Source organism: Tetrao urogallus (genome assembly GCF_951394365.1).
Source record: "Tetrao urogallus genome assembly, chromosome: 5".
Classification (NCBI taxonomy): Eukaryota; Metazoa; Chordata; class Aves; order Galliformes; family Phasianidae; genus Tetrao; species Tetrao urogallus.
The window spans coordinates 47499712-47712471 of NC_136818.1; the positions used below are offsets into that span (position 1 = coordinate 47499712).

At 40.3% G+C, this 212760-nt stretch overlaps 2 protein-coding genes across 5 annotated transcripts; one reads left to right on the top strand and one right to left on the bottom strand.

The window, feature by feature from the left end:
* Positions 1-26882: 26882 nt before the first annotated feature.
* Positions 26883-48809, top strand: MAPK8 (mitogen-activated protein kinase 8; the record flags this gene model as incomplete). 4 transcript variants are annotated; one of them, XM_079535188.1, is made up of 11 exons in its annotated part: positions 26883-27004; positions 29034-29163; positions 30387-30445; positions 30571-30709; positions 35143-35308; positions 39095-39166; positions 41486-41668; positions 43560-43684; positions 44649-44712; positions 47606-47683; positions 48664-48809. In XM_079535188.1, the coding sequence occupies 11 exons, from the start codon at positions 26883-26885 to the stop codon at positions 48807-48809; spliced, it is 1284 nt and encodes a 427-aa protein (XP_079391314.1). The 4 variants fall into 4 exon arrangements, with proteins under 4 accessions (XP_079391314.1, XP_079391312.1, XP_079391313.1 ...); XM_079535186.1 differs by lacking the exon at positions 39095-39166 and adding an exon at positions 39524-39595 and having other exon boundaries at positions 43560-43753; XM_079535187.1 differs by lacking the exon at positions 39095-39166 and adding an exon at positions 39524-39595.
* Positions 48810-57988: 9179 nt separating this feature from the next.
* Positions 57989-192974, bottom strand: ARHGAP22 (Rho GTPase activating protein 22; the record flags this gene model as incomplete). Its single annotated transcript, XM_079536370.1, has 10 exons — positions 57989-58217; positions 62403-63303; positions 66046-66167; positions 67877-67950; positions 72933-73065; positions 77165-77372; positions 95122-95250; positions 163701-163788; positions 175844-176043; positions 192941-192974. The coding sequence occupies 10 exons, from the start codon at positions 192972-192974 to the stop codon at positions 57989-57991; spliced, it is 2118 nt and encodes a 705-aa protein (XP_079392496.1).
* Positions 192975-212760: the final 19786 nt, after the last annotated feature.

Sequence of the window (212760 nt, forward strand, 5' to 3'; positions counted from 1 at the left end):
TTATTGTCTCCCACTGGTGATGCTAACTGGTTTTCCTTAAGAACAATAAGCAAAGGCTGCATCAGACCTCTGGGACTTTCTAAATCTTTAGAAAGATCTGTGCATGGGTAAGATCCAATTGAAACCTCATTTTTAATACAATCTGTTAAATTTCCTTTTGATTCTTTCACTGCTTTTGAGTTATGATGTGAGGCAATAAGACATGGTTGAAAAGTAGCTCATGTTCATAATACCTGATTGTAGCTCTGCCGATCCCACAAGTAATTCAGTGATGGGCAATATTCCTATGAGATGTCTTTTAAGACATCTTTCTAGCATACAAGGAAAGAGTAGTTCATAATATAAGGTACAAACTGACATCCTTTACTGGCTGAATGTTCACAGACTGCAAGGGAGTCATTCTCTAAATAAGAACTGTAAATACATGCCATTAATCTGAGGGAAAAATAAGACTAAAACTTCTTTACACATTTCTGGATTATGGCAGTGGAATGCCATGTAAATGCATCATGTGTAGTTTCATTTAAAATAGCCATTTTCCACAGCAATTACACAGTTGGAAGGAAAAAAATCTCTCTCCTCTCTCTTGGAAAAGAGATTCTATCTTTAGTTTGTTGTTGACCACCACTAAGAAGCCTGCGTATATTCAGATATACATTTGTATATCAGATTAACACTTTATTTATGGAGTGAAAATATTTTTTCTCTGCAATACTTTAAGTGATCAAAATGATCAAAACATACTGCCAGAATCCAGCCCAGTGAACACACCATCTAATGTCCTCAGATAATTCCAAACTCCAAGAATATTTGCTAAATTATATGAAAATCCCATGCAAAATTTCAACTGACTAGTAAAACAACGAACACTGTGTTGTGTTAATGTCAATGCATAGAGCTACATAGAGGCATATGATTGTGTAGGCATCGTTTCCTAGTGGTAAAACTACACTTTTCTCCACAACCAATATCATTTGTCAGGGCACGCTTCACTGACTGTCCATTCTTTGCTGCCAATTCATTCAGTGTGCCAACTCATGTACATGGATTGCTCCTTGAACGATGGCAACTCAGACAGAGCCTTGCAGAATCAGAGAAGAAGGGGTTAATGGGATTAATGACATTTCAGAGGCCACAGTTTCTAGATTGGACAGACAGAAAGGTCACATTTACTGAGCTGAAGATACCCTGAAGTACCCCATCAACACAGTCCCCTATTCACAGTCATGTTTATAACCTGTCGCATGGTGCCCCATGGTGGCTGTTTTCCCTCTGTTGTATTTCCCAAAGCCAGCAACTATTTGACTGATCTTGGTAACAACTTTAAAAAATCTTAATTCATGATTCTTTGCTAAAAGTTGATTTGCTATTAGTTATATGAGACACCTTTTGATCTACATGGTTTTAATGCCTGCTCTAGTTAGCAACAATTCTTGGTTCATTATTTTATGCTTTTTCAGTTTGCATTTCTTCAGTTTTGTTTTGGTTAGTTTCTGAAAATTTTCTGTTTCACTTTCTCATATGAAATTGAACTTTTACGCCAAAAGCAGCAGTAGAAAGATGCTTGAGTAAAGATATTACCAAACTATTTTTTATTTCACATAAGCATATATTCCAGAATTTTCTAAAATGTTTTAAAGTCTGGGCCTTGCCTCCACCTAATCTTCCTTAGCAAACAATATTTATCAACCTGTTTTCATAAGAGGACATGGATGTTGATCCTGGCTTGGATTTATCAAGTGGTAGCATGGAAAAATTGCAATCCGCCGAGTACCCTCTTGAGATCAGGATGAGATGAGGAGAAGTTTGTCTTGTTCATTTCCAAGTTGGCTTTCACTGCTGCAAGATACCTAGGTGCTATGAGATGATGACGATACATAAATGTTTAAAACAATAACTAAAAAAAAGCTATAACTACAGTGGCTACACATTTGCACAGGTGGTTTAGGCTGAGAACCTGATGAATTTCAACTTTTTGCAATGCAATTTATTGAAAATTGGTTATGAAAAAAAATGGATGGACCATTCTTCCAAAAAAATGTCTTTATATAGATAACCAAAATGATTTTGTAAGAAATCAATACCTGCAGTTCTTCACCTGTTTATCTAAATGTTGCTATTTTGCTTGTGCTCCAGGCATGACTGGAATATCTTGTTTCTATTTCCAGCTTGTCTAAAATGACTGCAGGCATAATTAAATATTTACTTGCAAAACAGCTATTGTGCTTTAAGGAGTTGCTACGTACTATCTTTTCACTTCAGTCCCACTCAGCTGGATGTTACTGGGTTACTGCATATATTATACCAGTCCATTCTGGTGCACAAAGAAATCATTATTCCTTACTGTTGAATTTCTGTGGGCAAAAATAACAATTTTATGCAGTTTTGAACTGGATTTTATGCCATAATATCTAATTTTTGATATTTTTTATTTATGAAATTTGGGTGGAATACTCAGTTCCATTGCCTTGACTCCAGAGATTTCAGCCTGAATTTTTTGTTTTGCAGTTTGTAAGTATCAATGTGTTATAACAGTGCTTACTACCAAGGATGTTGTAATTGATAAGAACTTACTGAAAATCCTCAGAAATGACAAAGCTACATTCCTAACACAATTTAATGACTGCTGAATCAAACATTTTAGTACGGTGATCATAAACATACCATTATACCTATGCATGGAAGTGAGAAAGATTGCAGTATTCTGACATAATTCAGATTTTTCTGGCACTATTTTTCTATAAAAGTATTTATTAGACACTCAACAACTGCATAATTTAGAGCAACAATCCAAAGCCAAGACTAACGATGCTTGGACAGCCAAACTGAGGAGTTAAAAAGTCACTTAGAAATATCTCTCTGTTGAAAAGTGCCAACTTTGAAAGCTATAAAATCATAATGAGATTTTGATTGTGCCCTGAAAAATAAATGTGACATATCTGAATCGCAAGCAAAGCATAGTTTTATACCTTAAAGGGACTGAGATCCTTCTTAACTTGCAAATTTTAATGCGGTCTTACCTAAAGTAGGGTGATCAGGAACCAATAACTCTACCCAAAAGACAAAGATTAGCATCAGTGATCTGCAAGGCCATAAGCCTTGTTGCAAATACCCATAGTGGCTGAACAAGATTCTCCCCACCTGGTTCTTTCAGTGGAGGACTTTTTGCTAACTGAGGGAATTACATGAAGGTACCATGACATGCATCAGCCAAAATCAGCAGGGCCTGTCTGTCTGCAGGTGAAGATGGGTATGATCTACCCAGACTAAGTTGTGCTGCACTGTCTGAGGTTTCATACTACTCCTTCTGCCAAGCTGAATTTTGCCTCTTTCACACATAAACACAGCAGAGAATACAATGTCTGATCATGATCTAACATAATTCAACAAGGAGTCTCAAACCTAAAAGCTGGCTATGCAAGTTCTGGGACAGTCTCATGGAAATAATGGGTGATGAGGTGGGAGATGCTACCTTGGTAACATGCTTAAAGCCGACTGGGATCCAGGGATGCCTGGGGGCAGTCTGAGCAACAGTCTTGTTTTTTTTTTTTTGTTTTCCTATAAATTGTCATGTATGTCTGTATGGAACTGCAAAGGAACCCCTTCTAACTTATGGGGTAGAAATGGGCTTGCTTATATTGAAAATTTTAAGGTCAGAGAGTGCAGATATTTCCCTAAGATGGGAATATGAGTAGTATAGCTTTGTTGAAGTTAAGCTTTTGATACTGCCACAGAGAGTAATTCTGGAACATCTGAAGTAGCATCTTTACTAGGTAAAAATTTACTCTTTCTTACAGAGATACGGAAAGACAATCCCACTGCATTATTCTGCACCTTCAAAAATGTGACATAAGCCATTCCAACGTTTGACAATGAGTAAGATGTGAAATATCCATTTTACTGTGCAGATTTTATGTATTTTTAAATATTCTTCAGAAGGTCTTCTTTAGTACTATACAGTGTAACCATACAAAGGTTTGTTTCAGCCATACTGACACAGCTTCAAGGCACGAGGTCTGTAAACGGGGGTATTGCTGGAAGGAAAAAACAGAGGAGGGAAGGGAAAGGAAGGGAAGAATAACAAACAGAATATTGAAAAAACAAAGCCGAGTACCCATGACAGTGCTAAAGGCGGTGGTAATAACTCAAAATCTCACAAATAGGTGCTTAAAATTTAGAAAAACAGTGCCAAACCAGATACAGAAGATGTTACACTGCTCCAAACACCCAGCAATGAGATAAAGCACTGCGGTGCCAGGCGTGCAAGGAGAAGGCTGGGACTGCCAAGGCCGTGCAGGATGTCTGGGAGCACTAGGAAACGGATGCTCCAGCGCCAAGGCCGGCTGCCAAAGCATTGGAGGGGAGCGTGAAGGCAAACACCTGAAAAACGCAGTTTTGTCATGGCAGGCGCAGGTTCAGGGCATAACCCTGGGAAGGAGCCGGCGGGCACAGCCTCGCAGACACCAGGCCGGGCTCGGCGACGGCGCTGGCAGCCGCGGCCTCCCGCAGCGCCCGCGCCCGCGCCCGAAGGGGCGGCTCAGGGGAGGCCGGGCCGGGCGCGCGGGCGGAGCGAACGGAGGGGGCGGGCAGCCGCAGCCGCGCCGGGCGGGCGAAGCGCGGTGCGTGTGCGCGGCCCGGCCCCGGCTCATTATTCAGCGGCCGAGGCAGGAGGCGGCGGCGGGCGGTGAGCGCGGCGCCTGGGGCTGTGGAGGGGTGGAGGCGGAGGCGCTTGGGAAGCGGGGCCGGAGCCGGGCGGGTGCGCGGGGAGCGGCGGCGCCGCGGGGTCCGGGCCCGGCCGCTTTGTTTACGTTCCAGCGCGGGGGCGTTGGGCTGGCAGCGAGCGTGGCCGGGCCGGGCCCTTTGCTTCCTGCGGGGCTCTCCGCGCTCGTGACCTTCTCTGCTTGCCGGGCTTCGCCGCGGCCCGGCGGTGCAGGGACGGCTGGAGGTTCCTGGGTGGATAATGGCGGGGGCCTCTTTGTTGGTGTGACAGGAGGGGCAGCGGGCTCGGCGCCGGGCTCCTCCTCTTCCCCGGGCGGGGGGCAGCGGCCGTGGGCAGCTCTGGCACCACGGCCCTCGGCGCAAGGAGGTGCAAACGCGGCCGTGCGCAGCCACCTCTGTGCTGAACTTCCATGACCTTGCCTTTAAAACGCCTCCTGAAGCAAAAAACGCTTCCCATAACTGTTCTGATTATAGAGCTTGGGGGGGAGGTGGGCAATGCCTTTGATTCTTTTGCCTCTTAGTTCTCATATTCCTTGTAAAAGGAATGAGCTGTCTCTTTGCAAATTTTCTTTGCACTTTGTTTCCTCCGTGTCATTAACAGCATCCAGTTTGGCTCCTGAAGCCTGATTTCTTATTTCAATGCGGAGCTTTCACAGTGAATCCTGGCCAGGCTCTGCTGATAACTCACAGATACAAGTCCCATTCAATTGTTTTGTTCTCCTAGCTATACATATAGCATGGCTTTGAATTTCTGTATCAGGTGGAGCAGGCTTGCTGAAGTCTTTCAGCCAGTCTAAAACCCTGTGTGCTTTGGCCTATCTGATAATACAAAAGGTGCTGTACTGGTTTGTGGAAGGTATTGCTTGCCTCCTGGGCATGTGCTTGTAGCATTTAGCAAGCTTACATTACGGCTGGCTTCTGTGTACAGGTGTGGAGACTTGGCTATAATGGCACACAGCTGAAGTGCTGAGACACAGCCTTGCTTCTGGAGGTGCCAACAGAAGTGCTTCTAGGGCAGAAGCACGTGTAGAAGTGTTGATGTATCTCTCTGTATCTATATCTGCAGATATGTTGGATAGATAACTTTGAACTAGTTTGAAGTGTTATTACATGAAGAGACACTGGGCCCAACCTGGTTAAGGATAGTATCCCGGTGACCTCACTGGTGAATTTGAGTATCCCTTGTGTATAACGCAGGGAAGCTCTTCCTTCAATATTGGCAAAGAAAAATGCGTTGAATTTTGCGTAGTCTTGTTCTGTGATCTCAACGTGTGGGGGCAGCCATCTTGTCATTCCCCACTTGATTCAAAGGTGTGTAGCATAGGCTGGTTAGATAGGAGCAGTGATCATCCCACATCAATTTCCTGTCTTTCCTGTGGCTTTTGGTCTATGGTCTTAGTTTCCTCCCTTAAGAGTCTGAATGCCAAGAAACTCTGATGGGAATACCTGGTTCTGGTAGGGAGCGCTGCAACAGACGTGATGCCCGTACAGGCACTCGGCACGTTCCAGACTCAGATCGTGGCAGTTTCCAGGGCTGACTGGGTGGAAGTGTGATGGGAAGGAAGAATCAAACATCTATTGACCAAAACTAATCCAGAGTTGGAGGGGATGCTGTGTGAAATTGTTGCCTTAACTTTGAAAGGGAATGTTAATAGTGTCCTCAGGTCTAACAAGCTTTTTTTGACCAGGGATGCTACCGATTCACAAGATTCAAAGTAGTCTTGTGAAGTGCCATTACTTCATGGAGACTTCTAGGCCAGCAACAGTTTAAAAAAAAAAAAAAAAAAAATCCTCTACTGTGGTATTGAATTTTGTAGTTTGGGACTACTTGTTCTAGGTAGAGTACAGCTGCCCTTTTGTATGTGTGGCTTTTGTGTTTTAACTTTCAACTTTCAGTAAAAGTTCAGCGAAATTTCATTAGGGAGCTGGGCTTTGGCTGGCTTTGTAGGAGAGCAGATGTAACAACCTTCCAAATTCTTCACGTAAACTTGTTACATTGTCTAATTCTTGCCTAAATGTCTCTATATTTAGGTAACCAAGCGCTTGTGTATTTCAATGACAACTCATTTTCTGCCTGCAGCATACCAGAAATGATTCCTTGTGGTTTATTCCAGCTACTTGGTTATCTGTTACCTTTGTATTCCCTTTGTTGTTTTTGTTTGTACTTTCTTCCTTAACTGCCAAATTATTTGTATGGATATTCTTTAAAAGATGCACAGAAAGTCCATGCATACAGACCTCTTCCTTTTTGAAGTTTTGTGTCCTTGACAAATACAAGTAACCTTGATGGTCTGATGAAGAGTATGGTATGCCATGTCTTCAACTTCATTCTTTTCCTCCCCTTCACCCATGGGGAAAAAGTGCTGTGCTTACAGTGTTTTTTATTAATGTTATTTTGTATGCATGTAATGTTTGTTGCCGTATTTTTTTTTTCCTATCGATCTGCTTTTCATCATAGGTTTTTAATAAAGACTGAATATTTTCTTGCTGTAAATGTATTCTTAAAAAAACAAACAAACAAACAAAAAAACCTGAGTTGTTCTTCATTCATTTAGAAATCTGTTTATATTGTGGGAAGATCTCTCGGTCCTTGAAAGCTCTTTAAAAATCCAATTGAAGCTACTTGTGCTGTTTTCCTGCTGTGAAGTTCACCAGAGCACACTCATGGATTCTGGAAAATAATCTTTACATTGCTGAATTAAGCATCCAAATAAGTAATTTTCAAATCTTTTTCAATAAGTACCTTGCTTAGATTGAGGTGGAAATTTTACTTTTAAACTTGATAAAGGCTTTCACAGAATCACAGAATTGTAGGGGTTGGAAGGGACCTCTAGAGATCATCGAGACCAACCCCCCTGCCAAAGCAGGTTCCCTACACCAGGTCGCACAGGTAGGCATCCAGACAGGTCTTGAATATCTCCAGAGAAGACTCCACAACCCCCCTGGGCAGCCTGTTCCAGTGCTCCATCACCCTCACTGTAAAGAAGCTCTTATGCACATTCGTGAGGAACTTCCTCTGCTGCAGCTTATGTCTGTTTCTCCTTGTCCTGTCTCCACGTACCACTGAAAAGAGATTGGCCTCACCACTGTGCCCCCACACCTCAGATATTTATAAACTTAGATTAGATTCCCCTCTCAGTCATCTTTTCTCAAGGCTAAACAGACCCAGTTCCCTCAGCCTTTCTTCATAGGGGAGACGCTCCAGGCCCTTCACCATCTTTGTGGCCCTCCGCTGGACTCCTTCCAAGAGGTCCCTGTCTTCTTTGTACTGGGGAGCCCAGAACTGGACACAGTACTCCAGATGAAGCCTTACCAGGGCAGAGTAGAGGGGGAGGATCACCTCCCTCGACCTGCTGGACACACTCTTTTTAATGCACCCCAGAATGCCATTGGCCCTCTTGGCCACAAGGGCACACTGCTGGCTCATGGCCAACCTGTTGTCCACCAGGACGCCCAGGTCCCTCTCTGCAGAGCTCCTCTCCAGCAGCTCATCCCCCATTCTGGCTCTCCTTGTGGAAAGATCATTTTTTACATCTTTTCTGTTGAAGGGGACATTGTTCCATATATATGATCTATTTGTATGAAAATACACAAATAGTCATTTGAACTTGTGGATATTATTTTTAACTGTGACTGCAGTATCAGTGAACTGGTTGATAAAATCTTTGTTTTCAAAGCAATTACAATTGTTTCTATTTCTGTAGCGTCACACCGTAGTTTCAGTGGCTATCTTGCTTGAGCAATCTTTTTCCCCACCAATCCTCCTCTGTGGCTGCTGTGGGGCAAAATAGATCAAGGAGCTAAGTGATGCAGCTGGAAAAAAAAATTCTTCCATGTGGACTATTTTTCAGCCTGATTAATTCCCTTGTGTCTAAGCAAGTATGCTGTTAGGAGGTAGGAAGACAAGGAGGCTGCTGAAGTGGCTGTTGCTATCAGTTGTGTACTTGCACAAATATTCACAGATTAGAAGAGTAATGAAGTGCAAGTGGATAGATTTCTCGTGTTCAGAGACGCTTGCTTAAAAACATCCATGTACAAATGGAGTCTTCTGCTGATGTTACCTGAAAGCATCCTGAAAAAGCTATTTATTGTGATTGAATGCACTGTGGAGACCAATAACAGTTGGGCACAAGCACCTGTTAGAATCGTAGAATTATTTGAGTTGGAAGAGTCCCTTAAAAGCCCTCTTGTCTAACTCGCCTGCAATGAATGGAGCCACATACAGCTCCATCAGGTGCTCAGACCATCAAGCCTGACCTTGGATGTCAGAGATGGGGCATCCACTGCCTCACTGGGCAACCTGTGCCAGTGCCTTACTATCCTTATTGTAAAAAGGTCCTTCCTTATGTCCAATCTGTATCTCCTCTCTTTTAGTTTGAAACAATTTCCCTTTGTCCTATCACAAGAGACCCTGCTAAAAAGTCTGTCCCTTCTTTCTTGTATGTATATTTATACATACAGGGTCAGGATCACCTCCCTTGCCCTGTTGGCAGTGCTTCTTTAGGTGCAGTCCAGGATACAGTTGGCTGTGTGGGCTGCGAGGGCACATTGCTGGCTCACATCCCCAGGTCTTTTTCTGCAGGGCTGTGTTCCATTCTTACATCCCCCAGCTGGTACTGATAGCAGGGGTTGCCGTGACCCAGGTGCAGACCTTGCTCTTAGATTTATTGAACCTCATGAGGTTCAGCTGGGCCTGCTGCTCAAATTTGTCATTGTCTCTGTTAGGCGGCCAGCACTGACCGAGAAGTTTTCAGCCATTAACTTACTGTGAATGGACATTCTCTTCCATGTCAATGTATATTAATTGTTTCAAAACAGGTGAGTGTCAATAAGGGGGTCCTTATGGAAAACAAAGAGCATGTAAATTTTTGGATGAAGGTGTGGTGTTGTAGGACTGATAACTGCTTGTGTTTTTACTTTCTTTAAATACTGTTTGTGAAGAAATGCTTTCCTGATGAGGCAGTGCTTTACTTAAGACTAGAAAATGGATGTCATGAACATGAAGTTAAAATGGTTAATGTTTTCTTTTTAATGTAAGATATATTTTATGTATAGGAATACAAATGCCTGCTAGCATTTTGTGGTACTTCAGAAATACTTAGCATTTATCCTTTTAGATTTTTCTGCTTGGTAGAGGCTGCTGTTCATTTAGTGTTTAGAACTTCCCTTGTAGCTTTTTCCAGCCCATTATAACGCAGTAATAGATGAAGCCTTCAGGAAAAATTGTGTGTGGAATACCCTTCTCATTTTCTGTCCCAGCTCTTTCTCAAAATGTGGAACTCCAGGTGTATTTCATTGAGAAGTTCTGTTTGTATATGCCAAATATTGAGTGGAATTTTAGTGCTATGTATCTTTAAAAAAAAAATCTTGTGGCAAAACTGCAGCATTGCTCAGCTGTGACTGGTATCATTTTAAGAAATGTGTGGTCTTAGAATTTGAAAGTGGTGCCAAGAAGCTCAGAGCCAAGTGGTGGTGGGCAGAGCGCATTGCCAGTACGTTGACTTAAAAAATTGTGGGAAATAAAACAGTAATAATTCTAGCTTTGTATGATATATACTTCAATGAAATGAATTTGAATTTGAAGTGTTAAATCAAAATGGATGAGAATTGCAATACATTTTAAAAATAGAACTTAAATTTTCCTTACGTGATATAAAAATTAGTGTGAGAGCTCAGTGAATGCGCCCGTTTTGATAGCAAATCTCCTTTTGTGTGCTAGAAGACTTTTGCAGCCTGCATAGCATAAGGAATACTCCAGTTCACTGCCTGTTTCCAGAAGAGCCAGCAGTGCGCAGTGCTTTGCTTCTGCCACAGGTTTTTGTGCAGAGGCTTTGGGTGCAGACTCCTCCAAGAGGCTCAGATGACAGCATCAGACTGGTCTGGTTCTGTGTCTGCACAGATAATCTTCACAAAGAGAACTGCCCAAGCATCTCTGTTCACAATACTGTTACTTGGGCTGTTTATTTTGTGAAATGTCTTGTCAAGCTTTCTCTAGTGCCTGCATTTTTCTTAAATTCTTGTGTGAAGAGATGATAATCTTGTTGTGCTAAGCTTATAATTAGTAATGCTTTTCTTCTCAACTTTGAGCACTTTTTTTTCCTAAGCAGTTAATAGCTAATCCTTGTTTCTTTTCCTGTCCAAATGGTTTGCCTGTAAGCATCTTACTGAAATAAACCTCATAGTTGTCCATATTGTCACTTTTATTGTTGGATAAATGCTGCTTGATATGTGAACAGATGGGATGCTTATTAATCTTTCTCAGTTGGAAACTGTAGACTATTGCTAGATGGTGACCAGCAAGAAGCACACTTTGGTCATCTGTGTTGCAAACGAAGCAAATACTGTATATGCGTGTGCTCATGTGCATGCACTTCAAATGGACAACAAAGGGAAACATTAATTGTATAGTAGTGCTGGAAAGCCCTTTCCCTGTAGTTACGAATTTTGAGTATTTATTAAAAAAAAAAAACACAACAAACAAATCTGTCAATCTCTGATGATTTCATGTACCAAGGTATTTTTAATTAAAAAGCCTAAAAGTATGTGGGCAAATATCTTGGTATTTCCTCTTAACTATGAACTGTGGCTAAAATGCGTGCTCCAGTCATTGTAGTCTGTGTCCATTCATTCTTAAACACTGTCCATTCATTCTTAAACACTTATCTTGTATCTCAGTTTTCTAAACAAAGGCTCAACAGTCTCCTATCTAGAGTTTTGTCTGTAGTGAAATGAGGAAAATGATCACCAGGTATCACATTTCTGGCTGTGTTCTCAGCCAGGAAAGTGCCCAGCTCTGTGGATATATGTGGTCATATGGACTTAAGTGCATAAATTGATCCTTCTGCTGGCTGGGGCCTGATGATGGGGAGCAGCTCTTGCAGCCGAGGGCTCCTAGGGAAGGAGAAGCTGAGCAGAAGGCGGTTAGATATGAGGAAGAGCCTGGCTAGTAGCTATAGAGACCTATGTGGGGCAGTTGCCCAGATCCTGCTACAGTATTACTCCATGGTTCACATGTGTTCTGAGCTCACACTCGGAGACAAATGAGGGAGAGGCTGTAACAGGGCTGCTCAGGTGCTGGGGTGTGGAGGAGGGATGGGGGCAGCTGGAGCAGAGGAAGGCACAGGTGGGAATGTAATTACTGCCATTAAGAAGGGTCATAAAGATGATGGAGTCAGGCTCAAAGGTGCACAGTGAAAAGAACAAGGCTCATAAGCTGTAAGAATAGAAATTTCGATTGACTGTGAAAGGAATATCTTCCCATGATTAAGTATGGAGTACTGTGAGGGTCCCAGGGCATTTTAGAGTCTCCATCTGTGGAGACTTTCAGCAATGCCCTGAACAATCCTATACAAATACAGGTTTGAAGGTGTGCCTGTCAGGAGCAGGTAGATGATCCCCAGGCATTGCTTCCAAGCTGTGCTGTGATTCTACTGTTTGTGGGTTTATTTTATTTTTGAGGTAGCTTAAGGTAGTTGGTGAAACAAAGGTACAGATGACATAGATAAAGAAAAGACTGGTAGACTGTGGAGGAAGAAACAGTGAGATGTGATAAGTATCTTCTTTCAAGTCTGCTAGTGGCAACACTGGCATTTCTCTGCCCTACAGAGAGCTTTCCAGCTGATTAGGCCAAAAGTGCTTGCAGGCAAATGTAAAGAACAAAACAAAGGTTATGGTGCCTATCATGCCTGTGCTCACTGTGGTGAACATAAAATCCCATCTTTGACAGAACAGCCTGAAGTACCCGGCAATGCAGCCAGATGAAGTTTGTCCAGGCTTGCCTTCTGCAGAGGAGGAGCATGTTGGCAGTTACTGCTGTACAACTGTGATCCTCTGCTGGGTGGGCAATGGTTCCTCCAGGAGATGGTGGCATAGAGCAAACCAGGTGTGATTCCCAGCTGGTGGCAACTGCAGTTCAAGTTGCAAAGAAGTGGTAGGGCTAATGCCTGCTGGAGGAAAGAAGAGAAGAGCCTCATCAGAGTCAAAAATCCTTTTCTCTCTTGGCCTTATGGTTGTGCTGCTTTCAGGAGACAACATCTTGCTGTTTGTTTTTCTTTTAGTTACTGGTCACTAAATGTACAAACACACTAGAATTATGTTAATGTCAAACATAAATGAAGGGGAGATGAGCAGAATAGGGAGTTACAGCCCAGAATATTTTGCCTCTTAGTGAAGCATCTATCCTGGGGTTGGACCTGTAGATACTTGAACACATGCACACAGCTGTTCGTGTGTGGCTCTAAGATGATTCTGTGGGAAATCTGATGTCAGAGATAGTGTATCTCTGCAGGTCCTAAATGTATTCTTTAAAGTTTTAGAGCCTAAGTTTATGCCAGAATGAAACTGACAGTAGTTAGTGATGCTTCCTGGATAAAAATACAAAATTTGCTTCTAGCATTTAGTCTCAAGTTTTATTATGGAAACAGCAAAAAGTGAATGTGGCAGTTGTGCTGGTCAGCATGGATCAGTTGGTGATTGTTCATCGTGCCTGTGTTTAGGATGGAGAGAAACACAATTTCCTGGGCAGTTTGTAGAAGGAGGGGTAGTAACACGATATCCTAAAAAGCTTTACATTGTTAGTGGTGTGAGGGTTAAGTCCACTTTTTTCATTTTACGCCAAAAGTGAATATTCAGGAGATGCGTGGTAACAGAAAGATCATTGTGTGTGAGAGTGGTTCACTGAACAAGCAGTCAAGCTTTCCAGCAGAGTGACTTTCTTTGCATGGCTTCCTGCAATGCAAAGCTCCTCCTTTGAACAGCAGCCAGTGTTTCTTCCGCTGTTTATTAAATTGAAACATGACAGGATTCTTGTGCCACTTGTATGTCAAGATGTGGAACAGAAAAAAAGTTCCATTTCTAATAAGCTTATTTTGGCCATAAAAGGATCTCATTAATGAGAACTTGGAGTTGAGGGGAAATCAAAAAATCTTGGTATAACTAGAGCTACTTTATTCCTCTCCTCTTACACTTGAGGTTGATTCCTCAGAAATTTCCTCATCACAGCTCTTAGTGTGTCACTAGCATACAATGCATAGCAGTGCTTCTGAAGGTTTTGTTCTTGAATAAAGAATGGGAATTCTTGAGCTTCCTAGCTTAGGAACTTCTTAGCAACTTTTTGGTACAGGCACTACTGAAGTCCAAGAGAAAGAAGTAGGATACCAGAGCACACTCTACTGCTGCTTGTAGTAAATCCAGTACGTCAGTGTTGTTTCCTACAGATGACCTCGAATGCAAAGCCTTTATTTTGAAATGTAGTTTAAAACCTCAGTGCCTGTCACCAATAAGTGATTGTGTGCAATGTGTGGCATTAAAGGCGAGATCTGTGAAGGAATTGTAAGTGCTGTGGCTGTGGGATGTTTTGGAGTTCTTTGTTCCATCCTAACGCTCTTATTGCTGAGGTATTTAATGCCAAATACTTGTGATGGGATTTCATAGCACTTTAATCTGCTTGTATTTAACAGATAAATGAATGAATTAGTGAAAGTAGCACATTTGTAATTGGATTCTAAGTTTTTGTCACTGGGATTTAAAGTTAAAACCTTTTACAGTTACTATTTTTGGTCAAACTTTTGATATGAATCTTTAATGCACTTTTAAAACATATTGAAAACTTTTCCCCCCAGCTGTTTTGTGGTTCTCTGCTTTCTGGTGTTCTGTAGCAGCTGTCTTCTTCACATTTGGTATTTAGTGTCACTTAGGTATTTTAGGTCACTTGGTATCTTTTCTTTGCTTGTGTCCTTTAAAAGAGTCAGAGAATCTTTCAGTTGCTGCTTCTGCTCAAACACGTAGCTTCTGGACGCTTCGTCTTCCTCTGTGAGAAGAGGCTCAAGAACATGCATTTGCATTTCCTCCTACCCCAGGGTAAACCTGGAACCAGATTTCTCTTCTGGCCCTGTGCAGATCTTGTTGAGGCACTCTGAATGGTATTTACTGATGGCCTGTCTTCTGACACTGTTACTGCTTTGCTAGCAGTCTCTGGATGGGTAGGAACTTCACGTACACAGGCAGGTTTTTGTCACTTTTGCCTATGACTAGAAATACCATTCTGTTAGGTGGGTAGCTGAAACAGAACAACCCAGATTGATAACTTATTCTCTGCTCGTGAATTTCAAGTTAGATTACTGCTAAGCTTTTTAAAATACCTGAGTAAGTTGAGTAGGCCATGACATATGATTCTGCCCCCAGGGGAAGTGTATAACATGATATGGAGTTACATTTGCTGGAGAGCAGTAGTTCCAGTTGTGTGGGATGGGTCTCATTTAAGTGGGACTTTCAACTTCTTTTCAGATCGCACTTCAGGACCCCATTGTATTTGGTATTTCCCAGCTTTTTGAAGTCCTACTTCCCTGAATTTCCACTGTCTTCAGATTTTAACATTGTAAAAATAACAACAAAAAGTGCCAATAATAAACTGCCCTACCATAGCCTATAGAAAACAGAATGGTGTTTTTAATAGCCATCTGTAAGATTCTTTCTTCCTCAGAGCTTTGTTTAGTACTTATATGTTTTAAGCCATTTTAAAGATGTTTACCTTGAACCTCTCTCCATCTACTGTCCTTTTGTATTATCTTTGTTTGAAAAAGGATTAAGGAAGTGGAAGATCCTTGCCTTATCCTATTATTTCTGTAAAAGAGAGTTTTGCTAAGAATAGTGCTTTAATCTGCTGTCATAATGGCTTCCATGCCAAAAAGTAAAATTACACAAGTTTTCTTTTGATGGAGCCATTCTAGTTAGTGATTTTTGTGGCAAAAGTGACCCAAAAGAGATAGTTGGGAAAGTGTTACTTTTGTATATTGTGATAATGGGATTCATCATGGAACCATCTGTGGAGAAGCAGGTTCATGTGATGTTATGCTGAAGAAGCTGCAGAGATCCAGTCTTGTGAAATGTAGTACACAGAGTGTTTGCAGCGTGGGATTTTTTTGGTAGATGTAGCTGTATTCATTCTGATAATGTTTCTTCTTGAGAAATGATACAGCTTCATTCTCTTTATGAAGAATTAAAATTCTAGAATCAGCTTAAAAAAATAAAAGCTTTAGAAGACAAGTAGGATGAGAATTTTCAGGGTTACAAATGCTGGCTTACAGGCTGTTAGTTTTGCAGACTATCTGCCTCTTTATTTACATCTTCATGACACATGAATTCTAAACCTATCTTAAAAGCAAGGGTTATTTGTCTTAAGAAGTTTCTACAGTTGTCTAACAGCTTCTTTAAAAAAGCTTAAGAACAGAGAAGAACCCTACAGTGTGCTGCATCAGAAATACGTCTTGCTGTGTGACCTGCCCTGTTGGTCTGTGTGGTACGCCCTTATCACCACACAAAGTACAGAGACCTGGAAAGCTTACTGTTCAAAATGCCATATAGTTGCACAGTGCTGTGATATATGAAATGAGAAGTGATTTATAACTTAGCAAGGATATGTATGTTAAGGAAGCCCTGCTGGCCCAGGGGAGCGCTTAGCAGGGAGTGTGGGCTGGTGTTCCGCAGCTGTGTTTGCTTGCTGCTCGTGTTACAGGAAAGGACTTGACCATGAGAAGTGCAGGAACATGGCATGTGCTGCATGCTGCTTTGTTGCTGGCTTGAGTATCTGAGACCTCAGTTGGGTAAATCTCGATGTACCAAACTCTTAATACAGTTCTCAGACTGTTCTAAGTACGTACACTGGTGACTCTCTAGCATTGGCTTTGTTTTCAGAATGTGTGCATTTTTAAAAACATATATATTGGAAACAGGGAAATCTGCCTAGCCCCAAGTGCCTGCTGTTCACAGATGGTGAGGAAGTGTCAGGTTTCCTCTCTCCTTCCATATACCAGCAGACTTCCTTGCTTCCTTAGTGGAGGGAGGGAGAGATAGCAGAAGGAATGGCGAATAAGCAAAAGTTTTCACTTTGCATGAAGCGGATAGCATGTGTTCCCTTACGGCTTTCTCTTTCCTTGTCTTTAGATTGACAAGGAAGGGCATCTATCTGCTAGGCTTACTGGGTGGTTCATTTCTTCTGTTAAGATTGCACCCTCTGTTTCCCAGAACAAATATTTGCTGATTAATTTTCAGTTGCAACAGTTCTTAAAAGCTAGGCTGTTAAGTGGGGAATTACATGGCTTGAAGCTGCCCATGCAGCTGTCTGTAGGTCTTGATTTCACTGGATATGCTCTCATGAGTGATGTGATTTCTAGACAGTCCTATTTATTTTGACTTACCTTCTCAATCTTTGTTTTCTGAATCTGCTCTATTTTATGTGGCTTCCCATGTTTCCGAATTAGAACTCCTACTGTCCATAAACAACACTTAGAAATATCTGAAGTGTGAGTGTTGAGAGGATGGGGCCATCCTCTTTTTGGTGGTGCCCAGTGACAGGACGAGGGGCAATGGGTGCAACGTGGAACCCGGGAGGTTCCATCTGCACATTAGAAAGAGCTTCTTTACTGTGAGGGTGGCAGAGCACTGAGCTGGGCTGCCCAGAGAGCTTGTAGAATCTCTTTCTCTGAAGATATTCAATATCTGTCTGGATGCTTTCCTGTGGAACTTACTCTAGGGATCTGCTTTAGCAGGGGGTTTGCTAGATGATCTCCATTAATCCCTTCCAACCCCTATGATTCGGTGAATTTATATTTTGCCCCCTTGCCCAAAGGTCTGTGTATAACCTTTTGTAACCAGCTGCTTTAGGGACTGTCATAAAGGGCTGAAAAAAAGTGAACAGCTTTAAAAGTGCACAAGGCCAGTTTCAGTCACATGAATGTGTATAAGATAACTAGAAACGTGCTTTTTTTTTTTTTTTTTTGTGCTTTGTGGTGATCCAATTTATTCTCTTCATGCTGTTAACAAGTAGTACTATAACTCTTCATAAGGACTCTGTATTTTTTCTTTTTACTGGGAGGCCTGTAGCTCATAAGCCAGTATTATGTTGACAGTATTTTAGAGAGAAAATAATATAAAATTGAGAAGGTGGACTGGGTAAAATCTTCTCAGCTTGAGCTTTATTGATGAAAAGCAGAAGACACCTATTTTGAAATGGGAGTTGCTGCAGAAGTCATGTATAATTTGTGAATAATTGGATGTATTGATACATTTATTATTCTGCTATTCATTTTCCTGCTTATGCAATGCGTATGGCATCTGTGTATCTGACACAGCTCTCTACTGATTTTGATTGGATTTTAAATTGAATGTTTTAGAAGCAACACAAATTATATTGATTGTCTTATTTTGGGTGTTTTGTAAGAGGTGTTTCACAACATGAGAATCCTCTTTAGGAGTGTGCATAGCAGTTTGCTATTGATTTTTATGTAGAGGATATCCAAATGTTGTAGTTGCAGGTTCTGTGTTTGAAGCTCGTGCTGCTGACCCTACCCAGATAGAGCAGTTGTTCAAACCACTTCAGAGAATGTTGCCAGTTGGTTTGCATAAATGTACACTTTGAACTTCTGAGAAAAATGCTACGTGTTGTGTTGGCCTGGTTTGTGCTCTGCAGGGAGCTGTGTGTGAAGGCCCTGCTGGAGCTGGGCGGGCTCTCCGTGCCAGCTGGCCAGCAGCACTGGGGAGTGGAGCTGTGTTTAACAACAGGAGTTGTTTTTGCAGCTTCCTAGTGTTCGGGTGTGATCCTGCACTGATGTGTTTCTAGGCAAGTGCTAGTATCTGTAACTAACTCCCTTAGTTACTGTTATTTTATTCCTGCCAATCACGGGTCTTTTGTTACTATTCAAGAACCTCTACTATAGTAGTTACATCTGACAGTATTTCAGGAAGTTTGGAGCTACTCCAAATGTGGAAATAGAAAAGCTTACAGTTGCCTGGTCCTAAAGTCTCCTGGTGCTGCTCACTTTCTCCAGCTTCAGGTTTCTGCAGTTTCAGGGTCAGCTGTTAATGCTTTGGCACCAGTGAATGCCCCGTGGGACCGAACTTCTTGTTGTTTCTGGCTGCCTGTGTTTGAACGTAAGTTAGGGCAGGGAATTCAGGTAGTGGTGTGTAAAATGTGAAGCTGAAAATAGAATTATAGAATCACAGAATCATAGAATGGCCTGGGTTGAAAAGGACCTCAGTGATCATCCAGTTTCAAGCCCCTTCCATGGGCAGGGTCGCCAACTACCAGACCAGGCTGCCCAGAACCTGGCCCATCCAGCCTGGCCTTGAATGCCTCCAGGGATGGGGCATCCACAACCTCCTTGGGCAACCTGTTCCAGTGTGCCACCACCCTCTATGTGAAAAACTTCCTCCTAATATTTAACCTAAAACTCCCCTATCTCAGTTTAAAACCATTCCTCCTTGTCCTATCACTGTGCACCCTCATAAGCAGTGTAACAGTGCTAGAATAGTGCTCATCATGCATCCCTTCTTTTAGTATGAAATTTGTTTGTAAATGTTAGAGATGAGGTTCCCAAAATTCTAACTTTGTGGAAACGTTCACTTCTGTCTTAAGCACTGTGGTGTGGATCAGATATGCCTAACTGGAGCAGTGCTAGGCAGCATGCCAGCTGCAGGTCTCTGATGGTGTGGCTAACCCTGCCTGGCTCCAGTGGCAACACACCCCGCGTCCTCCTTGCTCTTTCCTTGCACAGGAACAGTGCGAGGAGGCAAAAGTCAAGGGACTGCATTTTCAGCAGCTGATACTGGAGAGCTCTGCTTAGGAAATAAGCTTGTTCCTTTTCCCTGTAGAAAGCCCTGTCTGAGGGCTGGCAGGAGCTCTCCTCTCCCTTCCCTCCCTCTGCAGCAAGGAGGAGGTTCCCAAGTGCTGGTGGTTGGGTTCAGTCAGGCCACTCGCCCACGGTCTGTGCTGCTGCTTCTGTGCTGGCTGCTCACCGGTGAAAACTGCTAGAAGCAGGAGCAGATCAGTTTATTTATGATGAGAAATGAAAATGCCTGTTTGCTATTATTTAGTACTTTCGAGATGCAGTTACTTCTTTGTGTTGGGGTGAAGTGCAAGGTCAGGAGTTTATGAGGATGGAAGGAACTGCGTCAGTGGTGAGGAAGTGCAGGGAATCCTCTGCTGGAAGCTGCAGACAGGATAGTTTGGTCCTTAATCTGGAGGCAAGTATTTATGAAGAGAAAAAGGAAATAGGAAATGGATATCACATACTTCTATGCCTGTGGAGAGAAGTGTGGGACTGCAGAGCAGAAGCAACCCAGAAACTGGAGAGATGTTTGTATCAGTCACTACTAATATGGGACACAAAGCACCTGGAGATTATTGGGGTCTTGTATATTACAGGGGTTGTAAGAAAGCTCCCCATATGCTGAGGTGATTGGATTATATGTCTGCTCCAAACCGAGCTAGGATCTGGGGAGAGACATCTGTTCTAGAGATTAAAATCCAATTATCAATCTTGTTTTGTGAGGGACTCGTTCAAGAACTGATGACAAATCCTTGAGACCCTCTTGTTGTCAATGCTAACACGAATTCAGCAGAATTTTAGATTTTTTTAGGAGAATTTCTATTGACAACTGATAGAAATAAGTATAAACTTCTAGCCAGTTTAATAACTTAGAAGAATTTTAGATATCTTACAAGTAGCTTACCAAAGCAGTTTTATGCAAATACTCTTTTCTGAGCAATGTAATTAGTTGATCTTTGTCAAATGGAAGACGTGCTTCCTCCTTTGCTTAGAGCCTCTTGTTGTGTTCACAACCTTCATAAATACAAACTGTGTAGTAGGTTGCTCTGAAAGTAATGCATCCTTTTTATTTCCATAGAAATAACATAAAAACAACATAAAAAGAGCATAGTAATGTTATTTGATAAAGCAGATTCTCAGCTACAAGACACTATTTTTCAACATGGTCACCACCATTAGGTATGCAGTTTTACCAGCAACAGACATGAGCCTGCATGCTGTGCTCATAAACATCGCCACCAGTGAAGGAGACCCACTGTTGCCACTGTTGAAATGCATCACTGCCACCTCACTATGCTCACATCCACTGCTTGGTCTCCATAAATGTTCAGCAAGCGTTGATGAATGTCACTGGGTGCTGTTTTTTCTGCATGGAGAAAATCAATTCCAAACCTCTGCTTCATGTGCACTCCCATGTCAGCCACCATGTCAGAGTGGCAGTAGCTAAGCACAGCACTCCTATATTGCAGATGTACATAAGTTTAAGCGTGAGGCACTTCTGTATCAATTATGCACAATCTAGGGACCTCATCAGATGTAAGTCAACTTTAAGAGTAGTTTAGGCAATTGTGTGCAAGTTGTTCTACTTAAAACCATCTGGTTTGTGAATACATAATTTGAAAGCTATACAGAATTTTAAGAAAGTCCTGTAGTCAACAATGAGAGTATTTCATTTTAGAGTAGGATTCAGATTTTTCAGGCTTCTTAAGCATTTGTGATAGTCTAGTAGTATCATAACACGGTGCTTACCCAGCTGATTTTAACTCCCTTTCCTAAATTCCTTATCTATTGGCATTTAAACAGAGCTTGATGTATTGCAGCGTACAGCTTTCAGTTCCAAGGGTGGTGTGGAAAAAGAGAACATTAAAACCCTGGTTACACTTGTGAATATCTAAGCAAGCTTTGAAGTTACCTTTAAAAAACAAAATGATTTTGTTCTTCATTTCCAGAATTTGAGCATTTCAAGCATTTGTTTTATTAACTATCTAAAAACCAGGCACCATTTACAATATGCCATTTAGCAGATGTCCGGAACCCTTTAAATGTGACAGCTGAAAATTAGATAAGCATTCACAAATGCAGGATGCATACAGATCAGCAATGTTTGAACTGTATTTTCACAAATAAATAAAATTCATGAATGCAGGAGTTTTACATATTCTGCAGAATTGTTTTGCTTTCAGTAGCAATCTAACATATACTTGAAGTACTGTTGATGTCCATTACACATTTCTCTACATTAGTTATAGATTCCTATGGAACATTAGTTTCTGTGGCATTAGCTACATTTATTTCAATTGGAATTTTGTAAGTTGAATTATTGACTGATCATGTATCCTGATATATTGAATGATATGTATCCTATGTCATTATGATGTTAATTTATGTAATTGTTTTATTTTATAGCTACCTTTTTCCATTTCTGCATCTTTAACCCACATGTTCTTCATTTTGTCACTCTATATAAACAATGGACTTGCATAGTAGTCTGCTTCTTTGAATGTTGTAAACCAGTTTTTCCTGCAACCCTCTGATTTTCAGTGAAGATTGCTATCTTCATTGGTACTTGTGTTGTACTTAAGTCATATCTTGTCCCACAGACTGTTTGCTGGTTTAGTGTCCTAATTTTCTTCTTTTAAGTTCATTTATGCTTGCTCTTAACAGAAGATTGCTGTAGAAAACTTGTTACAAATGGTGGCTGTTCCTTCCAATTATTTTTCTCATTTTGTGTATTTGATTTCATTTCAAAGCATTAGGGTATGAAAATGTCTTCTCAGCTGTAGTCCTTAACCACAGTCGGATCCAACTGAGTACAAACAATTTGTTATGTAAATGGATACGGAGAATAAGGCATTGTGCTCTATAGCCTGTATGGCCAAATGCAGCATGGTATGAATCCTTGATTTTCATTTCTTGTTGCCTAGCAAAGGTATAAAACAGCAATTAACAAGCAGTCTTAGAGAGTTAGCTTTACAGAGCATATGTTTCTCCACCCTTTAAGTTGGCAGTATGCATTCTATATACATGTCCCTTGTGGGAAAATAATCTCTTGGGTTCCACTTCTCTGTCTCAAAGGGAGAGAGATGTCTGAAATGTATGCTTTTTGTCAGTTTACAAGGCAATCTTTGAAGCTTTCCTGTTAGCTGTTACTGTCTTTTCTGAGAGAAGAGTGCAGAAGAGGTCATAAAATATTTCATGCTCTTACATAAACTGAGAGATTCTTTCTTTCATAAAGCCTGTTCCATTTCTTTCCCTCTGTGCGCCTGGAGTGCGTGCATTCAGGTCACTGTGTCATGGAAGTCTATTATACATGTGTTATTTTTAAAGTGATTTCTGATTGAAGAAGCACAGAGTTGGCATCTCATTGACGTGCAGGCTCGCAGGTGTGATAGCCGAGAAAACATTATTTGATGATAGCACTGCACTGAGGTGAAACACTCAGATGTCTAGTTGAAAACGCAGATTTCCAATTAAATTCTAATTGCAGATACATGAAGTTTCTGCAGTTAACTCATGGATACAACTCTTACAGCCTCCTTGAGTTGGAAGAGGTCTCTTTGTTGTCTGCTGTTTCATCTTAACTGCTGAGGGTTTCCTATAAGCAAAAAGTCAGATTGCCCAAATCCAACCTTAGTGACCTAATGGCACAGACCTGATACCCTTTGCTGTACCATCAGCTTTACAAAGCCATAAACCACAGCTCAGCCAGCTCTGGTTTGAACACATTAACTTACATTGCACGTGGAGGTGTGCTGAGCAGAGCTGATGCTCTGCTGCATTGCTGACCCCTTTATAGCACTGTCAGGTATAGATCATAGTTTCATAAAGTGTCCAAGAAAGCAGGGTCTGGCATGAACATCACCTCCCTCATTCTTCTAAAATAGTCAGTCTATGCATTCTTCATAGGCAGGTCTATTGAATCTGTCTGTATTGTTTATATTTTTTATTGAAGTCTCTGGCCATTACTAAGGTTTTTAGTGCACCTACACTGAGATTTTAAGGAAAAGCTTTGAGAACATGGGATTACCTCTCCCTCCTGCCCTTCCACCCCAAATCCGATGTATTTAGGCTTATTGGAAAAATATTTTAGCATACACTGTCCATATGTTGTCTTGTGTCTTGAATAATAAACTGGATGCTTTATGTCTTATACACAAAGATTAAAATTAGTGCATTATCTTACAGATATTTTGAATTCAACAAGTGTATGTAGAACAGTGTTGTTGAGAAACACCAGGGTATGTGGTCTGTACTTAAACAGAAGGCAGTGACAGAAGGTGTGTGTATTTATACATAAACATTACTATCCATGGTTTCTTTTATTCTAACATCTTACTGCTGTTTTAAATATGTTTAAATTAAAGCTGGGTGAAGAAATTTGATTGTGATTGTAAGTATTATTCATTTTTTTTAAGTTGCTTCTTGTCTTGAAAGACATTTACAAGTGCAGTGGGTCCAAGTATTTTCACACTGTCATGTTTTTACATCTTTATCAGACTGTGAAAGAAGCGACGAACAGAAATTCTTGACCATCATCAGTCTCATGCAAAACCAATTAATTCTAGTCCCTATTAGTGGACTCAGAACAATTACGCACAAGGACTTCCCTTGTATGGTCATAGTGTTATTTCTATTTCCAGCATTTTTGTTGTGCTTTCTTGTGTAAATACTACCTATGACAATGTGAAGAATTAGGAAATGAATGTACCAAAATACACTGCAATGTCGTAGGGTCTCATTTTGGAATATCCTTACCTTGAGTAATTGAGGGCTGCCACCAAAAGGCTGGCACATACTGACCTTTGTTTAGGCGAGATACTTTCCAGGCAGTGCACAGTAGTTGATGTGTGAGGGGAAACTGAAGTGGTTAGCAGGCTTCTTTCCCCACTGACAGCAATTGTGTTCTGGCAAGTTCACAGTTAATGGGACAAGTGCATCGTCACTTTCCTCATTAATAATAGAAATCTGGAATCTGCATCCTGCCTTTCTTCATGTACGTAATTCTTCAGAATTGCTAGAAAGTGGAGCAAAATGTCAAATTTCAGGCAGGCACGATTAACTGATATAGCTTAATTGTGTTTTAATGAAAGATAGTGTAGGGATACTTTGTGTAAGAATCTTGAAAGTCTGCCAGTTTCTGCATTTATAACTACTTTAATAAAGACTAAAACTTTTGGTGTTGTGCATCTTTGAAGCTAGACTGCGTAAGATTAGGCACAAGTCAATTAGCAGATGGGAAGACTTTGTTGTAGGGGCTGTATTTGTAGAGCTGGGCACTACCAGGCGCTTTCTGAGGATACTTTCTGTGAGTGGTGGGCACAAGGGAGGCTGGCCTGAGTGGAAACAAAGCACTGAGTAGAAGTAAGTTTGCTTAGAAAGTTGAGAGGCTTAAATTCTCGATAGTGTAGAAATGATGAAACTTGGAGGCTGGAACACAGACAGAGTGGATGCCAGTTGATTCAGGCTAAGGAAGCTGTAATGGCCAGGTGAAAAGGAGGCAAAGAGAAGCATTACTTATGTTCTGAGACTTCTCATTGCTGACCTGAGTGCTTCCTCAGTGCCTCCCAGTGACTGACTTGCATCTCACCTTAGTTTGCCATAAAAATTTGCAAGAAATGGCTTTTCTGAGAGCTGACTCTTCTTAAATCAGTTTTATGCTAGAAGAGCGTGAATTTTAGCTGAAGTGATAAACTATACCCCATGCTGAAGCAACAGAGACTGATTTTTTTTTTAACTATGGCACATGGAGTTGCAAAAGAAGGAATGATAATTCAGATGCAAGTGGGGATGCTTCTGCTTCTCCACTTCAGGGTATCTCTCCTTCCTTCCTCATTTAATCTCTCTTCCGTATTGCTGTCATTATTCCCTTGATAGCATTTTACTGTCCTATCTAATGATCTGGGGTGATATGAGTCTTTCTGCTTCAGCCAATTTAAGAGTACACTGTAACATCATGTGAAGTTTATGGGAGCAGACTTCATGCATAGTGGGAAGGGATGCCAGCTCCTATCATTGTGGTTGCAAGTGCCCAAGCATGTTTTGCTACCTTAAGAATTATTCAGGCTTGTTGCTACATTAATTGGCTACAGACTGTTCAGATAAACTGTTTGGTATCTTCATCTTTCTCGTGTTTTGAACTGTACTGACTGTCCATCAAGTAATCATTTATGGTATAAATAGGAATATCTTAAGCCTAAGTAGACTTTTTTTTTTTTTTTTTTCCTTTGCTGCACTTTAAGATACAAAACAGTTCATGTATTGGAATTTGAAAGATAGAGCACTAAATTAAAAATGTGACTCAGAGTTTCTGTATGCAGACATATGTTGAGGTACAATATTCTGAGGTATTCTGACTTTTTCAGATAGTAGTAGAAAGTTTAGGTACATTTTAAATCATTCATATTCTTCAGATACAGTGTATGGCACTTTATTTAAAAACAAAGAATCCAGTTAGCAGGGAAATCTATTGAATCTATTAAAGCTATTAAATCCTAAACTGATGGTGCTTTTCTAGAACTTCAATATGCTGCTACATGCTGAAATGCTACTATTAATTAAAAATGGTTTGGGAATGATGAATGACAATATGGGTAAGTGTTGCATACGTTAGTAACAAAGGAAGATACCATGCTATTACTCTTGAAGAAATAAAGATATTTCTTATAGTTAAACAAGAATTTACACTGCTAGACATGTGTTACAACTCCACCCAACCCCCATGTAAAGAAAAAATTAGAAGAGTACAACTGACAAGGAAGAAACAGTGTACAGTACAGTAAAAGCCACTGTGCATGTTACTTTTTTCTCCTATGAATGTGTACTTTAAGATACTGATTTTCCTTTATTAACACCAGAATGGTGTTTTGTTTGTTTGTTTGTTTTTGTGGAATAGAAGTCCATTTCATCTTATACTTGTTTTTCCTTGTCCTGCTTTTTATTTTGTTTCCTGGGAGCTATGATGAGAGGTCTATGACAAGGCCAGTTTTCCTTTTCTGTCCTTGATTAACTCTGTGTATTTCCATGTCAGTGATGGGCATTCCTGGCAGTTGCAGCCAAGAACATTTTCATTATTTTAATGTCTGGAAAATGTATTGATGGTTTGTCACTCCTGTATCTTGTTGAATGAGTCATACAACAATTTAGGTTGTAAGAGACTTCTGGAGGGCATCTGGTCCAGACCTTGCTTAATTTGCTGCATATGCGTGAAAAGGCTCAGCAACGCTCTGTGCTCTGTGGATGACATAACCAACCTTCTGACTTTCTGTTCACTGCTATGTAAGATTTTTGCTGCCAATCATTCAATTCTTGTTTTTTATTATTTTTTTTCTGTTCTAGAATCCTGTCTGAGGAACATTCCTAAAAACAAAACGTCATCTTATTCCTGCAGATGTGAAAAGCAGCATATGTTTGCATATGGGCCTTCTGCGAGAAGCGTCTTCCAGATGTTATGGGGAATTTTTCCTTTTGTTGTATTAAATACAGTTGTAAAATCTTAATTCTCTTTAATTCTTTGCAGCCAGGAGCAGAATTTGGATGAAGTGATCTGCCTAAGTTGCCGTCATGAGCAGAAGCAAGCGTGACAACAATTTCTACAGTGTTGAAATTGGAGATTCTACATTCACTGTATTGAAACGGTATCAAAACTTAAAACCGATAGGATCAGGAGCACAAGGAATAGTATGGTAAGGTTTCTTCAAAGTGTAAACACACTTCTAGGTTCTGTTAATAGAATTTTTGGAGTGCCTTTACAGTTATACGTTATGTGAAAAATAGTGTTTATGATCATTAGTCGTCAACAGTGGGTTTTGTTGTTTATTTTGACTTGCATCCCTTCCTGCATCAGAACTGGTGCCCTTCTGTGTAAATTCATTTAGGTGTCCTGAGTCCCATAAATTAAAAGGATAAAGGAACTAATCCTGATCCTAAGCCACACTGCTTAAAGTGAAACAAAAGCCAAAAAAAACCTCTATGTAATATTTGATGCTTCTACATGCTTTTTCTTCTTAAAATAGTTTGCTAGAGACCTATTTCACTTAGTTCCATAGTAGTGTCTTACACCAGCTAGTGAGCACTTGCGATGCAGACTGTCAGTGTAATGTGCAAATTATGCTTATGATAAATGAAGCTGTTTCAGTTAAGCCACTCTGATTGCCCTGAAATGAACTGGAGCACTCATATGGTTGAATTTTGCCCATTTGTGAAGGAGATAGTATGTAATTCTTGTGATTTGGATTGAGTTGTGTTTTTGTTTCTTTGTTTTTTCTTTTCCACTAATCCGGCTTAATTTGGAAGAATATAGAATCATGGAATCACTAAGGCTCAAAAAGGCCTCTAAGAACATCCAATCAAGCCATCTACCTATCACCAATATTTCTCACTAAACCGTGTCCCTCAGTACAACACCTAAACATTCCTTGAACACCTCCAAGGATGGTTACTCCACCACCTCCCTGGGCAGCCCATTCCAGTTCCTAAACACAGTTTCTCCTAACACATCCAACCTGAATCTCCCTTGGTGCAACTTGAGGCCATTCCCACTAGTCCTGCTGCTGAAGTAGTTTTAAAGTAGATGATCTAAAGGCTCAGCTTTGAAACAGACTCTAAGGCTATGTTTGTGTACTGCAGATTTAGAAATTTGTCATTTTTTCCTGATCTCCTCTTTGCTTCTCTCTTGCAAGATATGAACTATCTTATGGGTAGATGAAGGAAATATAAACAAACAAACAAACAAAAAAACTTACCAGTATATGTTCATCTAATTTTTTCTTTCTTTTTCCCTTGTAACTCTACAGTTTTATGATGCTAAAAAAAAAGAAATCATTCAGGCCTAAGTACTGTATAGACAACATATTTCCAATTGTATTTGGTAAATGCTGACCATTTAGTGGCAGATGTTCTTCATTAGTTTTGTGTACCATTCTCAGTAAGAGACAATAAAATGGTATTTTTCCCTGCTGAGGCTTTTTTACTAGCTGACAAATATTTCCTGAGTCTGCACAGTAGTCAGCTGCTGTATTACTTCTTGCAGAAAACAAAATCCCTGCCTTCCTGTCATGACAATATGTACAGGAGTTGTCCCCACTAATAATCCTCATCTTTTCAACAGCTTGTATTACTGAATTATTAGCAATCTTGACATCTATCTGCAAATAGAATTTTATTCTTCCTTGAAGACATAAAGATGTTAGGGCTTTCCTAGCATTTTGGTTTTTTTTGTTTTATCTTGATGTCGATGCGGATATTGTCATGAGGATATTAAACAGCTGCATGCTGCATCATGAATGAGAGCGTGGGACCTATGTATAACCTACTTTTCCTCTCTTCTTATCCCTACGTTTCAGTGAGAAGATTATATGTAAAATTGATGTGGATTTTATGTTTAAAGCATTTTGGATCTTTTTAGGCAGTCTGTTCTTCAGTGCTAGTGAGTGGCAAGACATCAGTACCTTTAGGCAGATATTCCAGGAAACAGAGGTCATGCAGTTTTTATTGGTGATTGTTGTGTGTTAGGGCTACAAATCTGGGAAAATCTTTAAAATTTTTGTATTGCAAAGCATACACGAGCACCTTGCTATTAATCTCCCTGAAGCTGATTAATACCAGAAGCTTTGTTTACATGCAGACTTAATACGTGGTATTTGGAAAAATAGAAAATGCCTGAGCTTAATTGATTGTAACACTGATATGAAATCATGTTATTTTTATTTACAGTGCAGCCTATGATGCCATCCTTGAGCGAAACGTTGCAATCAAGAAACTAAGCCGACCATTTCAGAATCAAACCCACGCTAAAAGAGCTTACAGGGAGCTTGTTCTTATGAAGTGTGTTAATCACAAAAATGTAAGTGGGCTGTTCTGCTTTAAGTATTAAAGGATCGACCAGGTAGTTGTTCTTTGTAAACATTTTAAAGACCATTTCAGAGATGACATCGTTTATAGATTGTAGTGGTTTTCAGAACCTGGCTGTATGTTTGTGTTAAGTACAAAAGGGTCTGAGAAGAGCAGTTGCAGGCTAGTGTTAATACCTGTCCAGTCTTCAAACTCCTCCTTCAGACTCAGGAAGGGAGATGGTGTTACATTGCTACATTTTACAGACAGCTGGCAAATGAGAATACTCTGAATGGTAATTGCATTCTTCTTTCTGTTCCTGGTGCTAAACAAGAAGGAGGAAAAAGCCTGCAATAGTTTTTATTTATTTCTTTATTTTGTAATGCATGAATGAGTTAGGAGCCATGCTGTGACAGCAGGAACTGTGTATGATGCTTGAAAAGCTGTGGAGCAGAGCTGATTAGAGACATTGGGAGAGAAAAAGTGATAAATGTATTGGATTTAGATTACAGAAGTCTGGTATTGGCCATTTTCTGCCTTAAATGACAGCTGTATGCCTTCTTCCTCACCTTCTCACTTGATCTCTCTTCAGCAAGAGAAAATTCTCCCTGGCTTTTAGGCAAGGAAGAATCATCGAAACCTTACTTCTGAGAAATAAGTGGTTTATATGTGGATTCTCTGGAAAATTTACCTAGTAGCATAATTTATGTGATTATTAACTATTGCAACCCTGCTTGACTCTTGATGAGTAATATCTTGACCTGTTGCTGCACATACCCTCCATTCTTAGCAACTGGAAAATACTATAAAATTGCTGTTTTTAACTTTGAATCAATTTCTTGATTCACCTCTGTCTATGGCAAAGTGATATCTCTTTGGTAGTTTTTCTTGTCACTTTTTCATTTAATTTTTCATCATACATAATGAGAATCTTAATGATTTTTTTTTATATTTAAAGTAGGGTGCAAGGAAAGACTGACTAATTTCTTCAGGTTTTAACCTTTTAATCCACACAAAATGTTTTTAGATTGTATGACTTTTGGAGGATAAATACTTCTCACAAAATCATTAGCATCTATTACAGCATGTTAGGCATGGTTGACACTCTGAGCATCTGGTGCTTCAGTGGATACCAGGAAGATTGTATCAGGATGCTGGATGTCTGTTTTGAAATGTTGATTTGCAACTTTGCTATTGCTGTGATGCGATTATACTTCCTCTCTTTTTTTCCTACAGATAATCGGCTTACTGAATGTGTTCACACCACAGAAATCCCTAGAAGAATTTCAAGATGTGTAAGTTTGATATAAACTAAAGCTGTGAATTAACTTCAAAAATATTAACATTGAAAGATGAACAAGGTAAAGAATACAGTAAATTGGCAGCGTTATCAGATTGGTTTTTTTTTTCTCTTTATAAGCTACATAGTAATGGAGCTCATGGATGCAAATCTCTGCCAAGTAATTCAGATGGAGCTAGACCATGAACGAATGTCCTATCTGCTTTATCAGATGCTGTGTGGTATCAAACATCTTCACTCAGCTGGAATTATACATAGGGTAAGTGAATTTCCATGTTACTTTTTCATTGCATCAAGTTTTGCCTTAGAGTCCTTCTCCAACCTAAATGATTTTATGATTCTATATAAATGAGTCAGGAAAAAAATCAGAAATGTGTGTACAAATAGTGTTCTGTAGCCTATGCCATGGACAGGGAGAGAAAGCTGAAAGGAAATCAAGCTTCCTTTGTTGCTCTGTAATTCTGGAATGGACCTCTTGGATGTTTTTCCTAGATTTGAAAATAATCTGCACAGGACAAAAAAAAAATAATTATAGCAGTGAGTTGCGTTACCTTCTGTAATTCTGTATCGTGTTCAATTTTAGCAGTCATGGCAGGAAAGAATATCTGAAATCACCTCCGCCTTTGTTGTTTTGGTAACCAAACCTGAAATTCCATCTTTTGAAAGAACTGCCCAATTTATTTCAGCTCCTTTACTAACAGAGTAGAAAATAAGTATTTGAAGTTTCCAGACAAACAGATCATGATAAAGACCTGTGAGTGGAGCTTTCATACACCTGTGTGTCACAAAGCATTCCTTCAGGTTGCCTGCAGGCAAAAATGACAATTACTTTTCTAGTGGCTTGTATGTGAAATCCAGTTAGGATATTTTGAATTTAAGCTCACCTATTCAAGTTGAACATCTCACATATATATTTATGTGTAATGTGATGATTACTTGAGGTTGCCTAGTTATAACTTTTCCAATATGCTTTCTATTATTTTGGGAAACTCTAAACTTGTATTTTTACAGTGTTATGTTCTTCACTGTAATTTTTTTTTGTAGAGAGAAATTATGCAGGAAAAAATTAATTTAATTTATGTATGCACAGTACTTTCAGTCAGTACTGTGTAGTATCCCTCAAGGATGATGTACAGCAAAATCATGAATAGCAATTCTGAATGCTACAACCTCGTTACTGTGCTGCGGTGCTTGCCAGTTCAGTAGCCCAGCTCATTGTGGAGTGGCCTGCAAGCTAGAACTGGCAGTATGACACTCCCTTTCAGTCTGCTGTTTCTCATTCAAGAGAACCAGGGTATTGTATAAAGAGCAAATAAAATGTAAATGGCAGAACACTTTTGCTCACCTGGTTCTAGTACACATCTGCTGTCTCACTCTAGTTAAGAGCTCAGGGAGGGAAGGTGAAGGCTTTCTTCTCACAGTTTGCCCTAGTATGACTATATTTGAAAGAGCTGGGGAAAGAATAGGCAGAAGCACCACCCAGCTGTTGCACCCTGCCCTTCCTACCCTGCATGTGCTTATAGATGTTCTAGAATAGACAATGAGTCTCCTTCTGTGGGTCAGTGCAGGCAAACGCTAAGTGCTTGTGCAGACATTGCTTCAAGGACAGTTTGTGCTGCTGTAAAGTAGGCACTGAATAACTGAGCCTGTAGAAATCAGTAATAAATGGAAACATCTATACAGTCATTGCTTCTTTTCTACTACTAAAGTGGGCTGTTGGATAGGAGTAAGGACAGCTTTACCGATACATTTTCTGCCTCTATAAATATGGGCGGAGTTCTGAAGTGCTTCATGTTGTGCAGTAATACAGAGTTTAGAGATAGCCCAATCCAATGAGATTGTCTATAGATACAATTGCTATGCAAATAGTGTGCTTGAATGATTTTGAAGGACGTTTCACTTGCATGCCTTCTTGGTGGACTTTCATTTTGCAACTTGCTCTCTGACTGCTTGAAGCTTCAGTGTGTGCAAGCAAAATCTTTGCATTGCTTGCTTGCTTTTTGTGTTGCTTCTTTAAATTTTAAAGTGTGAGGTGTCAAAATTCTTTCTGTTGAACAAGATCTCGGAAGGCAAAAGGGCATATGGAACGTGTGGCTTCAGTAATAACTCCTTATGCCTGTCTTCTGATCTTTTAGCAGCACTATCCCAAGTATCTAGATCTAGTGACTTTCTTGAAACTTGTTTCTTAAACATAGTCTGCACTACTGTGGCTGCCCTTGAAACATTCTGAGTAGTAATTCAGTGCAATTATTTAATGTCCTTAAAAGTTTTAAGCAATTTTTGCTATTGATAGTTTCATATGTTTTTAACTTTGTTATTCAATGCCTAACATAGCTGAGTTGATCATACCATCTCAGCTACTTTCTCAAAACTTGACAAATGACTGAAACTAAAATATTTTCCATGTGTGCCTGTAGCATTGGATGCTCTCTGCCATGCGAATAAGTGTGGTGTTTCCTTATAGCAGACTAGAGGCAGGCGTTACACACACAGAATTTTGGAATGTTTCACCTGTAAGTTGCAGAAGATATATTTAGCTCTCGTGGCATTGGGTAAAGATATAGGTTGATAAAGACTTGACTGTGTCTTTGTGCTGACTTTAATAAATGTTGACAGATGAGCACTGTGGTGTTCAAAACATTTTGCAGAGATGGAGTCTCCAGCAAGTCTACAAGTACGCATTCATTTATATTTTGCAATTTGTGGAGGATGAATAATCAGTTGCTGGATTGCGCCTCACTAACTTGCTGAAGGACACAACCTATCTCATTAGTCTTGCATGGAGGCTCTGTAACATTGTATTCTGCCTAATTTTGAGTACTTAACAAAGGTGCCTACTAATGGAAGGCCTTCACACAAATCTCTTTAGAAAGAGAAAGAAACTTCTTCAAAAATGTAGCTGATTTAAAAAAAAAAAAAAAAAAAAAAGAGTTATTTTGATATGTCTTCTCCTATAGGTTCTGGATGTATTTCTACAGCCTAGCAAAGTTAATTGCTCTCACAGGATCTTTTGAGTCCTCATTTATTTAAAACATGAGGTATTGGTCTTGCATGAATTTGAAATCCAGTATAAGTCAACACACCTCCATCATTTTGAACAACAGGAATTCTGTATTCTGCATGAAAACATGCTCCTAGGCTTCGTGAGAAACACGCAGTGTTCAGAAATCTAAGATGGACAGTACTCTTTAAATTTTAGTTTTTGTTTTCACAGTGTTTTTACTCTTGCCAGGGGAAAATTTATTCAACATTTTCAGTGTTGATCCTGTAGCTTTGGGGAGGACAAATACAGCTGATATTAGCAGCATGCACCTGGGATTCTTCAGTGAACATCCTCCAGATAATAGATTTGTACAAAAATAAAGCTTATAATAACAGGATTTTAGCAAAATCTGAAATATGCACACTGAATAGCTGAAATGCCTCATAATACTTGGATTTATTCATTACATTTGAGAATCTTTTAAGCCAAAGTTGTCTTCACAGTCTTTGTGTGTGTGATTTAGAAGAGTGTGTGAATATGTAAGTATGCAAGACATTTAATTACCCATTAAAATTCTATTGTTCCAAAACCTGTGTTTTCTTTTTTGGCTTCCTCTCTGTCTTTAGTGCAGCTTAGCCCTCCAAGGGGCTTGAAAGACATACCAGTACAAATGAAAATCTTGCAGATTACCACTTCTGCATCTTTAAGAAATAATGAAAGAAAGATCTGGTTATCAAATGCTCACAGCTAAAATACCGGAGTCCTCTGCCACATCATATTGTTTTGTCTCATTATTGTTGGTAGAGGTAACTAGAAAGGATCCAACCTTGTATGGATGGTTTATGTGTTATGAATGATTTTCTGATGACAAAGTCATTCTGAACCTACTCTGCTCTTAATAATTGCTCTGTGACATTCAGATGTGTGTAAGATATCCAGAGATAATGACTGAGAATGTCTGTGTAGACATTGCAAAGCCCTGTTGCTAATATAATTTTGAAGTTGAACTGAAGAGAGTAAAGTTAACCAAGATTCCAACTAAGAACCTCTGAAAGTATGTAATTTTTCATTCCAATTTAATAGTTAAGTATCTGGCAGTTTTTCACTGGTGCCCTTTTTTGTTTGGTCACCAAACTTGGTATAATGTAAACCAAATCCTAAATGAGAAATTAGATCTATGTGAGCATGAGCATTTCCTTCCTGTTCAGAGAAATATCTGCATTGGTTCAAAAGAGGTAATGCAGCCCCAACCAGCAAAGAAATCTTTTGCTTTTTGCATTTATGAATGATTCTAATCATTTTTATATTTTTGATTTTTATACTGTAATGATTGTTGCAATTGTCACATTATTTATGTTCTGCATTGTAGTAATAACTGGTGTTCCAGTGGACAGTTTCTAGTCCTTTTCTCAGAGCTAACATTTCATACTAACCTCAATTTATTTCACACATTGCTAGAATATCTTGTAACACTAGTTGTATTTTCCTTCTTTAATTGCTATATGAATCTACGAGCACAAGAAGGGAATTAATTCTATGGTCTGCTGAATGCATATGAATTAATGCAAGGGGGAAAGTAAACTGCAGTTATAGAAATGACCTAGTCATATATGTGGGGTTGAATGTTAGCAGTATTCTCTTTTAAAAATGTGAACCAACGAGTACTTTGTGCTTGTCTTAGTGGTCATATATCATGTTTCTTTTTAAAGGACTTAAAGCCCAGTAATATAGTAGTAAAGTCAGACTGCACTTTGAAGATTCTTGACTTTGGACTGGCCAGAACTGCAGGAACTAGTTTTATGATGACGCCTTATGTAGTGACTCGTTACTACAGAGCACCAGAGGTCATCCTAGGGATGGGATACAAAGAAAACGGTCAGCAAATATAGTCTTTCTTTGGCATAGCTTTATTTTTTGTTTGGCACGCCACATTTTACATGTTTAATGTTTTTTTTTCAAGATGTAAAAGATTTTATAAATTAGGCATGTGACCAAAATGCAGATTCTGGGTACACCAATTTATTTATCTAATTCCATTAATAATGTTTACATTTAATAGGAGAAAAAATTGAGGGCCTTGTTTGTTTAAAAATTTAAGTGACCTGCTTGGTGGATTTATTTTCCTTCATGAAGAAACGGAAATATGTTTTCTTAAGATGTGATACATACCTTTGTATACCGTTGTCTGATTTTATTCCTGATGAGGACATAAATTGCAATTGTGTGTCCCAAATTTAATGTTTAAAACCCTACATTCAGTAAAGCCACTCAAGAGTAGGTGACAAACAAACTCAAGCCACCTGCCATGGCATTGCTTTTATTAAAACCAGCTCACTTTAAAACTGTTGCACTAAGTTCCTAAACAGTACTGCTGAAGAAAAATGCAGAGCCCCGTTAAGAAGCATTATAAGTTCTCTGTGGTCCACGATGAGTTACAGGGAAACTTGTTTACTTTGTCCCTCTGCTTGCTTACATTTCCCTCCTCCTTTTACTCCTTTGGCCCTCTGTTTCTCAGTAACCTCTAAAAAAATTTAGGAAAGCATTTAGCATTTGCGGAAAAATCACACAATCTTCTAAATGAACACCGAGTATCCTTTAGGAAACCAATGGAACACGTGCTTCCTGAAGGTCTATTTATGGCTCTGATTCTGCTGCCATTTCATTGATCTGCTGTCGCTGCTGTCAGTTCACCTCACCTGGTGCTTCTGCCTCAGGCAGGTGCTGTGCACAAGGGTCACCGTTGGTTTGCTGATTGTGTTTTGAACACATTACCTATTAGTCCTCCAGTGAGCCCCAGGAGGTGCTGCAGTGCTAGAGGCTTTGTTAGCTGTCTCCTGGTGAGGTGAGGTGTGTGGCTTCTCTGGTTACAGGCACAACTGGGGCTTGCAGTGTTTTTCAGAGTTCTTTAATACAGTCTGCATACTTCCCTGTCAACTGCATAGTATTAGGACAAGTTCAGGTCGTACAGAAAGTATAACTGTTATGTTCACAGAAACTGATTTCCTTTTTGTTATTGTGTATGAAAGCCAGGAAGAACAACTCTTATCAGTGTGACAGTGGAAGAATCCAACTCAAAGGAATGAGAATAGGTCTTTTTTCAAGTCTGTGATTTATGTTTCTGTTTGGATCATTAATCTGCCAGATAGGATGTACAGTTGGCTATTTTTTCTGTAACTTTTGAGACAGATGTCGAGTGAAGCAAGCACAAGTTACTTTTTTTAACTGCTGAAGTTCTGTAGAAACACTGCTTTAAGTTTTTTCTTTCTTTTTTCTTTCCCTGAAACCTAGCAATGGCCAGCTAAGAGGCAATAGTCACAAAACCCTAAAGCTGTAGAGTCATTCAGCTGCCTTGCAGAAGGAATTGATGTGATGGAGGTCTCAGGTTTTCTGCCATAGATTGCCCAGTTCACATTTTTCTCATGAAATTTGTCATTTTGAGTTACAAAAGTGTGAAACATTCTTTCCATTCAAATGATGCTGAGGTTTATTGTTGTTGTGTTCTAGAGCACCCTGTTGTTGCTAGTGGCCGTGCTAATGACAGCCCCCTTCTCTAAGTCAGGAGTGAGTTGTGTTTTGCAGCAGAATGTAAATCCAAATTTACTTTCATATGAAAAACTATATAGCATCTTCCCAAAACCTGAATATGTGGTCATTGAGTTGAGAATGACACTTTCTATAGAATGTGAATTTGTTTGCTAACTGGTTCAGGAAGCAGCCTGTATTTTCTTCCCTATGTACTGTTGTTATGAGGAGGTTATTTACATAAATTGTGTTCTTCTTCACAGTCGCTGCCTGATGAGTTCCTTCCTGTGCAGCTCCACTGACAGCACAGTAAGGCTGCAGAGGGCAGCAAGGCAAGTAGAAAGGATGCACTTGTAGTGAGATCTATGGGCTGCCCAGGATCCACTCCTGTTGACATCGATGCCAGTTGTAGCCCTCCAAACCCATAGTTAAAGTAAAGGTTAACTTGTTTAATGTAGAATTAAATATTAAAAACTGACAACAATTAACACTTTAAAAAGAGACTAACATTTAAAGCAGGGTCATCTGGCATCTTCATGCTCTTTCAGTTCCCTACTGCACTTCCCCTTCAAGATGAGGGAGGACACATCAGTACATGTGCCGATGACTGAGACACATACTGAAGAGCAGTAATCTTTGGTGCTATGTAAGTGCATATGAAATCTGTAACTAAAAAAAAAAGAGCGAGTGGCCCAAACAAGCAGGTGACAGGGTTAATTTCTGCATTCTGTTCTGTAGGTTAAACAGAGGAATTGTATGTAATGTTTTTCTTAGTCCCCAGAGTCTTCTGATGTATGAAGATAGATTATTGACTCATGTTATTTCTCTTACCAGACTTCTCTATGTAGTTATGGGAGGTATTTTCATCACATTGGACACATTATTTACAGCACATTTGAATATATTTTGATTTGTGAAGGCAGCAGAATATGTACTTTCTGTAAACTTTCAAAAAGTGTTTTAAAGGGAAAACAGTACAAATCATAAATCATTTTTAAATGAACCAGGCCCTTAATTTTGACCTATTAATATGTACAGTTGTGATCTCTTACCATACAATTTAAACATTATTTTAGAGGAACTTTTATTACATAAGAAGGAAGGAATGTTTTCAATAAGAAGCAATGTTGTCTGCTTGAAATTGTTCAGCTCCCTCGCAACTTTCAAATGTGATTTTTGGCATACAGTTTTTCTCATTTAAATCTCCTTCTTCTCTGCTTAACTGAAATTCTGGTCTTACATTTGATATAAAACTATTCATCATAATACAGATGCATAATTATGACATGAAGAAAACATTTGCATACAGAGTTAATAGAGTTTCTCTGATGCAACTTCAGAAAAATTGGCATACCTGTAAAAAGTGAACTTGTGCATCTCTGAGTATATCTTCTGAATGATTTATTTTAAGATATTGTGGAAAATAATCTTTTGTACAAAAAACACTGCTATTGAGCTTTTTGTTTGTATGTTATTTCGACAGAACTAGAGAAATATTCTTAAACCAAAGAACTTTAACTTGAAATCTCTTAGGAGCGTACTAATATTGTCATTAACTGATCCTCTAAAATTCTAAGTGATCTTTTACTGATTGTACTTGCTTCTTGTTTAAGGGGAGAGAGATATACATGGTAATCTGACTTACGGGAAATACTTGATGGCAAATGTTAATTCCTATGAAACAACTAATTCTGCTCCTGAAAGTATTAACTATGCAGGTGTCCCGTATTTTGAAAGGTCATTTTTGGTTACTACTCTTAAAATGATTCCTATAGTTACAATGAAAATTTCAATAAACTTGTCTTGGAGATCCGACTATTCTACTGAAAGAGCTTTGCACGCCTCGGAACTTGAAGATGCGCATCACTCTGCTTGATTCGTGTGTATCTCTCCCTCTGCTGTAGCTCTTGCTCTCGCACTGTGTTAAACAAAAGGATGGTTTTCTGCCTTGTATTTGAGACAGTTAAAAGCTAATCCTTAAATACTGTGTTCTTAAAAGTGGTTTCATTGATTAATATAAAGATTTGCTCTTCTTCCTGTGCTGTCTCTGCAGTTTATAGAATGCAGTCATGTTATGCTTCTTTTAATTTTAAATGACCGTTTGCTTTGCTTTTCCTTCTTTTTGTGCTACAAACATAGTGGATTTATGGTCTGTGGGGTGCATTATGGGCGAAATGGTTTGCCACAAAATCCTCTTTCCAGGAAGGGACTGTATCCTTGTGCTGCTGCAGCAGGTTGAATTAGTTAGGAAGTGATTAACCTTTTTATTGATGTTATGTCATGAAAATGCATATTGTACAATTTATTTTTTTTTTTTTATTAAATGGACATGAATTTTTCTTGTGATAACACTGAAAAAAAAAATTAAGGACTTCATTTTAAGTCAGGCTGCACCTAGCAGTAGGACATAGTCTCTGCTGGTCCTGTAGTTAGCGTACGTTCACCTTCACTCACTTCCATTACACATGCTTTTTATAGTCACTTCACGTGTGTGTGCGTCTCGATATTTTTATTTCCTTTATTTTGATAACTATCTTTTCTGTTAATATCATTGCATTTTGTTTTCAGTTGACATTTGGTCAGTTGGGTGCATCATGGGAGAAATGATCAAAGGTGGTGTTTTATTTCCTGGTACAGATCGTATCCTTACCTTTGGCCTAAGATGTAGTTTGAAAAGGTCAAAAGATACCACAACGATTTAGTTCCAGGTTAAGGTGGATCTAATTCTTAAAATACTGTTTTTAAATTGCCTTTTCAAAAAAGCATTTGCAAGTTTGTAATTTTGGTTCCAGGTTGCTGCAAAAATAACTACAGTTATAGCACTTAGAGCAAACAACAGCACAGATAGCTTTCACGTGTATGGCGCTCTTTAGAAATCAATGCTTAGTGAGAAATTCTAGCAAGAAGAGCAAAATACCACTGCAGGCTTATTTTTCCTTTTTTGTTTGCTTGTTTTCAATTTGATATAGTGTCTATTCATTGATTTTGGATGTTGTCATATTTAAGAGAGGCATTTATGTTTATTTAGGTGGTGTTTTACTGGTTCACGTGCGTTGCGTTTTGCTTTGGAGCTCATTTCTATGTAATAACTTAGTAATCTCGTTTGGTACCCAAGCACATTTAGCTGTTGTTATTTTTTTTATGTTTTATAGGAGACGTGTAATTAAGTGATTGTCCTCCGGAGTGTTTTATTTTTGTATGCAGAAATGATCCTGCAAACAGCTTTCAGAAATATCTGGTGCTCCTGTCTTGCTATTCCATGAATGGCTCAGTGGTGTCTGCGAGGGTGGTTGTACAAACAAATGCTTCAGACAAAGGATCTGCTGCAAGCAAACAGAGCTGAGAACTCTGGATCCTCACTAAAATTAATGGAAATTGAATTGGAATTTGGCATCTTGTTTCACCAGTAGTTGATTAGATGCCATGAGAAATCTTTCCTGCTTTTCTTGCAGGTTGATGGTTTAAAAACCAATACATTAGTACATGGGTGGGAGGACTAGGTAAAGGTTTTGGGGCGTGACAAGGAGATCCAGGGAGTCCATGCTTTCACACAGCCTTGTCATTGCCTGCTAGCTTTGTGAATCCAGGTTGCTAGCTAGCTTGACTTTTAATTCAGGCAGTATCTTTCTTTTTTTTTTTTTTTTTTTTTTTTTTTTTTTTTCCTTCAAGACCTGTGCTAAAGCATTGTAGAACTTGAAAATCCTTGAAGCTTTAAGAGAGAGCCTGCTGATCCACCTGAGGGCTTAGGGAGCCCAGTGTCTACTCTTAGGCAGTAGCCAAAAAGAAAATGCTGGGGAGACTATTTGAATGAAATAAGCATGTGTGAAATTTTACTGGAGCTCTCTCCCAGTATGTAACCATCTGCAATGAGCCAAATTTTTGTTTGCTTTGTTTTGCTTAGTAGCATGTATTAAATTCTTCTGCCATGAACTTGTCAATGTCCCCTAGCTGTATAAACTTTTTGGGGAAGATGTTCCTTGGCCTCAAAAGTCTTTCAATTCTTCATTGAAGACACTGGCAAAATTGTTGTTGACCTGTATGTGCCAGGATTTAATCCTTCATGTGGCCATGCTGCTATGCACTGTGTTTTGTCAGCGTGAGATCACTAACTTGGTACAGTCCAGAACTCAGCTGAGTTACCGGAGTGAGGCGGAAGGACAAAGCAGCTTTAGGAGGTGATTCTCTCCAGTTCCTGAATGAGGGTTAGTAGTTGGAGTATTGTGAATATCAGTTTGGACCAGGAAGTTAATTGTTCTACAGAATGTCTGTCTTTAACTTCCTCTGTTTTGCAGAAGTATATCCTTTGCCATTTAATTCTTATGATTTCAAGTGAAATATGTGTTGCCTTCATTACTGAGATGCTGAGTCTTCCTTGCTTCACTGTTTTCTCTATGAAGATGCTGCTAATTAATGATGAACTTGAAACTTTGTGGCGATTTCTGTTTTAATCTCTGTTGGATATTTTATGTGGTTTTAACATATCTTTTAGTTGCAAATTAGACACTGTTTTTCTTAGCTGTGCAACCTTAGATATTGATCAATGGAATAAAGTTATAGAGCAGCTAGGAACACCGTGCCCCGAATTTATGAAGAAATTACAGCCCACAGTTCGAACTTACGTGGAGAACAGACCCAAGTATGCTGGATATAGCTTTGAGAAGCTTTTTCCAGATGTCCTTTTCCCAGCTGATTCTGAACACAACAAACTTAAAGGTAAGTGTGCTGTATATTTTGAAAGTTCTTAAACTGTGTTGTACCCAACAGAAATGCATCTTGGTTTTGTTCACTATAAAATCCTTCTGTTAAGGATTTACATGTTAAAACATTTATGTAATGGGAGCAGATGGAAGTACAGAGGTTTGGTTACTGACACTTTCTTATATTCTCTGGAACAGCTCCTATTTAGATATCTGAACAGAGAAATGAAAGTGAGAAGTGAGAGGAGAGAGTAGATGTTTCACAGCCACAGCAGATCTTGTTTGTTTGGGGATGAAAATAAAGTTTTGTGCATTCATTATATACATATATCCTTTAGTTTCTGGAATAAGTTACTATTTCTAAAGCTCACCGTGTTTTCTGTGACTAACAATTACAGTTTATGTGGAAAACAAAAAAACAGCTGTCACTTAGAGCACAGGGATAGGTGCTTGTCCTCTGCTACTCCAGCCAAGGCTGTACTGCCAGCAGGTACAGAGCCATACCCAGGGGCAGAGTATACTGAAACCCTGGTGAGACACATCTGTAACTTGATGTTATGGTGGTAAGGCCTTTCCGGCAGGCCTTAATTCATGGAGAAAAAATGGAAGACTCCAGATATTTAGGATTCACCTTCATGAATCCTTTGTATTTAAACTGTTCGTGATGTGTAGTTGGTTTTACTTGAACATGGTTTATACAGCTTCCTTACTGTACCTTGCTCTAATCATACTAGGTATTCTGTACTGCAAACACATGACCTGATATGTTCATTTCTTCTTCCTTCTTATCCAAGGTTTTCCTATTTATTATATATGAATACTTTGCCCATAGAAAACGAATTTAACAGAATACAGACCTCAGCTATACCTTGAGACTCATAACACATTTTACGTGTTATATCCTTTTGGATCATCACAATCAATGCTTTTCCTTCTTCAGCATTTATCTTTCAGACACTTCAAAAGTGTTCTCCCTCTGCTTCCAATCTGGTAAAATGTTATTACTTTGTATAATTGCTTTCAATCTTCATAGTGAAGACTTCAGCGTTTAGTTGAGTTTGAACATCCCTTTCTAAAAGGGAATTTAGCTAACGAAAATAAAAGGTTGCTGGAAGTTGCAGTGTTGCAGTTGGATGTTGCATAGAAATAACGTGATGGCTTTGTGGCATTCTGTATCTTTCCATCCAGCTGATTTACTTGTCTTACATTTAAACAGCCAGTTCCATAGTATTTGTCTTCAGTGTATTTGTGTGTTTTTCCTTCTTTCTATTGCGTTTTGTTTCTTGTCCGTGTTTAGCCAGTAAAGATTTTCTCCTAGCTGAAGGTTATCCTTTCTCATCTTTCAGCCAGACTTTGCTTAAGCAAAAATAAAGGGTGCTTTCTTGCTCTATTCTGTTTTTCTGAGAAAGAAAAGAGAGATTAGAAAAAAATGTAGTAAGGAGGAATTACTTGTTGATGTCCACTTCTCCCCAGTCCTCTTTTTTTAAAAAGAAATCTGTTATGACTTATTTTTCAGTCTTCTGTTAATTGTCTAGCTCCTATTCTCATTTTAAATTACTATTTAAATTATTATAGACCCAGTAACAAGCTTGATAAATAAGAAGTATTCTGTTGTTGGTGTTCCCTTGCCTGCTTGTAGGGCGATTATGCATAGTTGCTCTAGAACTATTTCCATGGGATGTTTTATTTTTTTCTAGATAGTACACACTCATAAATTCTTTCCAAAATATTGGTCTCTTCATTTTTCTTTTTTCATCACATGCACCATTTTCTTAAACTTCAAATTACACGAGGGTTGTATAAATAATAAAACGGAGTTTGTTATTTAAGTGTTCTCTCTCTATGAGCTTTGAAAGACTGTGATGTGCATGTGGCAATAGTCTAAGTAGAAAATTTCACTTTTGCAGCAAGTCAAGCAAGGGATTTGTTATCAAAAATGCTGGTTATAGACGCCTCGAAAAGAATTTCTGTGGATGAAGCCCTCCAGCACCCATACATCAATGTTTGGTATGATCCGTCAGAAGCTGAAGCTGTAAGTCCTTGTTTTAGGTCTCCAACAAGGAAGATGTTTTGTCAAAGCAAGCTTGTTTTGATGCTCCGTGTAACTGCTTCAGAGGAGACTGCTTCATGCTTTACACATTTCACTAGAAGCTTAACCAAGCAGTAATCGTTTCTATTGACATTGATCAATATACTTATTAGAATTAATAATAGGGATAGGCACAGTCTTGCACGTACCTGCAGTACCTGTGTATGTATTTGTGTATAATTGCATATAAATTCCTAGACATGGAGCAATGAACTGAAAGTCTCTGATACAGAGTTCTGATTTATTGAGTTACAGTTGTTACAGCACAGCTTGATTACTTGTGATAGTATTCCAGTTATTTGCTCCTGGGTAAGAGGAATACTTTCATTACTTACAGCAATTGATAGCACTCTTAAACTGGCACATGAGTGTTTCAGCAAAATCTGATACAAGATCTGAAGCTTTGAAGTACTGCCACTAATGAACAAAGAGATCAACTGAAAATCTTCCTTTAAAAAAATAACTTCAGCTTATGAGAAAAAAAAATCATTTTTAAGAGAAAGTAAGCTGGTGATGGCCCACTAAGAACAGGAAAATATGTTTGGTGTAAGTGGTACAATTAGAATTCTGCTGATCTATTATATCTAGAGAGAAGGTGATCAATTAACTCTGAATAGGTGAAAAGGGCTGCTTGTGCTTGAGACCACTGCAGTTAGGAGCATTATTACCAGCCCTTTTAGTTTCTGTTTTAATTAATACACTAATATTCATAAATGAGCTAACTAGAACAAGTTGAAAACACGAAGCAGCATCTAGAAAATGAGCCAAGCGTGAGAGATTATTTGACCATGTAAATACAGTCTTTTTAAATCAGGTCCTTATTCTGAATATCTTCTTTCCATTTTTCATTTATTGTGCTTGTCTATCCCCTTTGATTGCTTTATCATGAGTTAGTTTTGTTTTCCAGCCTCCACCAAAGATACCAGATAAGCAGTTAGATGAGAGGGAGCACACAATAGAAGAATGGAAAGGTAAGAACGATCCTTTTGCATATCCTGCAGGTTTTTAATGTAGGTGTGCTTTTAGGCTTACTGTTACCAAGATTCTTCTGAGTAACGTAATAGTATATACTTAAACTGCTTGGAATGGCAAGGGAATAGATCAGTGCTTCACAACCTCTTGGTTGTCGGGACTGAAAACGTTTTCTGTAAAGGTGATGAGTCTTTGCAGGGAGTTGAAGGTCGCTCAGCTGTAGGCCTGCTCATTTCAGTCAACTTTTGCAAATGGTAAAGCAGCATTTTTAGGAAGGGAAACACTTCTGGACAAAACTGCTACGATGAAAAAGGATGGAGGAGTTGGAGCACTGTTAGTCTGAATATTAGCGTGTTAACGTTATTTGCACTGAAAGAGGGAGCCAAAAGGAGTGTTAGCAGTGGGCAAGGGAGCGAGGTTGTAGCTCATGTGGGAGATGGCAGTGGTTTCATAAATAGAATCTTGAGAAAGTAGCCAGGGCTGAAGTGTGAGAAGTGTCAGAGTATGGCATAAGGATTACCTCTAAGAATATGAGCTTTAGATTTTGGTACTGGTTTTGTATCTGTTTTTTCTTTATACTTACAAAGTATAAGGAGAACATCCTTGAATGTAAAGCTTTTGTTTCATTTGGAAGCTGCTTCTAAAAAGATGTGCTACTGCAAAGGCTCCGGTGCTATGCATTTGCCTCTGCATCTGTTGGTGTTTGATGTTATTGTTTCCATAACCTTGCTATAACCTTCTGTACCCTTTGGACTTTATGAACTAAGAGACGGTCACTGTGCTTTAAAGACCTATGGAGATTAGTTTTAAGATATATGAAACTTCTTCCATTTCTAGTGGAGAAATGTTTAATATATGTATTACTGATTCCATATGTTTTCCTTTGCTGCTGTTAGCAATTCAGATGATATTGTGTGCCCTTATAGTTCTTCAGAAATCACATGACTTTTGTTAGAATTCTTTATGTAAGTAAATGATTGATTTACTGTAGAAGTACAATATTTAACTGCCCTCTCTAAAACGTATTACTCTTTTGCATAGCCTAGTTAGTACAGTGTTGACAACGTTGAAAAAATTCCTTCCTTTGGACCACTGCTGTCCTTCATCATACGATTTAACATATCAGGGGATTTAGTGTGTTCCAGAATTGGTATTGATTATTTCTAAGCAAAAGGCAGAGAAAATGCCTGAATTGATAATTCTGTTATTCACTGAGCTTGGAGCAGGTGTGTAGCTCTCCCAGTGCGAGGGCCATGTGCTAGTTAGTTCTTGAGAGCCTGTCTCCAAGGTGCATTTAAGTGCCTTAGACCATAACCCTTCTCACTTAGTATAAGCAAGGTGCTTTTATTTAGGATGCTTGCTCGCTCTATCTCAGGTACTTCATTTAGTTCTTTGTGCTTCATGTATTTTAAATAGGGTTAGCAGTAACACTGAGCTTTGGATCCAGAGAAATGTGAAGGCTGCTCTCAGCAAGAATGTAGTGCGCTGACTGATCTAGTACTTTGTACTGAAAATGCTTGGGAAGGAATTGGAGCCAGACTGGTATAGCCAGAAGGAAAATGATACTTTTTTTTAAAAAGTAGGACAAACGTTTAATGGAATATTTTTGACAGTTTCATTGCGTTGGCTGATAATGGACACAGGGCTATAATATTTAGTACTGTCACACTTGCAACCACTTTCTGTTAGAAACCTATTAAATAAAAGCTATGAGGGTTTTAATTGTAAAGGCAGAGAGAAGGAGAATTGTGGAAATTCTCTTGCTGCCTTCCACACAAATATGTTCCCCTTCTGAAGCAGCAGGTATGCGGTTATGTTGCTAAAATAAAAACTTAAATATTTCAAGCAATATAAAAGTTACTTTTGAGACTGCCACTGCCCTTGAAATTGTAATTCCTGAATACTTTTTTCTTTCAAACCATACATGGGTTGACCAATGATAGATAAGAAGTAGTAACCTGACAAGTCAGTTCTTACGATCTGCATTTCATGTGTTTAGTCCTGTTCTTTCATTGCTCCTTCTGGAGATTCACAGCTGAAGTGTTTTCTGGATGACAGGATACCATTAGCTGAGAAACGTTCTGGCCTGTATAAAGGGAGGGTGTATGATTCACATTACAAACACTTGTAACTTATTTTAAGGATGAGGGAGGTGAAGTTGTTGCTTACATCTATCCATAGTGTCGTATTCCATGTCACAGTGACCTGTTGTTGCTGAGGAAACTTAGTGGCAAATATGTGTTGGGAGAATGGCAGTGCAGTTTGGACACATTTGTTGTGGTTTTTGTTCCTATCTCACCCAAGAGCTTGTGGCCTGATCTCTCCTAAGGAAACTACTACTTGCCAAGAATATCTTGGTCAGTTTCCTTATTCAGGCAAATACCTATGAGAGGAAAAAGGCAGGTTAAATCGTAAGAGTTCTGAATTTTTTTCAGATCTTTAGGCAGACTACATTATGAAAAAAAATAATAATGTGTGAAAGGGCATTTTAAAGATGAGAATGAATTAATGACAAAGAAACTTCCTCTGTAGAACAGCCTGCATGGTTCTTTGAAGACTGCTTCTTCTGTACCAAAGAAAGCATTGATAAAAACAGAATAGTCATTAAGACTCCATTTAGCCTCAGGTCCCCAGACTGTCTGGACAAAAGTCTGAGACCAATGTCAGTGTGTTCTTGAGCTTTCCAGGCCATTGTAGCTCCAGAAGTAGAGAATTGTACATTACAATACCACTTGCTCGTTCTGTAATCTACAGCCTGTTGTTCAAAACTAATTCTAAACAGTAATAGAACTAAGAAATGTAGATGTATGTTTTAATGGGAGATAAACTGTCAATTGAGGATTTTTTTTGTTTGCAAATTCAATTTTCTGCCTTATTTCCCTTCGTTTTCAGAATTGATATACAAGGAAGTCATGGACCTGGAGGAAAGAACCAAGAATGGGGTTATACGTGGGCAGCCAGCCCCTTTAGGTTGGTTACAATAAAAGCACAGTACGAAACTACATAGGGCTGTAGGTCAGGAGAGTGTAAAACTGTTCAAGATATCCAACTATAACCAGGTTCAAAAATGCGGCCCTGGAATGACTGATAATCTCTAGAATTCTCTTTGAGTTTGCACTTATTTGAATGGAATGTGGAGTTGGCATCATTTGGTGGAATATCTCTTTTTATTAATCTGATAAATTATTATTGATACTTCATTTCAATCCTCTATCAAGATCTCAGGAAGTATTCTGTAGAGTACTTTATACATGTACTCCATTGCCATAGTCAGGTAAGATATGTAATTTGTAGCTGGTGCAGTATCACATGAAGATATAACCACTACTTTTATCTATTAAGTAATGAAACAGGATTTCTAGATTGTATGTCTTGAAAATTCCTCTAAAGAGAAAAATTATGGAGTATATTCAGAAAGCGTCGCTGAACATCAGAACAAGATGGCAAAAGTTAGCTGCTGCTGCTGACTCTTCTGAGAGTTTACTGATGCCTGGCTTTGAACTGCAGCACATCTGAAACTGGCTGTATGTAGTGCAGGTGGATGCTTGCTCTTCCCCCGACTAAGTGGGAGGATCTGATGAAAAAACATGCCATTTTCTTTCCCAAAATATGTAGGTATGGTCTAAGTTGGCTCTCAACATGTAGTAGGATATCTTAGCACTGGGTTTTTGTACTATTTGTGATTTTTAACCTTCGGTCATTAGCATTTACTGTAATTAGACAGGTATCCCATCATGGGAGTTTAGTGTTTCTTACCATAGCATTCATAAAGCACCACATTTTTATGACTTGTGGATTTTATTTACGTTGACAGTTGTTTGAGATGCATGTCTTCAGACTTGCCAAAGTGGGGAGAAGTAGTGAGTGTTAGGAAGAGACAGACTAATGCAAGTGCTGAGCCGTGCGACTGTATCTGCAACTGATTTGCTGTTTTGTTTCTCATAGCACAGGTGCAGCAATGATCAATGGCTCTCAGCATCCATCTTCGTCGTCATCTGTCAATGATGTGTCTTCAATGTCAACAGATCCAACATTGGCCTCTGATACAGACAGCAGTCTAGAAACCTCAGCTGGACCTCTGGGTTGCTGTAGATGACTACTTGGTCTTTTGGGGGGTGGGAGGGGGTTCCTTTTAGTCATTAATAGGGCACCTTTAAAATTTGGTGGTATTTTTGAGTGTTTTTTCAAAAATAATCATAGAATTCATCATAAAGTGCTGTAATTTTAAACTGTAAGTTGTGTTAAAAGCAGCCACTTTTTTTGCTGTAATTAACTGTAAAATATTAAACCTGATAATTTTTATTGTGGTTTTAAAATCTGCATATTTGCTTTACTATTATGCTGCTGATCTTTTTTTTTACTGAATTTGTAAGATTTGTTTTATCAAAGCACATATTAATGTTGTGGTCATTACCATATCATGTATTATTTAAGATTTTATAGGTTTTCAATTTTTTTAAATTTAGAATTTATTCCAGATGTTTTGTTCATGATATCCTTCGAAGTTTTATGCTTGGTCATACGTCCATATTGAGGGGGAGAGAGAGATGGGTGCATCCAGCTGTAGGCTTTTTGGAGCGTGCTGCTATGGTGCTGACAGTGAATAATATGCTCTTTCATTTTGGCCACTTGCCTTTAATACTTGAGTAAAAGCAACAATTACTGAATTTTGTTAGAGAAACAGTATACAGTCCTTTGTAAAGTAATTTCATTTGAATGGTTTTATGATCTTAAGAAAGCAAAGCCTACCTTCAAAGCTGCAGAAGCATCTAGCCTAACAAAGAGATGTGATGTCTTCTGCACAACTGTGGCATGCCAAATCTCATGATCACCATAAAACAAGAGGATACTTCATGAATAATACATTACAATGCAAATAAACTGTTTACTTCTAGCTTGTAGCCTGTTTTTGTACACAAAACAAAGGTGTATCCAGGACGTCTAGATGCCAGCAGGAAGAACAAATATGCTGTAGTTATACTTCCATCTAGTATATGGTTCTTGGGAGTTGTTTCTTACTACTTTTGTCTGCAAAGGTGAGTGCTTTCTGGGGAGAAGAGAAAAGGACGTGAATGCAGCAGGGGCAAAATTTCAGCTGTTCTTTCTCCACCAAAAATAACCAATCGCTAAAAACCGTGAAGTGGTAGAAGAACCTCAGGAAGCTTCCTGTAGCTAAGCATTAAGTGAGCAATATGTGCCATCCAAAGGAGGGAGAAATAGTGTGTGTAAATTAATACATATCTCTTTCATTTGACTGGGAGACCACTGTAGCAGAAGTCTTAGTAATGGTTCATTTTAAGTCATTAATATGCAGTAGTTTTCAGCACTGAAACTGCAGGTTTCAATACAATTTTTAAACAACAGATATATTGAAATATGTAGAACAGTTACTAAATAGTCATGTAAAATGGTACTGCTCCTCACGGAAGTATTTTAACTGTTTACATTTTATATTTACAGAATGATTTATGTATAACTGACTTAAGTTTATGTATGAGTTAAACAATCATTCAGAATTTGTTCCTTTGGAAAATGCAGATTTTTAGTGAAGCTAGGCTGTGTAATTGATTGCCATGTGTAGATGCATATTTTGTGTAGTGAATTAGAATGTAAAGAGGAATTTAAATTAGTAATGCTCACCAAAATGAGCATAAAAATTACGGAAGTCTTGCCAGGCACAGAGCAGAAGCAAATAATGTGACTGGCTACAAAGGTCATCCGGGAGCAACTGATGCTCTTCAGTGTGGTTCCTTCGCTTTGTTGGGTTAAAAGTCTCTTTTGTGGTTAGAATGGGAAGAGGGAAATTCATCCTTGCAGCAAAGTTTCAGAAAAATGTAAGTGACAGTAATGCCTTCAACATCTAATTTGTCTCTTGAAAAAAAATGCAGGATACAAGGAGTGGTAATGTCTCAAAGATGACTAAATTGATAAACTGCACAGTTGTTTCCCTGGCCTGGCTAGACTACTGGTAAGTGCTATTTGTGTGTGTAATTTTGGTTTCCTCATTTGTATGGAATATTTCAATATTGCCTTTCTAAACCACATTTGTTAAGGCAATTATTTTTACGGGATCCTGCCAAATTGTATATTACCTCAGAATAGCCAGATCTTATTGGACTTTTCTGACACTGGAACATAGCAAATCTGCTCGATTTGAACAGAGACCAATAGAACAGTCTATTTTGTAATTTTTTTTTTTTTTAATGAAAGCTTAAACTGTGAATTAAGCCAAAATTTTTGGTCATAGAACAGTACTATTTTGCTACGCAAGGGTTAACCTGGAGTATGAAGTTAACATACTGACAAAATCAAATTCAGATGCCTGTAGATTCTCTAAAGAATGGGATTTGGTAAATATAATCCCTATTTCAATTGATTTTGGACCCCTTTGTATTGCAGTGATGACTGAAGTATTTGGAAACTTTAATTTTTGTTATCACTTTCCAGTGTCCTAAAGAAAAATTGCTTTAAAATGCATATTGAGTGAATCTGACCATTATTTTTTTTCTTTCAACATAAATAGGCTGAGTCTAATATTACTGCAGCAAGCAATCAATAGTAACTTCATTTTGCTCATAATCTCTAAGAGGAATTGAGTTTTTCTTTTCTTGTAATGTAGTGTTGATGAATGGCTGGGACTGTTCTCTGCAAGCTGTAACAGTATAAAGTGAGCCATGTTTAAAGTGATTATTTCACTGAGGTCCAAGGGTCCACCTGTAGTCCACTCCTAGCATCGTCTTCATAGCAGTGTTACTTGCTTTTTTTCTTCCAATTGATTGCATTTTAGGCAAACTTAAAAGACAAGAATCAGATTCGCAGTAACCAAGTTACTGCAACAGTAGGCAAGTCTTATTTCTTTTTATTTGTTGAAGAATAAAATGATTTCAGAGAGAGTTGTGCACTGCCGCAAATAGCAAACAAAGGGGATGAGTGCAACTGTTCTTGTATATTCTATTGCCAGCTAATATGCTATCTAATACACTGTAAAAATTTATTCCTGAAATATTAAGCTTTATTTCAGTATACGATTTCAAAATCTTTTCACAGTAACAGGCTTTACTAAAGTGCATGCAATGTTCCACTTCTAGGGCCGTTCCAGCCCATTGGAGTTGGTAGGGATTGAATTACAGTGAGCTGTGTCTGATTTCATGTCAGGTGAGCTTAAAAGTTGAGCAGTAATAATATTAATTCCCACCTTCTGTGGCGGGCTCTAAAGAAGCTCCTCTCCCTTTGCAGAAGTAGGTTCCTCAGGGTTTTTAAATAGATGGAAAGATGGGGGGGAGAGGGGGGGAAGTTAATACTGTTACTGTGTGCTGTACTTCTGCTCTGTGATGTCTTTTGATCTGTGAAGTCTTTTGTTGAGGCTACACAGTGGGGTTGGTGTGTGTTAGTGTGTGTGTGAAGGGGGAAGCTGGACTGCCAGAGCATCAACTGAACAACCTGAGAGCAGCCTGACTGACCTGGCCACCTCTGCTTCACTCCTTCAGCTAACCTGAAGAGACGTGGCACTTTCCCCTATGTAGGCACTGTGCAGCTTGGATTTTTGGTTTAGAAAAATCTTACTATACTGTATGTACATTAGTTTCTTTTTGGACGAGAATTCCAGCTAGATACAAAGATAATGTCAGTATGAAACTGGTAAACCTTCCTGCCCCATGCACACACAGAATCATGTAATCACGTGTGTGTGAATTTAAGGGGATGTAGTGAGCTGTAAAGAGACGGTTGTGGCAATAGCACCCTCTGCTGTTTCAGTGTACAAGCAGAATGTTATTGATGAGTTTGCTTTATGGAAAATTGCTTCTCTGAATATAAAGGCTATTCTGTTAGAAGGAAAAACTCAGCACCTTGACTGACATTTTATATTTATAATGCTTCAGCATTGATACATTCGGCATTAATCTCAACGTTGCATAAAGAAGATGGTCAAAGAGCTAGTACAGGTAGATAGTTCTTGCCCAACCAGGAATCCAGTATTTGCTGTTAACAACAGCTTGTTCACATTGTTATATTTCATTTGTTAAATTTCATTTGCCTGTTAAATTTTTGGTTCACCTGTCCGGATATAGTTTGAGGATTGGAGCTGAAAGAGAGCAGTCTGCATAGGATTAGGAAGAATCTTAATGGAACCTGTCATGAGACTCTACTGCCTAACTAAATTCTAGTTTGTTTTATTTATCTTTAGTTATGGGCACTGGATCAAAGTGATATTTCGGTTGATCTCTTTTATGCCCTAACACGGATCTCTCTTCTTTATGGATGTGTTATAATAGATAGCATTGTTTCCACTTTTGCCGTTAAAATTTTAAGCAAGGTTTTCTTGATCTACCTCACACAAACCACCTACGTTTCTAAATAAGCAAAGCTACCCCTTGCTATTGGAACTACACTGAATGTGAAATAGAAAATTACTCTTCCTTTAGAAAATTGAACCTTTTGGCCAATGTTGAGACAATAGCAGTAGTTATGTTTCTTATATATTTCACGTAAGACGTTCATGTATAATATATAGTTCGTGTACAATAATGTACATCTAGAATATTGTGTTAGCTGTAAATTGGTGATTTTATTATTGTAGTCTGGTTTTGTAGGTAAAAATAGCTTACTAGTAGTGTCAGCTCATCCTTTACATTTTACAAAAGGAATAATTCTTGGTAAGCTTTGCATACAGATAATTACTTTTGTAGGCCCAATATCTAGTCTATTTTTGAGAGTTCTTTAACTTTTCTTACTAAAGTTGAGAAAGGAAAAAAAAAAACACCTTAACGATTGTGATCATTCCTTCTGCCCCTTTTAAAGTATATTCTTAATTTTGTTTTGTCCCAGGAAATACTAAGGGGAAAATACATCATGAAAAATAGTGGGAGAGCTATTTTTTTTCTTCCCTGCATTTGATAGCTTTCCTGTTTTTCTTTTATTCCCTCCAAATAAGCTGTTGGTGGGGCATTACTGAAAGCATTGTGGTTTTTTCAATCATTCATGCCATAGGTCATTACATGTGCACCACTGGAATGTATACATTGTTATCTAGTATGTTAATTGGTTATAATGATATTTTAAATAAAAAAGGAAAAAAAAAAAAGCTTGACCACTATGCATTTAGTGTTTCTTCATTGCTAGGCTGGAATGACAAGCATGGACTTGACAGTAAGACTGCAGCTGGAGCTGCATTAGTGTTGGTCTATCCTGAAAAATGTTTTAAGTGGTATTTATGTTCTCTTTTGTGTCTGAGCTCATCTGTAGGCAAAAAATGCTGTATTTCTTCTATTTTTACTGTTTTGCTACCAACTGCAGTCTGCCTGCCCTCCTGGTAATGAAGCTGCTGGGCCCCTGTGTGGTAGAAGAGGTAAGCTATGGCCTTTCCAGTGTGTGAGGGCACAGGGCCTGGGCCTTTAGGGAAAAAATCCTCAAAACTGATTGCTGGAGAAGCTTTAAGATACCTGATTTTTGAAGGGCTCTTACTGGAGAGCAAATTTGGGTAACAGGACCACTTCCTGCGTTGGTATTACCAGTATTTATTTCATTACCTTCATCTCCAGCAGGTTCTGTGAGTTGCTTTAAATGAAGACTCGGGATGCCCTCAAGTTGTGTTTGGCTGCATACTGTCACATTGTCTCTGCATCTCATTTTTGATGCGAAGGTGCTGCAGAGCTGTGTGCAGTGTAGTGCAGCCTGCTTCCTTCCTAGGGAGCAGTTTTGCAGGAGGTGTTCTTCTAGGAAAGTGGTGAGGCTCAGAGATGCTCTTTTTTGTTTGCCTATGTTAGCAGAAAGTGAGGCTGGTTCTAAGTAACACATGAATATAGAGCAAGGCCTGAGGCAGTCCTAGCTCTGTCAGGGATTTGGCTGCATTAACTTCATTTTTTATCATTTTGGGCAGTAGTTCTGGCTGATAAACCTAAAGCTGAAACCCTCCTTAGTGCTGCTTGCTTGTATAGACTTCTTTGGCAAATGTGGATCACTCATTAAGTCAGCATTACTACTTTTCCTTTTCATTAGAAATATCATGCAGACCTATAGAATTTCTTCATTATTTGGCTTTGGATTTTTCAAGTACTTGCTTATGTTGGGTTTCTTTCACTGAACTTTTTTTTTTTTTTTTTTTTTTAAGTTTTTTTACTTCTTTTTTTTTTTTCTTTTTTTTTTTTTTTTTGCCTGCATAATGTTGGAAGGGATTTTTCAGGCTGGGAAGTTACCTGATTCTGTGTCTTATTAGGACTAGCACACCTGTAAACTGTTGTTAAGGCTTCAATTTAATTGGTGGTGGTGGGAGGGGGCTGGAAGAAGCTAAATGCCTGTAAAATAAGTGCACTCAGATCTGTGAGATAGGCAAAAGGAGTTGTGGGAGAAGAGTGTGGAAACAGCAGCTGTCACTGAAGAGAGTATTATCATGTCAAATAAGGACATGGTGATCAATGGGGTTATGTCCAACAGCGTGAGCATATCCTCATTTCTTGCAAAATTGCTCATGAGAGGAAAATGAACATTACGTGTCTCTTACCATGCTTTAGAGTTTGCTTCCTGCTGAGGTACATTTTAGCAAGAATGGGGTACACTCCAACGTCTTGCAGCCTACTTACTGCAGTGGATCATCTTCAAAATGACCTATGATCTATTACTTCTGAAGAAGAGAAATACGTATTTCTGGATCACAACAGTCAACTAAAGGTTAGTGCCATTAATTGCTGTGAGTAGATACAGTTTGCTCTGTGAAACTGACAAGAATTAATTTTATTCTGGCTGCTAGCTCATGTGGAGTGCAACACAGCTAATAAGTGATCCTGTCTTGGAGCTTCTGAAGACTGGGGATAGCTGACTTTGTCTCTCACATTGGCTGTAGATATCAGTTGTCTGGTATTCTAAGCACTTCAAATGAGTCAATTCTCAATATTCTTTTATTTCTCTGAGAGCCAGTGAGCAGTCTGGTTTAGTTGTTCTCCTTGCTTCGCATATTTGTTTTTAGGCTCTCAATCAGCATGGCTCAGTATTGTAGTGTGCTGGAATTAAAGAGAGCAGTCTGCACTAGAAACATACAGGAGGTAATGCAGTATGAATTGTTTAAGGGATGTAGGCTGTCAGGATGTTGGATATAATGAAAAGTACCCGTGTTAGGGTAAGAATAAAAGAAGGTACAAAAATATTCTGATTGCTGCTACTTTGGATTGAATGCCTCTGGTAGTACAAACTGTCACTTTTACCAGCATGGTATTGTAATTGCAGAGTTATTTACAGCCTAGCACAGGCTATACTTTGACACTGAGGTTTATTTTTGAGGACTGTCATTAGACTTCACGCTGCCTAAAGCCAATGTGGTGTTCCAGCTGACATTCATTGTTACAGGAATTGCTCCTCATGCTTTGTGCATATTAATAGTTTTAAACGGGCCCTTGTCTTCCTTGCAGACTCAGCTGTGACCCTGTAAGCTGGTACGGAGTTGTGCCCAGTAGTGATACCCTGGAAGGATGTGAACTGGGGTGGCGCTCGTTAGTAATACTAAGAGGGGGGCTTAAGGCCGATGCTGCTGCCTGCAGGTGGCAGGCTGCTCCTGCTGAAGTCAGGATTTTGCCACACTGCTTCACCATAGGGGTAGTAAAGAATCCAGTGCAGCTGGGCACGCTTGGAAACTGTTCTGAAATACCCAAACAGCTTAGTTATACTTCACTGCTTTGCTTGACTTGCCGTAACCAGGAAATATGAGGCTATATGTTTCTTTTTGCTCGCTTTAAATGGTTTACATTTCTGTGGGAAGGAGAATCCCTACAGTGAGGCAGAAACAACTTCTGTTCAGTCAGTGAGATAAGGAGAACATCAGTGTGCATCCGCTGGTACTGCAAAAAGACCGTTCCAAGGTTACTGCCAGATAATGAGTTATATTCTTTTCTACCAAGAAAAAAAAAGCAAGGTCATTCTTCTTTTTAAGTAGTTAAATGAAGCGAGCACCTTCACTGCAGTCTATACCAGTTCCTACTCAGTTCACGTGGTCATGGCTTTTTTCTGTTAAAATCATTCTCCTTTGAGACTCCCAAGCTGCATCAGCTGTCAAAGATTTCTGCCAAAAGAGGGCAAATGATGGAGTGCAGGGGCTGGCAAACCACCTCAAGATGAATCTGGTGAAACAGCGTTTTGTGTGCAGATTCTGTATGACTCGGGGTCCTCCAAATGTTGTGCAGAACTTCCCCAGTAAGTCAGTCAGTCCCTTGAAGGGAAGTGAGTCGTGACAGTCCTGGAATTACAACTTCATTCTAACAGCGTATGTTCTTTTTGTAGAAGTAGTGAACTTAGGCTACTGGATTGTTTGCAGTTCTCCTTTTCCCCATAAACTTTCTTGCAAACAAAAAAATCAACTGCTGTTCTGTAACAGTTAAAGATAGATCCCACCCATTCCCTTCTTCAACACTAACTGCATTAATTTCTCTTACAGTAGTTTTGCTATTCACGTTAAAATATGACATCAGTTGGACGTGTTTTGATTACAAGAAGAATTTTCCTTTTCTTACCTTGATGTCTGACCACTACGTATCAACTCACAGGAGATATTTTTTTTCTTGCAGTTAATGCTGCTCTATTTTTGGCTCAAAGTAAAAATAAGTTACATAGGGCAAAGCACGCATATTTAAAGTTCCAGTGAGTTTCTGTGGCCAATCTGATTGTTAAACAGGTACACTTTAATAAGTCATATTTTTGTGAGGCAGTGGAACTGTTTGGTACCAAAGGGATAACGTAGTGAAAGTGTCAAAATTTCCAGTATTTTCAGCTGTTCAGTAGACATTGTTTTCAAAGCATCTTGATGAAATAATGCCCCTTTCAGCAATGAGATATCTGAACAAGCTTTATGTAGAGAGCAGGGAGGAAAAAACCTCATATTCAATCCATATACTAAGCCACAATGAATGTGGTGACATTCTAGAACTGCAGTCCTCCCGGGTCTCACCCACCTTTCATGTCTTTCCATTGTCCGTGAACCAGCAAAAGGAGGGTGCAGGGAATCCAAAGATGGAACAAGTACAGCAATGGAGACCAGAACCTTTTGACCTGTGGGTAGAAAGTGTGTCCTCTCTTTCTTGGCAATCTGAAATCTAAACGTTCAAACATTATGTTCAGCAGTCTATTCCCAGCTGGCCCAAATACTACAGAACATGAAAAGACAACAGAGCACATGTCACTGAGAGCACAATCACTGCAGAATTACTCATGATACATGAGTATAACTTAACAAAATGTGCATTTCTTTCACTGGTTTTGCCAGAAATAGTTTTCTGTGATGTACATCAGGTTGTTCTATTTGGAGACTTTAGCACTTTGACTCCCACCAGTTAAACATCCTAATGTTGAAAAAAACTCTTCCATTTCCTTCTGCAGGAGGTGATTCCTCTTCTCTGCATCTTCCCGAGCACGTTCAGAATTCCTCAGTTTTATCTCCAGCATTGTGTATTTCTTTCGTTCTTGGTCCAGTTCTTCTTCTAGCCTAACCACTTGCTTCCTCAGGTCTGCACTTGCTTCTTCAATTCTTAAAACCAAACAGGAGAGAGAGGGAGGAGAAAAAAAAAAAAGAAAAAAAAAAAATTTTAAGTAAGAAGCATGATAAGTAGTGCTGTGATAGCTGTGGTAAGTATAAGTTGTTCTACTTAGAGCTAAAATGTCTCCATTCTAAGAGGAAGTTTTAAAAGAGAGCACCAATTACCATTTTGAAGTTACTTAATATTGAGTTTAAGGGCAGGGGGTCCTTGAACGCTGGATCCCACTTCCATTCGTATCTTGAGAAAATAAATATACTTAAGCAAGTCAAGTCTTACAAAGCAATGCTTTTGGGAGGAGATATAACTCAACACACCTGTTAGGTTGAGTTCAGATATATAACTTCTGTAACTTCCAAAAGAAACAACAACCTGTTTTTATCCTGTGTTTCCCTGTAAGGTATCCAGCACAGAAGAATACCCTTGAAGGTCAGTTAGTTAGGAATGAAGTCACACTCCTTCCTTGCCTTCCATCTTATGGTATTTTCTGTAAAGTTTGTCACTGACAGTGGGGCTGGGGAGCAGAAATTTTTCACATTGCAGAATTTTACAAAACAAACAGACAAAAAAAAAAATCCACATTTCATATGAGGAAGAATCTGAAGGACAGACCTGAAATAGTTCATCTGTGCACAAAGCTCTAATTGAAGACTCAGAACTTTTCTATAAGGAGGTCAGAGACCAAGGTTCATGTTTTTGGGTTTGAAATAACGCGCAGAAAGGACATCACTTACTGTCCTCCCACTCACATTTCCTAATTGCAAGACAGAGTAGTGGTGTTCATTCAGAAGAAATACATCCAGATAGGAGTCAGACAGTGAGTTTTAAAAACAGCCTTGTCCTAGGAAAGGTGTCACTCTACTTTAAATTAAGAACAAAAGAATGAACATTCTAATACCCAACTGTGGAAATGGGGTGCCTGGCTTCCCTTTGAAACTGGGGGTGGGATATTTTTACGCAGGGTAAGTGAAACTTAAAAAGGAAGCCTCCACAGCACATCTAAAAAAAGAACTTTCTCAGAAGAACCCGAATTACATCTTGTGACCACCACGAAGCAACTTTGCAGACAATGCAATGCACTGCAGCCCTGTTTCTTCACCTACAGCCAAGAATGACATTATTATCATTGTTACCAACTTCAACAAATTACAAAATCACACCCAGAAGCACTGATCACACAGTGCAGCAGACCAACAGCTGCGCTTACAGGTAAACAGAAATGTGCAGAATATCTAGAAAAAACTACCAGTCCTGGCCAACATTTATCACCCAGCTGTGTTCTGCAATGCAAGTGGACTCCTTGGAAGCTAAGATGCAGCCCCCCACACTTCTCGCTACATCCCACAGATCTGTGCTACCAGTTATATTTTCCTTCTGTGAAGCTTTAGGAGTCAGCTAGAGCAGCCAAAACAAACTGCCCCTGTTCTGAATACAAAGGTTCACAGTGCTTACAGGCATTTTATATACACAGTAATAGTCCTCTTCAGGACATTTCCAGTTTCTTAAGAGGCCCAGGTGGTAAACATGAATTACTGAAACTCAACAGAGAATGCCTGATAATTATACTAACCTTGAGGGAAAAATGCTCTGGAACAGACCGGTTACAGGAAGGCCATAAAACTTGCCTCCCTCTGACTAAGAGGGAGAAAATGGGCAGTTGATAATGATAAATAACAGCTTTTCCATCAGCAAGTGTTCCTTACCTCTGCCCCAGGCAGGTACCGACTTTGCTTTCCCTCCACGTACGTGTGCCAACAAAAAGCTCATATGCCTTCATTAAAACATGCCCTACTACACAGACTGAATTCTACAAACCACACAAGCACATGTACAATTGTAAAAGAATTATTCCTTTTGGGGACTGAATTGCCTTCATAACACCAGAGAGGTAGCCCCCGATTTTCCTGCTAATCTGCCACGCTCCTTCATTGGAGTCAGCTCCTGTCTTTCCACAGGAGCAGATTTTCACATGCAGTCCAAAGGAAATTAAAATGTTGCAGCTGCAGTAAAAACATTGCAAAAATTTTGAGAGCTGAAAAACTTGGCTTGAAACTCTCAGAATTGACAGCAAGATCCTTAGGGCTGTAATCCCAAACAGCTGGAATCATCCTGTTTAATACAAAAAGGCAGTGATTGCATCTTGCCTACTTTATGAAAATACCACCAGTTTGTTAGGCATCTTCCCCTTAGCTACTTTGCCCTGTGAGACCTGGCTAATTTGTAGTCCTCCCCTCCAGTTACACTAACTGCTCTTTGTCCCTTTCCAGCCGAAGGGGAAAGACCAGTGTTTGTTACAACTGAAACAGCCAAGAATGCAGCAGAAATGACAAACGTCCTTCCTAGGTGTTTTCGTGATGATATGGAAAGCTTTCACTTCCCAGAGGCAGCAAGAGGTAAGAATGCGCAGGTACACACTTCCAAATTTTGCAGCCTGATCTCGTTTCTATTCGTTACTCAGCATCCCTGCAACAAGGCTTGTGAGGGCAGTCCTGCAGATCGAATGCAATGAACATACTCGTCTCCCTACCAGCTTTGCAGAGGCTGGCAAACCACCACCACAGTAAACCACAAAAAATAGCAGGAAGGTAACAAGTGATAATATTCATACCTTAACAGCTGGCCCACTGGTACAGATCACAGTTCCCACTGGGGCTTTCCAAAAGCTTTTGATAAATAACAATAAAAATGATGCAGCAGCAAACTTAGCTGATGCTTTTGGTACCATGTGTAAAAGAGTGGCTGGATACTGAGCCATGTAAACGTTACCAGAGTTTTAATAACATAGGAGTCTAACACTAACCAAACACAAAATAGCTGAGAAGAAACAAATTTGTGAGAAGTGTGCTTGCAGCCCTTCTCCAATGCAAAGCACCATAACTGGTGACAATTCTTCTGTACTGTAACATGGTGTACAATTTCACATATCCCTTTATATTAAAACGTATCTAAATTATTTCATGTGTGTATTTTACCGAGTACTTGTCTGAAAATCATTCTGTTAAACTCTAAAACTCGTAAAAACTAATACATCAACTCACACAAATGAATAAATAAGACTCTTCCCAATTATTAGGAGTACTTTCTACTTCTTATAGCCCCTGCCTTCACACACACCTCTCCTGAAAACATGAAAAACATCAGGGCTAAGAACTACCACGTTCAGCCCTGCTGCCCAAGCAGCACCTTGCTGCTGCTTTGAGTCAGTACCATGCTGTGTGAGCAGAGGACTGCTCTGAGAGCATCTGGAAACGGTGCTTTGATTTTTGAGGTTCAACACAAAACAGTTACTGAAAAAGTTATAACTGAGATGCAATCTCAACAACAATAAAACCAGCAAAGAACAGTCACAACCATTTTTCTAAGGAAATTTTCCCTTGGGAAAAGCGGCATAAAACCTTCAATTTCAGACTGATTTGACACAGTTCTCAGCACCTGCACAGACCACCCTAGGTTCCATTCCCTCCCCACAAGACAGATGCTTGCCTCGCTGTTTCTAGCAGAACACTGACAAAGAGAAGACTCTGGTAATAACCTGTGTTGTTCCAATTTCCATTGAAAATCAACTGAGCAATACTGGAATTTCCTGTGTAATAGAAATCCCGTTTTTTATCTTCTCTTCTGTCAAATCATAGAATCATAGAATCACAGGGTTGGGAACGACCTACAAAATCATCCAGTCCAACCGTCTCCTCATCACCATTGCCACCACAAGCACTAAACCATATCATGCAGCACACCGTCCAGATGCCTCTTGAACACTGCCAGGGACGGCAACTCCACCACCTCCCTGGGCAGCCATTCCAGTGCCTGACCACTCTGAGAGAAAAAGTTCTTCCTTATGTCTAATCTAAACCTCCTCTGATACAACTTGCAGCCATTACCCCGTGTCCTGCTCGTTGCCTGGGCGAAGAGGCCAAATCCCTCTTCATCACAGCCTCCCTTCAGGAGGTTGTAGAGCGCAATGAGATCTCACGAGCCTCCTCTTCTCCAGACTGAACAATCCCAGCTCAAAGAGAAAAGCTGGACTCACAGAGCACTGAGGAAAGACCAGATTCAAATTTACAATCTTCCCAAACTACAGGTCCCAGAACCAGATTAGTTTGGTAGCCCCCACCCATGTTCAAACAGAGGTGATGATCACAGAAGACTTGTTTTCTCCACCATGCATGTGACATTACCTTTTGATACTGGTCTCGTACTCAGTCCTCTGTTTGCTCAGTTCTGTCTTTAGCTCTACCACCAAGCTCTGTAAGGCCCTAGAGCATCTGACAGAGTCTCTGGAAGCTGGAGCTAGGTTGCTCTGCTCACTGCTGCTGCTGCAGGCTTCTAACCTGTCGATGCTGTTCTCCAGATCTGCAGTCTTGACCTCACTCTGAGACAGTGAGCCCTGAGTCATCCATTCGGTTTGGAGAGAGCTTAAAACCGAGGAGTCACTGGCCCGACAGGCTGGGCAGCTGCTGACCGAGTCCACCACGGAGATCTCACACGATGACGTAGACCACGTGGTGCTGCCCATACTGTGTGTGCTGAGGGAGAGGCTGGACGAAGGGACGTTGTCATAAGTAGAAAGTCTCTGAGAAGAACAAGAGTCTTTAACTCGTTCCCCAGAGGCTGTCCGGCGGTGGCCTCGGAGAGAGTACAGTCCATTCATCAGCCAGTTTCCACTGGAGGAGAGGTTGGGGATATCTAGGGATGAGCTGCCCAGCTTTGGGCTCACAGACCGTGATCCCTGCTGGCGGAAGGAGTATTTCCACGGAGGCAGCGTCTGCACTCTTTTGCTGGGGCTGGTGGCAGGCTGAGCCAACTTGCTGCTGTGCTCTGGAGGGGCGTTTTTCAATACAGGTCCAGGGGTGGTCTCCAGTGCCACAGCATTGTCAGAAGGCAGATCAGTAGGGCTGGGAAAATTGCTTTCTGACCTGCTGTCCTCTCCATCCTCCTCAGAGATCCACTCCACAGTGTTGCGTGGACGCACGGGTCTGATTTCCAGTTGGCTCCCTGGCACATCTGCCTGAGGGACAGCAAAGATTCTCCCCTGTTCACTTATCAGCACCGTCATCAGGTGCTGAACCAGTGAGGTGCCTGTGGGAGAAAACAAAGGCAAGGACTCCATGAGACCATGGAAGGCCTGATGTTCCCTGTCTGTGAGGTGCCCTGTGAGCTCCCTGTGGGGCAGGTGTGCGGGCACCATGCCCTGCAGCAGGACAGTACAAACCTCTGGGCCTTTCTATACAGGACTGCAAGAGGTAGGAATTGCTCCCACTGCTGGAGATGAAGAATAGGAATGACACAGGCATGTCTGCCTGCTTAATGCAGCTGACTAGCATAGCACAAATGGTCAGTAGTAATTTGTAATAAAGTAATAAATTAGCCTGCTTAAGGACTTTTGAGAATGACAGAGGAGGAAGATACCTGAAAAATAGGGCATTTCTGTACCACACTGGCATGGGGCTCAGAGCCAGCATCAACTTCACTTTAGCAAGCACAGCTCTACAGGACAGCACAGCTCTGTACAGAGATGCATGCTGGATTCTCAGTACACCAATGTGTCAGCTAGCATGGAGCATCTTTCCGTCCAGCTTCCAAAACTAGCAGGCTTCCATCGACTTGAGTATCTGCATTATGCCAAAATTCAGTCTTAGCAGGCCCAGAGCTAGTGTTTACAAAAGCACCAGAAGTTTCAGCCTAGGCCTTCTGCTGAACTCTATAGAGAAACTTGCCAAGAGTATGACATATGCATGACAGATGCAGCTGCGCACAAGGGGAAAGAGATACTTCTTGTACCATCAGTCTATTTGTAGAATGCTCTTTGCTTACAATTCTAGTAAAATGTTCAGCATTTTGAAATGAAACAGTACTCATTAGGAAACATGTTGAAATACAGTCCATGGTGGAAATGAGATTTCAAATATATGCTGGAGAGTCCCAGATAAATGCAGCTTCCCAGATACAAAGTGAAAGCAACAGGAACTTCTGACTGACAGGTGTTTCCAATCATTAAGAAGGACCCAAAGGAAAACATTAAATTTTAAGGTAGAACACAGCATAGATCACAGCCTAAAGCAACCATGTGTATGTTCTTTACAATAGGAGAGCAAAACAAAAAACAGGTGTTGCAGGAACATAGGTACCAGTAAATGTTATAAAGTGAAATATAAGTTGCCATAAGGGCTACTCTACTGGAACAAAGTTTCCCCCAAAGAATCATAAATGCAGCTGTAGACAGCAGCTAGCAGATTCACAAGGTGACCAACCTGATTAAAAGAGAGCTTCTCACAACATTTAAACAAAGTAGAAAGTATACAGTGAATGCAGGCAGTGTAGTGACAACTATGTAAGTCCACAGAATGAGTTGTTACTGCTTTTCAGTAGGGTTCAGTAGGGTTCAGTAGACCATTAGAGACCAAAAGAATACCACTTATCAAACCTAATACAAAGCATTTTCTACAAAAGAGAAAAGCCTTAAAAAGAGCAAATATGCAATTAATGCTAGGTTTACTTATCATCTGAAATAGAGAATAAGACTAATACCCAGGGTTCTATGATAAGGACTTGAATATAATAATGAGTCTTGGCCTGATAGCAAGAAGTACAACTAACCTCACCTATAACTCGTATTTAACTTCTGTGAGGAGTTCAGCTGTCCCCACTTTTAGACTGCTAATAACCCAGCATCTGTTTCTGCACTTGCTGACTCACATGGAGATGGATAATTTTCAGATTTTTATACATGCTTCAGGAGAAAGAAGCATTCATGCCTGCAAGCAAGACCTAAGTGCACTGAGGTTCATCGTTAGTTATTCTGTTTCACCTTTTCTCATTTCACTTGTGGCATTTTAACTTATTTCCTAAAGCAAAGACCCATTCTCAAGGAGTACAGAAGTAACTACTGAGTGTAAGAGCTTTTTTCAGTCACAGATCTATTTTTTTCATTCTTTCAAAATTTTTTAAAACAGTCTATGCCTTTCCATCATTAGGCTTCCTCCTTCTCTGGAGTTCTCTTTTCCTGCAGTCCAGCACAAACAGGATACAATGAGCAAGCAAATACAGTAAAACTTGAGTAGAATAGTCTGGTTTTCTACTTTATCCCAACCCTTGCAGATAAAAGTTGTCATCTCAAAAGAACACACTTAACAGCAAATGTACCCAAAGCAGCTCCATAATTAGTTAGGGCCTAGTAACATTACTTCTACTAGAGGTTTGGGTTGTTTTGGTTTGTTTTTTTTTCAACTCAGGAAATATATATATGCAAACATCTGATATATGGCTGGAGTAATTTTTTTTTAAAATGTACAAACATCCAAAATTAACAGTGATCTTTGACTTGTTACTCAATTCTGTGAAGTTCTGACCCACACACAGTCTGCTTGCAAGACAACATGTCTAAGACACATAAGTATAACCTCTGTAGCACAGTAAGAACTGCAGTACCTCTTTCATTGTAGTTTGAATACCTTTTGCAGGAAGTTGCCTAAATACACCCAAATGCAGTAATGCTAAACAGCAGTAGTTTGATACTTGAACACGGAACTGAAGAACTTTTGACCTTTCATTTTAACAGTAAGTGTGAGAAACGTTCTCAACAGCTGAAAGGGCATAGAAGGGCAGAGGCATCTCCATCTTGTAGAAAAGAGACATTCCCAGACCAGTGGCAAGTGGGATAGCAGTGGTCAGACTGGTACATCCACTCACAGGCACTGATGAAATGGATTGTCTGACTTGTTGCTGACTGTGCATTCAGTGATACAACGTGCAGTACTTCTCATCATCTTCCTGCAGCTCCAAAATATAAATGCTGTGTTATCTCACAAGAGGAGAACCTACCTTCCATCATGGTCACTGGATCTTCCATTTTGGGTCGTAATATATTTGGTCCAAACACTGTAGCTAGGTTCTGAACACTCATCTTGTTAACGCTGGAGTGAGCCTGAACTTCATCAAGGAACCTTGAAAAGCCCCCCCAGAAAAATCATAGAAGGAGAGAAATAAGTCAGTCACTTCTCAGACTGTAGGCATGCTGAGCAGAAAGTTTTGCCCTGTGTTTATATAGCCTGGGATCCAAAATGCTCCTACAGACTAAATGCAGCTTAGATATTCAAACTCAATCCCAGATCCCTTGTATGAACAAGAGAAGACAGAATATCTTCTGCCAAAGGTACTTCTGACTATGCAAATACAGATTTTCTGGGAAATTTCCATTTACATGGAGTGGTTTCTGCCAGTTTTCACTTACAGATAGAGGTAAAAAAAAAAAAAAAAAAGACATTTCACTGATCCTCGCATCCTAGAATTAAGCAGCCTGTGGGAAGAGCTTTATTTCTTGAATCTGACAAAACACAGATAAAGAGCTTCTTGCGAATGCATCAACTGGGCAGACATCAACACACGGAAAAGACTTTATGTGAGCCAAAGATAGCACATGAAGAAATGCAGACAGACTGGCTATCTGTATGCATATGCTGGAAATCAACAGAATGTTTCTAAAAGTTATACATCTTGCAATTTGGAATAGCCTCAGTAGGAGCTATAGTAGGTTGTAAGAAACAATGAAATAGCTTGTAATTGGTCTCGTTACAAAAAGGACAATATGACATGAATACCCAGAGGAGCAGGAAACAGGTCTCAGAGACCTCAGAGTTGAACAGTCTCACTCTGCTTGTAATCTGTTTTTAATGAACTGCTGTTCATTCTGGGGTGATCTGAGCAGTTTTAGCAGTCAAAACATTTCCTCCTCGCACTGTACTACTCAGTTGGCAAACTTCTGAAAGCTTCTACTTGCAGCCTGACTTTCATAGGCACTCCTATTGTTTAAGAGGCTTTCAGTGTGCTGAGACCCAAGAACTGTTTTCTTCCCTAAGTCAGAACTAAAATCGACTTTAGTTTCTTCAGTTCTTCACTTAGAAACATGTGTGATTATATTCTCTTCCATATTCTCCCTTTATGTTTTGTAATACTCAAGACACCAAACTACAGAAATACACAGTGAGGCACAATACATTTTTCAAAGCATTCAAAAGTACATTTCAAAAATGCTGTCCATCTGTACCCTTGGGAAGGATTGTCATCTCCTGAGTAAGGCATGGGCTTCATGTCAGTCAGCATTTGCGTCTACTACCTGTTGCAGATGTGCAAAGGACTTTACCACAGAGATCACAATAGGACAAAGTGAATTACATTGTATTAAGGCAAACATTCTGTTCCAGCTCCCAGACGATTCCTTCCCACTTGGAACAATCAGCAGAGAGACAACAGGAGAAAAGGCCACAGAATCCCTGGCACTCCAAGCCATTCCCAACCCCACTTCCAAATCACAGCTGAGGCCAGACTGGCCTCTATCATAACTCTATCTGCTACTCAGCTTGAGTTACAAATCCTCCTGCTGTGCAATGCCTGTAACTACTACCTTTCTCTATTGGTCTTTAAGTGCTTCTGAAACAAACAGTACAACCTAGCAGCATCATTGATGCTTGCTGTCAAGGCTGTGGATGACAGCAATTTGCTTGGCTGCACATCCACCTACACATACTTTACAGGATCAGCATGTTATGTGTAAGTGGTGACTGAACATTCAAACTTTCAGAGTGAATTATCTGTATATAAGATTGAATCTCACAAAATGCAGTGACTTTTCCAAGTGTTAATTAATTTCACTTACTTGCATATGTACTTCAGGAGATTGTAGTTGGCTTGGGGCAAATTCTTTACCTGTTTAACCAGTTCCTGAGTACCCTGAGGGACAAGAAAAACAAGAAAGGAGGACTATTAATATAAATGATGCAAAGCAGACATGACTCTCAGTGCTATAAAATGCTCTTTTCTGAGTCAAACCTGTGAATCAACAAATGATAGCACAAGGAAGTTTTGTAGACAGTATCATCCTTCATTGTTCCTTGCCTCTCAGGTAGAAGGCAAACACTGGTCCCAGTAAGAGAGATCCACTATACACCATACATTGGCACGAGATAGAGTGAGAAAACAGCTCTCTATGGGAGTGCTGATGGCCCAGCAAGCAGAGGTGCCCACCCAGAGGAGCATCATTACTGGGATCTTTCCCCAGACCCAAAAAACAACAAACAAAAACAAACGAACAAAAAACCAACCAACCAAACAAACAAAAAACATTTTTTCCTTTAAATTTCTAAAAGACAGGGAAAGAAAATAAACCAAAAAAATAGCTGGGCTGTCCATCTACAACAAAGGAAAACCAGAAAACCACCCCCTCTGCAAACCACCAAGTCAGCATGCTTATTCCCCAAACACCAAGAAAAGCTTTTGTCCAAGACAGAATGGCTGCAGAATTCCTGAAGTCAAATCACGGACTGAAATACTGAAACCCCCACATCCAGAACTTGATTTAGTGTTCTAAATCAGTGCAAATCCTTTTGTAAGCTTAATGGTTAAATGTATAAACCTTTATCTAGGGAAGCCTGCTGGTCTTCAGTCTGCTCATAGGTATACCAGTATAAGTGGACCAGCAAATATGGCTTTCCAGCACCCTGCTTATTCAAAACTTCAGAGGCTATAAGTGTACCATAAACAGGGTGCAGCAATGCCAAACTGAGCAGAGGAGAATTTTTCTTTAAGAAGCTGACAACATTCCAGTTCAGATACCTCCTTTTTAATTACTTCCATTTGCAGTCATTCTGAGCTGTGACATACTTCCTCATAAACCTTCTGTCTTTACATTAATATGTGAGATGAGAGATCTGCCTGACAAATGACTTAAAACCCTGAAGCTACTTCAATCATCTTACGAAAATCTCTGACTCAGAAGGCTATTGTCCTGCTGCAGTCCCACCATCATTTACTCATTCCTTTCAATGCTGCAGTTACTCTGAAGGTTTGCTCATTTTTTGGGACTACCATCCCTCTGTGAAGACAGATATCCAAACACATCTGTGAAGAGTGATAGCTGTTAACTAACGAGGGAGGACTGCTAGAGAAGTTTCAGAATTGCTGGTTCCAAGCCAGACAACTGCATTTGGACATTCATTTCCAGCTTTCCTCCATTTTGTAATGAATGTCAGGGAGGGGATTCTGTTGGGCAGCCTCCTGCAAGATCTTCATGAGTCCTCTGCTCCAGATGGGTCTGAAAGATCCAGAAAGCAGTCTGTATTCCTGCCTCCATCCTTAATGTCCTGAAAGTAAACAATTTTTTCTTCTGAATTTGCCAGTAAACAAAAAGAGTCGAACTAATAAAAAACCGAACTTTTAAAAAAGCAGTAAGTCTTTTTTAATTCCTCCAGGTAAAAATCACGCCTGTTAACAGTGACAACAATGGAGACTCCGATAAAAGAGCAGTCTCTTGAAAACCTCAAACATCTTTCTTGAACTTCTGAAGACATTTGAATCAAGGAAAGCTGCTATTGATGTGAAGGTTAAAGTCAGTTTTTCAGGTCATCCGGCTTTCAAGTGAGGTGTTTGAACAAGATACAGTTGAGCTAACAAACCTCTCGAGTTTTGCTCTGTAACCCAATTTATTTCAAATACAGAAATCAGAATGACATTTGGCACTGTGTTTCAAGTGCTCTGAATTAAAATGTCACAGCTTCATTGGATGCAAGAGAGGGCTTTGTAACATGCAGGCAGCTGGAAGTATGATCTAAAGGTACAAGCCCTATGAAAGAAAAAAAGGCTGTAGATATTTATCATCCATGCTCTGTCACAAGGAATCACAAATGTGGGATTACAATGAGAGCATCTTTTAGATTCATTCTGGTACAAACAATTCTCAGCTTCCATTTTTGTGCCCACCAACCTGACCAGCAAATGCCAGGAAGCCGAGTTGGTGAAACCACGATAAAGCAATAAGGAAAATGTGAGCTGGAAACTGCTGCAGTGTTACCAGCTAACACAGTACAGGTTGTGGTGTATGGCTGCAGCCAAGCAAGCAGTAGAGGCACTGTGCTGCCATTCACCATGATGGTACTCTGCAGTATAACTCTTAACTCCTTAAAGAATGCCGCCTTATTTACCACAGATACATGCTTTTCCAAGGAGGGGTCCTATAACCAAAAATTTTGCAATGTGTGTAAGAGATCAGTGCTAACAGGGCTAGTTCTGGTCTAGACGGGCTAGAAAACTGGCAGCACTTCAAATGTTCACCCAAATTCAGTTCCTTCTAAAATCCCAAAGCCAGTGGCTTAGTCTACCAAATTACTGAGGGCATCTCTAGAGTTCAGTCATCAGGGAAGCTAAAACACTGCCACATCAGCTCAGACTCAGATGAGTTTTTTAAGATTTGAAGATCTTTCATTCATTATCACCTCCTCACAACCAACTGGGATCAGAATCCAATCTTTTAATGCTGCAGTGCTGCTGAGATACCTGGAGGCCTCAGCACAGCTCAAAGGCTTAATTAAGTTTCTGTTTGCATTCCAGCACCAAAGTTTAGTTGGGTGATGAATGAACATGAACAGCAACGAATGAAAAATGGATGCCTGGGACAATGCTGGGGTATTTTTTCTGATACAAACGGAGATTAGGCCAAGCTAAGGTCATGATAGTTCCTATCTGTGTTCACAGTGTAGCAGTATGAAGTGCCAACTCTTTTATCCAAATTGCTATTTTGCTTTAAGTAATTCTGGTTTTATTTGGGGAGGTTAACTAAAGAAAATCATAATTGAGTTTAAATGTTTCATTCAAAACTTCCGTATGCAAAATTAGAACAAAACATTTCTTCAAACAATGGTTTGAATTTTGTTTCAAGGTGTATATATATATATATATTTTTTTTTTTAATTATTATTATTTTCAAAATGAAACATTTGACTTTGAAATTCTCTGAATTTCAATGAAACCCAATTTTTCAGCAGGGGGACTTTCCATGTGGGAGGCAAGGCAAGCCCTACAGGCGGGTATGACTGTGCTCCTTCTGCTCCACGTGCTACTGTGCACGTACAGCCCCTCCGCCCTCGGTGCGTGCACTCCACCTTCCAAAAAAAAAAAAAAAAAAAGTAAACAGCCCTTGTTGAGGTTCCAGATTTTCCTGACCAAAGGAATGGTTGTTTACTGCTGCAATTTTAATGAGACAACATTGTGCTATCAGCAGTACTGTATTTTCTAAGCTTGCATTTCAGCTATCTGGTCCTCCTCATCTCCTTTCTAATCCAAAGAGAACAATGCTTTCACTACAACTCATTTCAGCCTGGCCTTGCTCCCACAAAACTAACACAGATGCTGCTTCCCAAACTGCTGCAACCTGTGTAGGCAAAATCAGGCAAAATACAAAACTACATCATTAATAAGCTGAGCAATGCTATACAATTATGTTTGCCCAACTTGGCACTGCCTCTAGTCTTGTGCAATAGTGCTTAATGGATTCAAAACTTTCCAGTGTGCACTCTGTATGACCAAAATGAAACCAGCTCCACTGCCTTAGGAATGCTGCTGTTTCTCACGAGATCAGCCTTTCTCCTGTCTGTTACATAGCACCCTGCAGCAATGACTGTATTGGCCGTTAATATACAAGCAAGTTTTGGAGCCAGTAGACACATACATGTACCATTTAAGAGACAACACTAGTGCACTGACACACTGATGCAGCTGTGTCCAGGACACAAATGCATATCAGTGTGCAGTGTTATACTGCGTCATGCACAGATACCAGAGATAATTGCTTCCTCAGAGCTGGCTAGAGAATGGATTGTGTGTGCACAGACAGTACCAAACGCCTTCTGCCCTTAAAACCCCCCTTATATATTATCAGATATGCTGCATTTGATGCATGCAAACAAGCATCTTCTTATGGGCATCATCAAGTACTCAATCTTCCCAAAGCCACTTCAACTAAAGGTGAACCAGGAGGCTCTCAGCAAAGAACAGCTGTTACAGTCCCCACTAGAGACAGAGATGTAAGAATACCCCTGAGGCCACATGCAGAAAAGGACAGAAACATGGCTGCGACTTACAAGCCCTCAGGTCTTTGCTTCTTTAGCTGACGTAAGTAATAAGGCTTACAACTCTAAACCTCACTTTAGAAGGCAGCACAGTTCCATCCACATTAGACCAGATTCAACGTGCCCTTGCAGTCAGCAAAGAGCTCAGACATCACCACACAGGGAGCAATATGGATAGAACAGATCAATCAATCATATTGTAAATTATCTTTGCAAGAACTGAATCAAAATTTCCACGATTGCCACAGACTTGAGGTTTCTCTGAGGAAACCAAACGGAAGAACTGAAGGTTCTGGAAAAGTATTCATAGCTTTACTTCTCCCATTTTAGGATAGTGTTGTACTGTGTTCTTTTATATTGTCTATCTTCTAAGAAATACAAAGACCATCACATCAGTCAACATCTCATTCAACAACCCTGGAAGGCAAAATATGCTGTTCCCATTTATGACATTGAAAACACAGTAAAGGAGAGTAACTTCATAAAACTTGCTAATGAGTCAACAGCAAAGCTGGAAAAGGAACCCAGATCTCGCACCTCGCACCTCTTTCTGATTATGCTATAGAACACCACTGTTCAGTTGAGAGAAGCACTAGGCTACAAGACTGACTGACTTCAAAATAGCTTCTGCTTCAAGCGGGAGCCTATGACACTTATGCCAGTTCATAGCTTCAGGAAAATTCAGGGGCAGATTCCCAGGAACTCCACTGATTTTAAATTAGGACTGAAGAGTGATGAGAAGGAACCTGTATTGTACTGGGTCTTGGAAACAACCCTCAAGGTAAAAGGAGGCAGATTAGAATGACCACTGACCTCTCCCTCATCTTTTGAGAGTAGCTGTCCACAAGAAAGAAAGTCTTCGTATTTGGCAAAGGGGATGACAGGCTCTGGCAGCTCTCGGAGGTAAAGCTTCAGGAGGGACGCCACAGTGTGAACATCCGTGTTGCTGCAATACAGAAGAAGGAAGGAAATTTAGACACCCACACTACCTTAAAGCCTGATGCCTTCAGGCAGGGTGGATCAAAGTCCCTCTTAGGGACAAGGTAGGTACACAAAGTGGAATCATTCTGCTACACGACTGTATGAAGCATTACGGTCTACCTGGGGACAAGGAAAATCTCCCCTCTGTGAAAATAAGAATGCATCTCAAACAATGTGAGCAGTGAAGGGATGCTCCTGCTCAAGATAGGGTGGTGCTGTGGTTCCTCAGTCAGTGCAGTCAGGACGGTGTGCAATGCAGAACACAGTGATCACACAGTTCTGACAACAAACCTCTGCACCCTCATGCAATCAAACAATCTCTGATCCTCTAACTGATACTCTACCACTGCAGGGGCTTCTTTTCCCTCTTTTCTATCCTTTACTTTCAATTAGGGCCTGAGGTATCAAATGCCATGATGAAGATGCACCTGCTCTTCCCCCTACATGACCTATCCAATTTCTGGTTTGTGACAGTGCCTCGTTCCAAGTTTCCTACTGTACAGCTCTGTTTATCTTTGCAAATGCTAGAAATCTCAACAGTTTGTGTCACCAGCTCTCCACTTCCCACCACAGCCATGACAGTCTTTAGAGAATTCTGAGAAAAACACATCAGTAAACAACGCAGCCTCAAATTCTCACTTCTTTAAAAGCTGAATCTCTTCTCTTTAGGATGTTTTTAAACAGTGTTTTGAAGTGTAATGAACTCTACCAAATATTTTGCAGCTGCAGCAGACCAGTGCAAGGACAAAATACATAAGGACTTGTACTTCTATTTTTATTCTGTTCTGATAAGAGCATTGGATTCAATTCTCTTAAGGAACATCCATCCCTGTTATTTTACTGAAGCTTGACAGTAATTTCCAAACTGTTGGGAAAGGAGAAAAATACACAGCCATGCATACTGACTGATATTAGAAACATAACTGTAAAACTTCTGAATTTTTTTTTTTGAAAATTGGAAAAATTACCAGAACGAGCTGCTAGTAGTTTAATAAGTACCAACATTTGACCACTTGCTACTAATTTTGCTATTTCTATTCAATAACTCTATCAAAGCTGAGAATATCAGAGTTTTCTTCAGTTGATTACAAATACTTTGCAAATGATGTCAATAACCTCAATTCTTTTTGTATGAGGTTTCAGGCATGAATGGTGGATATGATTATCACTCAGCAGCAGAGCCCACACATTACAAGGGACTTCAGGTCCCCTGGTTGGAATTCATTGTTACACCAGCATGGCCAGATGAAATCCAGCCAAAATGTCAGTGACACAGATACGTGATAGGAGCAGACTGCTGTAGGTGCTTCCAACTGCAACACCTGGCTTTTCATTAAATACCTACATATGCATTTAAAACTCAGACTGAAAACCCAAGCTTTTTAAAAGTAAATATTTTAATTATCAATCATTAGAGATCTATCATTGGGCAGGTAGGCTTTAGCTTTTGGAAGATCAAGCAATGTTGAGGTCATTGCAGAATCAAACTGCACTGCCTGCAACCAAAAAGAAGGAGAAAAAAAAAATGTATTCCTTCACTGCACCTGATTTGGGAAGTAGGATACGGATATCACATTTGCAGAAAATATTTGCTGCTGCTTAGTTATTCTAGGCCGTATACGGACAGTTACAGAGAGAGAATTACGCTCACTAGGAGAAGTGTTTCACTCAGCCATGATGGAATTGTTTCTCCTTTTCTGTGAGTGCTGATACAAAAGATCAGAGAGCAGGGCCTGCAAGCTGCAGCAGTCACAGTGACTGCAAGGGGAAGGTAGGGCAGAAAGCCAACAGCTGATGAACCCTCAATAGTCACACTGCTCAGATGCTACCAGGCTTGCCTCCTCCAATTCTATGCTGAAAATTGAGTTGTTCCATTTCAGATCAACCCAAATGACAGGCATCCCTTCATGGAGATCTTCATTGCCTCTGTTAAAGGTGACACTTCTCACTGATCTATTTTACTATTGCAAATGCCTATGGAAATAAAGGTGCCTTCTGCTTTCAGTATCATGGGAGGAGGCTTTTCTTGTCTTTCGGCAATTAAGTTAGAATAGATTAGAAGAAGGTAAGACATGAAAGTGAGACTGTTGGTCCTAATTAATTCCATCTGTAGATACTCTGTAGATAAGTGTTTTCCAAAACAACTCTGTTCACTTCACTTCCACATGAATTTAGACAATTCTAACTCTGAACCAGAGCATCCGGACTTTTTGTTAAAAAACAAAAGATTTTAAGAAAAGATGAAGTGAGACAGTTTGAGGGTTTCAACTTTTTTTTTCATGAAAATATCTCCACACTTCCATTTAGGGATAAAATACAGACTGTGGTTAAGAATCAAAGAAAGAAGGATTGGTGGCCTGGGAAGCAGAGGGGAGGGAAGAATTGGAAGAATGTTCACAGTAAACTCAAAGGATATTCTTCCCAGGATGAGAGCAAACCCAATGCTATCATGCAGGAGAGCAGTACTATGTCCTGCAGCAGTAGTTTGGTACAGCACTGGCAACGTCAAGATTGGCTGCAAATCCACAAGGAAGTGATTCCCTGAGTTAATATGCTGACATACCAGAAACTGCCAGTGCCACCTGGGAAATCTGTCCTAGGGAGTTTTGGCAAGAAATGGACCCTGGTCTCCAAGTGAAGATCTCCAATCTGATCCCACTCCTGGACGTGTCATAGATCTGTGCAATGTCCAAATATACGCAACGCCCTTGGATCCAAGCACTACTAAAGTTCCAGTACTCTTCCAGAGTCAAGGCAAAATTCTCAAAGGGCTCTTTAGGTCAGCACAATGCTAACCATCATTCTGGGTAGCATGTGTGCACATGAGAGAGGGAAAGAAACGGCAGTTACAGAGGATGGACAGAATATGGCTGCAAGGGCCTGAGAGCATCCACCCTCCTGATTATTTGACTGGGCTCACAGCCAAGGTAGAGATAGTGTGGCTGAGAGATGTCCTATTCCCTGGCTGAACTTAGAGCTCTTCCTGTGGCAGCCAACAGCCCCTCAGCCATGACTGACTGGCCACGCACCCTGTTATCCGGACCAAGACACTGACTTAAGGATGAAATTCAAAGTCTCATAGGGTGGCTTTGGGTTAGAAGGGACTTCATGGATCATCAAGCTCTACTTCCCAGCCTGACCTTGGACATCATCACTATCACTATAGACTTGCCTGCTGATCATGAGACTGTGCCTGAGCTTCAGTGCTCTCTCTGCATCTGCCTTGAGTACCTGGCTCAGGTATGATGGGAGTGGGCTCTGGGTGCTTGTTAATGCTCTTGCTCCTGAGTCACCTTCCCTTGCAGAATAACTGGCTCTCACTGGTCCCTGACGCTGGCATAGATAGTAAGATCAAAAGGCAGCTACCTTTTTTCTGTACCACACAAGGAGTGATTGCATCAACATGTTTACAGAGGGAATTAAAATGGGAAATGGTCATTTATCTTTTGGAAACATCTGACTTAAGTTTTACAGAAAAATCAAAACAGAACACAGGTGTCCCTACGATATATTCAACTTTGAAATAAACGTTCCTCCTCAGATGCTGAAATTCTCGACCAAAAAGGAATTCCTTTTGGCCTAGAATTCTGTGGTCAGAAAATACTTGGCTGTGACATGCTGATCAACTCCATACACATAAAACAGCCAGGGAAAGATGTGCAAAATCTTGGTGACTATTCCGAAACCTGGTGACAATGAATGGGTAAGAATTGAGATTTTTCCCCTGGGCAGATTCACTACGGAGCAAGAGATAAATGCAACATCTAAAAGAAGTAAGACACTACTGTCGTGTGTATTTTTATGGTGAGATCCCACCAACTGCTGAGTAGGCTGTATCCACACCTAGCATTGGCTTTCAAGATGTGTTTATACTCAGTTCAATTTCTCTCCCTGCTCAAGCACTGAACCAAATGTAGGCCTCAACACTCAAAACCATGCAGGAGAAAGGCCCAGCTACTCCCTGAATGAAGAGAATGTGTAATTAAGATAGCCACCATCAGGCTGCTCCTGCCAGACTTCACATGCCACAAGTAAAACAATCTGAATTTCTGATGTCAACTCACCTGTCAAAGAGTGGCTTCTCTCCACAGTCAAAAGAATCCTGCAAATCTTTGACAAGGTTGGCTTGCCCAGGCATCCGAAAGAGTCCCTCCTCTGTAAGTCCTCGCTCCCGAATAAAATCCACACACTGTTCCACCAGCAGTGGGGCTAACCGCTGGCCATACTTCCTCTCGTACTGCACAGTGTCCTCCAATCGCTGTCCAAAGATCCCTGCCAAAAGAGAGCAAGAGAGACATTTGGGTGTTAGCTGCAACTCTTCACAAGCTATTGCTCAGGGTGAATAATGAGGGAAATTATTTTGTAGGGACTGGATGCACTAAGGTCCAGTTTTTAAACGGACTCTGAAGAATAAAAGGGTTTTAAAAAACAAGTACAATTACATGTCAAGTGTGATTGTTTTTTTTCTGCTTAAGAGTCCTTTAAACTACCCTTTGCCCTAAGATGGTATATACCTCTAAATACACAAGGAAAGTAGAGCTGAGATTATGCTTATAGTTATCTATAACTGTGCTGAACCTGAGTTAAGTAATTACATTTCCATTGCATCTTCAGTCTTAAGAATGCCAGAACCAGAGGCATGGTCCACAATGCTTTTTTACATGTACACACCACTCACACAGCTACTGCTTAGTAGTTTGCAGCTGCCCAGCCTAACAGGTAGCACACCCCTGCAAGAAGATTGCCAGCATGTTGGAATGTAGTTGTCCACATCAAAAGTGGCTTATGTGAGTGAAACTGCTCTCACTCTCCACCTACTGTAAGCTCTGGGTTTCTATTTATTTTCCTTTAATTAAAATTAACAAGTGAAAATTAGAAAAATGAAACACAGGTATGCAAGAAATCATCGCTTTTCCTACTAAAACGTCTTACTTCCTGCACTTTGGAAGTATAAGAAGCATCAGATACTCTAAAAGCAGGCTGGCCATAGGTAGTTATTAGGTCAGATCTACTGCAGACTTGTACCAGCAAGTATGAAAGCACTGGCTCACTCTTTGATGAAACTGGAGTTCCTGGACAATGCCAGCTGCCGAATGCCACTACTCGGGTCACATCTTTTTGACAACGCAGAAGACACTCAGGCTGTGAGATCCAGAAGTTCAATCCCTGCCACTAAGAAATAACTCCATCTAAAAGGACAGCCTGTGAGCCATGCTCTGAAATCCCACTTCTAGCACCCTACAAGGTATGGAGGAGTCAAGGAAGACAGCAAACAAATTAATCTCATTCTGGAGATTAGGTATTTAGAAAGTGTGAGAATTCCAAGATTTACCCAGTTTCAGACAGGAAATTCTACTCAAACATTGCTCAAAGCAACCGGTAAATTTACACTGATATCAACAAGGAGCTTTAGATCATGCACTTAGCACTCAGTCATACATATCTGAAAAAAAAAAAAACCCATCAGAATCCAACACCAAAGTTACTCTGTCCACAAACAGCAGCCAAGTAGTGTTTAGTGATGAATGCATGTGAATATATCACATTTCTTTTAGTCATTTTGGTCATTTTTAGGGCTCTCCTTTCCTTCCTACTAAAGAACTTATTTCACATTTTTATTTTAGTGCTATACTCGTGGCAGGCTGATAACTCACAGCAGAAGTTTCCTTGCCACCATTCGCTATCCTCCAAGGGACATCTGATATCAAATTGTACCTTCATTCTGGATTCAGTCCAACCCTGCTGAATCCTTGGTGAAATAAAATCTAGCACAGTGACAGAAAAAATCTAGACATCAGTGTTAACTCCCTGAATGAAACATACAAAAAGGATCCTGAAGCCCATTTTCCATTCCCTGAGAAACTGTTACACGTCAGAATACAGAAACTTTTCTTACACTCCAGCCTGCACAACTGCACTGCATAATCACAGATAGAGGGCCATGAAGAATCTTGAAGGAAATTCCCTCCTTATCCTGGCAGGAGAGCATGCCCTGAAGCATGGGAGTGACTTATGTTTGTCACTGTAAATACTGTTTCTCTTTCAAAGTAAAGGTTTTACTGGTTCTTATTTCTAATTCGTTCATGAGTTTTCACAGAGATATCCCTGAAATTATATTCTAGGAGAAGGAATCTCTTCCTCGTTTTGCACAGGTTGCTTTGTAATCTCATCATGTTGCCATGACAGTGTAAAGCCAAGCAGCAAAGCAGCACAGCAGAACTGCTTGTGTACTTGGTGCTCACCACTATCAAAGGGTTTCCAGAACTCTTACAGATGCTGAGTACCCAAGGAAGAACAACATTCTCAACCTAGTTTATCCTGTAATATCTGGATCCAGTAATATCCAAATCATGGCTGAGAAAGTAAAGTCTCCAAGGCTTGCTCATCTTGGCCTCTGTCATTCTCAACAATGTGCATTACTGCACACAGAATAACCCAGGCAAAAGGAGCTGCAAGGTACAGTGCAGAGCCCTCCTCTATGAAATCTGAGCAGGAGCACACAACCTCTCTAACCTCCTTTGTGCTATTCTGCTGGTGAACATTTTTCCCCCTTCCCCTGAACTGTGTATTTGATCCTGAGCTACAGGCTGCCTTCAGTCAAAAGGTCCTTCAGCTTTAGTTACAGCAAGTTCAGCCCAGGCCCCAGCTTGCATATCTACCAGAAAAAAAAAAAAAAAAAAAAAAAAGTCACCAAAAAAATAACTCCATATCCTATCATCAATCTCTGAGCCAGGCTTCTTCCCACCAAACCCATCTATTTTCTCAAAATGATACATGAAATTCACTCTTTTAGATGCAGGACACACAGCCACAGGGAGCTCAGGCTATGTAGATGGCATGGCAATTGAAGAACAGCAGCCTTGCTTTTCCAAATCTCCTCCTCCTAGCTGACTGACAGCCTTGCTTCCTTCTAAAGAGTGTGTCTAGAGAAAGACTGGGAAATAGACAAGTGCTCTGCACTCCCCAGGTATAGAGTACAGTTAGCAGTTTTCCAAAAACCCCATGTTCTGGTGTTCTAGACTGATCCAGAGCAAGGACAGAGGCCATGTCAGACACTCATATGCAAGCATATGCATAGAACTACTGCATGTGTGATCTCCACTTGCAGCATGAAGCTTTTCCTGCTTTCTCCTAGTTTTGTCTGGCCTGCAGTCAGTGACGTGCCCTCATAGTTCGGTCAGTTATTGATGAGGTGAGGAGAAAAGAACCTCAAGCCACTGCCAGGATGAAAGACTTCTCCCAGCCCAGCTCTTCTGGTTGCCTCCCACCTTGGTTTGGTAGGCCCATTTCAGTCCAACTCCGATTGCAAACCTATATTTTCTCTTTTTCTCATCCCATACTTTTTCAGGGAAGTGCTAGAAAAAGTCCCCCAGGCACTGCCCAGATGAAGTATTTCTCCCAAGTCAAGTTTGTTGGTAATTCCAACTTCTCTTTTGCAGCCCCTGTTAACACTGTAGCCCTGCATTTTCTCGCTGTCCTGACGCTACTTATATTTATTTACTTATTTATTTTACCACACCACAGACAAGGACCCCTCAGTCACTGTGCAGAGAAAGATTGCTCCCAGGCGATATCTCTTGGTAGGAAGACTATTATGGTTAGGGTTTAGAGAGAGAGAAAGCATAGAACTGCAGTTAGAATAGGGCTGAAAAGAGGCAGCCAAAAGCAAACAGGGATGCCAGGCTTGCCAGAAATCACTCATCTTTGCCATGGCTGCAGAGCTTGTCCATGGCTTAGAAGTGCAAATTATGGTTAGGGTTCAGAGAAGGAGCCAGCTTTCTTTGGATTGCGGCTGGAATGGGGCTTCCAAAAGCAAGCTGGAGCTGCTGACAGTCAGGGGCTTGCAGAAATCTTTCTTCCAGGCATCTGCTGGGGGGCCTTAACAAATCTCCCCTTGGGAAAATTATCATTAGGGTTCTCACAACCATACTAGCATGGCACGTGTTACATTCACTTACTTCGGTCTCCTAGGGCTAAAAAGGGCAGACTGAGGAGGTGGTGTCCTGTTAGCTCTATAAATCATCTCACTTCAGCTAGGTCTCAGAAAGGCTTGTAAAACTTAGTTAAATACGCCTGAAAGAAGCAGATAAGAGCATTGCTGGTCTGGACAGGGGCTGCCCTGCTTTGCAAGGAAAAACTAATGTGGAACCAATTGCACACAGTCTCATCTGCTGGCTCCTCAAGGCACAGGCCTGGTTTTAATAACTGGGGCTACAGCTCAGATGGAACTTGGCAGTTCTTCACTCCATCTGATGAGCCTGCTGGAAGACATTAAAGTCTCTCTTCATTCAGAAGAAAGGGAGCCAGTGCCATCCGGTCACACTCCCCAGACAGGGATAGGCTAGAAATAAAGCCAAAAGCTACTGGCAACCCAAGGGTTAACCTTCCTTGTTGTATCCTTATCTATAGCTAGGCCCTTTTGTTTGGTTTGAAAGCAGGAAAAAGAAAAAAAAAGAAAAAAGAAAAAAAAAGCATGGTTGGGACCACATCCTGAATTTCAGAAAGATTCAAGAGATACTAAAGAAAAAATGGGCTAAAGAATTTCTTTCCTCTCCTCCAACAAACTGCCTCTGTTCTTCAGAGATTTAGGTGGCTCTTTGTGGAAAAAGCAATCCAGGAACGATGTGCTAAGACACAGACAGTCTTTCTGTCCTGGCCTGAATAGCTCACCCACCAGCTACAGGCATACAAAGCCTATACATTCAGCTATGCTGTCTGGACATGCTGTGGGCAGGAAAATATATGCTCCCTGCTTCATTTTTTTCTCATCAGAGCTCTGATTTCAACCAAAATAAACTACAGAAAGTGATAATAAAGTCAGTGCTCGAATCGATTTTCTTTGCAGAGAGGACTGAGGACTCTATACGTGCTTAAAGAGGGAAAAGTCCAGACACACCTACATCAGCTGTAGGCACAGGTTAGTACACACATGCTAAAAGATGTACAGGAAGATAATTAGGCACACACCTGGATGCTGCTATATAGCCTGCACACCCGCGCATGCATGTGGTGCCTCACAGACAGCAGTTTGTGGATATAAAGATTGTGTACGTGCTCACCTGCACAGGTAAGCTTCTGCTTTTACCTTCCCACACTCATGCTTAGGCTGCCATTTATCTGTCCCCTCTCACACATGAAAACACTGCGAAAAAACCATGGGCGGACATTCAGAAGTGCATAGGCTTTCCCAACAAAAAGCACACACAAACCTGTAGCTCTTCCTGCCCTCCCCTGGCCCACCCAAGCGCATGCGGCATGAATTACTGGAGCACGACTGAAAGCAGAGCTCCACGCCAGGCACTGGGAGCAGCCCCCAAAAGATAGCTCCTAACTACTAACCGTCCAGGCAGACAGAGCATGCAAAAGCAGAGGAAAGAAAAGGAAACAACAGATAATCAGGAAGCAACATAAATGTGACTAAATAACTTGCCCAAGGTCACACAAACGAGTCTGTGGCAGAACTCAGCATCTTCTAACCTCATTCCCCACAAAGATCAGCCTCCGTGTACTGGGACACAGTCACTCTCATCCATGTATATCCATTTAACCATTCCAAGTAAAAATAAGCACAACTATTTCCCTGTGAAATCAAATACTAGCTTGGCACCCAGTAGTATTTTTGGCCACAGCTTGGGTCCTTCCCACTCCTTCCTCTTTGTAAGGACAGCTGCTTTACTGAGACATTCAGCCTCTGTCTGAATCTAAGCTCAAATATCTGCTTTACATCCAGGAAAAGAAAACCATAACAAATCTAAACTCTACAAAATCATCTCATACCTCTTGTTCTTGTGCAGCACTCTGCTACATGACAGGCGCTGAGCTTCAAGCAGAAACCAGGCAGTGTCAGACAGCAGGAGCGGCAGAGAAAGAAAGTCCTGACTTCAGGCATCAGACACATTCTGAGCCCCAGCACTGGCAGCTTTCCATTCACCCAGCGCTCCAGAGTGGAGAGCAGCCGATCTGCCCTGGGAGATAATCGCAGCAGCACATCTGGTCTTAGCTCCACAACTCAGCATTAATTATGACTTGTGCAGAAAGCATTTGAAATATCCAATGAGATGCAGAGCTCCCCAGCTCGCTCGGCAAGGGGAAGGAGCGAGCAGAAAGACAGGCAGGTAGGGTCTTGCCCACCCTCGAAGCTGCCGCCAATGTAAACAGCAGCTAAGTATGGGTCACAAGTTTTAACAAAGGCATCCCCCATCGGCTCTGTAATATATTCATGGTCTAATTGCTTGTCAGATCTATTCTAGATAGCTGAAAAAAGCTGAGCAACAGTCGCTGTCTGCATGCCACGCTCTGGATCCCTTCCTGATACAGGCGGCGTTAGCTGTGCTACGGAGTGCCCTGCTCTGGCTTTTGAGCTGCTCCCAAAGTACCAGAAGGACAAACCTAATGTTTAGCACTTATCCCCACTTCAGCACACTCTGGCAATATCCCCTAGCTCTTGAACTCGCTGGAAAGTTTGACATACCATAGGACAAGCCACAGACTTTGACCTGGTGCAGTTTTTTGTGGGGTGCTTTTTTGTTTGTTTGTTTTTGTGTGCGCACAGCCCCTGCTTTAGCCCTTTATAGAGAATCTGCCTGTTGACAACATATAGCATGGCTGGATAGGATAACCAGAAGGGAAGAAACTAAAAACTACATGTCAGCCAGCACCCAGGACTTACCTGCAGGGAAACATTTACACGCTCAGCTCCTGCACTCAGGGTAAGTGGCCAGTAGTCAAGAGCAATACCTGCTGCACCGTGATCCATACAATTACACTGAGGTCAGCCCTTCATCCCCTCTACAAAATGCACACGGATGACTGCAGATAGGCAGCAGTCATTCCTCAGAACCTTTGCACCAATCGTCTGGAGAAATTTACGCATCTCCCTCTGGCATAAAAAACATTAAAAAATTAAAATCCTTGTTTGCAGATGCTCATCTGCTTCAATAATTAAAATATCACATCTGTGGCCACTCTAGAGATCACAACTCATTTTAACTTCCTGGCTCACCACGTGCTTAACTACACTGTGGCTCAGCTTAAATACATGTTAGAGAAGGCAGTGACCCAGTGGTTGAATGCTGAGATTTCAGTCACTGAGACAGTACCGTCCCACAGCTCAGGAAACTTGATATCAGACTCTGTCTCTACATCCTCTGATTTGATCAAAAGCTCTCACTTTATGTAAAGGCAACACCAGGATCAAAAGCTCCAGTTCTTGAATAGCATAATAGTATGGCAATCCTTCAATTCAAGGTTTACCTTAAATAGAAATGCATTTCAAAGACAGATACTAGAGCCCCAGACAAAGCACCAGACAATTCTTAAAGTCCAGTAAAGGACATTTGGTAAGTGATGGAAATCCTTGAACAAAAGGTAGAAATGAGATATTGGGTACTCTTCACCCTTTTATTGCTCTCTCTTCCCTTGTGGAGAACACTGAGGCTGCAGGTTATGGAAAATCTTTCAAATGGCTGAGACACCATCAGGATTTCTGGCAATATTCCCTGGAATGATGCCTCAAAACATGTCACATCTGCTAATAACATTACAGAGCCGGGAACTCAACATTTGGAATGAGAGCAAATGCAGACCTTCATTTTTCCGTTCCCTTCTCCATTTCAGTTTTCCACCTCTCAAATTACAAGAACAAGGAGACATCCAATGAAATAGAAAGTAAGTTTAACATGGATACCACTGTAACCAAAGTACAGTCAACATATGAAATTCACAGGTTCTCTGCAGCCAGTATGACTCAAAGCACGGTTAGACATTAGCATGTCTTGTAGGAGTACCCTAAGTTGTGTGAGAGATGGCAAAAACAATGTAAACTGTTCTCCAAAGAAAGGGCAAATACTGCCCTGGTGAGAGAAAAAGGCAAGATGCATACATGCTTGCTCATGTAAGCATCATAACTGAAGCAAGAAACAGCAGCTGCTTCATTATTGTTCCCTGTGGATAGTCACTGCAGCTAGAGATGTCCTGTGAGAAGAAGTTGACTGTGCTGTGTCCATTCCACAATTATCATCTTCTTGCATTATATGAAGAAATTCTCAATCCCTTTCAAAGCCTTCTGTCAAAAATCATGACTTAAACTACAAAATACAATGAGACCAGAATAAAAAATGTGTGTATATATATAACATATACACAGATAAATATATATGTATTTATACTTTGTTTTCCATGTTTTGAACTTTAATGTTGCATTTGGATCTGCGTTCTTTGTTATGCTTCCTAAAAATGAAACCCAAAATTCTCACATACTCACTGGATTGCTGGAGCTGCAGAATTATACCCAACACTGCAACAACAGCAATTATCAACTTGCCATCAAAACTGTAAGTGCCACCTGAGGATCTCATAGAGGGGGCTGAAAAGGATAGTCCAGAAAAGGACCTGGGAAAACTGGTAGATGGCAAACCGGAGATAAACCAGCAATTGTGTCCCCACAGCCCAGAAAGCCAACCAAATGCTGAGCTGCACCAAAAGAAGTGTGGACAGCAGGGCTAGGGAGGTGATCCTGCTCCTCTGCTCTGTGCTGGTGAGCCTCACCTGAAGTACTGCATCCAGATGTGGAGTCCTCAGCAAAGGACAGAAACAGACCTGTTGGAGTGCATCCAGAGAAGGGCCACAGAAATGACCCAAGGGTTGGAACACCACTCTTAAGAGGACAGGCTGAGAGAGCTGGGGCTGTTCAGACTGGAGAAGAGAAGACTCCAGGGAGACCTGAGATCAGCTTTTCAGAAATATCTAAAAGGAGGCTGTAAGAAAGAAGGGGACAGACTCTTTAGCAGGGCCTGTCATGATAGGACAAGGGGAAATGGTTTCAAATGGAAGGGAGATTTAGACTGGATATAAGGAAAATGTTTTTTTACAGTAAGGATAGTGAATCACTGGCTATTCTATGATCCTGGCTCTGCATGTCACTACAAGCCATCAGACTGGCTGGGAAGTTCACTACAGCTCAGACAACCTCTGAAAATCCAGGCATATCTCAGGGTTGGCATCTAACTCGGCTCAAATTCAGTCTTGAATATGGTTGCAACAGACAGCAACGGTGAACCTGCATGAACTCAGAAAAAATTCCTCCCCATTTCTGATTGTGAACAAACTTGCCGGCTTGTACAGCTCTAGCAAGTGCCTATAGGGCATGGCTTATTTTTAAACATTAGCTTACACATAGTGTTAGCTAGTATACAGATACACTCAAGTGAATCTGAGGGAATTCAGATGTAGGAAATTATTTTGCCCATTTATACAAAAAGGATGAATTATCCAAGTTAGAGCTGAAGTTCCTTAATTATCAGGTTAGTAGAGCCTTATACAAATTCATTCCTTAGCTCAAGCAAAGATGGGCACTGAGCACCTCCCTGTACACCCTGAAAGCTGGCAGTGAATCACTTACAGGTGATCAGTCAGAAGACTGAAGCCAGCAGAAAAGCCTCCAATAGTACATCCCTTGTACATTAAATTTTTGTTCTAGTTTTTTCCCCGTCCGAACTCTTTGAGAAGGTCTGTCCATGAACAAAATGACTCCCCTGCTCTGGGCTGGGGTCTCAACCTTGACTGATAAAATGGAATCTCTAAAGAATAAATAGGCTTCTGCTTACTGACTGATAAGCCAGTCAACAACCCTGGGTTGAAAGGTGAGCAAACAGCAGTGCTCATCCTCATCTCACAACAAACTCGGCATAACCTGTGCATGGTGTTCTCCCATTCCTTTAAAATATGTCAGGAAAGGAACTCACTGAGCAGCGCTGTAAATTACCCCTGCAGTGGACTCTGCCCAGTTTATGCTCTAAACTGAGATTGTAACTGTTTGCTCACAGAGAAAAGATGATAAACAGACCTAAACATCACTCAACCACAACATTCTCAATCCACAGCCAAACCCCTCTTGTTTATTGGTCTATCTCTCTCTAAACAAACGCAAGAAGGACTTGGAGAACAAAACATCAAGGGCAACAAAACGTGCCTTTTAGCAAGCAGTGATCTCCGAAAATGTGCCCCAAGAAATTTCTATCTCCCACAGCCTAAGAACATCATTTACAGAGCTTTTTATTTACCGACTCCTGCATGCACCTGCCTACATTTAACAGATTGCTTCCATAGACCTGCATGAAGCTGTCTGTAGAATGCATCTGACTGGTAGAACTTCCCTTCCAAATGTGCTGCTGCATGTTGATCTTCCCACTCTACAGAAGTTTTACAGAAATTCTGAATGCTGGTAAGTACAAAATACTTGTGACAGTTTAATTACTGCCACCAGAAAAGGACTAGAACTCCAGCTGTGGGGCCAAATACAAGAATCATGGAGGCTGCAACCTTTCACTGGTCTCTGGTGAAGAATGAAATGAATCGCCCAGACTTCTGACCATTCTGGAACATGGCAGGGCCAGTGATCTAGACTCACCTCTGAAATTTGTAATAACAGACCCTTTTATCCATTTAGAAAAATTAGCAAGTTGTGCCCTCAAGTCTTTCCCTATTCCAAACCTGAGAGACTGATTTCCTAAGACCAATTGGTCACTGAGAAGCAGACAGGATCAACACTAAATGCATGGGCAGGTTATTCAAATAAAACTTCCCCACGAATACCTTTGTTAGCCTGTAACCTACAATTGTAAAACCTACTGGGAGGTAAATGGCATCATATTGTTGCTTCTTCCAACTCAACCAATGACAAAAACTATTAATTTCCACACGTTTACCTTTAGCTTCCACTATCCAACTAAAATTCTCAGTTAATATCAAACATAACGTACACCTTTACCACTCAAGTATAAGGTCATGGTCTAAGCTCTAGTCACATCTGAACTCAATCATCTATACTTGGGGAGGAGATAGCGTTTAGTTCCAATTCATAAAATAGACAAAACATTACAGTAAATCTGCCAACTTTTCAGGAACAGTTCTGGCAGAGGTCAAGGGCTTAATATTCACTTCCTTGAGCTGCAACTCAGAAGTTAGCAAGGGGAAATTGTAAGGATGATTACCTGATGTTGGAGAAGAAAAGAGGAGCAACTGGCAAGGAAATGGGAAAAGAAACAGAGGGTGCATTCTTTGTTCTCAGCTCTTAAATGGTTAAAATTGAAACTTTTAAGGAGCAGAGTACCCTTCCCCTTCAGTAATCAAAGATTCCCATAACATTCATCAAAGGAATAACACAGAGAAATTAAAATACTTGCCTTCAAGCTGAGAAACACCACAGGAACATGTTTGTCCCATTAATCATACACTGGAGGATGCACAGTGAGAATCACTGGTTTTTTAAGCCTGTCAGCTTTCAGACATGAAGCGCAAACCTAAAGCTTACACAGGAGCAACCTCACTGAGCAACTGGCAGCATAGCAGGAGGTACTGGTCAGACTAGATGCTACAGACAGCAGCCACCACAACAACTGCACAGCCACTTCGAGCTCTCCATGGCACTTGTTAGCCAAGGAGGACAACAGTCTGCTATTGAAGAGAAAGAAGGCACAAGAACCACCATATTTTATCAAAAGTAAAACTGATACTTTTTGATTCTTAGCTATACAAGATATATATGAAGTTAACGACTACATTCAGACCTTTTTGATATCAGTTTGATAGCTCAGGCAGACTTACCTTCTATGGAGTTGTATAATTCTATAACCCATTTTTTACTTTTGTTTCTGTGCCTTGTGACAATGAGTTTTGTAATTAATTCTGCACTGAATGAAAAACTTTTTTGCTTGTTTTAAACTTTCTGACTGTGCTCTCTTCAAATCCTCCATACTCTTGTCAGAGGTAATCTTCTTTGTAAGAGGAATCTTCTCCAATATTCTTTTCAAAGGTTTTGGTTTTTCAGTTGTTTTTTTGTTTGTTTTTTGAGAGAGAGAGAGAAAGAGAAGGTCTTAAATTTGGACATATTTTACATCTTATCAGTTATGCAACCACTGGAGTACGAGATTCTTCCTGAGCAGAACTTGTATTAAAATTTCCACCGTGATTTGCAGGGAAGGATTGCCTCTCTCAGCCTGCTGGCAACACAATTCCTAATGCAGAACAAGATCCTGCTGGCATTCACTGCCACAAGGGTGCATTGCTGGCTCATGTTCAACTTGTCATCCATCACCATCCCAGGTGCTTTTCTGAAAAGTTGCTTTCCAGCCAGTCAAACAGAATGTGCTGGTGCCTGCAGTTATTCCTCCCTAGGTGCAGGACTGTTGAACTTCACAATGTTTCTGTTCACTTCTTTCTCCATCCTCTTGAGGTACCTCTGAATGATGGCAAAACCATCTGATGCATAAATTCTTCCTCCCAGAAACAATACGTAAGGTTGCTGAGGGTGCACTCTGTCCCATCATCTAGGTCATTATTGAAGATGTTAAACAGTACTGGTCCCAGCAACAGACCGTGGGGTGCACCTCTAACAACTTACTTGCCTGCAGGCTGGACTTGGGGCTGCTGATCACATTCCTTCATACACTGCAGTTCAGCCAGCTTCCAGTACACTTCACTGTCCATGTATCTACTGTATTATCCTTAAATGAGGATGTTACAGAAGACAAGTGTTAAAATCCTCGCTGAAGTCGAGATAAACAATATACGCTGCTTTTCCCGTATCCACCCAGCCAGACGTTTCATCACAGAATGTAACCAGGTTGGTCAAGCACAACTTCCCCTTCATAAATCCATCCTGGCTATTCTCACTCACTTTTTTGATCTTAAAATGTTTGGAAACAGTTTCTAGGTTTATTTGCTCCATTATCTTCCCAGCAACAGAAGTAAGGGTGACCAGCCTGTAGTTCCCAGTTCCTCCTTGCCCTTACTGAAGACAGGAGTGCAACCTCCAACAACTGCATATCCTTTGTAAGATGAGCCAGCTCCCAGAGCACTTGTGGATGCACCTCATTAGGTCCCAGTGACTTGTATACACCCATTTGCTTTAAGAATTCCCTAACCTGATTACTTGCTACTGAGGAGAGAAATTCCTTGTTCAAGACTGTCCCACTGGCCTCAGGGACTGGGGACTGCTGAAGGCAAACCTCAGCAGTAAAACATGAGGTGAAGAAGACATTGAATACCTTAGCACCTTTTTCATCCTTTGTCACCAAATCTCCCATCTCTTTCAGTAGTGGGCCTACATTTTCCCTGGTCTTCATTCTACTGCTGATGTAACTGAAGAAGCCTTTCTTGTTGACAATCACATCCCTCATCAGATTCAAATCCACGTAGACTTTATCTTCCTTAAGTCCATTCCTGCATGCTTAGACAGCTTTTCTATATTTTCCTTAGTTCACCTGCCCCTTTTCCCACTCTTCCTGTACTTCCTTTTTAAGATTGAGCATTGTCAAGAGCTTCTTTTTAATCCACGTAGGCCTCCTTCCACCTTTGCTTGATTTCCTGCACATCAGTGTGGACTGTTCTTGAGCTTGGAGGAGAAAATCCTTGAAAACAGCTCTCCTAGACCCCTGTTTTCTCCAGGATTCTATCCCATAGGACTCTTTCAAGAACATCTGAACAGTTAAATCAAGTGCTCCCCTGAGTCCCAGGGGGTTGTGACTCTACTATCTACCTTGTTGAGTGATGCCTCCAGAGTGGCTCTTTTACAGATACTCAGTGTTACCTCAGGCAACTTATTTGATTGCTCAGTACTTCAAATTCCTTCTTGACAAAAAAGGAGGACAACAGCCTTGTTCTACCTCAAGGTTGTGTTGTGGTGATGGAATACACTGGGCATAAAGAACCAATAAAACCCCAGATACACCTGATGATCAGAAGAAAGAAAAAAAAAAAAAAAAGAAAAAAAAAAGTAACTTAATCAGATCTCAGAGAAAGATCTTAGAACCTTAAATTTTTTTCTGTTGCGAGCAGCTCAGACAGACAGCAAGACACCTGCTCCCAACTTCAGCTCTGCATCTGAACATCTATATCCACAAGTGTAACTTCCTGTAATACATCTGCCTGGGGTAAAGCTAGCCAGAATCACCTCAGATTATTCATGCATCTCCTAGTCCTAGGCAGATAACTGAACTCATAACCCCTATCATTTTTCTCTCTCTCCCCCCTTGGTTGGGCCCACCTCCTACTATGAGACAACACTGAAGAGCAAACACTGATAAGCTGAACCTGGCGCCAGCTGTCTCCATGCAGAGATAACAGCACATAGGCACAACAAACACCCAGTGCCACTCCCCACACACCTGTGGGAGCCTAAGCAAGAGAAGCCCACCCTGCAACCAAATGAGAGGGCTCTTTGAGGCTCAGGCAGGAATCCTCTAATCTGCCACTCTAGGGGAGCCCTCTAACCAGACATGGAGCAGAAACTTGTTCTCAGTCTTCATACTGGGCAGATAGAAGAGCAGAAGTCACCTCTTTGCTCTTCTGTGATATCTTAGCATCTTAAATCCACAAATACAATTCTGTGGTCATGATGGTGTTATTGGAAAATCCCCATCTAACAGGTAGAAAAATTAAACCCCAAACTCACAAGACTTAGCATAATACCAAAGTTCCTAAAGAATCTGGTATCCTTGTGGATGTGCATCTAATAACAACATCAGATCCTTCAAAACAGTAACTTTTCTTTCACACAGATTTTATCACAAAGACATTTACTTATGTAAAAATAGGATACCTCATTAGGCCTACGTAGGACTATCCTTACACAACTAATAATGACACTGAGATCGGTATTAAATTAAACCTTGGAAAATCCTCCTCTGGTTCTCAGCTCTCCTCAAATATAAAAAATGGTCTGCATAAGGTTCTGACTGCCAGCACAATCTTCCTCTGCACTGTTCTGCTGGCAAAAGAAAGAATCCACATGTCAAGCTTTGTCTATATAGAGAAATTGGAATTAATGATAGCAGAGCAGCTTTCCCAGCGGACACTTCTGCTGTCCATTGGTTAAAAAGTTACCATCCCTCAGAAATGTTTCTTCTCATATGAAAAAAAGGCCATGGAGTTCCTTCAGAATGATTATGCTTTCACAGGTAAAGCCCTCCTCGTTTGCCTAAGGGAAGCACATTCCCTCCAACTGTTTCACTCCCCTTCCATCACAAGGAACTGATGAAAGCTTAGGATAACAAGAAGGAGGAATTAGGATAAAGTAATCGAGAAAGAAAGGGGCTGGAACATGCATTTCTGGCAGAGGAGCAAGGAAACTGCTCATGGCAAGAAACAGCAAGTAAACAGAGGGAAACATACAAACACAGCACATGGTTAACACAAAATAATTCTGTCCCCGTGCAATGCTGGTCATGTGCTGGGCTGTAAGACTGCTACATGCACTTCAGGGCTTTCAGCTCAGAACACTGAAAAACTCTGCTTTTGTACCACCAGGCCCAAATTCAGCTTGAGACACATTATGTTTTAAATCTTACACAAGACAAAAATGAAGAAGACGTGAAAAGAGGTGAATAGATGGCAAGGGACCTCCTTAGAGTAGCCATATTTCTTCTTCAGAGTGGAGGTACAACCCTAATGCTGATTTAGAGTGAGGAAAGATCACCTCTTCACCTCGCTACTCCCAGTATTTTCCATACGTCCCATTTCAGAGGATGCTGGCAGGCTCACTCTCACCCAAGCCTGTGGACTGGCTATACTTCTAGCACTATGTCACAAATACAAGGCTTCCATATTAAAAAAGCAACCAGAGAACAACATGACTGTAAGGCTCAGAGGGACTTTTCTAGATAAACTTTCAGTGTTGTAAACACAGAGCAAAATTTGTTCCTTTTGGAGGTAAGAAGGATCAGAGGAAACAATTTTAAACACTTTGTCAGAATGTGCTCCAAAATTTACTTGTATCAAGCCTCTGTAAAAACATTATTCCTGAAGACATAAACTCAAACATGCAGCTTACTCTAAATCTCAACTCTGAATGAGATGGCCTGGACTCAAGAATTCAGAAGCCTAAAACTTACGGAAATGGTTCCAAATTATTTTCTTCATAAATAGGACAACCCTTCTTTAAAAGAGTTGGGAATTGTAGGATTTTATTTTAAGACCACATTTCAAATGCATTCCGTATGGATTTTAGGCCTGAACATGTCTTCTATTAATGATTTTGGATCCTCGGCAGCTTTGGAGTGTTTTCTGTTTTGTTTTGTTTCTAAATCTTTGCTGTTCACCTTTAAACATAGTTGATGTGTCCAGCCCAACACATAAGAAGATACCTTCAACTTTTTGATTTATACGTTTCTTCAATACATCAGCAAAGATTAAAGTGGGGCTAAGCTTCTCATTTTATCTTGGCATAATTCATTCCTACATCATATCAGCCTTCTCCAGAGCTGGATATTTACATACTAATAATGAAGCCTGCATTATAATTCCTAACTCCCATTCCTTTAGCGTCATATATTAAAAAGTGTCGATAGATAAGACTTGGCTCTCAAATTAGCAGCGGTAGCAAAGCAGATTTCAAATTATTCAATTAAAACAGAGACAGCTATGTTTAGAGTCCTCCCACAATTGAGGTAGGCTGGGATTTCACCTTGCTCTGATTCTGACGAAGGAGGGATAGTCTTGATCATTTAGAAACAATGATTTGGATGTTTTAACTATCTCCCAGTTACTGGCATTCTTATAAACATGTTGTGAGGAGAGACTGAGGATGCAGTTCCACGGTTTGTTTAAGCCAACTGAAGCGTGGGCTGTAGCCAGAATGAACAAGCATGCCCTTCTCCACCCCACCACCCTCACTGTGATAGAACTGCTGCTATTCCTGCCTGCACAGCTGGGCGAAGAAGACAATCCACCTTAAAGCTAATTCACTCCCACTTTTTTTTTTTCTCCCAAGTCATTCCCCCTTGCACAGCATAACCACTGGTATCAGCAAAACCAAATGTGGTGGCAACGTAGTTGCAAGGTGGGAGAAGCCCACTGCAGGTAGTACACAGTCAGTTCAGAGGAGTGCTGAAACCATAGGATAAGAATCTGCTCACGTAGCATTGACTGCAGAGTATAACAGACATAACAAAGCTAGATTTAGGCCTGCTGAATTTGAGTAGCAAGGCAGAGAGCTAAGGCCAGTCTGATCAGCCATGTTCTTGATTAGCTTTGATCCAGAGATAAAAACTCTATACACAATTTCAGTTCTTTCCAACTATGCTTCACTTCTACAGGGCAGCTTAAGCCAGCTGGATCTTCTTAGCAACCTTAGTTCAGCCAAATTCAATTGCAGTGATCACTTTTTTACCCTGGATTCGGGAATTAGTAATTTAATTTCTGAAAAGCTAATTGTATTATTTAACTCTTATCTAGCTCTTTTCATCCTTAAATATCTTCATCCTTTATCTTTAACCTCTTAAAAGAGGCTGATATCACTATTTACACGTGATATCACTATCTGCGTAGATGCCCATCACTAGCCACTTCAAAGTGTTGCTACCACTAACAGTGAACCCAGCAGAAAACATCCGTGAACACTTGTTCTGTACCACACTGTTAAAACGTCCACCTAATCTTACAACATGAGAATTTGAAGACTGTAGTACAGTATCAACATTTTTGTTCATTTTAAATACAGGGACTGTCTACTATGGTACACTTTACAGGTGCTCTCTCAACTTGACCCATTTCTTTTTCTCCCACAGTCAAGCCAGTGGAAGCTCAGTCTTCTCAACCAGGCCCAGACCAAATAAAGAGTTTTGCAGCCTCTGCCTTCGAGGAGGTTAAAGACGGGCATCTGCCCTTGAAGTGGAAGCCAGAGATAACTGGACATACTCTTTTACAACTACAAGAATAAGGGAGATCCACAGAGTAGTTATCAGCTTTAAGAAACTGGACATTGACAATAGAAATGTTTTTGTTATTACCACCATTTCTGACTGTAAGTAATACAGTGTGGATGTGACCTCCGCTTCCATTCCCTTCCATCCCCTGGCAAAAAAGCCTAGCCCAATCTCCGTGCTGTAAAACACTTTAGACAATCAAGAGATTATCTAGGCATCTCAGTGATTTTACAGTGTTACACATATCCTAGTATCACAAGAATATGTTTTACCTTGAGGCAAATGTTTTAATTTATGTGCATGTGAGCTATTTGCAATACCTCCACCAAAAGGAGCCCATATAACCCGTCGGATGGCTTTCACCCAATCTTCCATTTCATTCTGGGAATTAGCCATGAGCAGGAAAGCTTCATGATTGACAGGCATCTTTTCCCGGTCTCCTGCACCACCTGAAAGATAAAACATAAACTTATTTTAGCTTCTAGCTCACAAGAGAACAATTAATGTTTAAAACTACTAAAATTCTGGGTCAAAATTATCAAATTATTATTTTAATTGAGCTGTTTAACACAAAGTTCCTACTCATATGCTGCAGCACTCAAAAAGCAGGTTGATAAGAATTCAAAGCTGAAGTAAAAAATGTGCATTTCCAGTCAAGAACTTGGAGATATTGTGCCTTCTGCCCCAGCAGTAAACAAAGGGAGACCATAGGCTGTAGGACCCTGCAGAAGGAGCTCAAAATTAATTTCATATATCTATGCTGAGGTGCTGAGATATCCAGAAGGAGGGGTCAAGAGAATCCTAGGACAATTCAGTGTTTGAGATACTGAAGTTGCAAGACCATCTGCTTTCCTCAAGTCCCTAAAAATGTATGGTCTTGATATAGAAAGAGACACATTCTGGTTTTGGATCCAATCCAGCCACAATGTTTTAGAAAAGGAAGTAGGACTTGGGAACACAAATCTAATTCTCCAGTTTGAAGAACCTTAGGAGCTATTAACATTGCATGCGATATCACAGAAAGTACTGACCAGAATACTAGCTGCAGTCAAGCTGTTTCTTACAACAGTCATTTGAGGATGCTCTAATATTTAAAACACTTATACATTTATTTTATATATTTTTTTTCTGAGTACTTCAGCCAGTTTAAACCTTCCCTTCATTTCTCATTTTACATCCCAGAGCTGGATACAACCAAATGGGGCCATACAGCTTCATTAGAGCAGCCTACATATAAAGAAGATGCTGATCTTGTCCAATGTAGCAGCTGCATCACCAGTGGCCTGGAGCTTAACCATCACTATGGAAACTGTCTCTGTGGCAAAGCCAAAGGCATCACAACTGCTGTACCGTTGCCATCTCCGGCTTATGCAGCTTCCAATACCTTGCAGCAAGCTGGAGTCGCCAGTCTGCACTGAGCAGCCAAAGCTGCCTGTCCATGGGATCCAGAGGTAAGAGCAGTACACGGTGGTTTCTGCACAACTAACTTATATATGTGGCTCATAAATTCTCACTAATCTGGGGGAAGGAGCAAGCTGGAGGCTGCCTGCAAGCCATGGAATTGCTTTTTTTCACTATTAGGTGACTCCTGGCCTATCATCACCCACCGACTATGTGTTGATTTGCAAAGCGAAAAGAGTAGCGTGAAATGTGTTGGGAAGGATTTTGTGGCAATTCAATGAACAAAGGAAACTGAGGCAATCTTTCAGTAAAGAACAGAGATGACAGGCCACCTGGAACTAGGCATGCAGCTTAGGAAACAAAGGCAGGATCTGTTTTCCTCACATATATCCAAATTAGGATTCCTTCCTTACAGCACCCTCCCAGACAGTCTCCCATTTTGAATTTAATGAATAATTCATATTCACAGAATCACAGAATATCCTGAGTTGGAATGGACCCATAAGGACCACGGAGTCCAACCCCCGGCTCCACACAGGACCATTTCAATTCCAAACTCTACATCTGAGAGCAGTGTCCAAGTACTCCTCAAACTCCAACACTTGGGGCTGTGCCCACTGCGCTGTGCAGCCTGTTCCATGCTCACCATCTCTGGTGCAGAACCGTTCCCTAACCCCCAGCTGCCCTCCCCTGACACAGCTCCATGCCGTTCCCTCTGCCACTGACAGCAGAGCTCAGCGCTGCCCTCCGCTCCCTGTGAGGAGCTGCAGCCGCCATGGGGGCTGCCCTCAGCTCCTTGCTCTGTGCTGAGCAAACCCAAGGACCTCAGCTACACTCCCCACACACCCTGCCCTCTAGACTCTCTCTGCGTACCTCCTTTGTCCACTTCCTAACAGCCCTTTGTCTTTCTTAAACCGTGGCACCCAAAAACTGCACATTAAGATATGCAAAGCAGAACAGCTGCAAGAGGAACTGAACACCAAGCTATGTTCTGGCTGCAGTATCCACCCCAGATTTAAAAGCAGTATACAACCTGGACCTGTGCTTTTCCTTTGGCCCTCTTCCAGGCCCTGACAGGTTACAATGTCTCTGCACTGCCAGGCCCAAACGCTCCAGAAACTCATTTCTTCATTTACTCCAACTCTTTTTTCTCTACCTACAGAGCCAAAAGTCATGGGAAACTCTTCTGCAGGGTCTCTCTTCACTCCTCCAGAACTTCTTTTTACCCCAGTTTCCAATAGGCCTGGCTGAGAGACACAATCTCGGTGATCTCAGTGTTGCAGTGAAATGAGATGGGCAACTAAGCACCAGATCTCAAAGGACTCCACTCACCCCATAACAGACACCTCTTTGCTTTATTTCACTCCCTAAGTAACACTACACTAGCCACTTTCACCTCAGTCAGACACACAATATTCTGGCTGACTTCCAGCTATCCCCTTAGTTTCCTTCTTAGCTTTAAAGCCGTATTTTTATTACCAGCAACTGTGAACCTTATAGTCAAGGCATTCGTAGCTGCCAGTTGATTTGGATATATCTTGGCCTTGAAAAATGGGCTGTTTAGCTCTGCTGTAGTCCATTAGAGCATCCACGTATTTATAAGTGCATGTGCTGAATGGGCCATACTGCCGGCAAACAACTGAGTCTGGTCAAGATAAAGCAGATCCCATTCTTAAATTTAAAGTGAAGTCTTGCCCAGCTAAACCACAAAGTACAAGAAGAGAGACTTAGTTCAGAATGAATTACAGACTGCAAACTGTTGAACTAGTTGCTAGTTCAACTAGTGCATGCAAAGGTTGCCATATGAAGCATAACAAGCAGAGGAAGATGAAGACTACATCTGACTGAACTTCTGCAGAAGTGGCATCTCAGCATTTTCCCCCGAATCACTGTACCACAGGGACCTGACTCCAGCTCTTTGGCCCCTAAAACATTACATCAAACCTGACAGATGCCTTCTAAATTTTTTTGGACATTTTTCAGGCAAGCATTTAGGGAAAAATATTTGTATTTCTATTAGAGACTGTAAAAAGTAAGAACAGGATGGGAAACAAAACGATTCCTGTGCATGCTGTGGAACCTAGGCTCGAGACTGCCAAAAACTACACATCCAGCTCCTCTGCAGTTAGCTTTCTCCCACTGAATTCTAACTTGCAGCAAGGTCATGATCCTATAAGCTGTTTGTGGGAAAGTCAGTAGTGACTAGTCACAAGAGTACAAGCAGATAAATACAACTCTATGCAGGGACACTGGTGTACAAACCAGAACTTCAGAACTGCTTCTCAGAGAAAGCCTCATATGTTAGCATAAGATGAATAAGCATTGACAGAGCAAGCAGACCCACCTATAAATAACTCTTTTATGACTTTCTAATCTTATTCCTTTCTGCACATTGCTGGCTCCTTTCACTACTACACCACTGAGGCAACGAGCAGAATTAGAGCTCCCTAAAGTGCAAAGTTCAGGTGCTTGTCTATGTTGTAGAACTTGACTGCTTTTGAGTTTCAGTAATTTCAAGAAAGAGAAACAGCTAGACTCAAATATTTAGATCTTAAAAGCAAAACAAAAAACTTCCTTTCCGCTACATCTTCTATAGAAATCCAGAACACTGTCGGAAATTCACAAATGCTTTCATTTCCGAGCTCAGACACAGAAGAGTAGTTTCAGATTTGAACTGAAACTACACAACACAACTGAACAATTCAAACACTGAATGGATTCAAGCACACTTATCTTTAGGAAATGGAAATCAATTTTAAATTCTTCTGCCTAGAAATGTTTGGATATGGAATTTTAACGTTGCCCACCCCAGTGACAAGAAGCTCACTGTCAGACGCTGCACCTCTTTTTCTGCCCCACAGGGATCCGCCGCCTGGACTGAGCAGCTGAGAGCCTCCAGCCCTGCAGCACAAAACCACTGCTGCTGCACAAAAGAAACGGGGCCCTGCCCCCTCAGCACCACGATGCGAGGAACAGTCTGCTAACGATTTTAAACACAGACCAAGGCTTTCCATTCCTTTGAACAGATTTTCTCACTCATCTTTAATCAAGCCCTCACTCAAACAAGATTGGCCCTCAGAGACCAGCTCTGCTTAGCTCAGGACTGCCAGGGGCAGCATCCCAGCCCTTCCCAGAGTTACTTTCAGCTCCACATCAGAGAAAAATAAAACTGCCTGCCAACACAGTGTGCAAGCACCTTGATGCCACCGTGGTTTGGTATGCATCCACCGGAAAGCACAAAGCTTAAGACTAACATTATGCCATATGTACCTGTCCTGCCTGTGCTCCTGCCCAGAGATCTCAGAACAGCCCTCCCTCTATACAGCTGTTTCTAACGAGAAAACATTGGAAGCCTTGAACTATTTGTGAAGCTAAGCCTTACATCCTCTTTCTCAGTGTAGAAACAGAAATTCAGCAGGAGTAGGACTGGACTTCCACGAAGGAGGTGGTCCTGCCTCACTGTGCGTAAAAAGAGGAACATTTGCATTCTCAAGCAAAGCTGCTTTCAGATTCTGCTGAAGTTGGCAGCTTCTTGTTTTGTTCAGATCATTTCCCTCCCTCCTCCACCACATCTGGTTTGCCTTTCCCCCATTTTTTACATAGTTCTGCCTACTGATGTGTTTATGTATTGTCATCATATCAACTTCACCGAACATTTACATAACTATAAATGCTTGTGTGTGTATTTACATGTTTGCACTGCTTTGGTGTGGATAGCAGAGTGGCATTTCCAGTAGGGTGAAACTGAGTTGGCCACGCACATGTTGCTGCAGCATAAGGGGAGGTAAAAGGCAGTTTCAAGGCTGAGTTATGAAAGTGCTGGTGTCTGGGAAAGGCAAGGCTCAAAGGACATGCTTGCCCTCAATACTACAAGTAGTGACGGGCAGTCTTTGATTGCAGACAAGCAGCAACAAAGATCTTGACAAATGGACAAAAACTAACAGCCAACAGCTGAAGAGAACAATTGCAATGAGTCATCTTCTCTGACCTGCTCTTCATGATTGTCCTAAAGGTGAGGAGCAGATTCAGGGTTCTGAGGTCCCCTTATAATGTAAGAAGCTGAAAAAGGAGGGAAATGAATGTTGCCAAGGTGAAGGGAAGTCGTACTGGGGGAAAAAAAATCTTTCTTTGCACAGTAAGAAAAACCAATAGCCTTGATCTTTGGATTATGAAAAGGGATGGAAGAAATATTAGTAAGTAAGCAAGAGGTAATTAAGAGTGCTTGGATTAGACACGTGAAACTTCACTCCATTTTGTCAGCCATTGCCTTTGATTCCGGCTAACCCTCTGTCTTGAGCACTCCTCTTCTCCTGCATTGGCCCCAGATTTTCTAAGAGCATGAAATAATGTAACATATCTGAACATAGAGTTAACTTGCCCTCTCAAGTATGCAGTTTAAATTTCAGTATGCTCAGTGTTAATTCTACCTTTTTTCTGGTGTTTCCCCCTTCCCCCTCCTAATGATCCTTCAAAAGAAGGAAAAGCTTTCAAGGAATAGAAAACTGCCCTTGAAATGCTCTATTTAGGCTACATGAGAAAAAGCTGCAAGAGAAAACTGAAAGAGCCAAGAAGCAGAAGACCAAAATCATGGAAAATTTAAAAGGAGCTACAAGAGAATGATAGCAGAATTAAGCAGTACAGTGAACAATGACATCTGCCTGCAGTGTTTTCTATGTTTTTATCTAAATACAGACCCTTATATACATATATACACACGCACATACACAAATACATGGGATACCCAAATTTGAAGTTGATTTTGAGAGTAAACTTGCCATTCACATTTTTAAAATCTTACACAACACACAAATAAAAGAAACATGCTTTGGATGAAAACCAATTTATTCTGTCTTGGTTTACTTTTTCCTAAAGAAACATGTATTATTTTTGGTGAATGGGTATTTTATTTCCATAGCTTGGAATCAGTTTGAGGGGCCTTTCTTTTGGTTGCAGCAATGAGGAAAAAAATCTTAAATACCTTTTGCTGTACAGAGTAGATGTAGCTCATAAAGAGACGTGCTTTAAGTTTCCTTGGAGGAAGAAAATTTAGAGGTATGCACTAAACTCTCATTGACTTTCCAGTCAAATATGAATCCTAATTTCCTTAAACACTTTTAAATCCCTCAGGCTTAATGCTAGTTAAAGTAGATGATCAAATTTTCAGAAGTTGTAGCAAAGAATTTTCTTGAGTCCCTAAGTGATTTTCAGATCTCAGATCCTAGACCTTGTCCCAGAAAATATGGGCAGTCTAACAGCCTAAAGCCACTGCTGTTCATTACCTAACTCAGAGGCCTTGTTACCTGTCCTCCCCCTTCATTTCTGTGGCTTCAGACCAATATTGCAGTGAATTTCAGATACCATTAAACAGGTTTAAAGAAGCACCAGTAAAGAGATTAAGGCTCAGAATTATGGTTTCTTATGCAAAAATTCTGACAAGACTTAACATGAATAGAGGCACTACAGATTTTCTGTACTGATACATAAGCTATAGAAAACCCTTAAAAACTTGAGGCTAGCGTTTGGTTTCAGTTGTCAGAATCAAGTATATGATTTCTAAAAATATAAGCAGTAAATGCAGATTTGGTTAAATCTTTCATCTTTTATACATAAAAATGGTATCAAGTGAACTCAACCTTTGTTTTGTTTTTAACTCCTGCCTGGAAACTCCTTTCTTGGTAGGCGTCATCTGCATTGCCCTGGACTTGCCAATTAAAGTAGAGGAACAGGTTAATGCTATCATTCACTTAGAATAACCTCTTTGTTTTCAACAATCTGAAATTCTGTGAGGATACCACTGTTTGACCTGGGATGTGCTGCTCACTGTGGCTGCAACATACAGTCTGAACTTAGTTAAGCTGAATGCACAACTATGGGAGGACCATCTCCACTGGAGCAGCCAAACAATTAGGGCTGAGATGAGCCCAGGTGTAACAGACATCTGCTGAATACATTATTTTTCTCAAGGACACAGCATCTTCCTTGCACCAACACAGCTCAGGCACCACTCCCTCCAGGTCCTGCCCACAATTACTTTGCTCCATAAAAAGAAGGACCATTGACTAAGATCCTGCTGGCTCCCTGACCACAAAGGTTTCTGGGGCCTGTGAAAACATGCTCTCAGCTGTGTTTAAGCATTGTTATTACTTTGAGATATATACTGTGAGTCAGCTTCTTCTAGGTAACAGAATGAAGAAACCTCTCCAAGATGTTCACATTTAGTTTAGGAAGCCAGAAGGACCATTTTGCATAGGAATTTATCAGCGACAACACAAAGAGAAACTACTGAACCACCAATTGCTGGGAGCTGCATGAAACCACTTTGCCTCTGCTGTGACTTGTGTGTTGCATCCTGAGTGGGACTGCTAAAGTAACTACACTCTAATTATCTCCAATTATGCTTCAGGGGTGAGGCTGTAAAATAATTGATAGTTTGATCAAATCAATTAAATCCTTGTGGCTTGATTAAAATCCTGTTTCCTGGTAGGAAATCACTGTGCAGACTAAGTATACTAACTTTCAAACCTGAATCATAGTAGAAATAACAGCTTCTTAGGTGGAGCTCTCAGTGCACAGTGTCATGGTCACTGTGTATTGAAGCAATACCTGCTGACAAAGCAGAAAAATACAGGGTACAGCATTGCTTCTTCTGATACCAACATTATTTGCCTGCCAAGCAACAGGTATCTGGTCCTTGGCATCAGTCACACTCTGCCAAAATGAAAGCTTCTACAGGAAAACAACGTGTTGGGAGCCCAGGCATATTTGTGGTTCAGCTTCTTTCATTTGCTAAAAACTCTTCCTTCAAAGCCTATCTGACACCACCAGCTGTTAGAAGGCTTATTCATTCTTCAAAGACATTCATCTTATGGAATGTCTTTCTTAAAATGACAGGCAACCTTTGCTCCTCTGTACAGGGGGAAAAAAATAATAAATTTCTTCCCCTCCAAAAACCAACCCAGTCCTGAAAAAAAAAAATGAAGTCTGAGGTCTCAAGTGAGGGCGATGAGGGGGAGATAGAAAAGGTTGTGCAGCTTTTTTCTCCAGCATGTTCCACAGACAGCCTTGTACCAACAGGAGGATGCTTTCCCTCACCCTCCTTTCTCCCAGTCCAAAAAACTAACTCTTCAGCCTTTCCTCAATACACCCGAGATCTACAAAACTGCAGTGAACTCAACCCTTAAAAATGATGAAACGTGCAACTGCCCAAGCTATGCGAACCTCTGACCCTGTGTGTCTTTGTCATTTGATCTGGACTGAAGGGACAGGCATTTTCTGAGGCCAGCAGAAGACACGCACTTGGGTGTCTGCTAGCAGAAGGATTGTGCCAGCCCCTGCAGGACACATTGCAGAATGCACAGAAGACAACTAGGAATTTGAGGGTACAACAAAACGACAGATGTATAAAATGAAAGACTCAGAAAATAGTGGTACATCTATGTAAAGACAGCCACACGGCTCAGCATGGTTCTCCAAGGCAGCAAGTGCTAGAAGTACCCTTCTGAAGAACGTATCAAATTATGTTTTCCAACTGTGGTTATGTTTACACACTATTTTAAGGAGGAAATTCCTTCCTGACCAAAGATGATGATCCTTCATGTTTCGAAATACCTGAATGAAGATGACTGGATAATTTTTATACATTACCAAGTAACCGCAAGCAATCTTCTAGCTCTCAAATTTCTTCAAATCTTTAACACTAAGGACAACAGTTGAGGGAAATTTTAAATTCTGATGAGCAGTGAGTTACTACAACATTAGAATAGCAAAACCAATTATTATTATTATTATTATTATTATTAAAACAATTTCACACTGGAAAGATAACATCCAACTTCTATATTCCCCTGGGACTGTTGGGCTCATATTTTCCAGGTATGCTCACTGATAGGAATGAAGTGCCTCTAGTGCCTTTTAAATAAGTCTCTCTAAAACTATCTTCTTCTCCCCCTTGCTTCTTTCTCATAAGCCGAATTCTTCTTTTCCTCTGCACCTAACTCCACAATGAAACTTGAAAATAGTGAGAAATTCTTTAAAGACCATCATCTGCCATCTTAGTCAGTGCTTGGGACTCTACATGAAGCAGAGCAGAGCTGAAGCCATCAGCTGGTACAGTTTCAGCTGCAGAGAGCAGTGCTCTCAGCTAAGCCAGTATAGACTCTGTTTCTTTGTAGAATGAATACAGAGTTCTTCAGAAAATCAAGCCAACCAATTACAAACATTATTTTCTTCAGCGAAGTGACTGAAGCTTTACAAGCATGGTTTTGGCAGCAGAAAATACATGAACTGTCATTAAGGACTGAACACTTTCAGATTTTGTTTTCAAAAAAAAAAAAAAGCTATTTATTACATTAGTGCAGAAAAGGAATTAAAATGCAAAAGAATATATACTGTGTGCCTTTCATAAAATATTAGCAAATTTTTGGGAAAAAAACTAGCATTACTGATTTAAAGCAGAATTTAAATGCTACATGAGATATTCTGATCCAAGTCTTCCTACAGTTTGCATAGAATGGCAGTTTTACAGCAGTCTCCTATATCTGGCTAAGTGCTGGTTAACCAATGCATCTTCTAAACAGGACTGTGCAACACACATTACTTTTCACTTATGACAATAGTGCTGACTGGCAAAAAGGACAATAAGTACTTGTCACTTAGGCTAAGCATTACAAACTTGGAACACGCTCATGGATGGCTATTGGAATTGAGGTTATGCTGATGCACAAAGCAGGGCCTCAAATCTTTGTGCTTTAGGACAATTGTCAATGGGCTACTAGCAGAATAAAGCTATAGAAAAAACAATTCTACTTCTCTCCACCCAGTGGCAATGGACATATTCCTCCTCATTAACAGTATTATCAAAAAGCCCATAAAAGTTCATTTAAAGTGGTTAATCATTAGCAGATTAACTTCATTTTTTTTTTTAAAAAAAAAAAAAAAAAAAAGAAAACTTGATTTGGATATGATTTAAACAATAAATGAAAAAAGCCTGGTATGTAAGCAACAACTCATCCTAAGAAATGTCTTCAGCTGGTGGACTTTCCCCACTGAGATTAAAGGGAGTATTACACAGGATGCCCTTCTCTAAGATTCAGCTTCCCAGAGGAAGTCCAATCTGCAGCACTCGCTCCCATTAAAGCATACTAGGATATTACAGATGTACGTACCCTTCTGCTCTGTTCCATCCCAATGCCTTTACAGAATATGCCAAAGGCCTGCTCACAGGCAGTCTATTCTGCCAGTTAACACATTCACCTCTACATTGTACACACAAGTAATAAAGCTCAGACTCCAAGATCCACAATACACTGCCAGAAGGCCTTTCAAAAAAATTTATGCTACTATCTAGAGTTTGTAGTGATTTGTGGAGCAAATGTATCAAAGCAGGAGTGCCAACAAACTAACAAGTCTCTGTTTTGCTTCAAGCAAAGGCTGATGACCAAAGCTTGATCATAAGCCTTGTAAGTGGCTCTGGTTTATTAACAAGGCAACCTAGAGGAACCTAGGAGTCATGGGAACACGTCCCACAGGTTCTGAAGTCTGCACAGGAAATTCATTCCAGTGCAAGAATATATTTGCAGCGTGAATGTTCACATTGGCTGGCCAAACTCTGTAACTGTTCTCCAAAGTTATTTGCTGCAGCAAGAAATGTTACTCTGTGAAAAGTCTCTTTGGAGAACCAGGAATATTCAGAGGCTACATTTTCTCTCAGCTGAGGATCAAGCACCAGGTAAAGGGATGGGCAGGTATACTGCGTGCAATTACATGTGTGTATTCCATATGTTCTGCTGAGGAAAGCCAACTATCAGTATGTTTTATGACATTCAAACAGAGATGACAAAATTGTTTTTTCAAGAAACTGTAAAGCCAGCTGAAGCCAGCCAGCCAGCATGTGGCCTTCCTTACCTTGCTGCTGAGCTTGACACCTGCTGAGCTGCTGCCTCTTTAATATTAGATTAAAACAGTGGCTTTCCACATAATGAATTATGTATCTACAATGAAGCTGTGGTACACAGGGAGCCAGGGAAGCTCTGGAAATAGAAGAAGCATTTGGTCTAATGGTCTACATGTCTGGTAAACATCACAGACGGCTTTATGATTTGTCTGAACACCCTTGTCTGGTAGCAGAAGGTATCAGGCAAGTATAGCAGCTGCTCCTCTTTCCTTCCCTGTTTATTATTGAGAGCAAATGTGTATTTGAAAGTCCCTAAAAGAACATATAAGGAGGGGAATCATAGCTTTAAGCTTGCACATCTTGTGACTGCAACCGATTTTTAAGACAAAGACAGTTGCTTGTCACTATTATTTTTATTTCAATGGTCCACAGCATGAAAGTGAAAACCCATAGATGTCATATACTAAGCGTACTAATGCCTTGCCAGTCTGGTCTCTGCTGTACTAACCAGTTGCATCTAAGAGAGAGACAGACTTACACAGAGGAGGCTTAATAATTCTCTTCTCCTGTTTAATGTAAACTAGATGGTATGTGTACACAGGCATGAAAGAATTACAGAAAAATGATTACAAAGAGTGTGCATGTATGCAAATACATACAGTAAAACATTCTGTGCTTACAGATGTTCTAGGCCTGTCCATGTTGAAGTCTACACACATCAGTGAAGTCTGATTCTCAAAAGGAGACATGGCATAAATAGTTTTTCATATAATATACCTTACATTAAGACTCAGCTCTCTCCAATCCAGTTTTGTTACTCCTGTCCAATTACAGATATCCAGTACAGCTCAGATAAAAAATAGTAACATCACTGCAAGCAGTCTTATAATAAGGACATACAAATGGAAGTTATTTTGGTGAACGTTTAAATTAATAGAGATCATATATGTTGCACTGCTGGAATACTTGTCACAGAAATAAACACCAGAGTTTCAGTTTTAACCAAGGAGAAACAGGCACAGAGAGGTTAAAATTATTTCCTGAAGTTATATTGTGCATCAGAAGGGAAATGCTTTCTCTGTACTAAAAAGAAACAGTTTTCAATTTCCACAGTGTGAAATTCCTACACACCAATGCAGAACTGAGATACAAGGACATTAAACGATTGCAGGATGGTATTGGCTATTCAGTAGCAGAGGCAGGAATGAAAAACAAATCTACTACTTCCAGGCACTCTGGATTAACCAAACACTGATAATCACACAGAAAAGAATACTTTCTGAACATTTGTGGTGTACAAGTGCAAAGGCAACATCAGTCCTAGAAAGCAGAAAGCAAAGAATGAGGTGGCGCAAGCTGAACAGCATGAAGATTGCTCCTCCAACACTCTCCAAAGTAGTGCTCTTGAAATAGGAAAGCCACATTAGAAATTAAGAGTATGTTGTGTCTTGAAAACTGCTTCCTCACTCAGCAGCCCTAGTGGTTGCCTGGCACATCCTCTACTTGGAGAGCTTTAACTCACAAGCTGAAGTCACTGTTCTTTCAACAGCACACGCACGGCTCATTGAGAATCACAGTAGTGTGTTGGCCAACTCTGCCTCTCAAGCACTGCACTTCTTGGCAGCCTCTTTGGCTGGTGAGCCTAGAGTCCCAGAGAGAGCATGCCCTAGATCACACAGATGCCTAGATATTGGTTGGATAAAGCCCCAGTTTCACTCAGATTTTAATAGTGATGAAGGATGCTTGCACCAGAGCCATATGACTCTGCAAGTGTTTTGCTGAATGACAGGCACGACTCTCCGGGGCCCTGCCAGTCCCTTTAGCACCCACAGGCCCATGGAACTCAGCACTCTGCTTCCTAGAGTCACCAACTGCTCAACACAGTAGCATGCAGCCGTGACCCACACTGCACCAGCTTCTACCAAAACATGCCTTGATCTCAGGTACAACGTCACAATGTGTTTGCATCTTGCTACATTGCCAGAGTATGAAAGGAATTTATTTGTAGGGATTTTAAGTCTAATTTCTTGGTGAACCTTCCTGGCAAATAATACTCTGCATGGTTCAAGAAGTAACCCAGCCCCACTTTCTGCCTCATCATGAGGCTCTTGTTCTGCTTTCTTCGCTAGAGCAAACACCATACACATGGAAAAGAAAACAAAAAGGGTCATGTTATATTGTCTGAGCTGCAGAGTAGGAAATAAAGCCGCACCACAATCCCTACGTCCCTCTAATGATGAAGCTATCAAGTTGCTCTTCCCTCATCTCAGCCCTACTAGGTTGAACTGGTGATGCATGGCTGACCAGATGAAGTACTAACATGAGGGCTTCATTTCACATGATTGTCAGATGTAAAGCACCTTTACTTCCAGTCGCTACTCCCTTCAAACCACAGCGTTGTAGGGTTTGAACACTTACTTTCACTGAGATTGCCTCTTCCTAACACCCATAAAATCATCCACACTGCAAGCACATCAGAGGAGGAAGACAATCCAGCACAGGAAATAGGTGATGCAGCAGAGCTCAAGCCCAAATCTCACTTGTCCTCACCCCCGGGGGTCGACCAAGAGAGAAGCACTGAGCATAGCAACAGAATACATTTAAAGTCCTATAGCTCGTTATCACACAAAGAGACCCAAGCAGCAGCCAAGCACCCTGATGTTGCTGGGTGTGCTCTGTTCTTCCCAGGCAGCAGTAGCAGCCAACAGTTCCTCCAAGAGCAGCAGCTATGCGGCCTGTTTGCTGCATGTGGCATCGTCCCCAGCAACCTCATTTTCTAAGCACAAAGAGGAAGCCCACAACATTAAAGAACACCCCATCCTTTGAAGTCGAGATTTTTTGGCTTGCCTGGCTACAAATAAAAACTGTGCCTTAATCATCCAGCTTTGAAGTCTTGTAAATCTACAGCTGCAGTAAAGTTGGCAATAAAACATGCAATATTATTATTTTTGCATTAAAGAGGAAAAGGCTTCGCCAGAACTGAAACTTATTTTCTCCATTAGAAATCAAGAGTAAGAGAAAATCAACAGAGACTCACCAGATCAGAGACAATTCTGACCGTATGGTATTCTACACTCTAATTTTGAGGGGTTGTGAGCCAGTGTTCAGTGAACAGCCAAAGACACAGAAATGCTAATGTAGGAGGGTTTAGGATGGAACAGTTTTAACAACAGGCTGCAGGTAGTGATAAATGTTCTTCATTGTTTTGATGTCTTGTTTAGTGTGGGTGGGGGTGTAACTGTTAGGAGTTTGATGTTGCTAAACGCTGGCAATAGGGGAAACAAGTGAGTTGTTACTTGTGTCTTTCCAGAGCCTGTCATTACTGCAGTTTTACCAGAGTAGGCTAAGGGTGCATCACCAAATGAGACCTGTGGGAAATCTTCACAGGAATAGCACAGTTTACAAAGCAAAACATGAGAGAACGCTGTGCTTTGGCTTACCTGTGCTATTTCACAGGTATCTGAAAGCACTCAACTTCCCCACAAAAAGAAAAAAAAAAAAAAAAAAAAAAAGCAGAAAACTAATCCAAAAAAATTCCTAGCCTGTCCTGCTAATGAAGAGAAAAAAATGGAGCACAGTAAGAATAAAGGTCACCTCAGGAGAAACAATCTTCAGATAACTTAGAGCTAACTTTGTCCAAAAATCTAAGAGAGGAATCGCTGCACTGCCTGGGATACCAGGTAACGAGATTTTGGGGAATCATGGTCTAGTTCCCAGCTCTGCTGGCCACTGTCTGTATCAGTCTGGAAGAGTTTCCTTATTAAGACTGATTCCCATATGACCGACATTTCTGGCCAAATCCTCGTTCACAGCCCAGCTCCCGTCCCTAGGCCATCTGAACCTGTGGGAAAGAGATCACACATATCACTCACTGCTCTTGCTCCTTTGCTCACAAGCACAGAGAACAGCAAGCAAGAACAGACCCACTGGAGCCTGTGGCGACTACAGCTTTTATGCAACTGTACTTCTGAAGCTATGCCTAAGGGCACTCCCTAATCATTTAATGCCTTTTAACGACCACATTTATTTACTGGGAAGAACGGAAATCTCCCCACTTAGATCACAGTAAAAAAATCTGCAAGTGAAGCGCTGTCTGGAAGGGAGTTACAGGGGATTGCCTGAAGAAACTGAATGGGAAGTGCCTCAAAAACTGTCAGGAGCACAATCTGTTCAAAGCAATATGGGTGACAGATTTATGCTAAACAGCTCATGGATACACCCAGCTAGCTCAGTACTCCCTACCCAAGCACATCAGTTCTGCCTCAATGATTTGGCACATCCCTTCCCAGGCTGTCCTGGAAACAAGGCAAAAAAGGTTAGCACAGAGCTGAATGGGCATCAAACTGTGCAGGTTATGCACCATGCCAACATGCCTGGACCAGATGAATTTCACAAATCAAAAAGATTTTGGTGGAAGCAGGCTCAGAGAAGCAACACCTTGTACCCCCCTTTGGTTCAGAATGATGCTTTTAGGAAAAATCTATTTGGGGTGCTCAGTTAGCTTAAGATTTTCCTGGCAATAATGACTCACTAAGATTACGGCTGTTTGCTTTAGGCCAACTGCCTCAGCAACCTTTTAAAATTTCAATTTATGCCCATATTGATTTTGATTTCAAAATGATCACTTCTTAGCCTCTGTTCCTTGCACAGGCTGGGTACCAAGCTGCTCTTCCCTGTTCCTCCCTTTCTCCTTGCCCACACAAGTCATTCTCCCCAGGATGAGCCATAGGGCTAGGCAGATTGCAGCAGCTGCACTGTGATACTGACAATGGCTCCAAGCAGATGTAGTCACATCTAGGCCAGACTTATAGCCACAGCTTATACCCCTCTCCTGTTGGTTCACAGGGCTGAGCTCTCTCACACAGTAACATCTTCCAAGGATACCAAATCCTTGCAGCAAAGCAGCAGCGAGTAGCAGCTCTTAGGCAAAGGATCAAGCATGAGCAACTGCTCCCCAGATTCCAAGTGTAACCTTTAGAGTCACACTGACTCACGTTGGATGTCTAATGCTTAGCTCCAAGCCTCCACACCCTGCTGTGTCTAATACATCAACTACAGTGGGGCAGGGAACAGCTTACAGCCAATAGACAGCATTCAGTAGGATATACACATCTCATCATAAGAGGCATCAGAGATAAATAATTATCTTCAAGTTGCATTTGACAGAATAGCATTACCCTTTCTGGCCATATAACAGCCCCCTCCTGCAACGCCCACTTCATACACAAGTAGGGCAGACACCTCTCAGTCATGATCTATCTACAGAGAAACTGCTGTCATGACACGTGCAGTAAGAGAAAGTAGTAACACTCAGTTGAGTACCTGAAGCAGAAGAGAAAACAGAGGGAGCAGAACTGTCCTATGCCTCCTTGAAGACTGTCCTGTACATGTATGCATACAACAAAACTAAGAAAAAAAAAAAGCAAATGAAGACTTTTTTGTATCCATCTTTCTAATAAAAACTTTGTTGGTATGATTATATCCTTAAAAAATCCTGATGATTGTGTAAATCTGTGTACACACACATTAATTTTGCTCAATAAAAATATTGAAAGTTGGTGCCAGTGACTACAAGCCAGTTAAATTCAATTCTCACATCTTAGCTGTTACCACTTCCCATGTAATCCCATTTTTAATAAGAATCCTTTGGGAAAAACAAAGGTTGGTATAAAGATAATTAACTGTTTTCCTGCAAAACCTTTTCTTCAGATTGAAACCCAAAATGAAAGTCTTGAGAAAAGACGACTAAGAGGGGACCTGACCCAGGTCTATAAATATCTGAGGGGTGGGGGCTATAGTGGTGAGGCCAGTCTCTTTTCAGTGGTACGTGGAGACAGGACAAAGGGAAATGGACATAAGCTGCAGCAGAGGAAGTTCCTCACGAATGTGCGCAAGAACTTCTTTACAGTGAGGGTGATGGAGCACTGGAACAGGCTGCCCAGGGGGGTTGTGGAGTCTCCTTCTCTGGAGATGTTCAAGACTCGCCTGGACGCCTACCTGTGCGACCTGGTGTAGGGAACCTGCTTTGGCAGGGGGGTTGGTCTCAATGATCTCTAGAGGTCCCTTCCAACCCCTACGATTCGGTGATTCTGTGATTCTGAAAACCTGCTCTTCAACCTCCTAGCTATGCCTCAGAAATGATTTCTAAAGAAAATGCCCAACATAAATGCTTCTCCAGGTAAGCATCTCTCAGATCCCCTTGATCAGTACGTCTCAGCTCTTTTCCTTTATACAGAGCCCTTATTTGGACTGCTCACTAGAAAAATGTCATAGTAAAGAGACAAGCAATAGAACAAGAAAAATATAAGGAAAGTGTTTCTCTATTAGGAGTTAATCACATCGTTAATTTTCACAGTGCTACAAGAAATCTGCTCTCAGTTTTGTATCTATCTGGAAGTAGAACGATCACCTTTCCTGGAAAAGTCCACGCAGCAAACATCACAAAAGCAAGCTAAAAATCTACATGAAATCATGCACTCAGGTAACCCTGCAAACAAAAGATGCTAGGAGGAAGCAAGCACTTCCTTCATTTGGTGTTATTAAAGTTATTATTTCAGTACAGATGAAAAAATAAATCTTTTTGTCAGTAAAAACACAAATACTGGAGCATTATCTAGCTGCCTACATAACTTATCTGAAAAAACAAACACACACAGATTCTGCTCCTGTTTGGTTCTGCATTAGACATTCCATCCCCATGCAGAACATATGCTTCATGTTTAAAGGGTTAAGCAATCTCTCGCTTAGTCGGCTTTAGTGAATGTAAAATGCAAGATAATAACATACACTGTATCTTGAACCAAAAATGTGTACAGCATAATAAAACCCCTGTGCTAACCGACTGACAGTGTAAATAGATCCATTCCCACTGCTTCTTAATTCAAAATAAATCCTTTACTGAAATTTAAAGCAAAACAGGCAACAAATACACCAAAAAATATGACTTACCCTTTCGGAGACACTTGCTTTTCTTAAGGTATTTAGCAGTAAAAAACGGCATGGCTGCAACACTGAGGTTTCAGCCAAAGCTGACCTTTTATTACCAAGTGCTAGGAGCAAAATGACTGGACCAAAGCGAGAAAGCAAATTATTATACCAGATCTTTAAAATGTTCAATGATGAGCAAGGGGAATTCAGAGTGGGATAAAGTATGTCAAGTTGCACGGTGGGGATTGCAGATATCTTTCTGCTCATTAGCACTGCTGCTCGAGTTATTTAAAGTGTGCTCGGGGGAAATGAGGACAATTTCCATGACAATATGTGCAATATCATATAAGGAGGAAGCATTATTTTCAGGCAGAACTTCTGCATTACTCAGCTGCTACAGCAAGCAACAACATATTGTGAAGGGAAAAAAGGGAAAAAAACCCATCAGTTTAAGATAATGTAAAAACTTGCTTCTATTAACTAATTCTTGTCCAGAATGAAAAATGAACAGCTATAAAACTCATCTCTCACATTATGCTATGGGTTATCCCCTGATTTTGTCCTTACACATTGGAAGACTTGCTAAGCAGTTAAATCATCAGGAGGCTTTCATCCAGGTAGTAATCCCACTACTCTATGCCTCAGTTTCCCTGCCTTTCAAGGGGAGCTGACAATGCTGTCATGTTTGTATTTGTAAAAATGTTTGAGGTCTTTGGGCAGCAGGTAATAAGAACAAGTGCTTAACCTCTCTGCTTTGCACTTCGTGATTATGGCTGGTTATTTTCCCTCACATTGCTATACTGCTTTGAAAGACCAAACACTACAAAAATATCTCCTGCTTCTATTCAACTGGGATGATCCAATCTGGAAATTCAGTCTCGTTGCTTCTGCTGCCTTCCTGGAGAACTTAAAGTAGCTCGATGCTGACTTTATATTCTTTCTAATTGCATAAAGTTGGGGTAGAACACTTAAAGGCAGTGACATTTACCCATGCCAGTGCTTCTCCCAGTTATCCATCTAAACTTCACTCAACTGCAGTTACTGCTTGGCACAGTTTCTCAGTGCTTCAAGTCAGCTTGGGTGTATCAACCAGAAGATGAGACTCACTCTCCTAAAGCCCAGGCACTCATCATGCAAAAATATGCAAAAGATCTCAATTTCCATGGGTGTTTTAGCTCTTGGCTTTTACTGTTCGCAGTCTTCGGAATACTATCAAGTCATCACTGCACTGAGGTGCAAGAAAACCAGTTGCCTCATGGAGATAACATTTATAGCCTCTTGTATGACTGAATTTGAAGTCAGCCTTCTAGATTAGCAAAGCAAATAATCTGAATGGAACCAGTATTGTTATTATAATATATAAGAGCACATAACTCTATAATGAAATCTGTAGAAACTAAGGCTGCACTGCACAACACAGACAGCTAGTAGCAGGGCTTTCTCCTGAGTTGCTTGCCGTCAGTGCATTAATATTTCATTTAGGAAAGCCAAGTTTCCTCTATACTGAAGGAAAACTCACTCCGAAAGCAAACTGAAAAACTTTATCATAGCTCAGCGTTCATAAATCCTGCAGTGCTAGATACGTGTCATTGTTACTGCATCATTTGCACAATCATACCAAACCAAGCTCCCTTGCCACATCAGTTATGGGTGACTGCTGCCTGTAAACCACTGCAGGCTGGGGCTGGACCCTAGGATGGGTCTTCGGTGGGAAAGGGGGTGTAGGCAAGCCAGTTACTGTCCTGCTCTGGGAGGTATAACAACACCTTCTGCTCCAGAAATGACAGTAGTCTTTCTCATATTAATGTGCACACGTATACAGGAGGCAGCCCTGCTGGGGCATAGGGTTTGCTTCAGATGATCTCCAGTTTCCTTCCAACCTTTAATACTCTGAGATCCTGCATCCATTTCATCTGACACCAGACAATATTTAGCTGGAACACATTCCTCCTCCAAAGACTGGAAGAAGCGACAGTGTGTAAGTAGGGAAGGAATTGGTTTATTGAACTTAATCTACGTTATATTTAATCTGAAAATACTGTCTGAATCATAATATCTTATGTCATCAAAGAAAAAAAATACAACTCAAAATTTGCTTTCTTATCTAACACAATTATGTCATTCATTTTTTTCCATGGAAACAGCTGGGGGGACTTTCTGCCACTACTCATTCCTTCCAAAAGACCCAAACGAAAACGATTTATACTAGAACCTAGTTATCTTGAAGGGAAACTCAGTGTTATCCTCATAGAGTTCATCCCTCACCCACTCGCCACTTCCCTCCACTGTCATTGTGTGGTACATGGGAAAGGACATAAAGCCAAAAGAGCCCACAGAACGTCCTCTTTCTCCTTCAGCTTCCTCTTCGCCAGCCAACATGTTCCCCAGACTTTGACAGGCTGAAGACTTTGCAGAAGAAAATGTGCCTTTCTGCTTGCAGTAAATTAAAAAAAAAAGAAAAAAAAAGAAAAAAAAAAAAGAAATACCCAGTAAAACCACAGCACCCCAAGGGAATTCTCTTCTCTGCCAGGGTCAAATTTAGACTAGTGCAGTAATCCCTTCCAGCTGCAGAGAAAACTGGCCGTTTAATGACCTTGCACAAAATCCTACTGCTTTCAGCTCCAGTACCTCTACGTTCTGCCTCATTTCCAACCCTGTCCTTGGAGCTACAAGCAGAGGTTGCTCTCCTTGCAATTTTCAGAGACAACTTTGGATTTAAACAAACATTTCTCTCTCTAATCCAAGGCAATGAAGTAAAGGCTCTATTCCACTCCCCACCTCCTGCTGACACAGATCACTTTGAGAGACTCTAGGATCTTGCATCTTTATAATGGGGTAACTGTTTAGTCTTTTCCCTCTGGAATTTTTCTGGTGCCCTGGCACAACTTTCCCTAATGAGCAACCAGAACAGAGAGAGTTCAGATGAGGATTTATATCCAGACAAAAATCTGCAGACATCAAGAACAGACTGAACTGGATCCAAACCCTTAAATGCATCATTCTCCCAGCTTTTAGTCTGCTTCCTATAGTAACACTTTCAGAAAGGACTAGATATAATTGGGACTACAAGAAATCTAAATATTTTTCTGTTACATGTCAACACTCCAAAAACACAAACTGACACTGATGGCAGAGTGCACAGAGCACACAATCTTTGCTATTAGTAGTGAGCCAGCCAGAGCAGAGAAAAGCACCTAAGACTCTTAACACTACATTTTCTGTAACAAGTTTCAGTTTTAGGTTTCAAGCTGCCTTACTAAGAAAGTCATCACCATGATGAATTGGAGAAAGGGATCGTGATCTTCTGTATTATGAAGTGATAAAAAAGGGATTAAGATAGAGGGCATTCTTCTGAATGTGCATAAGTGAGCAACACATAGGGGTTTTGGTTCCCTTTCTCTCTTCAGTGGCCTCTGAAGATGTCACCATCTGAGTGATACAGTGAAGTGATACACAACAGGCACAAAACCTGTGGCTTTCGGTTAAAGCATGTAGCTGTGGCCACACGTTGGAATTTTTATCCAAGTTACAGTCTTGGGGGACTTTCTGCTGTAATTTCCAACTTGGGCAAACTTAGCATGAAACTCAAAGAGAACAAAGCAGCATACTCTGTCTTACTGTTACAACTCATGATACAGTTATGTGGTAAGATCACATGGCTCTCATATCCTTCAAATTCAAGAGACACTGGTGACTGGTGGAACAGCAGGAGGAGCTGAGGGTGCAGCAGATGCCCTTCAGCACCCAGTACCATAGAGGCAAGCAATGGAGAAGCAGTTTCCTCTTCAGCCTTCAATACCAAGTCTGGGACTGGAAGGGGCCAGGGCTCTGCAGCCAATGTGGTGCTTGCCAGGGGATGGCACAGTCCTCACTGGGCAAAAGCTGCCATGCTCTGTGAGTGCTGACCAGGGGGATACCAATTGATTGCTGTTAGGCAGACTGGGCTGAGCCTTTGTATTACCTGCTTTTGTTTTATCAGGTAGAAAAAGTAAACTCTCAGGGTGACCATTTATAAAGATTTCTTCTTGCCTGTACAGCCACAAATGATGAGGGAGAAATTTCTGTCTGTTGCTGATTAGGCTGATAAAAGCTGCTTTTTCTCCTTTCAGCAGCTTAAAATGCAGTTTGCCCTAATACAAGCAGGGTCATTTTAGTTTGTGACCACATACATAAATTGTATCTATAGAACAAAGGAATTTCAGGTCAGTTAAAAAGATCCTGTGGCTACAATATTCTCCTGGGAAGATGCCATCTCCATATGCTTATTACAACCACATAAATCCCACCCCCTCACTTGCCTTGAGCAAGTAATTGTCTTTAAAAGCAAGCAAAATAATTATTTTTCCAACATACTTGTCATCATTAATTATGGCCAGATAGCCAAGAGCTCATGCCTGGGCTTTTAAATGCTTGTATCTAGTTAGCATGGCTGCCTGTAACATTACTGCTTTTTTGCAGTGTTAACATTAACATACTATGGCTTCATTAAATCAAGGCACTCACTGATGAGCTAAGGCTGATTCATTTGCAGAACACTAAGACCTTTCATGTTTATCTATCCCACAGCAGAACAGGTTTTAAGGGCTGCACAGTTTATGCCTGCACTATGGGTATATTCAAGCAGCACTGGCTGTGTTTCTAAAGTCACGTTCAAGCAAATGTGTGTGCCAGCAAATTGAGGATTTACAAATCGTGAAAGCTGGAATGTGCAGGAATTTGCCAGAAGTCCACTAATTTACAGGCATGTCTTTGCCCCCTGGCCACTTCTGCAAAACCCTGTGTCTGCAGTCTGTAAATATCATCAGATATTTAATTCTATATTAACTTCTATAAATAAATAAATATTAACTTAAACTATGGCCTGAGTCTGTATTCTCACTGAAGCTGATGGGAATTTCCCTGCATAAAGACTACAGAATTTGGCTCACTTTTCCTTTCTCCTCTGGTTTAACAGGTGGGGGGGAAAAGCAAAGACACTATTTGTCTTTTATGTCTTTTTCCCTATTCTGCTTATGAGGGCTTCTTATGTTTAAAAGCAATGCATTGAACAGCCACTTGATACAGCAGACTATGATACTGTAGGAAGTCCAGTGAAAATCTCCAGAAAGCATTTTAAATCTTAATTCATTTTTAAATGGCAGGTCTTCAAAATAGCAGTGACTTATGTTTGGAAACCAGCTCACATAGAATCTGGTCTCTGAATCATTGCCACCCCAGGCTTCCACAAATTTCAGTTCAGCTGACCAAATCATGAGAATGGCTTCCAATCATCAGGATTTTTTCATTTTTATCTTTAGCTTCTGAGCCTGTATAGATGTTACTTGGCAGCTTTATTTCAAATCCACAATCAGTAAAAATATATGTATATATTGTTATCTATTAATTAAAGCTAGAAGTTTTACATAGCTATGGTATCCAGAATTAGGATTTTTAAAGGAAAACACACACAATGAGATATATGTAAATCCAGACCTAAGCATTTCTGTCATCTGAGCAAGTAGTCTGTCTTTATGACCTTTGTGAAGTCAAATCTCAAAGTAGGTGGATTCAGGTTTTCTGAATAGGCCGGACCCAAGATTTTGTGTCAGACTCCCTTGTAAACATGCAAAAGAATCCTTGCTCTCCCTCCTCGCTCAGGATCAGTCCAGCCCATATCTCAGCCACAACAAAACACAGCCATCATTGAGCTGCTCCATTTCCCTGTGATGCTAGGATTTTTAAGGCCAAGTTGTATCTTTCTATGAAGTGCAATAATCTGTATTCCTATGTGATTGTTCCTATGATGTTTGAGAAAAATATGCTCAAAAGGGTGGGGGACAAGCAGCTCAATAGTTACCCATGCCCTTACATTACTACTGCACTGAGTATGAGACCCCACAATTTGTTTGCCATGAAATATTTATGTATAGACAAGAGTGCTTGTTATATTTTGCTTAATTCACTTCAGAAGTGACATAAATGAAATTATGTAGGTTCCTAAAACAAAATGAGGACAAAAATGTAGCTATGGCACTAAGTATGAGATCTACAGTTAGAAAATACTGATAGATTAATACACTTCTACTGGTGGAACTGAGCACAAAGCATGCTTCTAGAGACACAGGGTAAAAGACGACAGGATAAATCACTGTAATCCTGCAAACATTAGAATGAGAGGGAAGGAGCTTTTGCTTATATCCTCAGCACAGGTGCAATTCCACTCCTAGTCCTCCAAGCCAAAGGAGTTTAGCACTGGTATCTCCACTCTGCCCCAAACAGGATAAGAAAAACAAAGACATGGATATGAGAGTCAAATAAATGACTGCACATGCAATGTAACCTAGTAACACAGGTTCTGTGTGAGCATCTTTCATCCTGAAGTTCCACAGCCACAATCACCCAAGAACAAGCATCCAGCATCAAGCAGTCTCTTGCTGCATCATCTAGCAGTGATGGTTATAAGTCACACACAGCCTTGCCCCACGTGTGCCATCAAGAGGATGATAGCCAGGGGCAGCAGTTAAGAGAAAGGCTCTTTTTCTCCCTGAAATGAGCTCTGATTTTCATCCCCATTACACAATTGCTGCTCCACAGTATACCTCAAGCATACATAATATAGCAAAGTGATCCCAGCATCACCATGATAACCTCCCCAGGCTTTTAGAGGAAAGGGAAAAGAGAAGAATAAATGGTAAAATGCAAATCAACCACATACTGAATTTCAAAGCTGCCTTTAATTACAATCTCTTCCTGTTTCCTCAGGTGTTTTGAGCACTGCTTTAAGCAAGCCACACTTGTAAACAGAGTCTTGATCATCTTGTTATGCTTATTCACGTACCTCGTGTCTACCTTGACAACTTACTGGCTTCAAGCTGAAATCTAGGCTACAGCCCAGCTGGGGCATCAAGGTACTAATACCATCAGTATTTGCATTTTCACAGTTCTCCATTGGTCAGGAAGAAGTTTTTCTTTTCAAATAAAAGCATGAGGAAACAAACACTGCAGGTTCCCATCATAAGCCAAAGACAAGCGATACATTGCTGCTTGTCTGTGACCTTCCTCCCTTTAGCCCCAAGTCTAGGCCAAGATCCTTTCTATTCTGATGGTTCTTCCTCAAAGGAAGGATTCAACAGACAGCTTTCTGCTTTCCCTTTCTCTTACCCGAGATGAAAGCAGGAGAACACCCTCTCTTCAGAGCAGACAATTGTCCCAACTAGAATACAGGCTGATTCAGTCAAATTAAAGCTGCCTTTACTGCAAGGTGCAGCAGGGGAAATATATATGATACAGTCATGATAGAGGGTAAGATTTTCAGTAGGTAGAAGTCAATCAGATCTTATGCTGTCAGCAAAGCCTAATTTACCCACAGCTGAGAATCTGGCCCCATTTCTTTCCTGGGCATAAACTACAGATGAAAGCTTTAGACCCACTACATGAGCTCCAGAGATACATATACACCAGGAGGATTCCAAGGGACAAGGCAGAGATAGCAGCACAGACTGAAGAAGTGCACTAGCATGCCTACAGATTAGATTAACAAAGCCAAAGATATACTGTCACAACACCCCACAGTCCACACTAAGCAAAATCATCACATGAAGACAGATAACGATACCTAGCTGCTGGCACAGCTGCTGCTAAGGCAGCTCTGTGGACTAGAGACCACAAAGGAGTACTGTAATGTACAGTCAGCTTCAGGCTCTGCTACACAGAGAGTCATCTCCACAATAGAACAGAAGCCAGAAGAAATGAAAATGAAAGCTCTGCAACTGCAGAAGGAAAAAAAAAAAAAAAAAAAAAAAAAGAAGGAAAAGATAAAAGGCATTCCAAGAGGCATTTCAAGAAGACTGGAAGTGTTTCTTAATTCTGTGCAAATGAGTTAAGACCAGAATTAAAGCCACTTAAAATACAAAATTATGTGTGCATTTCAACTTTTTTTTCTGCTGATGGATGTGTTTCTCAACTAAAAACTGATCCATAGCAAAATAAAAGTTAAACAAAAGCAATAAGTAAGTGCAAAGCTAAATGAAAAAACATTTTGTTTAGAAGTCAGCAAACTGCCTAGGGATGATCCAAAATGATTTTTTTGTTGTTGCTTTTCTGAAAAATAATTTCAATTTCTCTAATTTTCCCAAGGAAGCCTAAACCAATATCTTTCCCCAGATCTCCTCCCCAAAGATCATTATTTTCCTAGAAAAAAAAAGTGTAGGTAAGGAAAAGAAGGAAAAAAAAAAATTCACTTTTCTAAGTGTTCTCTGGATGAAGCCCTTTGGAGCTCTCCTCTGCTCAGGAAAGACTTTGTAGCTGACATTGTTAAAGGGGCTCAGACAGCTCCTTTCCCACTGGAGCTTGACATGGAGAGCAGGAAACATTTCCAGCCTCTGTGTTCTGAACTACTTTGATCCATCATTCACATAACAGCTCTATCTCCCACACCGCCAGCTTCACTGATAAGGACTGTCAACATCTTGGTCGTTCTGCTAGTGTAAACAGGTCTATGTGTGTGACTGCACCATGACAAATGTCAAACTCCCTTTCAGAATGAAGACAACTGCTCCCAGAACATTTTCCTACCTTCTTAATCTAGATTCCTTGCTTTGTTGTTTCTTCCCCATTCCTCCAGTACATGGACACAGTGAGGTTTCAGAGCACAGCACCAGGATGTCTGCATCTTCAGTCCTGCCATTCATGGCTCTGAGCCATAGCTGGCTATCTTTAGGAGCTCCAGATGTGCTGCTGCAACCAAGAAGTGTGAGAAAACTTTCTGGAGTCATCCTTTCTCCTCAGATCTTTTATGATATGTTAACTAGAGCAGCCATAAGTAGTACATCAGCTGAGAATGCATCATGATTCCTACCTTGACACTGCACAGTGGCTGACAGTGCAAAAAAAGCACCATGGTGCACTGTCTGCCCAAAGCCCATGGTCACGGAGCCACTTGCTCAGCTACAGGTGTCATTGCTGAACCTGTCTTCAGAACTGTTGCAAAAAGAGTAAGGAACAAGATGTCTCTTGGATCAGAGCACCAAGCCTAAGGCCAGAGGCCAATTCCCAGCCTGGGAACACTGCTGATATTTGGCCCACTCCAGTGTCCCACCAAATAGAGCTAAGATTGCTGCTTGGCCTGCAGAACCTAGCACAGTTCTGTCATTGCAGCTGGGCTCCCTGATTCTGCTGTATTTATCTGTGCACTTAACAGCGGGTTTGCTGTATAGGCACTAAACTGTTCTAAACCTTGTGCTAACTCTACCATAAAGAAGTTGACATGGGTTGACAGTGCCTTTAAACAATGGGGTCAAGTTTACATTCCCAGACAGTATATTTCCAACTAATTATAAACCTTAACGTTATCATAACCTATATTTTTACAAGAAGGCAGAAAAGAAAGAGGAATAATCTATGTCATTACTGGCACGAGCAAGACCATTCATCCAAACAAAAATGTAAGAGATTGAAAGATGACTAATTAATATTAAGGTGGGGAATGTGATGGATTTCAGAGGCACCACTGGCTTACAAACTGCAAAACACTTCAGCAAAATGGACTGGGTTGCTGTGACGAGATTATAAAATAAGCAGAGGAGAAAAAACAAAAGAGCAGGGGCAACATGCTCAGAACTCATTTGAGTACCATATCCCACGGCTCCTCAATTCTTTATGCAGTAGCTTAAATTGCCTGGAAAACAAACATTGCCAGAGGGATTCCAAACTGTCAGAAGGACTCCTTGAAAAGGCATTATTGTACACAGCACACCGAGTCAGAAAAGCAACGTACAGGAGTCAGTAGAGAATAAGAAGATCCAACAGAGTACACCAGTTCTGCACTCTGCTGGAAAATGGCTTTGTTTCCCTTGCCACAGCTTTCCTTATGCAAGATGGAGAAGATGACAGCTTCCTATTTCTGTCTTGCTTAGAATGGCAGAAGTTCCACAAAAATGAATGCTGGCTCTGTAAGCTACCAAATCACTGAACAAGGCATGACTGAGCTAGATCAGGCACAGACACAACCACATTTCTGTCAAATTAGTGAGAACACACAATAGAGTTTACATCAGCCTCATGCCAGCTGCAGGAGAAAAGATAATCTAATTCAACATAAAATTGCCATGATATAAGTAGACCATATCTGAGTGAAAATAAAACTTGCTGTTTAAAGCCTTGAGGGGGTGAGGTGGTTTTTTGTTATTTTTAAATTGGCTTGTTTTTGTTGTTGTTGAGTTGGTGTTTTTTGTTTTTTTTAAATACAACTGAAACATCAAAATAATTTATATCAGAAGAATACTTGAATCAAATGGTTGCATCCTTGTTACCAACAGCTCCAAAATCAAATTAAATTTTTGAAACAGCCTCAGACTGTCAACTGTTCAGTGCACATTAATTCTCTTGTGACAAGCCACACAGTATAGGCTTTAGTTGCAGCTGTGCTTCTGATGTTGTATCTACATTTTTGTCTGCATTAAGGTCTACTTCATTTAGACGCATCCAACATTTCTCTCTCCCTAGAGAATACACCTTGTAATGTTTTATTTAGCATTCAGATAACATCTTTATAAAGATCAGTAAGAAGGAAAGTGCAATAGCATTTGAAGATAGTAAAAGTGCTGCAGACTACAGCGAAGTAGAGCAAAGAATCCTAGACTGGATACCAAGACAAAAATTAGAAACATCTAGCCCATTAGAAACAGTATCTTATATTAAAACATTGCATACATTATGGAAAAAATGAATCCTGGCAACTGTAAAAGATGACAGAGAATGGATAATTAGGAAGGAATTTGTATGTGATAAAAGCAGTTAAAAAAAAAAAAAAAGCACAATTTGAACTGCAAAATAAGAGACCTCACAGAATTAGCACCCTCCCAACATGTTACTTTGCTCAGAGTACCTGCAAGTTGTCACACTACTATAAGCTGTAGGCCCAGCTGAACACCTTCCCAGACTTATGGCAGGACGCTTTCCCTGACACACATCTGAACCAATTGATTTTATTAAAACCTGAAAAAAACTTAATTTCTGTGAACACAGAGGTTGTAGTTTTTAGCCAAACTACCAGTTGACTGGATCTGGAGATCTAAAGCACTTTCCCCAACTGGGGATATGGGCTGAAGACAGAGCAACCAATGAAAGCCGCGGCAGAACACTGCTAGACAGAACAGGAACACAGCAGCCCCCCAACCAGCCTTAATCCCTGTGGCAAACTCAACGTATCACCACATACAGTGAGCAATTCAATGCCCCACTACTCAACCTTACTACTTCAGTACTGTTCCCTGATAACCAGCAATGAGCTCATAAAAGAATACATGGACAAGACGACAGGCTTTTACAGCTGTTCTGTTACTATACAGCATATATGCAGGCTCATATAAGCAGTTGGGTAAAGCTATCTTGCCTGCAAGGTCTCTCCCACCTTTAGCAACTGGGGTTGCATTTTGGATTTACACAAAATACAGTGCTATGTGAAAACAACAGAAGGATAACAATTCAATGTAGAATCTATGCTTCTCTGAACTCCAACTACCTTCCTCTTTCCAAACACTCTCACATCTCTCATCAGCCCTCACTAGAAGCCATATCAGCTTCGTCTCTGCAGCTTCTCCAGCTTCAAGTGGTGTAATTGGCAGAGAGCCATGCATATTTCCTAATCAACTTTATTAAAACCCTTCATTACAACACGTACATGCCACTTGCAAGTTCATGACAAAAAATGAAGCTCTAAGGCTCAATTCTTACATTATTAACAAATCAATGTGGCACTATAAGAAAAGAATGTCTTAGTAAAAACAAAATTCCCCCTTGGGTCACAGTTAGAAAGACTGACTTCACTTTGGTCTTGTATTCTAGCAGCTTTATTCCATCTACATACCTCACTGCTTGTGAGTAGACTCTGCTTTCACAGTATCACTGTACAGTAGGGAAGTTGGCATAAATTGCTACTGATGTCTACAGTTTCACTGAATAAGGATTTTCTCCTTCCCTGTCCCTTAAAACATTCTTTTGTAGTGTTTATCTCCAATCTTTCTTGGTTGCTGTTATGACAAATTTCAGTCAAAATCTCTTAGAGTCAGTCCTTTCATCACCTTCACATGTTTATATATTAAACACAGGTACATTTTTAACTATATAAGGAAGTGTATGTCAGTTTTAAGAGTTATATTGATTGCTGTACTTCACTGACCCACTCCTTCCATTGAGGAAGGAGTTCTCCCTCTAAGAGACAAATGATCTCCTGAGAGGCAAGCTCCAGGACAGTGCCAAACACACTGCTGCTGTCTGGATGGACATGGCTCTGTCTTTTCATACACACAGGCCATCAGCATTACAGAAACTACTGATGCAGTTAATATTTTCACCCAAAAAGCACTAAAACTGAATTCCTCCTTAAGTTACAAATAACCGGTAGTCCCTGGATCTTCTAAAAAATCTATTTAAAATACATTTATTTGTTGAGAAGTAAATAGATTATTTCATCCTAATGTCTCTTTCATACTCAGATATTTTCAGGGCAGCTGGCACACCAAACAAAACTTTCCATTCTCATAGGTGTGGCACTGCTGAATTGGCAACGACCAATGTTACATGAGCAGCCCAGCACAGGAACTGTGGATAGCAAAAAGCAACAAGGCTGCCTCTTCTAAGCAGCATGGTTTGCTTTCAAAGCTTGCAATTCAGGGTGTCCAATAGCCCCCAGCAGGAAGCACAAACACACAGCACACCATGGATAGCCCACAGTGGATCAAAGGGGTCTCAGATCCTTCCACCTTTCTTGGATTATTCCATCCAACAATCCCATCCAACCCAAAAATCACTTCAGATCAGTAAAAAAAAAAACAAAAAACAACAACAAAAAAAAAAACAACCAAAAACCTTTATCTTGAAATTTCTTCCTCCAGGTGAAAAAGAACATACCCATGCAATTGCTACCACTTTCCAAGAGACATGGAAAACATCACTCTAGAATGAAAATTGTCTTTTCTAATCATTTAGCACATTATTTTCCAAACTTGCAGCAGTACATTGAGAAACTTGCCTTTAAAATTTCTTCCCTTAATTTTACTTTTTATTTGCCAAAAATCATGTGCATCCAACTTTAATGATAAATGTTCTCTTTTGGAGACAAGCTACACCTAGACATTCTTTGGTTTCAGAGCACGAAATCCTAGCATTGACATTTTGCTCACCTTCAATACTCCCTGATCCCAACTCCTGTGCTCAAAACAATATTAGCACTGAAAAGAACAAAAATTACATGGGTAGAGCACTTCAATTTGAGACTTAGAGAAGATCAGCTTGAGTCATCTCATTCACTAATCAGTCCTAAAAATACTGTTGTTGCAAGCAAGTCTCTAAAAGCTCCTCAATGATGTGGAGCAGTATTGGGATTAAAACTTGTCAGGGAACTCTCTCCTAGAGACAGCAACCTAACCCCTCTATTTACCCCCACTTCCTTGCTCCTATCTCAGCTGTCTCATGTACCTCAGGCATTGAAAGTGGAGTGGGATTAGCTGAAAGAGAACAAAAAGTAAATGAAGAGATCTCTATTAATAACAGCTGAGGGGAATGTATGACACAGACCAGGTTAGATCCAGAAGAGTGAGAAAAGGCAGGGTGGGCCTGGCATGCCAACAAAGGCTTAACATTCTGAAAAAGAAACTTGGAATTGAAAACACTTAAAAAATAAGTAATTTCTGAATCTCTCTTATGGCTGCAGTTGCAATGCTGAATCTCTGCCCACAGCAATGCATCTGGCTTTCAGCCAAAGATTTCAAAGTCACACGGGTCTTTTCTCCCTCTTCCCTAGCTGTGCATCGTTTTTAAGCATTCCCACAGCTGTGACAGAAACAATTGCTAGGAGGAAAGAGTGCTTGGGCACCCAGGGACTGCTCTCTCACATTTCCTCACAGCTGGAATTCCTCGTAGACTTTGGCACAATTCCTTGCCACCAGCTTGTCTGCTGGGCGGCCCTTTCAATGGGTGCAGCTATCTGAACAGATCAGGACTATTTCTAATTGAGCAAAAAATGGATTTTCCCATAAGCTAACATGAAAACAGGCTGCTGTTTTTTACTGAAAAAAGCAGTAAGTCTACTTAGAGTTAAGGACCATAATTCAACAAATAGTTTGTTACACACAGTGACAATTGTCAATGACAAGCTGCGCTTCAACCACCTCACATCATTTTCCTTATTGCATGCCCTCTAACACATGAATCTAACTTAATCGAGAAGCTTACTTTGTAATACTGCTGAGAATATGGTGAGCTCCTGGAGGAGCAAGAACAGCCAGCAGACCTGGTTGTCCCTCATCAGTCCAGTTATTAAGCACAAGAACCACCCAAGGCTCCCAGTCTATAGACAGCTCACAACCTGCTGTCTGATTTAACATCAAAACACAATGCAACTTGGTGGTGCTCAACCACTCATCCAGATGGGACATCACCTCTTTTAGAAGCCCTTAAGCATTGTACTCCCTTTCAAATTCTTAACATGTAATTAGAGATATCACATAATAGGTTAGTGTCACAGTGATATATTACAATGGGATTTGGACATATCAATTCAGATGCAGGTATTCCTTGCACATTCCAGCACATCAATTAATGTGCCCTGCCCTCACTGCATACACAGGAGTTGTTAGAATTTTATTCACCCAAAAGATTTCCTTTTCTCACTAGGGAAAAAAATCTGTGGAGCCTCTGGGTAGGAGAGCAGCAGGGACAGGACTACCAGAATAACTCATCTAAACCTCGACCCACTTCCTTTCCACATCTGAAGAACCAACAACAAATAGGATGGTAGGAGAATGTTCTGGCCTGTGCAGTGTATGCTTGGCATCCCTGGATTAATCTTTTTGAAACCTCAGGCTGTCCTGTCAGTTTAAGAAAGCTGTAAATACAAGATAAAATGCCCTAAATTAAATGTGCTTGTCCAAACTGTGAATATTTTTACTTTGGCTAAAGAAAGATTGCTTTTCCCCCTCAGTTTTCAGGAACTGAAATTTAACTTGCTTATTTACATGCCACTACAGAATTTGCCCCAAATTATACAGATTATGCCTTCAACTTTGCCTTTCTCAGCATAGTTTATGAACTCAGTGCCTGAGATGTGCTGAGGAATGGTTCATAGCTCCACTGAAATAGCTGGCACTGATGCCACAGCTGAAATTTCAGCAATAACAGAACTCTATTGTGATGCATCACTTCAAATACAAAGCTGTAGTGGAAATATAACCACAGCAGCGACTAAAGGTATGCACCAAGTCTGGGCCCCAAAGTGCTAGGTGCTGTCCAAACATGCAACTGGCAGCCTACCATCTACTTCTTAGAGGTAACAACTGGCTGAGACAAACAACAACTAAAAATAGTGCAAGGAGGGAGTGGTAGCTAATAAGGATATGCATGGCATCTTTAGACCACAGGAAGAGATGGTCCACGTCCTGCAGAGCTTATCACTAACAGACTAGAGAATGGGCAGGCAGGGAACTGCAAACAGACAAAGGGAGCAGTGTGCTCAAGTTGCACAATAGGTACCAGGGGAGCCAGCAGTAGGAATCCATTGCTCCCTTCTTCATCATACACCCTTCCCTTTTCACAGCACAGACCCCTGCCATACATACACATTTGCAGATCTACTCACTGTTTTATAAACCATTTAACTCTGGTTTGCTGAGCAGCGCGTGCAATTAACTTCTGCAGATGCCTTTTGTGGACACTAGAAATTAAACACTATACAAAGGGGTTGGAAGGCGTCTCTACTAAACTTACCTAACAAAGGAAAAAATCAATAAGTAACTTCTTTGAGCCAAAACAACTCTGTGATTAAGACATCTATTATAATAGTACATCTGCAGCAAGGAGGAGTAAAGCAAAGCAGAAAGCAGCTTTAGTCTAGCTACTTTTATTTTCATTTCCAAACTTGGAAGTGTTGATTCTTACAGTGTTATCAATCAATCAGTACTGTGTTGAACTTTATAAAACAAACAAACCAAGAAAGTGCCACTGCTGAAGGCCAGCTGAGAAGCTGAACGTGAGGTAAAACCAGAACTGCTGGGAGAAAGAGCTTACAATGCAAAATCCCATTATGAAACACTTAGAGCTCATCAATACTCACTTTTACAAAGATTTGACTAAATTGGCATAAAAACCAATGCAGTTAAATAGATGTAGCCCTTCAGCATAACTACAGTCAGAGTACATTAAAAGTATATCAGCATGACTTGGTTGGATAGTGAATTAACAAAAATCTATATCCATTTAGTTAAAAGGGTTTAGTAATAGAGTGCCAACCCAACAGAAACAATGTGTTCTAACCACTGACATTATTTTTCCCCTAGGCTCCAAACCCCGACCCCAGCACTATGACAAACTTGCTGAATAAATTAACTTCTGAGTTTGATTCATAAAACCTTAATGATGTTCATCTCAAGCAGAGTCAGAGTCACAGTTCATGGAAAAACCACTAGGAAATATCAATCAGGAAAGGTTTAGCTAGACGTTTCCCATCTCTGGCGTCTGTGCTTCCCCCTAAAAATAGGGGAATAATGGTAGGAGGAGCTCAGCTACAAAAAACTCCTTATCCCTTTGTGGGGTCTACAATGAAGATACCAACAGGACTGAAACAGTGCAGTTTCCCCCTTCTGGCATTCCTCATGTGCACCCTCTTGTGGCAAAAAAGAGAAAAAAAAACCTCACCATTTTCTTCAAAAACCCATACACTTTAAATACGTTCAATAAACAACTTTATGCATGAGTGGACATACATTGCTGAATCAACACAGAACAGAAAAAAAACCAATAACTATTATGAAAGAAAGGAGACTTTCTACTATCCCTTCCTATTAATGGAACACAACTGTATCACTCAAAAATCAATAACGTAGTCTTCATTTTTGCTCCCCATATTGTGGTAAAAGTTTGCATTTGGCAAGACTCTAATGTCTACTACCACAACAGTGAGCAAAGACAATGCTGCAGAGCCACAGAACAGGATCCACGAACTGAATCTATTGTCAGCATCCATGGGGTCACACAGAGAAGGGAATTGTAAGAACCATGGCATGTCAATACCTGCAATGAGAAGGGTCTTTCAGGACACACATCTCAAAAGAATAAGCATGTCCTCACAAAATTTTCAACATTACACTTACTCTGTTTCCCCTATTTTGTATCAGCTATGTACATCCATTGTCAAATCCCTTCAATTAGACATGTTCGTTATGCAAGGTAATCCAACACTCCCTCCAGAACTGGGATCAGGAAATAAGGGTATCAAAGAAGGGCACAGACACATCCTGAGAAGACTGCAGCTTCAAACAGTGCAGGGACAAATGAGTCAGGTCAAAGACTGAAAACATATCCCTCAGCAATTAGATACTGTCCAGTCTTTACAGTGCCATACTTAGTACTAGAGAAAAAAAAAATGAAAACATTACTTCTTGTAACAACAATTTTATTCTTACTGCAGAAGTTACACCATTCAAAGCCTTCATGCTAGGTGGGAAATTTTTATTCTAGAAACCTGTATTATAATACTCAATTTCTTTAAAATGCTTTTGACATTTGTGTTTTATTTACATTGGATTGTTTTCCCTTTCAATGAGGGCCATTTAGCCAGATGTAGAATTTTGACTTAACCAAGAAAGATTCCTTGAAAAAAAACAAACACAGCAGATAAGAACATACCAGAGGCATAATTCCTTCATGCTTTCCTTCCTTTATGTAATGTTTGTGCACTAATTATTCAAATAGTTGATCTAGATGTCTCCCATAAGACTGGAATATCATTACAGCATAAGAACCATTTCAACACTGAACACCTTAATGACTGTCTGGACTTTAATTTTCTACCCTGAGACTGACATCAGAGATGTCTAGGAAGATCTTAGCCCTACAGAAAGGTAAGGACTGTCCTTAAGGACAAGAGCAGTCAAGCCCCACCTGCAGCGTTCCTCTCTCAACATTTTGAACAAATGACACCAGAGAACTTGCAGATGTCCTTTCAAACACACATATAACTATTAGATGACCAGTCTGTTAAAAATAATAGCTGAAGCCTAAAAGGATTTTAAGCCAGTGCAGGAGGGGACTGTAGCACAAGCAGGAGTTTAACATCACAAGAACAGTCCTTGAGAGCAACACCCTTCTTTCATTGCCATATAGAGACTACTGAAAGACTACTCCAGATCAAACTTTAGCATGATTTTTCAATCCTGTCATTAACTGAAGCAGTTTGATCCAGAGCTTGTAGTCAGTTTGGAGTGCTCATGTTTCCACAATATACAGAACACTTACACTTTACCAGGTGTCTTTTCTCCAACATATATTTTTGGCCTACCGTAGGCTAAAAGTCTTAAGACTTAAGTCCTACAGTAGAATTCATGAAGCATAGAGTTAGCATAGTATGGTTAGATTGCAATCAGACTCATTAAGTCTTTTCTAACCTGAGCAATTCTATGGTTCTAAGATTTTAAGTGTTAGAGGGCCTGCAGAAGCATTCCTCTATTTTCATTAGATTTCAGGGAAACAAACAAAACACACCAAAACCATCCCTTCCCCTCCCTCTCCCCCCCCCAAAAAACCAAAAAAACAACCCAAAAAACAATAAAAAACACATCCAAACCGCAGAACCACAACCAAACACATTCCTCTCCTATTTTCTTTACAGACTGCAAGTTTCCTTGCCATCTGTCTCACTGTGCCAAGCACAGTAAGGCTGAGGTTCTTTGAATAATGCTCCTACACAACTGGAGTCATTTTCATGAAGGTTTACTGGACTTGCACCAAATCTGAGAAATCATCCCTTTAAGTGATGCACACTATGTTGGCCCTCGAATCCACTATCAGCTACACACTAGGATTAGTCAGAACCAGGGAGATGTGGAGGATGTAAAAAGACATTGGTATGTGGGGTTCATTCAGAATTATTTGGGCAAACTAATGATTATGCCCCATTTACAAGTATTGCTAAAAAAAAAAAAAAAATCTGCCTCCTAGAATGGCTTCTCATACCAAGAGCTTTGGATTGAAGTTCAACAATTTATGTCTTACAGAAGGAGACGACTTCTATCAAAACCATCTTAATTATAACACCATGATAGGCTCCGGGCCTTTGAACTTTTTCAAGGCAAGAAGCGATTTAAGAAGCAGGGTTTCAACAACAAAGTTTCATCTCCTCACCATGGACACTAAAGAAAGAAAATCTTCGATGGAAGTTAGCAGCCTCAGCTCTCTGATTATGAAGCACTGCTGGGTGTGTCCCATTAATCATGACAGCAACTATTTGCAAATACACAACACAGCGGATCCATTAGGATAACGTCAATATAACAGCACATATGTGATACTTTAAATTACCAGATACTGATTAAGAACTTAGAGAAATAATGAAGAGAAAGCTTCACATTTTAAGTGGATCAATGGTCAAAGATCTATCCTAACAACAAGTGCCCAACAAAAAGCATATTTGAAAAGAGAATAGATTTGGTGACAACTACAGCAGAAGAGCACAGAGAAGAGACTGTATTCAGTCATCTCAGTTTGGTCTTTTAATGTATATTTTAGCTATTTCCAAAAGTTCTCAAGGCTGCTGAGTTCTATATGGCAATCAAGACTAGCTTAGCACACACCTCACATGTCAAACCCACACAATTAGCAGTAATTACGAAACTCCCTGAGGAGAAGACTCTGATGGACACTTCAGTTGAAAGCTCTTATCTAGTCCATATTGATCACAATTAGCAATTTGGTTTTAAAAAGAAAAACAGATTCTGCCAGAAAACTACTGGGACTACTCCTCAGAGCTGATTGCATGCAACATGCTGCCATTAGGCAAGGAAGTCAGAACAGGAAACCTATAAAAGAAACACAAACCTGCCCAATTTCACATTAAGGGAGATTCTCCTTGCTATGATTATTTTTAAGTCAGATTACCAGGCCTCATAACTCTGACTTTGATGATGACCAAGAAATTTATTCACATAAACAATATTCACTACAGAATCAGTACTGAACTCCAGCCACGACACAGCTGCAGGAGCATGCCTTTTATTAAATAACTCGAATATCAAAACCCCATTGTGGGTCACACAGTGGCTGCTGAGACTGGCATATCCACCCAAGCTGTCATCACACCGCATTGTCTCCCTGGGAGCCAAGCAGTAATAACTGGCAACTGCAATCTTAACAATGGCTTTCACCAACACTGACTGAGGATAAATCCCATCTATTGCACTACAAAATGACATGGGTTTAGACCAGTCAACTCTACTTCCTGGGATGATAAATATGGTATCTCATTGTCCTGTGGCTCACAAGGAAGACTAACAGGAGCAGAGGCTTTGTCAAGAAGCTGCATGCACAGATCATTTTGTGTTCTGCACAGCAGTACTGCTCAGTTCTAACACTGTACTGAGGCAATGAGATTGCAAGTAGCTAAAAAGATAGAAATGGAGCAAAATCCACGGTGGTGTAAGCATCTAGATCTGTTTTCAACTATATTATATACCTTATTCAGCTCACGTAGTGGCATTACTGTAATGGACTGCCACCTACCCTGCTGATATTAAATTATTGTTTAGAACCATATTACACTTAAGCCCAGAAAGGATTTTTATGCGCAGTATGAAGGAAATTAAAATCTGGACAAAAGCAAATTATTTCAGGAGGATTTCACTTCAATGCAAAAATTTCTTAGTGTTCCAGAACAAAAGAAAACCAAGACCCCTGGAGCATTACTGCTATTTAAGAAGAAATGCCCCAGTATATTTAATTTAATCAAAACTTATCCCATGTATCCACCCTGTGAATGAGCAGTCTGTGCACCTTTTAAATCTCAAAGACAGCAAAGGGACTTGCTTAGATTAGTCTACAGAAGTTTTCACTGATTTCTCTATCCTTTAGGAGTTCTGCATTCCTTCCACAATTGAGCAGACAGAAACAAATCTGTGTTGTGATACAGCAAAACAAGGTTAAGACGTTTATCAGCACTGCATTTGAGCATATTTTAATGGCAGACTATACAATGTTGATCTACCCTGGAAGACAAGAATCTCAAGCTTTCTCCCACACTTTACTAAGAGCCTGTCACACAACTTCCACTTCCAATGTGTTACTTCTGTCTTGATTTTCAGAAGCATCATGCCCTCCAATCTCACACTGACTTCAGAAGGCATTCTGAACTCTGCTTCTGAAGACCAGTTCTTTAACTCAGCGTCCTCCTCCGTGAAACGGGAACATGCAAGATCTGCAGTCCAGCTGAATTCCTTCTGAACACAGGCAAAAAACAAACAAACCAACCCACAGAAACATGAAGCTCCATTTACTTTGTACCATTATGTTCCTCTGAATCAATGGAGAACTCAGCAACTGCAGACTTACCACTGCTGTAGAAGGTCTCTTCAAGCAATACAGCTCTGGAAAGCTGAGTCATTGTTCTAGCTGACCATGCCAGGAAACTCAGCAGTAATTGTAGAGCAATCAGTGTGGCTAGTTTGCTACAAAATAGGTTTCTGCATTTGGGTGATGCTCAGTATTAGTGACCCCATTCCCACACTTGGTGGTTCACAGGTCATACAGTGTTTGGTATTTAGCTGCCCTGATTCAAAATCAGACTTCCCTTTGAAGAAGCATTGCCATTAGTGAATTTGAGAGACCATATTCCCCATTTTGAATCCCAGTTGAACACTTTCCTTCTACAGTCATGATTAAAGTATGTACTTGGTCTCTGCCTCTGTTTTTCCTTCTGTAAAATACTAACATCACATTTCCAGAAATTGAACTATTTTTATTGAAATTCAGCTAACAACTTATTAGAAGTGAGAAAATCTCCCACAGTTCCACATGTGGCCAGGCTGCATTTAGGCAACATTTTAATATCATTCAACACAGTCATCTCCCCAGGAGTGAATAGCAAACAGCAGTTTCACTATCACTGTAGCTGAGGTGGCTTCCAGGATGAAAACCTTTCTTTCAGAAAAAAGATATTGACTTCCCCAAGGAGCTAGGAAGGAACAGTAGCTGAACTGGCAGTGCAGTAAACAGAAGCACATGTTCCCCTTCCGCCAGATGGTGGGAAAGAAAAAAAAAAAACTTTTGAGGCAGCAAAATAAAAAGGGAAAAGAATAAAGAAAAAAATACATATAAAAGGATTAATTTCTAGTATTAACAAGATTATCCAGACATTCGGTAGATATATTAACCTGACTTTTCCATAATCAGAACCTAAGCTATCTCTAGCTGCTAAAAAACGTGATAAAACCAAATGTAGGGTAGATTAGCTCCCACCTGCTGGTGCAGAGCCCATTCACTTCAGAGACATCTGGTGTTAACCTCTGTCAGAAACAGAATACCAGACCTTGGGTCAAATCCAGTCTAACAACTGCTACATTCTCAGAAAAAGAAAACAACAGACTTAAATAATTTGATAACTAATGGCTCAGCAACAGTTCAGTCTAGGGAAACTGACTTGATGGGGAAAACAAGCCTATTTTTTTCATACTGGTGGCAAGTACCACACTTAGCAAGGGAACTGAAAAATAACAAGAAGGGATTCTTTACATACGTTGGTCAGAAGAGACAGGCAAAGGAGAGCGTACTTCCCTCTGAAGTAAGAACCAGCTTCAACAGATACTGACGTATTCAACAAGTTCTTTGCCTTGGTCTTCATTGACTTTCAGTCTTCCTATGACTCACACATCCCTGAACCTCTAGGCAGGGGTTGGGGCAACAAAATCCCTCCCACTGTAAGAGCAGAGCAAGTCTGAGACCAACTCAAGAAGCTAGAATGTATACAAGTCTATGGGTCCAGACGACACACATCCCAGTCTCTGGAAGCAAAGAAGTATATTCTTTACTCAGAGTGGTAAAGCACTTGAACAACTTGCCCAGAGAAACTGCGGAGGCATTCAAGACTAGGTTGGACAGGGTCCTGGGCAGCCTAATCTTGTGTCTGGCAATCCTGCCCATGGTAAGGGTGCGAGAGCTTGATGATCTTTAAGTTTCCTTCCAACCTAAACCATTCTATAACACCAATACTATAACTCCAGAATAAAAACAGAAGTAAATCACAACATAAAACAATTTCACTGTAAATCTCTAGGTCCACTGCTAGTAAAACAGTCCCAAGGTGTGTCTCTGGCTCAGACTCGTACACTCTGTGAATAACAGAGTGCCCCTTGACATTGCTGCTGTTTTCAAGCAGATTCCTCTCATTTCCTTGGAATCTCATTCTCTTCCCTACAGCGATGGTCAAACTATTTTTTGCTTCCCAAGGGAGGTCTGGATGCCTGTTACTTGAATTGCTTGCAGTCAAGCTGGACAAATCACATGAGAATATGCCGAGGGGAACAATGCTGCATATGATTTCTCAGCATTCCTGAGAGCTGCAGACAGAAAGGAACTGATGGAGCCAAAGCCCTCCCTCCCACCATCCTTCGGTCTGACTCTTTGCTGCTGAAGGATGTCTGCCCTAAAGGGCTAATCAGCAAGGCACACATGTTGGCATACACTGATTTTCCCACACAGAAAGCCAAAGCATGGATTTTTCAAAGCTTTACTTAAAGAGCTGACAAAAAAAAAAGACCTATATGCTTCAGTCAATGAGTGAGAAGTTTCTGATTCCACCTCTTAAATGTTTAAATACTTTAAACTTCAGGAAGAGGCCCTCCAGACTGGAAGAAAACCTGTCCTCATGGAGCATGAGGAAGCAACAGCAAGTGGGAAGGCTCAGCAAGGGTTTCCCTCAAGGATTGTGCTGACTTCTCTCATCCTAACACTTCCTTGTCCCCAGAATAGCTCTGAATAAGAGCATCCTAGAGAGCAGTTTGTGCTGGGAAGCAAACCAGACACACTCCTGCTGTGTATTTTTTTCATACTGGTGCCATGGAGTTTCCTGCTGAGCATTAGGGGTGTGCAGCATAGCAGCTGCCATGGGACAGGAAAGGCTCCATCCCAAAATTAAGTGCAGATAGTGCTGACAGGGATTCAAAAAGATCACTTGTTCTAATGAAGTCATGGGACAAGTAATACAGAGTTTAACAGTAAAATCTACATATCATCACCCTGAAAAAAAAAATATATATATTACAATTAGGAAGTGTGAGGCTTTCTAGTAATATCAAGTTAAATACCAGATTTGCCCAGGGAGGTTGTGGAGTCTCCTTCTCTGGAGATGTTCAAGACCTGCCTGAATGCCTACCTGTGCGACCTGGTGTAGGGAACTTGCTTTGGCAGGGGGGTTGGACTCGATGATCTCTGGAGGTCCCTTCCAACCCCTGTGATCTGAATTTAGCAGTGTGCCATAATGATTTTCAGCAATTAGACAGGGCAGGGGGCTGGACACTGGCTGTAGGCTGCAAGACTGGATACAGAAAACTAGCAAAAGGAACTGAACTACGAACATGAGCAGAAAACTACCCTGCTGTAATACATTTTCACTATGTCTAAAGAAATTACTTTGTTAGCATTTTTAAGAATGTATCAAGATTACTTAAACATCATTCAATCCACATAATCAAAATCTTCTGAAATCTTAGATTTTGGCAGATCACTGGAAAGCAAATGCAAAAAAAAAAAAAAAAAACAAACCATTGCATTTGTTTTCTTTTGTAAGTATCTCTTCCTTTTTTTTCCTATAATATCAAAGTAGATTTTCAGCCTCTTGTAATTAAGATACAAGGCATGAAAAGCAGGTCTCCCAAACCACTGCTCTAATCACTGGACTTCCTTATATACCCTTATTTGCTTTGTAATTGCACCTTTTGTTAGCATCTCAATAGCAAGAATATAGACAGAAAAGGAAATGGTGACATATGGTCTTTTGCATTTCGCTTTTAGATGGCAGCAGTTTGCTAAGGGGTCACTGTGTAGCCCAGCAACCTCATAGTAACAGGATATTTATGGTCTGTCAAGATAACTTAATGACTTTCCTTACCAACTATGCTTCTGATTTCTGATTTGATTGGCAAAGGGTACAGGGAGGCAAGGCTAGACAGTCATAGGGACATCTGGGATACCACAGCAACTACTCAAACTGGTGTAAGTGTGCTGTCTATCCAAAAACCAAAACAATAAAATTTCTGGGACTGGGGGGGGGGGGGGGGGGGGAGGAAAAGACATCCTTGCTGTAGGCATTTTTCCCTCACATGTCATATAACTAGCAGTACTTCTCTCACACCAGTTTCTGCTGCAGGGACAAATGGCCAAAAGGATGTCTGCCCACAGATCAACGAATATAAAAAAAAAAAAAAAAAAGTGGCACATACATCACAGTTTGCAGCTGAATTGCAATGGCCTTTTTAGAGATTTGTTAGAATTGATTTAATTTACAGGGAGACTTTAAAATAGCTCATCTCATTCATTTCTCAGCTCCTTGATAGATTCACTTTCAGAGTCACTCAGCTCAGTTCATTAAATCTGACAACACAGCATGACTGAATATTCATTTCTACCCTGAGACGTCAGCACACTTAAGCAGCTTAGAGAGAAAATTTTTGCTACAAAGCCAAGAAGGGCAGAGGGGCTCTTCTGTAACCCCTGCTGTCCCCACAGCAGCAGTGAAATTCATCTGTACTGGGCTCTCCCATTCTTAACTGGTTACTGTCAAAGCCTCTGCCAGAGAGAGTGTGCTGTGAGCTCTCTCTCCCACCAACATTTTAAGTCAAGAAATTCCCTTAAAAGCAAGAGAACAATCTTGTCTTCTCTATGAGGTCAAGTGACAGCAAACTCCAGTCTATTTCTCACACACAATCTGCCAACTGTAGAACTGAAACCACAGCCATGGGCTGACTGACACAGTACACCCTGCTGTAATATCTTATACAGTATGCCCTAAAAAGAAGTTTAATGCCCCAGCCCTCTCAGAAGCACACTGATTACAGAGTTGCAAAACTTACCTGTCAGGCTGCTTTTACACTGCCTAGATTGAGACAACTGCTAAAAAATTAAACTCAGCTGTTTTTAAATAAGTAAAATGAGGAGCCTATCTGCTACTACAAAACATCCTCAAATATCAGAATTTCTGGACATTTTTTCCACTATACACAGGACAAAAAAGGCAAAACAATTGGACTTCTCATACTATAATACCACCTATTATTCTCTCATTTTCCTGCTCTCTTTTGCAGTTTTATGCTTTCAAATGAAGATTTATTAAAGCAGGGACAACCACCAAACTAGCACCACAGGCCCTAAATTGCTATGCTGTTAAGAACTATGCATGACATGAAGCACAACTGCTGTTGATTCACAGAGGATCTGAATTCAGTCCAAACTTCTTGGAGAACACAAACGATAACGGAAAAAAGCATTAGTTTAAGCCCTAACCTATTCAGATGCTGGAAAGCCTGTCTTATGGAAATTACTTTCAGGATGCATGTGAGGTGGAATGTTCCCATTTTCAAGCAGCATTTTTTCTTATATGGAATCTATTACTATATAATCATCCATGCTATACCATAGGATAACTTTGAAAATCAATACAAGATGTTCAAATCCTTTAGATACCATCTTTTCTTAAAAAGACTGTTAATTATTTTTGTATTGTTAACAGTGCTGACATTATTTACTTACTGAGAATAAGTAAAATCAATAAAATAGTGTTATTATCCCAACAATAAACCTACAACGAACATAGGGTCTGTTTTTGTTCTGTTAAATTAGTTACATCTGTAAATGTTGTCAGTAACTCATCTGAAAGACCCCTTGGCTTACAGCAGCTGTTGACAGCAATGATCATCTGCAACAGATGCAAGACACCCAGTGTTAACACTCTGACAAAGTATGAAATATTAATTACAGTTATCAACTGATTTTACAACAAAGCCAGCTGTTCTCAGAGTGTGAAACTACAGCATTAACTGCTTAAGTCAGCAAACAAGCCCAAGGTATAACAGGACTGTCCTTCATGGAGACTGCAACACAAAGAAGCTTCTTTGTAAAATCCCTTCTGTTGGCTGATACTTGCAGGAGTTAACAGACTACAGCAAGCCTGGAAGTCCTTTTCCAGGATGTCTTGGGAGACACAGCAGAGAAGATACTGCTCATATACCATCAACATTTTGACTTGCACAGATAAGATCTGCCCTGCTTCCAGAGTCACTCATGGTTTGTTTGTTTGGAAAACACCAAACTTCTCATCCTCACTAAATTAGAAGTCTGTTCCAGTGCTGCAGGACTGTGTTCACTGCTGCTCCAAGAATGGGTTTGGGCCCAGATAAGGGTTCCCTTACTTCCCAGTTCAGTCTGACAATTACGCCTAGTACATAAATTTCGGGTTGTTTTTTTTTTTTTTAAATTCATTTATAAACACAAAAAAATATACTGTTATGCCAGCTTCCAAACAGCACATCTTTCTAAACACTTCTTTGCTCAATTCTCATGCACTACTATAGACTATTCTTCTCCACTTCATAGTTTAGTAATAAAAAAGTCAACTCATTCACTTTATTTATAAAAAGTAAGAAAGGTCTGTTGCTGTTTGGGATTATACAGAAATTATTTATTTTGTATTTGCTTTCAAGAATGCTATTACTTATCAACACAGCAGCATAGATATTCTACACCAAATTCGATGTGCAAATGGACATGAACTATCCAACCTGCTTTAATTTCCAACTGCTCAATTATTTTCAGAGTGTCCACAGGCTACTGAGCACTTCTGCAGCAGAGAAGATAGCACAGTCACAGTTAGCCACACATGGCAAACTTCCATCCTGCATTTAAAATTTCACTTCAAGCCTCAGAGGCAATTTCTGATAGATCCTTTCCTAGCAAAAAAGAAACGAGGACAAAACATACGCAGCGGGACAAGTATTTTCTCAGCTTCATTGCTCCACTAACTTTTTCAGATCCAGGACAAAAATTACAAGTGACAGAACTAATTAAAAACTACTGAAATGTAACAAGTGGTTTGCATTAAGGGAAATTACAGAATACCTGAGAATGGTATTTTTGAATTAAAAATATAATAATAGTCTTTAAAAGCTTGAAGTAACACTTTTGAACTTTTTTCTTCTACAAATTTAATCGTCTGCAGTCTCAAATTATTTCTATGCAGGTGAACTAATTGATTCCATCTCCAATTAAAACATGTACTTTGAGTCACCAAAAGCTTTTCTATACAGTCATATTAGGCTAATTCAAAAGGGCTTTTATAGAATAGAAGAATACATTGAAATAAGCAACAAATCATTTACAGTACTTTCAGCAGGAAACAACAGTTTATTTTCTCATTCTCCTACTTACTGTGTAGCTTTTGCCAAGTTACATTTCCTGCCTGTACCGTAAAACTAAGATAATAATAATAAAACTGCATCATTTAGCTTTTCAGTAAGGTGAACCACAAACCAAATGCAGGCCAATAACATCATTTGCAGGGAGATGTAACTTATTCTGAAGTTTAACAACAGAGCCAGGAGATTTTCTGCCATCTTCTCTGTCCTGGTTAGGTTTCAACCTAGCATGGCAAGCTAAGCTGGCACATCAGATTGAGGCATGGGCAGATTGATTATTCTTCTCCACCGATTCTCTGCAAGAGTGATAGATTTAGAATGCAACTTGCAGAAGAGATGAAAAATTGTGGGTGTGCTTCCACAAAAGGAAACTGAAATGGAAATTTCTGCTAGCTTTGCAGTATGTTAATATTTGTCAATGTAAAAGAAACTTTAACAAAAGATTCACATAAGCACTTGGAGAAAGTGTCTGCTAGCAGGGCTGCTTGAAGAAGCTGAAGAGAAAACTTGCTAGCATGGTGGAACTTTCCATAAGCAGTTTAACACACAGCTGTCATCTGTCTGAGATGGCCTATATGCACATAATTTGGTCTGAGCAAAGGAGCTGGATAAGACGACCCGTTGAAGCAATTCTTACAGCTCCACATTTCCATATCAGCATTTCATTGTTTACTTGTTTTTAATGCTCACATCAACCACTACATTTCATACGGACTCCGGCCTTTACTTTTGCTTGAACTATTTTGCAAAGACACCCATGGAGACTTCTACATCAGATATTTTAGGTAAAAGCTAGACAATCTAATAAAAATGAAGTTTTGTACCTTCTGACCTGCCAGCTGAGGTCAGAATGAAGGATGGAGAGCTCCTTAGCATTCTTGAAGTACAGATCTCTGTAATGCCTTTTTATTTTTTTAAGTTAGTATTTTAATGAAATTAACCTCTTGGAATAGAAGTAGCATTATTAGCTTAAAAAAGCCTTTTCTACAGTATATTTAATTACATGTCAGTTAGTTTGCACATCTCATCAAGTCCCAAGAGCAATGAATGCAAGTCCTACCTGGGGCAGGATAACAGGCTGATAGATCTTACAGGTACACAGATACTGTATTTAAGATAAAAAGAATAGAGAATATAAAATGAGTTAGAGGAGGATCCCATTTCATGCTGTTTAAGACGTGTTCCTGTTACAAGTGAGTAATACAGTAATGGGGTGCAGAAGCAATGTCACATCAGGCATCTGGCTTCCTTTAAGAGCTCTCCCTCTAAGAGAACCTGAAATTAAATCAAGTAACATGACTGTTGACAGTAAATAGGAGCCAGAGGTTGTGTACACAGCAGATGCTATCAGATCTTCAGGTGTTAGCTTCAGTTGCGTACAGATTAAGCACAGCAGGTAGCTCAACCCATAAAGGCAGTTCATTGAAGGGGCACCCAGTCTGCTGGCAAAGGAAAGAAACCTAAGCATCTCAACTAATGTAACAACCACACATTAAAAGTCTCTGCACTGCTACCACTGCTACTCTCCAGGTAACTATGTTCCAGGGTTCCTGTTTTCTACATACAGGTAGTAGTCCCATTCTTCTGTTGAAAATCAGCAGCTCTATTTCTGGGTTTGGCCCCATATTTCCTATTCTGCAAGGCTGTATCTTGTGTTAATACACCTTATGCTCATTTCTCATTTTTAGAGGACAGGGTGCAACGCAATACAAAGTGATACTTACTTCCCTCAGTAACAATGACAAGTGAAATTAGGGCAGTATTTATGTTATACAAAGACATAAACCATTTTTAAATTGAAGTTTGTTTCCAATTTACAGCAATCAAAAGCAATAGAAATACAACTTTTGATTGAAGGTTGTTTGTTTTTTTTTTTTTTAATTGAAGTGTTTCAACAAAGGAACTACAATCAGTTCTACTTAGCAACAAGACAATTTCTTCCACCACCAGCCCAAAAACTAGGCTGCAAATTAAACAAAAGACCAACCTTATGATCAAGTCTCCGAAATGCTATCAGGCAATTTCACTTCTCTTTGGAGCAGAAGTAGTAGCGACTGCACAGGTTAGCAGTACTTTTCCATCTACTAACACAGCACCAGATTTGCTGTGTTAGGTGAAAGGTTAATGTTTGCTTTCATTTGACAGACAAAAAAAGTTACAGACAAGTGTAATAATTGGCCAGATAGATTCAGGGTAATATTTCTTCTTAAAACAAGCCCATTACATTTTTAAACTTCTAAATGATTTCTGATTTTTAGGAAAAAAAGCTAAAGAGAAGTCATGTCACACTCTCAGCCTCTCCAAAAAGTACCTTAGTACCTGTAGGTACACGGGAAGAGGAGAGAAAAGCAACTTGGGCCTTGTCACACTGGGGAACATCAGCTGTAGATCCACGCAGGTGACATTCTCTGCTCACTCAGAGATCCCAATTCGCTTTTTCCTTTGTTCAGTCTCACGTTTTCAGGTAAGATGCCGAATACTCATAAGATTTCCAAGTCCTCTTGGTTACTGTGATTATTGTGCATGCTGATCACCTTAGCAAAGCAAGAACAGATTCATATGCTAACCCGATGCACACCGCTGCCCCAACACACTTTGTGACCAGGGTTATTATGTCCCACCACACAAACACTTTCTTGAAGGCAGGCAAAGCAATAAGCACAAAAGCTCATTTACACATATACTTATTCATCTGGGGACTGCACAGCTCTAAAATACTGCAAACTGTGCTATTGCACGCTTCACATGGCTGAATAGCCTAACAGTGCATTTGTCAAAACCTTCTTAAGAGTCCTTTGACAACAGGAGCTGGTCTTCTGTTAAAATGTATCTTTTTATTTACTATGGAGGCTGAAAAGTAATCCAGAAAAATAAGTGAATGCAACAATTCAGACAGGAAAACTTGTTCCTCTGAGAGGAACTCCGAGGTAGTATTATGAATTCTAAGACTACATTTCTGAAGCATTTCAGTAGCACAGCCTATAAGATATTACGTTCTTCTTACAATCATTAGGAATGATGTTTCTGAAGGACAGTGTTCTCTAATAGCCTTGCCATTTTATTCAGGAAAGTTACTGAGGGTCTTTTTTTAAGGAGAGAAAAAAAAAAAAAAAAAAAAAGATTCCCTCTTTCTATTTCTTTTACACAAAGCATAATCACCATTTAGGAAGAAAGAAAAAACAGCTAGCTTTTGTGTCTTGGTCAAGCACGATTGTCCCAATTATCTCTTTCTCATAAAATGGCAAACACTGCTTGACTGAAAACTTGGTTTTATCTTCTTTCTTTCTGTCTGCTCCTGTTTGGAATTTACTGACTGGCATTTTAAATCGAGCAGCCTGAACTGATGGTCAAATTAAATAAAGTAAATGAAATGTTTGTTTACAGCCATGACTGCCTTGCATCACCAAAAATTCACTTAGAAGAAATTTTTGGCTTCAGACCCCAAACTTCTATCTCTAGTAAGAAAAACTGCTGGAGCAAGAAATGCCAAGAAAAGAAATATAACAGCACTGAAACATGCAAGCTCAGGTATTAGGAAAGCGTGCAGTAATCAACAGCAGCACATGGAAAACACTTTCCCAGTTTCAGGTTCCAGTCTGGACAGGCACATAGAAGCCAACAGTCCTACTGGGTAAGGTGGAAACAGGATATTATTTCTAGCTCCATTCCAATCCCTGCCAGCGATCATCATCATTTAGCCACACAGTAAGCCACTGAATCTAAAGGAAAGCATAAAGGAAAAGTCCAGTATTTCTGCCCAGGAATCTAGTACTTCTCAGCCAGGAGGACAACTCTACTACAGCAACAAAAGTGAAACATTTCCTTTGCTAAGTGTTCCCTCTTTCTGGCTGCTCTGACGTTTCTACTCCAGCAACATAACTAAGGTAACTGTTTCAAGGTCTTTAGTTTCCCCTGACCCCAGTCAGAGGGGGAAGAGCTTGGGGGAAGAGAGAGAAAAGACTAACTTAATTCTAGATGTAAACAGAAGTAAATCTCCCCATGCTCCTGTCTCTCTGATAGCTGCAGATAACCAGCTGCTTTCAGGGAGATTGACACTTCATGCCAGTTCTTCTAAGGAATCAGAATCTACTCATCAGTTAGTCCAAACTATGCCCCATGTGCTAAAAGCTAATCTAGACAAAAAGCTGACAGGGGAAGCACAAACTCAAAGCATGTTATCAACACCCTGCCCCCAAGCCCCACCTCTCCTCCTGCACCCACCAAAAGGATTCCCCACAGCAGAGTGGGATTAGTCTAAACTCATGGCCAAGTCATTGCAAAGCACCCCAAATCATCCTCTGAAATCATGTACAAAGACTTGAGTGTAACGACGCCACAGGAACAAGTGAGCAAAAAGAACTTCCACTAAAGCTACAGAAATTAAGGGTGGTAAAAGCCACCTGGTCTTTTACAATCAGACCCAGATATTCTGTACTTTAAGAATTCTAGGAGTATTTCAAAAGTACCTAGAAAATAAACTTACTGATCTTTCAAGGAAAGAGATGAGTTTCAAAATCATACAAAGATGCATTTCGCCTCAATTTAGAATACAGACCACTTTGCACTTCAGGCCTTCCCCCACAGGGACTGAAAACACAGGTTTATTCATTTTACTTCGATCACATTATTGCAAACAGCAAAGCTACAACAAACTTGAGACTTAAGTTTCAGTTAGAGTTCAGTTTCATAATAGACTTCACTAAACAATTTTCAACCTTCTGCATTGGTCAGAATAAACCAGGAGAAAGATTTATACCATCTCAAAGGAGCTGCTTAAAGTAAGCTTTTAAAATAAGATAAAAACAACAAAATGTAAGCTAGACTTGTTAGAAGGCCTCAAAATGTTTTTGTATTACACATTCTGACTTTAGGACATTTAAAACTGAGCATTTCCACTAGGAACAGCCTAACAAGAATCCATCCCAGCCATCCCCATTCTCAGAGAACAACATGGCATCACACACATCAGCAGCTTTGCCCAGTGGCACAAAGCTGACATGAGCATAATTCATTCTTTAGATCCTGAGCTCAGTAGGCTAGCTGAAATACCACTGTAAAAATATTCTTTACAGCTGCTCTCTTTAAAAAGCTGTAGAAGGGAATAGAGAAGGAAAGAACATTAGCAAGGAGCCATACTGCAACATTTACTATTACTTGAAAAGTAGAACTACTTTCCCTTATGTAAAATACACTTGTTTGTGGAAGAAAAAGGGGGGAAAAAGCAACAACACAATGAATTAAGTGTAAGAATACATCTGGAGACAATACCAAGACTTCCCCCACCCCCTCAGAAGGAGCCACTGTGGTCTCGATGTCATCTTTCCAAGGGATTGCCTAAACACCAAGCACAGGGGAAAAGGGTTCTGAGTCCCGTGTCATTGCAAGAACAGCGGTCGGCTCAGCCCCGGCCGGGCAGCCCCCCGCCGCCCCTCCTGTCAGCGCTGTGAGTTACCTTCGGGCCGCGGCCCGCAGCCCCCGCAGCAGCACAGCCCCATGGCACGGCACGGCTAGTGGGCTAGCCGGGCGCCCCGGGGCTCCCCTCTGCCGCCCATGTTTGTAGCCAGCCCCGGGACAGCCCTCAGCTCCTCTGGCTGATGTGTGAGCCGCGAGAGGAAGAGGTAGCTCTCAGACGGCCGGAGGGCAGCAACCACTAAATGCCATCCTTCAGAGCGCATAAAAAGATGCTAGGAATGCCGTTTCACCTCTTGGAAAATTATGTCGGCACGGGAAAGGGTTCTATCAATTGCTCCTCCCAGAGTAAACACTTAGCCATGCATCTCCGGCAGCTCTTGCAGATACTGATAGGTACTGAGAGCTAGGGGGACCCTGCACCCGCAGAGGTCGATGCTGCTTCAGCAACATTCAGAAGGCAGGTTTAAACACTTTCTTGTAATTGCATTAACTTAACTAAATCACTAGCCACAGAGACAAGATAAGAGTTTTGTTTTGGGATAAGAGAAGAGCAACATGCATAGAACAGATGTTTCCTGGCTCTCTGATCACTCAGTGTTTGTTTTCAGACCCTGCAGCACTTCACTGAAAGCAGCAGGGACGCTGTCCAGAAGGAGCAACACCGCTCAGCATTGCAGCCAGCTATGGGACCTTTTTTGGACTCTCTTGGGCTTTGTTGTAGCCAGAAGCTCACATGCAAAGGGAGCACAGCACTTCAGTCAAGTGTTAAGTTCAGAAGCGATGAGCAAGAGAACCAATGACCCAGTCCCAGGCAGGGCAGGCACTGCAGAAGAGAATGCTCTGAGCTGTGAGCAAAGCTTTTTGAGCAACAAAACCCTCTCAATATGCAGTAAGATTTTGAGTTACCTCTGCTAGCATACATAACTCATTGTGTACAGCAGGAGCTGTAGAAAGTAAGTTTTCTGTAATTCTTAGTAATTTGACCTTCTAGATACATGGTTAATGATGTATGTCTTAGCCTTTAACCGCACATACCAACTTGAGAGTAAGATTTACAAGAACAGGAGCCCAGAGTTCGATGTCTAAATCTCTACTTTGAGTACTGAGCAATTTGGCTGATCTTTCAGAAAAATGAAGTACTTAACAAGTCCCTGTGAAATGAATTGGTGCAGACTGAGTTTTTCAAAGTCCTAAGTTCTCCAAAAACAAACAAACAACCACCAAACCATACACTTGGCACGTCATTCCAGCTACAGCTCTGTTTTGCTATCTGAAATTTCCAATTTTAAGTTTACAACCCCCTCCCCTTTCTTCAGAAATATGGCTTCTCCTGGCTTCTACTCTGAAAGGAAAACTGGCTGCTAAACAGTGCTGGACAAGTAATGAACTTTCCTATTTAAGGACCAAGTTAAATGTCTGGAAACCAGAGACAAAGATTTAAGCCAACCACTTCTATTCAGGGGAAAAAAAAAAAGAAAAAAAGAATATGCTATTCTATTTCAACAATTCATTCCAGATGTGATTTTTTTTTATTCTTTTAGTAGGAGACAAATATTTCTCATGATTCCCAAATCACAAAAGTCAGAACTGTAGCCTAGAATAGGGCAAATGCTCTTTTTCAAGCTTCAGACATAAGGCAAGGACTACAAAATTTTCATTTTCTCTCAGAACCTCTATGGCACAAACTGGCCTGAAGAATACAAATACTGGCAATATTTTGAGCCATTAATAATAAAACAAGTGATTCTGCACTTCATAAGGACAGACTGGAGCCAGCCAGTACAGAGTACTGACGTACCAGTGAAAAGCTGAACATTTATACTTATCTGTGTTGAAAATCCAGGAGAATAAGTGAAGTTAATCAAGTTTCGCCAATATCATTTGATCCACAGATGTATTTATATTATGAACACCCTCACATCAGTAATTCCTAAATCCAAGGATTTAGTAAACTGCTAACAGCTCTCTTTAGTGGAGGGTTTTTTTTTGGTTTTGTTTTTTTTTTTTTTTTTTTTTTTTTTTTTTGAGGGAGAGAGGGAGAGAGAAAAATCAGATTCAACCCACATTATTCCCTATTTGATTACCAAGACATGGTAAATCACAGTACAGGTGGCTTACCAAGTAACTGAGAAAACCCTGTGACTCTCCATTACTGAATCCACAGGCAACAGAAAGGCCAGGGAAGGACTGTACAGGACTGAACTGCAGCAAAATCTAAGAAGTTTTTTTTCATTAAGATGAATAAAAAAGGAAACCACAAGTGAGGTGTTTTGTAATGACATAAATCACCAAAGTAGTACAAATTGAAAATCAAAAGCAGAAAATCTATCCTGAGTACTAGATAGGCAACCCATGCTACTGCATATCACCATGCAGGAGAGCTCTGGCTGGATCTGCTTAGGGCAAAGGAGAATAAAGTTTATTAATACTGTTATCTGATTAGAGCACAGTCTATTTGAGGAAAGCGACAGTGCAACTTACTGGGCCATGCTGATGTCTTTGCAGAGATCATAAACCAATCTCCAATCTACAGACAGATTTTGCCTGACAAATAGTGAGCTCCTACTGGGGCAGTAGAAAGCATCAATTGCTCCAGTAAAGACCAGAAACTCAACCTAGGATCCTCAATGCAGAGAGCAGTTTTGCCAAAATCTAACAAAACTCTGTCCTTCCAACTCCTGATCTATGCCTCTTCATCAGACAAGTGCCAAATCCCCTATTTTACTTCAGAAACATCAAGACTGCGTTTCAAGAAACCCAGAACTGGACTCTCATTTTCAGTTTGAACGAACTTTGTGTGTCAAAATAGTGCTGCATGGTGCAAACATTGTAGCAAAGCAGTACTCAGTTGGGTAATTTAATTGTTTGCAGATATTTTAAGATGCTTTCAAAAAGGTTAAGCTTCTGGAATGACTTTTAAATTTCAGTTCCATCTAAGCATTTTTAAATTGATGCATCCACACAAAATTCCTACTCTCCACTGGATCTCAGGAAATTAAGAGTATTTTGGCTATATAACAAAGGTAGAGGAGTGCGTTATGCTCAGCCTTGGTTTGTATATCTCCTAATATTAAAACTCCCTTGAAGACCTTCTTCATCTCTTTTAAGTACCTAAGACAAGAAATCAGGTATTCAACTATAAGGTGATAATGCTACTTTCCCCATGATTTCTTTCCTCTGTGATCAGAGAAGTCTAAACAATCTTCCAGATCCCATTATCCTTCTGCCTCCAAAAGCTCAATCCTTTAAATACGTGCTTCTAAAGCCTTTAATATAAACTGTGAAAGAAATGCTTTTGCAAATCCCAGTTCTCCAGGTTGGTAAGAGTCTGAAATATAACTTGCTGACAGAAGTATCAGATCTTTGTGGTTTGGAGGTATTTCTAGTTCGCTCCTCCACAAAAGAACAGGAGTTGACACTGTAGATACATCACTAGATGGTATGAAGTAGGTATTGCTTGCAGGTGCAAATTTTGTAACTGCCTTTTCAGAGGTCATACAACACAAGCCCAGTGTGGCTAAAGGAAATAATAGGACACAGTAACGATGAGACACACTATAGGTTTAAAGAAAGTAGTACATTCTTAAAGGACAAAAGTCACCCAACTGGTGAGTCAGCAATAGCATTTCAGAACTTATAACCTGGCCCTATTAGAAGTTTCTAGTCCAGAAAGTTGCAAGATCCTGAATTTATGAAAAAGTTATTCTGATTTGATGTCTATTTCCTTCCTCTTCTCTCTAATCACTGTGCTTCCAAAAGAATTTCTGCATCTGAAGCCATAACAGACAGCTATATATTAATAATCTGCACTGGCATTTTTCACATTTTTTTCTGCCACCTATGTTTCAAAAGGTATTTTTCCAGGTTTCCACCTTCTTTATTCCTTCCACCTCCCTGACCTAAAACACTTGTTGAGATAAAGGAACCTTGTGAGAAAGATAAAAGAGTCTATGAATTCTAATAGACCATCTGGTGTACATGAGAAGCTCACAGCCTCCTAAGTAAATTCAAAACAAATTTTAGGTGCAACTAATAACAAATGAGGAAAGCTTTGTTACAAGTTCCTATATACCTTTCAGCCACACTGCATTAGAGTAAATCCTGTACTTCTAACCCTAACAAGTCCTCTCTTTAGGGTGTCTGCCTCAGAGATATTAGCAAGCTCTTAGGGTTTTGGCATTAAAGCACTGAGGAAGCACAAAAAATCCCCAGTAAGCTCTGCCCATGGACAAAGTCTCCTTTATAATGAATCCTTTGCACCTGTTCCTGGAAAAGCTGATGTCCTTACTGTTCCATTTTTGTTGGTGAAAAGACAGCATGCACTGATTGAAGGAGTACGCTAGGACAGCTCTTGCTGCTGTGCTCTTATTTCTGTCAGTGCAGGTAGGCACACTGGCCAACATCAACAAATCCTACTCTGTATGACAAATCCTTTCTTACCAGTGTCAATGTATTCATAGTTGTTCCTGGCCAACTCCCCAGTATTTGTAGACCACAGGGAAAGAACAGTAAAGCACACAGTTTTAGTGCAAATCACAGTTTAGGTGAGGTTGGCAGGGACCTCTGGGTCCACGTGGTCCTACCCCTATGAAGCAGTGACACTCAGAGCAGGGTGTACAGCACCACACTGAAGCAGCTTCAGAAGACTTCCAAGGAGGAGATTCAACCATCTCTTCAGATAACCTGTTCCAGTGCTCCATCACTTGTATACTAAAGAAGTGCTTCCTGATGTTCAGATGGAACCTCCTGTGTTTGAGTTTGCATCCACTGCCCTCTGTCCTGGCACTAAGCACCACTGAGAAGAGCCTGGCTCCATCCTGTTGGCACTCTCTCTTCAGGTCTTTACAGAGATTGGTAAGATCCCCCCTCCCAAGTCTGTCTTCAGGCAGTCTCAACTCTATCAGCCTCTCCTAATAAAAGAGATGCCCCCTCCTACAGTAAGAGGATTCTCACATTAGCGTAGCTAGAAATGAATATTAAATCCACAACAGCAGACTAAATGAAGCAGCACAGCTTTTATACTATCTTTTACATAATGCACAACTCTTCCTCAAGGCCTCACAGATGCTTCCCCTTTTAACATGGTATTCTTTTGATTTCATAGCTCTTCATTATCTTACACACACCCTTCTCAAAGCTTTCACGAGTGTCAGACACCTCCTGATTAAAAGCAGATCCCAGAACTAACAACAGTATTTCATGAGTTCAGCATGATATACAGCATCTCTTTGGTACCAGGTGGGGACAAGGATCTATCAAGACCTTAAGTGGAATTCAGTTAGAAGAGCAGTGGTTTATGGATGTAGAACACTGTTTAATCCTGCAGTTAGAAATGTATCTATCTCCATTGGCTGAGATTCAAAGTCAGACTTTAAAAGAATGTGTGTGCACTAGGCTGTGCACCTGACAGAACAGAGATGGAAAACAAACTATGAGAAAGCAAACAGGCTCCTAAAAGGAACAATTCTATAATTATAAGTAACCTGAACTTTGTCTTTCTAATGAAAGAAATCACAATCATTTCAACTAGAGTGCTTGTAGAAAATTAGGAAGATTACACTTATCAGAACATGCTACACTAAACAGAACATATTCCTGACCCCAGCTGCCTCACTTCTTTTGTTCCACAATACAGTACCTTGAACAGAATCCACCGCAATAGGTACTATAAAGACTGAGAGGTTTATGAGGAGAAAAAGGCACTAAATTCAACACAGATCAACTACACTTCAGTAAACGTTCTTAGGACTCAACATGTTGATGTTGCTTTAAAAAAAAAAATCTTGAATGGTCACAAAAATTGTGTTTCTTCAAGGTCAGGGATTTTACACTTGTTTAGAAACATACTGTTGAAGTAATAAAACCAAAGTAATTTCTAGTAAGGAGTTTAAAGCTTCTTTACTAGCATAGTTCAGTTCTGCTACTTCAATGCTATGTAAAATGGGATTACATTCTTTACGTAATATCAGACACATCCATGCACTCCTCAGAAAAACAATGACAAGCTCATGCATGACTTAACAGGAACCTACACATAAGTCACTAGAAAAAGGAGTTAAAATTACTCCTGGAATAAATATATAGGACAAATGAAACAGTCACACTGGTCAGTAACTAGGTCTCAAGCAAAAGTATTACAATGCCTCCCCTTTAAGACAAAGATATTTAATCCAAACAACAGGATCTGTTTGAGTTACTCTAATACAGTAGAATTAATTTCTTCACAGCAATCAGGAAAGAGGAACTGCTACCTGTGTCTGTAATGCATGTAAAGCCAATACTCAAGGATCTACAGGATTTATCTGTTAGAAGAGCTTCATCACAAAAAAACAAGCAAACAAAAAGCCACCCACATTCTGGACATGTCAAAGATTCCACATCCATCTCTTTCTGAACAAATTTCTTTAAACATCAAGAATTGACAGAAATAGATATTCCAAAATTTACTGATTTCAAAACACACAATTCCTTGGTTCTCCATCTCCACTTCCCAAGGACACCTTCAAGTATTAAAATTACACGCATTTCATTTCTAAGCTGATTAATGTCAGCACTTCTCTTTGCTGCCCCAGGGAAACTAAATTGTTCTGCTTGTTTCACACTTTTCCATTCTTCATGTTGCATTAGACCTTCGGAAAGTACAGAGCCTGCATTTCCAGCAGTTCAGGTGTCAGGCGAGTTCGTTACCCTGCAGTAAATTGCACCTTTTTAAGTTTATTCATAAACACTATGCACAAGAGAGACCTTTGTCATTACCTACTCTGACTTCCTGGGTAACACAAGTGAATCTTGGTAATAGGATCAATGTGGAAAGTATTTTGTGGGCAATCATGTTGATAGGACCCTACCCAAGGGTAAAGCTAAGTACAGACACGTGCATAGCACAAGAATCTGAAAAATTATTTAAAAAGTACATATAAGCACTCCAACACCAAGCCCTTTTTGTTCAGTCACCATACATAACCACTACTTTGGAAATGCCTAGAGTAGCATAGGAAGGCTAAGAAAGCTTTTACATGTAACATTACTGTTACTTTTTCATATGGCTACTTTCTCAGTAAATATAAATCCAAAGTGTTTCTCCATAGGCAATACATCTTTGCCCTACTTCCTCCTCTTCTCTGTGAGGTTCAGACCTGGTTCACACTGATAGCACACTGGCTATCCCTGTAGCATTTCAGACAAAAACAGAGTGGGTTGCATGTGAATCATCACAGCTGTTTGACATCAGGCCAGCTGCCATTTCCAATTGACATTAGGGCAGCATTCACAAACAGCTTCATAAACAAATCAGATAGCAGCTTACCAATTAGATTTCTATTCGGACACTGGAGAAGCATGTTATCAGCCTTGCTGTTCCTTCCCCATTGTGCTATCGCATGGGCTGTGTGAAAAGGAAACATGTTTTATTTTTCTTACCAGAACTATTTGCAGATGGCATTTTTAAGTCAGAATATTACACTGAGCAGTTCAGCCACCAGCACTAACAGCTACCTCAGCAGCAGCAGAAGTGCTGCCTAACAGGTTTGTTATTACATAGTGTGTTCTCAGGTTATGGTTTCATTTCTATTCTTTAGATAAGGAATGTTCTGTAGGTGCCAGAATTCCCTTCTGGAGCACTCTGCGGAACAAACATTCTGGTTTATTTCACCTAGGTGATGTCCAGCCCTGGTTTAGAGGCAACCAGCCCTGCTTCTTGCCCTATTTTCAATGAGCATGTGACTGAAGCACTGCTCAGAAGAGAGGAAAGAGGATATGGAATAGAGTATGTATATTCTGCGTAGCCTGCACCTGCTGCATACCACAGAAACTCAGATCCACAGCAGCCCAAATCAGGTAGGAAATAGGAGTAAAGCTACAAGTGATTAAACGCTGCATATGTTCCAATTATTCTGTGATAACAACAGTATGATTGGAGCAGAAATTAAGTTCCCCATCGACAAAATTTTACGTTTACAAACTTAAGTGTCTGTCTTTTATTCCTGCAATTCCAAACACAAAAGCAGCATGAACTGCACAACAGACACATGTATCTGCTGCCAACTTCAGGATCCATAATCATTTTAAAAAAATTTAAACTCCCAAGAATCTTCATCCACCCCCTCAAAATTCAACTATTTACTTGTACTATCTGAGTTTAAAGAAAGGAAGAAAGAAACAAAGAAACAGGAACCACTCAGCAGAGATGGCGACCCTTAAAAAGTTCAAGTGTAGAAAATCAAAAAGAAAGCAGTCCCAAGGACAACCTATGGAAAAGAGCAAGCAAACGTGACTCTCTAGCTCAGATGACTAACAGAAGCCCACAAATTAATCTGAAATACTCTTTATCAGTAAAGTTACCTGACTGTTTCAGGCAGCTAGGGAAAAGAATTAACCCATTAAATAGCAAAAGGCAAGTGAGATGAACTTCAAATGAAGGACCCAATACCACATGACTTAGCGTTCAGCTCACCTCAACAAGACTATTCAATTGGCAAAACATTTGTGGGTTGGGTATCTAAGCAGGTTAATATTTTCCTTCTTTGTAGCAATGCTGACCTCTAACACTCATCTTTACTATCTCTAATATTTGTTGTGTTCTATGAACTACATTGCTTATTTGCTTTACTTCATGTTAGTCTGCTGATATCTTCACCTGAGGCATCCTAAATATAGCATGAAACACAAAACTCACTCGTCCTTATTACAAAAAGGGAACACAGCTGCTTCTGGTGCAGAACACAGCTGAACATCAAGCAGTACCATCAGAGCACACAAGAGGCAAGACAGCATTGAAGACTTCATTTCCGATTACCAAGAAATACAGAGAAGGGACCATATAATAGATTGCACTGACAGACTGATATCACATCTTTATGAAACAAAGCTACTCCTGCACTGAAATGCTAAATATATTTATCTCTATACCAACCACATGCTCCTCAGGGCTTAATATATCATCCTTAAGGCAAAATATTCAGATCTTACTCTGGAATATCACAGGAAGAAGAGCTCAAAATCTTACCTAATTTGCGCTAAAAAGCCAACCTGATGGGATTAAAATATGCCTTGCAGGTTCCAGTGACAACATTTTACAGAACCACATTTCTGCATCCAAAGGGCAGCCCTCACAAAATGCTATGCAAACATATCTGACTTTCAGAAATACAATGGGTTAAGGAAAGCTGCTTTACAACAGTTAGAAATTATATCTTAATGATCTCTGCTAGCAGAAAAAGCCATTCATGAAGCTCCTTTCCTAGAAGGTCACATACTGTTGCAACTGAAGTTGTAAAAAACAGCATTTTTGTTGAAAGCCAGTGCTTGCATTCAAGATATCTAGGTGCTAGTGATTAGAGATCAGATGTAGAGTTTCTCCTGGAGATGCAGATTCCAGGACAGAACTCATATGTTGTCACAGTCCATTTCCAGGATCACTTTAAACTACCCAAGAGCACTGATGGATGTAGGCAATAGATCAGACACATCTAATGAAAGAAAGGCATGAAGCAGAATCTTTGCATGCCAAATGCAAACATAAGCCTTGGGCACTGCATATGGTAAGGGGGAAAAGTAAAAACAATTTACTGGCTGCAGGTGCCTTTTGATACCCTTCAGCATGTTTTCAATTGACAATACAAGGTGAGCCAAAAAATTCATAACTATCAAAGAGCATCACAGTCCTTGGGGGGAAGAGGAGCCTACTAATGTGTCTATATGGAAGCCTGGTTGCTGTATTAAGACCTTAAACAGGAATGAGCCACTGCCTTAAGTAGGCAATAGAGTATTGATCTCTGTACACCACTGGACCTAACATAACATTACTGAAATCAGCAAAGATTATACAAATTCAGATGACAAGGTTTCAGTCTTTTTTTTCAGGTTGTCTTTCAAGAAAGATTAATCAATGACACGGTACAGTCAAGTATTCATGGATCAGGAGATTAGTAAGAAGAGATGCCCTGCCTGCAGATTTGAATTGTTAATGTCTAATGTCTTTATGAGTGAAGCCAGGGCCTCCATTAACTTCCACAAATAACAGTTGCTTAAATCAATTTATACAACAAACCCAGAAGCACTGGCAGCCCCTTGGTGCTTCTGCTGATTCTAAATTAAGTTGTCAGGGTCTGGCCAGGCCATGAAAACTATTTTTTTGTTTGCAGGCACATAAAATCATTTTAGCTGAGGAGAAAGAGCTGCCCTGCAGAAGACCTTTAGTGTTTTTCAGGCAAATCCCTAAGAAGCAATGCCGCGAGACTTTCGATCAAATTCTTACTTGAACACCCAGGCAGAGGAAGCAAATTCCTATTCCTTAAAACTATAAATAAATAAATAAATAAATAAATAAATAAATGTTCCAAAAAATAAGTTTGTCAGGTTCAGGATGGGGAAAAACTGATAGATACAACAAAATAGCTAGTAAGCCCCAGGTGAGGATGGTTTACCTTCAAGAGTGGAGGACTAGATTCAAGTGGCTTGTCCATACAGCCATTATTGCACATACCCATACAGCACATGCTTTGCTCTTCCATAAGAAGGAAATCCATCCTAACATGAAGCAAGCAAAGAATTTGAAATTGAATGCTTTCAAACACTTGATTTTGGCACCTGTGGCTGCAGCTTAGAATCTGCAGTAGCATCTTATAGATCCAAGAAGACTAAGTTGCTCATGGCAGGGAAAACATTTGGAAATGTATGCAATGCTATATTCTGCCTACAGAGCACAGAAATAGCTTCAGGGGATAGACAACATCACTTTCAGAAACTCTCACTTGTTGAGTTGCTTTTGAGGAGACATGGAGAAACAAGGAGAGGCTAATTTCCTCTTACAGAATGAACTCAAATTCAAGTGATTCAGGATATACCAAAACCATTGCAAGTTTCCGAGCACAAGGTAGAAAGAACCAGCACCATCTAGTGCTCAAGAGCTGATGGAGCAAGCAGAGCACACGCTAAAGAATCAAGATTTTGCATTTTTTGTTATGAAAATACAGCATACGTATATTCAAAGGGTCTTTGGCTGCACTCATCTTGCATGTAAGGAGTCCCTGCAGCAGACAAAAGGCCAGCAGATGTATCTGGTATTACAAGTGTACTTGGTATTACCTTGGAGGTCTTAAACCCAAACTGTAAGGTAGTAAAAAGTTTCCAGACTGTCAGGAAAGAAGGCGTGCAATTTCACTGTGCTAGGCACTCCATTATAAAGACAGTTCAGAGAAAATATTTTAGCTTTATCCCTCCTTAATAAATGGGAAGTCTAGCTTATATTCCCTAAGATAGTCACCACTTTCAGTGACATAAATATTCTGCCTTCAGTTGCACTCCAGGCTTCCAGAAGAATTAAAGATCAGTAAAGATCAGAATTAAAAGAATTAAAGATCAGCTGCCAGTAACAATGGCAGCTCTGCTGCAGATCTGTCTTCTCCTACAGGTCAGTGCAATGTCATGGATACTTACTGATGTCCATAAGCTTGCTAAACATTTCCACAAGTGCTCTGCTGAAATAATATCACTTCACTCTTTTCAGTAGGACCTAGAACTACTATTTTTGCTATGCTAAGTGCTGAATACCAGAAACCTAAATAAAGCCCTCTAAAACCAACATCGCATATCCAGAGATGCAGTCAGTAGTCAACTGTAGGTTTCAGGAGAAAATATTAATTACCAGCAGCAAACTCAGCTTCCTGCTGATAGTTAGAACTAGAGTATGCATTGATTGATAGAAAATACAGAATGATTCTAAGTGTCTGAATTTCTAATTACTCCTCTAGGCATTTTAATTACACATCTCAACAGGAACTGAGATAAAAAGGTCACAAAACTAACTTAATTGCTGTTGATCACCTGAGACACAGAAGTGTACTGCAGAGCAGTGCTTTACAGGCACCATTCACCCTACTGAGACAAGACAAAAGAGCTGCCACTACAACCACTCCATAACACTGCCAGCAGCAAAACTGCACTCCCTACAGAACATATGGTCAACAACTAAAGTTCCTGTAAGAGTTAGTATTCCCATCTTCCAATTCTGCCTTTATTAATATCCTATTTAATAGTTTAAAAAGGCAGTGAAACAGCTCCTGCAAAGAAGTTCCTGGATGAGGCATTTTAAGCCTGACTACTGACAGAATACAACAAAGTCCATATTTAAAAGAGTCACTGCTGAATTCAGGTCCCTTTTGAAAAAGGCAGTTTGTTGATATTAAGCTCAGACTTTATAATTAATTGAACAGCATGCCAGAGTACAAAGCTTTGAAAATAACCTTCTAAATGTGAATCAAACATAAGCACCTTTACTCAGGCTAAGCCTACACAAAGCCCAAGACAAGATTCGGAGACTGAATCGTCTGAACGAGAGGGCTGGTAGCATTACTCAAGAGGAGTACAAAGCATATTCCATCAGTCTTTGTTTGACCAACCTCAAGTCCAACTGGTTTCAAAGACTTTTTTTTCCCCCAGTCACAATAGTGGAAGTGAGAAATCAGAGTATATTGGGGAAAAAGCCAAGAGGAAAAGGGACAAGCAAGATCAATCCCTTTAGCAGTGGTTTCCAATGAAATCAAATTATAATTACCACAATAATGCACTTATTTTTCACGTAAAGCTCTAGCTAAGAGCTGTCACTGTTAGCCTCAGCAAACAGCACTATGGCAAGCTGTTATTAAGAATCAGGAGAGAGTTTATCTGAAAAGCTGCTTTCAATCACAACATGCCAGTTTGTGAAAAGGGCAAACATTCTTCCAAAAATGATGTTAATAAAGTTATTCTAAATTTCAGAGTTAAAAGTGAAGCAAAACCATCTGTCCCACTAAGACCAGTAGTGATGGAAGGTACTCACAGATGACAGATTCAGGGTCCAGGCCTCACTTGGTGGAAGAGAAACTTGGGTTTCCTGCACAGGTGACAATGTTAGTCATTAAGGTATCAGCTTAACTAAGGAAAAATTTTAATGTTTATGCCCTCTCTCATTCTTCATGAGAAGTCTGACTGAATCCATCCTAAAGAGGGAAAAAACCCTTCAACTCATCAAGTTTTCTACAAAGAAAAGCTATTCTTTAGTTAGTTGCTAATAATCCATGCCCTAAAGACAACAATTTTGTCCTACCTTCTGAACTTTTTCACCACTCCCTTGACTATAAAAAACCTTCCCGTCTCAGAGAATGATCTCTGATTCTGCAGAACTTGTGCATCTCCTCTCTTAATGCTGCAAAGAGCGAATTATTGAAATGAGACAAGCTATTTGCCACATGGCATTAAAAACATCAACTTTCTAGAAAGTAAAAACCCAGAAGCATTTAAGTCATCAACACTCCCCTAGGACATTCTCAGATAGTAGCTGCTATGCATGAAGATCAGCCCCAAATAACTAAACTTTGCACTTGCCCTCAGACCATCCCAATAATTTTTTAGAAACACCCCCCCACCACATGCTAATGCACCCTGGAACATAAGAGCAATTGCTGAAGTGTCCATGCTTTACTCTGCCATTCCACTTTGAGCTTTATTAGCTGTGGGAGAAGAAAGCATGAACAGGCTAAAAAGGGTCCAGAAATACACGCAGTTTCTCCAGAAGAGAGAATAGAGAGTATTTCTGCCAAAGGAGGCAGTGTAGAAAGTGCTGCCACTTGATACAACACTGGTTTCACTGTAGAACTATTCTACTGTCTCTCACGTCCCGAGTTAACCCTTCTCACAGCTGCACTATACAGCTTGTAAATGAACTTGATGAAACATGAATAATACACAATGCCCATCATTAGTTCTTGTTACTCAGCAGAAAATCAATACAGGCTCTGTTACAGTACAGGACATGCTGTTAATCTAGTCTCTGCACTCTGAGGAAGTAGCACTCGCTGGCAAGATGACAACACAAAAACATGCAGTAAGCTCCAGGCAACTGCTCTAGTAATAAGAATGCTGAAATGCTAGCTATCAAACATGAAGTAGGTTTTTGGAGGTAGCTGGTGCTACAATCCAAAGTTAGGGACATTTCCTTGTCAGGAACTACAAGATAGATCTCAATCTCTCTCTTTACCAGTTAAGGTGGTATCAGGACACTACAGAAACATTCAGAATACAGGACTGCTCTGAATTTTGTTAAAGCCCTGCATTTCACACGTACTGTAAATTCTCATATCTGTATTTACAGAATATGCTTCTGTTAACAAATCCTCAGCTTTGTTAAAAACTAAGCTGATCTTATCACCTTTTAGAGACTATGTAGAGTCAAGCTTACACTGGGAGGACAGGAACACAATTAAGAAGCAATACGATCATAGTGTCAACACAAGGAAAGATGGGAACTGATGGAAAATAATGTTTTGGGTCCTGCAAGATGATCTGTGCTCCCTTTTCTATCTGATACCAATTTAAGAACTGTTCACTATGTGGATGTCCTGTGGTCTGGCAAGAAATCATTTCAGAAGACAGGCAAGAAAGAAAACGCATTTATGCCAAAATCAGCCCAGAATAAACGTACTGTGAGCAGAATAGGAAACTCTTCAAGCTACATTTTTTCAGTGACATCTGTGCTGAATCACAGTCTGCATTGACTGGCTATTTATAGCATTCTTCAATACTTGTTATCTGTGTTGCAAACAAGCTCCCTACAGACATGAATAGATTCATCTCCACTTGGTAGAGAAAACATCTGAATTTTACTAGCAGGACAGTGGTTCACTAAGAATAAGTAGTTGTTCCTAGGAGCCCAGGGAAGAGCAATGACAAAACTGAACACAAAAGACTGAACACAGATGTCCTGGGTCTCAAAACTATGCTGCCACGTGTTGCTTTTTTCTATCTCTTTGGAGAGCCTTTCTCAAGTAGTTACACAGTATTGTTACTGCCAACTCCATTGAAGCAACCACCATTTGTGGCTCATGAGATCTATTTTGCAGCCCACAGAAGTAAAACCTAAAAGGCTAGCAAGAAGTGAAGAATCCCATTTACCCAGTGGCTCTGTTAATTGCCTTTAGTGCCAGAACACATGGACATATTCACAACCAGGAAAATCACAGAATCACAGAATCACAGAATTGCTCAGGTTGGAAAAGACCTTAAAGATCATCAAGTCCAACCACAGCCTAACCATACTACCCTAACTCTAACAACCCTCCACTAAATCATGCCCATTCCCTTCAGTCTTTGGCATATTACCTCTTACTTTCCTCTAAGCAGGAAGATTCCTCACCATTTAGCTAAGAAATGACTTAAACTCTCTTCTTTCAAGCTCCATTCCTAATAGACACCAGCACCCAACAGGTCCCACCTAACCTAAGGGACTCAAAGTAGACTTCCTTAGGTCCATTAAATCCAAGTGCTTTCACAGTCCAGTTCACTTTACGGCAAGAATACTATGGTGCACAATCTTTGAGAAATAGTACATAAGATCTGTCACGTTCAAACAATCAATGCCACTCTTAAGGAGATGCCCACATGTAAACAACACTGTGAGCACATTGCCCTACTGATTTGTTTGTAGAGTCCAGCCTATGAAGGTGTGGAACAATATAAAGATAAGGGAGCATTACCAGAGAACATGCAGTGACAAGGAAGAGAAAAAAAAAAAAGTACCTTCTCTCAAAGTAGCTTCTTGTGTGTCAAACAGAATACTCAACAGTGAGTTATTGTAAACTCTGCCTGTTTGTACAATTGAGAGCCTTCCAGTACTATCTAATTGTTCTTGAACTGATCGATACCATGTTGAGTGTACAACACAGACATTTTATGCCCAGCCTGATTATGTGCCAAGAAAACCGCTGCTGGCACACAGCCAAATGCACACCCGCCTCCAAAGCAGTAGTATTTACCCATATGGACAAGCATACCCTGTGTTGTGCATTTATCATGGTTTTGTGATTTTTAGTTTTTGGTATTCCACATCATAACATCATGTGAAGCACTGGGAGTTTAACTATTAATGCTCAAGTTCTGGGTACCTGCCCAGAAGAGAAGAACTACATTCCCCAGAGGACTTTGCGGCCACAGAGAAGAGAAATAACTCCTGGCAAGGTGCTCCTGATGCACTCTTTTTTTGTCTGCTTTTCTTTGTTGGCTCTCCTCCCACCTCCCTGCTGCTCAACTGGACTGCGCATTTCACCTCAGTGTTATGGTGAGGCCTACCCACCTTTCAGACATTCTCTCTCTCATTATATTTGATTTATTAGCTTCAATTCTGATTATATTGTATTATAGTGTGCTTATCTTGCATTCTGATAACATATTTAGTAAATTAGTTTGTTTCTCCTCAGATTGTTGCCACAGGTACCAGAAGACAAGCACATAGAGAGGCATGCCTCTCTCATTCCTCATCTCTAACACTGCTTGCAGTGCAGCAGTTTTCTTCTCTGCAGATCTTACCACCTGCAGCTACTCACAAAATACACTGCCTTCATATTTAACCACAGGGACAATCTTTACCATGATACAATTATAACTGAATCAAGTGAGAACAATTGCTCCTGGGATGCAACGCAAACTTCAAATATATCTCGTATGTAGGAAGGCAGTGCACAGGAAGTGTTCACAGAGGAGCTAAATGTTTTTCAAAAGTTTCGTACAAAATTACGGCAACACAATGGGATTTTCTACCTTAAAAAAAAAAAAGTTTCCCATTGCAGTCTATTCTCTTAATTTTTTCAGTTCAAAAAACAATTTTTTTTTTTTTTTAAACTTTATCAGGAAACATTAAAAAGTTACATCCAGACATTGCATGTCTCTTTTCCATAAGCTGTGCGTTCCATGGCAGCATCTACCACAACCTACAACTGGAAAACCACACTTAAGCGAGAGATCACACAGCACTGCTGGCCAGGAGCCCCCTCAAAACAGAAAAGTATAGGGGTGCAAGGCATTCCAACTGTTTTTCTGAGGTATCACAGCATCAGTTCCATCCAAAAAGAGATACTATCACAACAAATAACTCTATTTGTATAACTCAAGCCCTATTACTCAATTTCTCTAGGTGATTTGGCTAGTGTATCAGAATGCCTAGAATTCAAGTAAGCCATGCAGCTCTCTTATCACTGATGACAGCTAAAGGGAATACTTAAGGTTATGCAGGAAGTAAAAGGACTTGCTGGCCTACCTGGGGCAATTTCAAATAGATGTTTTCCGGGTTCGTCAGGATTAGGTGGCAGCTCATTCACCTGATTTCCTTGCAGCAGAATGAGACCCTGTAAGGGACACAAACAAGTGAAATGGGAAGGGCTATGGAAAGGGTAAAGAAAAGACAAATGTAACAGACATTGTAAACTTGAGCTCCACTCTTCTACTAAGCCATTCCCTTTTCCAACCTCATTGCATCTGAGCAAGAAAGACTTCAGCTGACCATGCATGTAGCTTACCTGTACTTTCCGGACACTTCTGGTCAAATGACCTTTCCTCTGGAATAGCAATACTCTGAGCATACACAGGCGATTTCTCTTTCTTAACTAATATTCCTTAGAAAAGTTTCTTCTCATATCACATCTACTCTTCTTTCACCTTTTAATTTTTCAATTTTTTTTTTTTTTCAAACTGAGTTTTAATTAACTAAACAATTGCAGCCCAGCAAGCTATAAGAGGCTTACACAGGAGAATGTTCATTTGTACTGTCATCTCAACTTGCATGAGTTAACTAATAAAAAAGTATAAACTGAGATAAATTTCAGTCTTTAGCTGGTATGTCTGCCTCCTTCAAAAAAAAAAAAAAAACTCATTTGGCCTCAAAGCATGTTTTTTCAAATTGAAGAGTTCAGAAGCAAGCAAAGCTCCAATGTAGACCCATCTCTGGAATTACTTCTAGGTTATAGGTGCATACATAAAAAAGTTCTTCAGATCAGGTTCTTGCACATCTTGCTACAGATTTCAGGGAATTATGTAGAGCATTTCTCTAGAAGGAGTGGTTGCAGTAGGACAACCTGCTTCTCCAGACGGTAACAGGGAACCAGCTTACAGCTGTCTAATCTGCCTCACACACTATAAAGTACTTTAAACAAATAGAACCAAAAAGATAAAAAATGATTCATTTTCTTAGCAAGAGTGTATCAGTACTGACAGCTGCTATCACTGGTAGAGTGACATTACTAAATTTAAACTCACTGACATGTCCTTGCCCAGTAGCCTCTCAGACTGCATTTAACAATCTTTCTTGGAAAATAAATTAATGATGGATTAAATCAGAGTCATTCCTCAAGATCTAACTTGATATATGCCAAAGCACACCCCAGAAACAAACCTCAGTTCATTACTAAGTTATTTCTCTCTTCCTCAGGCAGTGGCTACCATCCCTAAGATGACTGGACAGTTCAAGTAGTGCGCAATGGGTTACAGAACTTCCAGTAAGCTGAAGATTCAGATTCAATTTTTGAAAATAATTTTACCCTCTTTCAAGTTTGTTCTTGGAGGAAAAATCTTCAGAGGCTACATAACCATACTTCAGAGGTGCTATTGTAGCTCTTATCCCTAGCAAAACCAACTGAGAAGTCCTGTCCCATACCAGGCACTGTAAAGCCAGTGTCTGATAAGAAAAGCAGCGATGTGGGAAATGCTAGTATAAAGCTTCCTTTTCTTCACTGGTCCCTAAAACACAGCTGGTTCCCAAACACCAATAATCTCAATTTTCATAACACTGCCTTTCACACAGCTGCTGTTAAGAATGCTTACAGGATGGGACTGGGGAGTAGAACAGCAGGGCCCAATTCCGCCCCCAGATACGCACTTCATGCTAAGGATAACAAACTGGCTACACTAACATCTCATGTTTAACTGAACAAAGAATTTCCACAGTAGTTTTATTGACTACGGAATTATTATAAAATTATTATAAAATAATTATAAAATTACTTTAAATAATAATAAATAATTACTTTAATAAAATTAAATTATTATAAAATTACGGAATAATCATAGAATGATGGGGGTTAGAAGGAACCCTAAGGACTACCCACGTGAGCTGCTTTGAAAGTAACACCTGCTATTTGTTTCCATGGAAGCTACAACAGATACAAAGAGCACAATACTATTTGTTACAGCAAATTCTCAGTTACACAACACTCCTTTTCAACACAGCCATCACCATTAGCTATGCATTTCACCAGTGATGAACAGGAGCTTGCATGCCATACTTGTAAAAATCTGCACCAGCAGATGTGACCCACTGCTTCACAGATGTTAAGACAGCATTATTAATGAAATGCACTGCACAATGCCTCAGTGTGCTCACATCCACTATTAGGTCTCCATAAATGTTCAGCAAGCATTGCTAAATATGACTGAGTGCAATCTTCTCCACATGGAGGAATTTGATGACACCTTCACTTCATACACACCTCCATGTCAGACACCATTGTGTCAGACTGTCCCTCTGCTGCCACCCGTCACACAGCAACAACATGTAAGGGAATATCAGCAGGAAGGTTCAACATCTACTGCCATCCTATAAAACCCACCCATGATGTTGCAGGCCAATAGAATAAATTAGGAGGCCCAGGGCCGCAATCTGCCTCACTTTGAACGTTCTTAGGAAGGGGCACCTGCGGATTCTTCAGGCAACCTGTTCCAGTACCTCAACACCATCACCTTAAAAAAATTTCTCAAGCTCACTGAGCACTTTTGCAGCCCTCCTGGACCTGCTCCAACAGGCTCACATCTTTCCTTTGCTGGGGAACGTTCATGATGGTGCTATTTGGTGAGGAAGAGGAAGAAGGGAGAGGTTAGTGAGAAGGGACAGCCAGCACTTAGCGGTATGCCTATCACATTTCTGCTCAGCTATTCTCTACACTTGTATTTTGTCAGCAGTCACATTGCAAACCACTTAAAACTTAACTCTGTTGCTTGATACTTTCATAGAATCACAAAGTTGGAAAGGACCTACAAGCTCATCTAGTCCAACCATCCTCCTATCATAATATGAACTGAAACAAGGCTCTCTTGGCCATCTGTCATTCAGAGCATGACCCAGAATTCTAAAACTGCAAACCTCACAGAAAAAACAGGGAAAACTTGTAAAACTTCAGCTTTCTTCTCTAAGATATCTTTGAGGACTGCTCTCCAGTTAACGCCTAGTGTAAAAAACATCTCTGTAACAAAGTTACCACAGATAAACTGGCACATAAAAAGTATATTTGCAAAGGACAATGACTGTTTGAATTCATTAGGCCTCTGATAACAGCAGTGCTACACATCATCCATAGTGATACTGATCTGTTTGCATGATCTTGATCTGTACTTCATCAAACATGAGTCTTGAGGGAAAGACATCTGAGGAGCAGCTGAGGTCTCTGTTTCTGCAGCCTAGACAAGAGACTCAGTGAGACCTCAGGGTAGCCTACAGCTTCCTCTCAAGGTGAGTGGAAGCATAGCACTGAGCTCTGCTCTGTGGGGACAGAGACAGAACCAAGAGAAATGGAGCTGCACCAGTGAAGGGTCAGGCAGTCATTACAAAAAGGTTATTCACCAGAGAATAATCAGGAACTAGAAGGGGCTCCTTATGGCAGTGGTCACAGCTCAAACCCTTCTGGAACTCAAGCACTCGGACAATGCTCTTAGAAATAGGTTTTATTTTTGGGTGATCCTGTGTGGAGCCATGAATTGGACTCAATTATCTCTGTGGGTGCTTTCCTACTCAGAACATTCTGTGATTATTCAAATCTATGAATACCCAAGAGCACTAAAACCTGCAATTTTCTGCAGCTATACAAGCTTAGGCCTTTTCATAAATTATAAGAGCATGAAATATTAGTAAAGTGTCTTATATATACAAGTACAGCTTTACTTCTTTGTCTTGTAAAGTTCACCCTAGACTGGAGGGAAAACAGGAAGCAACTAGATGGATTTTAAGTATTTTTTGCCAGTAAAAGTTGAGGATATTCTGAGAGGACAGATGTTCAGGAACATGCAGACCATGGAAAGAAAGCAGCGTTAAAACACCCAGCTACCAGAAAGGATTAACTAATAGCTAGTTAATTTCTATTAACAACTTCAGTGGAAGTTTGTCATTAACCCAGCGTAACAGATAAAAACATTCACCAAATTTGTGCTATGACAACCCGCCCATGTTATATAACACAGCCACCATGTTACTCTCACTTCCCCTTTCAGGTGTCCCATTATAAAAGTCTTTTACAGGGAGAACACATCATTGCCATCTTTGTTCATTGACTAGATGCAAATTCAATGCTCTAGCAAGACCACCACATAGCACTGCACAACAGAGTGCAAGGGCTCAAATCCTGTCCCTAGATTAGGGCAAAGTTAAAAGTGGGAAAAGACAGTGCAGGAAGGTAATTAAGTTTATACTGAGCGGATTATCTAGAATAATTGCAAACTAAAATGAAAGCCAGCAAAACAAGATAAGCTTTTGGTATACTTTCCACCAAATCACATTGTTCAATGTCTTTATTTTTGATATTAACTGAATTTAGAAAACATGAAGTCACTCCAAAGAAAACATTGGAAATATAGAATAAAATGCCAGTGCATCACAAGCTATTCAAAAGGGTGCAGAGAGGTCTTGCATACAACTTCATCTTTGGAACCCAGTGGCCAGAACACGCTGAAGAAAGCTGCTTTCTGTCAGGCACAATTCAAGCCCACTGCAGATGCACTGAAGCATTTTATCATATCAAGTCAATACTGAGAAAAGATTAATGAATTAGATGCAGAGCAGTTTCTTTTCCCCTGGAAACAGAGGATGGGCATATGCTACCTCCTGCTCTGGGAATAGAAGCAAACTCATAGCTACTTTAAAAACTACATATATTGACAGAGTTACTAAGAACATAAAAAGCTCTTTGCAGGTCAGTCTTTCCTTTCCACTTTCCTCATGAGGCACCTAAGAAAATATTCCAGAAAGGCAATAGCTTCAAGTTCCCACCCTAGCCTTCAGCACAGAAGTCAGACTATGTTACACAACACACCAGAACACCCAGGGTCAACTTCACGCGCTGTAACTACTGAGTACATCCCCCTCACTCCAGTGAATCCAGGGCACTCACCTGTCAATAGATATAGCACCATATTTTCAGATATTCCTCCCTTGAAAACAATGCTGTAATTTGCTCTACTTACGTGGAAGCACGTAAGTTCATAAAAATGTACAATGAAACACCCATGAAAAAAAAGCAACATCTTTCAAGGTTTCTCTTGAAGCATTAGGGCATAACTTTTTTTTTTTTATCTATCAAATAAAAGAATGCGATCTTCCAGAATGCATATAAATAATCAAGTAGGCAGAAGATCAATGGGAATTTCAGTTAAGCTACTGATTTAGTTTCTGCATACAAACCTGCAGGCCATGCTTAACATTTAGAACAGATTTCTAAAAGGACAAGTATCTTTAGAGCTTAAGCAAATGAAGTATTTCTATCAGTTGATTATAAGTCTCTACACAGCCTGTAACAGCTTTCTCAGGGACACACTGTCCTGCTGGGTCATGGCAGCATGCCTGTATTCTTGTCCCATCGTTCCCCAGAAGGACAACCAATAGCCATCTATGAGTTCCAAAAGTACATCTTGCTTTTGAGATGCATGCTCTTACCTCAGGTAGGACACAAATCCTATTTTGCAACTGTTACAAGAGCTGCATCAACAAACATGAAGCGTCCAGCTCTCACTGTGCTTTGTATACAAAGATGAGATGCTCATCTTCAGGCTGCAAAACCCAGCTGCCACTCACAGGGTCCTGAGCAACAACAATGATACCAAGTTCAAGTCTCTTTGGTCCTTACATAACATCCTATCCATAATGACGGATTGAACCTCTTACCAAATGCGTGCAAAAATGTGAGATGCTGCCAATATCCTCATCCATCTGGCATAAATGTTGCAGGCTCACAAGGGAAAATCCATTTCAGCTCTCAGAATAAAATGAAGTTTGCATGTAACAGTTAAATCACTTGCTACAGTTGCATGCTTAATAATAGGCCTATAATGCATGTGTGATGGCAATGGCACCACACAGGCTGTCTGTCACTATGCCTGTACTGACTCATCAGGAAGCAGCAATACAGGGACCTGATCTGGCTTTTTCAATTATCTTTCCCCTGTTCAAAAACTATGCTTAGAGGCACGACAGTCAGAACAATGACTATGTGAAATGTTACCTAATACTACTTCAACTAGGAAAGCACCTTGTCTCAAATGCTACAAAAATATCTTACAGGCGTGCTGAAGAACTTGAGAAAGAAATTCCTCTGAGCCATAAGCTTTATCACTGACTGTAGAGCAAGAAATCTTCCCCTCAAATCCATCAATATAGAGGAAGAGAAGTAGAAAATCTACAGCTGATTCCATATTGACAATTACAATGTTCTCAGCTCTGCATTTACTTCAAGTGGGAGAACAGTTTCTACTACAGCTAGACATGGTTCTCCAAAACAGAATGGATGTTAGATCAGAAAAAGACTAAAAAAGCACATGAAATAACAATAAGTTGGTCATGAACTCCATTTGCTAACACTTTATGAGAGAAATACTTGGGTAGTGTTCACTGCATTAAACACTAATAAATGTATTTCCTAAAAACTGTAAGATGAACATATGTGCACAAGCAAATACTGTATGGAGACTATATTACCCTATACCAAACTAACCTATGGCTAGTCAGCACACAGTTAATTAGAATTTAAGTTTCCTTTTACAAGAATAAACGTGCTTTATTGCAAACATCTGGTAACTTGTGACCCATCTGATGCAGCTTATCTGAGTTTGCCACTTTAAGTAGCCCTGATGTAGTTCAATTTATTCAATTACCATTTGTTGGCTGCTACTAAATCACCTAACCACTAACTGATCTCTCTTTTCTAGCTCATATTTTGACACTACTCCCTCCCTCTGGCTGTTCTCTTACCACAGTCTTCTTTGGGACAACTCTATCACATTGCCCAATATATACTGCACTGTAGGATTTAACCAAGTGTTTCCGCAAGTAGTATTCCTCCCCACTTCCTTTTATTCATACTTTACATACTTTCTTCAGGAATAGGTATTTTTAGAGTAGGAGAAATATAGGAGAATACATGCTATAACCAGTACATTGAGTTTTCGGTCTTTTAATCTGTATACCAGCTACACACTCTAAAATTGTTATTTGCTGACAACACTGGCACCTTTCATCCCTTAAATTCCAATAACTCTACACATTTTACAGTTCCTACTTGTCTGCTTATATGCATCGAGTAACAAATTTGTCAAGTTATGAGGATTAAAAAAAATTCTCATAGCTCCAACTGTACTGTAAATTTTATGGAAGATTAAAGCCTAGCATTATCAGCTTTGGGTTGTTGAACATGTAACAGAAGAGCAGTAGGACCAGAAAGCTGCAATTATCCATTCCCCATTCCTGAAATATTGGTTTGTGTACCTCTTTATTCTAGATCAGGCCAGTTCAGGCACATGCAGAGTTTCAGTAGGTCATAACATTACATTACTCAGTTATATCACGTTTCTACTCATACCACCCAATTTAAGACCATAAAAGCAACTGTCTGAAATGCACAATTTTTTAAAACTTCTTTAATACTGTCACACTGTTGTTAAACACTTTTATACCTATTATGAGCCAGCTTCTGCCACCATCAAGAGATTTAGTTACCATTGATGGAGTGAGGTTCTGAAAGCTTTATTACACAGGCAAACTGCTGTAAGCCTTTTTTCACTCTCTCACATGACACAATTCCTTTCATTTAGCTCTCAAACTCAGCCAGAGACCAAAAAATCACAGGGACAACAGAAAAGTACAATATTCACTAAGGAAAAAGGAACTGGTTACAATTGTCATTATTTTGAAACAATGTGCCTCAAAGAGAGACTCAGAAAGACTTTTGCATTTGTGCAGGTTCCTTTGTAACCGATACTGCATAAGCAATCAAAAAATTAAGGATTTAGATCAGTACAAGAAATCAGTACAAGAAAAGAAACCACCTCCTCCCTTCCTTTAACATCATGTAAGTAAAAAATTTAAACATGTAGCCACTAACATCTGGTTTATTAGAGGAAGAAGTATTTTCAGCAGTTATCTTACTATGTTCTTCTCCCTGACTTTTCACTAGTTGTCCACAAACATTTTGCAAAAGGAATCAAAGGGAGAGAGGGGCACGTAGGAAAAATACCTTCCTCAACACTTCTGTTCATTTTTGCTGCAAACACATGCAATAATGGCTAATAGCACAGCCTTACAGGCATGCAAGCTTCTCACAGTAAGCATAAAGTCAGAGCTTAATGCTTCACTCACATAGCTATAGCAAGCCATAGTCAGTACTGCATGATAAAAACCAGCAAGCCCTATAAGCAACCAGCAATGAAACAATGCTGAGAAAACATCCCATTCTGACCTCTTGTTTTTCACAGTATGGAAGCTCTAGCACTGCACTTAACCAATGGAAGCACAAATATTTTTGTAGAAGTCTTTTTAGCTGCTGATGAATTTAACACTTGAAGCCACCTTCAGTAACATTCCTTGCAATCTACACAACTCCTACTGTAGATACATAAAAGCAATATACTGCATCTTTTGCTATATTCTGGGCATCTTTACACAACAAAAGAGCTTCACTGTTGCAACACTCACCTGTTTTACAGCTTTTTCCTATTTCCCTTTGATCCTGTGTGCTTCAAACTAATAAATGCAATCCACCTCTTCAAACACTCTGCTTTCTCGTTGCACTGTTAATATACCAGAACAGCAATAGCAGCATGTTGCAACAACACTGAAAAAATAGAGGTCATTTCTTATGCCTGCAGAGCACTCAGAAATAACAAATCATTTGTTTCTGCACTCTATCACAGCGCAAATACAAAGTGTCAGGTCTTTGTAAGACCCTCTCAGCCAGATACAACAGGCACAAAAGGAATGAAGAATTAAATATGATCTATGAGTATGGTCATTTAGCCTCAGAAGAGGAACAATTATCAGTATATCCCCTCATTTAACAGAGAAGTTAATTTGGTACATCTGTTCTCAAACCCAACTGCACAGACTCAACAAAATTAACAATCCTAACTGTAAATAAGACACTAAAATCAGCTACATTTCATAAAATAAAGATGGCTTAAATTTAAGTTTTCTCACCAGCTCCATTAATGCTGATGCTTTGTGAAAGAGAAAAACTTCCAAGACATTTGTATGTTTATCAACCACCCTATTCCCCTGAAGTCATGTAGGAGATATGCATTTGACATATTTCAAACAAGGATGAGTTGGTGTCACCCTGCCATGCAGAGTTTATTCAGCCTTATAGCTGACAATCTTCTGCACCAGTTCAAGGCCTGCAGAGATGTGAAACAAATCTAACTAGATTTGTTTTATAAAATGCTATGAACTGAACCAGGGAGAGGCCAAACCTCTTCATATCCAGCTGTGACCTCAGACTCAGAGGGACTCACAGGTGTTATTTAGGGCTTTAATGACATTAGAGAGACTTACATAAACATATACATACAAATACATCCACCCCCCTTTTACAGAAAAACCAGACCTGTGTTTTAGTAACAATGCCATGCAGAAAAGCTTGGAACATCAATGACTTTAGCAGTTACTTGTACAACACAAGCATATAGATTTTTGAAGTTTCTTGGAGGTACAATAGTAACTTGTCCAGATTAAGGCTTTCATATACATAGAACTGTTAAAGAAGAGTAGAAACTGCTATTATGAACTTCAGGGGAGTTGAGATGCATGTCAGATTGTCTGCCACATGTAGGAAGATAAGGATCCCATCTCAATCATCAGGAGATAGAAGGAGCCATAGAAGTATCCCCCAGTTGCAGGAGCCAAGTACAAAGGAGAATATATAGCATTAATGAACAGCTTCTGCCAGATAGGGAGGCTGGGCTCAAGAGCTCTTCATTCTGCAGTAGATATCAAACACTTGCATACTCCTGCCTGTGCTCATCAACTGCCAAACCAGGAGATTGTGATGGTAGAGAGAAGGAAAAACATGAAAGCGTGAGGTTCGCAAGCATGCCACTGACATATCCAACTGGCCCACAGCAGAAACAATACAAGCCATATCATGATGAAGTGGATGGACCAGTATGGGAGAGATCCAACATGAGCTTCAGCCCTTGAGCTCTGCCAATAGTATGCCACAGTATCACTGCACCACAATGCTTCCGAGTCAGCAAAATTTAAGAAATAAGTCCACATTCACTCACACTCGCCTGTATTGAAGCAAGTCAAAAGTTTTTTCCCAGCCCGCTGACTAGTTTTTGCTGTTAGACACACTCCAAGTCAAACAGCACAAAGCTTTGCCTAGATTCTTTCCCCTCACAATTTGCATAGAACAGCAATAACTCCCAGGCGTATATGCAACACACTAAAACTCAGCCCACTCTCAAGTCCTGTATGCTGGCATATAACAAAACCCACACACTCTACCCACACAGGCTAGCCCTAAGCAGCTGGCTCACCTTTTTCTGCTTAGCAATGAATTGAGAGATAATAAGTCTCAGCAAACTAAGCAAGGTTTTTCACTCTCACCTCAGCAACCTGGAGCTCCATAGCTCTTCCTGTCAAATTCTAGTCACACAGATGACTATATTAAGATTTGGAGGTCAGAACAGGATAATGAAAAAGCATCCATGTGAAAACTGTTTCAATAGAGAACTGGCTTAGGTGAATCAAAGCCATAGAAGGCTGAACAATTAAATGGTTTCTCATAAAATACATTTCATTCTCAAACTGAATTACAGGACAGTATTCACATTCATAGGCTTGCCAAAAGCTGGAATATTTAGAAGATTAATTTAAAACATTTATTGTACTGAGAGGTTTGCAACAACGCAGCCATTGTAAATTAGTGAACATTCAATTCCATTAAATTGGCATACTTTCCCATTTTCTGGATAAGGTCTAAGTTTGCAAAGCAATTGAATCCAGCCCATCTCTTCCCTGCAGATCAAAAACAAAAACTTGGAATGTAAGGCATTGTACCTATAGGAAAACAGATCATATATTCCAATTCATAGGACAGTGCAAAACGTTCTAAGGAGCAGCAATTCACTCTCTCAATAGTCTTCTGTTAAACCCAGCACTCCCTTCAATGTTTGCTATTCCCATAGAAATTCAAACAAAGTTTACCAAGACTATGAAAGCAGTATCAGGTACAACAATAGTCAAGTTTTCTTGGTTAAATTATAAGCCTCTCCTCCCTAAGTCATCTTGGGCTGGCACATTTTGCCTGAAACATAAGTCATCGTTCATAAAACTTCTTTCACTGAGACCTGTGACTACACTACTGGCATGGACAACTGCAAAATTATTTCAAAAAGTTTTACAGAGCATCTTCCAGATCCCAAATCTAATTTCAACTGAACATACAAGGAAAAGGTATCCCACACTAACTAAGATCAAAGTTACTAAAGCACTAGACTTGGGAGATGCAGATTCATTTTCCTACTCAGGATTTCTCATAAGAACATGAGAAAGTCATAGTCTCTGCATCTCAGTTTGCCCATGAGCAAATTCAGACTAACAGCATTAATTCAGTTCAAGGCAAGATTTGTTAAAAACAGATTGCACAGAACAGCATCAGAACTATCTATTTACAATAATGTCAGCCATTTTCTGGAGAAATAAGCCTTGTTTCTGGCCTGCAGCTCCTGAAAACAGCTATCAGACAGCCTAGAATGGCAGACAAAACACATTGAACAACATGCTCTGTTCAGTCATGAAGAGTGCTCAAATATGATTAAGACCAGTTGTATGGGAGCAGCAGGAGACATACAGGAAACAAAAATAAGCTGAAGAGCAAGCAACTTTCAGTGGGCAAAAAATCCTCTACATTTTGCTTTTCATGAACAAACAGCAGCAGTTCAGAAGACTCCTTACTTCCAGAGAAGTTATGGAACCTCTTGACAATTAAAACTTGTATTATTATTACATACAGCCAGTAACAGGCTACCATTTACTATTGACTATTTTGAGTTGGTAACTGAAGTAAAAATAGTAATGTCAGTGCCATTTGATGTATATACTGTGATTTCAGGCAATGAGTTTTCTGCAACTAGATTTCTTTGTGAGGAAAGCCACAGAACTGACTGGAAACACAATTAAACCAGGAAACATGTTCTCCCAAGCTCTACTACTTGCCTGCATGTTAGCTAAGGCTCTTTGAAACATCTCTTCCTTTGAGTATTCACAGTGCTCACAGCAACTGAAGAGAGCTCTCAGTCTAAACAGTGACCTGTACAGAAGTCACAAGCAATATGCCCTACTGTTCTAAAATAGTAATTAAAAGATAGTTATACCTGAGGTTTAGTTTCCTCTTCGTCTTTATAATAGAAGAGTTGGTTTCCACGCAGCACAAACCACCGCTGCTGCCAGTTCTTCATAATGCTCCTCTGTTTCTTCAGCCAGCCACATTTCACCACACGTTCTTGAGGGCTAGGAGAAGAAGGTCTGGATGGAGGCCCAATCTGCTCACCCATCACCAAACTCTTTGATCGGGCTGAAAAAGAGTTTGCAAAGTAAAACAGTGAATTAAGGATAAGAGACAGAAGCTAATCTGTTCCATGCCTTCTTCTCAGGCAAGAACAGACCACTGTGTGCATTCTTCTTTCAACATATATTTACTTTCAAGGTGTATTTTGAAGTTCATGACAATGAAACAGAATAAATAACCTTCTGACACTACTCACCATAGCAATCTAAGAGGCACAATAACTCCACACCAAGGCTCACTGCTCACAGTACTCCTTTCTTCATAGAAAATCATCACTTCCCTCCAGCTCTACATCAGAACAACAGACTAGTCTCTCCAAAAGCAATATTTACCCAGTAAGGGTGACAGAAGAGAGGGGAAAAACAATATATTCTCGTCCCATACACAGTTACTCACCAAAGTGGCTAGGCAGTGAAAAGAGCTGCCACAAGAAATTCAGAACACAGAAGGACTTAGAAAATAATAGTCACGTATAGATAACGTAGCTATCCAGAGTGATTAAAATCACCTCAGACTCCCAGTCTCTGACCTTAAAGCAGAAAAGCACAATGTAAATAAAAGAGTCAAAATAGAGTGAAAAGTAAATCTTAGGAAAGGATTCAGAAGAAGAAAAGCCTACTGCCCTTTCCCTCCTTTTTCATCCCATGTGCCTATATTAAAAATACTGAAGTTTGGGGCATATAAAGCCAGTGCATATTGATTATATATTGCAAGGCAGTCCTCTAAGATATAGAAGTTATATGATCCCTTAAGTCTATTTCCTTTGGATTCATGAAGTATTTTAAGTTATTTATTATCCCAGGGCATTTCTCTTCATTACTACAAATGTGATCCTGTTCCTTTACATTGCCTACATACAGTGGATTTACAGCACAACTTACAACTCCCTAATACTTTCAAGAAAACTATAATAGGCTTTGCCTTGAGCCTCAGTTAAGGAAAAAAAAAATAAAAAAAAAAAATCAGGATTCAACCTATAACTGTTTCCTGCTTCAAGTTCTTTTCAGTCTCACTCTTAAAAAGTTGAGATAAGAACTATTTAATAGTGTTATAGCTTTTTCAGATTATCTTTCCCTTATTTTGGCTTAAACAATTTGCTGAATTTAATCTGAACCCCTAGTTTCATGCTAGTGAAGTCTATCAGCAAACACAGTGTACACTAAAGAAACCTAGTATTGCTCAATCACTACTTTTACACACCCAAAGCAAACAACCTCAATATAGAATTCACTTAAAATCATGCTATAATGTATCCAGGCTTATTCTCAAGATTTACTCCCTGTAGTCTGAGCTCTAACAGGAAGAAGTCTTCATTCCAGCAAAACACAAAGAACCTCTTGTCCTCCACAAAGCTGCCCAACATCCTCATGCCTTCCTAGATCTTTCTGGAAGCACAGTGCCCTCTAGGAGGAGATCACTAAATTACCACTGACAACTTTACCTCTTATCTTCTATCACCTCCAACACAAAGTTGTTTTGTATGCGTGCAGTAAGAAAAGAGACTTTTCAAACTTTTAAATATCTATTGCAGACATATATATGGATTATCCTGAAGGAAAAACCTCTTCCTCTGCTCAGGCCACATTCTACAAGGACCCAGCTGTCATTTGTGTCTATTGACAGTCCCAGACTCCTTTCCACATTCATGTTGTATACCTTATTCCAAGAATGTGCCTTTGAAATTGGAACTCTGTGTCTCAGACAACATCTTAGCTATTAACCTAACCAATTACTCTGATAACACACACACACACAAAAAAAAACAATCCAGCATCTCAGTCACCTCTATTCTAACGCATGTAAGCACTTTCCAGACCAAGTCTGCAATTCCCAGCACCTTCCTTTTTTTTTTTTTTTTTTTTTTTTAAACTCGTATAGTTAGACGAACTCTTTCCTTCCCTTCCCCCACCAACAGAAGGTAATTTTAACTGGAAACTACCTTTATTTTATTACACACACACAGCGAGAGAGAGAGAGAGAGAGACAGAGAGAGAGAGAGAAATACCCAATAAAAAGATACCATCAAGCTTTGATACATCTCTCTTCTCTCATATACCCTGTGGCATTATTTGCAACAGCCTTCCCTAGTAGCATTTATTAAAGGGAAGAATTAATGCTTTCACAATCAGCCATATGGAGGACATATACCCTCATTTTTATTTTAAGCAGCACCACATATTAGTCAATTGCAATGGTTGTTAATTCTTCATGTTATCTTAGCTTTCCATTTCCTTAGAGCTTCTAATCGTGACTGTAATGGTTAATTTCATTATGGAAGTACCGAGCAATCTCATCTGTAAGTCAACAACATGGATCAGGGAGAAATTTGTGGAAGGATTTATAGCTAATAACCAGCATTGATGTTTTTATTGTGTGCTTCAGAGTACAGTTGTATAGACGTCAAAAGAAAGTTTTCACAGGAGCATGCTCTGCCCATATTACTGGGATCAAAATATCTGCTCTGATAACCCGATCCAGTTCATCAAGTCTCTCATTCTTAATGGTGGATATGTATCCTTTGCACTCATCTATTTAACAGAATTACTGAATATCAAAGCATAAAGAAGAAAACAAATCAATAATGCTGACTCACACTCAGCAAATACTCCGCATGCTCTGGAGTTTTAATTGAGTAAAGCTTTTTCAGTAACTCCAGTTTAGAGTTACTTTTCACATTTTCACAAATTGATTATTGATTCAGCCATACAGAAAAGCTCTATACAGAAAATCAGCACAAAAGGAATTCAAGCACCCTCTGGAAAAGCTGCTTAGCGTTTACTTAGTACAGGGCAGCAGTACTGAAATGCCAACTGCAGGACATACCTGCTCAGATGCAGGGAAGTGAACAGTTACCACAGATCAAGATTACAACAGACCATGTATACCTATACCTCCATTATTCCATAGCTGGTACCCACCAACAAGAAGCCAAGCATCTTTTAGGAATGACACATCATTAAATAGCAAGAATCAGAACTGAAAACTCTTGCACAACTGGAAGTGACACTGGCATATGGATGTTCTCATATCTAGATGAAATGGGAAGAAGGACTATGAGCAGAGACAGTCAGATAACAAACAACAGCAGCTGTGTCAACACTTGGGATACACCAAACAAGCTCCACATCCAAAATCCTACACTTGATTGTCATATCTTTAATATGAAACTCAAGGATTACCCCAAGGAGTGGATTGACCAAGTCAGAGACAAGATGCTGTTCCTTATGGAGACAGGAATCTTTATTCCCATCTCAACTTGGAGCTATTTAAGGCTACTTTTTGTCTGTCTCTTCCCATTAATAGAACACGATGGACTCTCTACAAAGAGTTCCTCTGCAATTCAGACCTGCCTCTCAGCAATATGCAAATTAGCGCTTTCTCATGACCTCCACTGTCTACATCTTAAACATGCATCTAAGCAGAAATATCTTCCTCTGCTACAGTTCATTTTTATCCACATCATCCCCATTTCCTGTGCTCAATCCTGCCTAAAGCATTCAATAATCTCTTCTGCTCCCCTTTCCCTGCTCACAGCTCTGAACTCCTACTACAGATTTAAACAGTCAATGAGAACCTACTTAATCAGGAACATCAAAATCCATCAAATCAATGCAATTCAATACCAATTAAAGCTCTGGTTCTTTGAAGTTTCATAGGCAGCTAGACCAAATCAGTACAGCCATTATAATCAATTCTGATTGACCACCTGTCCTCCAGCACAGACACTTAACTCTAGTGCTCTTTCATCCTAATGACAGTGACACCACATTATTTCTGATATAGTCTTTGTTTAAAATACTAGTCGTAAAAGGAAGAGAACTCGTACTGTAGTTGTAGTCAATGTTGCCTGTTCATTAATATACTGTTTGAATAAAAAGGATGCACTAGCACCATGATATTGCATTTCCTTCCAAAGAAGCTGGGAAAAATTATTCCCTTCATATTTGTTTTCTGTCTCTAGCATACATCTATGTTTGCATTTGATTGCTAAGATACCACAGCCAATCAGCACAAAAGAATCCAAGACATTTCCAAAACAATTTGAGAATTTATCATCTTAAAAAACAACAAAAATTAAAGGCAGAATGCTTGATTAGGGATCAGACCTAGGCAACTAGAAAAAAAGTTTAAACTGGCAATGACTTTTTTATTTCTTGAAGCCAAATAGAGTAGCAATCTGTACAGAACCATCAGGTTGCTACACAGCCAAGCATTCGCACACATTTTGTGGCAAATATATTAAGTCTATATAGGACATATATTAAATTCAGACATAGTACCCTAAAAGCAGAACATGACTAAGGCCAAGACAAGGTGCTATGTTATACCACCTTTCTTCAATTTGTTGTGAAGCCTAACACAATCTCACATCACCAAAATGGACTCCAAGAAAGATGGACTCAAACTACAGCCTGCACATACCTTGAACAAAACAAAGCCTGCCAAAGAGTGCCAGCTGCACAACAGACAGGCTGCAGTCAGGGTCTGGTGAGTAGACCCAACCACAAGGGCTCAGAGATCAGCCAGTATAAAACAGAGAGCCCATACAACACAAATGTCAGCATCATAGTGGTGGAAAAATTAAGAACTACATTACATCCACCTGGGACTGCAGCATCTCCCCAGATGTGCCCAGACATAACTAGCACAACTGAAAACCTCAGATAAAATAGAAAAGCTCAGACATCCTACTTTCCACAAATGCACTGTAAAATGTTTCATAGCACATACTTGGTTTGCTAAGTTATGGCAGCAGTAAGAATATGATAAAGAAACTCACTGTTCAGTAGCCCAAGTTCTTTGATAACAGGGAAAGAGAAGGGAACTGCACGCGTACCAAGGAGTTATAAGAATCAGGTTGTATAAATTTTACATACCAGCAAATTTTAAAAGGTGCACATCCTGGCAGAACAGGAGGCAAGATTTCTCACTAGCTAGCAGGTTAGGACACCCACACAACACTGTGTACATAACACCATCAGGTACTGAAAACTGTGCAGAACTGCAATGCCATGAACTCAGGCTTCTTTCAAGGTTTACTAGCTCAGGCAGAACAACACTCAAATTTATATATATTATATTTATATAATAAATATAATAAATATATATTATTATTTATGTAGCTTTTCCAGAGCCAGAGTTAGCTCAGAGCTGATGCATGCATCTTCAATTCAGCAATTTCTTTGTCAAATGTGTTCCCATATTCCCACTTTCCACCTATATTACTGATTTATAGAACACTATCAAAATCCAGTAAGGCAAGACACACACTAGCTTGATGGTAGTTACATGAAGGAATTAGTCTTGAGTAGCGTTCAAAATAACCATGACATTTCACCACCTTGCAAGTGGATATCTGTTTCCAAAGCATCTCACTAATCCAAAATATTTACTTACATAAACATCCCTATGAAGACAACCCATAAAATCTCTCTGTTGGCCCAGAACTTGAGACTGAGGACAGAGGCATACACTCCACAGAACAGACGGTAGATGCTTTTGGTAACAGAGACCATTATTACAAACTAAGTTTTCAATGATGAGTCATTAAGTCTTAGCTGTTGCACCCATTTATTATTGCTCTTAGCATACATGGATTAGCAGCCCAGCCACATCTGTAAATAGCAAATAAGAATGCACATAGGACATGTCAGTTAAGAGCTTGTACAGAGAAAACTCAGTACAAGGAAGAAAGACATCATCCACTTAGCACACTAACTGCTGCCCCTTCAGCCTTCAGCAGATTATACAGTATTGAGAGTATAATGGTTAGGCTTTCCCTTCAATGCCTGCTGCTGATTGTGCAGCAACACGTACTCTGTAAAAGAATGCACAAAAAACAGTACAACCATAAGAATTCACCTTTCACTCTCCCAAGTTTTTCTTAGTTAACATCGGCGTCCTTTCCCAGAAATAGGCGGATGAAGAAGTTTGGTGTAGTAAGACATTTAGCATAGACTTGGTCAAGCCAGTGACACAAGAAGCAATACTTTGTACTTCTCAGGCAAGGTTACAGAGCCACAAGCTCCTGCTAGTAAGTCAACACCAGTCACTCACATAGCACTTACAAACTTCATTTTTTAAGTTCTGAAAGAGACTGGCTTAGCTGGCCAGTTTGTTACAGATGTCAACCTATCTCAGTAGATGGAAGGGTCAGGTCAGCTTCATTATCAAGAGATACAATGACTTTATTTCTTACCTTTTTTTCTGAAAAAAGCAAAGTGTAGGATATTTTTACCTCTTCTTCTTAGTAATCAACTAAACCCTGCAGTCAGTACATCAGAGCCCCAAATTCAACCTGCTGTGCCCTTTGTTATTGCAAGGATGAGTTATGGACCACTGATAGGCAGTCTAAGTACAGAAACCTGTTCCCAGCAAAACTCCATTTTAATGTTCAGGTCTGCACCATGCTGTGATAATTCCCAATGGAACCAGTACAGACTGTTCAGAGGACAAAAGAGCACTAAGATTATATGCATTTGCTGAGTCACTTTAAAGCATGCCCCTATTGTTGAAAGGCACTACAAGTCTATAGCAATGCCAAGCACAAGCTCTCTGCTCACAGGGAGCTTTGGAAGCATCTCTTGAAAACCATTCATCATCTCCATCTGGTTAGCTATAACTGCCTACTTGACAAGCTCTGTTTAACTCACATCCCACTGCCGGCAAAGCTCTGTAATTCCTTGGGCAAACATGCTGAGCTACAGCTCGCTGTTTCCACAAGAGTGAAGTTTTACTCCCTTCTTTCTATACCCACACTCCTATTCCTTTTTATCCACCCACGTTACGTTTCTACACTTCACCAACAAGCTCAGGTCTTTCTGTAGGAACAGTTACTCCCTGGAATGCCAGGAAGTGATCTCAGATTTTTCTCTCCCTACAATTTTAGTAAGACAAATCAGTCAGAGAAGGATGCCCCATCACTGAAAGCATTCAAGGCAAATCTGGATGTGGCTCTGAACAGCCTAGTCTAGTGGTTGGCAACCATGCCCACAGCATGGGGGCTGAAACCAGATGATCTTTAAGGTCCTTTTCAATCCAGGCCATTCTATGATTACAGAAGACTGTATAAATAGATTGCATCCTCCCTACAACCAGTGAAAATAATGTGATGTCCAACTCTCACAACCTTGCACAGCTCACACTGCAATGTCCTCCCTACCCCACATCATCATGGCAGTGGCTACCCAGCACCAACTGAACATTACTGCACTATTAACCATACCTGGGCTGAAACCAGGGCATAAGGAAGGCACAGTGCAGGGCTAACTTAAAATATGGTAGATAATTTTAAGAATTTTGATTCACTGGCTGTCCTGTGACTGGCAAAAAAAAAAAATAATAATAATGCAGCTGTGCTTTTTGTTTTAATAAAGGAATTTGAAAATATTTCAAGACTGCAAAAAAAAATCAGTTTTCTGTATATTTGCAACTCCACTTTCATTCAACATAAATACATTTTTTTAAGTGTGCATAGAGTTGCAATCAGACATTCAGCTCAAAAACCTAATCATGTCTCTTCAACAGTCTTGTATAAAAGAAAGATATCCTCACTTCACAGTCACACCTTATGTCACTGCTTTTGGCAGTACGCACATTTGTGAACAACTACTGTCAAGGATGAAACACAGGAAAAGTAGAATTTCCTAAAAAATTTCTGACGAGCACCTTAAGAACTCACTATGAATTGCAACCACTTCAATCAAACCAGACTAATGCATTAGTTTCACAAAAACAAGGTTTTACTTTTTTTTTTTACTACTTTAATAAAAAGCAGTAAGTAATAAAATTTATTGAGTATATTATATATTCTACAAAGGCTATTCCAAAAGTGATGCCTCCATACCATTTTGTCACTGCACAATAGATGGCAGCAGAGGGGCAGTCTGACAAAATGGCATCTGATATGCAAGCACATGTAAAACAAAGGTGCAGAATTGAATTCCTCCACGTGGAAAAATGGCCCCTACTGACACTTGCCAAACATTTATGAAGACAGAACACTGAATTTGAGTACAGTGAGTGGTATGTTTTAGCACTCCACTGATACAGGTTTTCACAAGCATGGCATGCAGACTCTTGTTCATAACAGGTGAAAATGCAAAGCTAACGTGGTGACTACATGGAAAAATAACGTTCTCTATCTGAGAATTTATTTGCTCTATCAAGCAGAGTTACTGTGCTCTTTGTATCTGCTTTGGTTTTCACAAAGTCAAATAGGAGGTACAACTTCCAGAGCAACTTACATGCAGCCCAAGACAATTCCTCTTCACTCAAGGTGGTCCAGGCAAACCAAAAGGTTGAACGCCCATGAGTGAAAGCCTCTGATAATCCTCCCAGTGAGTATGGCTTTAAGACTTTAAAAGCTTGTAGCAGACTGAGCTGCTAACAAAAGGTTCTCATCATAACACTCGTATTTTAGCAAAAACCATACCACAAACTTGTCCAGCACCAAGCACTGTGGAATCAAGGCTGTAGCTCCTCAGCACTACAGATACAGCACACAGGTCTGCTGCAGAATAACAGCTCAAGCTATACATATACACCTCATTCACCTGTGTTTATAACGTATTTGCTACCTGTGACACACAAAGCACGTGGTCCATATTATTCACAGAATCACAGAATTGTAGGGGTTGGAAGGGACCTCCAGAGATCATCGAGTCCAACCCCTTATTGAGATACCACAGTAGGTGCCACCATGGCTGTTACCCTAACCAACTAGAATTATTTGTCTGTCACACTCTGTAAGTTCCACGTAGTCTCCCAAAATTATTTGGAACTGAAAAATACTAACTAGAGATACAAAACACTTCATGAGGACTTCTTTGTTGGCAACTGGCAGTAACACTGAAATAACACTGCCCAGACACTTTCAGTAGTAAAGCCTCCCAAGATTCCTCCATAACTTTATATTCCTCATTTATCTCACCCCAACATTGAGTAAGTATTAATCCCTAAACAGTTCTTAGGGAATTATACCAACAGTGCAGTGTACCTGTTTCAACACTCATTGCACCTGTTTTCAATGCACAAACAGTGCCTATTTCCCTCTCTGTACAACTCAGTGGCTTGACTTAGTGACAAGTTTACTGATTTTGGGGACAATAATAGAAATCTAGCAATTCTTACTACCACATCTCACTCTGGGCATAAGTACCTCACTCAAATTATTCAGCTGTGTCTATAACAAGATATCACTAGTTAGAGTCATAGAATTGCCTGGGTTAAAAAGGACGACAATGATCATCTAGTTTCAACCCCCTGCTACGTGCAGGGTCACCAACCACCAGACCAGGCTGCCCAGAGCCACATCCAGCCTGGCCTTGAATGCCTCCAAGGATGGGGCATCCACAACCTCCTTGGGGAACCTGTTCCAGTGCATCATTACCATCAGTGTGAAAAACTTCCTCCTAGTATCTTATCTAAACCTGGCCCGTCTCAGTTCAAAACCATTCCCCTTTGTCCTATCACTACGCACCCTTGTGAACAGCCATTCCCCCTCCTGTTTATGTGCTCCCTTCAAGTACTGGAAGACCACAATGAGGTCTTCCCAGAGCCTTCTCTTCTCCAAGTCCAACAATCTAGTTCCCTCAACCTTTTCTGAAATGAGAGGTGCTCCAGCCCTCTGATCATCTTAGTGGCCCTCCTCTGGACCCACTCCAAGAGCTACACATCCTTCCAGGCCTGGAGCCCCCAGTACAGGACACAGTACTTCAGATGGGGCCTCACAAGAGCTGAGTAGAGGGGGACAATCACCTCCCTCCTCTTTCTGGCCACCCCTTTTTGAATGCAGCCCAGAACACAATTGGCCTTTCGGGCTGCAAGCTCACACTGCTGGCTTATGCCCAGCTTCTTGTCTACCAGGATCACCAGGTCCTTCTCTGCAGGGCTGCTCCAGATCTTCCCCCAGTTTGTATAAATGCCTGGGATTGCCCTGACCCAAGTGCAGCACCCTGCACTTGGCCTTATTGAACCCCATTAGGTTTTCATGGGCCCACTTCTCCAGCCTGTCCTGGTACCCTTGGATGGCTTCCCTTCCTATTCCTAATTAAGGTAAAGGTGGTTCCTACTAAACTGGAAGTCCACAAGGGGTATGCATTCAGGTATGAAATCCTTTACCTACAGTTCTCCCAGAATCATCATGATAGATCCCATCTTTACCTCTGTAGCATTATCAGTTCACCTTAGAACCACTGTATGAAGCTTCCTTGACATTTAGCCTATACAACATGGATTTGTTGGTTTTTTGTTTTTATGTACTTCAATACAAATTCAAAAAAGACAATTATCTGACTGAAGCACAAATAACTTTAATCACATGCACTAAGAGAAAAGATGCTCCAAGGAACTTTTTTTCACCTCCAAAGAATAGCTCTCACCTCCTCTCTTTAGCTCTTTATTAAGGTCAATTTACTCTTTTGGTCACACAGAGAAGCAGTCACACAGTGGAAGGAAAACACATTAGAAAAGACACTTTGCATTAGTTTTCCTCCTCCATATTAGTTTTTAAAAACTTGAACACATGCAGACCTAGGCAAGGATCCTTTCCTCCTCCCGCTTACCAGATGGCTCTTACTGTAGACTTGTTAAGGGGTTTCCCCACCACCAGAGTGTGGGAGGACCTACATCATTGCCTCAAATTACCTTTGCCTAACATACAGAACTGAAAAAAGCAAGTACTGTTTGTACTACCATGCTTGCCTTGTAGTTACCATGAGGCCTTGCAATTAAGAAATACATTTACATAAGCACTGGAAGTAGCAGGTGACAGCCCTCTCAGGAGGGAGGTACTAGCTTTTTTTTTAATGCTTCTAAGTGTGCTCTTTGCCACACTGCACTCACCCAACAGATGTTTTACACTAATTTAGGATATGACTTTTTCAGTTTTAATATTTAATTTCCGCCTCACATTGTCTCCCCTCAGCAGCATCCCTTTCTTTGGGAGGCAAAACCATGGTTCATTATTTCAAATTCAGACCACCTGTGCCTAATAAGCCTGAAGAATTTCAAGGTGTTTTCTGAGAAGAATGGTCTCCTGCTTGAGCCTTCAGGCCAGGACAGAAAGCTTTAGCTGTAGCACTTCAGGTCACACTGTGAACCCCATATGGAAAGAGATGCGCACCTCAACACAGGGATTACCTCTTTGAACACCCTGAGTCCTTCTTAATAAAACACGCCACTGAGTAGTAGCAGGTAGCTAAATATCCCTCTGGAGTTAAACCACAAACCTGTATGTGCATATCATCACTGAACCAGATATAGATGCAGCAGAGACACAGGTCTCCCATGTTAAACGCCCCAAGCTCTACTCTCCAGCTTGGGCCTAATCCTTCCTCTGCCCCTGTGACACCCACAAGCTGTTGCTGAGCATCACACCAGGCTCCAACCCCCTGTACTATTTTCTCAGTATTTTAAGCTCAACTCAGAAACATCACCTCACATTTCTCCAAAACAGAGAAAGCCCAGATCCACACCACAGGCAGAACTGACTCCCACAACACCTCACAGAGTCCTTCCTGCAAAAGCTTACAAAACATGGATCCTGAATGAAATCCCATTTCCCAGCACTTCATGCTAGCCCTTCACCCACATACCTCTCTGGAGTACAGCTCCCGAAACTACCTCTCCTGTCCCAAAAGACTGCTCTTTTAAGGAAGGGCTGCAGCATGCCTCCTCCTTGCAGCCAGGCTTTTCCTGTAATGGTGGCTCTCCCACACCAGCTGCAGCTGGTCACAGTGATTGCAGGAAGGTGTGCTCCCAGCTGTGTTGGTGAGCTCTCAGGAGCTAAGGGAAGCATTTGGGGGAGTTCAGAGCTCCAGGGCTGATTACTTTGGTTGCAGGAGTTGCTGGGTGTTATCACTTGTTTGGTAAGCTGGTAAGCTGGAGGTGCCAAAGTGCTGGCCTCCCACACACTTGGGATAGCTGTATGCAACATCAGCTCGAAGCAGAGCTGCTGAGTGGAGCTCAGAGTCCTCCACAGCCCCTCTTTGCAAAGCTGAGAGGCTGCAGCTGTGAAACTGTGGTTTGGTGAAGGGGACTACAAGTGCAGCAGTTCTCCTTTTCTGCCTTTCACTGGTCAGGGAAACAAGAGCTCTCTGCACAGCATGATTTTGAAGAGGGCACAGCCTGAAGAGCCTGCACCTGGCAGTCCCTGAGGCCTAGGGCTTGCTCAGCACTATGGCTCTGGCACCTGTGTAGAGAAATCACTAACATGGCAGGAGCTGAGGGGCTAGATATCTCCAGTTCTGCATGTACACCAGAAGAAAATAGAAATACTACACTGAACTGCTGTGCACAGGATAGCAGGATTGCCTTCTCTTTGTGGAGAACTCAAAGGAAAGCTAGAAGCTGGAGGGTTGGTACCTCAGCAAACAGAATCCAGAGTGCACTTGAGACTGTTCAGCTGCTTCTGGGTCCTTATGAAATATATTTACTTCACTGTTCCTTTTATTTCTGCCATATTTTAGTTCATAAACTGAGTTTCAAGCTTTTTTTGTTGTTGTTCCTTTTTGTTGAAATCTCCTTTAACCACTTCCTGTCATTCCCTTGTTGGGTCTCTCCTCATCTTTGCTCATTGTACAGACTGTCCTGCTATCTGTGCCTGCTACTGGGACTATGTTGTTGATAGTTAGATAAAGTCTAACCCCTTTAACCTAAAGCATGTCAGCGATACTGAAGGACTACTAACTGGCTAGGCCAAATATGATTTTGACTAAGCACCATCTTCTGACAGAAACAGACATAATCACTTTCAGTGTACTAAAAAATGCCCTTGTCATTTTTCCATGAGTGTTAAAGATCATCAAAATTTGTTCTTAAGCCTGACAAACCAATACTAGATTAGAACTTCTGAAAGCCTTCTGCTGTGATTACAACAGCCTTGAAGAAGTGATTAATGATTTAATTTCCTTTAGACAAGAAATTTCTAAAGGTATGACCCCGACCACTCCAAGTTTCTAGTACAGAGAAAGTTCCTGCAGGCAAACCCAATTTTATACCGGTATGTTAATTCTATTAACCTGTTGCCCTCCATCTGCTCAAGAAGTAAGGCTGCAAGTTTGCATTCAGACATCTAAGCCCTTCTTAGCTGGTGAGTTCTTATGGCATTAAATGTGCTTGGATGACAGAAAATGTCCAGTGAAAAGCTGCTGAATAAGAAAGGATTCCGTAAAATCCTTTCTCATTCCTTAAAAAATTCCTTTAAAAATTCCTTATTTTTTCCATAGTACACTAAACTTTGGGAAGTTGAAACAAGCCCCATTTCTGCTTTTAACTTTCTTTAGTTCAGAGTGTAAATTTTTAAGTGTGAAATGTATCATGTGTAAAGGTAAATCCATTATGAATTGTGAAGTTTTAAGATGTAGCTGTGAAGTTGTGGCCACTTAAGTAATGGAATGACGTAAAATAGATTATCGGAGTCAAATGTGTTTTGACACACCTTTCTGCTTTCAAATGTCTGGATTCAGCCAACCAGCTCCAAAATTATTAGGATGGAAATTGACAGACAGATCATACAATCATGCATCCTTACTGCCATAAAAAAGCTGTTGAAGTGTAGGGTTATTCATGCTCCTGTAATAAAAAACACCTCACTTCCATTAGAAATATGACACCATTGCAAAACCACTGAATATTCAAAGCTACCAGTCCTCACTGCAGACACATGAAGCTTACTTTGTACACATGCACACTCCCAAAGGGGTGTAATAATACTTAACCCTCTAAAGTTCCTCCTGGCAAGATTACTTACATCACTATTAGAAATGTTTTATGTATGCTAAAGCCCACTTGTCATTAAAGTTGGATTATGATGAGTTTGAGAGAAGGAAAAAAGAATGAGAATGCCATTCTACTACAGGAATGTTGGAGGATATCTGAAGAAAAAAAGTCTGCCCACAGCAGGCTAGCTAGCCAAGATGTGCCCCATCATCTTTTCTAGTCTTAATAGATGCATGAATGTGCAGCCAAACAGAGATATTAGATCAGAAGTGCAGACACTTCCATCATGTCAGGCACTCACGAGAACAAAGTCCCAGTGAGAAGGGGTTTATTCTTTGTGCCTATACAGCTGTGACAGCCTGTGCTGAAAACAGGAATAATGCAAGGAACCTATCACGTCAGCAGGCTAACCTTCTTGTTATAGAGGGCAACCCCGTAACACCTGTTGAAGAACAAATGCACAAGCTTGTTGTGAAGTCTGGCTTTTAAACAGACATTTCTTTGTCCATTTAAATGCAACTCTCAGTTATAACCTATTAAGAAGTTCCAAGCCAACAAGCAAATGCTTTGCTTCATTTTTTCCAAATTGTAAGGAGAAATGGAAAAAAAAAAAAAAAAAACATTTCTTGAGACAGGAGGAGTCTGAAAGCTGCTTTTCATGCTCTTGCACACTTAAAAGTTCCCTTGCCTCTGGAAGACAGCATTTCTGTGGAGCATCATGGTAAGTGACAGGAAAGAACGTGAAATAAGAGATTTTTCTACTGCAGTCACTTCTTTCACAATCTCGGACTCAGTCAACTGCTGTACATAAGCCACTGTATATGAAAAAATAATGCAAAAGCCATTCAGGTCTAACCAGGATGAATGCTTTTGCAGAAGGCTCATTTAGGCACATTAAGATTTTCAGTCTGTGAGATTTTATGCCTTTCTAGGCCTTATGAAAACAATCTACCTCTTGAATGCATGCGTCTGAGTTATAGATGCTGATAGAATGGCAAGCTCCACATTATACTGACAGTTACCTCTAGTAAAACAAATTACCTTTGTTCTCTGCTGCACCTTTTGGCGATATTAAGATCTACACCCCAGATGTCAGGCTGAAGTCCAGACTCAACACTTTGAAAAGACTTTGTCCTTAAACCCAGGACCTACTTGCATAAATGCAGGGAATCCGAAGCAAACGCAGACGTGGTTGCTTTAGCAATTCAAGCATAATAAATTTACCAAATGCATCTCTAGGTTCAGTTAATTTTTGACACCCACCACACCCAAGTGAACCCACAGTTTGTTTCCAGAGCATCCTTCCCCATTCCCTTCTCTTTATTCTGTCTGCCTGCAGAAATCACACTGCCTCCCTTACAAGACTTTGTCCTCACTGGCAGAGCTAACAGCTTGCCTCTAATTTGAAGTAAGCAAAGCTCAAGCGGCATCTTGCAGATCTCCAGACCTTGCTGATACACACTGCCAGCAAAAGATGCTCACAGCCCCTTTCAGTACTTTATTTACCCACCCTTTGCTACCTGAATATTCATTAACAATCCCAACCGAGAGTCCAGGGAGCGTTAACTACCATTTTACATTCACATCTGTCTTGCAAGATGGAACACTTACCTTCAAGAGTAATTCAGCATCTTCAGCACTCTTTATTCACAGCTCCTGTGAATAAGGACTATGGAAAAGCCTTGCAGGACTAGGTCCTGCTTGGTAAGCACTGAAATAGCTTGCCAATGCTTCACCAAGGCATTGTAGAAGTAGGAAAATTCCTTAAGTTTCAAAAGGTGTCAAGACAACTCTTCCTGTGAGTTGTAAATTCATTTAGAAATAAACTTACCACTGCACAATTAATGAACTAAACATATACTGCTATAAGTTGAAATTGAATCACAAAGGCACACTACAGTTTGTCCCCTGAGCATCAGTAATCCACAGCAATTTAGGATACCTGCCCCATAAACAGACTACAATATGTATTTTTTCTTCTTGATTAAAGAACGTGAAAGCACAGCGCATAGTTTTGAAAGTTTGTGTACCCTGTCCTGCCAGAGTTCCTGTACCATTTTAGTCTCATGAGCTAGCAATTGCCTCACCACAATATTAATAACATAGGAATGCTAGATAGATATTAAATATGTTGCAGACTGGAAGATGATGCACACCTTCGAAGGGAAATGGCAAAGTGGCAGCACCTACAAAAGATCTGCTGAACTTATAGAAAATCATGCAGCTTAAATAGAAGTACATATGAATTCATTGTGAGTGAGACTGTACATATACAATCCAGATGGCAGGAAGCCATCTAAGATACTGCTATTTAATAGGCTGTCGGTAATTAAGGAGTAATCAGAGTGAAACATCACTTTTACACACATGACCTGATGTGATATTCTGCTGAAAGAATCTGTTTCAGAACCACAGTAGCTGGAACCACTGGCACTTTACTATTTTATTACACTGACATGGCTGAAGAAAAACCAAATCCTTACATACTCTTCTGACTGTATCTGCTTTAGCTCTGAAATTACATTAATCTGGTTCTGTTTCTGATGGGCAGGAAGATACCCTCCTGAGACTGCCATTAGGCTGTGAACAGCAATGATGCTCAACAAATGCCATGTCAAGCGAGGAGCTGGTGCTGCAGCAGGAAATCACACAGTACTCAGTACTTCCCCTGCCACAGCATCACCTCCAGGAGAGCCAGCATAGAGGCACTGATTGTGCCCAGCTCTACCTGGTCACTTTACAAATACCACACTACATCTTACAGGTATGAATGATTGCTTTAAGCAGCTGCAGCAAACCCAGGGCAGGTTTTCCTTCCTTCCTTTGTTTTTGCCAGCAGCTTGCACTGATCTACTTTCCCCACCTTCTGCTTCCTGCCCTGTAGGAATTGAACAAACTGCTTCTCCAACATGCCGCAGGTGAACTTGTCACACCTGTCTCCAACCTCTATCAAGAATTTCAGCATTAGGAACACAACATCAACAATAACCACGGGGGTACGAAGACTCCATGAAGTCCCACAATGGAATTCAATTTTTGAATTACCCCTGCTGTGCTGCCCTGACATTGCAGACGGCTCCGGCGGACAGGTCCCTCCCCTCTTACCCTTTATTTCCCCCAGCCCTCCCCTCGATCAGCGGGATGCCCGGGAAGCGTCCCCCCCCTCGCCTGACGGACTCACCTCTCCTGGCCTGCCGGATCCTGGGGCTCAGCATGCTCCCGCCCAGCCACCGCCCCGCGCATCGCCCGCCGTTCTCCGCCGCTCCACTCCCAGCTCTGCCTCGGGGGCGACGCTTCACGTGGGGCTAAATAAACCGTTATGCATTATTTATCTGGCCTCGAATTAATTCCCATCCAAACTAAGCATTAAGTGCCTCGGTAATTACTGCCGATAAATCTCTAGCACGTAGACACGAAGGCTGGACCTGGCTCCTCCTGCTAATTGGCCGTGCATCAGTGTTATTAATATGCCTCTTTCAGAGAGCAGCGCTGATCCTGCATCCCCCCTCTGCATCTTCGCTCTGTCGCGCTCAACAGACACTTCGATTCGACAAGCATTGAGAGCTGAATGTCTCCCAGACTGAGCGAGGAGAAATAAGGGCACAAAGCACATGCCGAAGAGCTTGCGCATCTGGTAAGGTGGTGCCTCAGAAGAAATACAAATTGTGCTGGTCAATAGGGCAGAGGCGTGCTGGGTTGCTTCTGAGCTGCCTTCAGGCAGCACACGGGCTGCAGCCCTTCTGGGTAGGGATTCTGTTGAGAGCCAGGGAGCTGACAGAAACCACAGTTAATGCAGGGAAGAAAAATAGCTCTTCCCTGCACGGGTGGGATGGGTACAAGGCAAAGATATCTACTGATCCTTCATCAGTTTTTGTATTCCTTGCTAAGGTCTCCTTCACCTCAACTTGGGTAGAAGGCAAAGTTTGCAGTTCAGAATGCAAAAAAACAAACAAACAAAAAAAACAGTTGATGAAATAGTTAGATACTGCTAATTAGTATGCATAAGCTATAAATTGATAGTTGGATAATAATTGAACTCAACTGACACATCCTGCCCTTAGGCTGCTCATAGCCTAATCACTTCCTGACAATCCTTATCTCTTGTGTAGTATGCCTTTCTGCAGTATGGGTAAATATCTCCCTGGCAAGTGCATACGCTGCAGGTTTGCACTGCTGAGTTGCGTTGACAAAAAGCATCTGAGATTGGCAACTTGCTGTTTTGGAAAGAAGATTCATCACATCTTGGATCTTGAATACTGGCCATATTATATCTCTAATAGTGAAAGAGGTTCTCTGGCCATCCATATAGACTTTAATTCCCAGTTTGCAGGCTGCAGCATTGGCTGAGATGCTTTGGACCCTTTCCTGCTTGTATCAAGTGTTGATCAAATGTAAATTTGTTTAAGTTAATGACTGTTATTTCAGATTTACATGCTGCTGAGATGGAATGTGAACAGGTATCTTTGTTTAGCATACACGTGTTCCTAAATTTACCTCCACATTAATTATCTCTATTAACCAGGCTTCAGCACAGTGAAGAGAAGCACAGTAGTGATCTCTTCGGTGCCATACCCAGAAAGTGGCCTGACACAGCTGGGATAAACAGTAAGAGCATAAGCTGAAAGAAGTTACACTTCTAGCTTCCTATACAGCCTCAGCTCCTAGATTGAAAGCCATTCTCCTTCTTTCTCCATTTTTATTAGTTTTCCTTGCCTGATTAAACACATCATTTTGTAGCTTGATCAGAAAACCAAAAGTGCGTACAGTAACACATAACAAGAAATAGAGGTAGTTGATCTTTTAACCATGTGAGAAACTTGTGAAACTTCATCTAAGTCACCGACTTAGTTTGATGATAGTTTGATTTCCTCTCTAGGAAGAGCATTACACACACACACACAAGAATAACTGATTATCATGTTCATGGCCAAGTTCAACCCTAAATGCTAGCTTTAAAATTATTTTTGTTCTTATGTGAAAAAGTAATCACCATAAACAGAAGCATTCTGTCTGTTCCTACTTGAAGTGTTTTCCTTTGACATAAACATTAACAGTATTTTTTAAAGTAACTTTCAAAACAAACATCATTTTTAAAGAGTTGATTCCACAGATTATATAGGAAGTTTGTATTTTATTCTCCCAGCTGTAGTATTTCAGGCAACTGAACTGTCAGGTAAAACAAAAGCTATTAGAAATTGCCAGCTAGGAAAAAAAGCAAGCAGTTTTCAGTAGCAAATAGTTATATTGATAATCCCAGTACCATTCTCCAACAATTTAAAAAAGCATTTCCTGAAAGAAACGCTGAGAATAGGTCCAACAGAAAGGTAACCAACAAGCTCCGTAAAATATTAGAGCTTACAGGAATATTTAGCTATTAAAGTCTACATCACAGAATGATCAGGGTTAGAAGGAACCTCAAGAATCATGAATCTCCAACCTCCTGCCACATGCAGGGCCACCAACCTCCATATTTAATACTAGACCAGGCTGCCCAGAACCCCATCTAATCTGGCCTTGAATACTTCTAGGGACAAGGCATCCACAACCTCTCTGGGCAGCCTGTTCCAGCACCTCACCATTCTCTCTGTAAAGAATTTCCCCCTGACATCCAACTTAAATCTCCCCTCCCTCAACTTAAAACCATTTCACCTTGTCCTACAGTTATCAACCCTTTCAAACTGAAACTGAACTTACATTCAGTAAGATAGCTAGAGCAACAGATCTCAATATTTGCAGGTCTTAGTTTTCCTGTGCGCTTCAGAGTTCTTCCCATATCTAATTTCTTATACCATTTGCCCCTGTGTTATCAGGGTCATCAGATAATCACATCCCAGAATGCCCCACTCTTGGAATAGGCTTAAGGATGCGCTCCCTGCTCTACACGTTGGTTTACCTGTAATCCAGATCACATTTCCACCTACATCTTTCCACACTGCTACCAAATGCTCCTTCCATATGCATCTATACAAGCACATACACAGCTTCCTATATAGAAAGCCATCGTTTAAAAGATAATGTAACAGAAAAAAAACGTTAAGTAATTCAGCTTAGCACCTATAACAATCAGAAAGACCAACACCATAGAATAGCATCACAGGTGATGCAAAGACAAGAAAACTAATACAGTAGAAATATGTTCCAAAAAAAAAGGAAAAATACTCACCCATCTCTAAAGATGTAGGCTCACAAAGGAAACTCCACAAGGAAGGAATCTTCAACCAGAGATCCTTCCGTAATGGCAGCCAGCCCTCAAATGAGATCTAAGAGATGTGCAGCCAGGCTCCACCCCTTCTGGACTCACAGTTGAATTGCTTTCACCTGTGCTCCCAGGGCTGACCAGGTCCTTTCCCCCTGTGCTCAATCAGCGGTTCAGGCTGTGACTCGATAATTACCATACAACATTTCTATCTCAAGTTTTCTGACTTAGATTTTCTTTTTTTCTTTTTTTTTCTTTTTTTTCTTTTTTTTTCAAACTGTGTATGGGAATGGCCTGAACCTCTGATTGATCACCTGAGGTGAGCAATGAGTCAGCCAGTGGTTGGCAATTCACCTGTGTTGCCAGACGGGTGGAGCCTGGCTCCACCTCTCCTAGACCCATTTAAGAGCTGACTACCACGGGGAAAGGATCTTTTCTGGAGATCATTCCTCTGGAGTTTTGTAGTGAGCCTAGGGTGGGGGGAGTTGGTAAGCATTCTCTTCATTGTCTTTTTGTCATAATCTGCTTTGCTAAGGTTTTTTTTTTTTTTTTTTAATCATTATAACATTTTTATATTCATTGATTATGCAAAAACTAAAGGTATTAACAATTTTAGACACTTGTGATTTATACTAATCGTGACCTGAAAAATACAGAATAAGTTCATCTTGCAGTTATAGGGCTATGAAGTGTAGTAAGTGTATTACCTGTGGTCTCTACCCCCTAGGCCCAGGAACTCTATTTAAGCTTAGGCTTAGAATTTTGTGTCATGATTAGGTTGTTGAAATACTGATTTGTAGTTCAGTTATGTTGTGATATTGAAGTCTTAGCTGTAGTCTATGGACTAATTTGCTAGTTTAATTGTATGTCTTCCTGGTGGTTAGATAACATTTGGTTTTGGTAAGCTTAACTGCAGCTTAATTCTGCCTATGATTTATGTGTGGGTGGTTTTCCTAGTCTACTCTTAGGTATGCCTTATCAGCATAAACTTCTTTAATGATCTAGGTTCTAATTTAAATCTCCTACTTTAAGATCTTATCTACTTATCTCAGATAGTGTTAGGGGCTAGATCCTGTCCAACAATGACCCTATACTGCTTTATTTTTTTTTCTTTTCCCTTAGGGAACAAAAGGGCTGCTGGTTCTTGTCATTCTTATTTTGTTCTCCAGCTGGGCTAAAGAGGAGCTAGTTTTTTTTGCCTCTTAAAAAGATTAGGGATGCTGTAGGGTTGCAGGTATTAAGGCTTTTGTAATTAGATGAACTGAGGTAAGAGAGTCTTCCTGGTGTCTTCAGATAACAGTGTTAAGGTACCGATCTCTTGTTGGCAACTACTGATCTTAAGGTTATGTTTTTACATTGGTCAAAATCTATAATGGCTTTGTCACAAAGTAATAACTATCTAGAGGGACAGAAGAGAAAAATCAGCTGACTGAGGACTAGAGAAAAACAATATCTGCTTACTAATCGATGCTGAAAACAATTCATTAAGTATCTGTCACCTGCTTGGAATGAAGAAAAATTTTTGTGTATGTCACAAGTATTTACCACTGATTGCTTAACACATAACGAAGGCAGTTAACATGCCCTATGGGTTAGGAAACTTGAGTGAAGTGTAGAGGAAAGGTCTCCAGCTGTAGTACAGACTCATCTTCTGTGGTCACACACAAGACATTGAGCCCCTGGCCCTATCCACCTCCATGCAGTGTTCTGAAACTTGGGATTGGCAAGTACTGTCTAAATGCAGAGGATGGTAATAAGTTATTGCAGTAGGGGTGCTCATAGAAGAAATGATTCATCTGCTGGCGCCAAGGCTGATGGCTGGAGGCTATGAAACATGTTGGGTTCTTGGGATGGAAGAGTGTGTGGGCCAATGAAGTTGCTGAATCTGTGTGGGGGAATTGAATGAATCTATATTTCCCCGGCTGCATGCGCAGCATGTTGTCACCCACCAATTACTGCAAGGCATATCCCTCTTTCCTCCTCCTCATCTTCTGCTACTATAGACAGGCCAAGGACTTGTTGTAACTAGCTGATTGATATATTTTTCTTACTCATCAGAAAGATGGGTCTGGATCAAAGCCCAAAATCTAATCATCCTGGACTTTGGCAACATTGAGATACAGATCCAGTTTGTTTAGATTGCAACTTTTTTTTTGTTAGAATCTCTTACTGTATAAAACTGAGTTTCTGGAAAAGAGTCCAAAGAGCAAGAAAGACCATGGTGTGCGTTTTCTGATCAATAGCTGCTGTTGCACTGTCTTTACAAGGCAAGCCAGAATAAATGTATATATAGGAACTGGAGAGTAGGCTGTGAATAGATTTCAATTCAAGTACCTAATGACCAGAAGGGATTTCATTTTGATATGTATGACCCTTGCTTCTAGGCTAATTGGTCACAAGTTCAAAACATCTGAAGGTGCTTCTGTCTGTTTTTCTAGGTGCAAATGATCACTGGTTGTAATGGAAATGCTGAGTTATGGCCTGAACCAGTGATTGAGCACCTGGTAGGAGTGCAGGTGCAAGTAAAGTATCTGAGTGACCAGAAGGAGTGGAGCCAGGATCCACCCCTTTCTAGATCTCATTTATGGGTTGGTAGTGAAAGGCAAGGGTATCTTATCTGGAGATTCCTCCTATCTGAGGAGCTTACAGCCCTTCCAAAGGTAAGCAATTTCTTTATCTTATTTCTGTGCCTACTGCTGTTATGTGAGTGAATCCTCACTCACCATGGCCTGGGACCTTACTGCGATGTGCTTTCCATCTTGTTTTACTGGTCTTTTAGCTCTTTGTGGTTAGAGCTTTCATTGGAGGTCTTAGGAGACAGTAACAAATACTTTGACTGTGAAGAGAATTCTTATTCTGCTTTAGAAAAGGTCTTTTGTACATGGTAATCTGATAATGCATAATGGAGAATACTGCTGTGTAGATGGTCCAGATCTACTCTGGAGAGAGCTGGAAACTCAAAGGTATTTCTGGGGAAAAAATTATTAGCTCAGGAAAAACTTGAGTTCAGGGATTATGTAGAGCCAAATAAATCAATGAAGCAATTATTTTACATTTAAGTTAAAATTCAGAGAACACATGAGTATAATGATATCTTGGGCTTCCTGGAGATAATGCTTCAGAGGCAGCAGTAAGTATGCTCAAAAATTCTAGATTGAGAGGGTGGAAGTAACAGCATGACTCTATAGAAGCATATTTAGTAATGAGGGATAAAGTGGAGATGATATAAACAAGATTTAACTTTGAATGTTTTCACAATAAAACTAGGTAATTTCTGGGTATCTTTATCAATCTTTTGCTGTCTGCTTCTTTCTAGTCATGTTCCACAAATAGGTCAGGAACATCCATCTTCCATTTTAGACTGTAAGAGTGCTTCTCTAGAGAGTGGCTACAATCTGAGGAAAGGCTATAATACAACTGTCAGAGATTTCAATGGGGCAAGAAGCTTACTAAGCAGACATAATCAAACAGCAGAAGATGGCTTTCATTTTTCACTCCTCTGTAGTGATGAACACATAAAAGGAACCTGTATGCCTGCAAGATTTCTACTACTGTAGCAACTACCTGAAAACTATTTGACTTCATTTAAAAGTGTGTCCCTTGAGTAGAAAGACTCAAGTAGGTATTTTGCTGAAGTAAGTCTTTAATAGCAATTTCATGTTTCCAACAAATCATTATGCAATGCAATGGAAAAGGTGACAGATGAACACCCAGACAACTTTGAATGATCTGAAAAAAGATTTCCAACTTTTTGCAATACGTCATCTTACACTGGAAACAAGCAAGGCTTAGATTATCAATGTTAAAACTCTTTAAAACAGTAAATCTCTCAAATCCAAGACTCTAGACTTCTCTGAACATTATGAACTATGAGAAGAACCAAGTTCCCAGTTCTTCTTTCCTTTCGGAAAGGATCTGGTAGCAGCCTACAATCAGTTGGCTAAAGGATAGTTTCAAAGGTCACGTAACAAAAAGCTCTTTGGGAGTAGAGCTTAAAACAAAAAATGATTCCTGCAAGTTTTGCCTTAAAAATTTGGGATGGAGATTGATGACAACTTTTTCACCAGATTGTGGGGCAGTACAGGAACAGATATCCAGAAAACAAGTGTTCAACAAGTGTTCAGAATCTTTTGGGAAGTCTGGACTAGTCTAGCTCTTATGTAGACCTTGCAGACAGAGAAGTGGCCTAAGTGACCTCCAGAGCAACCTTCTGTCCATAATTTCTGTGTCTGTCTGGAAACCTGCTTTTGGTTGCTATATCTGTTGCTCTAACAAAATGGTACATTTTTTTTCAACCCTTGCTTTTCTGATGCCCTTGATTTAACAGACCTGTTACTGCTGCAAAACCTTTCAAAACAGGGAAATAGCAGATGAAGTTCTTTCCCTTTATGATTGCCTCTTTCAAATATATTATTACTTTCTTAATGATCATTATGAAAAGAATTATGAATTTCCCTGAACCAAAGTGTTTCTATGCATTGTAATCAGGAAATTAATTGCTTAGCATGAAGTATGGGATTAGTGTAACTGAAATCATAAGTCTGTTAATGAGCCCTGCATCAAAATACAATGCTTATGTGACCTGCTAGGTCAGAAATTACTGGAATACAATGTGTTGTTTGAATTTTTGTATTCTATGAGCAAAGCACAGTGCCTCAAACTTAAGAGTGGAAAAAAAGCTGAGTTTAAATCTGGGCTAGATCTGTCTACACTGAGTCTCTTGATTTTAATTGTGTTGTCTACACAGCTATGCATCTAGTTGTGTCTTGATGTGAGTATGCTCCTAGATATCCCAACCAAATTTGGCTGAATTGCTTTGATGCTCTTGGAGAAGGTGGGATGTGAAAGCCTGGCAGGATTACTGTGTTTTTTGTTAACTCTGTTATCTGTTCCTCTACAATTCCAGACTTTTCCTGCCCTTTTGACAGAAATATACTCCGTAGTTAGGAGCTACAGGACCTCCTGAATCAGCTTTGTTAAAAAGCATTAACTTGGGCAATCACTTTTCCTATCTGTGGGCCTAGAAGAAATGAGGTTCTTGATTCAGAGAGGAGATAGGGAAATGCATTATTTAAACTTTAATGCTATCGCTGCAGAACGGATTTTCTCTTTTAGCAGAAGGAGCCAAAGAGCAGTGCATGCATATTTTAGACACTAGGGACTGAAATTGGCATCCTTGGGAACACATCTCTTCCTGCTATCTCAGGCAAAAACATAGAGTCATTTAGGCAGATCTGATTCAAAATGAAACTAGGAGAAAAAGTGGAGGCTAGGTGAAAAATGAAGTGAGCTAAAATGAAGTAAGAAGTTTTATTGTTTTAACACTGATACTTTTATCTATTTCAAATCATCTTAAGCAGAGGTGAAGAAAATAAATTAAAATTGAATTGTGATTTTTTTTTTTTTTTAATGACTTCTGGACTCAGATCTTGGAGGCCCAAGTAATATCCTTGGCTCTCTCACTACTTGGCACTGTGGTCCTGGGCATGTCACTTCAGTTTTAAATGTCTGTTTTCTAGCCTGCGAATTGGAGACTGTAATACTGACTGTTCAAACTAAGTTTTTTTTTTTTTTTTTTCCAAGATGCATAGAAGAAAAATGCACCATGCAATGGGTTTATAACAAGTATTTCTACTTACTAAGCAAAACTATCACCTGGAAATTTCTCCCTGTAAATAATTCTAGGACAAAATTTAATTGGAAAATGTGAAAAGCTTTTTTTTTTTTTTAATAACAGTATAGTGTTTCTGGGCAGGCTATCATTTAGGGATAATGTTCTTATAAAACTAGCATTCAGTTTAGAGCAGATATAGTTCTAATAAAAGTGCTCTAATTTTGATAATCAATGTCTCTTTTCCAAGAATTACTTTCTCCTGGAAGATGACACAGCTTTCTTTTTCTTGTCCCCAATATCAGCATGTGCAGCAGACCTATTTGACCTATCTAGCTGTGTATTTGAATGAATCTCTTCTCAAATACAATGTCTTGTGTGGGTTGTTCATGTTTATACACTCAAACAGCTGCAGTGTAATGAGTCTGCAGAGAAATAACACACTTGAAAATTGGGAATATTATAGCACAAAGAAGTATGGTTCTAAATCCTCAGGAAGATGGTTCCTAAGCTTGTGTTACTGTGGGGAATTCACAACCTGTGAAGAAATGATGTATGCTGTAAATGGTATTACTGATTTTACACAATCACACCTGAACTGCTCGTTGCAGGTGTGTGAGCAGGATTTTTTAGGAATAACAAAAGAACCCTCCAAAAACACAGTTATGATTTTAATGTGCTCCAAGTGATGCTTGTCACAGGATATTCTGTTATGTGATGATTTATTTAGCCTTGGTTACATTTTTATTTGATGTTTAAATGCAGAATGTCTTCAAAACAATATTGCTAGGTTTTTTTTTTTTGAAGTGTTTTTGGGGGGAGGGAAGGGAAGATCTTCCTTTCTTTTAGATGCCCCTGATAATTTTTTTTCTCTGAAGTTATTTGCCAGAGCTGATCAAGTGTACAAGTAATTAGCTTCTGCACCAAGCTCCATTCTTTACTAACAATCTTTTACTTGCTCTGCTGCATGCTGACAGCTTCTGTGCCCCCAGAATAGGAAGGTCAAAAGAAACCACTGTGATCCAAGTGGGTGCCCAACTGAAACCTGTCTGTTCCAAAGACTGGCAGCAATATGAAAGTATAATCCTATAAATGCTCAAATTGCCGAAAGTAAATTCAGGAGATAAAACTGCTACATTTTGTGCGATAATATATGCTCCTATCTCGTTATTTAAGGACCGAGGAAAAGCAAGGGAAGCTGTAAGGATAGCTGTTTTGCAGCAGTAGACCTTGAAAGCCCTTCTGCTGTACTGCCACCTGGTGACGCTCGGAGGGGAAGGTGCCAACGCTGATTCTCGGAATGTTCTAAGGCTGCTGATGCTGCCTTTGAGACCCACCAGCTGGGTAACGGCTGAAGATGGGTTGGGAGCTAAAAGGCACTGAGGTATCATTTCATATTTACAGTCTGTATGAACGAAATAGCTGCGTGAGAAAGGAAGAGCTCTGAATCTCTAGCGGGAATGTCTGTATGGGTGAAAGGCAGGCTGAGTTTTTCATCTTATTCTTCTCTTATCTGAGTAACAATTAAGAAAAAGAGGCTTAATGGAAATGATAATGGATAAGAACTTAAATAAAAAATAAAAATACCACTATATCCTGGCCTAGCCAGGATGATGCTTAACTGTGCACCTGAATTCAGGTTCTTTCAGATGGATCCCACCTCTGAGCTACTCCTCCACCTGTGGAGACTAAGACATGAGTAATGGGACTGACTGGCCAGGTTTTGTTATGCTGACGCTGGTAACCCTGTCAGTGCTCTGAAGGTAGGACTTTATTGGTGCGTAGCTTACATAAAGAAGTGACAAACCTTGCAGGATTATACTCTGAATGCATGTTTGTCCCCCACTTTCACAAGATAGACCTTAGCATGTTGTGCTTTCTTTAAGAGACAGACAACTGCAAATCCCTCTACACACTGTTTAATGAATGACAGATGCACTGAGCTACAAAACAATTGTTTTAGGTTTCACCTCGAGGCTGCTGTCTCTCTTTGTGCAGCGTAACAACTCTTATTACTGAGTAAGACTTCTCAGACCTCCATGGGAGCCCTGCCATTTACATAGAGAGGCAGTTCTTCCAAGCAGAGAAAGCTTTTCCCCAGAGATCCATTGTCTGGACTGGCATCCTAATTCACAGTCTTTCAGAAAGGAATTTGCTCGTCTGTTGTCTCTGAACTACTGTCCATCCTGGAAAGGTAGGTAGTACAGCAAAAGGCATTCCTATCTGACAATCTGGCTGCTGAGGACCCTTTTGTGCTTCCTTCTTGTGGTGAACCTCTATGTAAGATAGCTTCTTTTACCAGTTCCTCATCAGCTCAACGTGGCAGCAGTCTCTGCTACTAACTGTGAGCTGTGCTTTCAGGTTCTGCTGAGTACACTAACATTTACAAAAGAAAAGTACAACTAATGACTAGTTTCTTATTGACTTCGCTTTTTTTAACAATATTTCAATGTATATAGCACTAGGCCTTCACTCCTGCACTAACATTATCTCTGTTGCTGAGTAGCAGAAGCAGCAATTTTCTGTACCATTATAGATTATTTCTAGAAAAGAAATCGCTAGTAGAATCTGGTTATAAATTAAGCAGAGCTGCTTTGATTTTTTTTTTATTTTTTTTTTCCTCTTATATACTGGCCTAGAACAATCACCTGAACACCCTAAAAGTTCTCTCATAGGAGAAGATTAAAACACATTTCCCGAAGAGCTGCATAGCTTCAAAGATGGTTTTTAAACAGAAGCATATCAGGTAGCAAACCTTAAGTTCCTATCAGTTTCTTCCCTCTGCTTCTGCTCTGAACTATGTAGGACAGCAAAAGCTAGCAACCAAGTGTAATTGTGGTATTAGCTTTGTAAGTAAGGAAGTAAAAAGTGGAGAAGATACATGAGTCTACTTCAAAGAGCTAGAAGAATATTTGTAGAAAAGCCAGGTTTATCCATGAAAAGGGTCTGACAGCTCATTAAGCACGCTAATTAGCTATTTGAAGGTACCTGAGTATTTATCACTGTGGGAAAGCAGTCCTGGATGCAGAATCCCTCTGGGAGTACAGTTTACAAGAGAGCAAGGTCAGGAGCAGTAGTTTATAGATAGAACTGGGAGCTACAAAAGAGGGGGGGGGAATATGTCATTAGCAGGGGACCAATCAGAGGTGGAAAATGTCTACTCTCATGTGCACTGCAAGGGTTTTGTTTAACTGGCTTAGCATGACCTTCAGGCTTCCTGTTTCTTCTGACAAGAAGGGCTGCTGTAGGCTGTGCAAAGAGAAAAAGGGGGGTATTAAAAATGAGGTAGGATAGATTTCTGAGACTTCAAGTGGTGTTCTCAAGAGGCTTTGGTGTCAATTCTCTAGGGTGAGAGGAGTAAACCTTCTCAGGAAACAGCTCATGAACAATGTATGTTTATATAATTACATCTCTGCTTTTGTCTGAGTGTTGCTTTCCAATGAGTCTAACTTCCTGTTTGCTGCATGATTTCTACAGCATGATCCTTTAATTTGAATATTCATAATACTGAAAAAAATTAATTCCTCTGTACCGTCTAGTAGAAAGTTAATCGAGGTACAAGGGGGGAGGGGGAAATGGCATGCTGTTATGTTGCATTAATCTTTCAGCTTCTTCAGTCTTAACTAGACTAATGTGCCTTCCAGTGTGTAGATCACGTGTTTAATCAAGCTGCCTTCAATATTTTCCTGCACAACATAGTTTTGGTCAGTAGGTGGCATCTAGTGAAAATAGCAGCTTCCCAGGTGAATTTTTAAGATTTGATAATGTTATTCTTCTGGGGGGGGGGGGGGAAATCTGTTCATTTAATCAAAATGTTTGGTTTGACAGTATTCAAACATGAATGTTTTGACTGTTCTTACAAATTAATTTCTATACATGGCTGTTCTTTTTTTTAAAGTTGGTATGATTTTACAAAGTGAAATAATTTTAGCGGTGTTTTGTTATGCCCAGAAACAAAAGAAAGCAGTTTGAAATTTGAAAGAAGAAGGCTTCTAAGAAGAAGGCTGTTGGATTTACTCCCACCCAAGCAGAGGCCATGCTATTCAGGGTGCTTAATGCCTGGCCTGTGCCCCGTGGCTGCTGGCAAAGCAGGAAATGCACTGTCTCAGCAACTTGAGGTGAACTTTATTTGCTATGCTTGCAAGGAGAGAAACTTGATGGGGGGGAGTAACAAGCGCTTTCCCACAGCAGGCTTTCATCCCATTGGAGTTGAACTATCAGCCCCTTCAGTTCTACAGCTTCCACTCCACAGAAGATCTCAGAAGACATTTGCTCTTAGTGTAAGCATTCAGGCTGTTGGGTGAATCTAATGGAGCTGAATTGTGCATGCTGGATTTCAAGAGACACCTGCAGTCACTCGCCTCCAGCCTCAAAACGCCACCTGCGCTTCTTGCTAAGATGCACTGCTGTGGATGCTCTCAGTGCTGCACAGGCATGAAATGATATTTCCTCTTGTGTGTGGAAGTTGGAGTGGTGAAGTTTAACAAGACGGAGTGTTATTTGGTGATGTGAGACAGGCTATCTATGGACCCTTGCCTGAGGCTGCCTTGTGTATGACAGGAAGGAGCTACCTGTACCTGGATGACAGCCAGGGGAGAATTTCCTTTTTTGATTTCTTGTTGTCTGTTTTAATATAGCTAACATTTTTCTGTAGCTGAAATACCTTCTTTCTGTAATTTTGAATAGCCTTAGGAAACCTTCAGAGTGAATTTGATCTTGAGAGGCCATCCTGGATTACACAAGCTTAGATGCTTGTAATTATCTGTGTGTGGGGAGGTGTATTTAGCTCATGTTCCTGCCAGTGCTAGATGGAATGTGCACAGCTTCTCGAAAAGGAGTACCCCTATACCTGTTCATTTTCTGAAGTATACATTTTCTGGATCAGATTAAATGGACAGTGTCAGTCCTGCTGTGAGAAACGAGGTGGTGGAAATGGCAACAGGCCTTAAGTGATTGTTGCATACTTTCAGGTTGCCTGTTCAGACTGATAGCTGTCTTGCATTCAGTGCAGTAGTGACTGTGTTGTGCACCGTTATGCACTTCTCGAATGTGTGACATTTGAGGACTAGAGAGGCTGAATCTTAAGATTACTTATTTCAGTCCATGTGTTTGTCTTGTATTGGATATTTAGGTGAAGCCAGTCTTTGTTCCAGCAGTTTTTGAGGACTAAAAGGCACTGATGTCTGACTTGGTATTTACATCAGGTGCCATCTCATCCCCACTGAATCATGCAGGATCTCCTTGAAGTGCTGCTGTTATCAGAGGGCCATTTATAGCCAGTCTTAGTAGAGCTAGCTCATGAGTCCAAGATGTTCTTAGTGGGCTTTTTTGAAATCTTACCAAGGGGAGGAGTCCCTCGTGCTATCTTCTGTGCACACAGATGCAAATGCAGGTGTGTAGATGTGCCCTTTTTCTGTGAGATTTGGTATGGGGAAGATTCAAGAAAGTAAGGATTGTTCCTCTCAGTTTTTATGGGTAAGTGGGTTATTAATGTAAGTGGCTTAAACTGATAAGGGGAGTTGTGGCACCACCTCCTACTGCATTAGCTATTAGCTTGCTGTTACCTTTTGTGTTATTTTTACTGCAGATAATTTGGTTACAGCTGTTCTGCTCCAGTGAAGCAGAGATTGAGACAGTGTGTTGAAACTTTGGACTTTCAGCTCCATTAGCAGTTAGTACAAAATGAAAACGAGAAATGATGCTTCCTCTGCTGCATGGATTAAAGATCTACCAGTGGTGTTGCAACTGTCTGTATCCAGACAGCATCTAGGGAGGGTGCAATGCAAGGTAGGAGGAGGCTGTTGGAAAATAATGCTCTCTGATCAAATAGCACTGGAGGATCTGCTGTGAGTCATGTGGTTTTTTGTTTTTTTTTGTTTTTTTTTTTTTTTAAACTGATAAAGGGGAAAATGGATCACTTCAGCTTGCTTATGAGCTCGGAAAGGGAAAACTGTGTTCTCTCTGGGATGATGTTAAAATTCTCTTTAGTATCTTTGTGCTTCTGTCATTCATTTTGCCACTGGTTTTGGCTTAGACTGCAACTAGGAAAGTATTGGCTAATATATGAACAGCCTAAGGCAGGAAAGCAGTGGCCATATTGGCACAGCATTTAGCAGCCTCCATGGGTGCATGCTTTGTGTGTGCCCCAAGCTGACTGAAGGTCTGTGCACGTGGCTCTCAGCTGAGCTCACCAGAGTGGCCATTGTCATGTTCACTGGAGCTACTACCCTTGCGTGCAGCTGGCTCAGAGTGTGACCTCATATTTGCTTGAAAAAGGCATGCAGATGTAATTAGTTTAGCTAATCATGGAATCCTTTGAGTTGGAAGGGGACCCTTAAAGGTCATCTAGTCCAACTCCCCTGCGGTGAACAGGGACACCTGATCAGGTCGTTAGAGCACTGTCCAGCCTGACCTTGGATGTCTCCAGAGTCGGGCATCTACCACCTCTCTGAGCAACCTGTGCCAGTGCCTCACCGCACTTCTTCTGAAAACCTTTTTCCCTTATATCCGGCTGAAATGCCCCCTTTAGTCTGATTCCTTATTCTATCACAGCAGACATCGCTTAGGCTGTCCCTCTTCTTTGTTAAAGCCCCTTTTAAATACTGAAAGGCTGCTTTCAGGTCTCCCCAGAGTCTTCTCTTCTCCAGGGTAAACAGCCCCAGGTGTTTCCAAATCCTGGTCTATTTAACTCTACTGTCTGTACAGACTGGAGCAGAGTATTTTCCTCTAATTCTGAGAGCTTTATTTGTTTATACAGTCTTAAAGAGCTGCTTAACTTCTGATATAATCTGTATGAACCAAAGCCATGATTTGCTGTACAAAATTTCTACAATAAAGGATGAGAACAATCTGCTAGAATTGTTGCATGCAAGGAACATCACTGCATTGAGAGAGGTCCCTGTGTTGTACAGGCATCTTCCTATAATTTTCATGACCTAACCATGTCTGACAGGGAAATCAATGCCTTCAGGCCTTTCTACTTCTACCTTTGGAAGCATTGAGTGTTTCCAGTCAGAGTTCTGCTGTGAGTTTAAGCTGGAAGGGAAAGCAATTTTTTCTTCCTGAATTCTTTTTCAAGCATTTGAGTGAAGGAAATATTAACGGAAAAGTAATGTATTTAACTACTTAGAGGAAAATCCGCCAAGATTTTAGTCACTGCAGTACCACAGTCCCACTAAATCTCAAAGTAATTGTAAAATTCTCTAGCAAAAGCAGTTTTGGAAAATATCTCAATTTCTTCCATAAAACTGCTTAAACATCACCTCCCCTTTAAAACAAACTACAAAGCCTTTCAGGTATGCCATGAAGAATAAAAAAAAAAAAAATCAAACAGAAGACTACTTCTCAGTGGTCTATCACCTCATGGCTAATCAGAGCTTCCTTATATTGTCAGTGAAGCTTACAGTGCTTATTTGCCTCTTAATCTGAATAGATGCTGTGGCTGCTTCAGTAGAGAGGTCACAGACTTTATTATTCAACTCAGCTTGCAAATATATTTTAAGAGCACTAAATTTGAGGAAGGACTGTGTTTGGTGCAGAAGCTGTGCAAGTTTGATAAACCTTCAGTTTAAAAACAAAAGTAACAATGATCACATGCTTTTCTTTGTGAACATGGTTTTCAGGAAGAATTCCTGGTTAACCTTGATCTAAGCAGAGGGATGCAATGCCTGACAGGTTTGTATTTCAGCCAAATTACGCTGTTTTGGGAGCTTGGTAGGTCTTGAGCATGTGGTTCATTTGTTGTCCTTCACTTCTGCTTTCCTCAGGAAATAAGTGCAGCAGCTCATCAAGTGATTCACAGTGGAAAGTTGAAAGAACAGAGTGAGAGCTGCTGCATGCACCAAGGTGCCTAATTAGACAGAAGCAATAAAGCTCTCTTTATCTGTATGTCCCCGTTGACCGTAAGAGGAGCTGCTGGATCTAGGAGCCCAGGTATGTCATACAATTTTCTGTGAAAGCAAAAGGAACAGATATTGCTATTGAAAGGAACTGCAGCACCACTTGCAACTGGTTTACTTTTTGTAGAATCATTTTCTAATAACAAAAGCAGCATAAGTCAAAAGAAAAAGCAGAGCTGTTTGTTTGTATTTTATGTTCTAGGAATGTTAACAGAGTATTCTGTTGGTGCTGATAGTGGAAACTAATTACGTTTGGTCCTTATAATAAGCTACTGTTTTGAGATATATACAGTTGCCCGTGCCTAGTTCCTTTGAGTTTGTGCAACTGTTTTGTCTGACTAAATAGAATTATTCTCTTGAGTTGCAGGGAGGAAAAAATACTCAAAAGCAGGTATTACTGATACCTGAGCTGCTTCTCTCTTGGCTTCATCAGAGGCATATACAAGTCAGAGAAGAAACTGTTACCAAATAAATACCTAGACATGACTTTTTAAAACAGGAAAAAAAAAAATGAAGAGTGAATGCATGAGAGACAGCTTAAGATACTTTTATGTTTTTTTGAATTCTATGGAGATTATCTTAAAAGATAAACTGGTGAAAAAGGTAGGACTGTTTCCTACTGAAGTGTAACTTGTTCTTTGAACAGTATTCAACCTCTGTGAAGCTGACAGTGTTTTAAGACTTCTTTTTATTTTGCATTTTGTCAGTGCTTGGTTCAAATAATCAACCAGATTAGGCCTCTGTTGTACAAAGTACTGTGTCAGAAGTTATGAAGGGCAATTCCCTTTCTCAAATAATCTACAGTTAAAAGAATATGGAACTGAGTCCTTCATCTTAAAGATCTTTGCAGTCCTTATAAGGGAGAAGGTAAGTAGTGTGGTGACATCAAGATGTGAATCTCGTTGGTATGCCTTTTAATTTTGTCTTATGAAATAATAAGTATGATCACTAGACATTGGACTGAAAGGTATAAATACAAGTGCAAGCTCAGAAGGAACGAGTAAAATAGTAGATAGTCTGGCACAGTGCTGGTTCAGAGGTACCAGTAAGGATTGAATGGTATGAGTTACAGAGGGAATTTGTGATTGGATTTGTGGGATAAACCAGTTTGTAAAAGAAATATTTCCTGCTACTTAGATATTACATCATTGGGCAGCTTTTTTGGGGGGAGGTAGTGGAATCCCTATTTTTAGTATTTCAGAAAATTGACTAGCATGACTATTCAATAAGCAAGCTATCTTGGCTCTCCAGAAGAGGAAAAGAGTTGTAAAGAGGCATTGCTCAGTGGATTTTTAGGGTGCTGTGTGGTTCCAACAGTCACCACTCCTAGTTTTTAAATTTCCTTTTAAAACTTTTTTTGCAGACACTCTGAAATTTGCTATCAGACTTCATTGTGTCTGGGTCAACCATCTTGCTGTGAGATCCTTCACTGTTTACAAGTGATTTTAAATGCTTAAGTAAAATTCTTGATTGCGGTGCAGATTAGTTTTTTTGTAGCATTATGAAATCATCCTTTAAGCTGCTGGTGGAGTTGAAATCTCAGGTAAATATGATTTTTTTAATTAAAATTATGTATTTTAAAAAACAGTAATGCTTGTTCAGTCATTAAGCTTTTAGTATTAATTACTTGTCTTTCTGCCAGCTTTGGTAAAGCCCTTATTACCTTTTATATTATCAGTCTGAAAGACAAAGCAAACCGCAGTGTGATTTCACACAAGCTTATTTTAGAACAAAAGGGAAAACACAGGAGTAAGTTCCACTTCCTCTCTGTTACCTGACACCACTTTCTGAATAATAGCATTATGTTTCTTTTGTGTATTTTCTCTTTTGTGTCTTTTTAAAATATTAGTATTCAAACTCACTTTTTTTCCATAAATGTGGTAGTTATATCTTACCAAAGCTGAAAGGAGCCCTTAATTTAAAATGAGGATTAGGACAAATGTTGGGGTGTAGTAGAAACTCAACAGATTGGACCTTTTAAAAAATATCTAATTTATCCTTATTTCCAAAGATACTTGATTCCTAGACTCTGCGATATGGTGATTAGTTATCCTCTATGAGCAACATAAAATGTGAAGGACTTAGAAGCCCAAAGGAATCTGTAGATCAAGGAAGAACTACTAGGAGTAAGAATATATAAAACAGAACATGCAAGTGGAGAGAACAGACTAATAGTATATTAGGTGTCTGACATCTAATTTGATGTGTCTATTGTAGTCTCAACAATTGGAGTAAATAAGGAGATAAATTGTAATTGCCATTTTGCTTTCAAGTACTTCTAGAGATTAAAGATTTTAGTGTGTTAGCATCTTATGTAGTTGCCAGGGCTTCATTTTAGGGCCAATTCTCTTCAATGTTTTAATAAAGGATCTGGATGCAGGTCTCAAGTGTGCACTATATATTTTTGCTGATAATACTAAATTGGATGGAGCAGACTGGGCAGACTCCAGCTGCATGAAGTTTAAAAAGGAGCAGTGTTGGATTCTACACCTGGGACAGGGCAATGCTCCAGATATGTGTACAGATTGTGGGACAAGTAGCTGGAGCCCCATGGAAAGTGATGAGAGGGTTCTGGCCAATGGCAAGTTGAATGAGCCAGAAGTATGCCTGACAGCCAGAAGGGCCACCTTCCCGGGCACTTTCAGAACATGGTACAGTGCTGTGATGACTCAAGTGGGCTGAAATCCTGTCCCAGCGTGAAGTATAACATATGACAAACTTCTCCCACACAGTCATGAGGAACAGTGTCTTCCTATTTACTCTTTACAGTCAGCCCTGTGAGTAGAAAAAGTATGATGTGTTGTTCTGACAAAAGTAATTAAGTAAAACAACAGCAGTGAAACATGAACTGTTATTGAGGTAGGAAGTTCCTGACTGACAGTGAAGGGTGATGAAAATCTCATTGCGCCTCATCTCCTAGTGAAGGATTGAGTATAGGCCATGGTAGAATTACCATCCTTTATAGTGTGAATGATCAGTATCTGCATCCAAATTCAGGTCTCTTGTGGGACTGTCAGCTTGCTGCAGACAGAGTGGTACACAGTGATTAGCATTCATATTTAATGAAATTTATAACCAGGATCTTTTGTGCTATTCTGTTGTAGATCTGATTATGGTAATAGTCACTTTTTTTTTTATTTTACAACTGAGACGATTGAAGAAGACTGACTCAGTAGCAAAATTGGATCTAGAATCTGGATTTCCTACCTGGTTTATCAGTTTGTCTTGCTAAAGCCCATATGAATTGTGTAGGGGGGAAAAAAACCTGCATATCTCTTGGGAGATGGCTCATTCAT